A 277,970-nucleotide genomic window follows, 5' to 3' on the forward strand; every position below is an offset into this window, starting at 1 on the left:
GAGCTGAACATTCAATCCCAGCCCCAGGCTCCTTGTCTCTCCTTTGACTCCCTGGGTCTTGCCCACCTCCCACCCAAAGTTGGCTCTGCTCTCCCCGGGGGCCCAACCGCAGCTGGCCCCACCCTCACCTGCCCTCCGCAGTGGCTCTGAGGTCTGGGAGAGGCTGCAGGAGGCAGGAGCTAGCTGCTCCAGGGAAGCCTGGGCCCTTGGGAGGTGGCCAGGCCAGAAGAAACAGTGCGTTGCCTAGCAACTGGCGCCTAGCAACAGCGTCCCATGCTTCCGAAGGCCTTCTAGGGCCAGGGCTCACTGAGGTGCTGACTTGGCCAGGAGAGGGTGCCAGGAGCTGCTCAGGCAAGGTCCTCGCACTGGCCCCCCTCACCAGCTGCCCCCGCCAGGGCCTGGCAGAGCTCTTGTCTGAGTGACACAAAATTAAAGATAATCCCAAACAATCACTCCCATTTATTGAGTACCCACTTCTCACCAGACACTTTACATCCTTTATCTCCAGGGCTCTCAGTAGCTCTTCCAGGTAGCTATTATCATCCCTCTTGTCACACAGAGAAAATGAAGTTTAGACAAGCAAAGTGCAATCAGAAAATAGGGCTGATATTCCGACATGGGTGGGTCCAGACCCCACTCAGCCTCTCGGTAAATTAACATTTGCTGTGCTCTGCTGTGTCAGGCTCCTCTACACACATCACCTGCTGGAACCGTCCCCAAACTACCCTGCAAGCTGTGTTTGCAGGCCCAGAAGACCACAGTGGTTGAGGGTGTGGTTCACACCAGGTCTGAAGCCTTTGATGAGGTACTTATCCTCTCAACGGCCCCATTTCCTCACCGTCACCCAGAGCTGTCACGGGCCCTGCGTCACAGGGCTGATGACAGCGGGGACTCAGCACCTGACAGGTAAGCGTGGCAGGCGCTGACCCCCCAGAGTCATGATCCCGGTCAGGGCTCAGAAGCTGCAGGGCCGAAGGGAATGCACACAGCCCCGCCCTCCAGAGAGGAGCTTCCCTTCTAATGACAGAGGTTTGCTTGAGCCCCACCCAGGAAACACGGGACAGGCTGCCACGGGTCGGGGAGGTCATCCAGGGTGAAGGGAAGGGTTGGCTCTCCTCAAAGTGCCCGCAGAGAAGCGGTCACAAGCAAGGCTCAGGTTCTGAAGCCAGCTGGCAGGAGGCCTGGCTCTGCCACATAATAACCAGAAGACTTGATGCCTGTTACTTGTGCCTCAGTTTCCCCTTCTGGAAAGTGGGGTTAATAATGGCAGCCACCCACGGGGTCATGGTACATATAAAGCACTCAGCCCAGTAATGACACACTTAGATGGTAAGTGCCATCTTAGAGTTAGGGAGAGACCTTGGCAAAGACCTGGACCCAAGGGTGACAAACAGAAATTCCACATGGCCCTGCCCTCAGGGAGCCCCCGGTCTGCAGGGGTCTCAGACCCAGCCAGTGCGATGCGGCCAAAGAAAGCTCAATTCGAGAGCCTGGGAGGCCTGAGCTCAAAAGCCACTTCCGCCACTCCAGAGCTGTGCGACTCCAGCCTTCAGCTTTCTGAACCCGTTTCTGCACCTGGAAGGGAGAAACACGGCCCTGCCTGGTAGGGTTTTTGGTCGATCTGAAATACCCTAGGCAGCAGGCTTGCACCAGGCGGAGGTGAGGGACGGCGCTCCCCGTGTGGAAGGCCCCGCAGCGCTAAGGCGGGGTGCCTGGCTTGCTGGGAGCAGGGGTGACTGGTTCCCGGCGGCGGGGCACTCTGTAGAGAGGAGGTGGGAAGCAGCTCCAGCGAGGAGGGAGGCTGTGGCGAGGTTTTCCTTTTAGCAAGGAGGTAGACGGTTTGAAATGATCCCGTAGCACTGGAAGGGAAGCTCTTGAGCTGGGAACGGCCTGGACTGGAACCTACAAAAGACTTGGGCAGGAATTCCGGAGGCGGAGGCCCTCCCAGCCTGAACTCCCATTAGGGCCACCAGCTGCACGCTTCTTGGTAGCTGGGGGGGTTTTTTGCTGTGGGGCGACACCCAGCGTCTGTAACGCGGAACTGCAGGAGAGGCAGCAGGTGCTGCCTTCGTAAGGCTGCAGGACTCCTGGAGATGCGCAAGGAGGGAGCAAAGCGACCAGATCGCCCCACAGACAGGCTGCGGTGGCGTCAGCTGTGACTCGGCATTGCGCCAAGCCTGCTGGGCTGTGCTGGCAACCCCTCTGTAGTGCTGTGAGACTCTAGCAGTGAGCTCAACACCACTTGGTTCCCAACAGACAGACTGTCCTGGCTGAATGGTAATCTCTTTCTCCTTCCCAGGCTTGCCCAGTTCTGAGCAGTAAGATTGGAGGCAGGGGTCCAGATAACAGGGCTGACCCTGGTCACCAGCAGCTCCCCCTCCTCCTGCCAAAGCCTGGATGATGGAGGCTCTGGAACCAGCAGCAGGACATTTGGGGGCCCTGGCCCGTGGAACTCCTTAGTGGGACCAATGGGAGCAGGTCCTGACAGGCATGTGAGGCCAGGGGACACCACCCTTTGGCGGCTTAGTCCTGAACGGGGACAGACTCTTGCACTCTGTGCTCCGGGCTACACTACGCAAGCTTCAGGCCCCTAAAGAATGGTCGGCTCAGGCAGAGCGGACAGCACAGCACCAAGCTTGGTGCCTGTCGCTTTGGGTGACGTGTGTTTTCGTGGCTGGTCTCAGAGAACAGAGCCAGGGCTCTTATCAGGAAGTTAAAGCAGGGAAAAGCTTCTGACCACACCCAATCTTCTAAGGGGAACAGGCTGTCCTGGGCAGGGGACGGGGTGGGGAGCGAAGTCTCTGTCCAGGCAGCGCGCAAGCAGAAGTGTAAATCTGCTTGAATCTGGATGGCGATGCTAGCAAACTCTCATCCAGTGTTTATTAGGTACCAGGTGCCATCCTAGACTCCACGCCTGTTAACAGATTTAACCCTCACCACTGTACGGTGGGTTCCTTTGTGGTGGGCAGTTCCAGCACCTTCATTTCATAGGCGAAGAAACTGAGGCCTAGAAAGGCTGTAGAACTTGTCCAGCCAATAAACTAGGGGAGGGGTGATTATTAGAATCCAGGCAAGCTGGCTTCAAAGGTCATACAGCTTTAATATTACTATTTTCAAAATCTGCGCTTCAATGACAGTGAAAAAAAAAGTCTTGTTTAAAAACTGATCCTCCCATACTCTCTCCTGTACCCAGCTCCTTGGTGTGTGCTGGGCACTGCTGGGCAAAAATCCACAGGAGAAAGGTTTAAAATCATCTAAACTGGCCAAGATGAGTAAAAAGTAGAACACAGGGCTCTGGGACACAGCTGAGGGAACTGAGCCATCACAGAGCAGGAGGCTCAAAGTGACGGGGAGAGGGGAATTTGTTCTATCTATACTTTTCTTAAAAAAATTGTTGTAAATATGTATGTCAAAAATTTACCACTTTAGCCATTTTTCAGTATGCAGTTCTGTGGCACTAGTACAAGCACAACATTGCCCAAGCATCGTCACCGTCCATCTCTAGAACGTTGGCGTCTTCCCAGACTGAAATTCTGTGCCCACAAAACAGGAACTCCCTTCCCCACCCCCGGCCCCTGGCAACCACCACGTGATGTTTTGTCTCTGCGAAGTTCACTGTTCCAGGAACCTCATGTGAAGAGGAAACATATATTTGTCCTCTTCTGTCTGGTTTATTTCACTTCACATAATGTCCTCAAGAGTCATCCACACCGTAGCAGGTGGCAGAATTTCCTTCTTTTTTAAGGCTGAATAATATTCCACTCTGTGTACATACCACGTGTTGTTTATCCACTCATCCATAGGTGGACACGTGGGCGGTGTCCATCTTTTAGCTATTGTGAATAATAATTCCATGAACGTGGGTGTACAAGTATCTCTTTGAGTCCTTGCTTTCAGTTCTTTTGGGTATGTACGCAGAAGTGAAATTGCTGGATCATATTATACTTTTGAAGACCCTCTGCTGAGGGCCAGGGCAGGCCCGAAGGGTAATGTTTCCTGGGCCCCGAGACAAAGGGTGCTGGGGAGGATGGATGGGATCAAGGGTGGCCCCCAGGTAAGGTCTGGGCTGAGCACCTTTAGCCTGGAGAAGAAGAGGCAGGGGTGCTCATGTCTTGGGTGAGCCTGGGTCACATCCCTGCTCCTTTCTGAGCCTCTTCTAAAACTTGGATTTGAGGTCTGGCTCTGGTCCAAACAGTGCTGTGTGACTTTTCTTTAGTAATCACCCACCTCTGGTCCTGCTGCCTGTGAAAAGCAGGGGCTGGTCCTGCCTAGGAGGTTTGGCTTCTTTGTTTTTAGTTTGAGATGTGCCATTTGTTTGGCCTCGGGCCTTGGAACTCTTTGTTCAAATGGATATTGAAATGATGGTTGTCTACTCCCCACCTCCCTCCTCATCTGGGAGGCAGCAGAACCCCAGCCCCCCATCCTGCAACATCCTCCCCCTCTGCCTTGTTACTGGGGAGCGGGGCCTGGCCCCCTGGGGCCTCGGGACCCACATCCGCAGGCCCTCCCTGCCCAGACCCTCAGGTGCATCCACAGGGGCCCAGGGTCCACTGAGCAGAGCTCACCAAACCCTTCTCCTGCCAACGGGAGCTCTGCTGTTGAGCCCAGATTTTTCTGAGGCCACCTAACAAAACTCACCCAGCCAGGCGCCCCCACTGGGCGATCGCCTGGACCCCTGCCGCTCTGCGTGGCGCTCTGGGGTGGAGAAGGCTGAAGCTGGGACAAGACACACAGGGGCCCGGGCAGAAACGCTGACTGGGGCGACCCCAAGCCCATGGGTCCTCTCGTCCCTGGGGTGCAGGGGTCAGGGCGGCCTGGATCCCCAGTTCTCAGATGAGAGCTGGATGGTGGGGCTTCAGCGGCTCCCAAGATGCCCAGGTAATGGAGTTGGGGAAGTGGATCAGAGGCTACAGGATCTGACCGCGTTAGAAAAGCTAGTTTGGGGGCCTCGCCAACCTGCGTTCAAATCCTGGCTCCATGGAGAATGGTGCCCCCAGGCCTACCCGTGGGCTGTGGTGACAATGAGATGAGGACCTTAAGAAAGTTTCTCAGGTGGTGCCTTCACTGTGGGCGCTGACAAGTGGCGGGATGTGATTATCATGGATGGAAAGACCGGTCCAGGGAGACAGCCCGCAGGCAGGCCAGATGCCTCAGGTTCCACCAGGGGTTTGGCCCCTTTCCAGGTTCTCTGCAGCGTGACTTGGGTCTGTAGGGAGGGCCACTGCCTTAGCGGTCCTCAGCCAGTGCCCCTACTGTGTGATCGCCTGGGCCCCCGCTGTCTGAGTGATGCTCGACCCCAGAGCAGCACACCCTTCCCATGGGCAGGATGAGGCGTTTGGCAAGCTCTGTTCTGTGGCCGCTGGGCCTCTGGATGCACTTGAGGGTCTGGGAGAACCTGCCAGGCCCCAAGACCCCAGGGGGCCAGGCCACCCTCCCTTGTAACAAGGCAGAGAGGAAGGACCTTGCAAGATGGTGGGCTGGGATCCTGCTAATGTGGCAGGAAAGCTCTCAGGGGGTCTAGGTTCTTAAAACTCCTACCCGCACGTGCTCTGGAGGCTCTACTCACTGGCTGCTGTCCCCACCAGGAACGGAAATAGCCTGAGTCTTAATGGCTAGAGTCCCATCTCCCTGTCTTTGTCTTCCCTAAAAGGAAATGACTCCCTTTGATAGCCTGAGCGCCCTCTCTCCACCTCCCACCCCGCCAGCATAATTTCTTCCAGTTCATTTCCCCCACTCGGCGGACGTTTCCTGGAAGAACTCTGTTGTGCTTCTTTGATGGCTGTTCCGTTTCTGCCTGTTCTGTTCTTTTACTGTCTCCTCTGGGGAAACTGGTTGATCTTGCACAAGGTTTAAAAATTCATGACTCCCAGGCAAGATGAAATGAGATAAAGCAGAAAATAAGAACCCAACCCCAGTCCTCCAATGGGATGGAGATATTTTTGGCAGTGATGAGTGAGCAACACAGGGCAGGGTCAAGAGGGTGGGATCTGGAGACCCAGAGACCTGGGTTCAAATCTGCAGCCTTCATGGGGCCGGTGCTCTCAGACGTCCTTACCTTCTTGAAGTTTGTTTCCTTAGCTGTACAATGAGGTCACAGTAGAATTCATGCAGTGAGGCTGAGGATTCAGGGGGGAAAAAAGTATTTTTTCAATCTTTTTTTTTGCTATTCTTTTTTTTATTGTATTTTCTCATTACTATTTATTCCCCCTTACACCCGCCCCTCCTCCCCAATATTACCACACAGGAAAAAAACAATACTTCAGTGCTTAGCACACAGCCTGGCAGAGAGAAAACACTCAGGAGGTGTTTAGGATTATTTTACATTTCCCAGCCTCCCTTGCGGTTAGATAAGGGCCATGGGGCCAGCTCTGGCCAATGCGTTGTGTGAAGAATGGAGGGGTGCCACTCCCAGTCTGAGATCGATAGGAGTTGCTGTGAGTTTTCCACTCTCTGTGGGTGGGGACCCCATGTTGGGATGGAAGAACCAAAAGCTGGAAGCAGCCTGGATCCCTGAGTCACCACACGGAGGTCAGCTACCCTGGAGAGCTGCCTTCCCCTCGTCAGAGAGGATGTGACAGAGAAGGAAACCTCGCCTCTGCACACCCCTGAAGTCTGGGATTTTGTTTGTTATTGCAGCATAAGAACAGAACTGAAGATCTGAGGACTTCTTGGGAAAGAGGTGTGGATGTGATTCTCTTTATTAGGATTTTCCAGAGAAAACAGAACCAATAGGATGCAGAGAGAGAGAGAGGTAGAAATAGATTTATTATGAGAAATTGGCTCATGCAGTTATGGAGGTGGGAGCTACTCCCAGGACCTGCAGGGTGAGTCGAGAAGCCGGAGCTTTTGGAGAGCTGGTGGTTTAAGTCTAGTCTGCGTCTGAAGGCCTGGGAACCGGAAGAGCTGATGGTGGAGTCCCCATCTGAAGATAAACAGGCTTGAGACCCAGGAAGAACCAGTGCTTTAGTGTGAATCTGGAGGCAAGAAATGAGTCAATGTCCCTGTTCGAAGTCAGGCTGGCAGGGATAATTCTCTCTTACTAGGAGGAAGACCAGTCTCCCAAGCCCTCAGTTGATTGGATGAAGCCCATCCACTTTAGGGAGGGCAGCCTGCTTTACTCAGCCTACTGATTTAAACATTAATCTCATCCAAAAATACTCCCACAGAAACCCCCGGAATAATGTCCAACCAATTATCCGAGTACTTCGTAGACGAGTCAAGTTGACACAAAAAATTAACCATCATGTTCCATTATGTGAGAAGCAGATAGATGAGGGACCCACTGAAATGGTCTTTCAGGAGCTTGTAGCTGAACTCAAAATGAATTAAAAAGTTAAGTGTAAGACCTAGAACCATAAAATTCCTAGAAGAAAACACAAGGAAGAAGCTCCTTGACCTTGATCTTGGCAATGATTTTATGAATATGACATGAAAAGCACAAGGAACAGAAGCAAATATAAACAAGTGGGACTATGTCGAACAAAATACTTCTGCGCAGCAAAGGAAACAATCAACAAAATGAAAAGGCAGCCTACTGAATGTGAGAAAATATTTGCAAGTCACAAATTGGAGAAGTGGTTAATATCCAAAATACATAAGTGAAAAAATATATATCTCTAAGGAACTCATACAACTAAATAGCAAAAAGGCAAATAACCCAGTTTAAAATGGGTGAAGGACATTAATAGACATGTTCCAAAAGAATACATGCACATGGCCAACAGGTGCATGAAAAGGTGTTCAACATCACAAATTGCCAAGGAAATGCAAATCAAACCCACAGTGAGATATCACCTCTCACTTGTTAGCATGTCTATTATCAAAAAGACAAGAGATAAAGGCTGACAAAGATGTGGAGAACAGGGAACCCTTGTGCACTGTTGATAGCAACATGGAGGTTCCTCAAAAGTTAAAATTAGAACTACCATACAATCCAGCAACTCCACTTCTGTGTATATATCCAAAGGATGCACACTGGCTTGAAGAGATCTCTGTACTCTCATGCCCATTGCAACATTACTTACAATAGTCAAGACATAGAAACCACATGGGCATCTGTCGATGGATGTCAAGGAGGGCAGAGCCTACAAACCCAATGTGAGCAAGAAATGGACTGGGGCTGGTTGTTACCGCAGCACAACCTAGCCCATTCTAACATTTAAGCATTATCATTTTTTAAAAAATTATTTTGCCTGTTTTAAAAAAAGATTTTATTTATTTATTTTTAGAGAGAGTGGAAGAAACAGATGAAGAAAAAAAAGGGAGAGAAACATCAGTGTGTGGTTGCCTCTCACACATCCCCCTACCAGGAACCTGGCCTACAACCCAGACATGTGCCCTGACTGGAAGTCAAACCAGGGACCCTTTGGTTTGCAAACCAGCACTCAGTCCACGGAGCAACACCAGCCAAGTCTGAGCATTATCATTTTAAAACACTGTTATATTATTTTAAGTGCAAACATTTTAGCATGACAGAAAATCTGCCATCCTCCCTTCCAAGCCTCATCGCTAACGCTTCCCCACCAGGCGCCCCTGCACCAGCCTCGCCAGGGAGACCGTTTCACTTGCTCTCAGCCAAAAGGCCAAGAAGCCACACCAGTAGAACCATTTCAGGACTCTCCAAACATGTCCCCTGCTGTCACCTCCTCGCTTTTGCCCGAGTGGTTCGCTCCGCCTGGAATGCTTTTTCCTTGCCACACGCTCTTTCTAAGTCACTTGTCTGCTTATATTACTCTCTGATTGATCTTGGAGAAACTGCCTGGAGGAGCTCATTCTCCAGCTAAATCAGAGCATTTTGTTTCCCTAGAAGAATGCCATTTTCTTAAGTGGTATCTTGTGTGCTACCACAACTAGAGGTCGAGGCAGATAACAGAGCCTAGTTGTGTGTGAATGTGGGTGCATGCTGGGCGGGTTGGCAGGGTGGGCAGAGGGGTAGGAGAGCCAGGTCAGAGTGCTGTGGCTGCTGGGCCGGCCAGTGGCCACGAGAAAGCGGTGATGGAGAAGAGACAGGCAGCAGGCCCCAAGTGCAGTGTGTGGTTCCCAAGGCAGGCGCCCTCCCTGATATTTTGGGAGGGATGTAGACAAACAGATTTTTTAACAGTTTATATACTTCAGTTACTTAGTAATGGGAACAGTAAATTTCTTATGAGAAGGCAGTAGTGCAAGCTGGCTAGCTTCCTGCCCCACCTCCCTGACTCACCCGCAGAGGGACTGACCCCGGCAAGAGGCACGATTTGCCTGCACCCTAGTTTCCCAGCTACATGGGAAGGATCAGTGTGCCTCTACTGTTCTTTATGAGAAGTAAAGGAGCTAAATTAGAAGAGTGCCTAACATCATAAGCTCTTCTCACTAGTATTAGTCTCGGGGTAAAGCTAAATGAGAGGGGGTCGTGGCTGGCTTTCGGACACTGACCAGGACAGTGACCACGTGACCACAGGGACCTCCTGCTACCCAGTCAGTGGGTAGTGTAGGTGGAGAGATCACTGGTGTGGGTTGTCAAGCCCTGAATTTACATACCCAACACCCCAACAGACATTCTTCCTGGATGTTGACAACCATTTTTATGTGACAAGCTGATAAACAATTGTATCAGAGAAGGCAGATAAAAAATCTTTTGGTCTCTCCGCCCACATGCATAAGGCTGTTGGCATGCTTAGTGCTGGTTAATATCACAGTAAAAAAAAAGAGAGAGAGAGAGAAAGCGAGAAAGAGAATTGCTTTTTGATGGAGAGTTTCATTTTCATTTTAGATATAAATGACATTAAACCAAATATCCTTTTATGACAGACTAGTCCTAACCAGTTCCATTTTTTTCTAAGTAAGGAACTTATTTTTTCATTTTTTATATATAGTAAGATTCCAGTTGTATACAGTTAATACAGTTAGTATTTAGTATTAAACAACTAAATAATATATATTAAGGGATGCATGTAAACAGGGTAAAAACTAAAGAAAAGCAAGACAAAAATGAATTCAAAATTCAGCAGAGTGGATCCTTCTTCACGGAAGAGAGGAGACATGCAATTAAGGAGGCGTGTACAGAGGGCTTCAAATGTATAAGCTGGGTGACTCTCCAGGTTAATCTTATAATTTTTTTTAAATGTAATCTTTATTGTATTTTTTGCATTACCATTTAGTCCTCTTATACCCACCTGCTCCCAGCAGTCACCACACCGTTGTCCATGTCCGTGAGTCCTTTTTCCTTTTTGCTCAATCTCTCCACCCCCTCTCTCCCTCCCCAAGAGCTGTCATCCTGCTCTCTATCTATGAGTCTGTCCCTCTTTTCCTTGTTAGTTCAGTTTGGTCATTAGATTCCACATATGAGTGAAATCATATGGTATCTGTCTTTCTATGACTGGTTTATTTCACTTAGCATAATGCTCTCTAGGTGGACCTTACTTTTAAATATGATTTTTTTTTTGTAACTCAGTTGGACTGCTTTTTACTTGAACTTAATCTTAAACATTTTATTTAAAAATTTTAAAAAATTAATAACATTGTTTTGTTTGTTTTCATGGTTACAGACATGACTTTTGACAAAAATTGCCAAAGCAATCTGACAGGAAAAAAAAAATCTTTTTAATAAATGATCATGGAATAACTGGGTATCTATATGAAAAGAAAAGAACCTCAAACCTTACCTCACACCATACCTAAAAATTCATTCAAGATATAAAGAGGCTTGCATGACTTGGGGATAAGCAAAGACTTCTTAAATGGTCACATAAGCAATAACCATAAGGGGGGGAAAGCTGATAAATTGAACTTCATCAAAATTTAAAACTCCAGCTCTTCAAAAGACATGGTTCAGAAAAATGAATATACGAGCCACAGGCTGGATAAAAATATTGGCAAACAGTTGTCTGGCAAAGGACTGGTATGCAGGGTGGTGGACATTTCTGTATCTTGATAGGGGTTTCATTGTCAAAAGTGAACTTTTTTGGTCAAAACTTAGCAAATGTACACATAATATTTGTGCATTTCATTGCATGTATATTTTACAGCAAAAGACAAAAACTTTAAATAAATATCAAAGTCTATTAATAGTTTGCATTCTTAAGTATTTAGGAGAAGTGTTCTGATGTCTGTAGTTTTCTCTGAAATACATCAAAAAGTAGAAGTTCAATAGGTGGGGAGAGGAATGGAGAGACAGACAGATGTGTGATAGGTCAAGTAGAGTTAAAAAGTTAAAGGCAGGACCAAAATGCTGGATATATGGGCATTCACTATAAAACTGTTTCAACATTGTTGTGTGAAATTTTTAAGAAAAATTCAGTTACATTTTATGCATTTGTTCTCATAGTTGTGATGAATAGTTTCCTTTTTTAATTAATTTGTTTAAATTTAAAAAGAGACTCAATTTAAGAAAAAGAGTAATTAAAGCCCTTGCCTGTGTGACTCAATGGGTTGGGTGTCATCCTCAAAATGGAAAGCCCGCCGGTTTGAGTCCCAGCCAGGGCACATGCCCGGGTTGCAGGCTCAGGCCCTAGTCAGGGCGCATACCGGAGGCAGCCAATTGATGCTTCTCTCTCACATCGATGTTTCTCTCCTTCTCTTTCTCCCTCCCTTCCCCTCTCTCTAAAATCAAAGAGCATGTCCTCAAGTGAGGAAAGAAAAAGATAGTAAGTACTAGAACAGATGGTACACAGATATGGCAAACCTCAGGGTGGCAAGGAGTAAACAAGATCAGGCGGGGACAAAGGGGTGCTGAATGCAAGCTGTCTCTTTTTCTTTTTTAAAGCAGACTTCATTTTATTTTCTTTTTTAATATTTTATGTATCTTTTGAGAGAGGGGAAGGGAGGGAGAAAGAAATATCCATCAGCTGCTTCTCACACATCCCCTACTTGGAGACACGTCTCCACCCCAAGCGTGTGCCCTGACTGGGAATCAAACTGGCAACCGTTCTGTTCGCAAGCCAGCACTTAACCCACGGAGCCACACCAGCCAGGGCATAAGCCCTGCCTTGCTGCTTGCCAGCTGTGAGCATTGGCCAGCCTCTCCGGGTTTCCATTCCCTCAAGTAGAAGTGGGATAATGTGACCTCCTCCCCAGGGAGGCTCGTTGTGAGGATGAATGGGACAGACCAGGGAAAGCACAGCTTGGGAGGCCACATACCACCCACCTCCCTGCACGTGAGTAGGGCAGGGGGTGTTGCTATCTGGGAAGACAGTTTGAAGGATGCCCTGGGGCAGGGAGTGAAGGCAGGTGTCGGGGTGCGCTTCACAAAGGCCCACCAGACTGAATGGGGAGGAGAGAGCAGAGAGAGCTGGCGCTGCGCACCCACGCAGACACGATTCCCAGCTATTTCTGCTTCTCCAGCACATCCTCCTTGTGGGAAATGAGGTGCCCGCCCTCCACGGGAGCAAGTGCATCCTGGTGCCCCGTGCTTCAGGGCCTTCGGGTGCAGCATCCATGTCCTGAAAAACGCTTGAGTTTGGGACTTTGCTTTCTTTCAACATCCCAAGTCTTCCAGAGGCCTAGGCAGAACACCAAGAACTCTCCACTTTCCACAGTGAGGGGGAGAGATGCAATTCATGAAAACCCCTTGCCCCCGCCCGAGGGCATGCAGCCGCCCACCCTTCGAGCGCACTGAACCATTGGAATAGCGGGGAGGTAGGGGTGGGGAATTGCATCAGAGTGGGAGGCCCAAGAGGCCTCTGACTCCTGCAGGCCCTCAGCTCTTGCTGCCGGGTAGTTTTGCTTTGAGCTCTGCCCTCAGATCAATTTTTATTTTTACTCGTCCTGTAAACAATGAGAAACACCTTCTGTGTGCCAAGTCATGTGCCGGGCACTAGGGATATAAAGGTGAACAAAAATAGATCGAGTCCTCATCCTCGTGGAACTTAAAGTCCAGTGGGGAGATAGGCGTTAATCAGAGAATCACCAGACGAATTGAAAAGTGAGAGGTGAGGGAAGGCTTCTGTGAGGAAGTGGCCCCCGAACTGAGCTCTGAAGTTGGGGGGGGGGGGCGGGCAGCGCGCAGAGGAAAAGGGAGGAAAGAGCATTCTGGGCAGAAGGAAGTACATGTGCAAAGGCCCTGTGGGAGGAGGGGGTCATGGAGCATCTGAGAAGGGGAAGAGCTCTGTAGAGGAGGGAGCGCAGAAGCCAAAGAGGAAATGGATAAAGCACGAGATCCCCTTGACTTGATACAGGAAGGGATTTATGCCTTAGTCACAAAATTTGAAAGAGTTTAGGGGACACTCCTCCGCATAGGCACCCCATCTGGAGCATGTGACTTGAAGGCCCGCAGCAGGGTAACAGCAGGCTGCAGACCATCAAGACGTTTCCAAGAGCCGGGCCTGAAGGTGGCTCTCGTGACTTGAGTGCACATCCTATCGCCCCGCCTCAGTCACAGCACCAGCCTTATCACCAGGGAGGCTTGGAGGCGCTGTCGTCCTACAGGCTCAGAAGGAAGAAACGGTGGGTGGACTCATGCCACTGTCTCTGCCACATCCACCCTTCTGTTTGCCAAACCAGCGAGTTTTGCTTCTCACTCATGGCACATGCTCACCGTCTTCTCAAGAGACACCATCCGAAGTCCTGTCCCGTCCTCTCGCTGCATCTGAATCCACCAGTGAGGCTCTTCTGGGTCCAGGGACCCATGAAGACAAGTAAACTGCCACTTCCTCCTGCCCCATACAGCGACAGAACAGGGACAAAACTGCGAGGGCACCTCCTCCGCTGACTCCGGCTCTGCTCCGGGGAGACTCTTCACCTTGGCCCCGGCTCTTCTCTCCGCAGCTTCCTCCTTGGCGACCATTCTCCCTGGCCCCGTAGGAAGTGGCCGCATATACTCTCTTGCCTGCTCATGGGCCGTTAGAGGTCCAAAGGCTGTTTTATAGATGAAAACAGTCAAGGACTTTTATCTGTGGGGATGGGTGGGGGAGCCCCAGCTCTTGGTTCCCTTGGCAATACAATTCTTCCAGTCTTAGTTGGCTTCTAACCGCTTTGTTTCTAGTCAGTTTTGTGTGCCCGCAGCTATACCCATCCAAATTCTTTTCCAAGAGGTAATTCTGAGCCTAACTTGTTTTGCCGGTTCACCTCCATACCTCTCCCTTTCTCCTCAATGGCTATCTTGAGGCTATTTGGAACAATAAACCATCCTTAATCTGATCCTGTCCTGGGTCACTTTACCCAAGAGGAGAGTTTTACTCTGCCTTTATTGCCCCAAACTTATTTTATATTTCATCTTTTTGCACTTAGAGTGCAGAAGGTTTTTCAACCCTGGGAGGTCTGAGATTTCTAGATTCTGTTTCCTTTCAGTTCTACTCAAATACTAGGTAATTCTTTCCTGAGCCCATCTCTTCCTGGGAAACCTCACCAAACGCAGACCATAGTAGCCAACAGAAATGGCTGGTTCCTAGCTTTCCAATCGCTTCCCGTGGGCTGCCAGCTGGGCAAACAAGCGGGGTACCTCTCAAGTTAGGGCAGGCACAGCTGTACCAAACATCTGGCTAGTGCATGACACAGACCTCCCACTTTTTGAGGGTCCTATGCCAGTTTCTTCCTTTACCTCTGCCCCAGTGCTAAGCCCATGTCACCATCGGTGAGCAATTCTACTTCTCTGGGCCTGTTTCTTCATTGGCTGCTGCAGGAACTGGGCGGGGCGGTGCACGCACAGGGTCGGCGCCGTGTGTGGTCGGGAATCAGCCCCCAGTGAACGTCAGCTGTGACTGCCGCTGTTCTCGTAGCGGAGGAGGAATTACATGTGTTCCTGTGAGATAGGTATACTGAGTTCACAAGAGTCCAATATACTAAGCAGGCACGTTTCCAAAAATATTGAAGTGAGAGGTCCAACCGTCCAGGGTACAGGATACACACCCATGCTGGCCAGTCAGTGATTTTTTTTTTTCCTCTATTAAAAAAAAAAAAAAAGTAATTACGGAACCTAATTATTATCTGTATCAGTTACTGATTGCTACGATAATGCTCCCTAACAAATCATCCCAAAACTTGGTGGCTTAAAATAATAAACACTTATTTAGCTTATGGGTCAGTGGGTTTGCAGTTTGGACTGGACTTGGCTGGGCAATCCTTCTGGTCTTGGTTGGGCTCCCTTTCCTGTGAGTTGACTTTGGCTCAGGCAACAGGGGTGACTTGGACACACGTCTCTCAACCTCCTGAAAGCTAACCCGGGTCGCTTTTCAGGTGGCGGCAGAGCAAAACAGCTAGGGCAAGCCCAGCTGTGCAAGTGCTTTCCAAGGCTCTGCTTGCCTCACAGTTATGGCCAAGCAAGGCCCTCGGCTGACCCCAGGGTCACAGCAGAGTTCCTGCAAAATTGCATGGCAAAGGGCGAAGAATCTCCCAGACAATTATAAAATTGGCAGTGAGGGTGAAGTCAGAGCAAGGTAAGTTATTTCCATATTAGAAATAGGTGTCTCAGAGCTCCATGGCCCTAACTGCAGGGACCGACACAAGGCTGGATGTCCCACGGCCTGACCTTGGGTCAATGCCCCAGACACCCAGACCAACCCTGGCTTCTCTTCTGTCCGCTATCCCTTCTTCAGAGGCCCTCTGGGACACGGGCCCTGCCCCACTCATTTCTGTGTCTCCTGGGTCTGGCACCGGGCCCACCACATAGTGCGAGCGCAGGCAGCCTCCGCTTGGGAACCGCAGAAATCGGGAGTCAAAGAATAAACAGTGAATTCCTCGAGGACAGCCAGGGCACATTCTCCTCTGATCCCCAGCACCCGGTGAAGACCATTGCAATGTATCTTTCAGGTTAGATTTCTGAACATCGTTTTTCCTGTTTGCCCCCAGCCAACTGCCTGTTCCTATTCCTGCTAGAAACACAGTATCTACTGCAGCATCTACCAGCACCTTCTTCGCTCTGGGTGATGCTGGTGTGTGGGGGGGTCAGAGCAAGAGGGAAACAAGGGTCCTGATCACACTGGGCCTGGAATCAGAGCCTCTGGCCTTAGGAGAAACTGGCACTGGCTTGTCCGAAGCAATGCTGGAGCCAGTGGGTGCAATGGAGGTTGGGCGGCCCGTCTTGGGGCCCTGGAATGAGGGTCACATGGCCCGCCCAACCAGCCTACACCCACCTCTCAGAGCTACCCTCTGACTTGGAGGGAAAGGACAGACCGTAATGGGAAGACCCAGAAAGCTTCCAAGCTCATCCCTGGGCTCAGGGGAAGGGCCCGGAACCCTTGCAACAGGGAAGAGTTTGAGCCCTGCCCTTTGGCTCCCTCCCCCAGCTCCCCACCCCATGACATCCAACCATCCCCTGGAGAGCTAGGTAGTACCTGTCTTGCTTGGAGGGCTCAGGTGGTTAACGCTGGAGCTGCTGAGACTGTGATGTCATCTCTGTGAGTCAGGGGCCTGGGGTCCTATAGGGAACCAAAAGAGGGTCTCTGCAAAGTCCTCTGCACAGCAGTGCACCATAGACCATGAACAGGTCCAGGATGCGAAGCCAGTAGCAGGAGAGGAGTGACAGGCTTCCCGGTCCCGAGGCAGAGGAGCAGGTGGTGCCTGAGCACCTGGGGCCCGGGGCCTCACCGCCTGGCTTCAGATTCTGGTCCCGCCACTTCCCATCTGCGACTTCAAGCAGCTTAATCTCACCAGGCCTCACTCTCCTCCTCTGTAAAAGGGGAATGATCATTGTACCTGTCTCATGTTACTGCTGTGGGCCGTAATGAATGACGTAATCCACGTGAAGCTCTTAGCAGCGCTGGGCACACCATTACTATACCTGTTATTACTATCAAATGCTCATCTGGTGGCAGGTATGAGCTAAGCACTTTATACGCAAGACTTCATTTAGTCCTTACGCCCACACATGAGGGGAGGTGCTTTTTCTTGCCTTTTTACACGAGACACAGAACTGTGGAGAGATTAAGGAACGTGCCCAGGGTCATCCAGCTGACAGATGGTAGAGCCGGGATTCTAACTTAGGTCTGATTCCACGCAGCAACCCTTGACTGTTCTGCTCCATTTCCCACCCAACATGTGAAGCAGGGCAACAGCAAGTTTGACATTTCTTTTCTTTTCTTTTGAATCCTCATCCAAGGATATGTTTATTGGTTTTAGAGAGAGAGGAAGGGAAAGAAAGGTAGAGAAATATTGATGTAAGAGAAACAGTGATCAGTGTCCTCCTGTATGTGCCCTGACTGGGGGGCAAACCCGCAAGCTTTTGGTGCAGGAGACAACGCTCCAACCAACTGGGCCACCCGGCCGTGGCCAGGTGTGAGCATTTCATTACATACAGCTCAACTAAAACCCACTGGGAAATAAAACGTACATCTTCACATTATGATTTGCTTTTTAAAACGGCATGCTGTGATGTGCAGGTATGTAAAATGTGTTCCCATTGCCCTTTTTAAAGAGAACGTTCTTCCTGGCAGGCGTGTCTGGATTCAGGCAAGACTTAAACCCTCCTTTTGTGGTTATCGTTACAAGGTGATAGATTTCTCTGCACGTTTTCTTCTCCTTTGAAGCCTAATGCTGTCTTGGATACTTCACCTTTTCTCCCATCCCTCTGAAGTGTCTGACTGCTAACAGACATTTGTTTCTCCAAGCCGAAAGAGCACGGCTTGCCTTAGGCCACTTGTCCTGCCGATGCCGTTTCACCTGACTGGGGAAGAGTCTAACAGGGCTCAGAGGGTTCACTGGGAAATTGAGGTGTCACAAGCTGGCTTCACTAGAGGCTGATCAGCACCATCAGCTTGACAGCTTGAGGGTAGCAGGTCCACCGTCCTCAGACAAGACGGTCTGTACTAATAAGGGGGCCGCCAGCTCAGTCTCGCAGACCTGCTTGCCATTTAAGGTTGCTCAAGCCTCTGTATTGTGAAATCTTCCTGTCTAGCCACAAAGCAGCAGATGAACTAAAGGATAAATGTGAGACTCTCAGCTCTCCCAGAGGAATCCCTCTCCTAGGTGGTATTTCATATAAGAGCCAGGTTTGTGCCAGTGCCGCCCTGGCTGGAGCTGAAGAGACAGACCAGGTGACCTCCAGCTGGTGCCCAAGGCCAGCAAGAGAGACCTCCGCAATGGCCCAGGACAGATGTGCTCCATCTCAGGTACAGAGCTAGGGCAAAAGGTGTTTGGCTTATGGATTTTGAAGACTTAAAATGATTCAGTGAGAAAATGATGGGAAGAGAAGAGGCTTTACTGCTCCGGTTTGATGTGTCAAGCGGGAGCCTGGAGATAGGACTCACGAGACCACTTCAGATGGGTCTGGGCAGGGCCGGGTGCTCCGCGGCCTGGCGCAGGCTCTGAAAGAGGCCAGCGAGCAATGATGTGTCAAACTGAGAGGAATGAGTCTAGCTTCTGTTCGTCGCGGACCCTTGGGGGACTGCTGGCCCTTGCTATATGTTTATTCACTTTTTTAAATGCACTGTGGTTGGCCTAGTTTTACTTAATGCCTAATAAAGGGAAAAACTGTTTATATAGCACCCCTGGGTCTGACACTGAGCAGCTGAAGTTAGCAAGATCTTTCACTTTCAGAGATGACAGAAGGCAGCAGCCTGGGAGGAAAACAATTCCTTTAGAAGCAGGCCATCCCCAGGTCAGAGTGGCACTATGTTAAGTAAGACAAAATCAGGGTTAGGAGAGATCAAACCTCAGGGGGGAAAAAAGCCCCAACTGCATACTTGGCTGCTGGGGTTTATTGCGTAACAGTCCAGGATAGATGGACAATTCACCGCCCAATTCATGTGCACTTCTTACAGTCCAGATATATCTCTCTGCATAAACTCTGCTTAACCTTCTCCCCGCGGTACATCAAAAGAGGCCCGAGAGAATGGCCAGAGTCTAAGGTAAGCTCCCGGGGAGACATCCATCTTCCTGTCTGCCCTGGTTCTGCCTTCTAAATTTCATTCCCATTCCTTGCTTAGGTGAGGGCTACAGAGCTTTCCATCAAAGCTCTCATGACCAGGGTCTGCTTTCTCTCCAGTCTTCACCGGCCGTGAGACACTCCGCAGTTCTTTAATAGGCTCGGCTTTGGATATACAGGTGAGACTGCCCAGCACAGGGCTCTGGTGACCTTTGTCACTGCCAGGCAATTTGGTAGGAGACAGGTTTTAAGTCTCAGGCTGAAGCCATGACAAATGCTGGTGCCTAGTGTCTCCTGAGAGCTTACTGTGTGTTGGGGATCCTGTAAGAACTTTGCATGCCTCTCATCTGACCCTGACCACTGGTTAAGAAGGGAGCGGCACCATCCTCGCTTCATAAATGAGGAAACCAAGGCTCAGGCCAATTCATTTATCCAACAAGTAAGCAGCAGAGCCAGGATTTGAACTTGTAACCAGTGCCTACACTGCTTCCTCCCTTAACGAGAGTGACCCTGGGTGACTCCGTGCTTACATGGGGAAGCATCTGGCAGCTTCCTGCCCCCGAGGTGACATGGAGGTCACGCCTCAGAATTGTCAAGTTTCTTTGCTGTCACTTTTCAAAGCATAGATTTCTACCCAGTTTCCAACAGTAAGGTGGTGAGTTCAAGTACAAAGTTTGCGAGATTTGGAAGCAGATTGAACTGAACGAGATTCTGGCTTTTTGACTGAAGAGCTTCTTGACCTTGGACAAATTACTCTCTCTGAGGTCCCTTTCTCATCTACAAAATAGGCATAACAGCTCCTGTCTGCAGAGGTGCTGTGAAGCTTGAGGTGAAAGCTCGTTCTCTCTCTGCTCCTTAGCCAGGGAATGGAGGAGCAGGCAGGGCCACAAGGAGGCTCCAAAGGGGAATCCCTGTAGCTCAGCGATGCTGGAAACGTGGACTTCCTCTCTGGGCACAACTCTGGTGATCACCGACCACCTGCGTGCCACCTCTGGCCAGCCTTCCTGAGGCCGCGCCTTTAGATGGCGCTGGCCCCTTCGGGGTGATGACCGTTGTCAGAGGATCACAGCTCCGAGGGCAAAAGCCCTCCTGTGAGGCCACCCCTAGCAACACAGACATCTTCTGGCGCTAGGGCTAAACACTTCCAACGAATTCATTCTGACATCTCGTTTGGGTTTTTTTCCAATTAAAATAATTGGGAAGACTGCAGAAATATAGAAAAATTTTCTTACAGTGTTATATGGAAACAAAACCTGTGATGATGACCTTGTAAAACTCTATAAACATGTCTGTGTATTATACGAGGACAATATTAAGTGATTGTGTGAGGGCTGGAAATTGTGATTTTCCTTTTTTAAAACATTCAATTATCATTCAGTTTACAAAGAACGTTTTAGATACAATCTGATGGGAAGGAAGCTGACTTTTAAGCAGCATGCGCACACCATTCCTGCTTGCAGCCCTCGTTCTGCGGGCTGCGCCTTTCCCAGATTCGGTTCCGGGGCTTGGACCAGCTTCCTTTGGCAGGAAGAACCATCCTGGGCTGGGAGGGGAGACGTGCACCTGTACAAGGCCCTGGGCTGCCCAGGGAAGCTACCCACCCGCAGCTGGTCGCCTCTTATTCACGGAGCGCCCGTCTGGCTGGATGAGCTAGCGCATCCGCTTCCCTGCAGTGCCCTCCTGTGGCAGAGGCCTGCCAGGCACCAGCCAGGCCTGACCACCTACAACACGGGCCCCTTGTTTTTTCCTTTTCTTTTAAAAAATATTTTTAACCCTGCCCGGATGGCTCAGTTGGTTAGAGTGTTCTCCTAACACTCCAAGGTTGTGGGTTTGATCCCCAGTCAGGGCATGTACAAGCATCAACCAATGCATGTGTAAGTAAGCGAAACTACAAACTGATGTGCTTCTCTTTCTCTCTCTGTTCCCCCCTTTCCTCTCTCTCTAAAATCAATAAGCACATTTTAAAAAATGTTTTAAATGAGCTAATTTTTAAAGGAATTATTGGGCATATAACATTAAGTAGGAGCCATCACAAAAACTATTAATATTGCAGTTTTTCTTTAATCACTATGTTTTCTATAGGCAAAGTAGATACACATTTATGAAATAACAAAATCTGCTTCTTTTTTAAATGGCTGATTTCAGAAGAACTAGTGAAAGGATATTCAGCATTGTTGGTTGTAGGTGAATCTTAATTTTAAAGGTCATTTCAAAAAAGCAAATAATTCTGCTTCTTTTTAAAATATCGGATTTCAGAAAAACTAATAAAAGTAAATTCAGCAGTGTTGGTTGCAGGTGAATCTTAATTTTAAAAGCAATTTCAAAAAATCAAATAAATAAAAAATAAAGGCCCTCACACATATCTGGAGGCCCTCATGCTTCTAAACCACTTTGGAGGCCTAGGACTGAACAAAAGGGTGTTACAATGAGACACTGAGCATGTCCTAAGGGAGGTGGGTCCATCCCTCAGGGCAGGAGGGTCCAGGTGAGCTGAGTGTCCAAGGAAAAGCAGGAAGTCAAAGCCAGCATCTGTCATAAGCACTAGGGTCCATGGCCTGAGCCCCCACAGCAGGCAGGGGAGCACAGCTCATTGTGGCTTTTCAAAGAGGTATTCGAGATCTGGGGCACGCAGTCTCTGTTCTTTGTTTTTGTTTTTAGCAAAGTCTCTCAGCAGTGCCATGACTTCATTTTCAAATATTTCTGGGGCTGGTTTTGCTTCTGCAAGAGAAGAATGGGCAGAAAGAATTATGTCAGTCAGTCAATATTTAGGCAAAAGGATCTTGAAACTTGAAACTCGGGCCTGGGCCAAGAGTCCCGGGAATTACACAGACTGTCTCCATTCTTCCTCTAAATACACAGAGCAGCCTGCTTGCGGAAATAGTTCTGTTGGAACAGCGGCTCCTGTGGGCTTACATGGTCGTTCATGGCTGCTTTTGTGCTACGATGTGGAGTAGCTGCAGCAGAGACCATAGGACCACGGGACTGAGATAGCCACCACCTGGTCATGAACAAGTTTGCCAACCTCTGGCCTGTCCGGTCTCGGCTGTCCTATTTTACTCTGCATTTGGTATTTCAGTTGCTTTCTGGGCATTATGTTTCCCCTTCTAGTCTACACATTTCCTGAGGCAAAGGTCCTTGGTTGTTAGTGACAGAAACTAATTAACTGAAGTAAAGTTAAGCCAAAAGGAATTTATTGGGAGGCCATTAGAAGCACACAAAAGCGACATGAACCTGAGGAAGCAGATTTCAACGACAAAGGCACAGAAAACGCAGCAATGTGAATGCCATCCAGTCTAATGGGAAGCAGCTGGGCAGGGTACAGCTCACCTTCAGCATCTCTTCCCACCCTGAGACACTCCAGATTCCAATGACAAGCAAAGCCTCCCATCGTGAAAGCTCAGGTAATGTGTTCTGGAATTACCCTCCTTATCAAGGCTACATACAATGCTAGGAGGGGAATTCATTAAAACAAAGTTTCAATCCCCCTCACTCAGCACAGAACCTAGCATCCAGTGGGTCGGGCATCTGGGGTTTCTTCTGTAATGATCAAAACAAGCCCTGCCTGGTGTGACTCAGTGGACTGAGTGTTGGTCTGCAAACCAAAGGCCGCTGGTTTGATTCGTAGTCAGGGCACATGCCTGGATTTTGGGCCAGGTCCCCAGTACAGGATGCATAAGAGGCAACCACACACGGATGCTTCTCTCCTTCTCTTTCTCCCTCCCTTCCTCTCTCTAAAAATAAATAAAATCTTAAAAAACAAAACAAAACACAAACCAAAAGAAAAAGCAGCTTAAAAAAAAAAATAAGATCAAGGGTATTTAGGTTCTCCCCCTAGGATGTTGAAAGTTGGAAAGACCACTGCTCTGTTCACATCCTAACAACAAAAAGCCAAGTAAACTACATATCCCATGAGTCTTGAGGTCATAAGAGAGCTGAGGCCACAGGGCAACCATGCAGAATAAATGTAAGGAAAGAGAGGTCCCTTGAAGGAGAAATTGGACGTGAGCACTTGCTCACCTGAGACAGAGAACAGGAAGAAGAGACACTGGGCATGATACAAACAGGGTAAAATGATTCAGCTGCAATGCTTAATGACCAGCTAAAAGCCAACTGTGGACAGACACAGGGGAGTTCGTACCCACCTACCAGTTCTTCTCAAGAAACCTGCACTGAGACCTGGCTGGTATAGCTCAGTGGATTGGGTGCTGGCCTACAAACCAAAGGGTTGCCAGTTCGATTCCCAGTCAGGCACGTGCCTGGGTTGTGGGCCTGGTCTCCAGTTGGGGGCATGTGAGAGGCAACCATCCATTGGTGTTTGTCTCCCTCTCTTTCTCCTTCCTTTCCCCTCTCTCTAAAAATAAATAAATAAAATTGGAAAGGAAGGAAGGAAGAAATCAATCTGCTCTGAGTATTCTCTTGACAAAGACTGAGTTTGGAACAGGAGGCCGGAGAAAGCCTCCCTCACCAATGCGGGCCAGGAGAGTAGCAGACAACTATGCAAAGAAAGCTTATCGCCCCGCCCAGCCCTGGTCTTCTACAGAACAAAAGCCTCAGGCGACTGGGGGCAGGTCAGCAAATCCTGTCTTCTACAGGGCACAGAGGAGGACCCATTTGGGCTGGTGAAAGGGTAAAAGGAAAATAAATCCTCTCTCCTGTGGAATGAACAGGGTCGCCAAGACGGCCCACCTCCAAGACCCAGGTCCACAGGGACTGAAGCTGGGCCAGGATAACAGAGAAAGCCCTCCCAACCTCCCCCTCCCCAAACTAACAAGCACCACGTAGGAAGCAACAAGAATCTCCAACTGGGGGAGGCTAAACACAGGGAGAGATTCCCTTTGAGGCAGAGAAATAAAGGGACAACTGAAAGCTGAGGGTAGAACCGGGACATTGAGAAATACCCTCTGGAAACTCAGCTCCCACCCTAAGCACATGGTAACAGTAGAGGCTGGTGGGCACTGAAGGGAGCCAAATCAATAACAAATCCAAAGTGAGCTCAATTCCTAACTAGGCTGACTTGATCCCGATGCTAGCAGCCAAGGTAGAAGCATGCCCATTTCTAGACATAAATACTACTTACCTCGGTCTCTATTGTCTTACTCATAATGTCTAACATTCAGTCAAACATTATGAGATACACACACACTGTGAAGGGAGAAAGCAATCAACAGAAACAGAAAAAGAGATGACCCAGATGTTAGACTATTAAGGAACTTAAAGTGGCTATGACGAGTACATAAAAGAATCTAGTAGAAAAAGTAGACAAAGTGTATGAACAAATGAGGAATTCCAGCAGAGAGTTAGAAAATGTAAAAGTCAAATGACAACGTTAAAAATAAAAATAAGCAAATAAGCAGACTGACCTCAACAGGTCCCTCATGAGATCTGACACAGTCAAGAATTAGTGAACCAAAGGTAGGTCAATAGATGTTATCCAATACAAACTACCCAAACTGATACATAAAGAAAAAGAGTGAGACACAAAGTAATTCCAAACGCTATAAAATAACAGTAAACAGTCTAACCTAAGCGTAATTGGATCCAACATGCTCAGAGAACCCCAAGCAGGGTAAATACCAAAAACAAGCATCTAGGCAGTCATATTCAAGCTGCTAGAAACCAAAGATAAAATGTTGAAAACATTCCAAAAGAAAAGATGCATTATATACAAAGGAACAAAGACACAGCAGACCTCTTGTCAGAAACTAGGCAAACCTGAAAACGACACATGGTAACACTGGAGAAGGTGGTGGTATGCTGAAGGTAAGTAATCAAAAGAAGAAACCCAAATCCAGCTCAACTCCCGACCACGCTGAATCGTGCACACTAACAGCCTGGCCAAAAAAAAAAAAAAAGTGTGCTCCTATGAAGTGATGAAAGAAAAATTGTGAACTTGTATTCCATATCCAATGACAATATCTTTCAAAAATGAGAAACACAGAGAATTCATAAGAGCAGACCTGCACTACAACAAATATTAAAAGAAATTCTTTAAGACTATACCAGATAGAAACGTGGATCTACATAAATAAATGAAGATCTCCAAAGACGATTAAAATGAAGGTAAAAATAAAATATACTTTATATATTATAATATAAATGTTATATATTATGTTATCCATATATTTACAAATACTATATATTATAATTTATAAATATAAAGTATTCTTTTCCTTATTTTAAATTGCTCTAAAGGTAACTGTCTCAAGCAAAAACAATACAACTGTGGCACAGGCTTATAGCATAAGTAAAAAAAAAGGATGACAACAGCAGCACAAAAGATGGGAGGGAGGATGTGGAGTAGACTATTGTAAAGTTCTTACATTATAGATGAAGCAGTATAATATTACTTGAAGGCAGACTGTGATTAATTAAAGATGTATACTACAAACCTTAGGGCAATCACTAAAAAAATTATAAGGAGAGGTATAAATAATAAACCAACAGTGGAGTAAAGTGAAATTTAAAATACTCAATTAAAAAACCTCATGGAAATAGAGGGGAAAAGGAAGAAAGAACAGATGGAATAAATAGGAAACAAACAGATGGTAAATTTTAAATGCAACCACACTGATAATTAATTATATGCAAATGGCCAAAAGACACTAGAGACCATAATATTGGACAAAAAAATTAATAAATAAAGACTGTATATGTTGTCTATAAGAAGCTCCACTTAAAGTAAAAGAATGGTGGTCAGCAGACTTCTAAGTTGGCCCCCAGTATTGCCCACTCTCCTGTTGTACATGCCTTGTGTAACCCCCCCGACTGTGAATCTGATGGATTTCACTCCCACGATTAGGTAATGTTATTATGGCACAGTTGGCCTTAGGGCAGGGAAATTATCCAAGTGGTTCTGACCTCATCACATGAGCTCTATAAAAGCAGAGTCATCTCTAGCAGGTGACAGAAGGGGCAATCAGACCAATCTGAAGCAGGAGAGGGATTCCATGTGAGGGAGGACCTCCACTGCTGAAACGGAGGGTGCCATCGGGGTGAAGATCTGAGAGTGACCTCTAGAAGCTGGAGTCCCACAACTCAACCCTACCAGCCTGAATGAGTTTCCAGACAAGAGTATAAAACAGCTGACTCTGATTTCAGACTGTGAGATCTGGACAGAGCTTCCGACGTATGAGCTAATGAATAGGTGTTGTTTAAAGTCACTAAGTTTGTTGTAATTTATCACATAGCAAAGAAAACTAATATAGATGGAAAATCACATACCATGCACACACTAATCAGAAGAATTAGTGTCTAAATTACGACCAGACACTTTGGAACAAGGCATATTATCAGCAATAAAGACAGATATTATATAATGAGAAAGAAGTCAATTCATCAAGAAGATATAACAATCCTAACGTGTCTTCACATAATAACAGAGCTTCAAAAGATATGAAACAAAAACTTAAAGAACTGAAAGGAGTAATAAATCCACTGTTATAGGTGGAGATTTCAATACTCCTCTCTTATTACCTGATAGAACAAGAACAGAGAAAATCATCCAGGATACAGAAGACATGAAGAACAACATTAAACCAACCTGACCTAGCTGGTATTTACAGAATACTTCACCCACAAGTGCAGAACACAGATGATGTTCAAATAAATGCAAATTCAACAGTTTTCAAGACACCCATGTTTCTGGCCATTAAACAAATTCCAAGAAATTTAAAAAAACTGAAATTGTACAACATATGTTCTGTGATCACAATGAAATAAATAACAGAAAAATATCTGGAAAATCTGGAAATTTTTGAAAATTAGACATGCTTCTAAATAACTCATAGGTAAAAGAGAAAATGTATTTTTTAGGATTTTATTTATTTATTTTAGAGAGATTTTAGGAGAAAGAAAGGGAAACATCAATATGTGAGAGGCACATTGATCGGTTGCCTCTTGCATGCCCCAACTGGGAACCTGGCCCGTAACCTAGGCACATGCCCTGATCAGGAATCGAACCTGTGCCATTTTGGTTCACAGGCTAGTGCTCAATCCACTGATCCACATCACCCAGGGCTGAAATTAGGAAATATTTTGAACTGAATAAAAATAAAAACGAAACACATCCAAATTTGTAACATGAAGCTAAAGCACTGCTTAGATGGAAATTTAAATGTTCATAGTTAAAAAGAAAGTCTCAATCCAATCAGCTCTGCTTTCACCTTAAGAAACTAGAAAAAGAGCAAATTAAGCCCAATGCAAGCAGAAGGAAATAATAAACGTAAGAGCAGAAATCAATGAAACTGAAAACAGAAAAAGAAACATCAGTGAAATCAAAAGCGGGTTCTTTGAAAAGATATATTGAAGGGGACTAAATGGTAATAGAAAAAGATACAATAAAGATTATATTTTTAAAAAAGAAAAGACATATTGATAAGCTTCTAGCCAGACTGACCAAGGGAAAAAAAAAGCCCAGAAATTACCAATATTAGAAATAAAGGAGGGGCCTCACCACAGCTCTTCAGACATTAAAACACAAAGGGAAAACTACAAACAACTTTATGCTCATAGATCCAACAACTTATGTGACACGGGCAAATTTACTGAAAGACACAAACTAATAAATCTCACCTAAGAATAAATAGCTAACTTGAATGGTTCCACGGGTATTAAAAAACACTTGACTTTTCAGTTAAAAACTTCTAACAAAGGAAACCCCGGATCCAGATGGTTTCACTAACAAATTCTATCAAATATTTAAGGAAGAATCAAGTTACAAATCAGGTTACAAAACACTGATAATAAATCAGGTTACAAAACATGGTAATAAATCAGGTTACAAAACATTGAGACTCCCATCTTGCTAGTAGACTCTCTTTATTACCTTTTTGGTTTGCAAGCTGCCATGTGGGAAAGGCCCATCTGACAAAGAACAGAAGGCCACAGCCAGCAGGGACGGAAGAGCCCATGAGGCTAAATTCTACCAACACCAGAGCAGGAGCCTGAAGCAGACCCTCCCCTAGTCACGCCTCCAAATGAGGTACCTTGACTGCAACCTCCTGACTGACGGAAGGAGAGGACCCAGCAACGCCATGCCTGGACTCCGGACCCACAGGAATAATGAGGTAATAAGTACGGGTTGTTTTAAGCCAATAAGTTTTAGAGTAATGTGTTAGGCAGCCATAGATAATACGCTGATTAAAGAAATCAAAGACCTAAAAAAATGGAGATATAGTGTGTTCATAGATTAGATGATTCTAAATTGCTGTAAGAATCTTGCCAAATTCATCTGAGGTAACCCAACGCCAATCAAAATCCAATTAAGGTTTTCTTTTTTTGAGAAGCTGATTCTAAAACTATAAAATTCCCAGGACAGAGAAAATCTTTGTGACTTTAGATTAGACTTTGTGACTTTAGATTTAAACTTTAACAGTACCAAAAGCACAATGCATTATTGCATTTTATACTTGGAACCTACAGAATGGCTTCTATTGTATGATGCTTACTGAGTGGAAACAAAAAACCCCAGAAGATCAAGAGCATGAGAGAAAGAGATGAGATATCCCCTAATATCCACTCTCTCTTTTTTTCTTAATAGAATTTCCAATTTAGTTGGACACATGGAATAGACTATATCATTTCTTCTTTATCACACAGTATGGCCATATCTAAATTGTGGCCAATGGAAAATAAGTGGAAGTACAGTGCATAATTTCCTGAGAAGGACTATAAAGAATTGGGTGTGCCCTTCTACACGCCTTTTCCCGGCTGACCTGTGGACATGACAGTTAGAGCCTCAGCAGCCATCTTGGACCACAAGGTAGATGACACGTTCTAGGGATGAAGAAGTGGCAAGTCAAGAGGGTTCTACCGTAGGACTCTTTCTTTTTTTAAGATTTACTTACTTATTTATTTTTAGAGAGGTGGGGGAAAGAGAGGGAGAAGAAGAGGGAGAGAAACACCAATGTATTAGAGAGACATCAATCGGTTGCCTCTCCCACACCCCTAATGGGGGCACCTGGTCCGAAACCCAGGTATATGCTCTGACTGGGAGTCAAACCAGCAACCTTTTGGTTCACAGTTCGGCACTCAATCCACTGAGCCACACCAGCCAGGGCTTGACCTTAAGACTTTTTAAACGCCCCCTGCATGTGCCTACACTGGACTTCTGTTACGAGAAAGGGAAATAGAGCTCAGTCTTGCTTAAGCCATTATTGTTTTTTATTTTTTATTTTTAAACTCACAGCCAAAGCTAATCCTAACCATACACGGTGAGATTTCATTCCTCACAAAGGCAGTGCCAGAGTGAGACTCATGAGGAACTCTTGCTACACAGGTTATGGAGCTGCCAGTTCCAGTCCATTCCCAGCTTAGTTTCTCTTCAACCTTCCTGATACCTATATAATTTCACTACATTCCCTTTTTGCTTAAATTACACACAATAGGTTTCTACTGTTAGCAAACAAAGAACCTTAACTAATCAAACACATTTTATACACTGTAGAAAAATTTGAAGTGTTTTGGTTGAGTGTCTATTTGTATGAGCAAAAGAAAAAAAAATTGCCACGGATATAATTCTGGACTCGAATCAGCCCAAGTCATCCTGTTTTACACATTAGGCCGCTTTTCATGCCCAGTACCTGTAGCCCAGTAGTAAATATCCCAGTCATTACTGGGCTCATTGATCAGGCGATCATAGAGGTTCAGCTGTTTCTCTGTCATGTGGTGCAGATATTCTTTAGCAAAGAGGCTAAAAATGACACAGAGAGAGAGAGGTTAAAAATTGTCCCCAGTCAAAGAGAAGTGACCCCAAGACTCCCGTGTCCTCACCTGAGCAGAATGCAGTTCTCCAGCATCCCCCGCTTCCTGCTCTCATAGAGCAGGCGCGCTCTTTTGGTTTCTATGGATTCATCGGTTCGTTCCTGCCACGGAGGCAAAGGGATTTCAATCATATCTTTCTGGGAGTCTGTCGGGCTGTCACCTCTGTAGAACCGGCTGAATGATGTCATGCTGAGCAAAGGAGACACTAGGTGGCGCCTTGACAGAGCAAGCATCTGAAACAAGTAAACCACATTTTTTTTTAACATCAAATAACATCATTGCCATCTGCTCAACATCTACTAGGCATCAAATACATTTGATCTCATTTAGTCCTTAAAAAGCTATGCTGATACTGATCCCACTTTATGGAAGCTGAAGCTCAAAGAGCGTAAATAACTTACCAAGGTTACCCAAATAGTAACTGTAGTTAGAACTGAAGCCTAGTTCTAACTGCAAACATGTTCTTAACCATTGCCCTTCCAGAAATTCTTCAGCAGAAATATTTTCTCCTTCCTTAAATTCCCTTATGGTATGATCAGTATTCTAGTTATTTGACTGAGTTAAGATCTGAGCACACAATGATGGCATGGACCCAAATCCTCCAAGGCCTCCTGATCTAGAGAAAGGCAAAAACTATCAAGATGCAACGAGAAAGTGGTAACATCAGCAAGATCGCAGAATAGGAAGCCTCACATTCTCCTCCCACAGTCTCACATATGCAGGCCAATGCCCTTTATGAGAAATCCAGAAACCAGTTTAGAGGTTCCTAACCCCCAGACAAGCACAAAAACAGCTGTATCAAAGCTGGAAGGAAAACTCATGACACTCATTTACCATAGTTCCTGCCCCTAGCTCAGCCTGGGGCAACTGAAGAAAATTCTTAGCTCCTGGTTTCTCCAAAGGGGAATAATGAGAAGCCTGAAACATACGTCCAATGTGCAGACTTGCTTAGTGTTTGTCCTCTCTGAATCTAATTGCTGACAGGAAAGGACGCCGGGTTGGGGGCTGCTAAGAACACAGGTGAGGTTTTGGACTAGCACACACTTGTCCACCATGTTCACTACTGCTGGCTCAGCACAGAAGCAGCAGAAAAACCCCAACTCCTGGCTTCTTCCTGGGGAGGTAAGAGTTGGGATGTATGTCCAATGTTCCAGCCTTTGGGGGAGGTATCTGAGAGAATGGTTTCTGTCTCATCTGCCTCAGAGCACTGATAGGACCCAGCATACGCTAAATGCCAGCAGCCTCTGAAGACAAAAAGAGAACTGGAAAGCTTGATGCTGCTCCAGAGGACTCATGGGAGACAGGGGCCAATACAGCTTGGCAGCCTCTCCCTTGAGAAGGGAAGAAGAAGGGAGCAGGCATCCAAAATTCCTGCTTTCCAAGGAGCTGCTCAAGAAATTGGTTTCTGTCTTCACCAACTTGCAGCTTTGATGGGACCTGGAATACTCTAGAAGCTTAGGGACTACTGAGACCAAGAGGAGCTGGGAGGCTTGTGGCAGCTCCACAGAATCTGCAGTACCACAGACAGACACCAGAGGGAGGAAGAGGTTAATGAGTTTCTGAAAACAGCCAGCAAATCGTCTGATTGGAAATTTATGTCCACAAACCCAGAGCAGATACACGCAAAACAGTTGAGGGAGCCCCCCCAGAATCTCGATCAGGGCTGAGTGGTGAAAGTCTTTCCTTGTACAAAGCCAGTCCAAAACTACTGTGAGAGGTGGCTGTTTTTTCAAAGGACTGAATCCCAACACAAAGTTGTACAGGATGTGACAAAACAAGGAACTGTAGCCCAATCAAAAAAACAAAGTCTCCAGAAACTGACCCAAAAGAAACAGAGATATGTGAATTACCTGACAAAGAACCTAAAATAACTGTCATCAAGATGTTCAATTAGCTCAAAAGGATAATGCATGAACAACATGAGAATATCAACAAAGAGGAATATTAAGAAGAACCAAACATAAAGTTTGGAACTGAAGAATAACTGAATTGAAAAATTCAGTATCAGGGTTAAACAGCAGACTTCATCAATCAGAAGAAAGAAACACTAAGATAGGTCATTTAAAATTACCCAGAGAAAGAAAAAGAAAAAAGAATGAGGAAGAGTAAAGTACACCTAAGAGTCTTATGGGACATCAATAAGCAAACCATTATACACATTGTGGGAACCTCAGAAGAAAAAAGAAAGAAGCAGAAAGCTCATTTGAAGAAATAATGGTCAAAAAAAATCTCAAATATTGGAAAACAAATAAACATTCAAATTCAAGAAGCCCAAAGGATCTAAAGTGTACTAGAGAGCAAAACAAAAGCATATGGAAGCATAAAGCTCACTAGCAAAGGTAAATATACAACAAACCCAGAAGACCGCAATACTGTAAAACTGTACATAAATCACTTTTAATTCTGATATAAAAGTTAACAAAAACATTTTTTTAAAAAAAGTATGCCATGACAGACGTGGCTCAGGGTACACAATATAAAACATGTAATTGTAATATTAGTAAATGAAGTGTGAAAGAATAGAAGAGCAGCATTTTGTATGAAATCAAAGTTAAATTGTTATCAGCTTAGAATTATAAGATTTTTTTTGTAAGCTCCACAATAAACACAAAGAAAATACCTGTAGAAGATACACAATAAAAATTTTAAAAGGAGCCAACCAGTGTGGCTCAGTTGGTTGGGCGTCATTCTGCAAAGCAAAGGGTCACAAGTTTGATTCCCGGTCAGGACACATACCTGGGTTGCAAGTGCGGTCCCCGGTTCCCAAGTATACAGGAGGCAACCAACTGATGTATCTCTCTCCCTCTTTCTCCCTCCCTTCCCCTCTCTTTAAAATTAAATAAATAAAATCTTTTTTAAAAATTAGAAATCAGAGCATGTCTCTACTTTAAAAATCCACAAAAGACAAAAAATAATGAGAGGAAAAGGGACAAAGAAGCGACATGACAGACAGAAAACAATTAACAAAATGGCAATAGTAAGTCCTTACTACCAATAATTATTTTAAATGGAAATGTATTAAACTCCCCAACCAAGATACATAGAGTGGCTGAATGGATTTAAAAAACAAAAAAGTTCAACTGTATGCTGTTACAAGAGGCTCCCTTTAGACGTAACGACACATGTAAGTTGAAAAGTAAAAGGACGGAAAAAGGTATTCCATGCAAATGGTAACCAAAAGTGAGCAGAATGCCCCTACTCATATCAAACAAAATAGACTTGAAGTTAAAAACTGTCACAAGATAAAGAAGGACATTATGTAATAATAAAAAGTTCAATTAATCAGAAAGATATGACAATTATAAATACATATGCAATCAACATCAGAGCACCCGAATGTATGAGGCAAGCACTGACAGCACTGAAGAGAGAAATAGCAACACAATCAATAGATTACAATACCCCACTTTCAATAATGGACAGAACATCCAGAGAGAACATCAGTAAGGAAACAGAGGACCCGAACAACACTATAGACCCAATCACCCAAACAAGTATATACAGAACATTCCATCCAACAGCAGCAAGAATACATTCTTCTCAAGCACACTGGGAACATTCTCCAGGATAGATCATGTGTTTAGTTACAGAATAAGTTTGCCTAAGAAGATTGAAATTCCACAGTGGAATGAAACTAGAAATCAATAGCTGAAGGAAAACTGGAAAATTTACAGATATGTTAAATTAAATAACGCACTTAAAGGTTCAAATGAGTCAAAGAAGAAAACGAAAGGGAAATCAGTTAGAAAATATCTTGAAAGACACAACATACAAACTATCAGATATAGTAAAAAGTAGTACTAAGGGAGAAGTATACAGTGGTAAACACCTACATTAAAAAAGAAAGACCTTATGATGCTATGTGAAATCATGATAGGTATTAGAGAAGACTTAAGAACAGAGATTAGGGGCGCCCAGAGGTAGTCGGGCCAGCTCCACCTAGGCAATAGTTGAAATCCGAATTGGGTCTCGCAGGAAGGCTAATCGTTCAAATACTGCAAGACAGGCACACAGTGGGCTCAGGAAACGGTGGAAGCGACTTGAGTCTCCTAATTTTGCAAGATTGACCTCTCCTTGGGTTTGTCCTTGCCCTGGGCTATCAAGCCGTTGGATGCTCCCCACGGTCTCTAAGAGAGCGGATGAAAACGAGATTCAGTCTCTACCGTGGCCCGCCTGGGACCGTTAAACCTCCACCCTCCTCACCCGCGTCAGAGCCGGGAACACGGTGGCCACTGCCATTTTTCCCGACCTGTACCGGAAGCCTGCGGCCCGGAAGCCGGGAACCCCAGGACGCCGGCCTTGCGGAAGACATTTCCCTGCGTATAGCGGAAGTTGCTGTGCGTATGACGCCCGTGGCGGAGTTGGGGGGGAAGGCGGGATCTGGGGGCCGAGAGCGGTTCGCGCGCTTCGGGCCTAGTCTGGACTCGCCGCCTCCGCCGCCATATTCCCGGTAACGGGGGCGCGCGGCCGGGGGCCGGCTGGGCCGGAAGAGGGCTCCGGGGCCGACGCTGAGGCGGGGAGGGGGTCGGTTGAGTTTGGGGCAACCGGAGTCGGCGGACGGAGGCGCGGGCCTTTGTGGGAGGGGGCCGAGAGCGCTGGGCCGGGTCTGTGGGGAGGGAGCGGGGCGGGCCTAGTTGGGGGCGAGGATTGGGCCGGGGTGGGGAGCGGGGGCGGCCGGAGCTCCGGGACCTGAGGGGACTCTAGCCGGGCCGCTTAGGGGCCTAGGCAGGTGCGCCAGGCTGGGGCCGCGGGTTTTGCGTTGGGCGTTCTTCGCAGCGCCGTCCGTGGGCCCCTTTAGGAGAGGCCTGGACTTTCTCGTCGTGCCACGGCCAGCTGCGGCGCAGCTCAGGCCGGGCCCGAGGGTGATGGGTAGCGAGCCCCGCGAGCCTTGGCGGCCTGGGAGAGCGAGGGGCGGCGCGAGACCGGGGGCGGGGCGGAGCGGGTGGGGCCGAGCTCGGGCTGCCTAGAGGTTGCGTCTCTGGAGACGGGAGGTTGGCAACCATTGCCCTCCTTCCTACCTGGGATCCACATGCCGTCTAACTGTTGCCTCTTTCTGGATATGCAGTGGCATCTTTCTTACTTTGTGCGTTTTCCGGGCTCGCGATCCGCCTTCCGGAGCCATGTCAGAAGGAGTGGACTTGATTGATATATACGCTGACGAGGAGTTCAATCAGGTGAGGGGCCGTGGAGAGCGCGGGGATTTTCCGGGAGCAGCGGAGGAACCCCTTCCAGCATAGTCGCGGTGGTTCCAAGTTAAGCCAGGCCTCGAGGCCTTGGCCTGAAAATGCGCCTTTGAGCTTTTAAATTCTCCCTCTCGTTCAGACTTTCAAGACTTCTGACCATTCCGCTTTATGTTAATTTAAGCCTCCGGGCTTAATTTTAAAGGCTTGATTTAAAAGCAAATAAAAATCAGGTTTAGTGGAATGGTGAGTCAACCTGTGGAATGTGCTGCCCAGGAAGCCAGAGTTGGATGTCTGTCTCCTCAAAGACCGACCGCACTTGAAAATCGGATTGGTTTGCTGTAGTATTGGTGGGGGCAGTGTTGGTGCCGGTTCCTTCGTGATTCCCTCAAAGGGCCGCGGGAAGAAGGCTGCTAGGCCCTGTCCCGCGAGGCAGGGCAAAGGCACAGCGCAAAGGTACTCTTAACGTTTAATTGCAGTTCCATTCTGGTTGTTTTACATCTTCTATAAGTAGCCGCACTTCAGTCTTAAGAAGTCCATAGACGTTTTCGTGTAATAAATTTTATTGAAGAATCTAATTATTTGGGAGATGAGGGGAGAGGTAAAGGTTTTGGATAAACGAGGTAAACAGCGAGGGTAGACCCACTTACGTATTCTACGTTCAATTTGTGGTGCCTTTATGTTACATCAAGGAACATTACACAATGGTTTCCCTTGAGCTCTTGAGGTCATATCTCAAGAATGTTTCAAAGTCTCTATTTAAAGCTTATTAATATCTTGCCTGGATTGTTTTCAGCACCATATTACTGCAGTAAGCTGGTTCTTCCCATTGGCATCTTTTAATGGGTACACTTGAGGACTTGGAGAAAGGGTAGAAAAAAACCAAGCTAGAGACCGGCTGGTGTGGCTTAGCGGACGAGCAGCGGCCTGGGAACAGAAAGGTCGCAGGTTTGATTCCCAGTCAGGGCACAGGCCTGGGTTGTGGGCCGGGTCCCTGGCTGGGGGCGTGTGAGGGGCAGCCATTCGATGTGTCTTGCACATTGATGTTTCTCTCCCTCCTTCCCCTCTCTCTAAAAATAAATAAATAAAATCTTTTTTTAAAAAAAAGAACAAACTAGAGAAAGGAAGTACACTGCTTGGACTCTGACTTTTACATGAAGCAACAAGAGGTTGAAATACACGCTCTTTTTTTCACTTGGCATAAGTGTACATTTAAAAAGCTTCTTTAAATGTATTATGCCTTTTTAACATGGAGATTTAAAAACATGAAATTAGCATAGTGAATGATCTCGTACCTGTTATACAGCTTCACCAGTTACACTTTTTAATAGTCATTCTCTGGTGTCTCCTTGGGTAAATTGGATGCATCTACATGTGGCAGTTGACTGACTTAAATACATGAAAAAAATTTTGAAATTTCAAATGAGTCAATTATTTGGGGATAAAAAGAAAGGTTTAGTGTATTAGTTTAGTTACAAAACATTCCTTTCCTGAGTTTTCCATGTTACTTTGAATCAGACTTTTACTAGTGTTTAACAAATTATTTTTGGTTTGCTTTTTAAATACAAGACGGCAAGAAAAGAAGACTCTGGTAGTGGAGTGACTCCCTTGTGTGGGTGCATAACAGCACTGCTTTGGGAAATGGGCGGGATGGGATCCTTGACCGTGGGTCTAACCACATTTGGTCTAAGAAAGTGAGATTTCATTATTTGTTAAACAGCGTAAGTTAGGAGTCATAAATAAGATACAGGCCTTGCCCAGAGGTCACTGCTTTGTCAGAGTAGAAGTCATTGGCCTCAACAATTTGTGTCCTCTGGTCTCTTATTAAAAATGATTTTTTATGGGTCTGAGATAGGCCAAAGATGGTATGTGAGATCTCGTAGACATTTATACCAGGCAGTGTTTGATGCTTAGCAAGTTGAAGAAAGTGTGGATTTTGAATGCCTTGTGGAAGGTTGGGGGAGGAGTCCCCTCCCCCATCAGTGAGTGAACTTTTGCCAGAGGTGGTTTTAGTGTAATTTGGAGGCTGCTAAAAAAAATGATAAAAGCTCTGTCTGGCTAGGATTATTAGAAACAGGCTGAGACTGAAGGCAATCCATTCAGGTAGTGCTTTAGAATGTTTTAAGAATGTCATTGATTCACCCCAAAGTGACCCATGCCCAGAAAATTCGTCATGTGTACTTTACACCCCAGGGATAATGAATGCATTTCCTAGATGGAACCCTATGGTGCTGACTCCCTGATCTCTTACATGTGCTGCAAAAGCCTCTTTTACAGAGCTGTTTCACTCCTGTTACAGAGCGGGTCTCGAGACTCTCAGCCGCCCTCTAAGGTAGGGGAGAACAGCTCCGGAATAGCCACCGAGAGCTGCCTCTCTCCTGAGTGAGTTCTCTCTTCCTTGTGCAAGGCAAGCAGGCACTTTGCAAAGTATGCACAGTTCTCTTCCTTACTTCCATCAACAAGTATCTCTTGAGCTACTACTGTTTGCTAGGCACTGTGTTGGGACTAGTGAGGGAAAATGCATCCATGTGCTCAAAAGAGGTGTTCCTGGTGACAGGGAAGGAGGCTGGGAGGTGAGAACTGTGGAAATGGTAATTACAAAACCTAAAGCTTTTAGCTTTGGTTACGGTTAAACAATGGTGTCAAGTAGGTTGCTTCGAGAAAAATAAATTTGAGGCTTTATTATTGCTGCAGATATCAGGGAAAGGGGACTGGAGGTGAGCATGCAGGTAAGGAATTGTTGTTCACGTTTAAAATTCTGCGAGTTCTCTTGTTAACCCTGAAGCTTCATGACACAATCACAGTTCTTTCTATGCTATTAAACACACAACTCTGTGAGATAGTTATTCAGTATTAAATACATACCTTTTTTAAAAGTAAAAGTTTTTTCTTTTTATTTGTTCTTAAATTTTTTTAAGTAAAAATTTCATTGTTTACTTAATTTGTAAAATTACATTTGTCTTAACCTAATCCATCACTGCATAAATCATTGGTTTATTTGGTAATGAGAAAAACCTCAGGCCATTAGGTGTTTTTTGTTTTGTTGGTCTGTTTTGTTTTTTTTGCCTTAACCAACTGAAGAAGTAAAGTGAATTGGTGTCGCTAACAGATACCTTGTTTCCTCAATAAAATTTTACCTCAACACGGTCCTCAGCAGGCCTGTCCCATGCATCAGAATAGTTCCTGTCAACTTTGAACTGAAAGGTCTGTGGCCCAGAGGGACCATTTCAATCTTGTGACAGTTTTGTGCTTGTTGAATCCCTTTGTGTTTCTGAAAGTGATAAGGTAATCCATACGACAGGGTCTTCCAGGATTGAGTTTATCATTCTCTAAGGTACCCTGAGAGAGTAGATGGTTTGTCTAGGTTTATAGTATGGGGCACTTCCTGGTGATACAGTGGCCTTCTGAGCTGTCCAAAGCTGCATATTAGTTTGCTACCCAATCATCAGTGGCAATTTTTGTGTTACACCTTTTAGGCACACATCTCTGAATCACAGGTACAACTTGGAAGGAATTCCAGTTTGATTCTGTTGACTGTCCATATGGTGTGTTTCCTTATTCCCTTTAAGTTCCATTTCAAAATCTTTGATTTAAAAAAAGCAACCTAGTGTGAAGTAGTGCTTTCAAAGATTAGATCATTGGAAAGGATCAAGTGCTTTCTCTACCTTGAACCAAAAGGTAAATCACTATAGCTGGTACATCAATGAATAAATGTTTTCTTGTCTTTAAGCTGCCCCTAAAAAGTTTCTCTTGCCATTCTCTAATATTTTCTGCAAGGTTTAAACTCCTCCCCTGTGGGGTTTCTCAGATCTTTGGAATTACATGCCTCAGGAAGTAAACTCTTTTCCCCCGTCACTAACAAAACAATCAGACATATGATCTTAGTATGCATATTCTTCCATTATACTTCGGATAAGCTGAGAAACTAAAAGATTGTTTCCAGAAGTTTGTGATGGTATGTAGGTCTAATAATGAATTTTGTAGTAAGTCTCTCCTCTCCAGTCTTAACTTTATATGATGGTATTGAAGGAAGAAAGTCATTGGAGCTTTCTGTGCTGAGTTCTTTAGATGAGACAATGACTTAGGGAACTAGACAAGTTACCTAATGTAGGGTTTTCCTTTATTCCTGTTTTTAAAAACCAGCACTGATATGAATGAACTGTGGTTTCCCTAAAATACTGAATTTCTCTCTGTCTCTGTCATTTGGGCAGCATCGTCTTTAGCACTGTTTGAATGTTAAGAGTGCCTGAAAAAGTACTTGTCTGATCCTTTTAAAAAATGATCTGAAATAATAATGACATTGAAAAGCCTGAAATATTAAGATCCCTTGATAGTAGTTCTTGTGGACTTTTCGTGTATAGTGTTGGTCAGCTTGGGCTTTTATAACAAAACACTAAAACCAGGGTGGCTTGTGAACAACAGAAATTTATTTCTCATATAGCTCTGGAAGCTGGAAGGCTAAAATCAGGTTTGGGTTCTGGTTAGGGCCTTCTTTTGGGTTGCAGACCGCTAATTCTCTTTTTTTCATCCTCACGTGAGGATATGTTTATTGATTTTAGAAAGAGAAAAGGGGCAGGAGACAGAAACATCAATGAGTTGCCTCCTGTATGTGCCCTAACCCGGGATAGAACCTGCAGCCTTTTGTTGTATGGGGACAATGCTCCAAACAACGGAGCTGCCTGACCAGGGTTAGACCACCAGTTTCTCATGTTCTCACATGATGGAGCACAGAGCAAAGCAAACAGTCTCTCACTTGACTCTTACAAGGGCACTAAGCACATATATTAGGGCTTTACCCTCAAGACCTCATCTAATCCTAATTATCTCCCAAAGGCCCTGCCTCCTGATATCACAGTGTGGGGTATGGTTTCAGCATATGCATGGCGGGGGTGGGCCGTACAAACATTCAGTCCAGAGAGTAATATATCACATAGGCACAAAGTATATTTGCATACCTTCCAGAATAGACATTTATATTGCAAATGCTCATCGTGACATAGCTTATGATATGGGTATATCTCCTATGTTCTGACCCTTATATTTTAGAGAACTTTTGATTAAACATCTCTGATATTGCTCAAAGATGTCTTTTATATAGGCATCATGGTAATATATTGGATATGCATGTCACTTGAGAAATAGAACTTAGGGAAAATTCCCCAGAGTTATTACTGTCCCTTTTGTTTTATTTTATTTTATTTTATTTTTTTATGGTTATTAGAAAGATGGGATTGTGTGCTGTGAGTTTTAGAGTTTCCCTAAATCATTTGGGTAAATCAAATAATTTAAACCAGTAAGTGCCATTCTTTTTTGCATTTTGGTTCCCATTTTTACATGCTTTTCCACTGCTTTCTATTTCTAAATAAATACACTATTTCTTATTAAATACAATAGTAAGTTTTGTATAACTCTTGATTTTGAAAATGCATAAGATACTGAAATTTCATTAGTGTATCTTAGATATGGTCTTTGGAAACTGAGCTCATGGATACAGCAGTAAATGTGTCTTTGCATTCTTAGTTTGCATTCTTATTTAATTATCATCTACCTTTTAATTCTCACAAATGACGGGAGCTAGAAACATTGCCGACAACTTACAGGGTCTTGGGAGAAAAACCTACATGAGCATAATTAAGTGAAGTAGTTTTAAATGAAGTGTTTTTTTACCCTAGGTTTCTAGAGTAGGACAAGGAAGTGTTGTGCATTTTATAAAGTATTTGACTATGAATTCTAGGTAAACTAGAGTGAAATAGAATGAACAAAATGAAAGGTTTGCAAATCCACCTTTGCTGACCCCTCATCTCTCAGGACCCAGAGTTCAACAATACAGATCAGATTGACCTGTATGATGACGTGTTGACAGCCACCTCACAGCCCTCAGATGACAGGAGCAGCAGCACAGAGCCACCTCCTCCTGTTCGCCAGGAGCCATCTCCCAAGCCCAATAACAAGACCCCTGCAATTCTGTACACCTACAGTGGCCTGCGTAATAGGCGAGCTGCTGTCTATGTGGGCAGCTTCTCCTGGGTGAGCATGGGTAACCAAAAAGGCTTGTGGGGGGGCTGGAGGGAGAGCACTGGGAGGTGATGGCATTTTCAAAAATCAATGTTGCACTGTTTTGTGCTCTGATGGGGTTGGATTTCTTTTTCCTGGGATCAGGTTGGATTGATCTCTGAAAGAGAACTATCCTGAGGACGTTCTGATGCCGAAGAAAGCAATGATTAAGTGGGTAGTTGCTTTTTCTGCCATCTTGTTACCACCCCTGACCCTGGGGCTTTATGTCTAGCAGGGTCATCTGTGGGATGAGATTTCAGAGTGAATACCCTGAACTCTTGGTGGTCATTAGATGGTCCTGTGATAATGATGGGTGACAGGGATCAAAGACCTTGATAGCTCTAGTACACTTGGGGTAGGTGGTGATTGTTATTCTGCAAGTTATTGTGTGACATGTTTTTGGGCTGGTGGGGGAGGGGGCGTTTTTCCAAATTAGGAAACGTATATATGAGGGGGAAGTTCCTGACAGTGGTCAACTCTAGCATATCAGATCTATAATTAAAAGCTGCCAGTAATCAGTGTTTGAACTGATGACCAGCCAGCCCAAATGGCAGTCAAAGTTAAAATAGGTTTTAATCTTATTCTCTAAAGATGGGGATGGTGGAGGGGGTGGGTGGTTTTGGAATTCTGTATGTGTGAGGACAATAAGAAAAGCCTGCACTAATTGAAATACTGATGGGCTTTTGGGTTTCCTGTGGGAGGTCATGGCTGTGACTAGAATCCTGTGTTTGGGGGAATGGTTTGGGATATTCTGGGTTGGGGGAGCGGTATAGCTCCTGACATTTCTTCCTTTTCCATTTTGCCGGCCCCAGTGGACCACAGACCAGCAGCTGATCCAGGTTATTCGCTCTATAGGAGTCTATGATGTGGTGGAATTGAAATTTGCAGAGAATCGAGCAAATGGCCAATCCAAAGGGTGAGGTCTGGATTTCAGAAGCCCGTTTTAGTTTATAACCATCGGGATAACAGGTCTGCACTTTATTTTGGCCCTGAATTTTAACCCCTGCTACCCCTGGTCCAGTGTACCGCCTTGGTTTTGGCAAACTGCCTTAGAATGGGGACCTAGCTGCAGTGTAGTAGAGCATCCATTTGTTGAGGGACAAAAGGAGCTGATTTCTAATTTCAAATAAGTAGGAAGATTATAGACTGACACCTTTTTGGTGTTGGTAGAGGATGCGGGTGGGGGGGCGGTGTGCGTGCGTGCGTGTGTGTGTGTGTGTGTGTGTGTGTGAGAGAAAACAGCAAGCTGGCTTTTACTTTACCAGTTTTCAATAAAAGTGGAAGAGAATTTCTTTGTTCCTATCTCTGTTGTCTAGTAGGTCTCACTAATTTTTAATTTTTCTTCCTCAAGGTATGCTGAAGTGGTGGTAGCCTCTGAAAACTCTGTCCACAAATTGTTGGAACTCCTACCAGGAAAAGTTCTTAATGGAGAAAAAGTAGACGTGAGGCCAGCCACCAAGCAGAACCTATCACAGTTTGAGGCACAGGCTCGGAAACGTGAGTGCGTCCGAGTCCCAAGAGGGGGTACGTGGAGACCATCTGTATGAATGGGGAAAGGCTATGGATTTGTTTTCTGTAGTGTAGGCTCAGCCTACAATGTGGAGGAATTTGGGGCAGGGTGGTGGTGGTTGTGGGTGGTGGCATTGTCATTAGGTTGGGCCAAAAATGAGGCTTGAGTACAAGAAAGAGCACTGCTGGGAGTCAACGTAGGTTCAAGTTATAGTTTGGTTCTGCCACTGAATCATGTGACCTTGGCCAAGTCACTTTACTACATGGGTTTATTTGCCCATCTGAACTAGATACATGATGTTTAAACTTCCTGTCAACTCTCAATTGTATGTTTCTGTCTAAAAAAAATCTGTATGATGAATAGGCTTAATTTTAAGACACACCTCTTCATAAATTATCAAGAAGGAGCCACCCTAAAATGTGAGTGAGGTATATCTAGATGGCTGTAATGTTGTCATAAACCTAGATTGGAACGGTGCTCTATAAGGAGTTGACCAAAGAAGTACTGGAGAATGGGAATTTAACAGTGTTTCTCCAGCATTGCCCAGGGGTGCCCTTTCAATTACCAGATATTTTAGTCTGCTTGGCAAGTATTTCCCATTAGTAAAGAAAGTTGCATCATATGCCTTAGCTCGCTGCCAGTATGCCTTAAGTGCACCTCATTCCCCTTATTATGACCCTGTACTCACCATACTACCTTCTGATACTGACTTGGTTTCCCGACTAGGCTTTCCTACTGGGAAGAGAATGCGCTGACCAGCTGACACAAGTATTCCAGTCTGCTTGGCAGTTATCTTTCTCATTGTAAATTAATAAATTGGCATTGTGTTTTATGAATCAGTCTCTTGTGAGTTTGGTTCGTGTGAATCAGTCTCCTAAGGTTTGATCACCCCTATGGGAACTGTTAAAATTTAGTTTCTGAGCCTACAAAACCTGAGGCCCAGACCTTGGATTGTCCTCACCTCACAAGGTGCAGCCACCCTGCAAGGCCCTTTCTGAAACAGCCAACTGCCTGTGCTTTTCCTTTACTACAGTGGGGGTGTTGCGGGGGAGGTGGCAAAAGTCCTCTCAAAATAGTGCCTCGTGTTGATGGGGTGTTTCACTGGGCGCTAGTATTGATTGATTGAAGGTAGAAATATGGCCACCTCTCCTATAGGAACAACTGTTCTTTTAACTAGATTGAGAGCCTAGATGGATGTGGCGTGAGCTCCCGTGGCTCTGGGTTAGAAGGCACACACTTTTCTTCCTTGACAACTTATCCCTTCTGTTTTGGAGTCTTCCTGTAATACAACCCTCTTCAGACTTTTCCTAAAACACATAATTTTACAGCTGTATCAAGGGTAACGTTCCTACCTCCACTTGGCCATTTATTCCTTGGTGTTACCTTTCTTTGCTGAAATGGTGGTGACAGAGTGGTGTTTTCTGCTATATCATGTTGATGGACTTGGCCTCTATTAATTTACTAAGTACAGCTGGTAGACTTCCTTTGCTTAAAAATGGTTGTTACTCTTGGGGTTCATAGCCATAAATACAAAATGGAACCTTGCAGATGGGAGGGCAGTAGCTGGGAAGATGGCTAACTTTCAGAGATCACACATGCTATTACCTCTTCTTCCTTCAGTTTGAGAGAACTTGAGGAATAAGCAAGTAGTCGTGTGTTTGAGACTTGAAAAGAAAGAGCTGCCCTGGCCAGGTAGCTCAATGGATTAGAACGTCATCAGTTGTGGGTTCAATCTCTGGCCGGGGCACATACAAGAAGCAACAAATGACTGCATAAATAAGTGGAGCAACAAATCAGTGTCCTCCGTTCTTTTTCTCCCTTTCTCCCTTATTCCCTTCTGTTCTCTGTCAAATCAATAGATTTTAAAAACTAAAAAAAACAAGTGAGTGCTATGAGAGACACTGGTGATACACTGCAGTGTAGAAACCACAGTGGCTGCCAGGGTGACAAACTCCACCTGAGCTTTAATCAGGGGTTGGGGTTTACTAACAAGTTTTAGTTTAAGGAGCACTCTTCTTTCTCTCCACACTTGCTTGCAAACAGCATCTTCCTCCAAGACTCCCAAGGCCATGTGATCATGTTCTTCTGTTGGATTCCACATTAACCAGGTGTAGACTATTAAATTGGGGAGATGGAACAAATTTAACCATGTGACCTGACAATGTCAGAGCCATGTTTCCAGCTGTACACAAACACGTTTTGAGCCCCTGTTGTGCATAACACCATACCAGCGTGTGTGATGGTATTCCTGGTGGGGCTGCTCTGTGGAGTAGAACGTTTGAGCCATGGAAGTGTAGTGGGAGTCCCCGGGTTTGAGGAATGTTTTGTACCAAGCTTTTGCTAGGAGTCCCTGCTGTCAGCTCTGTGCCATCTGTTCATTCTGTGGGCAGATCCTTTCTTGGCTTATCTCCCATTTTTCTCTTTACCCCTAAATCTCCAATCTACTCTGTTGTGTGCCTTTTTTCATCCCAGCTACCACCTTTGATATATGGATGGAGGAAGTGACATCCATCCCTTTCCCTTCCCTCTCTTCCCCCAAATTCCCTAGTCAAAGTGCCATGGCAAGGCGCAAACCCCAAGCATACAGGAGGACAGAGAAGGTCGACCAGAACCCAACAAAGGAGAGAGGCCCAGAACTCTCATCAGGGGACATGAGGTTTCAAATTAGAGTGAACCCAGCTGAACAGAAATGAACATACTTAAATACTGTCATTTTCTCATGCGTTATTAGAATGTTTTTACATCTAAAAATATAAAAGAAGTCTAAGGATAAATAACACGTGAAACACTGAGAGTCCTGGATAAAAGGCATAAAGAATTTAAAGTGGTAAGATGTAAGTTTATGTCTTAACTAAGTTGCCTCTGACCTTTTTCTCTGAGGCCAAAGAAAAGGCAGTAGATGATTTTACCTTCTTTTTCAGCTGACGACTGTTTCCTTCCTCAGTATGGTGTCAAATGACTTGCCGAAGGATGAACTGGTCCTGTGGTTATGTCTAAAGCCTGGGCAGTAACAATAGTTTTTTTTGCTTCATAGGAATACCTCCACGGGCTCACTCCCGAGAATCTAGTGATTCTGCCGATGGACGGGCCACACCCTCTGAGAACCTTGTACCCTCATCTGCCCGTGTGGATAAGCCCCCTAGTGTGCTGCCCTACTTCAATCGCCCTCCTTCAGCCCTTCCCCTGATGGGTCTGCCCCCACCTCCAATTCCACCCCCACCGCCTCTCTCCTCAAGCTTTGGGGTTCCTCCTCCTCCTCCTGGCATCCACTACCAGCATCTCATGCCCCCTCCTCCTCGATTACCTCCTCATCTGGCTGTACCTCCCCCTGGGGCCATCCCACCTGCCCTTCACCTCAATCCAGCCTTCTTCCCCCCACCAAATGCTACAGTGGGGCCTCCACCAGATACATACATGAAGGCCTCAGCACCCTATAACCATCATGGCAGGTAAGAACTACCTTGTTCCTTTCAGATCTGAGCCAGGTAGAGTAGACAGTAAAGCACTTTGTTCTCCCTGAGGAAGAAAGTGAGCACTAAATTCTTGTCCTTTCCCTTGTGAACATTGCTGTCATAGTGTTGAGTCCTGGGGAATACTTACCTATTAGGTAATGTTTTTATTTGGTGTTTTGTGTGCACCTTAACCAGTTGACTCAAACCATGTCCTTCATTTCCCTTTTTAAAGGGCTTGATTAAAATTAGTGACAGAAGTAGCTCTTAGGGAGACTATGAATGTAGGGTATAGAAAAGAAAATAAGGGGTGTGCAATCAGGAATGGTACTTTTTCTGTGCAGCCGAGATTCGGGCCCTCCGCCCTCCTCAGTGAGTGAAGCAGAGTTTGAAGAGATCATGAAGCGAAACAGAGCAATTTCCAGCAGTGCCATTTCCAAAGCGGTATCTGGAGCCAGTGCAGGTAACTCACCCCTACCTTTGCTTCCTTCTTACCTTTAGTCTTTCCATTGTTTTTCCATGTTTTGTCATTTCCACTGGCAAGAAATTCAGCAGGATAAAGTTGAAGCACTGTTAGAGTCTCAAGAGTGGCACAGGTTGAAAAGCAATATGTAATCTAATTTCTTGGCTTTTGGGATGCTCTCGTGGTGTTATTTTAGCCTGTGTCTAGACCTGCCCTGTGAAAACCAACTTAGGGCCTAGAATATAAATAATACCATCTCACTGTGGTATCTGTTGTAGAATGAAATTCCTGCCTCATGGGGATCTTGACTTCAGTAGATCTGATGTCTATGCGGTGGGTCCATTGCTAAGTATAGACGCCAGGGTTTTAGGACTGACACCTCAACTAGATGATGGTGCAATACGGAATCTAATTACATTTGTGGGTCTAGAGAAAGCTGGTGGACTCCATGTAGCCTGTCCTGGAAAAAGGGAAGTCTGTTGGGTGTCATCTTAAGGCATAATATGCTTTTACTGGTAACTTTTGCCCTGTTGTTAGTATTAAGTAGGCAGAACCAGAAGCTGTGACTCTTGAGAGCCCCAGGCACAGAATCTTAGGTTTCTAAGAGCAGAAAATAAGGGAAGTTTCAGGACTCTGGTCCAGGTTTTACTTTATGACAGTAGTCATATTCATTTAACTTCCTGTGAGTTCCCAAATGAATATAAATACAGACTGTCAGATCTCCAAGTTAACCCTAAATATTATCATCTGTTTCCCATAATTTCTCAGCTTTGGCTGCAAAATTTGAGTTCACAGAGTAGGTTAAGCACAGGGAGTGTATATATTCTCTTATTTTTTTCCCCCCAGAAAATCTTCATTGGCATCTGAATAAATCAGGTTTTTTTAAAGATTGATTTATTTTTAGAGAGAGGGGAAAGGAGGGAAGAAGGGCGAGACACATCTGTGTGTGAGAAAAACATCCATAAGCTGCCTCTCGCACACCCCCAACTGGGGACCTGGCCTACGACCCAAGTACGTACCCTGACCAGGAATTGAACTGGCGACCTTTCAGTTTGCAGGACGATGCCCAATCTACTAAGCCACACCAGTCAGGGCTGAATAAGTCTTTTTAAATTAAAGAGTAATCTATGCTCATTGTGACAAGTCAAATATACAGAGGACAATAATGAAAATCATTGTCGTCTACCAGCTCCTTCACACTGAGAGGATCAAAAACCAAATCTCTATCTCCCTCCGTTTTTGTTCTCATTCCAGTCATTCAAACCACAAATATTTATTGGATGTCTATAGAGTAGGCAGAAATTTCCTCATCTGGTAGAGCTGACATCCTGGTGTTCCTGAACTTCTCCACAGTTTCTATTTTATCCTCACTGCCTTGTACAGAGAGGAAGCCGCCAGTCTTCATTATCACTGGACCCTTGTCTGGTTTCATGCTTTCCTTGCATTATCTTCTGTCCGTAGTGCTCCTAACTGAGCTTGGAAAAGTTTTGTGCAAGTACCCAACCTGTGACCACTGTCCCTGCCAGGCATTGCCAGAAGTTGGGGAATGAAGGAACTAATTCTTGATGACAGCATAATTCAAATAAACAGACAAAAATTTAAACTATACCTATGTGCACATATATATGTGTCTATGCTGTATACACATTTTAGGTACATATTAAATATATATACATATCGGATTATAGATTTAAAACAATTTAGACAAAAGTGTGCAGTGTTAATAAAGTCCTCTACACAAGGACCACCTGCAGGTTCACCTTTTACAATTCTGTCTTATTCAGATATTTTTTTGTGCATGCGGTTATATACATACACACACACGTGCGCTTATATATACATATATGTAATTTTGATTATGAAATTCTGTTTTGTAACTTTTCCGATAAATACATTCTGGACATCTGTCATATCATGTGTAATAATATCTAACATTTATCAAGCCCTTACTGTGTGCCTGGCACTTTACAAGCACTTACTGTGTGCTAAGTGCGTTACATGGATTCCTTTGTTTACATAAAAATTAACCTCATGCTTTTTAACAACCATATAGTATTCTGTAGAACCAGTGTCCTATAATTATATAGCTAGACCCTACTGAAAGAACTTCAGGTTGTTTCTAATTCTTTAATACAACAAACAATGCTGAAACAAACATGGTTAAACTTATACATAGTTGTGAAAAGAAGTAGAATATTTTCAGAATTCCTCAGTCAAAAGTGTGCACGTTGGCTATTTTAATGGATGTTGTCACACAGCCCCCAGAGAATGATGTGCCAGTTTATACATCCACTAACGGTATCTGAGAATACCTGTGATTCCAGACCATTGGAATATAGGTGCCAACCAGTTTTATACCTGCCACTTCTGCCTCATATCTTTTACTGTGGTGCTGTGGGACAGCTAGTTACTCTTGGTTTGTGTCCTCCTGAGTTCTCCTTTCAGTCCAGTCAGTTTACTGCCTCTCCTCATCCTTGGCCTTTCCCATCCGTGCCCTGTCAGGGGATTACAGTGACGCGATTGAGACGCTGCTCACAGCCATTGCTGTTATCAAACAGTCCCGGGTTGCCAATGATGAGCGTTGCCGTGTCCTCATCTCCTCTCTTAAGGACTGCCTTCATGGCATTGAAGCCAAGTCCTACAGTGTGGGTGCCAGCGGGAGCTCGTCCAGGTGAGTTGATGGCTGCTTCAGTGGCCTACCAGCTCTGAGCAGTGCTCTTCCAGGGAGCGGCAGGGGGCTGGAGCAGCCTGGGGAACCTGGCAGGGCCCTGTCTGAAAGAGAAGACTAGCTCTCCTGTCTGAAAGGGGAAGTTAACCTAATGTCTGGAATCTGTGTTGGGTGGGGCAGTGGGCTTATTTAGGAAAAACGACTGGTATAGCTAAGAACATGGGCTCTGGAGCCATAAACACTTGGATTTGAATCCCAGGTCTGCTCCTAACTACTTGTGTGACCTTGAAAATAGAATTACTCAACTTTCCAAGGTTGATTTTTCTCACTTTTAAAAGAAAGGACAATTGCAGTGCTAATTTTACAGACCTGTTGTAAAGATTAGGTGAGATAATGGATGTAAAGTTCTTAGCACTGTGCGTGATACATTAGTAAGATCTCAACAAGTTTAACTTAGTGTTTTCTCAAAAAAAGACTAGACCTCGAAGAGCTAAAACCGTGGGGCAGAGTAGTAGAAGGCAAATTTAGACAATACTAGAAGACATGGGAACAGAACACTTTTGGAAGGAATGTGGTAGGCCATCTGAGCGAGGCTGAAGGATCTTTCTAATAGGAAAAGACATCGGTCCCGAGAGAGGTCACCTAGTAGGTCCCGGGAGAGCAGCAGGCGGCACCGGGACCTGCTTCACAATGAAGATCGGCATGATGATTATTTCCAAGAAAGGAACCGAGAGCACGAGAGACACCGGGATAGAGAACGGGACCGGCACCACTGAGAAAGGTGGGATGAAGCCCCATTCCTGGCTGGTAGATGATGTTTTTCAAAGAAAAATTACTAATAGTGATGCTATATTCTCTCTCTCTCTCTCTCTCTCTCTCTCTCTCTCTCTCTCCCCCCCCTTGTGTGTGTGTGTGTGTGTGTGTGTGTGTATTTTATTGATTTTAGAGAGAGAGAAAGGCTGGGGAGACATTGATTTGTTGTTCCACTTACGCATTCATTGGTTGCTTCTCGTATGTGCCCTGACCCGGAACTGAACCTGCAGCCTTGGCATAGCAGGATGACACGAACCAACTGAGCTACTCAGCCAGAGCTCTCACTCTTTTTAGAGCAAATAAAGGGAATGGGCAGACTTTTGATTTAGGTAACTGAAAATTCAGAAGGGCAGATTTCCAACTTGTTTGTCAGGCATGTCACCCTGAGATAGACCTGAGATTAAGCTATTTTTGTTTGTTTCTTGGCTGCCTTTCCCTGGTGTCTGACACACAATGGCTAAGAGCACAGCATCTGCAGGCTGTACCAGAATGTGAATCCCACTCCTGCAGCCATATCTCTCTGTTCCACAGTTCCTAATTTTGTAAATGAAGGTATAAAAGCAGCTATCTCAATAGATTTCTGAGTATTCAGTGAGATAATCCATAGGCATTTAGCACTTGTAGTGCCTATCACATAGTAAGTTTTCAAGCAATGATAGCTATGTTATCAGCATTGTTATACATTAATCCCTCCAAACATTCAAGTAAAAAAATCAGGAAAATTGACCAATACAGAAAAGTAAGACTATTGCCTGCTTGTTTTCAGGGTGCAACATTAATGATTTTAAGAACTAATATCTATTTAAAGATTTTGAAAATCAGGATGCTTTAGTCAGAAGAAAGCTTGTCTGGAAAAAATTATTTTTAATAGCTTTAGAGATTGTGTGGGGGATACTTCAGTGGAAGGATATATTGTTTTGGGGGAAAAACATATTGATGGCATTTTTTTTTTAAAAGCAATTCAGAAGTAGGGGAGTCGGGGCGGGTGCCACATTAACTGAGGTAATTGAAAAATTGAGTTAGGCTTGGCTGGATCCGGGGGCTTCAGCTCTGTTTGCATTCTCAGCTCAGCAATCCCAGCTGAAAGAAAACTTCTAGGAAAGGTTGTGTCTAGTATGTTAGCAAGTAGGAGGAATTGTTGACTCTTTTTCTGTGGAGCTCTTTAAAAGTAGTTTAGACTCTGACTAGGATGGTCTGTTTGTGGTTCCTAAAGTTTGCTGTATGATCCAAGTGACTTTGGGGATCTCTTCTCAATATTGTGGTTTTACATCAAGCGCATTATGAAAATGTCCTTGGTTTTGTGACTGGTTGGTCTAAAGTAATGGTAACTCAGGAGAAGGAATAGTTCTGTTTGGTATCTTTGGGTGGATAGAGGGATGAGTGGATGAAGAAGGGAAAGGAAATACCCCCGACCACCTGTGAGTGCCTGAAGTTCACAAGCAATAAGTGGACTGTAAACAGCTGAAAAAGTCTGTTGTATTTTGCTTAGTGACAACCTACTATACAAACAAACAAGAATCTTGTTATGTTTGGCTACTGCCCTCTACTATGTTGTTTGACATTGTCTACCATTAACTTAAGGAGAGGTATAGCTGGGAATTTTGTCGTCTTCTGTAGGTGACAGGTAAGTGGGAAAATGAAAAGTTAGTGACATTTTTTTTACCTGCCTGCCTTCTCTATTCTTAAACCACTCATTCATTCCACAAAATCTTAGAGTGCTTCATATCACTGAAATCTCGGATACCCACACAAAATTACCAGTTAGGCTGTGTGTTCTAGATATTTTTTTCCTAGATTTTGCAACAGGTTGAGTTTTGGGAGGTGCCCGCATATCCTCCAGAAAAGCAGATCCTAGGGGCAGTGGAGCCCACAAAGAGCTTTGGCTGACTCGGGGAGTGGGCAGGAGGGCGGGCGCTGGAGTAGGTCTTTAATCCGGTCTCAGTGCTGCTGTTGCAGTAGCACGTTTCCCTTCTCTTGTTGGAGTTAGCACAGTTGCTAGTGTTGCTTGTGGCATCACCACTCTCATCCAGTCCTGCAGCCCACAGTGTCTGTCCTTTGGAGCTGACTAGGGTAAGAGTGACTGGGGAAGTATTCGTGCAGAGCACAAATGATACTCTCTGTGACCATGTTTGCTTTAGTAGTTAGAACATGTCACCGTGTGTCACTGTTGCTGGTGGCTTTGCTTCAAAGAGCCTTTTGACAGGAAGGTTGCGAGATCCTCTGATCATTAGTACTTTGGGGATTGAACATCTGAACTTGAGACTTCAGCTGTCATTTTACATCATTTCTTCCATCTGTAATATGGGGCCGTTTTTCCCATTGTGAGAATTACTCAATTTAGATAACTCTGAAAAATCCTGTAACTCAGTAGTTCCCAGAAAAACGGTCATTTGGCTGACATGGACCTATGACAAGATGAGGAAAGCAAACTCTGAGGCAGGTTTTCCAAGTCCCCAGTTTTTCTTAGGTTGGTTATTCCATCCAAATGATAATTTAGTCCAAGAGAACTGAATCAGACACTCTAAAAATGTCTAGTTCTCATATTCTCATCCTAATGACTCTGGATTCATCTAGTTACCAAGTTGTGATTTAGGAGATTTCACGTTGGGAAGATGGTACATAGATGGTACATTTATCTCAAGGACGTTGCCAATGTTAAGTACATTTTATTTAGAAAATATTAGTATTTTGGCCAGGATGGTGTGACTAAGTGGATCGAGCCCCAGCCTGCAAACCAAAGGGTTATTGGTTCGATTCCCAGTCATAGCACATGCCTGGGTCACAGGCCAGGTCCCCAGTGGGGGTGTGTGAGAGGCAACCACACATTGTTGTTTCTTTCTCTCTCTCTTTCTCTCTCCCTTCCCCTCTCTCTAAAAATAATTTGAAAAGTATTTTATATTGTATGAACAGGTGTTATCTGAGAGCAACAGGTGTGTTCTGTCAAGCATCAGCAATTGATTAGCAACCATCCCTCCTCAGGATAGGCACCACCTTGGGGGCTTGAAGTCTGGTTGGCCTACTGCAGGACCCTTTTTTTTTTTTCTTTATAATTCACTTGAGAGAGACACACATCTATTTGTTGCTGCACTTATTTATGCATTCATTGGTTGATTCTTGTATGGGTCCTGAGCAGGGATCAGTCCCACAACATTGGTGCACTGGGGCGATGCTCTAACCAGCTGAGCTACCTGGCCAGGGCATGCAGGACTGTTTAGCTTCTGTCTGTATTCAAACATTATCACCAAAATGCAGCCATATCCTTTTAAGAAATGAGTGCTATAGTTTATTTCTCTTGATGCACAAGTTATCCTCTGCATCTTGTCTTGTAGGGACAGTTTCCAAAGTACATCTCTTTCAGGCTGTATGTGTGTATGCTTTGGAGTTTGAGATATTCTTAAATGATCAGTGGTTTTGACTTTTTGTAGTTCTTGGCTATTGTTTCATATTTTAGGATCTTCTGCTAACTTGAAATATAGTCATTCTTACCTGATTTCTATCTTCCTGGTCCAGCAAAAACAGCTTTCTGCTCAGTTTGATTCAGTGCAAAGATTCAGGAACCCAAATGGTATGAAATAGAGAAAGCACTGAGGGCTTCATTTTTCCCTATAGAAAATGAGACAAAACCTGCCTGCACGGCTATTTAGAGAAGCCAGAGGGCGGAGGCCATAACTGATCCTGAGGTTGCCAAGCGGAAACAATGTTGTTTCACAGTAGGAGGATCTCACAGCTGTGGGTGTCTGTCTTTTTGGCTAGCTCCTTCAGCATACAGAAGTGCGTACAGAAAGGGTGAGCATTTGTGTGTGGGCTATGTTGCCAGTTTGGACATTAGGAATCCTCTTCCCATTTAGCTATTAATTCTGTTTTATATGGTCAGGCAGACCAAGTCATCCCCTGCAGATTAATATTCCAAAATCCAACAAGGGCCAAGTGGACTGAGACCTTTTAAGTTGGGTAGTGATGTGACAAGCGCTTTAACAGTGCCTTACTCTTTAACAAAAGTTCTCAACTGTGCTTTTAAGTTTCTTAGATGATGACTACAGATTATTTCCTTTCACTTCCATGTTCTGTTTTATGTCCTGGCCTGGCCAGATCACTACAGCTTGCTGGTAGTGTGCATCTTGGTCCCTAACCCACAGTGATCATCTGGGAAAAGACTTTAAAAATTTCTTGAGTTTTAGTACAACTTAGGATGTCTCTGGCTCTGTGTGTGTGTGTGTGTGTGTGCATGCACACACACGTACTCATAAGAATGCTATTTGAAATCTGTTTTAACTAGGGTTTCTTTAAAAAAAAAAAAAAAGATTCAGGAGTTTCCAGTGTTAAGTACACGCTCCCTGCGAGGGCCTGTTGGGTGTTTGGGGACTAATGGATTTGCTTTTGTACACATGTGTTTTCTCATCATTGTACTTCCCATTTCCAGATCTTTTCTTCCCCTTAGGTTAAGCTATGACTTGCTCAGAATAGATTTTCTGAAACGGTTATTAAACTCACCACCTTCCCTTATAACAGCTTTTCTTGAAATGTTGTAGTTTCCATATTTTTCTAGCCCAAGTCTCTTCATTCAAACTGCTTTGAGACCTCATTTCATTGTCTGTTTCCCCTCAACCTTAAAGTAAGATTTCGCTTTTTTTCTCTCTACTCTATAGCTTCTCCTCCAACCAGTCCCTCACTACTCACAGTGCCTGACACTTCCAGACAATCACAGGCTTGCATTCTCCCTCTGTCCACATGACCTACTTCATATGTTGTAACTTTAGAAAATACCAATGTAACTCATCTAAGCCCCTGTTAATCAGAAAGTAACCTCTAATTTGTATTCTCTTCTGATGTTCTCATTGCAGGAGTCTGTTTGGAAGCAAATGTTTTTTTAATGGACTTGCATCTCCTCACCTTGATCAGGATTAAAGGACGGAGGCCACTCCACCCCTTCCCCTTCCTCCAAACCCCTAACCCCCTCCAGACTCCCAGGGAATACCCTCTGCCCTACAGGATTGAAGACTGCCTGGCAGCCCTCCCAATCCCACTCCTCCTGTTTGCCAGGGAAAAGAACCTGAAGACTGTGTGTGGTTGGGAGGGGAGGCAGACAGGAAGAAAACATGTCCAGGCCCCTGGTTTCCATAGAGAATGGTGCTTTGTTCAAGGAAACACGAGTTTCTGATTTTCCAGGAGCAGTTCATTGGTGAGGTTGATGGGAAGACTTCCTTCTCAAAGAAAATGAACCCTTCATTTGGAATCTAGAAGAGTGACTGGGTGTGCCAAAATATGCCCAGGGTCCTGCCCTCAGCACTAGGTTTGATGGGGCCAAGAGGGTCCAAACCCCTTGCTAACATACCACTTTTTTGTTTAACTCCTTTACCTTGCCAGCCCTTTGAGGAGGGACCATGAGAACAGAAATTTCCTTATGAAAAGCTTTTCTTATTCTTGCTTTTCCTTCTTACATATTTGACAGTTTGTTTCCCAAACCTCCCAGAGGGCTAACCCCTTCCACATCCCGGCTGCCTACTTTCCCCAGTGGACTTGCCCCTCCTACGCAGAGAAAGCAGTGAGGTTGCTTTCTGCTGGGGATCCCTGCAGAGCTAAGTTACCACCCTCTGCTTCTTCATGCTTGGTTGCCTCTTGCAATAACCAGCTCTGCTAGCTGTTCCCTTTCCCCAGGGCTTTGCCATTTCACACGTAGTTAAGCCCTTCCCCCAAGAAGGCTGCTTCCTTGTTTTAGAGGAAGGTACTGCCATTGGGAGGGTGGGGACATCGGACCTCAGCAGTGAAGGACCCCTGTGAAGTACTAGGAGTGGGGAAGGAGGCAAGGTGGGCAGGATACAACCGATTTCCATAGGCTTTTTGTTTTTCAGGTTTGATGTAAGCGTGGGCTTGCATCCCCCAGGTACTAGTTTCGCTTATTGTGGGATAGCCTGGCACTAGTAGGTAAAAGTCGCAAATTTGGTGTCTTTCCACCTTTTCACTATTGACTTAATAGATCCCCTTGCTCTGCCTGGGGGTACTTCCTTCCTCTGATAAGGAGCAGGGAAGAAGTGGAGCCTGACTTGAATGAGCTCAGCGTTCTAAGGACCGCCAGCCACTCTGGGGGCCATTTTCCACACAGGCACATGGAATTGCTTTTCCTATAACATCTGAATTGTGATGTTCTTGTTGCTGAGGGAAGAAGCGGCAACAGGGTCCTGCAGTACCCATGGGGCGATGGATGCTCTTTGTGCGTGCATCTACAGGGCACATGACATCCAACACAAGAAGAGACGTGACATGTGAGATTCAGGGTCATTGGAGACCCTTCTGGCTCAGAGGGGAGAGACTGAGTTGGACTGAACCCTTCCTCATCCCTGCACGTTTCTGATACAGCCCTCAGTCGGTCACTGAGGGAGTCCCCCCAGGGTTGGAGAGGCACATTCCCTTGGGACAGAGGCTACAGGTTTGTGGCTCTTTTTTTCCCCCTGTCCCAAATCCCACCCCCTCCTCCACTTCAGAACCTGGCACCCCACCCTGCTGGCCAAGTGTTAAGTGACGTGCTTATCCGCGAGAGCAGCTCCGGGTGTCTTTTTTTAAATGTAGAGAAAACCAAGTAAGGTGACAGTGTAAGGAAAAGAATTATATAGAATACCAGAAAAGCTGTTTACCCGGAGAATTTTTTCTCCCCATTTTTGTTTTGTTTTTATTCGACGACACAATTTTTAGTTTTATTTCCTGATAGCAAAAGGAAAAAAACCCAACCCTCAAAAAGGCCAAGGCCCCGTCCCCCTGTTGTCGGTGATTTGTTTGTCTTTCTGATAGGTTGAAAATTGTGTAATAAACTTGATGACGCTGTCAATCTTTTATACTGCATTGTATTTTTTTCCTTTTGTAACAAAGTATTTTTAAATAATAAATGGGGTGTGAGCTGTTTTATGGATTCTGCATTGAATAGATTTGTTGAGGTGTCTGGGACATGGGCATGGGCTGACGTAGAGGCTGCGGGATGGTAGGGAAGCCCTGACTTCTTAGCTGGAGTTGCATGGGGGGGTGTAGTTACCTGTGGCACACCTCCTAGGAGGCCCCTAGCGCCCTGTGAGGGTGAGCTTTCTTTCCCTTAGCCACCTGAACAGCCTGGTTAAAGAAAAATACTAAGTCATCCTTTACCAAGATTCCTAAGATTTATTCTTACAGTTCAGTCCCGATGTCATCAAGTTCAGGAAAGGAAGAATCCTCTGCTAGGAGTGAGAAGCTGTGCTTGCTAGTGCCTGCTTCCATCTATTGATCTGAACATGGACAATCTCTACAATCTAGAAATCTATTTTTTTAATGCCCCAGATGACTTACATAAAGTGCGAGGACTGCTAGTTTAGAGAAGTAAGTATTTTCTTCAATTTTATCTAGGAAGTACTATGGTGGTATAGAAAGGGACTGACCTTTGGATACCTCTAGGTTTAAATTCCAACTCAACCTTCTTCAACTGAATGCCTTTGGTCATGAGTTGGTTAAAATGGGACTCGATTTCCTTCTGCCTCAGGGTCTTTGTGTCTGCCAGGCACTGCATGAACGTTAGTCTCCTACAAGTTGCTGCCACAGCCAGGAACCTGAACCTGTGTGTCCTAAGTGCTTCCTGAATGGGGTCAGACCTCAGGCCCTAGAAACGACCGTGCAGTCACCTGACAGTTCCAGCCATGAGTGAATTTCTGAGCAGGCCCCTGCCAGCTCCTGTGACAGCCTACTCCTCAGTCCCCTCTGCTGTCTCAATTCCAGTGCCTCCAGGTCTGTGTTGGCCGTGGAGTGGCTTCCTATGGCACCGAGTGATTACCGCCTCTAGCCATCTTAACCCTGAAGGACTAGCTGTGCTGATTCCTGTTCTCTGTGACCTCAGCTTCTGCTGTGTGATGTCCTACTCTGGTGGGACTAACTGCATCCGCACAGGTGGCTCCAGCAGCCGGCAGGAAGAATGATGGTTTACAGAGCCATCTGTGGGAAACAATGCACTGAGCTCCTGGACAACCATGAAGTACATGAGGGGACTTCGCATCCTATCATTTTCTCATTTTCAACCATTCTCATCTTCAGGTGGTAACCTCCTGAGAAATGAAATTTAATCCAGACTGAAACTCCTAAGACAAATTTTCTAGTGCCAGCTGCTAATAACCAGTTGTGTGATAACTTGGCTGTTATTTCTTCATCTCTAATTCTGCCAAATGACAGATTAGGTTAAGAATTGATTTCTAAAGTCCTTTTGAATTATAAGCCACCTCTAAACTTCTACCTGAGCCTCCCATTCATTTGTCTGTGTTGCTGGGAGGGTGACCCTAACCACTGACCCTCTAAATGAACAGGGAGGCCATGGAGAATGGGTGCCTCTCCAGCTTAATGTCAGCAATTTCTTCAAAACAGGGCTATAGAAAGAAGCAGTGCAAGAAGCAACAGAAAATCAAGGTAGTAGTGGGGTTTGTGACTGAAACATCAGGAATGTTCCTACTGGATTGTTTGATAGTTTCATGGTTGATTAGACCTGTCTACTATGGCTTTTGGATAGACCCTAGAGGCAGATAGGAGGCAAGGGCACAGAAAGGATAGAAAACAAGAAAAAGCATCAGGGAATTGGACAGTGGAGACCTTAGGATAAGACTGAATCTGGTCACAAGAAATAAGCAGAGTTAAAAATCAGCATGGAATGCTTAAAGGCTAATTACTTTTTACTTTGAGTAAATACAGATATTCTAGGATTCACCTCACAGAAGGACACTTGAAAAAAAGGTTTTCTAAAGCAGTGGATTCTGTCATGGCTCCTGGTGGCTTCTTGGGGCAAAAAAATAAAAAATTGGCCACTACCAAGCAAGCTGAGAAAGTTTTAAAGATGATTATGGAGAATCCAAATGGAGAAGGGAATGATATACTCATCTTAGGCGACATTTCTCTGGCTTAAAAAAGCAGAAAAGTATGTGTTGCTTTCACGTTAATTCAAAATTTTAAAATAAGTGACCAAAAAATATTAGTAAGTTTAGAATTTACTTCTTCCAATTACTCGTGCCTCACCCTGGAAAGGAGGTGACAATTATCTGTAAGAGGAATCTATGGCAGAGGCGAACAATGTAAGCAGTTGTCTGTAGGACGACAGACCTGAAGAAGATAAAAAGCTGGCAGTGTCTTTAGGAACTAATTCAGGCTGGAACTGCGGGAAGAAAATCAGTGGCACATCCGCTTCATGGCTCTGGGTTCACACTGGATCACTAAGCACAGCCTGAAAAACTGCTGGGATAGCCTCCCTTCTCTCAGAGTGGATGAATGTCTAGGGACAGGCGCCATAAGGAAAAAGCTGCACAACAGAAAATACATATTTATTATAAAATAGCATTTGTTTCATGATGAGAATAGAAAAATAACACTATCAGCTAGTAAAAAAGTTCTGGAGCTCAGTCTCTGAAGAATAAGCATAAGAGGTTTTTGCGTCTCTTGGAGCACACCACCCCATGGCTCTCCATGCTCATGCGCGACAGGTGTGGCACAGCACATACAGGGTGCAGGGAGTGTGGCTCAGATCCTGCCGGAAGCCCAAGGAGCCTACATGGTCCACACATGATGCTCCGGCCATGATGATCAAAGAGGAGAACTTGAGGTCAGCAGGGAACTGGTTGTGAGAATGGCCAGGAGGGGGACAGCCGTGCCCTTCCCTATACTGGCATGTAGAAGAGTCTCTTAGGCTGATGGTCCTGTTTAGAAGATGGTGCCCAGTGGCCTTATGCTCGGTTTGTTGCCCAAATATATGCTGAGGAAAAGCTGCAACTTTCCCCGAGACCATTTGACCCACCATTTCTCACCGGTGTGGCTGAAGTACTAGAAGTCTGTGTGGGCTCAGCCTCTGCGGGCTGCTTGCTGCAATTTTTGTACTTTAAATCCTGTCCATACTGATGGAAGGAGGGAGGGAGGGAGGGAAGGAGGGAGGGAAGGAGGGAGGGAGGGGGGAGGGAGGGAGGAAGGAAGAAAGGAAGGAAGGAAGGGAGGAAGGGAGGAAGGGAGGAAGGGAGGGAAGGGAGGAAGAAAATGTTAAAAGACCAGTAAACAAGGGCAGCTGGCCTGAACTGTTCTATATTCCAAGCCTCCTGGCCCCAAAGAACAAGGAGAGTGTCTTCCCTAAGTAGGTAACTGTCTATCCTAAATGGGGAAGGCAGTTCCAAAGACACCCTTTCCCCTTTAAAAAGTCCACTAGATCCCACAGGCTGCAAAAGAACAATGAATCCCTCCCTCGCAAGGGGTGGGAACCCAACCCTCAGGTGACCGAAAATGGTCCCTCAACAGCAGTACCTGGAGAAAGCGGCCAGGGTTAACACCTCAAGCAGCAGCTCTGATCCACAGAAGAAGAGCAAGATGCCGTTCATGATGGCTTCCAGGCGGAGCACATAGGTCTGCAGCAGCATGTAATAGGAGGCCATCACAGCAGATGGGAAGGTCAAGGCCACACTAATAGCAAGTGGCATCTTTCGTTGGCAGAGGTTTCCCTTTGTACCTGTAAGACACAGCCCACGGAGTCGCCTCCAAGTGGCCAGCTTTCCCTGGCCTCAGAGGAAAGGCTTTGGAGGAGTTTAGGGATGGAGCCATTCACTCCAAATGTCCTTCTTCGTCTGGCTCCTATTCAAGGGATGCTGGGCTTGCTTTGCGGGGGGGGGGATTTTTTTTCAATTATAAGAATAACATAATCATTGAAAAGTCAACTAATAAATAGAAAATGATTTTAGAGACTATAGAAACTAAAAGACCCATGCTCACTCCCTGGAGACAGCTATTATTAGATGTATACTGTTTCAGATTTTTTTATGTGTATGTACTCACATATCACTATTTACTATAAAGACTGTACCATACTCTAATACTGTCTTGCAACTTCTTTTTTCCTATTTAATATAAGTTAGACATCTCTCCACACACAACTGCCTTATTCTTTTTTAATCGCTATGAATGACTTCACTGAACTAATACCGTAATTTATTTAATTAATCCTGTACTCATATGTGTTTAGGTTGTCTCTGGTTCTGATGTTACAAAATATGTGGCAACAAACATTCTCACATAGATATCTTTGCATACCTGTGGAAGAGTTTTTTCCTAATCAGTTTTAGAAGTAAAATTTTTAGGTCTAAAAATAATTTTACACAGAAAAACTATTAGCAAAAAGGATGTACTGCCCTGGCCAGTGTGGCTCAGTTGGTTGGAGCATCATCCCATAAACTCAAAGGTCGCAGATTCAATTCTTGGTCAGTACACATGCCAAGGTTGTGGGTTCAGTCAGAGCATATACCATAGGCAACCAATTGATGTTTCTCACATTGATGTTTCCCTCCCTTCCCCTCTCACTAAAATCAATAAACATATCCTTGGATGAGGATTAAAAAAAAAAAAAGGATGTATTAATTTATATCCCCAAAGAAATTGAGAATGTGTGGGACTATAGAGACCTGTTCCTCATGCCTATTCTCTTACTGGGTACTGGGAATCTTTTTAATCTGATGGATGAAAAATGTTCTCTTGTCGTTTCAACTTACTTTTTATTAGTGAGTATGGGCATTTTGTTATGTTTATTGGTTCTCTGTAATTATTCTTACGTGAATTGCCTATTAGTGTCCTTTCCCAATTTTTAGAATTAGGTTGTCTTTTCCTTAGTGATTTATGTGAACCTGCTTTATCCTTTGTTATATGTCTTGCAAGTTTTTTTCCTCCGTTTGTGTTTTAACAGTTTTCAGAGATAAGATATTCTAACTCATAAGAAATGTGCTCTATTTCTGGGGATATAAAGCTTGTCCTAAAGAAAGCCCTGTTCAGAGAAGTGGAAGGGAACTTAGTGCTGATCTGTGCAGGCACATACTGTTCTGGGCACGGAGTTCCATCTGAACCTATTCTGCCAAGCAGACCAGTGAGAGGAACCAGGCACTTTTATAGTAGTTGGGTAACTGGGAAGGAATTATCTAATAATCTCATGCTACTGCCCTCATCTAGCCCACAGAGCAACAGGCTGGTAAATCTTGACCCAAAATATAAAGTAGTTTGAAACCTCAGAAAGGGAGTAATGGGATATGCCACTGGATCCAATCTCTCATTGTGAGCCTAGGTTATATACTTTTTCTTGTTAATCAAGTTACAGATACCAGCTCATCTCATAAGGAATGGAAATATTCTCTGGACAACACCCACCAAAAAACAGTCGAATCACTTCAATTCCAAGGTAAAGGAGGAGCATCACCACATCGAGTACTAGATTGGCTGTTGGATATGGTAGCAGGAGACCTGCCAATACAAAAGCCAGAGTTTGCAAACAACATATGACAGCACCCACAAGAACGCTCACACACTTGGGAATAAAGAGGACAGGAGTCTTATCAGCATTCCACGAATTGGTTAGTGAGATGTGGGCAGGATCTGTTAACCTGCTGCAGAGTAAGTTAACTCATGATGCGACTATGGCGGCTAAGGGCAGGCTCATTACTCTGGGGTTTTACTCCCAACTCCAAAAGTCTGTGGGGACTCCACTGTCCAACATAATCAGATGTACAGAGGTTCACAGGCGGCTGAACAGCTCTGAGGGTCACCAATGGGGCTTATAGCGGAGTTCACAGTGATGACGGGGTGCGGGTGGGAGGTAGTCAGAAGGGAGAAGTCCACACTCCCAAACTCAAGAAATTCTTGCTGAGAGGTTTCTAATGAAACATTCTCAAGGAAGCCTCTCACCACCTTGCAGTGAAGAGGAGTTGCAGGAGGGAAATGGGCTGAAGTGAGGAAGGGATCTGGGGGCAAGGGTGCCTTACCTTTATACAGAAATATGAAAAGTTCCAGCAGGAAATAGGTAGCATAATACCACCCGTTCAGAAAGAACAGAATTTCCAGGGGGGTGGAGGACAACCGCTTCCCTGAAAAGAGGAGCACAGAGAAGAGGGATGTGCCGGAGGGCAGCTCAACCTCTTTGCACGGTCCGTGTCTAACTTGGAGAAAACCCGAGGTGGTCGCAGCCAAGAGGAAGGGCCGTTCGGGGCACTTGTGGTTGCTGATAATGGGGGCGGGGGGGGGTGTTGTGAGTATAGGATGTGCAGGGGGCTTCATTCAATCCCGATCTTCCCCTGAAATCACGGTCAAACTCGACCCTTTCGGCATCGGGGGAGAAAAGTCCCCCTAAGATCTAACCACGTCAGTATTTGGGAGGGGAAATCGGGGCGCAGAGATTTCCCCTCTGGCTTCTTCAAGCTCCCACAGCAAGCAAATTCGTCACTGAGAAGGCCTAGAACAGGCCCAGCCAAGGATTTGGGGGTATTTGAAACATCCTCACCTCGAGACCTCTAGGCACTCGGAGTGGGTGAGGCTGCGAACCGTCCCCCGCCTCCCCTCTTTGGGCAAGCGAGGAGCGATGTCACTAACACCCGAGAATCAAGGGTTTAGGTCGAGCTCTGGGAGAGCAGGGAGAAGGGGGACTGAAGGGATCAGGAAGCGACTCACACACCTCCAGAATCTCACCTCGCGGCGCCATCTTCAGTCCCCATGGAAACTGCGTACACGGTGCTGCAGCTCCCGGAGCAGTGAGGTGCTGCCGGAAGCGGGGGACTGAGCGGCCCTGGCTCCTGGCCCCTCTGCCCGCCCGCGGCACTCTATGGTGAATGTGACCCGGGAGGTCTCAGGGCCGTCGGCACGCGTGCGCAGAGACGCGGACAGCCAACGGCCTTCACAGAGACTTGGAGAGAACCGTGGTCGTCCGCGGAATCGTCCGCTGGAACCCGGGGCAGGGGTAGCTCTTGGGCTCCCTTCCCCCGCCCGGGTTACAGTGCATTGGTGGAAGTGGCCAGTTGTGACAGTGACCGCAGGATTGGGACGTAGACCTTAGCCCCTACGATTCTCTTTTCTGACAACGGCCTGCAAATGAGAACCGGTGTGCGGGACGGTGCTCAGCAAATGCGGGATGGGTTAGGGGCCTTGTCTAGCAGACAGTCTTTTAGGGGGGTTAGGGGTTTTTGTGCGTCGAATTATGTACCAGCTAATTAGAAGTCAGAATGAATCAAAATGAATCAGAACCAGAGGGTTCTTCCAAGGAGCGCAAATCAAAAGACGTGAAGATAAACGTGATTAACACCTGACCCCTAAAAATCGTGCAGAGGCAATTCAGAGGAAAAAGTACTCGCGGCAGGAACTGAGAGAATTTTCCAGGAAATGATCTGTAAACTGGATTTTGAAGCCTGTATACGATTTCGAGCATTAAAATGCGTTCCTGCCAGGCAAGGGCGTTTTAGGTGGACTTGCGCTGACTCTGCTGTTGGCCCGTTGTCAGTCAGGATAGGACAGGGATCAGGTGGCACACACAAACCAGGTTAATTTGAGTAGAGTGACTAACCTCTAAGGGCAGTGCTGTGTACTCCTAGCTGCGGTGGAGATGAGGCAGTAATTGTTAGAGTACTTCGCGGGGGGAGGAGGAAGGAGCAGAAGTAGTCCCCTGAACCCGGAGAGAGTAATTTGCGTGTGTCTTCTCATTTGGGGTAAGGGTGAGAATGTCGCTTTTAAGAAGGATCGATATATCTTGTTAGTAGGAATATAACTACTAGGGAAGTTCAAATATGTGTAGAACGGTGCATATGGAAGCTGAGCAGGCAAGAAGATGGACTTTGCTATCTATTTTTTGGCTTTTAGCTCCACATTGCCCTTCAGTACTTGTTTTGCCATAATGAACGGGGCTCTTAGGCATCTGTCCCTTACAGTGAACTTGATGGCAAGCTTTGTCAGTAGAGGGCACTGGAGGGACGTTGAAGCCCGGAGGAAAGGGCTTGTCTTCCTGGCTCCAGTGACCTCTGGTTTGCTTTTCCTTGCCGCTGCACCGTGATCTATCTGCAGTGCAAGTGCATGAGGACACGAGGTGGCGCTCTGCTCCGGCTGCGCACGGAAAACAGGCTCTCCCCCGGGAGCCTCGCATTACTAGTCGAGGCCCAGCAATCGCTTTGCTGTGGGTCCTCCAGTCAAGGATACTGCATACTTCCGGCCTGGCACCTGTGGCAACATAACTCCCTAAATCTGTACCTGCCCCCTCCGCCTTGTTTTCTTATGCCGTGGAGAGTTTGTCCCAAAGTCCTCCAGGCATGGACACCATGTACCCACAGCAGTGCCCCAGCTCCCTCCCTCAGCTCATCAACCTTGGCTACTCTCCCCAGAGGGTCCATTTCCAGGGTCCTCCATGCCCTGTGTGGACACACATTCCAGTCCTCATGCACACAGAGCTCCAACTCTTTTGGTGCACTTGCCCCCCAGCCTTGGCTCACCTATGCAGAGGTGGGTTTACTGGGATCCAAAGTGCAGAGTGTGCTCTGGACCTGCTGCCTGCAAGTGATATCTCTGTGCTCCCTGCACACCAACCCACCAGCCTCAATCTGCCTGCATTTTGGACGGTTATTTCTTGCCTGGTAACTGTCTGGCCTGGGAAAACTGGTGAGCTTGTCCACCACGTAGTCCGCTGCAGTGAGGTCTGAACCCCAGCCTTGAGGGTGGGGGACCCTGCCAAGTTTGTCCTTCCTCATGTACGGTCAAGTCAGCCTTGAGGTACACTTTTAGAGTTCTCTTTACATTTTATAGTTCCTCTTATAATTATCTTAATGATTCTTTATATTAAACTTGTCATGTTTAAATTACTGTGTGGTTTCTATCTCCTGGTGGGACCTAGACTGAACCACCTAGCTATCTTATTGTTACTTATTTCTAACCCAGTTCTGTTGTCAAAGAACACACTCTTTATCATTTTTAATTAAATTCTTTTAAATTTATTGAAAATTGTTTTAGTAGCCTAGCATATGGTATATATTGGCCAATACTCTGTGAACTTGAAAAAAATTTACATTCTACATTATATGTATAAAGAAATTAATAGGAAAAAATTAAAAATAGTCATTATATAAATACAGACACTATTTCTGATGTGCTCCATTCATTTCAGAGGATCTACTGTATTTTGCAGTGTATGATGAATTCTTTTTGCCCAAATTTTTTAGGGAAAAATAAGGGTGCACATTATACATGGGTAGTACTAATTCAGTATCTACATAGATGTTTTTAATTCTTTTATTTATGCTTATGCATTAAAAGTGTAACTCTAGAAAGCAATAATGATATCCATATGCAAAATAATGCCCTGGAATATGATAATTAGTTTTGTTTCTAAATATAAATAAATGAATAACTGAATTTAAAAATTAAAAAATAAATAAAAATTAAAAGAAAAGATTTGTTTTTCCTGAAAGTGTGGGCCAAAAACATGGGTGTGCATTATACATGGCAAAATATGATGTTTCCATCTATTATCATTTCCCTTTCAGTGGAAGAACTCCTTTAGCATTTCTTAAGAGTGCTGGATTGTTGGCATCTGATAGTTTTCTTTCATCTGAAAATGTCTTTATTTCAACTTCATCCTTGAAGTATATTTTTTGGTGAACACAGAATTCTGAGTTTACTTTTTTCTTTCAGCACTTTAGAGATATTACACTCCCTTCTGGCCTCTGGTTTGTAGAGAGAAGTCAGCTGTTTGTTTTGTCCCTCTGTTATGTGGTGTGTTGTTTTTCTCTTGCTGCTTTCAAGATTTACTATTCATCTTTAGCTTTTAATAATTTGATTGTGACATGCCTAGGTGTGGCCTTTTTCTTTAATCAAGACAGGTTTTTGGAGTATCTTAAATCTGTAAATTTCCATCTTTCTTCAAATTTAGGAAATTTTGGCTATTTAAAAAAATTTTTTTGTGCTCCATTCCTTCTCTTTGCATTCTAGGACTCCAGTTACCTGTATGTTAGACTGTTTGATATTATTAACTAGTGGCAAGGCTTTTTTATTTCTTTAATCTTTTTTCCCGTTCTTCAGCTTGGGAAATTTCTGTTGGTCTGTCTTCTAGTTCATTGACTCATTCTGTTATCTCCTCTTTTGCAGTTAAATCCATCCATTTAAAAATCTTCAGTTACTGTAATTTTTATTTCTGGGGTTTCTGTTTTTCAAAAATCATTTCTTTACTCAGGTTGCCTATTTTTTTATTCACTGAGAACATATTTTCACTGTTGCTTTAATATCCTGTTTGTTAATTCCAATATCTGGACCATCTCAGTGTTAGTGTCAGTTTTGAATGTGGAGACTCTGGTTTCTATTGTCTCCAAAGAGTGATAGTTTTTATTTTATCAGGTAATTAGCTTGGTTGGATACATACTGCAAACCACAGTTACTGGGCGGCAGCAACAATCTCAGTTTAGATCTTGTCTTTAGCTGAGCTGCTTGAGTCTGAATTGCACATGTGTGGTCCAGAGCTTGGGCAGGGATATACACAGACAGAATTTGGGGATTCCCTTTCTCTGTGGTTCTTTGCCTTCCCAGATTCCCATCTTTCTTGCTGGTGGCTGTAGTTGTCCTGACTCAGTGCTCTGGTGCTGTGATTTTCCACCAGCATACTCTGCATACCACTTTGCCTGCTACCAAGCTACAAGCAGCAAAAATAAGGAAGTTTCTCTGCATAATTCTCTTGTGAGTGTGGACTTCCCATCAAACTTTCTTCCCTTAATTCCCCAGTGACTTCAAGAGTCTGTTTTTTTAAGTTATGTACAGATTTTACAGTTTTTATTTGTGAAAGGCTCATTCCCACAGGATCTTACTCAGCTATTATTAGAAGTCCGTACGTTCACTTATCTATTTCCTCCGTATCTCCCGCCATTTCTTGAGCATATCAATCATAGTTCCACTCCTTGTCGGCATTCTCCAATATTTGGATTACCTGTTTCTAGTTTCTACTTTTATTCTGGTTTTAAATAACATGGTCCTATCTTTTGACTTGCTAGTGATTTTTATTAGATCCAGAAATTGTAAAAAAAATTATAGTGTCTTTAAATTTTTTCTCCATTCTTTCTTCTGCTAAGTAGACAGAATGGGGGATGATCCCCTTAATCCACTCTTTTGGGGACTATATGTTTTGAAGCTGCACTTGTGATTTTGATAAGCCTCTGTCAACCTGTTTAAATCTGTTTTATCTTGTCCCTAGTTAAGAGCCCTCCTGAGCTTTCAGCTGAAAGCCCTGTGTGCTCACCAGTGCCCACCCCCTGCCAAAAGTTCTGTTCTGCTTTTCAGAGTTTTGAGGCTGAGCTTTTTATAGCCTCTGTCCCTACACAGCTTTGGATTTTGGTAAACAACTTGAGGAGCAGTTGTGTAATATGTTTAAGTCTTCTCTGGTTCCCAACTTTGTCCCTCCATCACTATGAGATCTTTAAGCTCAGCTGACTTCTGTTTCCCAGCTGCAACCCTCTGTCTGGGCAATGCTTGGAGTCTTAGCCTCTTCTTGTTCAAGCCCAGAATCAGCCAGTCCCCCCTCCCCGGGTAAAACCTGTTACAAATTGTCAGTTCATCTTGCTATATGATTCTCCCTACTTTAGAATTTTAGACCATCCAATCTGCTTTACTTCAGCAATCCTTGGGGGCCTTTTTAAAAGTTAGTATTTATATTTTATCTGTTTGTTGTCTAGTTCCTGACTAGAGCACTGATCAACCAGAAGCAACTCCATCCTACTAAAAGTCTCTAATCTCTCAAAGTGTTTACTTTCTTTCTCTGAGCTTTGAAAGCTGACTGTTCCCAATAAATCAATTTACATCCTATCTTAAAAGCATATTCCTACTGCTAAGTGAAAAACAACCCAAACTATTTTATGGCATATTCCCCATAATTACAACTCTGTGTAAAATATATATACATACAGTTGTCCCTTGGTATCTGTTGAGGATTGGTTTTAGGGTTCCTGCAGATACCAAATTCCAAGGGTGCTCAAGTCCCTTATAAAAAATGGCAATGGCATAGCATTGTATATGCATATAACCTATGCACATGCTCCCATGTACAGTGGAACCTCGGTTCTTGAACTCAATTCATTCTCGAAAACTGTTAGAGAGCAATTTGTTCAAAAACAGAATCTCCTCTGCTGCCTGAGGGACACATGACTGTTAATACAGGTAACAACATGAAAGGGTTGCTGGGTAGAGAATTGAGACCCAAAGTTTTGTTTGACCACCAAGACCTACCTTTCTGTGACAACTTGGTCATCAAGAACTGAATTGTTCCAGAACTAAGGCTTTCAAGAACAAAGGTTTGACTGTACTTTGTATCATTTCTAGATTACTTACTATAATACCTAATACAATGTAACTGCTATGTAAATAGTGGATATACTGTATTGTTTAGGGAATAATGAAGTAAAAAAAGTCTGTACACGTTCAGTACAGACAAGGACGGTAGGCCTAACCAGAGTACACATCAGCAACAATGTGTCTTTTTTCCCCTGCAGTTGTTGAACCTGTGGCTGGGGAACCAGTGAATATGGAGGGCTGACTGTATTCAAGGATATGAAATAAATGACTGGGGTAGAATGATGGCAATCTTTTTCGTAAAAATGTTTCTGAAATACTACTTAGTCTCTAAGAACTCTATAAGTAAGTGTGGGTTGTCAAGGAAGGAAGGAGAAGAAACTCAGAGGCAGAGATACTGCAGCGGGAAAATCAGCTGCGTAAATCTTTTTACAACTTGAATTTTGTACAAGGTGGACGTATTAAGGAAAATAAACATATATACATGCAGATATCTCAGAGACTCATAGGGCCACAAAGTGCCCAAAATATCATGGAGACAGGTATTCAGCTGTACTCACCAGCTGCAAAACAGCAGAGAACAATCTAGCCCTGATTTATTTGGAGGCACAGAAAATTGCCTTTCAGGGATATTAATGAGCAAAGGGAATTGCAATATTCCTGCAAGAGCCTTTATGAAAATATTCAAAATTGAGCTATTGATGTCTTTTCTTTTTTTAGCAGATGAAGGGATAGTAGGTAGATGGTAGCTTTGTTAGGACTTTTTAGATGACTTGTTCTGATTATAGGATATGGATCTTAGACATTTTATTTGAACATTTTTCCTTTAAAATGTTAAAATCTTGGCAGCACAGCAGATTATTACCTATAGTCTCTCTTTCCCCAGAACTTTATTCTAGGCTTTCAAATCAGGGGTCAGCATACCACAGCCTGGGGCAAATCTAACCTGTTTGGTACCTGAGCTGGAGTTAGTTTAGCTTTGTGTCCTTGAGCTAAGAATAGAATGCTCTTTTTACATCATTGAAAAAAATTATTTTATGACACGTGAAAATATGAAATGCAAATTTCAGTGTCCTAAAATAGTTCTTTTGGAACACAGCTGTGTTCATTCATCTACGTATCCTTTATGGCTGCTTTCATGCTATAATGTCGAGTAGTTGCCAAAGACCATATGACCCTCAAAATCTGAAATATTTACTATGCTGCCCTTCACAGAAAATGTTTGCCAAGCCTTGAGCTAAAGTTCCTATAACTAACAAGTTTCATAGAGCAACTTTCTGGTGAGATGGCCTGACAATGAATGGCTCTTCCTGAATCTGTGCCTTTGGCCAGGAAAATTTTTCAGGCTTTGCTTTCCCACTCGAACTCTGGGCACAGGCGCATGACCTGCTTTGACCAACAGGAGTCTAAGAGACACAATACAAGCAGAGGCTTGAAATGGAACTGCACACTGGGGCTTGTTCTCCAGTTTTCCTGCCACTGTCCCATGAACAGACCCAGCCTAGTCATGGATGGGTCATGTGAACCTGAGCTGAACAACCCAGTCATCCCAGGTGAGGCCAGCCTAGGTTAGCCAAGAGCCAAGGGTCCCAAGATCATCACAAGCTGCCTGGCTGACCCACACCTGACCACAGACACATGAGCAAGCCCAGCAGAGATCATCCAGACCTAGTCAGATACTCCAAACCGCGACTCAAGAGCCACATGTTTGTTTTACATGCCACTAAGATCTGCTGGTGGTTTGTCACATGTTATTCTGGCAATAGAAAACTGATGCTATGGGCATGCATATTTTAAAAATGTCATTTGCTGAAACAGGCTAAGGAACATTCTTCGTCTTCTGAGCGCAGTTCAGGGCTCTGACGGGAATGGAGTCTGAATAAAGCACAGGAGTCTGTAGCTCCAGGGGCAAGGATGGGGTGTCAGGTTACACCCTGAATTTCTGCAAAAATATCTTGAATGTGTAATGGGACTCAATAAATTTTATCTGTATTTGCTCTGTGGCTGAATCTGCCCACTGGGTCAGGGCGAGGACTTGGCATGCCTCTTAACCACAAAGAGATCTAGACAGACAGACTCCAATGTTTTTGGAAAAAATTCAATTTATTTCCTATTTATAAAATGTAAAAAGAAAAGTGCCTTGGGTATAAAAGCCTCAGTGTCCACGGTGTGGTCAGCCAGGAGCACAGAAACGTCCCCCTTTGGATCATCTGGTCCTTGGGGTGTGTGCGGAGTGCAGGTGCTGCGAGCTCCTGTGCCAGGCTTAGTGGGCAGTTCCCCAGAGATAAAGCCACAGAGCCCTATGAGGAAGCAGGGTTAGAAAGGAAAGGGGGCAGAACTGAGACATTATGTATGTCCCGGAGTCTGTATCAGGGAACACTTGGCATTTGCAAGAGGAGGATCGTCCTTCTTGGCTGCTGAACACAAATGGCCGGCGCCTGTCCTAGGAAAGCCAAGCTCTTCCTGGAGCACAGGGCCAACTACCCCCTTGCAGAAGCACAGACATGGCTTCTGTGAGGAAGGAAGGAAGGGTGTGCACCAGTGTGACAGGTCACCTTCGGACTTGCATGAACTCCTTGCGCAGCCATACAGAGTCCTGGTAGAAGCGAGGGTCGCCCAGCCTCACAGCTGTCCGTTTGTAGAAGTAATAGTACAGCACTGCCGCTGTGGGTGATAAGCAGAAAGAAGCCTCAGGGATGTTCCTGAGTGTGTGTGTAAGTTAGAACATAACCGAGGAAGGCCCAGGGGTCCTACCTCATGATTCCCCAGTGGCCCCCGGCAAGGCAGAGGGCAGTCATCTCTCCCGTTCTTGGTGTGGCCGTCCCGCCCATCCTCGCAGCTGTGATGGGCTGGCAAGCCAGGACCAAGGCCCTCACCACCGGGGCCACGGGGGGACCACAGTGAGGCCTGAGATTGCTCCGGTCCTTACCTAGCCTCTGGAATACAAACAGCGTTTGAAGTCCATCTGTCCAGACAAAGCGGTTAGAGTCTTTCCAGCGTAGGTTCTGAAGGAGACATGAAGAGACAGGGAAAGGTTAATGGCCAGGTAAGGCCCTAACATCTGCGACTGGGTTAGCTGCAGAGACGCCACTTAACTTAAAATCAGGCTAATCTCACCTTTCTTTCCATACCCCCCAAGTTCTGTTTCTCAAAGATGCCTCAAACTCCCTTTAATGTGGTAAAGCGGATATCCTCTTTAACTCTAAGGGAGGAAGTCTGAACTAAGCTATTTATATCTTTCACTCCATAGCCTTGGCCAAGGAGAAATGATACGCATGACCTCCGTTCCTCGTGGTCTCTGTCTTGCTTTGAAAATCTCGGGCTCAGTTCCTGCCAGATAAAGGCTCAGTGCACTCAGGGTTTAATCAGCTTTACAGAACAAAGCCAGGACCTATTTTGGCTCCAGGAACCAGAGCTGAGACGATCTTCCTTCGGAAAGCAGCTAGTGACTGCGGCCCTGCGCTGCTTGTTTCCTGAGAGCTCTCCTTTTCTCCAGGGAATCACAAGGACAGCCTGATGGAAGGTGCAGTCTGAGAAGGTGGCTTTAGTGCAGAAATGACTAGAGAGCCCTGAGGTTTTAATGTGTTCCATTGAAATGAGTACTTGAGAAACACAGGAGATACCCAAAGAGATGGAAGAATTTGTGAGGCAGAAGAAATGTGAAACCATGAAAACTGGGTCTGGCATGAGGCCTCCCTCGGTACCAGAGGGAGGCCTCCTGGAGGGCGGGCCTGCCAGTGTCCGCGACGGGCTGCAGCAGAGGGCATGGGGCACAGGGAGGCACGCAGCACTCTCGCCCGGCTATTTCCCTCGGGCACTGAGGCCTGTAAATACCCTCTATCCTCACCCGCCCAAACAACTAACGAGGAAGCAGATTCAACTTGCCGTTTTAGCCCTGGTAGATCTGTTTGGGGCAAAGGTGGACTGAATGTCCCAGAAGTATCCCTTGACGCTTGGATAAGGTTGTTCTTCAACACATAAGGTGGGGCAACAGTGCCTTAGGACACTCACATGCTTAGCTCCAGGCCAGACCACACCCATTTCACTTTTTTTAATTTTAAGCAAGGATTCTGTGAGATGTACAAGAATAATGCTGGGTTCCCAGAAAAATGATGTTCCTAGTCCTTCAGAGATTCAGAGATTCACAGTTCCACTCTTACCATGACCCAGACATGAAGGGAGATGCTGAGGGCGAAGTACACAGCTGTCAGGACGATGGTCCCTTTGAACTTATGGAAGAGGAGGTTGACCAGGCCAGCCTGGAAGACGAACGTGTTGAAGAACATGAGGAAAATGATGATGATGTTGAAGAGGATCGCAATATCCTGGATGCTGCAGACATGTAAAACAAAGGACAGCCAAATGGAGGCCTGTGAGGACCCAAGAGCTGGCCCTCGGTCCCAAGGGACACCACGTGGTCTGTCCTTCCCTGTGATATTGTCCTCTGAAACCCCTCACGGAGGGAGCAGGCGCTTTGGGCCCCATGACATGGAGCTAAAGCTGCTCGCTGGCCCCGTCAGTTGAGCGTTAGCCCACACAAGGCTCTCCGGCTCTGGCACTCTTAACAAACCTCCCGCGCCCTTGTGAGGAGAAGCTACTTTCTTCCCTACGTCCAGAAAATGCCAGCCTTGTCTGTCGCATAACCTGGTCCTATCAGGCCTTTTCATATAGCAGAACAGCAATGCACTTCCTCTGACCTTTGTGCGGCTGGTGCCTTGGCGCCATTCAAGTCTCAGTTCCCTCTCTTCAGAAAGACTTTTCTTTAGCCTCACTACCTAAAGTAGCCCTCCCCCCCACCCCAGGTACTTTATATCCACTCTATGACATGTATTACTATTTGGAAATGTGTGTGTGTGTTTTTTTTTAGTGTATTCATTATCTCCCTCCCCTAGAATGGAAACCTCAGGAGAGCAGCAACTTGTCAGATTGACCACTGCAACTGGCACATTGTCTGGCAGGCCAATGAATACTCGTGAAATGATGGAAGACCATGTCTCAGACTATGGTTTTCTGTCTGGAACTTGCCTCATGGAGTCTCTATAAATTATTTTGAGGGCAAATGCCAACAGCTTCAATCTTACGAGATTCATGTATATTATTAATATGATTACCCTTTTACCCTGCCATTTTGCAATCCTCTTTGATGGCAATGTAAAATAGCATTTCTACTCACAGATGCAGAAAATAATAGGGTTAGCAGTCTGACCCTCATTTTCAGTGTGAACTGCTCCTCATATCCCGAACCCTTGTCAGAAGTACGTAAAAGCAGGACCTGTGACTTGTCTATGTACCCCAGGACAGTGTGAATTTTTCCCCCTTAATAGTTTGATATTACTAACTTTAAAATGCAAAGTCATGATTGTCAAGGCCTTCAAACTGCCTGGGTGTAGCTGTCCAGGCCCACGCACTGCACTCACATGAAGAGCACCAGCTGGATGACAGGGGCCACCCGGAGCAGCTCCGAGAAGGAATTGACGAACAGGTCATAGGACAGCAGCAGGAACTGCAGGGACAGCACCAGGCTATAGTTGCTGGTCTGGAGCATCTTCTTCCTGCTCTTTTGGTTCCCCAAGGGCACATTCCACAGTTCCTCAGAAAACAGCTCCTGACTCTGCCCAGTGCTGGGGGAGAAGCGTCTAGTTCCTCAGAATCAGAGCTGTTTCTTCTGCTCTAAAATGAGAGCCTGTTGAGGAAAAAAAATTTAAAAACTCATTAATACAATAAATATTTACTGAGGACCTATTATGGGCCAGGCACCATTCTAGGTGCTTGTAATGCATCACCGAACAAAACCCCCACCAACAGCAAGGAAAAAAATCCCCAACTAGTCACTCCTCATAGGGACCCTCACCCTCAAATCTTTCTCCATGCTAGAAACCTAAGCTCAGAGCTCTTTCTACTCACTTTTGAGTCCGAAGGAATCCAGATTACTACAAAGAGTGACTGTCTGTCTATCTGGTCATGCAATAATACCAACTCTAATGCTAATACTTAGTGCAGCACCAAACCTTCATGTATCACGTACAATGTGCCAGGGACTAGCCTAAGCACTAATATTATTTAAATCTTACAATAACTGCATTAAGGTAGAAGATTCGCTATTACTCTCCCCATTTTATAGATGGGACAACTGCGGTCCAGAGAAATGAAGTAATTTGTCCAAGGTCACACTGCTAGTAAGTGGCAGCGCTGGGATTCAGATCCAGGCCGCCTAGGTCCAGAGTCTGTGAGCTCTTAACTATTGCACGAAGTTGTCTCTTACATTTCTGACAGGCCGATGTGTAAGTAGGAGGGAAAAATGTTGGCACAGAAGTGGGAAGTGGTGTAGGCAGGGAAAGCTGAGAGGAAACAGCTCTCCTGCAAAACTGTGTGTAAGGTTATGGTAACAACACAGTGGGCACCAGGTAAGGGAAGCTGGGCCTGTACTTCCATACATTACGAGACCCAGAAGTTGCTCTGGGGCTGTCCTGTGACCCCTCCATCTGGATTAAGTTAAGATCTGTAAAGTTTTTTACAATTTACAAATTCTTTTCATATTTATTACTTTATTTAATCCTACACCCATCTCGAGCAGTCGCTGTTATTATGTATATGATCCCCATTTTACACAGAGGCTCTGAGAAGTTAAGGAACCTTGCTCACCTGCCCTGCTGGAGAAGTCGCACCTGAGTGCACGGATGGATGTGGTCTCATCAAGTATGGACAGTTGTCACGTACATGCCAGCACCACGATAAACTTATCAATCAAGGTAATTTCCTCTAACGCAACTACTCCGCAAAGTGGGAAAGAATTATCCTCATCCTAAATCAAGGGCACAGGGTCAGAGTTCAAGCCATCCTCCGGATCCAGGATACACAATTAGGTGTGTCACCCACGCCCGTGCTCGTAACCACTACTTCGCAGGCCACCAGAGGGCTGCTGTGCGGGCCCGTTATACAGAACCGCCCGCCGCCATCCCTACGCGAAGGATGGGCTTCTCCTCCGGTTCAGGGCAGCGGGGATTCGCGAGGTAAAGAAGAGAGCTTCACGGTTCGTCCCCTTTGTCCCCAGGGCGCTTTCCCTCACCTTTCCAAATCCACTTTAAAGTGGGGCTGCCTTCGCAAGAATTCAAAACCAGAACAATAACAACCAAAATTCCGACTCCTGCACTGTTTACCTACTAATCATCAAGCAGGCGCACCTGAAAACTCCAACGTCGGTTGTCATGGGGACACCGTCCTGGCTTCCGGACACCGATTTTAAGTTCCGGAAGCAGATGGCGGAGGGGGGCCCGGGGCAGCCTTGCTACCCGCTGGTCCTCGGCTTTCTCTCCCTACTCTAAGGACAGCTGGGTTGCCTTGTTTGGGCCTCCGCTTTCCTTGGGCCCGCCCGTCTCCGGGCTCTCCCAGCCGCTGACCAAGGCCTCCTGCTTGGTTTGCTTGTGGCTTTGCTGAGAACCAGCCCTTGACGAGAGGCTTCGCGTCGGCCTAAACATTTCCTCTTCCACAGGATGGGGAGTAGGGACAGGGCTGGTCGTGAGGGCGTTGCTGGTCTCTGGGGCCCGGGGTGGGAGATAAAACGCCCGCGGAAGAAGTGGAGTTGCAATCTGCTGCTTGGCGTGCTAGGAGAAGGCGATTCCGGACTTCATTTCCCAGGAGGCCGCGCGTGCGACCGGAAGTGATATGAGCCTTTAAAGGGCGAAGTGGCCTCCGCCGGTTCATTCTAGGGCGTTGGTTCCCGGTGTGTGCGGTCTTCTCAGAGAATCACTGACAGGTCACCAAGGAACCTCGGGAACGGCGGCGGGCGCCGGGTGGCAGAGGCGGGTCTCGGAGACCCCAAATCCCGCTGCGTCCCACTGTGGTTCGGGGGTGAGAAAGAGCCGGGCTGGGAGTTCTGGGACCTGGGTTCAAGTGCTGCCTCCGCTGCTACCTTGCTTTGCACTGTCGCGACCCCTCGCTCGGCCTCAGTTTCCTCTTTTAGGAAATGGACATCGTTCACCGTGCCTTTCCTTCCACCGGTGGTGGTTGTAAAGGCACGAAATCTCTTCGAAAGTCGCAGTCAGCACGTGGAGCCTCTCGCCTTAATTTTCACCAGGGTTACGTGGGACCGCCTTGGTCCCAGCAGAGCAGTCCGGGATTGGTGGAACGTTCCTGGAATGCTTCTCGGGACGCCTGATCCGGACCAGAACAGAGCCCGAAGGGCGGGTCTGTAATCACTCTGGCGCTAAGGAGGGCTTTTTTACTTAGCTGCCTTCTGGTTGGAAGAAGCCCCCTCACTCCTCAGTCCTGACTTTCCAGGAGCTACGCTCGGAAGTGAGCGATCCTTGGACCTGAGGGGGGGTGAACGGGATACCTGTACCAGCTCTGCTACTCACCTTGACCAAGGCACATTCCTTCTTTGAGCCCAGTTTAGGACTTGAGATTCTGGATTCCTAAAGCCCCCCGCCATTTATCTGGGAAGGGAGAGCAACAAAATGACTTTGTTCCACCTGTTTGTGGTTCCAAGTTATAAAAGTAACATTGTAAGAGTTTGACATAGAGGCTTTTCCTCAGTCTAAGGGCTAAATAGGAAATACTTGTTGCACTTGCTTTGTTGCGCTTCACAGGCAAAGGGAAGGCAAGACCCTCCACCAACAAAAAGATTACATTGGGCTTTATTGCATACTCCTTTGACTGCTATGGTCTGGAACCAAGCCCACAATATCTCCCAAGGTATGCCTGTACCCATTTCCTATCCCAGGGCCTGATCTGTTTTTGTGCAGCCTGGGAGAATCCTTTCTGCCACTGTGATTGAGGAGAGTGTTAGGTTGGAGACTGGATTCCTCAGATCAGGGTCGACAAACTTCACCTACGGGCCACATCCAGCTCTCCTGAATGGTTTTCACATTTTTAAATGGGTAAAAATGGCACTATTTTGTGACACGTGAAAATGATAAGGAAACTAAAATTTCAGTGTCCGTAAATAAAGTTTTTTTTGGGAACACAGCTATATCCATTTCTGCAAGTATTGTCTATGGCTGCTCTTGCACCACATCAGCAGAGTTGATGTGGTTGTCACAGACTGCATGGCTGGCAAAGACTAAAACACTTGCCATTCTGGCCCTTCACAGAAGAGCATGAGGACTTCTGTCTTAGAATGGCCCCACAAAGCGAGGGGCGAGTGTGAGGCCACACCTGGTGAGCACGTCCTGAGATCAGCACATCACGCTCTTAGAGTACATGAGAGGATATTTTTAGCATTTGGATTGTAATTTTCACTACATTCTTCCCTTTTCTCTGGTTTTGCTCTCTATTTCAGACAGAGGGGGTGCTCATCTGTGTACTGTGAGCAGTATAATATTTCTGTCAGGAAAGACCCCATTGTCCATTCCAAGTCTGTCCCAGGGCAGCAATCCAGGACCTTTCCCAGGGGAGTGGTCACAGTCCTTTTTGAGATATAGTTTCTTTTTTCCTTTAACAAAGGAAAAAATGCTCAAAGTAGATACTGTTTGATGGATGGAGCCTTCTGACCAAGAGGTCCTTCATGGTGACTTAACACTTCTTTGGGGTTGGGGACAGGGGTTAGGTGACTAAACATCTGCTGATCTGAAACTTCCTCTGCTCTTGCAGGAACTAAGGGGGCAGCTCTGAGTTCAGTAGTTGAGACGCAAAGCTTCTGGAAGCTGATGGCATGAACTTGCCCTTCCAGTCTCAAGGGAACTTGTTTCCTCCCCCCCGCCCCCGCCCCGGCCAGACCTCAGGTCACCCTTTATCAGAGATAATTGCCAACTTGGATCACCGCGTGAGAACTCAGAGTCTTTGTTTCTGGTTAGGTGGACACCTGGAGTGGAGAGAGCGGGCTTGGCATAGAGTCAAGGCTACTGAGAGGCCTGGGCAGGCGCAGGCACCATGAGCTTTAGGCTTGTGTTAGTAGTTAGGATGAGATGCCGTGGCAATACTAAGAAAAGTATAATACTTTACTTTCACAGTGTCCTTACATTTTCTCACTTGGCCTTCTGATAACTGTGGTCAAGGAAAAAAACATGGGCCCTGAAGCCCAGAAGATAAGGGTTTGAAACTCCCTGCCCACTTACTGGGTCTTCATGCCAGCTACTTAATCTTTCTGAGCCTTAGTCTCCTCATCTATAAAATGGAGATAACTCTTCACAGGGTTAGTAGGAATAAATGGCATCATGTGTGTAAGGTTCCAGGGTGGTGTCTGCTCAACGCTGCCTTTCATTGAATTATATACTTACTGCCATGCCTTTCTTCCAGTTGAGAAGACTGAGTCCTACAAGTGTTAAGGGGTCTGCTCAAGGTGCCTCACTTCATAAGAATTAGAGCCCAGGCCCCAGCCTATCAGCCTGCCAGTAGGTGTTAAGGTAAGGAATCAAGTGTTTTAGCTCCATGGGAATTCTTGGCTACTTTAGGGGCCTCCTCTTCTCTCTGTTGACTGGTTCAGACCCAGGGACCTTAACTGCAGGAAGTCACAGCGTTGTCTTCTTGGTGTGCGTCCATGGGAGGGTGTGATTTCCTGGAGAACTGGACCTATGCTCCCTACACATTAGCCTAAAGCAGGGGCAGTCCTGCGACTCTGTGCACTTGCCTGCCAACCCTCAGGTCCATTTGCTGGGCTTTTAAGGGCAGCTGCTCGGGGGGCCTGGGCTTTCTCCATGCCTGAAACCAGAGTCTGTTTCCGAGTTTATCAAAATAACGTCATTTCATTTAACATTGATGAGATGCTATAGGAGCTTAACTCTAGCTTATGTCAACTTGCCTGTGGTAGAATTGGTTTCGTTATATATTTTTCACCACAGTTGGAAACTGAAGAACCTACCGACAATGTTAAGTGAGGGCACACGGGAAACTCTTGCTTTCTAGACCATGAGTTCTTGCTTCCTCTTTTCCCCTCTGGACTTTCCCCAGAGGAAGAGAAAGCAGAAGTCTCAGGTATGGGTACTAGCTGAGGGCCATCGCCCAATTCAAGGTGTAGAGTGTGGGGACTCTGGAGTGAAGGCCTGTTCTTACCTTCCCCATCAGGAAGGTGGGCCCCACAGAGTTCACCATCTGGGTGAGAACTTTTCTGTGCAAGTGGGAGCCCAGAGGATTCCTCCCGGCCAGCCTAATAGTATGTGCTCCTTGTTGGTTATGATTTTGCCTCCTGATGTTAGGAGTAAGGGCATGGGTATCTGAGTGATCTAGCCTGGATGTTGGTTCCTGTCCCTCCTTTTCTGTGAGGAGGAGGTAATTCTTTATCTTCTGGTCCTATGAGGGGAGACTAGTCCCAGGGCTCTGGGCCCAGAGCCTTGCATCGGGCCACATCAGAGGAGACACCCCTCAGGTCCAGCCCCAGCTATACTAGGTGTACTGTGTACTAGGGCAGGCCTGCAGTCACTGTCTCTAACCAGCCCACCCAGCCATCAAGGCCTCCTGGGAGCGGTGCCCAGTCTGATGGCAGGGGAACTGAAACAAAAAAACATCCACGCCTCCGACCAAGAGCAAGGTCTTTAGCTGGTGAGTGGGGTGTACCTAAGCCGGCAGGGACATGTGATTGTTGCTTCCAGGAGTGCCTGAGTGGAATGGCTGCAGGATGGTTCTACCTGTCTCTCCTGGCGCTGTCAGCCCTGGGCTTGATGTGCATCCTGTTTACCATCTATTGGATGCAGAGCTGGCATGGTGGCTTTGCCTGGGATGGTACCATATCCATGTTCAACTGCCACCCAGTGCTCATGGTTGCTGGCATGGTGGTGGTCTACAGTGCTGGTGAGTATGAGGTCCGCGTGGGAGATGCGCTATGGCCCAGGCCTGGATGGACAGAGCAATCTCTCTCCAGGCCTGGTTTTTGTCGCTGTTGGGTTCAGGGCTGCGGAGGTTGGGTGGGTTGGGCGGTCTTTGGGCCTAGGTGTCATTTGGAGGAAGTAGTAGTGAGAATGGGGGCATCTGAAGAGGGTAGCCTCACAGATATACTAGGTCAGGGCTTGTCAAAAATTTTCTATAAAGGGCCAGGTAGTAAATATTTGAGGCTTTCTAGGCCATATAATGTGTTAACAACTACTTAGCCCTGCTGTTGTACTGTGAGAGTAGCCATGCACAAACACAAAAACACATGTGTGGCTGTGTTCCAATAAAACTTTATTTTCAGAAATACTGTATTTTGCTGTGCATAATGCACCCTTTTGCCCAAATTTTTGAGGAAAAAATAAGGATGCGCATTACACAGGGGAAGCGCTAAACACAGTTTCAACGCAGGTGTGCATTATACACAGGAGCTCATTATACATGTCAAACTATGGTCGGTGGCGGGCTGGGTTTGTCCTGTGAGCTATATTTTGCCACCCCTGCTCTAGGGAGCAGGAGGCCGAAGCCCTGATAGCACAACGGATCCTCACCTAAAGGATCTGCTTCCTGCCACCGGATCCATCTTTGCCCCATGCATTCAGAGCTGGGCCGTGGGGACCAAGGGAGCCTCTTTTTCCTCGCTTGTAAAATGGGAACGATGGTGACATTGATAATGGCAGCTTCCTCGTGTACTTCAGACATGTCATCCATTTTGCTTGTGAGGGGGGCTCTGTTGCCATCCCCCGTTATACAGATGAGGGGACTGAGACTTAGAAAGAAGTCATAGCTAAGAGGCAGAGCCAGGATTTGGACCGAGGTTATCTAACCTTGCAGCCTGGGGTCTTGGTAACTAAGCTCATTGTGAAGAGGTGAGTTAGATGGAATAATGAGCGACATTGCTTTTAGCGTTTCCTTGTTCCCTCTCTGGGAGGCTGTGTGGGGGGCCGCGCCAGGCTAACTCCCCTCATGTGGTGGGTGCAAGGGGAAGAGGCTGAGCCCCGGGACTGCTCTCTCCTGCAGCTTCACTGGTGTACCGTCTGCCCCAGTCTTGGGTGGGGCCCAAGCTGCCTTGGAAAATCACCCACGCGTCCCTGCATCTGCTGGCCTTCATCCTGACCGTGCTGGGGCTGGTGGCCGTCTTTAAATATCATAACAATCACAATATCCCCAACCTCTACTCCCTGCACAGCTGGTTGGGCATCACCGCCGTCTTCCTCTTCGCCTGCCAGGTGGGTGCTCTCTGCCCACCCTGGGCTCCCACTGCTGGATGGCAGCCATGGGCTCTGGCTGGGGCTTCCCTTGCACCAGCACCAAATATTCCCTCTGCTCACTGCCTAGAGACGGTCTCTGCAGGGCACATCCTGTAGAATGGGCGATTTAAAGGGCCGTGGGAGATTGGGGGTTCCCGCACTCGCCCTGTTCCTGCCCATCTGTCATCCCGGAGTGCTCTGAGCAAGGGAGTTTTAGGAGCCAGGGCTAGAAGGAAGCAGACAAGCAAGGATGGCAGTGTTTGTGGGAGAGTGGGGTTGTAGCTAAGAGTTTCTTGAACGGTTCTTGTTTGCGTAAGAGAAACACACAGACCACACTGCGGAAGCTTGCTGGTGCTGGGGCAATTCCTGGTGGAAGGTTTGAGTTGGGAAAGAAGGGAGAAGGTTCACTGATCGGTAGGAGGCGCTGGTGAGATGGGATGACCTGGAGTGCCTTTGGCCACACACAGGTGGTTCAGGTACTTCTCCCTGTGTCCACAGTGGTTCCTGGGCTTTGCCATCTTCCTCCTGCCCTGGGCGTCCATGTGGCTGCGCAGTCTCCTTAAACCTGCCCACGTCTTCTTTGGAGCCTCCATCCTCTCTCTGGCCATTGCATCGGTCATTTCCGGCGTTAATGAAAAGCTTTTCTTCAGCTTGTGAGTGGGGTGGGGCCCCAACCCTAATATGGAGTGGAAAGGATAGTCTTCAGAAGATGCGCCCTGTGATCATGGGACCCATCCAAGTGTGTGTGGAGGGGTGCCCGGTGCTTGAGGGTGGGGCTTATTCCTGATCAGGAAGGTAATGGTCTTTCTTTAGGTTGAGATTGGTAAGTTGGTTAGTAGGTGTTTCTCCGGCATCAAATTGATTTAGCACCTACTGTGTGTCAAACTGTTCTAAGCACCTTAAATTTAATCCTCTAATTGCCCTACAACATTGATACTATTGTCATTGCCACTTACAAATGGGAGACCCAAGGCAGAGTCCCCTCATAGGTAAAAAGCATTCTGCAGATATTTGTTGTGGCCAGGACTTAGAAAGTATGTCACCATTTTGGATCCCAGGTCCTGGGGAGCTTTCTTACCTTCTATTAGTGGCACTGATTCTCCCACTGGGCAAAAATAGCTAGAAAAGTCCCTCAAGGGCCCACATTGTTCCATTGTCTTCAGGAAAAACACCACCAAGCCGTACTCCAGCCTGCCCGGTGAGGCTGTCTTTGCCAACATCACTGGGATGCTGGTAGTTGTCTTTGGGCTGCTGGTGCTCTATATCCTGCAGGCTTCATCGTGGAGACGCCCGGAGGTGGGGATCACGACTGAAGGACAGGTATGGGCTCCTGGGCTCCTATGCCACCTTGGGGTAGGGCTGGGTCTAGAGAAAGGTCTCCAGGAAAGGCTTAGGCCTTAGCAGGAAGAGACTAACCCAGTGACATGGTGGGAAACCAACTAGCTAGAAAGTGGGCTTAGGCTAGCTGACAGGAAGCTCTGGTGTCAGGCAGCACATCCCAGCTGTCACAGCAGATGCAGCTGCTCAGGCTCCGGGTCTCCTGGCGGCCCATCCACTGGGAGAGGATGAGGGCTACTCCCATCCGCAAAGCCTGTGGTTTCACGAGGGGAAGCATGGCCTTATCTCCCCCAAGGAAGGCCTTGAGGATGATGGCGGGGTCGGAACTTCTACTTTTCCAGCTTTGGGGCAAGCCTGGTGGGATGGGAGCTTGTCTAGCAGGTGCTTGGTGGCAAGTTGAGTGCTTGGAGTGGGCTGTGCCTGTTCTTGGCCACTCAGACATCTGCGGGATGGGGTGAGATGGGGTGTGTATCGGGCTGAGGGACTTTGGACGGGGACTACCCTGTCGGTCGGGCGTCTGTATGAACTGCTCAGCTGGTGTGATGCCTGCAGGTCAAGGGCCACTTCAACATATGCCATTAACCGCTGTGTGTCTGCCTTTCTTTCCAGCCCCTGTTGCATGAAAGGGAGTGAAGCGGGAAGGGGCTCCCAGGAGCAGTCGGGGGCGCAGTCCCCTCAGAAGCTCTGTGTACCTGGGCTCCCGTCTGGTTTTCTCAACAGACTTGCTTTGGGCTCTGGGCCCCAACCTCGCCCCGTCCCCCATGCTGGGCCTGCTCTCTCCACCAATGTGCTTCCCACGGCTTTTCTTGGTGGCTCTGGCTCCTGTGCACCCCTTCTTGGCATCGGCTTCTGAAGTCCTCCACTTACATGGGCTGCTCACTCCACTCCTGCTGTCTGGCTGAAGTCAAGCTGATTTCCCCTTTAGGCCCCTTGGGATGTGGCAGGAAATCCCAACAGCTCAGATGAGCCGGACTCAAGTGCAATCTGCAACAGGGGAAGTGAGGGAGGTGATGCACCCCTCAGCTTCCTTGAATGTGTGCATTTCATTAAGGCGCCCGCCATGGGGTGGGCTTCCTCGGCCCCCTTACCTGTGCCTGGCCCTCCTGGACGGAGGCTGGGGGGGACATCGGGACGGAATGGAAGGAGAAGGGGAGGATGGCAGAGCAGCTTCTGTTGAGAAGCTGAGGCACTGACTGCTCTTCTCCTGTCTGCCCTCTGTGCCTGCATCCACTGTGACCGTGTGGCTCCACCTCTTCTAGCTGCGGCTACAGCTGGGGTCTGGGTCCCGGCCTGTCCCTGTGACTTAAATGCCCGTCCCTGTCAGGCAGCCCAATGAGCCCCACTAACCTGCTGTCCCCACCTCTCCCAACAGGGATGAGTAGCAGGGGTGCCCCAGACTACCTCTGCTTTCCTTCCAGAGGAGGGTTTCCCTGCCTGTCCCCGGGCAGGTTCAACCTTGCTCTCTAGGCAGGGCCCTTACTCAGCTGATTTTCACTCCAACCCACCATGACATGTGCCAAAGTGTGGTGCTTTGTACCCAGCAGAGCCTAGAAGCCATGGCCACCTTCAAAGGTGTTTTTTGCTGAGCATCAGAGTGCCTCACCGCCCCCGACAATGGCTGCCTGCACAGCCAGCCCCTGCCATGCGCCAAGCTAGCGTGCTGAGCTGTAGCTCTTGCCCCAGGGGAAGTGGGTGGGGAGGGAGGAGTCTGGCTTCTCTCCTATGTGTGGGCACTATGGTTTCTGCTGCCCTCTCCAGAGGAGCCCTGCTGGGTCTCAGGCGCCACGCCGCCAAGCACCGTGACCCCTCGGGTCCAGAGTGCTTACTCGCTGGCCAGTGGCAGTGTGGCCGACAGGCCACCACAGCCCCACGTGGCCAGATGCCGGCAGGATGACTATGACCAAGCCTCTCCAGTGGCTGAAGGCTTCAAAGCCATCGGGGTGACTGCCAGTTACCTCGGTCACATGGTAGGTTGTATGAGTAGGCGTTTCACTTGTGTATGAAGCCTGATTTTCATTAAATATGTTTTTAAGAATCAAAGCCTTTTTTGCTGAGATTGTGCATCAGTGAGCTTTGAGCTCCGTATAAAAGTCTCAGGACAGTTCTGACCCTAAGACCTTAAGAACAAGCCAGAAGTCACCAAAGATCCACATGATCGGCTTCCTGAAGTCATATGCTACTCCTGTATGTGTGGGTGTCCCTAACATTGAGTCGCCTTTGAGCACTTTGTTATCTCACAAGGAAGACAATGTTTCCTGTTTTGTAATTTGGAACACAAAGGTAAGTGACTTGCCTGAGGTTACCCAACCAGGAAGTGGCAGAGTCGGGAGCCACAGGCCAGGTGTCTGATGCCAGAGCCTCCTTCCCAGCTGCTGGGTGTGTGCGTCTGTGTACACTGACAACTGCACCTGTTGGTCAGGGACTGTGGGGTGGTTAATGGACAGGGGACCCTGGCGGAGAAGCCCAGGGACTGAGGGAGCCAGTAGTCAAGTCGGGGCAAAGTGAAGGGGCCCCTCCCTCCCAGTGTGACCAGCAACAGATGCCCCCTGGTGGTGAGCAGAGGACCTGGAAGGACTTGGATGCAGCTGCCAGCGCTAACAGTAACTCCCAGTGAGTGAGTGAGCCCCAGGATTGTGCTCCGGGCTTCACCATCAGTTCATCCGAATCATTTTCCACATCCTCATGAGACGGGTACCGTTCTGATTTTCTAGGTACCAAGAGGCTCAATAATAGGCCTGAGTGTATGTAGTTGGTTTGAAGCAGAACCAGGGTCCAAAGTCGTGTGCATGTGAATCCACACCAGTCCCTATAACTGCTCCCCTGTGCCAAGCACGGGTTGGGTGTGCGCTGTCCTGTCTGCCATGCACCAGACTTGGCAGTGCCTTAGCGAATGCTCTAGAACACCCCGGGGACTGGCCTGGACAGTTTCTGTTCTCCCACTGAGCCTTAACATGGGGTGATTTTCCCCCCTTGGTGTCCCATTTGATGCCTGCAGAATCGGTGGACTCTCAGTGTGGTGCTGAGACAAGCGCACCATTGGGTGCGGCGTGTGCTTCAGGAGGAGGACAGGACTGGGGTCCCAGTGGAGCCCACCCCACTGTGCATCCCGGCCTCTGGGTCTCAGATGGCAGGAGATGGGTTGTAATCACCTTAGGCAGGGGCCTAGGTCTCAGTCCCCCGGGCCACAGCAGGGACACTTGTTCACGCACTGGGAGGAAAGTCTCTCAGAGGAAGCAGAAGCTCTGTGGCCGCAGTGTGGTTTATTAGCTTGTTTTTCCACGCTGGCCCAGGTTCAGGTGCAGAGGGCCTTTCCCAGAGTCTAAAACCAAGCCAGCAATGCCTGTTGGAGGCTGTGCAGCAGTCAGGCACCCTGGCTCTGCAAGACCTCCAGGACGGCGCGGAGAATGGCTGCGGCTGCCACCGCCCCGGGGTCCGGCTGATCCAGGCGTGCAGAACTGATATAACTGGCTCTTCCGGCGCCGGCCTCCATGTTCTTGGTGGCCTGGGCTGCAGCTTCTGCACTCTGGAGGGCCGGGGTGGGGGAGGAGCAGGTGTAAGGACAAGCCACCAGCCTCCTTCCTGCCATCGACCCTGGACCCTCCAGTCCCAGCTCTGCTAGGACCCTCTGCGCTGTCGCCAGGGCAGAGAGCTGACTTCCCACCTGTCTCCAGCAGGGTAAGGGGCCCCATTTGCTGAGCGGCTGCTGTGCCCCAGACACCACGCTGGGCGCTGTTTATCTCTTTAGCTTCACAACACTAGGACAGGTGCTCCTCTCCATTTTGCGGGGAGGAAACTGAGGTATAGGGAAGAGATTAACTTGCTCCAGGCCTGTTTCCCTCGGTGGCTGGGCCAAGCCTCACTCACCTTGACAGCTTTGGTTAGGGTCTGGAGCAGATCAGCCCCAGGTCTCTTCCAGGCTTGGAGCTCCTGTCCTGCTGCCCACAGAGAATCCAGCTGGACAAGGTGAGGGAGAGAGGAGCTCAGCACAAGCCTTGCCATTGAGGGTGGGCTTCAGGGCCTCTGTATTCAAAAGGGGGAAGGGCTGGGCCCATACACACCATAGTTCTGTCCCCTGGGGCAGCCTTCCCATACCTGCAGGGGAAAAGGACAAGTGAGGTTCACTCTAGGGAGTCACTTTGGGGGAGGGGACAGGGCCTAGCTGGCAGCAGGTGACATCAACCACGTAACCCTGTCACCCTTGGTCTGAGGCACAGGGCTCTTGCTCACTTCTGCATGGCTTCCAGGCCGGCGTCCATGGCAGCAGACCAGGCTGGGAGGTCAGTCTTGGCCTTGAGGGGCTGGGCCGCCGCAGTCAGGAACAGGCCATAGAGCTGGGGAGGACCAGGATTTGAGCACTGGAGTCTGGCTTGGGCCTCAGCCAGCCCAGGATCCCTCCGTGCCAGCCCTCCGTCCCTGGGCACTGCCGGCACTCACTGCCCCAGACGAGCCCCCCATCTTCTCCAGCAGCAGGAGGGACAATTTGGAGAGGAGCTGTGCAGGGCTGGCAGGGGGCGGGCTCTCCTTCAGCCACCCTTGGATTGCTGCAGGCAGAGATGGCCAGGAGCTCAGAGACCCTCCCTCCCAGCAGGCACCCAGGCCCCACGGGCAGGCAGCAGGAGTGGGCCCCGGAGGAGGCCGAGGGAGCCCCCGGGGGAGACTCCAAGGCTCCCTCTCTCTCTCCAGTGTGCAGTCCGGAGAACAGTGGGAAGAGGTGACTGACGGGGACCCCGGCAGTGCCCCAGCCGTGAGGCCTGCTGAACTCTCCCACCGGACATTCCCAGGCCTTGCTTCCCTGCTTCATTCTCCTCCACAGCACTTTGCACTACCATTCTTTGTCTTCTAGTGATTGTTTATTATTTGCCTCCCCACCAGAACACAAACCACAAAGGCAGTGATTTTTATCTGCTTTGCTTGCTATTGTATCCAGAGTTGAGAGCAGTGCCTGGCTCGTGATAGATACTAAATACATTTAAAAAAAATATTTTATTTTGCCCTGGTTGGTGTGGCTCAGTGGATTGATCGTCATCCTGTGAACCAAAAGTTCATGGGTTTGATTCCTGGCCAGGGCACATGCGTGTGTTGTGGGCCAGGTCCCTGGTGAGGGGGCATGTGAGAGGCAACTAATCAATGTTTCTCTCACATGTTGATATTCCTCTCCCTCTCTTCCTCCCTTCCCCTCGCTCTAAAAATAATAAATAAAATCTTTAAAAGAGAAACATCAATCGGTTGCCTATCATATGTGACTTGACTGGCGACTGAACCTACAATCCAGGCATGTGCCCTGACCGGGAATTGAACCAGTGTCCTTCTGCTTTGCAGGGCAATGCCCAACCAATTGAGCCACACTGGTCAGGGCTAAATACATTTTTCTTGACAGAATGATGCTGAACAGTTAAGAACTGTTCATGAGTCTGAGAAAGCAGAGAAAAATAAGGACTACAGAGTGAGTTCCCTTTGAATCTAAAGTTACTCTTCACTGCAAAAGGATGCATTTTGTTCTAGAATGTCAACCCTCCCCCAGGGATAGTGTTAGAAGGGCCTTTTCTCTATGAGAATGGGTAGGAGGGGCGCTAGGTTTTGTGAATTACCCTGCTTGGCAAAACAAAAGTTGGGAACCCGTGTCAGCATTCCAAATGTTTCTGAAATTGTTCTAGTTCGTGAAATGCCAAAACCTCAGAATCGATGTGTCACCAGCCCCTCCCTGACCCCAGAGGGACCCTGGTACCCACCTCTGGCAGCGCGACTGTGGGTGGTGCCACAGTCCCCATCGCCGGCGGCACGGTCCAGGGCATTCAGGTGCTCCTCCAGGCCCAGGAGGGCACTGCACACCCGTTCCAGCACAAGCACTGCCCGCTTCGAGGCCAGGCCTGCGGGGGGAGGACAGCGGGGAAGAGGCGCGCCTGTCCCTTCTCACGACTGAACTCGAAAGTGTGGGAGATACGGGGGTCAGGATCCCTGCACACCCTCGCCCTTCAGGGCTCAGGCCCCAACAGCAGGACTTGGTACCTCCTGCAGCAGTGGAATCAGGGGTCTCCACAGGCTCGGCAGGGGCCGCCCTGGTCCGCTTCCTCCCGGTCACGGAGGCCCTGGGCACGTGAGGCCAGGCCGATGCGGTGGTTTCAGCATCTAGTGACAGCAGGATGACTCTCTCAGACACAGGTTGGCTGGCCAGGATCAAGTGGGGCTGTCCCTGGGGAGGACCCTAATGCCAGCTCCTCCAGTCATGTGAGAGCCAGACAAGGCTGGAGAAGTCAGAAAGGACCTGCCGCGGGACTGATTGTCACGGTCGGCCCTGATGGCCTCTCTCCCAGCCCCTGGCTCCTTCCAGCTACGAGGAGCCGTGGCTTCGATGACCCAGGCTCTAGGCCTCACCTATCAGTTTCAGGAGGGGCTCGTCCACTAGCAGAAGGGTGAGAGAAAGGCCTGGCATCTCCAGGGCCGACATGAAGGTGCCCACCAGGGCTCGGGCAATCTTGACCCCACGGCCCTCTGCAATAGCAAAGAACGGACATTTGTGAGGGAAGGTGGGAAGGGCGGGACCTCACCTCCCACTCCTCCCTGCCCTTGCATCCCCCAGGACCCCCACCACCATCAGATAAAGAAACAGAAGAGAAAAACAAGGACTTTGGAAGCTGGGGCCCTGAGGGGAGGGAGACAGACAGGTCTGCTTAGGGCGTTCCTCCACAATGCCCTAAATTACTGCATTCTTTGGCAGAGTCCCTTCTGTAGGGGCAGATGGGTGATTCCAGGTCTCATTTACTGAGCTCCTCCAGGTGCCAGGCTCTGTGCTAAGTGTGTTATGCATGTTTGGTCTCATTTAATCCTCCCAACAACCCTACGAGGCAGGTGCTATTCCTTTGACCCCCTCTGTACAGGCAAGGAACAGGCTCAGTGCTTGCAGCGATTAGGGGGCAGAGTCGTGGTCTAACTCACGCACGTCTGACTGCACGGCCCAGGCTCTGGGCTATCGTGAGACCTTGCCCCAGCTTCAAAGGGCTCGGGGGAAGGAGCTCTGGGGGCTGGGAGGCCCCCTGCCAGGGTGGGGCTCACCCAGAGAGCGGACGGCAGCGTCAGCGATGATGCCCAGTTCCAGGAATGACAGGCCGCCCAGGTTGTTGACCATCAGCACCACTGAGGAGCCTGTGGGCAGACATGGCACCCCGGTGAGACCCTCTGGGCTCCCCTACCCGGGAGGAGGAAGGGCTGGGGGACGGAAGGCGTAACGGCCCCTCACCGGCCTGCACAGGCACGTGGGACACATTGGCGGAGTTGGTCATGTGGTCAAGCATGAGCGTCACAATCTCGTCGGCAGTTGCCATCTGCCAGGGGGATCCAGGAGTGAGCCGTGTCCGAGGCCTTGGCTTTAAGCCAGCCTGGGCCTGGGTGTCCACCTACCTTTACCCGGCGCACACCAGCCTCCCCGTGGATCCCTGTGGATAAACACAGTCACTGTTCACACACTCAGGCCTGGGGATTCGCTCACTGTTTTTATCAAGATTTATTCAGTGCTAGGCTAGATGCTATGTACATGGGGAGTGTGGTAGAAATGGGCAGAATAATGAAAAATACACTGTTTCTGCTCTTCAGGAGCTGTGGCTTAGTGGTAGAGATAGCCAGGAGCTTAACTTTTAACTAGTTAAGTAGCTTTAACTAGAGGTGGTCAGAGCGAAGAAACGTGAGGCCTCCGCCCAGCACTTTGGAAGCCCAGGGGAAGGAGGGAAAGCGCTGCAGTTTGGGATGCCCCTGAGTGGCCCTTGAATGAAGGGCAGCCTTTTGGCAGAGGACCTGGGAATGATGTGAGCAAAGGCAGGAAGGTGGGCAGTGCACAGAGCCTCACAGAGCTGCGTGTGGATGGCAAAGCAGGTAGAAATCAGGCAGGTTGGGCCAGAAGGGCTTCAAGTGCCCTCTTAAAAACACCAAGACCACCTTGGTGACAGCTCCAGGGAAGCTGAAAGGACCAGGTAGAGGGCCCCAGGGCATAAGATGTGGGTACAGCCCAGAGAGCAGGCATGGCTGGAACAGGGGTGGCCACCAGCTTACCCAGGCCCAGCTCTACTTCATCAGCTGCAAGTTCAAAGGTGGGTCTGGATCCAGGGACACTGCAGGAGGACAAGCTCAGTCCCAGGGTTCCTATGAGAAACGAGGTATGCACGGGATGACCGCTCAGCTACTGGCATCAGTCAGAGCGGCAGGCATTAGATAGGGCAGCCTCTTCACCTCCGATGGAAGAGAAACCTGGCTCTGGGACCCCAGGCTACCAGTCCCCAGAGGCCCCCCCACAGTGAGACCTTCCCTCCGCCCCTGGGGAATAACATGGCAAGCCTCCCTACACAGCTGCTGGGAACCTGCTCCTAGCCCCAGGATCACATTCCTCTGCCCCCCCACGTCCCACTCCCTGGGCTGGCACTCACCCATGGCCTTGGCGACCATGCTCACCCGCTCTGTGATCTCCTCCAGCCCCACACCAGCCTCAGCCAGGGCACCTGCCACCTGTACCCACATAGAAATAAGCCCCCAATGGGGAGAGAATCACTGTAGTACTTGAGGGCTGAAGACAGGCTGGGACTGAGTTCCTAGTTGGCCAGGGAGTTGGCTCTCTGAGTATTGCCGCATCAACCTGGCCCTCCATGTTTAGGGCAGACCTGTGTGTCTCTATACTTACAATGCACCTGCCAGGAATCATTAAGAATCCCAGTGTGTCAGAGCCAGAGGGAACTTTGAGGGGCCCAGAGAGGGGAGATGACTTGTTTGATGTCACACAGCCAGCTGATGGCCAGTTTCCTGATTCCTAGTTTAGAGTTCTTTCTCCAGGGCATATACTCTGTGGCACACTTTACCCACCCACCCATCCACTCATCTACCCATCCATCCACTCATCCACTCACCCACCCATCCATCCATCCATCCATCCATCCATCCATCCATCCATCCATCCACTTACCCACCTACCCATCCATTCACTCACCCACCTACCTACCCATCCACTCACCCACCTACCCATCTACTTACCAACCTACCCATCTACCCATCCATCCATCCACTCACCCACCTACCCATCTACTCATCTACCCATCCATCCATCCATCCACCCACTCACCCACCTACTCATCCACTCATCTACCCATCCATCCACTCATCCACCCACCCATCCACTCACCCACCTACCCATCTACTTACCAACCTACCCACCTACCCATCCATCCACTCACCCACCTACCTACCCATCCATTCACCCACCTACCCATCTACTCATCCATCCATCCATCCATCCACTTACCCACCTATCCATCCCCCATCTGTCTATCCATTCACTCACCTACCTATCCATCCACTCACCCACCTACCCATCCCCTCACCCATCCATCTATCCACCCACCCACTTTTTGCCAAGCATCTAATATGTGCTGAAATGAAAAAACAAAGTTACTAAGTCATGGTCCCTTCTTTGAAGGAACTCTCAGTCTGAGGAGGGGTTGGGGAAGCAGACACACACATATTGAACATTCAAGGCAAGGTGGCAAGTGCAATGGTAGAGTTCATGATAGGATGTGATGGGAGCACTGAGGAGGGGCTCCTAACTAGCTTGGTGTAGTGGGAGGGAAAACCTCCCAGACAGGGAGACATCAGAGCTGGACCTTGATGGAATAGGAATAGGAGTTAGCCAGGAGAGAGGACTTTCAAGGCTGTTGATGCAGCAGGAGGAAAGCCCCAGACGGGTGGTACAGGGAGCTGGGATTAATGGAGCCTAAGAGCACGGTAGGGATGATGGGAGATGAAAGTTCATGGGGGAGGCGCAAGACTGTGGTAGGCACCCGACCAAGGATCCTGGGCTGATCCTAGGAACCCTAGAAGGCTCCCAGCAGGCGAGTAGCCTGATCAGAGACACACATCTTCAAAAGACACCTCTAGGGGAGTGTAGGGACAGACTGGGAGGGTAGGCAGGAGGCAGGCAGCGAAGCCCACTGAGAAGGCCGCTGCAGCTACCTGGGCAGCAGCAAAGTGCCGAATCGAGTCTGGGACAGGATGGGCAGGGCCCTGAGGAGGACGTGTGCTGCAGAGGCATATGGGAGTAGGACCACCAGGACAGGGCGAAGGCTGGGTGTGGAGAACGGAGAGGGGAGGGCCTGTGGGAATGCTGCTGAGGTGGGGATGGGGTGTGGGGCCGACCTGGATGAGGGGGCACTGGGGAGGGAGTGGCTTCCTGCGGCGGGGGGAGGTCCAGGTCCCAGGTGCTGCCCGGAGACAGCAGGCTGGGAGGGGCTGGCCAGCCAGCGTCCTGGGTGCGGCCTCACCTTGTGTATGAGCACCGTGCCACAGAGCCCCCGCCGGCCCGCCTTCTTTAGGACAGTGAAGGCGCTGTCATCCCCAATGACCACCATCTCCACAGGGATGCCCTCAGCCCGGGCCTGCTCCCTGGCCAGGCCAAAGTTGAGCCGATCTCCAGTGTAGTTCTTCACGATGAGGAGGGTCCCTACTGCAGGAGCAGCCAGCGGGGCCCCATCAGGGCTGGCCCACACCCCCATCCCCAGCTTGCCCCCCTGGCAGCAGCCCCTCCTGCACGCCCGGCTTACCTGTGCCCACCTGCGCCACTGCCCTGATGGCTGCCAGGATGCTGCCCACCGCCGGGGAGGTGAACACGGCTCCCGCGATGACCCCCGTCAGCATCCCCTTCCCTATGAAACCTGGGGTGGGTGGAGAGAGGAGGGTGGGTGAGGACCGGGGCCTTTCCACACTCCTGAGCTTCCTGGTGGGGTGAGCCCCACTTTGCACTTGATGCTAGACAAGCACCTGGGCTTCTTTCCACAAATCTTTATTCAGGAGTTACCTGAGTAAACTGAACCCGATCCCCACCCTGCCCCACAGCTCGCTGTTCCTGTCCCTGCTCTCCTGTCTGCATGGCCTCACTCACACACTCTGGGGTGATCTCTTCCATTTATGTGTTTACTTGATTATGGTCTGTCTCCCCAGAGGAGAACAGCAGCTCCATGAGAATAGGCACCTTGTCTGTCTGGTTCACGGTTGCATCCCTAGTGCTCAGAACAGTCCATGCACACAGTGGGTGTTCATTAATGTTTGCTGAAGGGATAGAAGGATTTGCCAAAAGAGAGACAGGAAAGGTACAGAGGATACAAAGCCTGGCCTCAGTCCCCAGGAGCTCTGAAGGAGAGCGCACATGCCTGGCACTGAACAGGAAACAGTCCAGGACTGTTCACGTTGTATGTGGAAATGCGGGGGGGTGGAGGGTGGAATTCAGGAGAGAGATGTTGCTCTAGGCTGGAAGAGTCAGAAAGGCTTCATGGAGGAGGTGACGGGTCAGCCAGAAGGCCAGGAGGGCGCACAGAATCACTGACTGTCACAGCTGGAAGGGGCTGAGAGATCATGTGGCCCAACCTCTTTTATGAGCTATAGCGACTCAGGCCTGGAGAAAGGCCACAACTAGCCCCAACCACAGCCCAGAGCAGGAGAGCAGGAACCAGGACCCGGTTCCCGAACGGCTGGGCTCTGGTCCTCCTAGCAGCACTGACCTCCCTGGAGCCCCACCCACTCTGCTCGGCAGCCACCCCCCTACCTCTGGCCTGGGGTACTCACCGGCGTGGGCAGGCTCATGGCCGGAGCCCCCGCCTGACAGCAGTGCCACTCGGCCCTTGAGGCTGTCCAGGTCAGAACGGAGGGCCACGCGGTGGCCCTGCAGGAGCTGCAGGCTGGGGTTGCAGGCCACCAGGCCAGCAAGGGCATCGTCAGCACAGCCTGCCACCGAGTTCACCAGCTTCTTGGAGGTCTAGGAGAGAGGGGCGAGGAGGTTTCAGGTGTGGTCTGACCCCCACCCTACCCAGTCACATCGCTATGGCCAAGACCCCTGTTCCACGCCTACTCTGGAACTCCAGGGACACACAGAATTGGGTGTTATTTAATCAGGTGGATATTTCTATGAGTTCTCAACTTGTATCTTTTTATATTTTGCCTCATTTATGAACTATTTTAGACTATGGCTTAAATTTATCCTGAAGAATGGCTTCAACACAAAGAAAATGGGGGACTGGAACACTGAATATAAAAAAATGTAATAAAACTGGGGCCCAACAGCTCCTTTCTGTCAAAGGAGGAGAAGCCCTAGGCTGAGGCTCCTGTGCTGGGGGGAGGGACCAAACACGCCCCACACTCACTTGTTCCAGGCGGACCTCTGATGAGGACAAACAATGCTGCCCGAGCCTCTTGGAGTGCCAGGCCCAGGGCTCGGGCGCTGTGTGTAAAGACTCAATAGAATGCAGGTCCTGCCCTTGTTGGAAAATACAGAGATCGTTCCCATAGGCTGTGGGAAGTGCTACACAAGAGAAATGCACACATGCCCTTGGGGCAGAGAGGAGGGACCTCAGCCTCCTTAGTGGGCCCTGGAAATCTTTGTGAAGGGTAAGTAGAAGTTAGGTAAGTAAGAGGGAGTGAGGGGCATGTAGGGAAAAGGGAAATTGCAGGTAGAGAGAGAGTGCATGCCAAGGTCTGGACGTGTGAAATAGTACGGTAGCCAGGCCAGGAAGCAGGACAGAGTGACCCGAGCCGCCAGTGACCATCAGGGAGCAGTAGGTAGGGCCTCACAAGCAGATGAAGGGATCTGGTCACCCAGAGACTCAGGGGGGAGGGTCATGGGCAGGCTGGCCTGAGGGCTATAGCCGAACTGACCCAGGGGTGCGGGAAGAAGGGGTGACATGAGGCTAGAACCGTTAAGGATTTGGGTTCTCCAGGCATGGGCACCTGGGCTCAAATCCCATCTGTCTCCTTCAGCTGTGAGAACTCAGTGAAGACACCTCACCGGTGGTTCTGAGCTTCAAGTCTTCCTCTGCAAAATGAGGATTTAATAGAGTATATGCCTGTCATATAGTAAATATTGAATAAAAGGGAGCTACTTCCTTTCTCAAAAAGCTGCAGCTAGCTGCAGGAGGGTTGCAGACCCTACGCCTACGCTTTTGTCTCTAGCAGAGTGAGACTGGGGCCCAACAAGGACTCAGAGGGCCAGGCACCCAGCGCCACCTGCTGGCCCTGGGGGCAGCCTGCAGCTGAGCCAGGTCCTGGCGAGGTGCACTTCCGGAGGCTCCTTCTTCAAGCCTATGGGCAACAGGTCCTTTTGTGTAAACTTTGATCTTCTTTGGGTCTGGCAGGGCCAGAGCCAAGCCACCTGCTTCAGATAGGAGCCAAACCCAGGCCAATAGTGAAAGAGCAGAGTAATGACATCGGCTCCATTCCCAAGCAATGACTGAGAGCCAGATGGCTTCTGAGTGCTTTTGAACAGGCCTTATTTAATCTTCCCACCAACCCTACGGAGGAAAGACTAGCCTGGTGAGGAAACTGAGGCACAGTTAAATGACTTTGCGCAAGGTCACACAGTCAGAAAGTGTCCAGGTCTGCCTGGCTCCAAAGCAGGTTCCATTTTGGCCTTATCATGCAGCCTTCCCCAGAGGCTGAAGGGAGACCGGGAGTGGCCGAGGTCTTGCCCTAGGAAGGGCATTGGCTTGTAGCTCTCAGAGCCTGCTGGGGACCGGGCATGCAACGAAGCTATGATTGGTCTCAACTCCAAGCCCAGCCTCCAGTGCCAACACTCTCCGAGGAGGTGACCCCTTGCCATCATGGACAGCCTGTCCTGCCTGGAATTTGCAACCATTCACATACCAGAGTCAGGGAAGGGCTTGGGACGAGGGCCATCCCTGGTTCCAGGGGTCTCAGGGAAGAGAAGAGGAAATGAAGTTGATTAGGCACTGTGCAAGGCCCCAGGGCTCTGGTTGGATAAACACCTCACTGTCACTTGGAGGCAGGCCTTAATCTGCCTCATACTGCAAGGAGAAAGAGGCTCAGAGAGGTCAAGTCTCTGTAAAGGGTCACACAGCTGTTGACACGGCAGGCTGAAATTTGAACCTAGGTCTGCCCAAGGCCTGCTTTCGTTCACATCAGCTCTAGAGCGGGCATGGAGCAATGCTTGGCAATGCTGAGCGGCCCAAAGTGTAGCTTCCCCCTATGGGGCCAGCCCACACGTGCTCAGGGTCAGGAACAGGTGCCAGGTTGCTCCTACTGTGACCAATACAGTGTCTATTATAGAGCAGGTAATTGTCAATGTTCTAATCTAAAGACATGACCCAGACCTGGAGCAGATGGACTTGGAGGGACTCAGAGGCTGCAGCCTCACGTGTGGCTGGGAAATGGAGGGACACAGGGACCAGGCCCTGAGAGGGACCCTCTCTCCTAACCTCTCTGAACCTTAGAAGGCATCTCTTGGTCAGAGTGTAAGAAACTCCAGCACACCTAGGGCTGGCATCCCCTCTGCAACGCCCCACTGTGCCAAGCCCACAATGTCCCTCCCCAGTCCTGGCCCTCATGAGACTCACCATGGTGGGGAGGCTCTGAAGCGGGCGAGCTGAGTTCACACCTTTGCACTGAGCTTCCAGAGGATGGGCGATCGCGTGGGTGCTACCTGGGTCTGAGCAGTGAAGGTGGCAGCTGCACCTGCAGGAGAGGGTAGGAATACGTGCTGCTGAAGGCACTCGCAGCCTACTAGCACAATCATGCTTCCAGGGCCCTAGTAATTAGGGAACTGCCTCAGACTTTGATCCAAGTCTAAATTCCAGAACATGCACTGGGGATGGACAGAGCGTGGGGCTGACCAAGGTTCACACCTGCACTTGGCTGCAGAGGGCAGATCTATCCACGTTGGGCACAGGGCTGCCTTTATGCCCCAGAGCTGCACCCACATCTCCAAGGAGCAAAGTAACACAAAGAATAACTTCATCTCTTACATGAGCATCATATGCACTGAGTAAGTTTACAAAGTTCTTCACACACTGGAAGGCAACTGGGCCTATGAACATATTTTACTTCTGGGAAACTGACTCAGAGAGCTCTAGTGACTTGTTCAAGGTCATACTATTAAGAGCCTGGACTTACACCCACGTATCTTTCTGCGAAGCCTGTGTTCTTTCTACAGATAATGCAGTGCCTCCAAGGTCAGGCAGAGTCCCTGGTGTGGGAAACAACACATGGAAACCCCAAAGACGTTTTAGCTCCCCTCAGTTCAGCCTGGTTCAGAGGTGTCTTGGGGGTCATTCCAGGTCTTGGGCTCACTGTGAGTCTGCAATGCAAAGAATCCAAAACTGGCTCTGCGCCTAGCTCTGCTTCTGACTCACTGGAGGGGTGGGGGGGAGTTGGCGGGTTTAGGTAAACCAATTCCCCCGAGCCTCAGTTTCTTCATCTGTAAAAGTGGGCGTTGCATCCTCTGTGGCATTCTGCAGGCACCCCAGACCATGTGGTTCTCCTCCTCCAGGATGAGCCTGTGTGATAAGGAGTGGCCTGGAAGTTGGAGAGCTAACTGCTTTCCTGGGTCATTAAAGTTCTCACTTGGGAAATTCTGGTTTTGTATTTGAAGTCAGGTTTCGTACAGCAACAGAGGCACTAATAATGCTGGGCAAGTGGCCTGGTGGGTCCTTCAAAGTCTGAATAAAACAGTTCAAAGGGGAGAAGTGAGCCTCCTGGTGTTCCCCCCACTCTCCAGGTAAGGCGGGGTGACAGACCATTCTACGGTCAGGTGACGGTACCGGCGGGGTTTGGATGAACTGGGAGGGCTAACGGGAGGGAGGAACGGACCTTGGTTCTAGTCTGGGAGGGGTACAAATTGCTGTCACCTCCCTTCCTTCTCCAGGCCTCTTAAGTTCTTCTGGTTCCAAAAGAATGAACACCTCCGATGGCTCTGGAGCAATGGAACGGGATAAGACGGGGTCTGGGTTAGGGTGAGGATCGCGGACAGGGGTTGAGGTCGGCGGGTCAGCTTTGAAGGCTTCGGCGGGCGTCTGCAGAGCTCGCCCGACCACTACTTCCCCATCACCAACCCCGATGACGCCCCGCTTCACACGGACCCACAGCGGGCGCCCACATCCGGGTACTCCGGGCTCCGGCGGTAAGCGACGGGGCGGGGGCCTCCGGAGGCGGGGTCTTTCTTGGTTGGCTGCCTGGGAGCTGTGAGTCCTCCAAGAGGCCAGGTGAGGCCGTCCCGTGATGCTGCGCGCCCCGGCCGCTCTGGCCTGCAACGTGTCTGCGGGGCGGAGGCAGCGGCCGTGGAGTTCGCCGCGCGGGCAGGGCTCCTTGTGTCTTTGCTGGTGTCCATCTCTCTATCGTTGCTCTCGAGTCTCTACAGGCCGCCCCAGCCCTCGACATGTCGTACAACTACGTGGTAACGGCACAGAAGCCTACCGCCGTGAACGGCTGCGTGACCGGTGAGGCTGCCCGGGCCGGAGACCCCGGCGAGGGAGGGATCTGGGGGGACCCCGAGGCCTAGGGAGGCCCGCGGCCCTTGGGGCAGCCGGGCGGGGCCGAGCCCGGGGAATGGAAGGCTCCGGCGGCCGAAGAACCTTTCCTAGTCCACGACTTCAAAGAAGCTGTATATACATGCGCCTTTTGGGGCTTAAAAGCTGCGTTCGCGGGTCCTCGTAAGTCCTGGGGGGGCACTTGGCCTCGAGGACTGTGACGGACCCAGTTGGACAGAGAGCGGAGCGTGAGTTGGTTGTGCGGTGTTGCTTGGGCCTCCAGATTGGCCTCGTGTGGTCAGGGGAAGGGGCGGTGGTGATGGCGATTTTTGGGTTAGAATTTTCTTGTGGGAGAGCCTGGGGGTGGGGGGGGGATGTGAGGAATGCCCGCACTCAGTCGGAGCAGGACTGGAGTCCTCTTTGCCCGGGGCTGTTTACACCAGGGAGCTGCTGGAAGGGAAGATTAGGGACGGCCCTACCTAGTGCTGGTTTTGCCTTGTTGACTGTGGAAAGACTGTTAAGGAGACAGATGTCCAGAATAATCATCTTGAACCAGATTTTCAGCAAAATTAGGATGACCTCAAACTTGTGTGTTTCTGTAAGTACTAATTATAATTCCAAAACAAAACAGTTGTCCGTTCCAAGTGGTGAGAGTGTGGATGAGGGTATTGGTAGACTACTGGGTATTGGCAAGAGGTCTGGACAAAGCATTGTTTTGGTGTAAAGCTCTTCATGCAGCTTGGCCTGCGTGGTCTAGATTTTGCAAAAATGTAGACAAGAACTGAATAGAGATAAGCACTTTCTCAGCATCCTTTAATTAGAGGATAAGTGGGCCCCTGCGAAAGGAAAAGAACACTTTGAGGGCACAGAGCCATCTGAAGGGTTTTTATAGGCATCGTCAGTTGAAGGACATGTTGCTCTTAAGCCCGGTCCAGTTTTCTTAGTCTGATTAGAGAGGTAGCTTTCAGTAACGTATGAGGTGAGACTCTTTGAAGTGCTGGATTTGGTAAGAAGGGAGTGAAGGGAGGGAGCTGGAGAAATAAATGAATTAAGTGAGAATTCTGGATTATTTAGAAACATCTCTGGCTTCAAAAGTTAGAGTATCTGCTCTTTCAGGACACTTTACTTCAGCTGAAGACTTGAACCTGCTGATTGCCAAAAACACGAGATTAGAGATCTATGTGGTCACTGCCGAGGGGCTCCGGCCCGTTAAGGAGGTGGGCATGTATGGGAAGATTGCTGTGATGGAGCTCTTCAGGCCCAAGGTAAGTGCTCTGGGTTGGGCCCAGCAACAAAGATGGTTTTATGTTGTTTTTTTAAATCATTGCTTGGGATAGTTGAGGTAAGGCTTAGGAGAGAAACTAATCCTTTTGAATGGCAGACTTTATATTCTCTTTGAACAAGCTTCCTCTACGTGGGAAAAATTGATCAAGTTGACTTCTTTAAAAAAGGGAAATTAAAGCAATTTGAAATGTAGGTCATCATGGCGACTGAGAGGTTTGGATCTAGAGTAGAACAGTCCTGGTTTCATTTCTTACTAATGCTAACTTCAGGTGTCACGTAACCTTTCAGAGCCTTATTTCCCTATCTGCAAAATGGGGATAACCGTAGCCACTTTCCTGGGTTATTGTGAAGATTAAATAATTTAATAACACAGGGCCTGGCACATAGCAAGCATTCATTGTTATGTTAACAATTATCATCATCGTTATTGTTATTTAGATGTCTTCATTGTACTGGCTACCGCATTGCTTCATTATATCTTAACTGAATCTGACAAAGCAAGGGGCTCAAAATTTTAATTATAACTCCTTAGAACAAAATATATTTTGAGGGTCAGTGTTAATAAGTAAGACTTTGTAGATCCATTTTAGTTTCATTGTTACTCACCTTTTTTCATCTTCAAATACTTGGAGAAGATTAGGAGTTGTTACATTCATCTCAGAATTTGAATGGAATGGTGGAGATTAGGTTCATATGGAAATCGATGACGATACAGTTTGTAGAGCTAGAGAGCTGGGGAATCATGAAAGTGAGGACTAGATGTTTACCAGCTTCAGTTCTGGCCTTTTGCACACACCCTTAGAGTGTGTGTGTTTGCAGTTATGTCGGTCATATATGCACTGTGTATTTTCTCTTCAGGGAGAAAAAAAGTTCTTAAAGAAATTAGCATGTTTCAGGAATGATGCTTAAAGGCTGGACAGGAACTCCTGTTTAAAAAAGAACCTGTTTTTGATAGCATAATGTTGGTTTCCAGGGGGAGAGCAAGGATCTGCTGTTTATCCTGACAGCTAAATACAATGCCTGCATCCTGGAGTATAAGCAGAGTGGCGAGAGCATCGACATCATAACCCGGGCCCATGGCAATGTCCAGGTGAGGTGGCTGCTTCAGGCTGATGAGAGTTTTCCAAGGAGGGCTGTCGTGATTTGATGAAGGAAATTAAAGTGCTAGGGGCAGCTTTTTCTATATGATCAGAGAACCAAGGAGAAAACACTAAGACTTTTAGTTTAGACTGAGTAGTTTACTCAGAGTCTGGGGGACAGGGTAAACAATTCATGGAATTCAGTGTTTTACAGAAAGACACGCACTGACTCTTGGGCTTCCTGGCATGTCACTCAGTGGCCACTGGTTTTGCTGCTGCTCCTAAAATCATCCTGGGAAGGTGGTGCCTGGTGTTCTCTGTTGTTCTGGGTGTTGAGGTTCTTCCCTAACCCCAGTTTTACTTCTCAGGACCGAATTGGCCGCCCTTCAGAGACCGGCATTATTGGCATCATTGATCCCGAGTGCCGGATGATTGGCCTGAGACTCTATGATGGCCTTTTCAAGGTTATTCCACTGGATCGGGACAATAAAGAGCTTAAGGCATTTAACATCCGCCTGGAGGAGTTGCATGTCATCGATGTCAAGTTCCTGTATGGTTGCCAAGCACCTACCATCTGTTTTGTCTACCAGGTACTGGATCGGGAGGAGATGGGGAGAAGCTATGTGGTTTGGCATAGTAGGAGTTCATTTTTGCTACTAGCAGGGTAGGCGGAAATGTGTAATGTATTTGTCCTGAAATGTTTTCTCCTTACGTTTTGTTTTTTTAATTGTTCAATTACAGTTGTCGCCATTTTCCCCACATTGCTCTCCCCTGCTCTGCTCGCCCACCCTGTCCTGAAATGTTTTGAACAATATAATTAACATGATCAGGTTTTGGTTGCATCTTGAGTGCAGTAGTATTTTTTGTGGAGGCAGGAAGCTCTCTGAGGCTTGTAGCAGGTTTTAATCCTGAGATTACACCGTGGTTATGGGTCTTGGAGATTTTATAGGGTGACCCAGTTTATACTTTTTCTCAGTAGCTTACTGGTATGTTAAGGGAATATTAAAACGTAACTGTAGAGAAATGATCTGGAAGTTGCCTTTACAAGCAAAGAGGAAAATGTCTTGGTGATGCATTCATATATGTCTTCTAAGAAGAGGTTGGCATTTTATTCAGCATTCACTTTCTGGTGACTTGCTGGCTCTTGACTTCTATTTTAGTCTATGCCTAAAACTTTAGCAGAGCTGAACGTGGGCAGCTGTTCTCGGCCAGATCTGTTGGGGGTGGGGGGAGCAGGGTGGCAGAGCACTAGACTAACATGCCTGTGTCTTGGTAAAATCTCAGCCTTTTAACAAAGGGCTATACAGCATGAGGTCATTTCACTAGCATGTCGCCAGATGAATGACAGAAGGAAATAGTCCAAGTCCATGTAATCTCTGTGCATATGAAAACTCTGATAGCTGTGTTAAGTATTGGAAATACACCGATGTAGAATTACTTGTAGATTTTAAGTATATTTTATTGATTATGCTATTACAGTTGTCCCATTTTTTTCCTTCTATTACCCTCTGCCCCGCACCCCTCCCCCCCAGCATTCTCCTTCCCCTTACTTCTTGTCCATGGGTTGTACATATAAGTTCTTTTACTTGGAGATTTTTTTGGTGTCACTAGAAGTGTTATGGTTCTGAGGCTGGTTGGGAAAATGTTCAATTGAATAAGGTTGAAACTATTTTGGACGTTTTTTTAAAAATCCTTGTTACAGTGCTTTTACTATCAGAGGCGAACTAAAAACTTAGAATTTCTCTCCCTTCTTCAGTTTTGTAAATACCAGGTCATTAAAACGTTTTATTGTGACCCTGCCTCCCTGCAGTCACAGGGCTGCCCGTGTGAGCAGTCTTTTTGTTTCCAGGAGTCTCAAGAGGCCCAAATCCAAACTTTTTGTGAAGTTGAGAGTTACCCCGTTATTGATGGGAAAATCTTTTTCATCAACTAAAAATTACTTCATCTGTGTTTGTGTCAGAAATTCAATTTGACCACTATTTACCATGTGAAAGGTAGTCACACTGATCGTTTCAGGAACTGTAACAGGGATTAAGGTGTGGTCCCTGCACTGAAAAACACCACTGAATTCCTTTCATAACTTCTTAGACCCTGGCCTGGCCTTTGGCGAGGCCGTCTTCCACTGCCAGAATGTAACCTTCTCCCCATCCCTGCTCTATTATCTCAGAAAGCTGACAGCTCCAGGACAAAGTGAGTCATGCTTCGGAGAAAGGAGGGGAGGATGGTGTGGGCCACAGCGGGACTGGAGGTCCTGACTAAGTTTCGAGGAGCAATATGTTGTCTTTTCCCTACTCTCTCATCAGAATGCTTTTAAGAGTTTATCATACAAATTTTTAAAAATTTAGGTATATGTAGCTTCTCAGTGTCTTTTTTATTTTTAGCTATAAGTTCCTTGAAGCCAAGGAATGTAGAATTACATACTTTCTGTACACACATGCACATGTGCATGTGCACACATAAATTTACATATATACATTGTATCTTATAGTGGTTAGTACAGTGTGACAGTTTCCTTTTTTTAAATTCTTAACCCTTTATTGGTTGGTTGAATTGTTGGTAACAGTAGGCCTCAGCGACAGTCTCCCCAGAAGGCTCGCACGACAGGATTGTCAGATGCTGGGTGCTGGTCACCTGTCGCTTCCAGGGCCCCTCTCCTTCCCGAAAGGCTAATCATTCCACCTTTTCCCACCCAGGACCCTCAGGGACGGCACGTAAAAACCTACGAGGTGTCTCTCCGAGAGAAGGAATTCAATAAGGGCCCTTGGAAACAGGAAAACGTAGAAGCTGAAGCTTCCATGGTGATTGCAGGTTGGTTGGGGTTTCAGGAAATTTGCCTCAGTCTCGGGTCTTGGCCAGCTCCCCATTTTCCTTCCTTCCTCGCCTGCTCTGCCCCGTCCTTTAGTGCTCGAGTGCTGTTAAACAGATGCCCTGTTTTGTGCTCCCTATGCCTCTTCTGTAAATGTGCTTTCCTTTGCTTTTTCTACTTCTCTCTGGGATTGTCTTGTTTTTACTTTTCTACCAAAAATATAGTTTTTCTTTATTTGGGGTTAACTATAAAACAAATTGATTTGCAGAGTGGCAATGGGAATTAGTCTTACTATTTTATTGTTGAGTGTAACTTTTAAAAAACTGAAAGGGACCAACAGAGCTTATCTCATCTGACTCCTTTATTTTATAGATGAGGAAGCAGGGCCTGAGGGACTTGTCTGTGCCTGTACCTACGTGACAGAACCTGGGCTGCATTCCAGACCTGTTTGGTCCTTATCTATACTCCTGTCCCCGCGCTATGTTGTGTGTCTCCGCTAGCAGAGAAATTTTAAAACTCTTAAGTGCAAATTGGCTCTTTTGAATGGTGGCCCTGATAATGGGGGAAATTAAGCTAAAAGAATAAGGCAAAAAGTAAAAGGTTTTAGTTTGGAAGGATCTGAAGTATAGGAGAGGAGAATGGGAAGAACACCGAGAAGACCGCACCCTTGGAGCTCAGAGACACCAGGAGTGGCAGTAAAGTCTCACCAGGGTTAGAGAATGCCAGCCTGAAATTTCTACGATGGGGACCTCAGAAGAAGGCCATTGTGTCTCACGGGCCTGCGTGTCTTTAAAAACAACAGTTATCTTCAAGTTTGCCTTGCGTATGTGGATCGGGGGCCTTGGTGTCACAGGGCCTGGCGGGCCCAAAGGCGGAGCCCTCTAACACTGCCCTCTCTCCTGCAGTCCCGGAGCCTTTTGGAGGGGCCATCATCATTGGGCAGGAATCAATCACCTACCACAATGGGGACAAATACCTAGCGATTGCGCCTCCTATCATCAAGGTGAGCAGCTTTCCCTTACTTTTTTTTTCCTTCTGTCTTTTTTTTCCTTTTTCCCCTTGTTTTTCCCCGCTTCTTTTTCTGCCCATTTGTCAAAAGGAGATTCAGAGATGTCGGTTGTGATGTTCACTAAGTGTACAAGATACTTTGTTGTCATTCGGAATACAAAGGGATTGGCCTGGTTTTGCTTAAAAAGAACTTACTTGCTTTCTAAGAGAGAGAAATAATAAAATAGGTTTACCCTTTCCATTGACTGGGGCAACTTTTAAGAAGGGAAAAATTTTGCAAATTCTTTTGAATATTTTCAGAGCTCACTTCATGTAGAATACTATCATGATAAATTATATAGTTTTTAAAAAGTTAGTCATAAAAGTTTCAAGGCTGAAAGTTTCTTTTCTTTTTAAATGGCTTTATTTATTTATTTTTAGAGAAAGGAGAAGGGAGGGAGAGAAACATCAAAGTGTGGTAGCCTCTCACGCGTCCCCCACCAGGGATCTGGCTCGCACCCCAGGCCTGTGCCCTGACTGGGAATCCAGCCAGTGACCCCCCCAGTTTGCAGGCCGGCACTCAGTCCACTGAGCCACACCAGCAAGGGCCGAGTCTTAAACCTTCAAATCATTAAAATTAAGCCTTGAGGATAAATAACAAATTCTGTGGTAGCACATATAGTCCAGTGAATAATGAGAGCTGTTTTCTATTCTTTATGTTTGCTGTTTTCCAGTAATATTAATATGTGAATAAACATTTTAGGTATATTGAACTCAGAAAATTGTCTTAAATAAAAACATCCCCATTTTCAATCATATACGTAATGTTAGCTTAGTGGATTTCTTGCTCATGCAGTGGCCGAGTTTGGTAAAGGGAGTGGTTTGCTCTCTGGTTGTGGAAGACAATTAATCTCTAAAAACTGTTTCCTTCCTCTTGGCAGCAAAGCACGATTGTGTGTCACAATCGTGTGGACCCCAATGGTTCCCGTTATCTGCTGGGAGACATGGAGGGACGGCTCTTCATGCTGCTTTTGGAGAAGGAGGAGCAGATGGATGGCACTGTCACTCTCAAGGACCTCCGGGTGGAGCTCCTTGGAGAGGTAGGGCCTGTTCCTATTCCGCTATATGCTCCTAGGCGCCTAGCGACCCCCCGTGTGTGGTCCCACGCTACCATGCGGAGTTACATCATCTGGCAACAAATGGTCGTTCATGACCTACACGTTTGTTTTTGAATGAATTAGATGTTGAAGAATCTCACAGGCAGCCAGGCACTACAAGCCCTTTAAAAAGAAAGAAACAAAGAGAATTAAAAGTTAATCTAATGTCGATACTCATTTTTGGTAGGAGGCTACAAAAAAAGTTTAAGAATTATGCAGTGAATTTTAAACATTTCTAATGGTTTTAAGGAGACTGAAGTTGTTGGTATTAAAGTGATCATTTGGCGTAGGCACCTTCAAGATAAATTATAGGTTTTTCTGACTGTAAGGATGTGATAAAGGGAGAGCCACAAGCTTCAGAGATTTAGGAACTCTTTTTTTAGTGTGACCTGGGATTTGAAATGGAGAATTGTTTTAGGCGTCATGGCTGCAGTTGTGCATTTCCTCAGCACAGGTCTGAGAGGTGGGTGGGATGGTGTCTGGATCCCGTCAGGAGCCCGTCCTGATGCCTTTCACACTGTTGGCTTTCTCCTAGACCTCTATTGCTGAGTGCTTGACATACCTTGATAATGGCGTTGTCTTTGTCGGGTCTCGCCTTGGTGACTCACAGCTTGTGAAGGTAAGAAGATTTCTTCTTTCTAGCTTCTTTTTCACTGGCTTCACTGCTGCTTCACCAGGCTTCTTTGGTGGTTAGTGCCTCTGAGAATTTCTTCAGTTCACTCATATCCCTACTATTCAGCTTTCTACTTGGTTGATTTAACATCCTACCCTCACTAGCTCTTTGTCCTAAAGGTTCATTCAGCAAATGTGCCCTGCAAGGTGTTGGGTGCTGTGGACAGTGATGAACAAGACCTAGCTCCTGACTTCACAAGGTCATCGTTTAATATACTGGATCTTCTCTAAAATAGGGAGATTTTGGACCTGTGCAGAAAAGTGCATGCAAACACTTTTCTAAACTGCTTCATTAGAAATCACGGGCTGGTTAGTGGGTTACCTATGGCACAACCATGTTCCTTAGTCAACGGTCCCTTCTGGAAACCTCCAGGGGAGCACAAGAAGGGCAGATCTAGTAGGACTGAGGGTTTCTTTTGGATGAAGACCATCTCTTTTGGGATGGATCTGTTAGGAGCGTTGCGGGATGAACATTGCTTTTTTTTTTTTCTTTTTAGCTCAATGTTGACAGCAATGAACAAGGCTCCTATGTAGTGGCCATGGAAACCTTTACAAATTTAGGACCCATTGTGGACATGTGCGTGGTGGACCTGGAGAGGCAGGGGCAAGGACAGGTAAGGGGCCATCCTGGAAATGGGTAGTTGGTGTGCCCGCCCAGCCTGTGTATGCCTAGGTTTGCCTATGTAGAATGGGGATGTGCACAGAAGATAACTTTTAAGAGCCTCGCTCGCTAATCCCAATGGTAGAAGGATAACTACCATTTATTATGAGTGCCTATCTTGGTCTGCCAGGCACTTTATATACATTATCTATAATCGCATGGGCACCCGGATAAATAGGGATTCTTGGCCATTTCAGAAGTAAGGAAACTTAGGGCTGAGAAAGATTAAGTAACTTGCCCAAGGTCACATAACTACTCAGTGGCAGCTGTGTCTGGCTCCAGGTCCTATGATCTTTCTAGTAAACTGGGTTCCAAGGGTGGAAGCAACTTGGTAGGAGAAAAGGTGGGAGCTGTTTGCTTTTTGGACCAGGCCACTCTGTTTACTCAGTTTATTTGAGATCATCCTCTGCTAAGCCTGCATTCTCAAACCTAGCTGCACAGTAAGGGTCCTCTGATTCAGGTGCCACTGGTTTACTTTCTGGGCATCAGTATCATGGTCCCAGGCTCTGGAGGGGGTTATTTAGAAACCTTTTCTCTCCTTGCAGCTGGTCACTTGCTCTGGGGCTTTCAAGGAAGGTTCCTTGCGGATCATCCGGAATGGAATTGGAATCCATGAGCATGCCAGCATTGACTTACCAGGCATCAAAGGTAGCCTTTTGGTGGACATAGGATGCAGATCTTATTTGAATGATCTTGGCATTTGACCTTGTTACATGTTGCGAAGGCACTTGGGTGGGAGCTAGAGGAAAGTAGGTCAAATGAAGGGTATAGAAAGTCATGATAGCAATGAAGTGATAGAAGCTTAAACATACTTAGGAAAGTTAATTTTAAAAAAATAATACTGCTGACCAAAGTTGAGTATTGAAAGAGAGGAATTAGGAGAAAAAGATTACAACTTAAATTTAATGTTCTTTATAGGGAACTGACAGAATCCCTAAAGAAAATGGGGACTTAGGGTATCATAGAAAGGTATAAGTAAGTTCTAGAACAAAAATACAAATCTTTCTCAATTCCAGGAGAACTAATATAATCAAAAAGATCAAAGAAAATCTGCATCATGAAAAACTTACAGCATATAAACAGTAAACATAACCTGAAATAACATGACAGTACTGGTAACCAAACATGTATGAATATATGTACCTTAAATCAGGTACCTGATCCTGTATCAGTAAGTGTAAATGGGCTAAACTCTCCTATTACAAGAAAAAGATGCTCAGACTGAATCATAAGGCAAAACCAGTTTAAAGTTGTGTGTAGGAGGTACATCTAAAGTAAAGTAATTCAGAATATAAAAAACTGGATGGGAACAGAAAAGAAATAGAGGTTTATGAATTAGCAAGGAAGAGGGCAAGAGAATCAACTGAAAAAACTATAGATTGTAAGAATTCATTAAGGTAGCAGAATATAAAATTAATGTGCTGAAATCAATAACTTTCAGTGAAAAACACAATTAGAGGGTATAGTAGAGTGAAAGAGGCAATTTGCAATAGCAGTAAAAAAAAAAAACAAAAAACCAAGGAATAAGTTTAACAAGAAATGTGCAAAATCTCTACATGGACAACTTTTAAAGTACTCTTGAAGGATTAAAAGAGTAGATTGATCAAATGAAAAAGGCGCACCAAGGTCTTATAAGTCATCATAAAGCTATTCTGCCTTTGACTTTTTATATGTAATGTATCTCAATAAAAATATCAAAAGGTTATCCTTCCTTGACCTAGACAAGTCAATGCCCAAATGAAAAAAAGAAACAAGAAAAGCCAGGAGAACTTCAGGGAAGTGAGCCGGGCTGCCCTTACCGGATATTGAAACACACCGTTAGGCCATAGTGACTGAAAGCGCGGTTTTGGTGCGCAAATAGTCTCATGGCCAGACCGAAAAGTCCAGAAATAACACAATTATATACGGGAATATTCCTGTATGTGAGTGGTGGTCTCAGTTCAGAGAGATAAAGGTGGTTCTTTTGAATGGTACTGGGGTAACAGTTATCTGGGAAAAGAAAAGGCAGGACCCTTCCTGTGTAATACATACCTTGCTGGAATATAAATGGATTAAAGATTGAATGACAAAAGCTAAAAGAAAAAGTTTGTGTATTCCTTTCTGCTTTTGGAGTGGGAAGGTCTTTTAAACTATGACTCAAAGTACAGAAGCCAACAAGAAACGTTGATAACTTCAATAACATAAAAATAAAACACTTCTGCATGGCAAAACCCCGAACACTGTAAAGGTAGAGGAAATGGCGAACTAGTTAAACATGTCACCTTCTAGCCAAAGGCCTAATCTCCATAACTTGTAAAACAGTTTCTAGAACTATCATCAGATTTTTGTTCTGAATTTGGCAAAGGACATGAAAGGACAGGTGGCAGGCTTCCCACTGCGGTGAGAGAAGTGCACAGCGAGATAGGGGTGCCGTTCTTTAGCAGATGACCAAAATCCAAAGGTTCGACAGCACGTTACGTCGGTCAGGCCGTGCGAGAATAAGCATGCTCACTGGCAGCCCCTCCCAGAGCTGCAGCTGCACTGAGCGATTTACCTGGGAACCCTAGTTCTGGGCGTCTGCCCCACAGACCGCCACATGTAGAGAATGACCTGAGTGCAAGATTGTTCCTTGTGACATTGTAGGTTATTGGAAAAGCCACTGAAAAAGAGTCCATCAGTGGACTTACTAATAAACTGCTACAGCCATACAATTAAATACTGTGCAAAAGTCAAAAACAAGGAATTGTTCTGTTCTAATGAGGGCTCAGGCATATGTTAAGGGAGAAAGCAAGGTACAAAACAGTGTGCAATAGGCTATTTTAGATTTGTATTTGCTTGTAATAAGCTTTAGTTTCCTTATTTTCTTAAACTAAAAAAAATAAAAATAATAAAAAAATGAAGCCCTGGCCAGAGTATTGTCCCACAAACTGAAAGGTCTCGGGTTTGATTCCCAGTCAGGGCAATGCCTGGTTTGCTGGTTCAGTCCCTGGTTGGAGTGTGGCCAATCAATGTTTCTCTCTTACATTGATGTTCCTCTTGTACATCAGTGTTTCTCTCTCCCTCTCCCTCCCTCCCTCCCTCCCCCTATCTTTAAAATCAATGAGCATGTTTTTGGGTGAGGATTTAAAAATAATAATAGTAAAAATAAATTGAATTATTAACCAAAGTTACCCCAATAAATATAATTAAATAAAAAAATAAATAGGAAGGACAAACTACAATAGAAACTATTTTTGATGACTTATTTGAGGGATAGGTTGGAGGGAGAATTACAGCAGTGAGACTTGTGTTATGTTTTAAAAATAAATTTGACTTTGAGTCATAGAAATGTATTACCTGAAATCAAATGAAAAAGTTTAAAATACCAGGCTCAAAAACAGTTTTTTAGAATATCCAACTTCTTCAGAATCTTAACGCCAGGAGGGAACACTGTGTGTTTCAACTCAGGACTGACTCCAAATTGCCTGCTCTCCTATGGGGTTAGGGTCGCCCTTCCTTACGTCTGTTGGTCTGTGCTCTACATTCTGATCCTCGCTCTTTGTTCCAGGCCTGTGGCCACTGCGGTCTGATCCTAACCGGGAGACCGACGACACTTTGGTGCTCTCTTTTGTGGGCCAGACAAGGTAAGATGAATCTGGTACCGGCTCTAGGTGCCCGTGTGAGGGTTGCCGGGGGGAGGCTGGGCTGACTGACCCAGGCCTTCTTCTGCTGCAGAGTTCTCATGTTAAACGGAGAGGAGGTGGAAGAAACGGAACTGATGGGTTTTGTAGATGATCAGCAGACTTTCTTCTGTGGCAATGTGGCTCATCAGCAACTTATCCAGGTAACAGCTGAGAGGGTGCAGGCCCCGTGTCCTTGAATTTCACCTACAGTGTAGTACAGAGCACCACCAGATTTTAAAACAGGCCATTTTTATGGCTCTAAAAATAGTGTTAAAGGGTTAGAAAAAAAGTAAATTACTTGATAATGCACTACTCAGCAATAACAATTTAACAACTCTTACTTTGGAGGGACTCCTTCCAGCTTTGTTTTCTCTGCAAAGTATATATATTGTTTATTAATGTTTTCTATTATAGACTGGGATTATATATATTTTGGGGGGGGTACTGTTTTAGCACTAATTGTATCCTGTTTTCTGAGACACATATTTTCCTCCTCTTCATAATGTCGATGCGTACTCACTAGAAAAATACAGAAACGCATGAAGAAGAAAAACAACTAGTCATAATGCTGCCATCCATGTATGGCTGTTGGCAGCACTTTCCACATATTATTTGCTACAACCAGAGCTCTAACACTATTGGGATTCTTATTTTAAATCTATCTGCAGTGTGGGGTCAGATAGCCTTTTGGCACTGGTGATCCTTGGGAACCTGATTTCTGAGCACCCTCCCACCCCGCAGTGATCTTTTTATGTTTGTAGTGACCCCGATGCTCCTAGGTTCGCACACCCACCTCACCTCCTGAGCTCTTTTCTGTTCGGGCCAGTCAGTGTTTGCCAGTGGAGGGTCCGCACTTGACTGTCTGGGGATTGTTGAACTGTTTCCATCTTTTTATCCACTGGTCTTCCTTTTAGCCAGTAGGGAGTAGCTTACGACATAGCGGCTCTCTAATTAGGCAGCAGCTTACTAAAGGGCTTTGCTCCTTAAATATAAACCTAATTTTGATAGGTAAGATGAATTGATACATAATGTCATCAATCTGCTTTTTGTTTTTTCAGGATAAAGTATATTTATAAAACATGTCAGTACAATTTTGTTGCCTTTCCTAAAGAATTTTAAATAATTTTAATGCTTTGTGCATAGTCAAGAACTTGGATATTAAAAAATGTTAGAAGTGTCCTGTTATTACACATTTAACATAATCTTTTTCAAGTCTTTCCAATTCCCAAAAAATAAAGGTGGATCATTTGTTAGTATCACTTTCTTAAAGAATGCACTTTTGCTAGCTACTCTAAACACATTTCTACATTGCTATTTATGGCTGCATTGACAGGAGCAGTAAAGACAAATAATAGTAACTATTAAGTGCCTGCTGGGTGCCAGGAACATTATACTTATTTCTCACCCAGCTTTCTAAGATGGGCATTCCTGTTATCTTACAGATGATGACTATGAGCTTGAGAGTTTACCTCCCATACCCAGGTCCTGAAATTAGTATGTACTAGGCTTCAGGTCTGTGTGGCTTAAAAGTCTTATCTTCTTTCCACTTACATCCCTAAATATTGTTTATTGAAAGGGGTCAAGATGTGTCAGTAAGACCTTGGTCTTGGCTAATGGGTTGCCTGTGAGATGGTAAGAATATGGACCATTGTGTTGAGATGCGTATCAGCATGGTGACCTTAGTAAGTTTTAAATTTTGTGGATACCTGCAAAATGAAAATAAGATTATTTGAAAACTGCTTGTTTTTTTGGCTCTAAATTCTTTATTTTATTGCCTTATATATTTCAAAAAGTTTCAGCAGTCATCATAAAATACGGTTTCATGAGCGGACCCCCATCGTATCTCATGACTCCCTGCTCTCATTTTGCTGTGACCCATGAGAGTGTGTGCAGTGTGAATAGCTAATAAGTTGATTTTATGACCAAAAATTTTTGGGTATTTGTGGAATTAATAATGTATGCTGTTTTCAAATGTATCACTTTTACTTTTTTGATATGTAATTAAGGTTGGTGTGCTATAATAGGCATAAAAAAGAGAAGTTGGATACGTGAGAGGTCTCATTTTGGGGTTTAGGAAAACTGTTGGACGGGTAAGTCATAGGTTCTTGTGCTACCGATTCCTTTCCGCAGGATGCGGTGTGAGTCGCCCTTAATCGGAATGAAGCAGGCCTCCTTTTTCTCTGGTTGTAGGTATGAACTGCCTTAAGCCAGCCTTCTTCAGGGCTTCTCGCAGCTCAATCTTCACAGCCTTGGGGCAGCTATGAGCACATCCCCTCCCCTGCACAGGTCCTTGCAGTCACTCGCAGCCATGGCTTGTCTTTCTCTAGATCACTTCAGCATCCGTGAGGCTGGTCTCTCAAGAACCCAAAGCTCTTGTCAGTGAATGGAAGGAGCCTCAGGGCAAGAACATCAGTGTGGCGTCCTGCAACAGCAGCCAGGTGGTAGTAGCCGTGGGAAGGGCCCTCTACTACCTGCAGATCCATCCCCAGGAGCTTCGACAGATCAGGTGTGTGCTTATCTGTCTGCACCTTCTCTCTCTCCTGTTCTCTGGGACTCCTTTCATCTATGACTTCCTTCCCCTGCCATATTCCTCTTTGTTCAGCCACACAGAGATGGAACATGAGGTGGCCTGCTTGGACATCACCCCATTAGGGGACAGCAACGGGCTGTCCCCTCTTTGTGCCATTGGCCTCTGGACAGATATCTCAGCCCGGATCTTGAAGCTGCCCTCTTTTGAGCTACTGCACAAAGAGATGCTGGGTGGAGGTATGGACTGTTTAAGGACCTGGGTTGGGATCTGGATCAGAATGTAGAACAAGATCTTACGGTACCCCTTTCCCACAGAGATCATTCCTCGTTCCATCCTGATGACCACCTTTGAGAGTAGCCACTACCTCCTGTGTGCCTTAGGAGACGGGGCACTTTTCTACTTTGGTCTCAACATCGAGACAGGTGAGAGTAGCACATAGAGTGAGGGGCTCTTTGAAAAATGAGGAGGATTGGAATGGCGGAGTTATTAACCTGAAGGTGCTGCTGCGAACTGTTGCGATCCAGCTGTTTGTCTTATTTACTTTCCTCCTTTTTGTGGATGCCATTCTTTCTGTAGGCCTGCTGAGCGACCGCAAGAAGGTGACTCTGGGCACCCAGCCCACGGTATTGAGGACTTTCCGTTCTCTTTCTACCACCAACGTCTTTGCCTGCTCTGACCGCCCCACTGTCATCTACAGCAGCAACCACAAATTGGTCTTCTCCAACGTCAACCTCAAGGAAGTGAACTACATGTGTCCCCTTAACTCGGATGGCTATCCTGACAGGTGAGCCTCTTTGTCTGTCTTCAGCAAGAGCCGTGGATTGCGGGCATTATGGTGTTTTCCTAAGCCCCTCCCCTCCAGTCTGTTTCCAATGTCACAGCCAGTGAATAGCTGAGATGGGAAGGGTGGAGCAGAGGTTCTCAGACCCGGCTACCCGTTGAAGTCCCTGGGAAACTTTTAAAGAACAGATATTTTTCAATCCTCCTCAGATTCTGATTCAGCAGATCTGAGGTTGGGCCCTAGAATCTGTATTTTCAGAAAACCTCTCGGCTGATTCAAATGACTAAATTCCCAGCTTAGCGATGTTTGTGTCTTTCCCCGGAGCAGGAGCTCTCAAAGTGTGGCCCCTGCCGGCAGCCACAGCACTGCCTGGGAACTCAGTAGAAATGTGAGATTGTGGGGGGAGTCATCCAGCTGATGATTGATAATTTGAGAGTCGTGATTGGAAATCTCTGTCCTAGAGTCTGATGCTGCGCATTAGCATTACATTGAAAGCCGTAACTCTCAGTCTGGGCCACGCAGCCCAGTTAAATAAAATCTCTGAGTGGAACCAGAAGTCAGGATTTTGAAGTCTCCCCAGGTGGGTGTTAGCCTAAGGGTCGAAGTTGAGAACCACTGCCCGGGAGTAAATAGTGTAATTTGGCCTTGTTTTTCTTCCCCTTACGGAGTTACCTCGTAGAATCCTTTCCTTCCTCTGGTCTACTCACGCTAAATCCAGACCCTTCTTTCCAGCCTGGCACTGGCCAATAACAGCACCCTTACCATTGGCACCATCGACGAGATTCAGAAGCTGCACATCCGCACGGTTCCCCTCTACGAGTCTCCCAGGTGAGGCAGGGGCCAGGAAGCGGCAGGGGCTGGTGATCTTGGAGCGGGTGCGGTGGCTCCAGACTTTTTCTGAGAGGTACCGGTGCTCTGTGCTCGTCCTGCAGGAAGATCTGCTATCAGGAAGTGTCCCAGTGCTTCGGGGTCCTCTCCAGCCGTATTGAAGTCCAGGACACGAGTGGGGGCACGACTGCTCTGAGGCCCAGTGCCAGCACCCAGGTGAGGGCAGTGGGCAAAGACAGATGGCGTTAGAGTAGGGGCGGACTTTTCTGTAAAGGGTCAGAGTAAATATTTTGGGCTTTGCGTGCATGCCATATGGTCTCAGTCATTACTCACCTCTGACATTAGGAGAGCAGCCATGAACAGCAGGTGGCACAGCTGGGGTCCGATAACATTTTTACCTCTAAAAGCAGGCAGGAGCTGGGCTTGGGCCCCTCATCGGAGGGTTGAGAAGAATCTGGGATACTTGTGGAAATCAGTGATCGTGTTACCTGGTAGCTTTGCAGGATGAATGATTCCTTTCCTCTCTTCAGTTGGGTAGTTTGTAGGGTGTACGTAAGTAGGGACAGTGTAGCGTAATAGTTAAGAGGGTAGGATTTGGAGTCTGACAGAACTGGCTTCAAGGTTTATAGCTAAATGCGTGTCCTTGGGCAAATCTATATTTTAATCTTCTCATCTGTAAATGATAGTAATAAGGACAATCTAGAGTCACACATAATAGGGATATTAGCTGATGGTCTTATTCTGTGTGTCCTTTGTCTTTCTTTCTCCCAGACATCTGGGAAAGGACTTTTTCCCTCATCTGGAGTAGAAAATCTTTATAGTTTTCTTTTTATATGACATACTCCCCTGCTGTTCCCATTGGGAGAGGTGGAGCGTGTCACTTCCTTAGATATCCTGAGTTCCTGGTTAGCTTTGCTTGATTGATGTGGCATCACTGCTTTAATGATCTTTAATGACCCTTCCTTTCTTGTGGTGTTTTGGACTGCTGTGTCAATTCCGTAGGGAACTTAGGTCCTCATCCCCGGTCTCTGTGTTCTCTGACGCCCTCTACTCTTCAGCCAGCACTCAAGCTGCCAACCGTCAGAATTTTCCTCATTCAGACTCAGTCTCTACTCCCTGATCCTGTCTATTCACCTCCCTGCTGTTCCTGGCACCCGGCCTGCTTTTGTGAGGGTGATGTGTGTGCCTTCTGTTCCCAGGCCCTGTCGAGCAGCGTCAGCTCCAGCAAGCTGTTCTCCAGCAGTACAGCCCCGCACGAGACCTCCTTCGGGGAAGAGGTGGAGGTGCACAATCTCCTTATCATTGACCAGCATACCTTTGAAGGTGCACATGAGCTCTTTCTACCTACATTCTCCCTAAACTAGGCTGTTCTGGGTTCTGATGTATTCCAAAATTTGGTAGGCACTGTGATAGGTCATCCTCAGAGGAGAAGAAAGGAGGGGTGGGACCTCCTCAGGTCAGAATAGACTGGTGAAGCAGTGTCTGTGGAGACAGGCACAGCAGGAGGCGAGTGTGCTGTCCCCACCCGCCCTCTGCTTGGAGCCAGGCTTGTGAGCCTCTAGTGCAGGGTGACGAGTGCATGGGGATCATCAGCCATCACCCCTCTCCACTCTCCTTCTAGTGCTTCATGCCCACCAGTTTCTGCAGAACGAGTACGCCCTCAGCCTGGTCTCCTGCAAGCTGGGCAAAGACCCCAACACATACTTCATTGTGGGCACAGCCATGGTGTACCCGGAAGAGGCGGAGCCCAAGCAGGGTCGTATTGTGGTGTTTCAGTATTCAGATGGTAAGTGGACATGGTATCCAGCTTTTGAGAGATTTGACATTCTGGGAAAGGAAGCAGACTTTTTTAGGTTTCAGAGCTTCAGTTAGGTGGCAGTGGAACTTGTGTTAATTGTTGTGATACGAGACATTCTATTTCTTCCTCTCAAGCTGTTGATCTGACTGTTTTGGAATAGGTGACCAGAGGCATGTACAATCTAGCATGGGTTTCTTCCTTTTCTACTCTTTGAAAGGCAGGAAAAGGGGGAGAGATGAATGATGGGTAAGAGAATCTAGTGGCTAGAGTAAGAGTGACAAATCCTGGATGTTTCCCACTTGGTTGCACAACCATTTAGGACTTTTTTCTAGCTTTAAAACTTTGTGTTCGTGTCTGTATCTTTGCTCATCCTCCCTACCCAGCAGTCTCGGGTCAGAGGGCTGAGATGGAATGGGTCTCCGTCTTAAGAGACAGATGTGGAATTTCAGGGTGGGCAGATCTCGGACACTGTCTGGAGTCACTGCACATTACCTGGGGGCTCAAGCTTCTGGTGATGGGGAACCGCAGTAGGCACTGACTGTTTTTCTTGCTTTTAGATGAATAGTTTTGGGTAGAAGTTAGTTAAAGCCAGAGGGGAAATGAGAGGTTTCTTTTGATTAAAGTGTGGGCTCATGAAGAAGACTCAAGAGTATCTTTTTCTCCCCCAGGAAAACTACAGACTGTGGCTGAAAAGGAAGTGAAAGGGGCCGTGTATTCTATGGTGGAATTCAATGGGAAGCTGTTGGCCAGCATTAATAGCACGGTGAGGCCTGTACCCGTTGGTATCTATCATACCTTAGCTTGCACACCATTGTCCACAGAGCATGTCTCCCCTGTGTTTCCTGGGGCTGTGTGTCTAATTTTAAGGATAATAGAGTAATGGGGATGAGGGTGGAGCTGGGAATCTGGGAGGCTCGGGTTGGACCAACTATCCGACTTGGTCTTAGGAACCTCCATATCAGATCCTCAGTGCTCGTGGGGATTGAGAAGGGTAAGAGCCACGGCACTGGCTCCAGGAAGGTCCTGAGTGCAGGAGCTCCTGCCTGCGTAGAGTTGGGGTGCACCGTGCAGAACACAGCCTCAGTACATGGATGTGTTCCCCACCCTGAGAACTCTTTGAACCCTGTAGTTTAGGGGGTTTTATGGAGACTTCACCATGTAGGCACAATGTCTTATTAACTCAGTCTGCAACTTCTCTCTCCTCCCCAGAGGATGGGTGGGGCTGAAAGTTACAAGCTTCGAATCAGGGCTTGGTCTTTTCTGGTGACCACCCATTCTGAAGCTAACCAGGAGTCACCAAGAGTGGCCTTATTAGAACAAAACACTCCTATCACCCAGAAAAATCCAAGGGATTTGGGAGCTCTGTGTAAGATGCTTCTATTATCCATACCTCTTAGGACACCACAAGGAAGTGGGGGCAGAGACCACATATATATGTCTTAGGTCACAGTGGCAATGCCAGAGGTTTGGTTCGGGGTATGCCAAGTTTCAGTAGTCGTCTTAATGAAGGTGTGGGTAAGCAGCTGGATGAGGGAGGCATCGAATCCAGGTGAGAGGTAGGCTGGAGATAGCAGTCACCGGGCGGCGTTAAAACGGAAGGTCTGGATGTGATCACCTGGAACCAGGATGTAGTTGATAACCTGCATGCGCTGCCAGGAGGTCAGGTAACAACGTAAGGGTTAGAATTGGCCATTGGTTTTGGCAGCCTGGAAGTCGGTGTTGACCTGGACCAGAGCTCTTTTGGTTGGCTGCTGGGGAAGGCAGGAAGTCTGATTTGAGAGGGCTCAGCCAAAACGAGGAGGAGAGGACAGTTGCATTAGAAACCCCTTTGGAGGAGGTCGGGAGTAGAGGGGCAGAGAGTAGTGGGATCAGTACAGGGAAGGTCACGACAAGCGAGCTTTAGTGTTTCAGGTAGGAAATTCTGCAGCACGTTTCCTGCTGATGGGAACACCCTGTTGGAGGAGAGTTGCTGGAGCTGTGGTTTGGATAGGCATGGGGTGGCCCTCAGGCGGTGGAAGCTTTGGAATCCTCTTTGGGTCGTGTCTGTCTTCTGGGAAGTAGCTGAGAGGAAAGGGGTTGGTATTCGAGGCTTGAGGAGAGGGGAGGAGACAGGAGCCAGGGGCTGTTGTCTGGGGCCCTGAGGAGCAGCGGGCTAGGAAAATGCGCAGCTACTGAGAAGTATATGCACCCGCTGTCAGCGAGTGGTCTGGGATTGAAAATGGGACCAGCCGCCCTGGCTGGTTGTTTTTCCTCAGCTGTAGTTGAAGAGTAGAATTTCATCCAAGTCAGTTTTGTGGGGTGAGCATGATCCGGGGGAGAGCGGCGAGGGAGCCGAGTGTCTGTAAGAGAAGCGCTGTGGCGCCAGCCTCGGCCAGGGGAAGGTGAGCCTGAGCACGGGCGTCTGGGGTTATGTTTAATGGCAGGCTCTGAGGGTGACCACAGGACAAGCTCAGTGGGGAGGCAGGGCTCAGACAAGGTGAGAGGTCAGGGTATGGGAAGGATCTTCGGGTGCATATTAAAATTACCCAGAGCCACCTAGAATTACAGGAATGTGTGTGGGAGAGGGTAATGGGATGGGGTGGTTGTGGGGGCGGCCGAGGGGGGTGAACTGCAGAGCTGGCGCGTGTACGGGGAGGTGGGACGGAAGCCTGAAAGGGCAGGCGAGGAGGGGCTTGGAAGGCTGCCCTCCCTCCAGTGCCAGAGGTATGAGGGACAGCACGAGAGAAGATGGCCAAGCGGAGCGGGCCACAGGGCCCTGTGGGAAGGTCTGCCTCTCAGAGGAACACGGGGCTGGCCAGAGACCAGGGCGCCCAGGACCGGTGACAGCATGTTCCAGATGGTACGGCAAACTGATGCTGGGATCGGGAGGGGCCCAATGTGAGGTCAGACCGGGAGCTGTTGTCTAGTCCATTGGTGTCTCATAGAAATATCCCAGGAGCCACACGTGTAATTTTACACTTGCTAGTAGCCACATGAATAAAAGTAAAAAGAAGCAGGAGAAATGCATTTTACTTAATAGAGTTAAATTATTACTTAACATGTCATCAGTATAAAAATTAGTGAGATATTTTACTTTTTTTATACTAAGACTTCAAAAGCTGGTGTGTGTTTTATTATACTTACAGCACGTCTCAGTTTGGGCTAGCCACATTTCAGTGTTTTGTAGCCCTGCGTGTGGCTAGTGGCTACCGTATTGTTGGACAGCAGAGGTCTAGAACCTGTGGGGTTTGCCGTGGTGTCTGACCTGGTCATGACTGTCTCCATGGCAGAGAGGAAGGCTGACGGTGTGCAGAGGGAGGGGCGGGGGGTGTTGCCAGGAGTGTAGAACTCTCACCCCTTCTCCACTCTGCACTGTTGGATTTGTGGGGGTCCAGCAAGGCCACTTCAGTCACAAAGGTATGGTGTGCTGGACACCCTTGACCCTGCTGATGGAGGTGTGGTAGCCATTGTAATTATTATAAATGTCTCTTGAAGGTCACACCTGTGGGGCTAGGGTTCTTTGGACAAACCTCAAGAAATCATGGCCTAATATATTCTGTCCAGGAGTTTCTGTGTGTGCCGAGGCCATAGGTGGGGCCACAGGTGGGGCCACCTGGACCTCGAAGGATCTACCAGGGCAGGCTTCTCCCAGGCATGAGTGTATCTTCTTGATACTTCTTGATACATGAGACTAGGTTGTGCCAAATATCTCTTCATTTGTTCACTGATTTTAACGCATCTTCTTCATCCTTTTGGAGATGTGGCTGTTTGTAACTGAAGAAATTGCAGTGTAGAAGAAGAAGGGAATTTTTTTTTTTTTTACTTACTTTGGGTGGCAGGGTTGCCACAGACTCGAGTGCATTGGAGGCCTTTGTTCCATGACAGTGCTGCTGTTGAACTTCCCTGTTCCTTTCTCTACTCACTGGGCTCACGTCAGAGGTTTCAGGAATGAACAAGTTTGAGAAGGGTTTAAACAGGCGGTTTTTTGGGAAGCATCCTTGAAAATTGGAGATGGATCTTCTTTCTAGAAATACTCTGTAGATCTGTCACTAAACTTCAGTGAAAAGAAACCATCTTTGTCACATCCATAGTAGTACTTTAGTAGTACTTGCATCACTGTTGACTTAGTATTTTAATATTTGTCTTTCATACTCACTTTACATAAAGGAAAACTTCTTATTATTTGATGTGCTTGCTCTACTTTCATACTTCATAAATACAAGATAAGTACCGAAACGTTCATGGGAGTGCCTCCTCAGCCCGTTTCCCAGCCCACGCGCGTGGTGACCGGGGCTGCAGAAGAGCAGCGAGGACAGGGCGGATGGCCTTCACAGGAGGGCCTCGGCCCTCGGGTCAAGAGAAACGCAATGCCCTTCCCAGGTGCGGCTCTATGAGTGGACAACGGAGAAGGAGCTCCGCACCGAGTGCAACCACTACAACAACATCATGGCCCTGTACCTGAAGACCAAGGGCGACTTCATCCTGGTGGGCGACCTCATGCGCTCCGTGCTGCTGCTCGCCTACAAGCCCATGGAGGGAAACTTTGAAGAGGTAGTGGGGGTGGGGCGGGCTTCTTGGTCAACCTGTGACCCCCTGCCAGTGTTTCTCTGGTGGCGAGGGCAGTCAAGCCCAGCGGGGATGGAAACGTTTTCCCTGGAGTGTACGTTCTGCATTGATTAGGGATTTGTACAGCCCCCGCCCTGCCCCGCCTCGCCTCCGCCATCTTGAACTCTGAGCAGGCTCCATGCTGGGTAATTGCAACCAAATGGGCTGTGTTTGCCAGAACCTGGGGAGAATCTCTCTAGAGTGGCGGTTGTTAAACCCAGGGCTGGAGCTTCTCGGGGCAGGGTCTTGGTTTCTGGTTGAAAGAAGACAGGCCCTGAACTGGATTCCACGCACACTGCTGATTGTATTTTCTTATTTCCACTTTGTTTTAAGATTGCTCGGGACTTTAACCCCAACTGGATGAGCGCTGTGGAAATCTTGGATGATGATAATTTTCTGGGGGCTGAAAATGCCTTTAACTTGTTTGTGTGTCAGAAAGATAGGTGAGTGGCCAGCAGTGGGAATGGTGGGGAGGGGGCTGGAGCCCTGGCTCTGCGGTGGACGAGGACATTGGGTCCCCTCTCAGGCCCAGTGCTGCTCTTCTCAGAGGTCCTGTGTGCCAGAGAAAATCAAGGCCGCAAAAATCAGCCTCTCCAGACCAGCTCCTCTGCTGTGGGGTGTGGGGTGTGGGATCACCAGGGAAGCTCAGTACACGGTGTCCACTGCACATGGTCCCCGTGGGGACAGGAGGTTTGGGTAGTGAGTTTGTCACACTGCCTTTCAGCGCTGCCACCACTGATGAGGAGCGGCAACACCTTCAGGAGGTTGGTCTCTTCCATCTGGGTGAATTTGTCAATGTCTTCTGCCATGGCTCTCTGGTTATGCAGAATCTGGGCGAGACTTCCACCCCCACGCAGGGCTCAGTGCTCTTTGGCACAGTCAACGGCATGATCGGTAAGGGTCAGCGCTGCTGGGCGCACTCCTGCACAGCCCCCTCCTTGAGGTCGCCTTTCTCCGGGAGCCAGGCACTTGCCGAGGAGGCTGCCGCGAGCCGGCCCCGCCTTGTGCTGCTTTCCGGCGGTGCCCTCGGCAGAAGGTGCTTGCTGCGGGCTCTGGAGCCCTCTGCAGCTCGCTGCTCCCTTTGCTTCTCCAGGCCTGGTGACCTCGCTGTCAGAGAGCTGGTACAACCTCCTGCTGGACATGCAGAATCGACTCAATAAAGTCATCAAAAGCGTGGGCAAGATTGAGCACTCCTTATATCCTTCCCAGATGCTTCCCTTTGCTGGGCAGCACGTCCGGGTACAGGCAGAGAGCTGCGTGGCCCAGCTGCTTCTGGAAACTGCCGCCTGAGAAACGTCTTAACTAGGTTCCTGTGGGAAACAGACTTTTCTTGTTTTACCTTACAGCAAAATTTAAACACAAAATAATAGAGGATAGTATAATGAATCCCTGTGTACTTACCACCCAGCTTCAGCTGGCTCATCTTGGAAACATACATTATGTTCCTGGAATGTGTTTGCCTCTGGCCTTCCCAGCGTTGCCAGTTTAGATGACAACATGGGAGCATCTTTCAGAGATTTTGTTGGGGGCAGCAGGGTCTGAGGCCAGAGGCTAGTGGAAGCTGGGAAAAGTAAAGAAGCTGAAAACTCCAGAAGCCCAAGGATCACCCTCCCCAGGGACACCCAGGAGTCGAGTAGTGTTGGAAGTGTGTTTACTGTAGGAGATTTAAAAGGCACTCCCCAGGCAGGAGGTAGGAGGGGCCCTGCTGTTGCAAAGCAGCGTGGCCTAGCGGTAGCCGCGGAGGAGGTGGGCTGAGGTGCTGGGTCTTTGCTGATGGGCAGGATTTGGGCCTGCCTCTTGTCTCACTGAGCCTGGTCTCAATACTCAGCTGTGAAGGGAGGGCAGACGTGGAAGAATGGTTCTTCCCAGGCATGCACATCCAGTTCATTCACCTGGAGTGCTTGTAAACATCCACACTCCTCCTGTGAAAGGTGAATAGCCTGTACTTTTAAAAATGTTATTTTGAAGGTTACCCCTGTTGAGAACCGTTGGAGCAGGTAACAGTTTTACATGTCTTTCAATTTTAAAACTGTCCAAGAAGCAGGTTTTTAGTTGAATCTGCCTCTTGTTATCATCCTGACTGCTTCAGATTGTGGTCCTGAGCAGAGGTGGGGATGGCTGAGGGTAAGGGTATTTCCAAACAATTGTACATACCTTAACTCACCTGTCCACCTGGAGATCCTTTCATACTGAGCGAAAGACAGAACCGGCCACCGGCTTCATCGATGGAGACTTGATTGAGAGTTTCCTAGACATCAGCCGGCCCAAGATGCAGGAGGTTGTGGCAAACCTTCAGGTGAGCTGTGCAGTGTTCAGGTCTGGGCCAGGCACACCGGGAGACCGTCAGAACTCCGGGTGCCTCCCCATCTCGCTTCGCAGAGGCCAGGGGCCCCTTTCGTGTGCTCCCCTGCCACGTGGGAGGCTGGAGTCTGCGGGCAAGGAGATGTAGCTGAGGCTTGGCTCCTGCGTGCCCATCAGGCGCCCAGCACGGTACTAGCAACTTCACCCGTGTGACCCCAGTACTTTAGCAATGAGGGCCCATCGGGGCGTGTCTGGGATCTCTGGCAGACCCACAGGAGGGAGGCAGGGCCGAAATGCCACAGCGAAGGGAAGCTTCTACAGAGCTGGAGTTCGGGCCATTGCTCCCTGGAGATGGTGCCTCTGGGGAGCATCCTGGAAGAGAGGAACATGCCCCGGGTGGCAGCCTCTCGGGGCCAGCCCTGCCTTCAGTAGCCCTCGCTGACCTGTACCCCAGAGGAGAGGGGCGGGCTCCTGAGGAGGAGGACTCCCTGCCGTGGCGTTCCTGGGAGAGAGGGCGCTCTCCAGGCCCTCAGCACCTTCCCTCTTTCCTCGCTGCAGTACGACGACGGCAGCGGAATGAAGCGAGAGGCCACCGCAGACGACCTGATCAAGGTTGTGGAGGAGCTGACGCGGATCCATTAGCCAAGGGCAGGAGTCCCTCCCAGGCCCCCCCCGAAGGCTTTGCCCTCCTGCCTCCCCTCCCCACCACTGTCTTCTCGGCCACGGGAAGCCTTTCCCTAAGCCAGCTGCCCCAGGGCCACAGCCACCTGTGTGGAAACGGGGATTTCTTAGAACTAAAACCAGTTCACTGGACACCTGGCTGAAGGACAGGCTGAAGGGGAAATCATTTTCTCCCTGGATTTTTACCAGTCACATGATTCCAGCCATCACCTGGGGCCACCAAGCCTTGATTGGTGTTGCAGCTTCTCCTTCCAGGGAGGGATTTTGCAGCTCTTTGGCCGGAAGGAAGCTCTGTGTGTCTCACCCATGCATTATCCTCTGCTATCTTTTTATTTAGGTTGGGGGTGTGGGGAGGTTGCGGGGAGAAGGATGAGGGGCGGGAAGGGTTCACTGTCTTTGAAGTGAGAGCTCCCTTTTTCTTGCTTCTGTTGCCTCTGAGAGCTTCGGGTCTGGAGACCTGACCACAGGCCATGGGCTGCCTGGGTATAAAACCCGGGGATGGCGGATGACCCCCAAGCCACAGCCTCTTTGTCTCTGGGGAACTCCCTTCTTCAGAGAGAAGGAGGCGGGCGGACGTGAATTGGTGGTTAGTTTCTGAGTTTTACCAAATAAAGTAGAATCTAAAAAAGATCCATTCGTTTCTGCTTTTTTTGCCGGTGCCCAGCGCTCCAGCATCCTGGTCATATTGTGCCCAGTTTCCTTCAAATTCATTGCCCACGTCTATGGCAGCTGCAGGCACTTGCTGCTGGAACAAATCCTCAAGCTTGCTAGTAAGATAGTATCTTTACCTCTCCTTTGCCATGTGGGAGCCTACAGGTGGTGGGCATCAGGTGTTTGAAATTCTGTGGTCTTTGATCGCCTTTGGTCATCACCTGATAATCCCAGTTGCCTCTGTTAGTGACCTGTGGGCTGGGGGCAGAGGTGGTAGTGGTGGCTTGGGCTGCCTTTCCCGGCGTCGTTTACAGCCAGGTGCAGCCTCTTGTTGACCAGCCCGCAGGTACTGCCCCTTGGCCATGGGCAGGTAGCTTACTCACACACTTCCCAGCTTCCTGTCATCACGTACCCTTTGCATTCTAGTTTTACGTCCTCTGGTTTTAGTCAAGTAAACCTTTGTTGCCTTTGGTTTGAAAATACAAGCGTAGGGCACATTTCGGGTTCCCCTTACTGTCCAGCAAACAGCCGGTCCTCTCAGCTCAGTGGGTCAGCGTCCGGGCCCACTTCTCCACCAGTGACCCAGTGGGAATAAAGGCTACTGTGTCCCAACAGCGGAGCCAGGCTGGTCCCAGGCATACTGGCCGGCTCCTTTAAGACCAGCCTTTGATATGCTGTCAGGAAAGTTGTGGTTTCAAGTTCAAACTGTGGTTTTGTGAGATTCTAGCTTAAAAGCAAAAGGGCAAGGAAGCATCGCTGCTTTGGGGGTCTCCCGGAAAGCTTCCTTCCTTGGAGGCGCTCCTTGTACTTCATTACCGCTCTCCTGCCCTTGCTCTCCTGGGCTTTCTGAGGGTGGGGAATAAGGGTCTTAAGGGAAAAAAATAATCAGCATCTCTCAAAAACCACAGTTTGAACTTGAAACTCAACACTGTGATTTGAAGCCTTCAAGTCATGGTTTGAATTGAACAGGCCTGCCTCCGTGCCAGGGACCGCTTTGAGGAGGCAGGCAAGCAGCGGTCTTCAGGTTGTGATTATTTTAAAAAGTTAATCTTAGACGGGAGGGTGGATAATAAGGTGCCAAGATCAGGAAGACAGAATGTAGCGTGATGTGTTCTGGTGCCTCTTAGCGGTCTGACCTGCCGCCAAGGAGACCTGCTGTGCTGAGTAGAAGGTTATCACCTATCAGTGGCTTCAGTCATGACTTTGGAAGCTGCGAAGTCCTCCCAGTTTTGTTCCCTGCAATCTTGGGTATATTTGCTCAGGATTGAATTCCAGCAATCTTTTGGAAACTTGACATCGTGCTGCCATGCTTTCACATCCCCCTCCCTGCCCTTGGAAACCATTGCTCACCGCTCCGGGGCGAAGGGTTGCCTGTGGAGCTTCGCCACAGCCAGCTGGAGTGGCTGCTGCCCATGCAGGCGCAGAAGCGCCAGCCTCACTCCAGGCCTCTGCACGGGCGGACCTTTGGGAGAATGATAGAAACACTGACTCATCCCATGACCATTTGGAAGGGCCACAAGCCAGAGGCCTCCCTTCTGCAGCCAACAACAGCTTGGATCCTCCGCCCTCTGCGGAGGGTCCCTTTTGTTACTCAGAAGCCACAGCCACAGAAGCGGGGAGGCAACACTGAAGAGCTGGAACTAAGGGACATGCCCTAACTAGTCCTTGAAGACGACCCATGTTAATAAGCTAGAGTCTCTTAGGGGCCAACTTCGAGCCTTGGGCCAAACAGACCAAAGGACAGGCGAAAGGACAAAAGAAAGGGAAAAGCAAACTAAAAAAGCAAATTGTTGATAAGAGGAGCAAGATGAATGCCATAAGGTCGGAGAAGCTGGGGAAATGGGAAATGCCAGGGCTGTTTGGAAAGTTGTTTCGAAACGAGCCAGTAGGAATTTACGACATCTCAAATACCCTGCGCTCCTCCTGAGGGTGGATGAGGACTTCCCTGAAGCTCAGTCCCACTGTGGGGCAGACCCCGCCTGGTTAAGGGCTGAGGTGCAGGGCACAAGTTACGGGAGCAGCAGATAGAGCTCATGTGTGCTGGGGTGTGGGAGGAGCTGGGACGAGGTGTGACTGGCATGTAAAAGGAAACGTTTGTCCTGTGTAAATGTGAGAATTTGTGGGTGGCTTCCGGGGCCAGGATGGAGCGCCTCTTTGACATCGAGGGGTGGTCTAGGTAGGAATAAGGGCAGTGTTGTGATAGATTTGTGGGCCCGATTGAGAGAAGGGCTTTATCTATACGTATCACTGTTCTCGAAGAATTCAGAGCTAGATTTGTGACTGGTCATGGAAGGTGGACATGGAAGCACTTCGTGAGTAATGGGGAAGAAAGCAGTGTGGGCAGTGGAGGGAGACGCTGGACCTCCAGGTGTCTGAGGCTCCGAGGAAAGATGCCCTACGATTCTGACGGTGCTCGGGACTCAGAATGCATGAAAATATGGAAGCTGCACTCGACTTAGGATACAGGACATTTTCGCAACCTACTTGGTGCGAATTTGTTGCTTAGCTTAGGAGAGGGATCAAATCTAACAAGGTGAGATAACCAGCCTGAATTTGAACATCTGCAAACGTTCAACCACACGGGTTCAGGGAGGGTGATCGGCTTAGCAGCCTGTGTTTAATAAACAATGACATAAAAACATGACAACGCTTGAGGTTTTCCTTTATTGTAGACTCTGTTATGAACTAACAGCATCACAGGGTTGCCCCCAAGGCCAAGGAATATGAAGATGTGTTAATAAAACTGGTGTCTGAAAGGAAGAACGCAAGAATCCAGGCTACTGCTGGCACACCGTGTTCATTTACGGCCACCAATGTTGAGGACCTCAGTGACAGGTTGAGGTAGCAGTGGGCGGCAACTGTAGAGGCAGGAACAAGGGAATGGGTTATTTAGGTGGGAAGTAAAAGCGCTTCCTATTGTTCTCCCTTTTGACAGGTAGTGAGTTCCTTATCCCTGGAAGTGTTTAAGCAACCCTTGCCTAATTGGGTCCTTGACTAACTGGGTGGCTGGGGAAGACTCCCCGCACAGAGCAGAAGGCAGAATTTCAGTTCTCCGGTCATTCTTTGGGCTTTCTCCCAGCTGGATGACCCTGACCATCCATGCCACCTGCTCCCCACTTCCCCGCCTACCACTCTCTGACTGGCCTGGGGCAGCTGCAGAAGGCGGCAAAGAAGAGCCTGTGGGTTCAACACCTGCTAGTTTCCCGTGACGAGGGAGCAGGTGGACCCACTGACTCACTCACCCAGGGTTAGGGGGTAGACCTGCCGGCAGGCTGGGTGGGGGCAGGCTTAGAACTACCCAGCAGTGAAAGGACCCAGAGTCCTGGGCACGGAATTCCACACTTCCCACCCTCGGACGACACAGGCGTCCTTGGGCTCCACCGAGACCAGCAATGCCGGGGACGCGCAGCCTCCAGAGCCAGCCTTGTTCCCGAAGTCTCTTCCCTTCCCGGGCCTCAGTCTGACGCCCACAGCCCTTCTCAGGAAGCCGACTCCCAAACCCGGGCAGGGGGTGGGGGCCAAGGGCTAAACCCCGCCTCCAGGGGTCCCTGATCTTTGACCCCGCCCGGGGCTCCGCGCCTCCTACCCTGGAGGCCACCGGCAGGCGGGAGTCACTTGCCTTTTGTGTGTTTGGCTCGGAGGTGCCAGAGACCCCCCAGCCTTGCGCAGCGTCCCCTCGCGGGCCCCCAGCCCCTCCTCTCGGCGTCCCCAGCCCCCCTGCTCAGCTTTGCGTGCCAGCTCGGGGCTCGCTGGTTCGCTCCCCGCGGCGCCAGGAGGAGGGGCGAGGGCCGGTAGCCCCCTCCCCCGTGCGCGGAGCCGGAGCCCAGCCGAGCCGGGGGGACGCACCGCTGCCGGTCATGTGGGCCGGACTGTTCCTCCGGGCCGCCTGTGTCGCGCTCCTGCTGCCGGGGGCCCCAGCCCGCGGCTACACTGGGAGGAAGCCGCCCGGGCACTTCGCAACCGAGAGGTAAGCACCCGAGACCCTCCCCTGCCCCGCCGCGGGGGCGCTGTCGGTGTGGAGCAGGGAGGCGCGGAGGGGCGCTCGGAGCCGCTGGCAGCTGCGAATAGGGGCTCCGCTCTGGGGTTCTGTCCGCGCGGGCGCAGCCCAAGGGGGACGGACAAAGAGACTGCAGCTTGTGCCTCTGAGCGGGTGCGTCTTCTGTGCCCCCGTCCGGGGCTGTCCTGGCTGGGACATCGAGGGGAGAGCGGAGACCCAGGCGCTGGATGAGCCCGTCCGAGTCCGCTCTGCAGCGCAGACCTGGGGCGAGGGGAGCCCGGGATGTGCCACCTGGTCTCCAGATTGGCTGGCTTCGCTTGAGAACGTGCTGGTGCTTCTGCCTTGGCGGGGCCTGGCTCCCCGCGGCGCCGGTCGCTCCCGGGAGGGGGCTTTCCCTGTGTGCAGGCTCTGCGCACGCCGTGGACCTTGGAACCGCCGGGGTCTCTCCAGGTTATGTTTCGGTTTCCGCCTGTGTGCGCGCGCGCGCGGGCGCGCGGGCGGGGTGGGGTGGGGTGTTTGTCCCTTTGCTCTTTCCCGACGGATGCCGCCTTCCTCTCGGGTCTCCTGCTGGCGGAAGCCGGGCTGCCGCGGGCCGAGCGCGTGTGTGCGTGATGCTCCGAGCGAGGGAACGCGGCGTCAGCAGGCAGGCGGCCTGGCCCTCGGCCACTGCCTGGGGAGGGGGGGCGCACAGGGGGCGGCCCCGCCGCTCACACGTGTGTTCCACCGACACCGCCAGTTCTTGCTCCCATCCGGCAGGCTGCGCGCGTTTCAGAGCGTTCCTGCCACCTGTCTCCCCGCCATGGCCCGCCCTAGGAGACTCCTGGGCATTCTAACATCTGCCACTTTGGTGGCATCCCTGTCCCTTCCAGAGCCGGGTCTGAGGGGCGGGAGCTGCCGGCTCCTCCTTCCTAGGCTGCTGACAAAATCACTCCAGCGAGGGCAGTGGATGGGACATCACTGTCAGTTCCCACCCCCAGGGCCCCGTCTTTTTTCTGCGATGACTTCAGAGAGCAAACAGGCTCTTTGCGGCCCCAGGGACAGTTTTCTGAGGCCGTTTCTGTACTGCCCTGTGCTCCGAGCTTCCCTTTCAGACTGCATGTCACACTTGGCACCGATTATTCTCCCCGAGGGCGGGGTGGGTCTGTCTTGTCCACCCGTGTCCTCAGCCCCGACCTGCAGACTGTTCCTGGCAGCCTCCAGCCAGGTAGAGCACGGGTGGGAGGGGGGTTCTGGGCCCTCTCCTGTCGCGTGGGCTTCCCCTGCCCAGACCGTCACCAAGGACTGGTTGTAGGGATGCCCTCCGTTTCCCTCCAGGCCTGTGCCCTGTGCCTCCTCTGGCCCGGGCGCCCTCCTGCACTTGCACTGGCTGCCCCTGCGCCGCTTCCCCACCTCAGCCTGCCAGGAAGCCTGACCCTGCTCTGGGCTCCAGAGCCAGTCCCTTTGTGGCACTTATCACAGTATGCGGTCATCACCTGGTTCTTCGGCTGCCCAGTGTCCCCGAAGGTGGGGAAATGACTTGCTCATGGCTGTCAGCTGTGCTGCTGGGCTGCCTCACCCAGCGCCTGGTTCCCTTTCACTCCTCTGGGCCGCTCGCTGGCATCCCCACCCCCACCCCAGAGGTGTCACCAGGGGAATGACATCTGTCCAGCCCCCTCTTGGGGCTGCCCTCCCTCTTTTCTGCTGGCTTCCATTCTCGGCCTTTCCCTCAACAGCCATTTATTGAGCACCTACTGTGTGGTGGGTACTGCTCTTGGTGCAGGGGTGAACAAGGACGAAGCCCTGTCCTCAGGGTGTCGCTGGGGAGACAGGCAATGAACAGATCGACAAATTAATAAGGAGTGTATCGTCCCAGGAAGTGAGTGTTAGGCAAAGAATAAAGCCAGGCAAGGGTGGACAAGGCGGGCCTCTCTGAGGAGGTGACATGAGCAGAGAGACCTGGGTAAAAGGAGGGAATGATCCGGTGGGTGTTGGAGAAAGAACCTTCTGGAGAGAGGGCGCTGCAAGTGCAAAGGCTCCTCCCCGGACTCTTCATCCACTGCAGTTTTTCCTCCTCAGCATGGAGGCCCCTCGGAAGCCCCCCTCTCTCGGCCACTCTTTGCTCTGTGATCCTGGGGCAGTAATCTGTAGGACACTGGTGTCTTTGTCTTTGTCCTGCTTCCAGGACAGGCTGTCAGGGTCTTCTTGCTTTGGAAACTTCCCATTGTGTCTCCCGAGGGTCTCAAGAACTGTTTGTTGACTGACTGACTTGCTGGGTTGGGGGACTTTCACTCTGTAGACCTGTCCGAAGGTGGAACGTGTTCCTTCCTCTCTTTGCAGGCGCCGGCTGGGCCCCCACGTCTGCCTCTCAGGGTTCGGGAGCGGCTGCTGCCCTGGCTGGGCGCCCTCCATGGGCAGTGGGCACTGCACCCTTCGTAAGTGCCTGCCTCTGCGCCCCAAACATTCTCCCCAGCTGGGCGCTCATTCCCCGGGACTGGCCTGAGGGGAATGAGCGCCCAGTCTCCGCTCCCTCACCTGCATTTCTCCTCTCAGCCCTGTGCTCCTTTGGCTGCGGGAGAGGCATCTGCATCGCTCCCAACGTCTGCTCCTGCCAGGATGGAGAGCAAGGGGCCACCTGCCCAGGTAACTGGGGGCGGGCAGTGGCTCATGGGAAGAACTCTGTTAACTGAGATCATGTGCCAGATGCTGGGCTCTTGTGTCCTCACATATCATCTTCAAACCACCCTATTAGAGTAACAGGTGTTCTTATTTCCACTGTATAGATGAGGAAATGGGGGCACAGAAATTAGTGGCTCGCCCAGGGTGACATGGCTAGTAAGTGACAGAGCTGGATTTAAACTCAGGCCTGTTTGCCTCCAGAGGCACCTTCTCAACAGAATTCAGGAGGAGCCCTGGGGGGGTGGGGGCGGCCGGGACAGCGGCGCGGTGCGTGCTCATGTGTGCGGTGCCTGTTTCAGAAGCCCACGGACCCTGCGGGGAGTACGGCTGTGACCTGACCTGTAACCATGGCGGCTGTCAGGAGGTGGCCCGAGTGTGCCCTGTGGGCTTCTCGATGACAGAGACAGCTGTTGGCATCAGGTGTGCCGGTGAGAGACCTGGGAGCGGTGGGGGCGGGGCGGGCAGGAATTGTGACCCCTCCCCCTCCTGCCAGGGTGGCCTCCAGAGAGACGCCAGAGCAGAGGCGAGTGGGCAGGGAGGTGTGCAAACCAAAGGGAGATGTCCCTCCTGCTCTGTCACAAATGTGCGTTCAGCACCTCTTATGGGCCAGGGACTGAGCTGGGCGTGGGGACGACGAGAGCGTATCACACAGAGACAGAATGGGACTGGGACTGGTGACGTGCAGGGTGGGACCGGAGGAGGGCTGGCTGCAGAAGCCTCCCTCGGGAGTGACCTTTGAAAGGTGAGGAAAGCAAAACCCAAAAATTGTGTTGTTTGGTCATGGTTTTGAAACATTCCTGCTGACGGTCTGTTCCCCTTCCCCAGAAGCAGCCACTGTGGCCAGTGTCTTGCTCACCTTTCCAGAGAGGGGAAGCCTCTTTCTGAGGTTTGATTTTGTAAACATCGTGTTTCTTCCCCTGATTACAAAAGTAAAAAAATAACTTACTTTGGAATATTTGGAAAATATTGTAAAAGAAGGGCAGTAGGTGAAAAATAAACCTAATGTGTCCCAGAGGTCCCTACCCAGAGATTATGTGTCACAGAAATGAAGTTATTTTCCCAGCCCTCTTTCTTAGGTATGTATGTATTGTAAGCATGTACCTGTGTGCACACAAGTATGTGTGTTAAGCAGGCATATCTGTGTGTTTTATAAAATTGGGATCGCCCCTTATCTGTACTTTTTGGTCATTATCTTTCCCACTAAACTTTATATTGGGAGCACGAAATAGTCCTTGCAACATAATTTTTAACAGCTGCATACGTGACTACTGTAGTTTCTGTTACCCATCATTTAGCTTGTCTGCAGTGGTTCACCGCCATAAACAATGCTGCGATAAAGAGCTTTTTGTCGGCATCTTTGGTTATTCCCAGAAGAACCGGTGGGTTGGAGCGTCTCACAAAGGAGCTTTGCTGCTGGGCTCCTTGCACCACCATCCCCTTAGGAAAGGTTGAAGCCATTCGTTTTTCCCCTGAATGTCTTTCAGGGGGAGCAGTGTCTGCCCACACTTCTTGTTGCAGAGGCAAACTGGACCCAGGGAAAGCCAGAGAGTGATGTCGCAGCAAGCGCAGGGCCGCGGCACGCTGGCCACAGCCATGGGGCAGCCCAGTGGGATGGGGTTAGTCAGGGCGCGCTTCTGAGATGCGGCAGGCATGGTCCTGAAGGGCCCAGAGAAAGGAGAATGGAGGTGACCAGAGGGCACGGGGGCAGGGGTGGGAGGCCCAGGTGCAGACCGGAGTGGGCAGAGCTGCTCCTGTAGGTCCTCCAGAGCCGCGTGGTTCCTGGATGAGGAAGGGATGCAGCAGGGGTGGGGAGGTCTGTCTCCCAGTCCCGCTTACCCCTCCGAACCTCCCCAAAGCACTACTTGTATCCAGTCACCCCACTGTGGGCGGGAGCTCTGCAGAGTCCTTGGTGCTCCCCAGCCAAGCCTTCCCCCAGCCCTGCCTCCCGATGATCCGGCAGAAACCCCAGCGTCAGCCAGGCTGGGCCCCACGTCGGCTCCGTGCTTCCTGGAACTTCCTCAGACTTGCAGCCCCCCCTCCTGACGCCTCCTGGTCCTCTCAGCCCACCTCCCCTCCAGCACACTCCTGCTGTGGGGCCCTTACCACTGGCCACGTGTGCCATCTCTCGTGGGAGTATGTCATGGCTCCTGCCTTATCAGACTGTAACCGTCTGGAGAGTCAGCACCGTATCTTAGTCACCTTGGTGTCCTCACTGTCTCCCCTCCAGGCCTGGTGGCGCTCTGCAAACATTTAAGGGGATTTACTCAGCCCGCCCTTTGGGGTTGCCCTGTGGGTGGGGAACAGCCATCCTTCGGTCATCCGGTCTGCATGGGTCAAGGAGGAGGGGCCTGGCCCCTTGGCCTCCTCTTTCTGGGGCTTCCCCCGTAGTCCACTGACTTTCTTGGTGCCTGGTCTTTCTTCCCGGGGTGGGGCGGGGCAGGCGGGTGTGGGCACGGGGTCTACGTGGGGTATTTTCTCCCAAGACCCCGGCCATGTTGACAGAGGGCTGTGCAAGGGTGTCTTCTCTCTTCCCAGACATTGATGAATGTTTAAGCTCCTCCTGTGAGGGCCACTGCGTGAACACAGAAGGCGGGTTTGTGTGCGAGTGTGGGCCGGGCATGCAGCTGTCTGCCGACCGCCACAGCTGCCAAGGTGAGCGGCTCAGGGGATGGGTGATGATGACGCCGTCTCCGCCGCTGCTGGGCTCTGCTGTGGGCTCTGCTGTGGACCTTGTGGTCCTGCGGGCCCAGCTGGGCCAGGCTCTGGAGACGCAGGGCCAGTAAGGAAGCATCTTGCCCTCCGGCTGCCCCAGTTTGGTGGGAAACAGGAAGGTTGGGATGAGGGATAAGGGCTGTGGGGACCCAGGGAAGAGAAGAAATCTCTCTTCCTAAGTGAGCAGGATGAGAACGATTTTTGAAATCGCTACTCATTCTTTTAAGATGACTTTTCTTTATAGAAGTTAGGTAAGGAGACACTTGTAAACAAAATGTTCCCCTTGATACTGCGGTAGTATTTTCTGTGTGTTTGAAATTTTCATCAACTGTAAAAAAAGTTTTTAAAAGTTGCCAGCTCCAAGCCCTCCCTTCCATTCCTGCGCTTTGCTCTCCCTAGAGAATAACTGATGTTTTAGGCTCAGGCTGCTATAACAAAATACCAGCCACTTAAACAACAAGAATGTAGCCTCATAGTTCTGGTGGCTGGAATTTCAATCTCAAGGTGCCGGTCTATTGAGTCCCTGGTGAGCGCCCTCCTCCTGGCTTGCAGATGGCAGAGAGAGTGAGCAAGGTCTCTGGCGTCTCTTCTTATAAGGGTACCAGTCCCATCATGCGGGCCCCGCCCTCCAGACCTCATCGAAACCCGATTACCTCCCAAAGGCCCACCTCCTAACACTATCACATTGGAGCTTATGGCTTCAGCATATGAATTTGAGGCACACAGTTCATCTATAGCACCGGAATGCCCTGCCCGCCTCTCCCCAGCACGTGCGCACACGGAAATGATAATAAGAGATGAGCAGCTCTCCGTCCTGAACTGTTGTGTCTGGGCATCGTCCTGAGCATTATAGATGCATTTTCCTGTTTCATCCTCAGAATTACCCTGTGAAGTTGGAACTGTTTATTTCCATTTTCCTGATAGGAACACTGAGGCCTAAAGAAAGTAAATGACTTGCCCAAGATCATGGCAGAGCTGGAATTGGAACCCAGCCATTCCTCTGCATGCCTCCCTGCCCCCCCCAACAATCTGTCTTGACATCTCTCCTCGTGGTCAACAGACCTTTTTTGTTCTTTTAACTGCCGCCTGGCAGTCTGCAGTGCAAACATCCTGTAGTTTACTAACTCTTCTCTTACTGATGGACATGTAGATTATTTCCAGTTTTTCACAATTCCAAATACCAGCATGGGGAAGCTTTGTGAGAGGAGGTGCCATAGAGGCTGAGTTTTGAGGTACGAGTAGGAGTTTTCCAGGCAGACAAGGCAGAAAGGCAGTCTGAGCAGACGAGAGACCACGGACAAAGGGGAGGCCCACAAGAGTATGGTGCACTTGGAAGATGGCAAGAATTTAAGCCCGAGCAAAGGGGAGGGGCAGGGAAGGAGGTGAAAAAGGCAGCCCAATTTGTGGGCTGTGGGGCTGCATTGGTGCTTGTGGGAGCCAAGGAGGGAGAGTGGCCTGAGCAGAGGCGCCCTCTGGTCGGGACCTGCTGGAGGCTGCCTAGAGGGTCGCACAGGGAGAGGTAGGAAGATGTACGAGGCTGTTGCTCTTCTCCAGACTGTAGACTGAGGTGGCCCAGGCTAGGATATGGCAGTGGAGGTGGAGAGAAGGCTGGTCCAGGGAGGATTTAGGAGTTGACGTACCGCATGTGGGCAGTGAGAAAGAGAGGGGTTGGATGGCCCCCCATGGCCCTGCGTGGGGCAGGAGATGGCCATGAGAGGTAAGAGGGGACTGCGTATTTCCAAAACTCCTTGGGGAAAAGCGCGCCGGCCTTGTTTGTTCCCTTCCAGACACTGACGAGTGCCTCGGGACCCCCTGTCAGCAGAGGTGTAAAAACAGCATCGGCAGCTACCGGTGTTCCTGCAGAACTGGCTTCCACCTGCATGGCAACCGGCACTCCTGTGTAGGTAAGGCTGGGAGGACCTGGTTGTCTTCACACTTAGGCTGCCCATCTGGAAGATGGACAGGGCAAGCCCAGGGGCAGGGGAAGGTCAACAGCCTTGACCTCCCGGTCCCCGGGAGCCTGTAAGCGCTGGACGGAGCCTTTGCTCCGTCCGTCTTCCGCTGGGGTTGGCGTGGCCCCTCACGGAAGACCCTGTCTTGGGCTTTTCCTGGCCACGTGCCACTTTCATCCTGTTATGTTTCTCTTCCACCCCCCCTCCCAGATACACCCCAGGATTCCTCTCTGCTCACCCATTTTCTTGGCTGCCTTTGCTCCCCTTGGTAAATAAAGCACGTTATGTCTTACTTAGTTCCTCTGGTTTAGAAGGAGACCCCTGTTTTCTCAGCCCATTAGCTGAAATTTCCAGAAAGGGACTGGCATGTTTGTCTTGAGCTCGGCTCATGGGTTGAAGGTGGGGTCCCATGGGCCTGAAGAAAGTCCTTGTTCTAGCAGAGTTCAGTGTTTGTCCCGAAGCCTACCTTAAGCAGTACAGAGATTTCTGAGACTCTTTTTTTTCAGAAGGGGCCACACCACTCACCCCTGACAGGTGGAATGGTGGAAGATTTGGAGATACGATTCCCAGGGGGCTCATCCCCTCCAGCATTTAATCCTTGCTGCATAATGCTGGGGGGTGGGTCACTGGTGTGTCCACTGAATGTCTACTGGATGTATGAGCCTTCCAAGGGGGCTAGCCTAGATTTCAGCCCCACGTGACATCTGAGTCACGTGCACACCCTGGAGCAGGGAGACTCCCCCAGCCTTTTGGTCTAAGGGATGATGGAAGAAAGGCTCGGTAGCCCCGACAAGACAGCTGTCGGCAGCGAGGCTCTCCTGCAGATGTTAACGAATGTCGGAGACCGCTGGAGAGGCGAGTCTGTCACCATTCCTGCCACAACACCGTGGGCAGCTTCCTGTGCACATGCCGACCTGGCTTCAGGCTGCGAGCTGACCGGGTGTCCTGTGAAGGTGAGCGCCCAGCCCCGCCTCCCAGCTCCCGGCTCCGCCCCTGTCCCTAAGCCCCGCCCTCCCCACGCCAGGCCGCGCCCTCCCAGAGCCTGACCTTTTTTCCTCTCCATCCCCTCTTTTGTTTTCATTCATTTTATTTCCAGCGCTTCAATTTCTTCCTTCCTCCCATTTCTTTGTCACTTCATTGTTTCCCTAGCCCTTCTGTTTTCCCCCCACATGGTAAAAGAAAAAAAAAAAGGAGCACATGACATAGGAACCCCAGTAACCTGGGCTCCAGGGACAGACACTTTGGACAGTAGTGTCTGATCACTCTGCCATACTTTCCCAGCGTGCCTGTAAATATATGTATAACATATATGTAAATTTACATATATAACATATATGTAAATATATGTTATATAAAATCTGAAGGTGCTCTTTCTAGTTCATGGTGCGTTCTCCCAGGCCTCAGCATCCCAGCCCAGGAAGCCACACCTGGGGTGGGGGCAGGGACACAGTCCCCTTGTCACCTTCGCCTGCTCTTCTGGTACTTTCTCATCAGCCTTTCTGTGTGATCGTGTCCGCAGCCTCAGTACTTTGGAGCTGAACTGGTGGTATTAGATCCATTATGTTGACAAAGAAACTGGCCCAGGGACAGTCGGTGACTGGCGGTAGAGCTGGGTGCAGGCCCCCAGTCTCACCTCCCTCACGGCGCCCCGTGCTTCCCTTTCAGCTTTCCCGAAAGCCGTGCTGGCCCCATCCGCCATCCTGCAGCCTCTGCAGCACCCGCCTAAGATGCTGCTGTTGCTTCCAGAGGCCGGCCGGCCTGCGCTCTCCCCGGGACACAGCCCTCCCTCTGGGGCTCCTGGGCCTCCTGCCGGAGTCAGGACCACCTGCCTGCCATCTCCCACCCCTGCGCTACCAACAGCTTCCCCGGCTGCCCCGACCGGGGCGCTGTCCACCCCGATGGCCACCCCAGGGCCTAGTGTGCCCCTGTTGGGGACGCTCAGACCTCCCTCACAACTGCAGGAGAAGGCGGTGGTCACCCCTTCCTTGCCCAGGGGCCCCACAGCCCCACCGCCAGCACCAGGGCCCTCTGGCTGCTGGCACCTGGGAACTGCGTATGAGTCGGGGAGCCACTGGACCGAGCCCGGGTGTTTCCAGTGCTGGTGCGAGGTGGGTGTGAGGGGTCCTCGGGGCTGCCCTGGTCTGGTGCTGGGGCCTTGGGGTGATTGGAACTCCTGCTTCCAGGACGGGGAGGTGACCTGTGAAAAGGTGACGTGTGAAGCTGCTTGTTCCCACCCCATCCCCTCCGGAGACGGGGAGTGCTGCCCGTCGTGCACAGGTGGGAGCTGGTCGAGGGAGGCCACACGTTCCCCACGGTCCGTCTCTCCCTTTTCCCCGCCCTTCTGCAGCTGAAAGGCTATGCTCCAGCTTTCTCAGACCTTAGAATCTCCTGAAGGGGGACCCCTGGGCCCCACCCCCAGAGGTTCTGATTCTGCAGGTGTTGGGGGGCGCCAGGAATTTGCATTTCTAACAAGGTCCACTGCTGGTCCAGGGACCACAGGTTGAGAGCCACTGGTCTGTGCTGTGATCTCTCTCAAGGGCAACTTTCCATCTGGGGACCCCTTTTGAGTGTCATTCATTCATTCATTTGTTCAGTGAGCTTCTCCACGTCCACTCTGCAGTCCCCTTTCCTTGCCCCGTCCTGTAGCCAGAGGAGTAACCGCTTGTAAATTCTTCCCCCTTTCCGATTTCGTCCCACAACCTGCTTTCAGTTTTTCATCTGCTTCCCATTGCTGTTAGGATAAAGACCCCAAATCTTAACAAGTCCTTCAGCAGAGCCCCCGGTACGCTGTGTACATGCATCCCTGTGGATCTCGTTAAGATGCAGAGTCTCATTCCGTGGAGCCAGGGAGGGGCCCGAGCGTCTGCATTTCTATGGTGATACGATGCCGTGGTTGCTGCACTTGGAGCAGCAATGAAAGAAAAAGTCTTGCTATGAGTTAGAATAAAAAGGCACCTACTGACTTGCTGAATGATAATCACGACCTTTTACTGTGTCCCTACTTTGTATTGAGTCCTCAGTGCATAGTGCTAGGTATCTGAGGTGGTGGGTCCTTCTAAGTCCCCTGCAGGACACATGGTGGCATTTCCATTTTACAGTAAAGACAGCTGAGTCCCAGAAAGTCTGAGTGACATGTCCACGGCCATTCAGATAACTGAACGGGCAGGCCAGGTTTTGAACCCAGGGCTGTCTGGCTGCCTTTCCTACCTTATGGGAATAAAAGGCCACGTGCTCAGCACAGTTTTGATTTTATCAGACATGCACAGAACCCCCAGGGGCATCCTATGGGGGTGTCTCCTGGTAATTTTCCAGGGGCTGTAGGACCACGTAGTTCTGGATACCTGGACCTGCCACTCCTGGGGCATCCTGGCCAGTGAGAGAATGTTCCATGTATATTATGCCTGGAAAAGGAATAAGACCACAAGCTTCTTCTGCTTTGAAGAGGTCTGATGCCTCCTCCGCTCCTGTTTGTCTTTCAAAGGCTGTTTTCACAGTGGCGTCATAAGAGCCGAAGGGGCCGTGTTTTCTCCTCCCACGGAGAACTGCACCATCTGCGTCTGCCTGGTGAGCATCACAGGCTCCCCGAAGCCTGGGAGTCTCCTGGGTGTTTTCTTAACCTTTGGGGGTTTTAGAGGAAGGGGGAAAGAGCGGATGTTAGAGGTGCGCTGGCTGAATGGAGGGAGAGTTCCTAGGTTGTGGATTTTGGTCTGAACCTGTCGATTTAAAAGCCTGGGGGAAATGTGAAACCTGTAGGTCTGTGGAGACAGGGAGGCTTCTGCTGAGCAGAGAAGAGCCAACAGGCAAACAGGGTCCATCTGTCTAGGAAGGGGAGGGGACGAAAGTCCCTTGGAAACTTCTTTTTCTCTCCAGGCAAAATATTTGCCAGCACAATGAAGTTATCCATGTTTGGGAGGGAGAAGGCTCATTACCAGGCTCAGCTTGTGAAGAGTGTTTTGCTGTAGGCAAATTTACTCCTCCAAGAGTATTTATTAAGCACCTACTGTGTGCCAGGCACTGACAGCTGTGGTCACATGGATTTGATTATGAGCCCGTGGTGTGTACCAGGCACGGGCCTTGGTGCTTTCCACCTGATTCCTCACCAGAGGCTCCGGCCTGCCCTCCAAGGGCAGCTCTCTTGTCTCTATTCTACAGACGAGAAGAGGTGGGATTTGAGCTGAGGTCTGTTGCACCCAGAGCCCGGACTTTGCCCCCCAGCCCTCACTGCCAGCCTCTGACTGTCTTTAAAGGCAGCCCGCGGTCTGGCGGTGATGACTGCAGCTGCAGTGCGAGACCGGGGGTGGGGCGCCTAGGCAGCTGTGCGCCCATTGTCGACCTCTTCCTGGGCGCCACACACGCACGGTGGCCAAGCGCTTCCGTGGGTGATCTTATTCCACGTAATCCTCAGCATCCGCTGGTAGGTGGGGAGACTGAGGCTCCGAGAGGGGATGCACTTTGCCAAAAGTCACACGGCTCGGCGGTGGAGGAACAGACCCTGACCTCAGGGCCAGCCGGCTCCCAAGCCAGGGGCTTTTTGGTCTTAACTTCAAGTTGTTGAACTTTGATTCTTTGAATAGTTCATGTAGTCACTTGGTTCAAAACTCAGATGCACTGGAAGGTGTCCCTGGTGGAGGAGCCTCTGTCCTCTGCCCTCAGCGCCCTTCCCGAGCGGCTGTCTGCTGTCGGAGGGGCCGCTGTGGAAGGCGAGGCGCGTCATGCTCTGGAAAGCGAGGTGTTCTAACCACGCCATAATAAACGCCAGACGCTGGGTCCCTGCAGACTGTCCTTGTGGCCATGGTGGCATTTAAAGGTCTGGGAAGGTGTTCTTTAGGAGGCTTTTGCATTGGACAGGAGACTTGAGGTGTGGTGTAAAATGGGCGGGGATCGAGCTGGTTCTTGATGGGCCGGAAGGGCGTCAGAGCCTGGTTCTCCTCCCCCGCCGCCCACTGCCATCTCTCACCTCCTCAGGCTGGAAATGTGTCCTGCATCTCCCCCGAGTGTCCCCCTGGCCCGTGTCAGACCTCCCCAAGGTCAGACTGCTGTACTTGTGTTCCAGGTAAGTGACCCTTTGGCTGGCAGGTGGGGCAGGAGAATTTAGCTTTTTCTTTCTTAAGATTTTATTTTATTTTTTAGAGTGAGGGGAAAGGAGGGAGAAAGAGAGGGAGAGAAACATCCATGTGCATGAGAAATACTGATTAGTTGCCTCTCACATGCTCTCAACTAAGGACCTGGCCCGCCACCCAACCATGTACCCTGACCTGGAATCCAACCGATGACCCTTCGGTCTCCAGGCCAGTGCTCAACCCACAGAGCCACACCAGCCACGGAGAATTTAGCTTTTTTGTGTGTTCTGAAGAGAGGTGTCTTTTGAGTATATTTTGGGGGCAAGGTTAAGTGGAAGGGAGAGGAAGGAGACTGATTTCTTCTTTAGACACTCAGTTCAAGTGATGCATTTCAAAGCGCCCGTTTTAATTGAGCGCCTACTATGTGCACAGTGATTTGGATGCTAGACTGGGCTCACAGCCTGGCCTGCCCCCGCCCCCGGAGGCACCCTCAACACAGGCGGGAAGGGGGTTGAGCCCACACTTGGCTTTGCTCTATCTTGAGACAGAGAGAGGGCCTCATTTTCCCCACTAGTGAGTTGGTCCTTTGTTAAAAATTTGGGTCTCTTTCCTGGGATGACCTCATCACCGTCACTAATATTCCCTGCCAGCTCTGTGCCATTGCTCTGCGGATTCTTGCCAGACCCCGATCTCCCTGCGCCCGTGTGTCGCTGCCCTGAGGGGACACTGTTCACAGCTTCATTTTATCGATGAGGAATCTGAGGCTCAGGTCAAGCCGCTGCCCAAAGACACACAACCACTTAGTACAGGAACAGAACTTGAATTCAAGTCTACCTGATGTCAAAGTTGGCATCCTTTTAAAAATATTTTTTTCTTAACTTGTAACTATTCTTGTTAATTAAAAATTTTTCAAATAGGCGATAGAGTCCCTAGGAGGTAGGAACTGGTATCAACTCCGCTGAACAGATGAGAAAACTGAGGCTCAGTGAGCTGAAGCATCGTGTTGGAAGTCCCTTCCTAGGGGGTCGTATCGGTGGGATTTGAACCCAGGGCAGGTTTTAGGCAGTTTATTCCTGTGGCGACCTGCAGGTTGGAGGCCCGCCCGGAGTCCTCCCAGCCTCCCTGGAGGGCACGGCCCCCTGAACCGCCTGAGGTGTCGGGGGCAGCCATTTTCCATTTCTTCGTTCCTCTTCCTCTGGAGTTATTCCGGGCTTCCCTTGCCCTTTTGGGTAAGGACCATGTTTTACACGTGATTCATTCTCCGTCAGTTTTTAAGTAATAGTGTGCTTTTTGTCGGGGGCTAGGAGGGGAGCACCGAGTGGGGTTCTTGGGCGCGGCTGCTGTGGAGCGCCATGGGAGTGTGTGAGCTTCCCCGGGGCCCCCCACCCGTTTTTTTCTCCTTTTTCTTCAGCTGCCCCCACCCAAACCTTGAGCTGCTTCTCCCTTTCCTCTCCGCAGTGAGGTGCTATTTCCACGGCCGGTGGTATGCAGATGGGGCTGTGTTCAGTGGGGGTGGTGACGAGTGTACCACCTGTGTCTGCCAGGTAGGGGCTCCATTGGTGGGTGACGGGGAGGGTGCAGGGCACAGCACTTATCCAGGAGAAGAGGAGCTGCCACGTGAAAAAAGGGACCGAGGCAGCAAAGGGACTTGAAGGGATCTGCACCCACTAAGGCCTTCCAGCAGGCCCCTTGAAGTTCACCTTCAGCAGTGCTATTTGTAGAGCACCTACTGCGTGCCTGGAGCTACGCTGAGTGCTGGGGGCACAGCGAAGCACAAGACAGCCCAGGCTCCTCCGTCAGCGGCCCCACAGCCTAGGTGGGCGGTAGATAGGTGACCGGAGCTCCTAGACAGACCGCAGGCTTCAGGGGAGCCCTCTCGGAGGGAGGGACGCTAAGGCGACACCTGAGGGATGACTAGCACTGAGCAGGTGAGGAGATGAGGCAGGTGTGCCTGGCAGGGGGCAGGAGAGAAGAGAGAGGGCATGGCGTGCAGTCCCCCTGGCGGGAGCCCAGAAGGCCCATCCGGCTGCAGTCAGGCAAGGGACGGTGTTTGGGTTAGATTCCGAGAAGCAGGCGCTGGGGCGGGATTCTTGTGGAAGTTATGTTCCGAGGGAGTGCTCTGAGGAGAACGGGGTGAGGGAGGCAGGAGGGGCAGGGGAGGGCACCAAGTGGAGGCCAGGGCTCCGGCTGATAGCCCCGGGGAGCTCTGGAGTGGGCATTGCACCGAGCAGATGGGCATATCCAGAGGCCGGGGAGCATCAGGCCCTTGTGTATGCTCCCTTGCTCCCAGGAAGTCGGGGTGAAGGAACCATCCAGCACCTGGAAGACACGGTCCCCGTTGGCCGAGGGTCGTACTTAGGAGAAGGGGTCTGGGGGTGCTGCGACAGCCTCTGCCTCAGGCTCAGCTGTGAAAGGCCTTGCCAGCCAGGCTGAGGGCTTTGGACTTGGCAGCGCTGCTGAAGGTTTTAAGTGGCAGAGTGATGTGATCAGATTGGTGCGTGAGAAAGTTCTCTGGCTGCAGAGTAAGAGCAGATTGGAGAGAGAGCAGGAAGCAGGGAGCCTGCACAGAAGCTGCTTTGCAGGAGGAGAGGGCAGATGCTGGTGGCTGCCGCCAGGGCAGGCAGGGCTCCTGCCACACAGGCAGCTGGCACATTCCCAGGACCCACCAGCCTCACCCCAGCCCCAGCGAAGGACTCGCCCTTCCTCTCCCTCTGCTGCCTGGAGATTGCTTTGTCACTTTTAAGAGGAGGGGGATGGCAGCCCTCCAATGGCCCAGGGCTGGGGAACTGCCCTCACTGGCCCATGCCCTTTGGCTTTCTTCCAGAACGGGGAGGTGGAATGTTCCTTCACACCATGTCCAGAGCTGGACTGCCCCCGTGAGGAGTGGTGGCTGGGCCCTGGACAGTGTTGCTTCACCTGCCGGAAGCCCACGCCCATGACAGGTGAGGGCCCCCAGCCCCGCGTCCCAGGGCTGCGCCTGACGCGTGACTCTGAGGAGGGAGGCTGAGCTGCACCCCTTACACTGTTAGAGTGAGTCTGAGCGTGTCAGTTTGTGTGTGTGTCTGTGTGATATCTCTCTGCATATATGTGAATGTGTGTGTGAATGTGTCAGTACGTGTGTGTGTATTTGTATGGTGTGTGTGTGCATTTGTGTGTGTATGTCTGTGTGTGAGTGTGTGTCCGTATGTGTTTGTGTATTTGTGTGCGTGCGTGTGCCCGTGTGTCTGTGTGTGGGTGGCTTCTCTGTGTGTGGGTGCGTGTGTTTATGGGTCCATATGGAAGCACGTGCTTGTGTGACTGTGCCCGTGTGCACCAGGTGCAGGTGTGGAGGGCACACGCGCTCAGTGAGGGAGCCGGCAGACAGCTGCGGGCAGCCCCCGGGCGGAGGGCATGCCCTCGAAACTGTCTGCACGGCGTGGACGAGTGGAGGCGTCTGTCCTTGCTGGGCGGTGCCGTAGGTGCGGCGGGCACTCGGGACCCTCCTCGGCACTGCTGCCCACTCGTCCTTTCTCCCTCACTGTTCCCCGGCCAGGTTGCTCTCTCGACGACAACGGGGTTGAGTTTCCGGTTGGACAGATCTGGTCTCCTGGTGATCCCTGTGAGTTATGCATCTGCCAGGTGAATGACAACCTGCGCGCCTTCAGCTGCTTTCCCGCTGCCCCCGCCTCAGCTGCCCGCAGCCCTGACCCGGCCCTCGGATCCCAGGCATCCGGAAGCCGGGCCACCCAACCATGCCCTCAGGCTGGTTCCCATGCCATCAGGCTCCATTTAGACAGAAAGGGCTGGGACCCAGTATATTCATTCAGTCCTCAGGAGACTGTTCAGGACAGCGGAGCTTGGCTGCCTGCCTTGAGAGAGGTGTGTGACGCGCTGTGTGTGTGATGGTGGAGTCCTCATAGCGGGTCCCCCTGGGCACATAACTGAGGGAGCTGGGGCAGCCTGTTGTTCAGGCGTTTTCTATGAAATGGCCATGTTTTCATCACTAATGTGAATCGTGGGACCTCATCTCATCAGAAATGGATAAGGACAAGGTGCTTGAGTTTTCGAGTTAGGTGGACAGAAATGTCCCCATAGCAACGTAACAGGAAACACAATTGTTTTAGCTCATTGTTGAGTTAAATGCATGTTGGCTTTCCTTTCTATGTTAAGAGTTTAGACTCCCTTAGAGCTTTGTGTCCAAAGCTAGGCCCCTGTCCCCTCGGTGTTTGGTTGTCACCCGGAGCCTGGTAGGCGCAGAATCTCAGGGCCGCCCAGACCTTCGACTCAGAGTCAGCACTTTACTGCTGGGTGAGGGGAGTGCGCACCAGCGTGTGGGAAGTGCAGCCTTCAAGTCCTTTGATGTGCCGCTGGATAGAAAGCCTCAGACCCTCGCTAGCCTTGGAGATCGCTCATTGGAATCAGCATTGGGAGGGACGTGCGTGTGCTGCTCTCTTTCTCCTTTGTGACTGACCTGGGGCACTCGGGTTATGAGAAAGTAACGCCAAAGTTCATAAACATTCAGGTCCTTAGAGAAAAAAAAGAAAGGTTACCTGGCACTTTTGTCTTCCGAAATGGACGTTTCAGGTGAAATATAAAAATAGGATTGTATTACACTCTGTCGTCGGTGTAGGATGAGCCAGGGTTCCTGCCTTGAGAGCAGAATTCGAGGGCGGGGCGTGGTGATGGCACGGCCTTGCGGGAGGAACACAGGACGCCCCGGAGACCGAACCCCAGTTCGTACCTTCCCTCTTTTTGGATACGAGCACCTTTGGAAGGCTCACACCCTCTTCCCCAGTAGCTGGTCCCCTTTAAGGGAGACCTGCCACCTCCCACTGCATCAGGGCACCTTTTAGGGAAAACCTTGGCCAATTTGAAGCACTGCTGTCTTTTTGTGGCGGGGGGGGGGACTGGGAGGGTGGAGTGGGACGCAGAGGCATAGACTGATGTCAGAGGTGGGATCTTGGTGAAGTTCCTCGTTCCTTCAGGCAGATGGCTCCGTGAGCTGCAAGAGGACAGACTGTGTGGACTCCTGTCCGCACCCGATTCGGATCCCTGGACAGTGCTGCCCGGACTGTTCGGCAGGTAATTCCCTACGGGGGCTGCCCAGCCCGTGCCCCCACTGTTGCCTTCGAGTGCCCCCGTACCAGGCTCCTCCATGCAACACACTGCACAGGTTTCATCTCGCGTCATCTTCACAACCATCCCGTGGGGCAGCCCCATCTTACAGATGAGGAAACTGAGGCTCAGAGACAGAGAGCATTTGCCCAGGGCAGGCCCTGTCTGGGTGCTGGAGGCAGATACGAAGGTTACAGCTTAGATGGGGTGGCAGCAACAGGGAGAGCAAATAAAAGTGATATTTTATTTATAGCAACTTTTACCTTTCTCCTTCTTTCAAAAGTAATATTTCGTTGTGGAACATTTAGAAGGGCCCATTATCACTTTTAAACCTCATGGTTTGTTTTTCTAGTCTCGTGATATAATATCTCCATGTATATATAACGTATCTGTAATATATATCTATCTAACAGAATAGATATATGTTATATATATTTTTTCCTTCACAGTACGTCCCTGCTGTCTCATCACCTGTTTTTTTACTTACTAGTCTGTGATAAGTACTATCAAGGTGGCACCCTGTAGATTGGGCCTCAGTGGGCATCAGAGACAGAGAAGGGAGAGGTGTGGAGGAATGTTCTAGAAGGTGGGGTTTGGCTGAGTGGGGGGAGCAGAGAGGATGGCCATGGTGCCAGGCACCCAGGTTGTATCTTCTAGTCCCTCTGTCCTGATCCACCTGGTGAGGGGGGACGAGGAAATGCTTTGTCCTGGGGGGTGGGGGGTGGGGAGGACCCTGAAGTGAAGACACACTGACCCCTCTGCTGATCCAGTGCAAGAAAGTCAGCTCCTCGTCTGGACCCGTGTCCTGTCCCTTCCTCAACCTCTGGGGCAACTGCCCCAGGAGGCCGTTGGCCTGACCTTCACTCCCCAGATAAACCTGGGGCCGTCACCGTGGCGGGAGCCCGGCCGCTAACGGACCCCCCGCCCCACTGGCCTCACCGCGTGCTCTCTCTGGCAGGCTGCACCTACACAGGCAGAATCTTCCACAACAACCAGACCTTTCCGTCTGTGCTGGACCCGTGTCTGAGCTGCATCTGCCTGGTACGGCCACCCAGACCTGCCCCTGTCTGCGGAAACTCCCCAGGGACTGCCACCAGCTCCTGAACCCTGGAGGCAAAGTCCAGAGACCTCCAAGAGAAAGGTCACTTCTGGGTCCTGGTGACAGGTCGGCTCCCTCCGGCCCTGCCCAGGGCGAACCTTTACCCAGGGCCAGGGAGCTCTTTTTCACCTTTCCCTGACAAAGTCCTCTGCTCCTGGCGACCAGGGGGTCTTGGGGGCCAGTCCTTAGAGTATGACAGGGATTCTGTTCTGTGGGTGCCGGTGAGGGACTCCAGCGCACGTCCTCTGCTCGCATTAAGTTCTTGGTGTGGACCAGCCCTGCGCCCGGCCCTGCATGTGCAAGGGCTCAGTTGGTCCTCGGAAGAATCCCAGGAGGCACGCACCACCGTCATCTCTGTCTGCTAAGCGGGAAAACCGAGGCCCAGAGAGACAAAGCCATTTGCTCCAGAGAATTGAAATGCCGAGGATCGAATCCTCATACTCCGAACCTGTGCTCCAGAAAGCATGCTTTTTACCCCAAACCATCCCGCCTCTCAGTCCAAAAAAGTGTGTTTGATAGTATGATCAGTTAGTATTTGGGAAATGGAACAAAAATCCTGATTGCTCATCTGCTGAAAATGTTCAGTGTGGGTGGAGCTTCCCAGGTGACAGGCACATCCAGCGACAGGTGAGATGCAGTGTGAAAGTGGACAGGGTTTACAGAGAGACTGAGAAACTCGGGTGAACGTCTTGGGCCTCTGAGTGTCCCCGTTCATTCTCAGCCATGTGCTTTGGGGAGCTTCGGCTTCTGGGCCCTTTCTCCTGGGTTTTGGTGCTCACCTTGGGCAGTTCATGCATTTGTTCATCAGGTACCTGTTGACAGATGAGGTCTGTGGACAAGGCCAGGCCCTTGGCCTTCTGGTGCTTGTGTTCCAGCAGGAAGACAGACTCTGACCGAGTGAACGACCCCCTCCCCTGCCCCACCAGGGACTTCTCCTCTGACCTTCGTTGTTCTGACGGGCACTCAGTGGCTATGTGGCTTGTCCTTCCTGTGTGTCCCATCGGCCCCCAGAACGAAGGGCCTTGTGCATTTTCTGTGTCCTGCAGCTGGGCTCAGTGGCCTGCTCGCCCGTGGACTGCCCCATCACCTGCACCTACCCTTTCCACCCCGACGGGGAGTGCTGCCCGGTGTGCCAAGGTGAGTGGGACCCGCCACCCCACGTCCGAGGCTCCCGGGTGGGCCTTGGCTCTCATGGGCCTCTGTCTCCTTTGCCCCTGCAGACTGCAACTACGAGGGAAGGAAGGTGGTGAACGGCCAGGTGTTCACCTTGGACGAGGAGCCCTGTACCCAGTGCATGTGCCAGGTGAGCTGGGCCTGGGAATTGGGAGCTGCTCAGCCAGGGGCTGCTTCTTGCCCGTCATCCCTTTGCAAACTTTGGAGCCCCTTAGCCCACGGAAGCCCATCTTCCTCCTGCCTTTCTTCACCTTTAATTTCCTGCTGGAATACCTTTGGATGTGACCGTATCCTCCCTCTTTGCGGTTTTCTTCGCGCCATCCCGCTGCTTTTGGCTTCGCCTGTTCGGGTGAGGGCCAGGCACTGCAGCCTCCGTCCCCAGATCTTTCCGTGGGTCCCCCTTCTGGTGCCGGAGGCCCTCAGGGGTGCTGCTCTGGGTGTCCTCATGTGTGCCCCTCTGCTTCCCCAGCTGGGAGAGGTGAGCTGCGAGAAGGTCTCCTGCCAGCGGGCCTGCTCGGACCCCTCCGTGTCCCCTGGGGACTGCTGCGCCTCCTGCCCTGGTAAGCAGGCCTCTGGGTCCTGGAGTTCCTCCACCGCCTCCTTCCTCTTTGCTCTCCTTCCTAGAAACATAGAGCTCGTGAAGCCCTGGGTGTGAGACGTGACTTGCTCACGGTCACACAGGACCTCCATCAGTGGTCCTCATGTCACCTCCTGACATGCTGTGCGACAAGTTTTGTTTGTTTTCAGAGCTTGTTTCTTCTCCATTATCTCCTTTCTTAATCTCTTCCTCTGCTTTCTTCCTTTTTGAAAACTTAGAATTTAGGAGCTGAATCCACTTTGGAGAAGGGTCATTGCTGATAGGTTTTGGGCGGTCAGGTGACAGGGAACCTCGTGTGTCTTACTCCATTCCATTTCACAGCAGCTCGTAGAGACAGGTCCTGTTGTCAAGCCCGTTTTCCAGGAGAGGAAGCTGGGGCACAGAGTGGTGGCGTGACCTGCTCAAGGTCACACAGCTGACAGGCAATAGAGCCAGGCCTTGGGCCCAGAGTCAGTGCTTTTAGCTCCTGACTCCTGAGAATTCTCATCTCTTTGTCTTTCTCTGTTGTTAATGTTCATCCATTTTATTCCTTTCAGAGGAATAAACAGGTCACAGACAACCTGCTGGCATGCATAGTTTTGAACTTTTGATGTGGCCCAAGCCTGTCATTTAAAAAGCCCCCAAATGTTCTGGTTTGCTTACCCCCTGCCTTTTGGTTGACATTTAGGTGGTTTCTTTATTTCTTTTTATTCTAACCATAATGGACCTACTGTGAAAAATCTTCAGTCAGACAGCTTCTCTTTTTAAAGATTTTATATATTTATTTTTAGAGAGAGGGGAAGGGAGGGCGAAAGAGAGACAAACATCAATGTATGGTTGCCTATCATGTGCCCCCAACTGGGGACCTGGCCTGCAACCCAGGTATGTGCCCTGACTGGGGGTTGAACCAGTGACACTTTGGCTCGCAGGCCGGTGCTTGATCCCCTGAGCCACAGAAGCCAGGGACCATTCATGGTTTTTTTTTGTTTGTTTGTTTTTTCCTCTTCTGACCTGAGACAGGCACCTCCTGGTCCTCAACAGGTGTTTGAGGACCTGCAGAGGACAGAGCTTGGGCATCTGTCCTCAGAGCAGCTTGTCCCAGAGCAGCTTCCACTTGCGGGAGAACCCCAGTGCCTCCTGTTTCCCCCACCTCTCTCTAGATTCCTTGGAAGAAAGGCAAGGACTCGCCCCTCCTGGAGACGTGGAATTCAGCAACGCGGCACGGAGTCCCCGTAGAGACACTGAGGCCCCTGTCAACTGCAGCTCCTGCCCAGGGCCCCCGGCAGCCTTGCCTCAGAGGCCAGCACTCCATTTCCTCCAGTTCCTCTTCAGAACGAATGTGTCTGACATGCAGACTTTCCCCTGGAGCAGCCCTTCAGGAGCCCCGGCCTCACCCGCAGCCCCCGCGGGGCCCTCACCCGGGCCTTCCATCCCTCCAGGAGCCTCCACTCTACCTCCAGCCTCTCCTGGGGCTCCTGGGCCACCTCCTGTTACTCGAGAGCCTCTGACCTCAGCCTCCGGGGCCCACACGACGGCCGGACAGCCTTCTCGGCCTGCAGCCGTCCTGACTGATGCGTCAGCCCTTTCCATGACAGACCCTGGCCCCTCAGAGACCCCCGTCACCCTGCTCAGGCCTCGCAGACTCTCTCCCACCACCTCCAGACCCTCGGCAGCCCTTGGGGCTACCGCCAGCCCCGGCCCCCGGCAGCCCACAACGGGGGCCTCACGCGAAGAGGAGTCCACCGGGTAAGGCGGCCTCCATGTCAGGGCCGCGCCTGGGAGAGGCCGGGCAGAGGAAGCAGCCAGTGGCCCTGCGAGTGTGCAGGGCCACTCCGGGGGCCACCGAGGCTCATTCTTGTAGGGCTCCTGGCGGCATGACAGACCCTCAGGGCTGACATCACCTGTTCCCAGAAAGCATTTCGATGCCCTGTGGGGGCCAGCAAGTGGCGTCCCCAGGGGCAGCATCGTCCCTGGAAGGCCCGGCCTGCTGTCTTTGGAGGAAGGCTGGGCTGCGGAGCCGCCGCCCCTGGAGGAGGAGGGTCGGCCAGGGCCTGAGACTCCACGGGGATCCGGGGTTTCCTGATTAAAGGCTGTCTCGGTCTCCCCCCAGCTGCCCCGCTCACTCACTTCTCCCCTTCGGAAAGGTGGGAAAATACGCCCACGGGTGGTAAACAGGCTCCCCGCCCCCACCCCACCCCCTGCCCCCGCCCTGCCCCGTGGGAGGAAAGCCTGCCCCGACAGGGGCTGGGCTGCGGAGGCATCTGGTGTGAGCCCCTGGTGGCCTTTGACGCCAGGAGTCTTCTGAGGTGAGGAGGGAGAAGACGGATGGAGAGGGCTTTGCAGGTTGGCTTCCCTGGGCAGGAACCTCTGAAAGGAAGTAGCAGGCAGCTGGTCTTTGTCATCAGCGCCTGTGGGGGCGGGCGAGAGGGAGAAGCTGGGCTGCCCTGCCTCTCAAGGCTTCAGCCAGCCCCCTCGGGGAGCTCAGAGGCTGGATGGTTCTTCAGAGCTGTCCTGAGGGCGGGCGAGGGGACAGCGCTGTGTCCTCATGTTGACCAGTAATCCTATCTGGGCTGCCCCAGGAAAGCGGTGTGACCTTGGGCGAGGCAGCTCCCGTCAGCTGAGGCAATTCCTGATGAGGGCGGCTGCCCAGAGCTGCCGGCCCACAAGCCTCTGGCAGCTGGGAGACTAAGCCTGTCAGTCCCGAAGCGGGGTCTGGGCGGTGCAGCCTAGTTTCCATGACAGGTGGAAAGAGGGCAGTGCGCTGTCATTAATGGAGCAAGTGAGATGGAGATGGAAGAGAGCAAACTATGATGTCACCGTGTCACCAGCCTGCTGCCACTGAAACCCGAGGGGCCTGTAGAATAAACTGCCAAGTGACACAAAGGGCTTAGACCCGAAGGGGGGTATTTAACTTAAGATTGAGGCCTGAGGTGCCCTGACCAGCTTTGAGCCCTGCCCAGCTGCAATTGGCCGAGGGACCTCGGGGCTCGGCTCCTTCGTCAGTGTGGTGGGACCATAACCCTCCGCTGTGCAGTTGCGTTGTTGCCGTGCAGTTAAGCCTCCACGCGACCCTGTGCGGCCACCCAGCCTCCTGATGCCCCCAGGGATGCAACTTCAGGATGAAAGTATAGGACCCTGGCGGCCTCAGGTGCTGCCTCCAAGCGGCAACTTCTCAAACAACCCAGGTGTCAATGTGGTAGGGGCTAAAAGTCAGGGCCGATTGTCCCATCGTTACTCACTACTCAATAAAGGGTGCAGTTCAAGTTTTAATACTAGCCCCTCCCCCCCAAAAAAGAATTCAAATAAATGATGTTATTTCAAATGTTTAAAAAAAAAAAATACACAGGGCCAAAACAAAACAAAGCACCGGGGAGGGGGCAGAAAATGTAAACATTTTCCCCAAGTTGGTCCAAGTATAAAAACATACCGACCCCCCCGCCCCACACACAGATTATGTAAACACACAGTTTACAGCTGGGACCACAGGGCTCAGAGAGGTTAGGGGAGCGTCCTAAGGTTGCACAGATTATGAAGGCTGAGCTGGGAGGAGAGCCCTGTTCTGACTCCCAGTCTGAGCTTTCTCCCTTCACATCTCACTTGGTCGGATCCTTCTGCGGGAACTGAAGAGGGAAAGTTGACGGCTACAGTTGATGGGAGGGTGCCGTGACCACCTTAGCTTCGTTTGGGCTCCCCGAAGAGCAGGCCCAGAGATTGACATGTGGGTGTGAGTCACTGACCTGGGAGGTGATCCCAAGGAATGGGCCAGGGCGGGGATGTGGGACAGGGAAGGGAAGAAAACCAGTCAGGATGCATGAAAGGGGCCACTGCTACAGGTAATTGGTACAGAGGCCTCCTGCAGACCCTCTGGGATTCCACGTAGCACATGCCTCAGGATTGCCCGCAGCAAGCGCCTGAGGACGCCACTCTTGTCCCTCTCTGGTTCCTGGCACATCCAGCAGGCCCTGCCCGCCTCCTGTCCCCTCGCTCCCTGGCATAAGAAGGCACTTGGGGAAGAGGGGCAGGGACCGTCTGCAGAGGACCTCCCGGCTGGGCCAGGGCTCTCACTGCCTCCCACTGTGGTCAACACAGTCCCTTCTCGGGGCCCTTGGGGGTGGGGGTTGGAGGAGCCCTCCCTTCCCCGTGGGCAGGCGGCGCGGTGGCTCGCTGGGAGCCCCCGCAGGATCTGGCTCAGCAAGAATGTGATCTCACCACAGTAAGTCCCAGCGCGCACGGCCCGCGGCCCAGGGCTGGCTCCAGGAGATCGGGGGGCCAGCTTCAAGACCCCAGATGGGCACATAGTGCTTTTAACAACCAGGAGGAGCTGGTCTGAATTTTCAGCAGCCTGGGCTCCCACAAGCAGGAGAGTGTCCCTGGGTGAACACACACCCTGGATTTCCCCTCCGCATTGAGGGTTCTGAGAAGCCTTCTGACTGCCAGAGCCTTTTCCACGGGGTCAGTTTCCCTGGATCTGGGGGTTCGCGAAGGGCCAGACACGTTTCAGCAGATCCAACTGTGGAGGTTATTAGATGAACGGGCCCGAAGACGAACCACAAGAGGCTTCAAATTAGGATACACTTTCAGAGGTTTTAAAAGTACCTTTCCTTAACTGACTTTGAGTGTGTAGGACATCTACAGCCTTAGAAATAGAAATACGTAAAATTGTATTCAGTGAGAGTTCTCCCCTACCCCATGTCTATTCATTCCCCTCTTCTTTTTTCTGTGGTCTCTGGTTTTTGGGTGTCTCAGTTCTTTTGTGCATATGCAAGCAAACTTTATTATTATTATTATTTTTTATAACCCAAGTGTAGCATAGTATAGGACCTATTGTCACCTGTTTTTTTCCCCCTACCTAGCAATCTCTTTTCAAGATCTTTGCATCCCAGTACCCAGCAAGTGTGTCCATTTTTCCCTTTTCACGGCTGCATAGCAGCTCTTTGCTTGCATGCACCATAAGCTGTTTAATTATTCCCTGTGGGTGAGCATTTGGGTCATTTCAAATCTTGCTCTTACAAAAGATGCTACAAAGAATAACCTACTGACATTTTGCACGTGTGCAATGTTATTTTTAAGATAAATTCCCAGAAGTGAAGCCACTGGGCCAAAAGGTATATGCATTTCTAATTTTGATGGGTATTGCCAAATGGCACTCCGTAGGGCTTGTCCCAAGTTGCACTGCCACCAAATGTGGGACAATCTGGGTTTGGGGAGGGGTTGGGTTCCACAGATGAGTGAAGCAGAGACCCGTGGGATGAAAACAACCTTCCTGGACAAGTGTGGATGGAAAGGCTGGATCGAGCTGAGCTTAGACCCCCGAGGTCCGCAGAAGATGGAGAACAATGAACAGAAGGGTCCTGAGACTGGAGGAAAGGAACATGGGTCCATCTTCTCTTGTGGAGCAAAGTGGGAAGTGTCGGATCAGATATGTTAGTGCAGGGTTTTCCAGTCCGAAGGGTCTGTTCCATGGGGAATCTTTTTAGATTCTGTCGGATGCAGGAGTCCCAGGGTGAGGGGGTGGAAGTGGGGCTGGGAGGGAGAGGCCGGGCTGCAGTGGTGGAGCTGAGGGCAGGGAAGAAGGCAGCATGTGGCCAGGGGCAGGACCGGGAGGGTCAGGGAGGACCTGTCTGCAACCTCGGAGCCTAGCACACGGCCTGGCTCATAGTGGGTGCTCAGGAAACATCAGAGATACCAACAGCCAAGGAACCCGGACGCTGTGAAATTCCTCCCCAGAAATCTGAGAAGTCCACCTGTTGGTCCCATGACCAAATATGACTGGGACAGGGTGCCGGTGGGGGTGGGACCAGACCCATCTGCTGTCTTCAGCACGGCCTCAGTCGAGTCAGATCTGTTCTTTCATCCTGTCTAAATTGTTCCCTTGCAAAAAGTCTTCTCAAAGTCTTCGCTCAGTCAACAAATATCTGTGGAGCATCTACTGTGGGCCCGGCTGTGGGGCTCCAACAGTAAGCGGTCAGAGCCCCTGCCCTGGTGGAGGCGAGACAGGCACCCCCACGGAGGCATGATCGCTGGCTGTGCCCGGTGCCAGAAAGGAGGAGAGGGCTGGGCTCTGTGGGAGGGCGGTCAGGGAAGGCTTTGCAGGCACGTGACGTTTAAGCTGAGATCTGCAGGACGCTAGGTGTCAGCAGGTAGAGAGGGAAGAGCAACCCAGGCAAAGGGAGCGAGCGATGTGTGCAAAGAGGCGGGAAGAAGTTTGCGTACCTGCAGAGGTGGAAGGAGGCCAGGGCGGTGGGAGCTCAGGGGAGGAGGGATCAGGTGGGGCAGGGGAGGTGCGCAGCGGCCAGAGCTTGCAGGGCCTGGAGGCCACGCCAGAGCTTTATTGTCTTATCCAAGTGCAACTGCAAGGCATTAATTCAAAGCTTTAAGCGAGGAAGGGATGAGATCAAATTGATGGCTCAGCTGTTGCTTCCTAGAGCCCAACATCTTATATATTTGTGAGTGATAGATGACACATTGTGGGATGACGTGGCAAGACAGCACCTAAAGCCATATTGTTCTGGTCACTCTGAAGTCACTCCCTCTCAGCAGGGAGGCCCCGCTGCAGCCAGTGGGCCAGTGTCTCCCGCAAACAGCCTGGAGTCCAGCTGTCAGCAGAGGCAGGGGCTGTGGGAACTTTTCCAGCGTGTGTGCGGAGGAGCACAGGACTGTAATAAGTTTACTAGAAAAAGGGGAACTGAGATCAAGCTAAGCGGAGTGAAAGTGAAACAGAGCACTTTGCAGCAGGACTTCTCAGAGCCTTTGATGGGCATACGTGCCTCGTGAACCTCAAAGAACGGCCTAGAATGCCGCATGTTCCATACTTACTTTGAAACTTTGGCTTTCATTGAACGTTTTGCTCTCAGAATCACTGAGACACCCTGCTCTGTTTCCTGTTTGCATTTCTAGGGCATATCTGCTAACGAACATGCTCAGTTCCTTCTCTTGAAACCCACATTTGAGAAACAAATCCATCCTCTTCCCCAATGGGGAAGCACAGCACTGCAGTGTCTTGTATCTGGAGTGCAGAAGGGTCCTCGGCGGTGAGTTTGGATCAGCCAGCTAATCACGGGGGGCCGCCTGGCAGATTGTGAGGGGTCAGCCTCTGTCACTCTCCGGCCCATGTCTTACCTTCAAGACCACCCTGCCCGGCCTAGCTAGGAAATGTCATCAGCAGTGGCCACCTGTCCTTGGTCCCTCTGTTTTTCTCATTCTCTCATTGGCTTTGGTAGAAATAAGAAGTCAATTCCCTTAACCAAGAACTTAGGTGTCCTGTTCTATGAGGAGGCAGTAGCCTGGCATTTCTGGTCCCCAAGTCTATTTTATTTTTTTATTATCATTTTTTTAAACTGAGGTATAATGGACTCCCAGGTCATTGCAGGGGCTCCCAGCAAAACGTGCCAAGGCCCATTCATCTTCCTGCCTCTGTTTGAAGTGCGAGCTGCCACTGTCACCGTGTTTGGTGCTATCCAAGAGAACGTGGCCATTTCTGTCCCCCTGCCCTGGTGTTCTGACCCTGGCGATGTGAGGAGAAATGCCAACAAAGAGAAGTAACCCCACGAAACATTTTTCTGGAGGTTATGTTTTTATTCTACATTATTGGTGTGTCAGGGAACGGGGCCGAGTTTCCACCTCCATGACCCCACGGGCAGACCGACGAGGAGAATTACATACATCTAGAGCGGGCACAGAGCTGGGGCCAGGTTTTCCTGGGAAGGAGCCGGAAAGTCTCAGGCCTAGGCCACGGGAGCCAGGCCGACCTGGTTGTTGGCCCTGTCAAAGACGGTGAAGTACTGGCGGATGAAGATGTCGCCCAGGATCCAGAGCTCTCCGGAGGCGGTGGGGAGGTTCATGCCCTGGAAGCCGCTGGCACAGCCCTGCTGGCTCTGGAGAAGAGGAGAATGAAACCAGAGATGGGACACAGACTCAGCGGGGACAGGCGCGCGGAGACTACGCCTCCAGGGCCACGGTCCACGGCGAGGGACGCGTGGAGAGGAGCTTCCTGGCTCGTGTCCAGGGCCCGGGCCCTTTTGGCTGGGGTCTGCCTGTAGAGGCTGTTCACGGCACCGTCGGTTTCCAGGGATTCCTAGACACTGCCTGGTGTTTCTGGCAGGTGCACAGACCCTGACATCAGCACCAGAGCGAAGGGGTTCAGGGAGAAAGCTACCAGGAAGGATTCGGGGAGCCCTGGTGACACAGCCTTTTCTCATTATCCTGATCCCGTTCAGTGACAAACCAGGTCAGCTGTTAGTCCTTTTCATTCACCAAGGTTGTGGGCGCCTTGAGTACATACTGGAATCACTTAGGAAGCTTTGGAAAACCCCACCGCACAGGGCTAGCCCCTACTAATTAACCAGTGTCGCTGGGGGAGTGGCTCGGACATCAATACTTCTTGCCGAAGAGCATCGGACCACTGGGCAAAACAAGCTTTCCTCCTGGCACCGTAGTAGAAGGTAAGGTAGCTCATCTGGCTGAAGATTTGTTACTTGGCAGAGACAGTAGGAGCAATGTTAGCCTTGACCCTATGCAAGTTATGATTTTCATTTGCTCTACAGTTAATGGCTTCGATGTGGTCAATCTTACCTGGTTCCCCTAAACCACACTCGAATCAACAGCCTTGGAATTGAAACCTAGGCTTGAACTCAGGTGTTCAACTAGAAACTCTTTTCATGCCACCATCATCTGCCTTACTTTTGGGGGTGGGGTGGGGACTGTATCCAAATTCTCGCTCATGCATTTATTTGTAATGTATTCTATCCCTCTGGAGGCTGTCCAGAGCAGGTGCCAGCTGCAGCCTGTGCAAAGCGGGAGGATGTGGCCACATCCCACGAGCACATTGAGGCGGAAGGCCCAGGGCCCCTTTACCTGCAGGATGTAGGCACTGGGGGGCAGGGGGTACTGGATGCCGTTGATGGTGAAGACGATGTTGGGCAGGTTGTTGATGGCTGAGCAGCTGACCACCATCTGGAAAGAGGGAGGGTCAGAAGAGCTGCATTCCCTCCACATGGCAGACTCACCGCCTGGGTCTAGACCAGGGCCGCCAGGGCTGGCTTTACCTGGCCATTCGAGTCCCGGCTGGCTCCGATGTAGCTCTGGATGTTGGCAATGGCATTGGTTGGGCCAGCCAGCAGAGAGGTGCCGGTGTCAACAATGGCCTGGCAGCTCCCGCTGCAAGCGATGGTCTCGCCGTTCATGGTGATGCTGTGGGCGAGATGCAAGTAAGGGTTTCTGTAGCGCCCCCCGGGGGCACATCTCCCCAAGGAGAAACGAAGTGACTCCAGAGGGTCCCTCTTCCCCATCCATTGGCCAGTACATAAAATGTCAGCTTCTCTCCTTCAAGCACGCATTCGTTTATGCATTCATTACTCCACAACCATGTACTGAGCGCTGACTCTGCACTAGACCTGGGGGACGCAAAGCCAAGCAGGACAGCCGCACAGTTTCTGGCTGCAGGGAGTTCACAGTCTAGCCGGAGAGATAAGTTATGGTTGAGAATGGGCAGGCTGAACAGGGCACATGGCAGGGGAACAGAACCACAGTCCAGCGTGAGGGTGGTGAGGCGAGGAGCAAACGGGGGAGGGTTCTCAGGGAAGCAGACGCCCAAAGATGGCAAGGAGGTGAAGAATTGGAGGAGGACATTGCAGGTCGAGGGCATGGCACGGGGGCAGCCATGGAGACAGGAGTGGGGGAGGGGGGAGGGAGTTGGAAGAACTGATGAAGTTACAGCTTGTCTGGGACAGTGTGTCCTGGTTTAGCCAGGACTGTCCTGGTTTTAGTGCTGAAGATTTTCACGTCCCAGGAAACTGCTCACGCCTGGGCAAACCTGTGCGATTGGTCCCCCTAGCTGGCCCGCGGGGGAGGGACAGCTGGAGAATGACGCTGCATAGGCGATGGGCAGGCTCCGAAGGAGAAGCTGGGACAGAGCAGAAGGGCTGAAACAACTTCTCGGTCATTTTGTCCTATCCCCAGACTAACAGTAACATTGTTCCCGGAATGGGAGGAGCATGTGCCAGTTCACAGGTCCCCTACATGTTGAGATATGTGGAGAGCCAGGTCCTCCAGCTCTCCCTGGGGCTGCTAGTAGACTGTCCTGCCTCTGTGACCAGAAGGAAAGTGGCTGTCTCATCCCCTCTGCAGAGTGTTTGGGGGCTCAGACAGCTCTCCTCCTCCAGGGACGTGCCTGTCTCAGGGTCTCTCTGGCTTGGCCAACTCCCACCTTCTCCTCCAGGGATACAGTTCCCCGTGCCGGCTGTTCCGGCGGGGTGCTGGAAAGCTCGGCTGACCTTGAGTCGACAAAGAAACGGGATCTGGGGCCCATGCTAGGATGTCGCCCGTCCACAGTGACCTCACCTGTCCACGGTGATCTGCCAGTAAGTCTCAGAGGAAAGAGGCACCCAGTTCAGGTTTCCAGTGTAGTAAGAAGAATCAATGCCACCAAACATCACCACGCTGCCACTCTGGTCATTGCTATGAAAAGTGGGGTAAAAGAGAGGAATTCATTCTTTCCTTCACTCACTCATTCAAGTGAACATAAACTACGTGTATTCGAAGAGCTACTTTTTTTCTTTTTTCTTTTTTGCTATGGAATTTTGCTCTCTATTTTAAGTGGCTTCACTTTGGTCTCTTGCCAGTGCCAGGAACTGTGTTGAGTGGGTGACAGACGGGATCTCTGTAATCCGTATACCAAGGCCCCTGCCGTGGCCACAATGATTGTCATTATTTCTGCCTTACAGAGAAGAATAGAGAGGTGAGGCAACTTGCCCAAGGTCACACAGCCAGGGAGTAGCAGAAGCAAGATTAGGACCTAGGTCTTTCTGGTTCCAAAGTATGTGAAATGAATATGTGATAATATTTGCTCTTAAGGACTTGACAGTGTAGTTCTCATTCTCAGTCAGGGGCATTTTGCCCCCTGGGGACACATACCAATGTCTGGAAATGTTTTTGATTGTCATGATTGGATGCAGGTAGGGGCCATCACTGGCGTCAAGGAGGTAGAGGCCGGGAGGCTACTAAACACCCTACAATGCACAGGACAGCGTCTGACAGCAAGGAATTTTCTGGTCTAAAATGTCAGTAGTGCTGAGATTGAGAAATGATCCAGCTGGAGAGACAAGATGACCCTACAGGAAATATCTAAGTACCGGTAAGGACAGATTCTGTTTAAGGGCCGACCTGAGTATTGAGTGGCCGGTGGGGAAGGATAAAAGAGTCTCTCTGTTGGAAACCGCAGGGGTCCTTGTTACTGGAGGAGTCATTGTCTAAATCTGCACATTTGGGTTAGAAAGGGAAGCAAACGCTGATGATGAGATTAATTGCCAGAGAGCTGGCCACAGATAAAACAGTCCCTGCTCAGCTAACCCCACCCCACCTTCACTGTTAACTTCTGACCTTACAAGCGACCCAACATGAGAGAGCATCGCAGAGCAGTGGACAACTGAAGAAAAACATCAACCGTGACAAACTGCGTTCAAAAGAGAAGGATTTGGGCATCTCGGAAAAGGTGGAGACACCCTCAGATATTCTTGCCTAAACCTCTACTCAGCCAAAACCAATTTCTTATTTACTTTTCAGTCAGTCTTAGAATGAACTCACAGTCACAACTGAAACCTAGATTTTAACTAATAAAAGGAACTTGCATTCATCCTTTAAAAGTTTCACTGTTTAAGATATGTCTCAAACAATTTTTTTTTTGTTTCTTGCTATGAAATTTCAGCCACAATTTTAAGCAAATTCACTTTAAGTGATGGTCTTTGGCAGGGTCAGTGATGAGGGCACTGGTGCTGGGAAACAGAGGGCTAATGACATTGGAGTTGTGTAAGTCAAAGTGACAAAGACGCATGCTGGTCAAATAAGAGGAAGGAAGACGGCTGGTCACAGAGGGATTTGGTACTGTCCTCTCTAAAAATACACCTCTCATGCCTTAGGCCCCAACCTTTTTTTCAATCTCATGCTTGCTAAGACCCGCTTCATCCCCCCCAGCTCTGGCCAGCCCCTTGCTGGGCCAGGTGACCGTGGTCTCTCTGCCCCAACTTACGAGCTCAGGTAGACGGAGAAGAGGTCTTGGGAAATCAGGCCCTGGTTCCACATGTTGTCGAAGACGGGCGTGGCCCCCGAGGAGGCAATGCTGGGGTAGGCCAGGCCCAGGATGCCGTCGAAGGGCGCGTAGTACAGGAAGGAGCCGGGCTCCGTCTCGCTCAGGCCGAAGATCTGGTTGGTGTCAGCGATGCCTCCGACCTGGGTGGGGAAACCAAGTTGTTCACGGTCAGCGTGTGTCCACTGAGCTCTGCGCGGCACCGGCGCCGGGCCCGAAGCGTCCTGGCTCATTCTGTGTAGGACTCAGCTTCTGGGCGGCAGGCTGGAAGGACAGGAGAGGGGTCGTCCCTAGGAATACTTGTTATTCTGCTGGAGGTAACCATTGCGGCTGATCTCCAGATGGCCACAGTCTGCGACTTGGTGTGAGAATTTGCTGCAGAACAGATGGTCACCGTGTGCTTGTGCGTATGATGATCGGATGCAAAGCAGACCCCAGGCAAATCAGAGCCCTTGCCCCGTGCTGCGCCCGGGAAGGCAGGGGGGGGGGGGGGGGGGCTGGTGGAGCTTTAGTGACTGGGTGGGCGGGCTGCAGTGGGGGGCGGAGGAGGTGGTGCTAAAAGAGAACTGAGCCTTTTCTTACCTTCACCATAGCACTCAGCTTGGGTGGGGCTGAGGCTGGTTTATGGCTCCAGGCACCACCCCTTAGCCGCTACTGCCCCCTCTAGAAATGCCTGTGACCCCTCTGCTGCTTCGCCTTTCCCATCCCCCCATGAGGTTACTTTTGTGATCACCGAGACCCACATTGCTTGAATGAGCTGTTTCTGGGTGGCCCCCCAGAGGTCCCAAGGTTCCTGGAATCCGGTCCCAGGGCTGGGCGGGATGAGGTGGCCCACCGGCACGTGCTCACCTGGACGGTGTCGTATCCAAGGATGCCTGTCATGCTGCCGGTGCCATAGGCAACGGAGACGCTTTGGCTGGTGGCCTGGTAGGTGGAGGATTGCTGAGGGTTGAAGCGGTTGTGGTTGGCTGCGAGGGCAAGAAGGGACACTGTCGACCTCCAAAAGCTGATGGAGAGTCATGGTCCGGGGTTGTCTTCCTGGGGGGCGGTGCCTGCATTCTGGGTGGGTGGGGTGCTTTGGAGGAGGTGGGTGACCTTTCCCTAGATTTTGGAGCCCAAGCATTCCCAGGTTTCATGATTGTCTGGTTAGACCCGTTGGGACAATCTCACTGATGGAACATCCCCAGCTGGCCCTACCGTGCCCCCGAGGACGCCCCAGCCAAACACTGAGAGGCGCAAGCCCATGGCTGCCCACTTTTCTCCGCCATTGGCCTGAGCTCCTTGAGTACAGGGACTATGTACTGTGAGTACTGTGAGTCAGCCCTTTATCCTCCTGGCACTCAAGCCCAGTGCTAGGCACACAGTAGGTGTTCGGCAAATGCCTGCTGAGTGAATTCTGGAGTGGCTCCGGCAGGCTCGAAATGGACCCATTTGAAGCCCTCGAGTGTTCTGGGCTTCTGGGTCAGCGGGTGAGGGGCCCGGGCAGGGCTGGGCACTCACAGCAGGCAGGGCTGGAGCAGTAGACAGAGGGCACCCACAGGTTGGAGGAGCCGGTGTCGAAGATGACGGTGAACTCCTGCGGTGGGGTTCCGATGCCGATGGTGCCGAAATACTCCATCTGCCGGGCGGGATGGCACAACTCACCAACCCGGGGCTCCCCAGGGACCGTCTCTGGGACGGGTCCTCAGCCCACCCCCCGCCTTTCCCTTCACTGTTCTTGCCTTCCTTTCCCTGTTCTATGCATCAGCCGTTCAAGGCCCAGCGTGGTCTCCCTGCCTCCTTGGGGTCTTCCCTGGTTGTTCCCCAGTTCTCCTCTGATCTCTTCTGTGCACCATTAACACCTAATAATAATCTCCTCTCTCTTAGTCTCGCCATCGTAGCGGATGCATGTTCTTAGAGGACAGTGTGGAGCCTTAAAGCACCCGGTTCAGTGAATGCTTACGTCCTTGTTCATTAAATTATTGGCCAGGGATAAACAAGTCACTGAAAAATGGAAACCCTTCGATACATCTTCTTCCTAAATCCAGGTGTATACAGCAGGTTCGGAGAGAGAGCATCGTCAGGGTTTTTATTCTTGGTGCCAGCCACGCAGGCCTTGCTATTCTTTGACGAGGACAGCCTCATGTCCACCCCAGGGCATTGTACTTGCTATTTCTTGTGCTTGGAAAGTGTTTAGTCTAGACCTTCCCGTGGCTGACTCCTCCTCACTAGTTATTCAGAGCTCTAATCAATGCCACTTCCTCCAGGAGGCCTTCCCTGACCACTCTATCTAAGCTTGCCTTTTCCCATTATTCTTTTCCCCCTTACCCTAATTTATTTTTGTACCATGTATCATTCCCTGAAACTATCTTACATACTTATTTATTTGTCTCTTATTTCTCTTCTCTTCCAACATAGGAGCTCCAGGAACTTTGCTTATTCACTATTGTTTTCTCAGCTCCTGGCATAGCCCCTGGCACAGAGTAGGTGCTTCATAAACATGTGAGTAAATAGGCTAGCTTTACTAGGTGCCAGGCCCTGTGCCAAGTATTCCAAAAAACATTATTGTACTAGTTATTCATAACAACCCTCCGATAGTCGATATTAGTGGTTTTGTTTGACAAACAGGGAACTGGGGTCACTCAGAGAATGCAAATACCTTGCCCAAGGTCACCGGAACGATGAGAGCCTAGATTTGCACCAGCTCTGGCAGAATTCAGAGGCTAAGCTCCTAGTGACAAGCAACACTGCTTAGTGCCCTTGGCTCTGTGCCATTCGCTTAGGGGACACGTAGTATTTGACAAAGAACACTCGGAAGGGTCAGAGTGCTCTTCCTGTAATTTCAATCTGACCATGTCAACCACTTGTTCAGATGATTCAGTGACCATTAAGATGCAGATGGTTATCAGAGACTCTGTCTGGCTACTCCCACTGACCCTCCACCTCACTTTGCACCTCCCTCCCCCGGTCCCTCCCTCTCTGCTCTCTGTGCGCACTGGCTTCCTTTCCTCCGATGTGCTCTGCTCGCTGCTGTCATGGTGTCCAACACAAGCCCTCCTGCTCTCTGGGACTCTCTTCCCTCCTCTTGGAACTCTCGCCCTTCCTTCATTGCTCCAGGGAGATGTCCCTGCCTGCCGCCTGCCACCTGCCACACTGGCACAGCATGCCACCTTCATTGTAGCCCTCGCCTGGCTGTACTTCTCACGGTTCATGGGGCTCACAGATCACTGTCCGTTTCTCCCTACTAGACTGTGAGCGCCGAGAGGGTGGGGGCCATGCCCGGTTTTGCTCACTGCTGTTTCCCGGGGCCAGCACAGTGCCTGACACACAACGAGGTGCTCTGTATGCGTAACCCTGGATGAACAAACAAATGAATGACTGAGAGGAGCAGCTCTGACTGTGAGTTTTCCTGCCCTCCCCATGCCTCTGAGATCCAGGGAGCAGACCTCTGGGTGACTGCTGGGGGCTCAGAGTTTCTGGTCCATCTTCTAAGACCCCGGGCCCCCTCTCCCTCCTCCTGGCTAAGTCCTCGGAGCTGCCCCCACTGCCTGCCCGGCACTCACATCCATGTAGTTCTCAAGGGGCTGGGTGGCCATCATGTCGGCGGCCTCCTTGAAGTACTTGCTGGCAGGGTTGAGGCTGTGCTTCGTCAGGAAGTCCTCCAGCAGGCCATGCTGGATCAGGTTTTGCCTCATGGACTTCTTTCTGACAAGGGGAACCCTGTGGCAAGCATTGCAAAGTGATGGTTTGGAGGAGGAAGAATTAGGCAAGGAGCCTGCCCATCGGGTGCTATGGAAGCCCAGCAAGGAAAAGGAGGTTGGCCCAGAGAGGACAAAAGAAGGGAGTCAAGATAGCAGATGCTCCCATTTTGGGCACAGCAATACAAAGAGGCCCAGTGCTTTTTCCAAAGCCTCCTGGCCCCGTGAGGGAGCTGGCAACCAACCCCAGGTGGGCCTTGAGGAAGCCACAGGCTGCTGGGTTGGTCTTACATGAAGTGCTTTGGGCTTGGGAGTGTTTCAAAGTCTCTAACAAAATTCTGCCATTAGCACTTCATTCTGTGGAGTCTAGAGATTCTCATTTGAAAAGAGCAAATCCTCCCGAGAGAGTTATGCGGGGCTCTCTGTCCCGTACTCATTCATTTCAATGGATCCAATGTTCCTTTCCTCTGAGCAGTTAACCACGCCTGTAGTGCTGGCTTCCCAAAAGGGCAGAGAGAGCGAGCGAGTGAGGAAATGGGCAAGAGAGGAGTTGTGTAAGGGAAGGAGGAAAAGGTGAGAGGAAAGAAGGGCAATGCGGCAGGCAGCAAACTCACTTGTAGATGATACACTCAGAGATCGCCACCAAGCTGAGCAGCAGTAGCCACTTCATGGTTCTTCCCGGGGCCCAGGTGTCCAGAGAAGGGGAGGTGGTGGAAAGTGTAGGGCAGCAGGCAGGAGCGGCGCCTTATATACAGCCCAAGTGTTCAGGAGCGGATCTTATCACTCCTCAAAGGTCACCCACTCTCCTAACCCAAACAAAGTTTCTTGATAAGATTGTGCCTGCCCCTGAGCCATGTTCTGAGAAGCTTCCGGTACAGAAGCTTCCATTATAACCACTTCCCCCAGGTGGGATGGACCTGTCAAGAGCAAGCGATGGACTGGAGGAGTATTCCTTTAATAACGAAATGCATTATGTCTTGACAAGATGAATATGTTGACAATATTGGTCTAAAGTGCACTTAACATTTGACAGATGTCCAAGAAGCTCAGTGTACCCTGATTTGTCCCAGTGGGACAGACGGCTGGGGTTCTGGGAGAACAGCACCCCACTGAGTGATGGGCCATGTGCCTGTAGCTGTCACCCCAAAGCACATTCGTGGGTCAGTGGTTTGGGACTCAGGACATGTCCCTACAAAAACGTCATTATATGGGGCTATTGAGTGGCAACTGGGCCCAGTTCTGGAAAGTGGGGAGCCCAGCAGAGGAAGAGGAGAGGGCGGAGCAGGTGGGAGAATGTTGCCTTCTCTGAAACAGGCCAGCTGTGCCTTTGGAATCTGTGCCCCCCGCTTTCTGCCCCCTTCTCTCCCTGCTGCTCCTGTCCCACTGTCTCAGGTTGCTCGAGGCCTCCCCCTTTGAGATCCCGTGGGTCTGGCTCTCCCAGGTTCTCCATGATTGAAACGTGGCTGAATCAGCTGCAGTGAAGCCAAGCCATGTGGGAAAATTTATACCAGAGTGTGAATGACTCAGGAAGTCATTTCTCCTGAAAAGAAAGTCTTAAGAAAGGCCCTTCTTAAAAGAGGATGCTTACCAACCCAGTGGATGCTCTATGGGGTTTATTCAGTGGACAAAGTGGAGTGAAAAACGTTGATTCAGGACCCGTGGGGGTGGGAGGTATGGGGGTAGGGGGTCACCAGGAGCTAGTGAGCCCTATCTGCTGGTCTTGTTCTGAAATCAGATTCCTTGGGCCACTCCAGGTTTTCTCAGCATCAGGAGACATAGGTTCTAGGAAAGCTCCACATTTCCCCCAGTGCCTCTGAGTGAGTATGGAGGGATGGGGTTAGTACAAAACACATTTGTATTTCAAGGTCACCTGTTAAAACATGCCACGGCTGTGGATCCTTGACCCTTATTTTCCACTTTCACCCCGTTTGGTTCCTGCTTCCTCTCCTCCCTCCTTTCTTCCCCCTCAAGCCTTTCTTCTTTGAGCTACGCTCTCACCCTTGGGCTGATGGTCCTAAAGATGGCTGCTTAAGTCCTGGGAGCACCAGATGGAAACCCCTGGGTCACGGCCACACCTGCGAGAGAGGGAGGGGCATATGCTGGGGTGGGGGCTCGTCAGGGTCTTCAAAGGTAATTGGTGTCTCATGCTGGGCGGTGGGTAAATGGATGCTGACTGATGTTTCTTTCTCTCACATCAATGTTTCTTTCCCTCTCCTTCTTCCTCCCTTCCCCTCTCTCTAAAAACCAATAAATAAAATCTTTAAAAAAATTAATGGGGACAGAGAACAGGTCAGGAGCTGGGGGAGGAGATTGTCCACTAAGGGATATGGGGGAGCTTTTTGGAGTGATAGAAATATTCTGTCTCCAGACTGTACACCCGAAAAGATAAATTGCACAATAGACCTGTGACAATAGACCCAAAGCCCCCGACTTCCCAACAGGCGACACACTCAGCCAGTGACGGTCCCCGCCATGGGAGTGAAGAGAAAATTGGGGACTAGGCTCTGCCTGGGAAGGCACCGTAGAAGGGACACATTGGATTCATTTCAAATAAACTGTCACCATACCATTAAAGTTGGCGAGAAAGGCAAGAACAAACTGCTTATCGCTGCTGCTTCCATTTTTGTTCTTTGGAACCATGAGTCAATCTGCCCAGGGTCTGCTTTTCTCACCACATCGAAGGGTGGGAGTGACAAGCTGGCAGGCCAAGGCAAAGCTGGCTGGCGGCCAGAGTCCATTTAGGGGGGTAGATGGCGTCCAGGCTCCCCTGTGCACCCTGGAGCTGGCTTGTAGGGTTTGGAGTCTAAGAATGGGCATTGATTTTGAGGGCACAGCTTGTCTGTGGGGCCCTCATGGGGGTTTTGGACAGAGGAAAAACATGTTTGGGAAGCAGAAGGAAGGTTCCTTAGGTGATAACCTGCAGGCCCCATTCACACGTTCATTCAACACACTTTTGTTGTGCACCTGCTTCATGCTGGGTAGACGTCGCTGGGGCTACATCCGTGAGCAAGATGGAAATGGGCCAATACCTTCATGGAGTTGCGGTTGGCTCAACAGAGGGCAGAAGGCAAGGCATCATTCCTTTCCACTCGGGTGAGTCTTGGGATCACACTAAGGGGAAGCTCTTGGTTTGGTGAAGGTAGCTGTCATCCCACAGTAGAGATTTTAACACCCGGAGGCTGACATGCTTAGTGCACCATTCTGGGTTTATGACAGACTTCGCGACGCTTCTCTCCCAATTATCCTTGTCTCTGGGTAGTCTGCTTCTTGTAATCCACTCCCCTTGAGCACACGCAGGACCTGTGACTTGCTGCTAACCAGTAGGATATGGCAAAGCAGATGGGGTGTCACTTTTGTGATTATTTTATATGAGGTGGTCACTTCTGTCTTTGTTTTGACCGTCTCGCCTGGTGGCTCTGAGGAAGCAACCGTGGAGAGGCCCACATGGCAAGGAACAGAGCGTCACCTCTAGCCAACAGCCGGGAACTGAGGGCCCCCGCCTGACAACCTGCAGGAACCTGAATCCTGCTGACAACCACGTGAGCCTCAGATGAGACCCCGCCCCCAGCTGACACACTGACTGCACTTGCGAGGGGCCCAGAAGCCGAGGACCCAGCCGAAAGGGGCCGGGTTCCTGACCCACCGAAACTGTGAGATACATTTTTGTTAAATTTATATTAATTCTTCACTAGCAATAAAAAACTAATAGAGGGTTTGAAACCTCCTAGAAGACTCCAGAAAGGCCCACCTGGCTGTCACCATTTGAGGGCCATTTCAGTGCCCGGCAAGGCAGCTTTCTGCTCAGGCGCTGTCAGCGACTGGAGGAGGGTGTCGGCATTGTTGGTCTGCTCTCTGCAAACCTCCAACAAGGCTTGCATTTCTGTGGCTCTTTATGCTCTTATGAGTGCTGTGAGATACAGGAGTTTTAAAAAATTTATTATTCCTGCCCTGGCCGGTGTGCTCAGTGGGCTGGAGCACTGTCCCATGGACCAAAAGGTCGTGGGTTTGATTCCCAGTTGGGGGCACATGCCTAAGAAGTGGTATGAGAAAGGTGAACTGGGGTCACAGAAGGCCCTGGGCTTGGGAGGGTCTTGTCCTGGGCTAGGCTCTGTGCCCACACACATCCACCTGGTTTCTGCCCATCTGTTAGAGTGTCAGGTGGATATTCTGCGATGTCTTCAGCCTTCATCGTAGGGCCACTCAGAGAAGCCATTCTACCCAGTCCCCAGAGGAGCTGTTGGGAGGAATGGTGGAATCCCCGGATCGAGTGCTCTCCATGGGCACCAACCGTCAGCCAGGGCTGATGGGTGGCTGCCAGCAGGGAGCCAGTGCAATCTGAGTGGGCCAGACCGGCCTGGCAGAAAGATTAGACAACAACGTTTACTTTGCCATTAGCCCTGCCTGGCACCGGGCTTTTAAGGACACTGGGAACTGCATCACTAATGGAGGGCGGCCCCTGACAAGGGCGCAGGTGTTCAGAAATGTTCTGTGAGCATATCAAATCAAGCAATGGAATGCAATCTAAAGAACCCGACCACGGCGAGGCCGGGATGGCGCACGTCCGTGCGCCGAGTGTTATCAGGTGGTCAGATAGGCCTGGGACGGCTGGTCCCCTAGGAATTTTCCATTAAGATCTCAGCCCAGCACTAAGCCTTCCAATAACCCAGGGAACGTGTTTCCTCTCCCCGATCCCAGACCTGTGGGGCGTCTCCAGGGATGGGCACAAGTTTTTAAAATTAAATTTGTAGTAGCATGTTTGGCCCAAGTATACAAATAATGCATGCTTATTGTAGATCATTTACAGGTAAATTAACATTTTAAAATGACTCAGTCTCATTGCCCAGGACTATCTACCATTAATGCTGTACATGAATGTATTTATTTACTTACAAAAATGGGGCCATACAGTATAGCACACACTGTTTTTGCAAATTGCTTTCTAAAGGAGAATTGAGTGCTCATGTATTTTCCAAGTGATTTCTTTTATAAAAAAAGATTTTATTTATTGATTTTTAGAGAGAAGGGAAGGGAGGGAGAAAGAGAGGGAGAGAAACATCCTAGTGAGAGAGAAACATTGATTGGTTGCCTCTTGTGTGCACCCCAACTGGGGACCAAACCTGCAACCCAGGCACATGCCCTGACTGGGAATCAAACTGGCAACATTTCGCTTTGCGGGATGTCACCCAGTCAACTGACCCACACCAGTCAGGGCCCAAATGAATTTCTTGTAAATCTACATCATCATTTTTAAAACTTTTCTTGAAATATAAAATGCACACAACAACGTGCATGTCATAAGGAATGGCTTGATGAGTTTTCACAAACTACACATATCCATGTAACCAGTACCAGGTCAAGAAACAGTATTACAAGGACCCCCAAAGTTCCCTCAGGCTCCCTTCCAGCCACAACCTGCCCCCCCCCCCCAACCAAGCATAATCACTACTCTCACTTCAAACAGCAAAGACTAACTTGGCTTGTTTTTGTACTTTAGATAAATGGCACCACGTAACAAGCATGCTCCTGTGTCCAGCTTCTTTGCTCAAAATTACATTAGTGGGAGTCACTACAAATGTTGGGTTGTGTGTAGTTACAGATCGGTTGTTTCCATTGCTGTATGTCATTCCACTGTGTAAATTGACATTTCATTGATCCCTTCTCTGGCTGATGGGCATTTGGGTCGCTTCCGGTATGGGGATCTTAGGTTTAGTCCATGCCCCCGGGCAAATGGATGCGTGCATTTCGGGTGGGGGGAGACCCAGGAGTGGGATTGCTGGATCAGAGAGAAGCATGTGTTCAGTGTTAGTAGAAACTACTGACTCATTTTCCAGAGTGGTGATGTCCTTTTGTCCTCCCTGCAGCAGTGGAGTGACAGTTCCAGTTGTTCCACATCCTTGTCACACTTGGTATGTCAGTCATTTCCACTTCAGCTGGTCTAGTGGATATAAGGAGGTATTCTCTTGTAGTTTGAATTTGTGTTTCCTGATACAGGGGTGTCCAACCTGTGGCCCACGGGCCGCGTGCAGCCCTGGATGGCTGTGAATGCAGCCCAACACAAGATCGTAAATTTACTTAAAATCCTATGAGATTTTTTTGTGATTATGTGTTGCAATGCACTTAATGTGTGGCCCAAAACAACTCTTCTCCCAGTGTGGCCTAGAGATGCCAAAAGGTTGGACACCCCGATAGAATGCTGAGTACCTTTTCATGTGCATGTTGGCTGTTTGTATGTCTTCTTAGGAAGTACCTGCTCATGTCTTTTGCTCATTAAAAAAAATTAAGTTGTCTCTTGTTACAATTTGTAGAAGTTTGCATCAGAAATTTAATTTTTTAGGAGAAAAATATCTTTTCCTTACTTGCATGTGATGCCATTATAGAAAACAAGAGTCGATTTGCTCAGGCAGCAGAGTGGATCAAGACCCACCAGCTCCCACAAGATATTTTCCAGGAACCCCTGGGAATCAAAGGAGCACACTTTAGAAAACTTCTGAAGTAGATGCAGTTTGGGGTGCAGAACTGAGAGCCCTGTTTCTCCTCTCCTCAAGAAAATTTTCCCCCCTAGCTCTCCCCATTCAAATTAATGATAACAGTCTAGGCCAGGCTGGTGTGGCTCAGTGGATTGAGTGCCGGCCTGCCAACCAAAGGGTTGCTGGTTCGATTCCCCATCAGGCCACATGACCTGGTTGCAGGCCAGGTCCTCAGTAGGGGGCGCTCGAGAGGCAACCACACATTGATGTTTCTCCCCCTCTCTCCCTCCCTTCACCCTCTCTAAAAATAAATAAATATTTAAAAAATTAATAATAACGGCCTGCAGATGTCGAGCACATCTGTGCGCCATGCCAAGTACCCACGTGGTTGCTCCTTGTGAGGTGGATAGAGGACCATGTAGCACCATTTTGCGGATGAATAGCTGGCAAACTGAGGCTGAGAGAGGCTCAGCAGCTTGCCGAGGGTGCAGAAAAGGGAGAGGCGGAGCTGGTGTCCTTGACTCCTTGGCTCAGAGGGTCATGACGCTGACTGTCCCTGTCCTGTTAGGTCTGAGAGGTTCTTGGGAGAAATGAATGTTCTGTTGAATGGGGCCATATGACAGGCTTTCCGGGCCGGCAGGTTCTATTGCTTGGCCGGGGTGGGATTACTTGTATGTATTCTGAGAATGAGTTAAATTGTATATTCACGCTTTAAGCATATTTGCACATATTTGTTATGCTTCACTATTGAAAAAACAGAAGAGCCAGTAGTCTCTTTATTCTGGCTCTGGCTTCTCCTTCCTAACCGGGCCTGGTTTCCAGACATCTGAGGGCTGGCAGGGGGTTCATGGGCAAGAGAACACTTGCCCCAGCACGGCTCCTCTCCTTGGGGCAGGTGCTACAAAGCCCCTTCTACCCAGAGAAGTCACCAGGACAAGGAGGCAGATCGCAGCCAATGACACAGCAAGGCAGAGTGACCTGTGAGTATGCTGATGGCTAACGGGTATAAAGGCAAGTGTGTTACGTGAATGAAGTCTCATTCAACAGCCCTGTGATGTCGGTGCTCCTCCTACGCACGTTTTACTGATGGGATATGGAGAGGTTCAGCAACTGCTCAAGGTTACGCTGCAGGCAGGGGCAGGGCTGGGGTTCAATGTCAGGCTGTCTGGATCTCGAACCCGCACTTGCAAGCACTTACTGCCCCTTAGCACACGGTGGAAGCTCGGGGCCCCCTTCCCAGGAAGACACACACACACACACACACACACACACACACACACACACACACACACACACACATCCCGCCCCCGCCCAGCTTCCAAGCTCCCAAAACCCATCCCTGGGGCCCACACAGGGGATGAAGTTCTGCTCCAGCAAATGAAGTTGTTGATCATGGATAAGGCAGCCTCTGGGTAGCGAGCTCCGCTGCATGGGAGGCATGTGAGCAGACGCTGGGATGCCGTCTGGCAGCCAGCGCATAGTAGACCTTCTATACACATTACTAAAGTAAGTGAAAATGTGAATGAATGATTGAATGAATGAGTTACCCCCCCAGGCACAGCAGGAGCCCACTTGTCTTCAGGGGCCAGAATCTTGGGGAGCATCTTGGACCCTGATAGCCTCCACACCATGGACCCTTGAGCAGGGAGGGCACTGGGTGCTGTGGTCCAAGGTCCCGGGACAGTCAGGATGCAAAGAAGAGGCAGTGGGTACTGAGATCAGGCATGTGCTTGTGGTGGGTCCCTGGGAGGGAGAGGCATGGGCCAGAGCCTCAGTCCCAGCTTCTCATGAGCAGGCTGGTCTCCCTCAGCGAGGGTCCTGACACCTGCTTTGGGTGAAATGCAAGAGAAAGGCTTGGAGGGAAGCAGAAATTCAGAACTGGGCAGAGCAGGGGTTAACTGGAAGCAGAGGAGGAAATGTTTGAAACCTGGGAGGGGGCTGGCAGAGGACAGAGATATTAACCAGGGTATGGAAAATTCCCGGGAACTGGAGCGTAACCAAGGAATTGGCCTGCAGGCCCATGGCAGGGACAAAAGGATTCTCAGAAGGCTCCCTCTGCCCCTTGCAGCCCCCAGCTCCTCCTCATGGTGGCTCTCCTGAGCTGAACCTGCCCTGAGGTCCCGCAAGAACCTACTGGAGCTGGTGGTCTGGGGTGAACCCCGCTTGGGGAACAAAGAAGCTCAAGGCGCTGCTGATAACGGGTCCCGCCCCATGGGGCCCCAGCTCCTTTGTCCTATGTACCTCCAATGCTACCTTACTCCCTGGTAAATATGCCTCTGTGTTTTCTGATCCCATCTGATATGACCTATGCCCTATTCCTTTTCATGGTGACCTGGGTCCTGGCTTCTGACCTGTGACCATTATGTTTTGTTACAGCAGAGAGAGCTGGGTGTGGTGGAAGGGCATTTAAAACCCTTGCCCTGGGGCCTCCTGCTCCAGACGGGAAAAGCCAGTCTCAAAGCAGCTGGGACGCTAGGCTTCCCTGCCCAGAGGACCTGCAGCGGCAGTGGCTTCGGGGTCTTCATGCCGCGGCCTGGGGTGGGGAGGTGGGGTGGCGAGGCTGCAAGTCCAAGTGGAAGGCTTTGCCGCCTTCTTGTGTCCTCCCTGCCTTGCACCTCCCACTTGGGCTGTGTTCCTGAGTACGCTGACTAGAGCAGGATGGCAGGGGACATCTGGGAGGCCATCATGGAGGAGGACGTATTTGAGTTGTTTTAATAATATTTAAATAGGAAGTTGAAATCAGCCCAGGAGTGTGTTCCCCCTTCTGAGGGGGAACCGCATTTTTACAGGGTTTGGAACTTGGCAGAGTCCATGTTGAGGAAATGGCCAAACACTGAGCATCCAAGCTGACTCTCAGGAATGTTTTTGAAGGCTGGATAGGTAGAGGAGGCTTCTGAGCCTGGCTGGAGGCTGGCAAATCCCACGGCTGCTGTGCAGGTGACACCAGCCACGCCCCTTGCCCTTCTCCATGTTAAGGGCTGAGTGATGCTCCCCAAATTCGTATGTTGAAGTCCTTACCCGCAGTACCTCTGAATGTGATTCCGTTTGGAGACAGGGTCCTTAAAGAGGTGACTGAGATTAACTGAGCTCATCAGGGTGCTTCTAGTCCAACGGGACTGGTGTCCTTCTAAGAAAAGGACACAGGTTCCCACAGAGGAAAGACCATGTGAAGATCCTGGAAGAAGACAGCCATCTGCCAGCCAAGGAGAGAGGCCTCAGAAGAAAAGCCCTGCAGATACCTTGATCTTGGGTTTCCACCCTTCAGAGCTGTGAGAAAATACATTCCTGTTGCTTAGGCCACCCAGTCTGCAGTATTTGTCTGGTGGCCTGAGCAAACTGACACACACTGGTACAGAGGGCAATGTCGCCCTTCTTGCTTCTGCAGAATTGTCCTCAGTGTGAACCCATGGCGCGGTGTTTTCTTAACACTGATTTTGCATAACATTCATCCCCCGAGATACTTACTAAGTATCTGCTATGTTTCGGGCTCTAATTTAGACACTGGGGTTCCATCATTCAAAGAACAAGACAGACCGAATCGCTGCCTGCCAGGTTCCCCTTCAGGGTGGCAGCCAGATACTCACAGGATAGAGAAACAAATTATATAATGTGTGAAATGACAGTGCTGGAAGGAAGTGAAAGCGGGGACAGGGACAGGGAGTGCTGGCAAGGACAGACGTTTCAGACGGAGGGAGCAGAGGAGGCCCTGCTGAGGCGGGGTCATCAGAGTAGGGATCTGAAGGGACAAGCGAGGGGATGTGGGTGCTTATGGCCCACAGTTTGGGCTGCACTTTTCCTGACCAGTTTTTCAAAACATTTTTGTGATATTTTGCACCTTTCTACAAAATAGTACTGTATGGCAGGCAATACACCTGCTTTGGGTAAAATTATTGTTGTTATTCTTTTTTTAATTTTATTTTTCAATTATAGTTTGCACTGAGCACTATTGTGTATAGTGGAACCTCGGTTTTCAAGCTTAATTCGTTCTGGAAAACTGTTTGAGAAGTGATTTGTTCAAAAACAGAACCTCCTTTGTTTGTTGCCTGAGAGACACGTGTCAGGTATCAGTAGGAAAAGGTTGTCGGGTAGAGAATCAAGACCTGGAGTTTTGTTCAACAAGTGAGACATTTTTTTTTCTGTGAACAACTTGGTCGAGAACCAAATAGTTTGAGATGGAAGACATTTGAGACTTGAGGGTTGACTGTATTAGTTTCAGGTGCCCGCGGGCTGCCCTTTTCTTTATATGGTGTTGAACAAACTCAAAAAGCATCTGGTGGCTTTGCTAGGAATAAATGATGAAGATTTTGTTCAAGGGTCTTAGAGTTTCCAAACTTTGAACACAGCTAGGCAAAAACTCCAACAGCGTTCCAAAGGAGAAACAAGCGTTAAAAGTTCTGTTAGTAAAAAGTACATTCTTGAGAATTACCAGTCCTGTATTTTCAGCCCTAGGCTTGGTCCAGATGATTATCTGTCAGGGGTCAGGCAGTCAGGATGCTGGATGCCAGATGGTCCAGGAGATGGGTGCCAGGGGGTCTGATCACATCTGGTGATGGTGCCAGGTGGTCTGGATGCCCGAGTCCTTCCGGGCGTACTCAGAGGGTCATCTGGAGTTCTTGGGTATGGCCAGATGTATACCAGGCCTTGACGCAGAAATAGAAGGTTCAAAAAAAGTTAGGCTAGTTAGAATGAGAATGGAATCTTTCCTCATGCCTCAACCTTTATACTGTTAATCCTTTTAGTAGCTTGGTTAAAGTGCCTCCATTTTATATATTTCCTATCTTCACTCTTTCCTCAAAGGACGTAGTCTGCATTAACCACTTTAAAAGCCAGGAGCAGGTTCCTTCTGGGAGATAATTTCCCTGCTGCTAGAAACTAGGGTCGTGTCCAACTTTTACTAGTATAAATAGATTTCCTGGGGAAATATTTATAATTAACATAATAATTTATAGCTAAATACATCTCTCTATATATAGATATATAAATCTAAATACAGGGAACCAATGGGTAGGTTCACCAGGTCAAGAGCATGTGGCGTGTGCATGCAATGCCCATATTGGCCACTAGGTGTCAGCACTTTGCCATCTGTTTCCAGGTGGCCTTTTTCCATGGGAATCCATGGACTCCAGCAGGCAACCCCAGCAAAGATTGGGGGTCGGGGGAGTCTGCTCTCTGCGGGAAGCCTCCACCTTTTAGAGGATACTGCTTAGCTTTCCCCCGATCTTAAAAGTAATCGCTGAAAAAAATAAAACTGTAAGATGAGAGGAAAAATTGCCCATAGTGCTGCCTCCTGGTTAGAACCAGTTACATACTTTAGGTCTTTTTCTGTTGTATGTGTGAAGATGGTAATAACTAATGCTATTATGTGACAGGCACCGTTCCAGAGGTTTTTTATAGATTATGTCATCACTACCGAGGGTGTCCAACCCACAGCCCGCAGGCCACATGCAGCCCAGGATGGCTAGGAATGCGACCCAACACAAAATTGTACACTTACTTAACACCTTTTATTTGCTCATCAGTTTTTGTTAGTGTGTGTGTATTTAATGTGTGGCCCAAGACAACTCTTCTTCTCCCAGGGAGGCCCAGAGATGCCAAAAGGTTGGATACCCCTGCTAGTATAGACCAAGAAGGTAGGGACTATTTTTTCTGTTACTATTTTGTATGCAGTATTTGTACAGCCTGATTGAGATATATTTCATGTATCGTAAATTCTACTGTTTCAGGTGTACAGTTTAGTATGTTTTAGTATATTTGTGGAGTCATACAGCCATCCCATGATTTAATTTTAGAACATTTTTGGTACCACAGAAAGAAATGCCATACACATTAGCAGTCAACCATTCCCAACCTTGCTCTTTCCCCCAAGTAGAAGAGACTATTCTTTTATTGTTAATTAATTACTTTTTTGCTGTAGTAAAAATATTTAATATGAGATCTATATCTTAAAAATACTTGTAAGTGCACAATAGAGTATTGTTAACTATAGGCTCGATGTTGTATAACAGATCTCTGGAACTCATTCATCTTGCATAACTGAAACTTCATACCTGTTAAATAGTGAGTTTCCATTCCCCTCTTCCTCGAACCCCTGACAACTACCATTCCACTCTCTGCTTCTGTGAGTGATTACTTAGGAAACTTGATACACATGGAGTCATAATACAGTATTTGTCTTTCTGTGATTGGCTTATTTAACTTAAACCTAAGCCCTCAAGTTTGATCTATGTTGTTGCAAATGGCAGGATTTCTTTCTCTTTAATGACCGAATAATGTTCTATTGTATGTGTATGCCATATTTTCTTTATCCATATTTGTTGATGGACACTCAGGTTGTTCCCATATCTTGGCTATCGTGAATAATACTGCAATGAACACGGCAGTACAGCTATCTCTTCAAGATCTTGGTTTTAACTCTTTTTGATAAATATCCAGAAGTGGGATTGCTGAGTCTTAGAAAAATCCTATTTTTAACTTTTTGAGGACTCTCCACACTGTCTTGCACAGAGGCCGCACCATTTTACATTCACCCTCACAGAGCACAGGGCTCCACATGCTCACCAATACTCGATGGCTTTTGTTTTTTTGATAGTGGCCATCCTACGAGGCATGAGGCAATATCTCACTGTCGTTTAGACTTGCAGTTCCCTGATGTTTCACGAGGGAGGAACTCTTCTTATCTCAAAATTGCCAAACAGAAAACAGATGTCCAGAGATGAATTTATTCAAGGTCACATGACTGGCCGTGTATGTCAGAGCTGGGGTTCGAACCCAGAAGAAGAGCTCCTGGGTGTGCCAGCCCAGCCAGCATACTGCCCTATCTTCCAGGTGCTTAGCAAACCTGCGGTCATGCTGTTTTGTATTCTGTTCTTGTTTCTTAATGTCATGTTAGAATGGTTTCTCATGACATTAAACATTCTTCTAAAACATGAATTTAAGGTGGCGGTGTGACGGCCTCGCTACGCTGTGGACACTGTTTAACAGCCATCGGGAGGTCCCCGGTTTTCCGCTTGGTAAGATGCTCTGAGGATCACATCGCTGCCCATTTGTGTTTGTGGGCATTTCAAATTATTGTCTTAGCATAAATCTTAGAAGCAGAATTGCTGGGTCAAAGGCCAGAAATATACAAAGACACACCACCTCTAGAAAGATTGTACCAATTTACACTGCTACAAGAAGTGTTTGAGAGGTATCTTTTTCCTTTTTCTTCGCATTTTCTCTCACCAAAGGCTGGACGTCCCTTTGATCTGCGATTGATAAAGGATCAAAGTGGAGGGTGGGGGAGATTCTTCCTTTGAGGATCAGAATTGGTCCTCCCGTTGGTCACACGGGTTACAAATATCGAGCCTCAGGAACAGTTCAGCTTATTTTAATAGGCACGGCTTCAGCCCCGGCCACGGGCTTGGTTCAGGGAGGAAAGCCTGGCCTCTTACAGTTGATATAATGGCAGTCAGCCCTGTGGCCACCATTGCGTGTCTCCACTTGTATTTACTGAGGGCCTACGCTGGGCTGGCACCCAGTGCTGGAGGCGGGAGGTTGGAGGAGACTTCCCTCATCGGTGCCACGGGGGGCAACGTGATCAGCCATGCAGGGGGTCGTGGGACACAGTGAGATGGCTTAGATCGTCAGCTGGAGCTGCTGTCATCGCTCTTACCATAATAGCAAGGGGGGTAAGTGCTGGTTTCTGGCCAAGAGATACGCAGCTTATGGTTCCATGAAGACCTTCTTGGAAAATGTGTTTCACAAACATGCAGTTCACTTGAGGCTCCATTCAGCCCAGTTCAGGACTTGTACTGTTTGTTTAACTTCTGATCCCACCCTTTCCTGCCCTTTGTCAGCTCTGCTTCCAGGCCTCTTTTGACTCCCCTTAGGCTGCTCAGAACCCGAGGCCCTCTCAGAGGGGCTGGGTACACAGAACCGCGGATGCGCAGTGGATTCGCGCACAGTGGTGACTGCAGAGTTAGGGGGTGCGGCGGCAAGACTGAGGTCAGTGTGACACCCCCATATCCCTAGGGGCCTTTCCCTGGCTCCCCGAAGAGAAAGCCCATCGCTTCTCCAACACTGCTCTTGTTTTCCCCATTTGGCACCCGCCACTGGCGTTATCACTTATCTCATTCTTCTCCATAACTCACCGGTGGGTTCCTAATCCAGCCCTCAAGCTCAGGGGTCCACTTTAGTGCCTGGTGCAAAGTAGGTGCTCAGTAAATATGTACCAAGCAAAAGGTGATGAAGGACGACATCGCCTTCCCTGATGTTTGCCTCACTGTGTAAAAGGCAGTACGATGCACTGAGACGGGGCTGTTCTCTACCTTTATTCTTTCCTGCTCCTTCTTCTGTCTGGACCCCCCTCCCTCCGCCTCTGACCCCTGCTGCTCCCCTCCCAGGCCTCTTCCTGGGGTCTCCAGGTGGGAAGGTGATGCTCCCACCCCAAACTTGCCAAACTGTGGCAGCTCAAACCAAATGGTTTGGGAACCATCCCTCTGGAGACAGCTCACGATGGTATGCTCTGGCAGGCTGAAGGCTTTGCGCGCCTTGGGTCTGCCTTTGTGTGACAGCCTGCCTCCCCAAGAGAGAGTTGGAAGCCAAGGGCAGGGCCATGCTCGGTGTCTGATGGGTAGGAATGGCCCAGGCATCCATGTGGGCTCATGATCTGGGAAGCAGGACTGGGTGGTGGAGAGCTGGTGACCAGGGTCTTTGCCTGCCTCAGTGTGTGTGTGTTGGGGAGACAGAGTGGAATCATCCCAGTTTGAAGGGCCTCATCCAGAGCCCCCCCAGAACAGAAGGCCACTGCCAGAGGTCCTCTGAGATGGGAAAAATAGAATCTATTTTTTAGTCATCCCTCTGAGTGAGGGGTGGCAGAGTTGGTGGGAGAGTCACAAACTCTTCTACCATCTGGAACATCTTTCTCCCACTTCTGGGGACTGCTTCTTCCTAGCTCCAGCAGTGGTTCTGGAGGAACCTATCAATCACCATCCACAGCACAGAGACATGGGACCAAGGAGAGCCAATCATAGTACTCTATGCCTTGGCCACAGTGATTGGTCCAGGGCTGGATACATAACCTGAGATGGACCAATCAGATCCCTCCCTGGCTCTCTGCTTTTTTTTGTCCCTCAGCTTCTCTCCTTTCCAGTTGAATGCCTTAAGGATGTAAAACTCTGGGGCAGGTAATGGCAAAGTCCTTCACCACGTGGAGAAGCCTGGTAAAAGAAAGCTTTCAGGAGAAGAGAATCAAAGATGAGAGAAGGGAGAGGGAGGGAGAAAAAGAGTGAGCTGATGGGTTTTGGTTTCTAGGGGTCCAGTTGCCAAGCTTTTTGGACCTGCTTTGGCTCTGCATCCTGGATCCCCAGGACTCCTTCCAATTAGTGGCCCTTTTCAATTCAGCCAGTTGGAGTTGGGCTCCCCTCACGTGGTGTGGTCCAGGCTACATTCTAGAGTCCCGTCTGATTCTGAGGCACTTCCCAGACCCAAATAGAGGCACCGTTCATATTAGCACCCTTGAAAATGAGATCCTTTATTGTCCGCTGAGAATAGGGCTTTGCAGGGCAGCAGACACGGTTGTAGCCGGCTCCCCCAGGTGGGAGCGGCTCGAATGTGTGAGTGAGTGTGTTTGGGGTGGGCCTGGCTGCTTCCGGGGGCATTGCCAGCTTTCATGCCGCTGCAGGAGCCAGGCCAATCCTGTCGTTTCCCCGATCGAAAACGGTGAAATACAGCCTCAGGAAGATGTCACCCAGGATCCAGAGAGTAGAGTGGTTTAAGGTGTCATCAAAGTTGCTGTAACAGGTGTCAAAGAGACCCTGCAGGAGAAGAAAACACAGCCTGAGCCCTCGCCTGCCACCCCTTCAGGACCTAGAGCCGGTGGCTTCTCAGGCTTATTTCCTGGCTTTCCGAGGAACCACGCGGCTCTTCCCCGCGGTGACAGGGCGGAGCGCTCACCCAGGACCTGAACCTGCTCCTGCCGTTTCCTCTGCAGAAGCTGCCTGTCCTTCCCCCCTCCACCCTGACTCACTCTTGAAGACGGAGCTCAGCCGTCCCTGAGCAGCCTTCCCGGACCCGCGCCCGCCTTCCTTGGCCTCTCCGAGCTGGGCGGGCTGATGTCCTGGGAGTTCCCGGTGTCTTTATCCCTCATCCCGCTGGATCTGCCCGGGCACCCCTTTGCACGGCTCTCTGGGGTGCCATTTGCATGGAACCTAGTGTAGACCTGCCTTGGCCTGGGCAGGCCTCCTTGTGCCTCCAGGGGCCTGGGGGCTTAGAATTCTTTCAATTCCCTTATTCCTCGGGGCCGCCTTTGAGTCCGTTCACACCTCCTCTGAACTCCCATGGGGAACGGGCATTTATTAAGCCTCAACTATGTGCCAGGCACTGTGGTCACTCTGCATCCTTTATTCACCTCCACAAAGGGAGGAGTCGGTACCCCTTTTCACAGAGGGGGACTTGGGGCTTAGCAAGGGGGATTTGCAACCTAGGACTAGGGTGACCATATGATTTATGGTGGGAATCAGGGCACTTTTGAGATGGGAAGGGAATGCAGTTAAAAATTATGGTGGGACAGCACACTGGGACTGTCCCCAGCCAAGCGCACCTGTCCCTAACCTTTGCCTGTTTCCAGGGTTGCTACGGCTGACTTTCCACATTCATATGAGTGCCCTGGTTGCACGGAAGCTCTTTGAGGGCAGAGGCCATTAGTGTCCTGTCCCCTTGCGCCTAGCACCGTGCCAGCATGGGGTGGTCACTCCATATTTATCTGAGGATGGTGGATGCCTGAGCCTGCCCTTTGCTAACAAGACATTTGTTTTGTGGGAAGTGCCCTCCCAGCCCTCCCAGGGGCGCTCGGCAGCATCTGCAATGGCGTGGCTTGGCCTGCAGGGGGCCTCTTCCAGGCTCAGCCCAATGGGTCCCACGGGTCCCAGACTTGAGACCCAGCCCCCAGGGTTGGCCCCTCACCTTCCGGATGTAGGCAGTGGCTGGCACCGGGTACCTGAAGCCATTGATGGTGAAGACGATGTCAGGCAGGGTGTTGATGGCATTACAGTTGACCACGTACTGTTAGAGAAAGAGGGAGGGAGACGGTTGGCCCAGCTGACCCTTCTGTGTGTGGAGAGCCCATGAGTGACCCTGTGGCAGGACCCTTCACCTCGCCAGTGTTGGTGATCTGGGCGTTGATGGTCTTCAGAATGTCGAAGATATCGTAATTTGGGCCAATCAGCAATGAGGTCCCGGTATCAGCAATGGCCTCGCAGCCGCCTTCGCAAGCAATAACCCTCCCATTCATGGAGATGCTGAGAGACAGGGGGACAGAGCGGGCACCAGGGTCACTCTGTAGCCTCCCCCCACTGCTGCACCCTCCCTGCCTATCTCCAGACCATCCTTCAGCTCATGCCCTCCTCTGCTCCCCCTTATTCTGATCACACTGGTCTTTGACTTGCTTTCAGTTCTTGGATATGTTGCGCCCATTCGTGCCTCAGGACCTTTGCACTTGTTGGCTGCCCTTCCTAGAATCAACCCGTCAGCCTGGTCTGGCTGATTTCTCCTAGTCTCCAGGTTCCTGATTAACTGTCACTTTGTCAGGGAAGTCTTCCCCCCACATTAGATCAGGGGCCTCTCTTGGTCGCTCCCTGTGTACCCTTATGTATCAAAGTGATAATTCAAGATTTGTGTGGCTGGACCTCTCATGTATGTCTGCTCTAGTAGGTGGGGGGAGCACACTGTGTCCTTGCGGACCCCTCAAATGCCCAGCACACAGTGGATGCTCAACACGTGTTTGCTGAATGAACAAGTAAAGGAATGAGGTTAGCCAGAGACATGCATCTGGTGTCTGTCCAGCTATGAAAGCCACACAGTGAAGATGGAGGGTCTCCTGAGAAGCAGATGCTCAGGGTGGTAGGAAGGGAGTTGTGTGTTGTCCCCGCCCTCCTTCCCCAGACACTGAGGCCCCTGGCGATGCCTGAGCTAGCCCAGGGGGCAGGACGTGGGCCTCCAAAGGACATTTTAAACTTTTGTCTGATGGCATTACTCAGAATGCCATCAATTACTGTCCCTTTGTTTTCCGGCCAGTCCTGAATCCCCAGCTTCCTTACTCTCTTGGTCACGCCCCCTGGTACCCAGGACTGGAATGGAGGTGTATCCCTTTGGATGATCTGCTTTCAAGTCTCCAGAACGAAGCTGATGTCTCTCCACTGCTGGGTAGATTCTCTCTAGGGTGACCAGCCTTCCGGTTTGCCCAGGACTTTCCCATTTTCAAATTGGCAGTCTCATGTCCCGGGAGCCCCTCCGTGCTCGTGACCTGGGATGGTCCATGGCCGTGTCGTGACTCTGTTCTGACTGCTGCAATTCTCCTGGACCCCCTCTCACTGAGCTTTGCCCCACAGCATGTGGGTGCAGCTCTCCCATGCTGCACAAGCCATTTCCTAGACAGCTCGGTCCCCAGGCCTTTCCCCTGTCATTGTGCTCCGTGACGGAGGCCCAGGACAGCTTCTCTGGTCAGGACCCTGGTCGGGCGGCGACGACGAACCCATGCTGGTGTGTGTGTCTATGTGTGTCTGTGTCAGAGTGTGTGTGTCTTGTGTCTGTTCATGTCTGCATGCGTCCGAGTCTGCGTGTGTCTGCGCGCCTGTGTGCAGCTGTGCCTGTGTGCACGTGCGTGCGTGGGGATGGCATCCCTGTGGCCGTCAGCGGGAGGGACTTACCTGTCCACAGTGATCTGCCAGAAGCCCTGTTTGCTCACTGGCACCCACTTGAGCTCCCCCTTGTAGTAGGAGCTGTCCACGCCGCCAAACATCGCCACGCTGCCCTTCTTCTCGTTGCTGAGGGGGAGGCAGAGAGAGAGCTCATTGTGACGGGACCATAATGGGCGGCTATTCTCCAGCTCAGTGACACACCAGGCCCAAGGGTTGCTCTTATCAGGGATGGCTTATCCACACATCACACAGCCCTGTGGAGCAGGCACTGCTGTGGTCCCCACTGCACAGATGTGGAAGCTGAGCACAGAGGTGCTGAGTCCTTGCCCAAGGTCAGTCACAGGGCTAATGAGTAGCAAAGCTAAGGTGCCAACATGGACAGTCTGGCTGGGCTTTGACCACCCACTGTTCTGCAGCCATGTCCCCCCAGCAACCAGAGCGCTTGGAAACGCTGTCCGTGGATGCTGGGCCAAGGGGCCTAACCTGTCATTTTCCAAACAGCTGAGGCCCCTGGGAAGCCAGGGCCAGGTGTTCAGGTTCCCACAGGGTGACTTCACAGGCCTGTGATGTGCTGGCTACAGGGCCTGCGCTCATTAGGGCCCCACGCCCCTGTGTCCCTGTTTTGAAATTCCTAGGACTTTTTGAACAAGAGGCCCTACCTTTTCTCTTTGCACTGTCTCCTGGAGATTACGTGGCTGGCTCTAGGCTCATGGTAAAACATTAGTGAGGGAGAAAACACCCCGGCCAAACTCCTCTCCTTTCTGCTGCATCGAATCTACCAGCAAATCTTGTTGACTTTTCCTCCTACCTACGTCCTGAGCCCTCCACTGCTCTTCCCTTCCCTTTCTCCTCCCTGGGCCAAGGTGCCACCCTCTCCCTCCCCAAGAGATTGGGTAGCCTTTTCCCTGGCCTTCCTGCCTCCTCCCTGGTTCCTCATGCGCCACCGCGTGCCCAAGGTGAGCTTTCGAAAATGGAGATCAGATCGTGTCTTTTCGCTGCCTAACCCCGTGCCAGAGGCCCCCCACTCCCGCCTAAAGAAAGAGCCCTGGGGTGGCCGGGCCCTGCCTCTCCCAGACTTCCTGCCCTCCCTGCCTCCCTCCCTCCTTCCAGAGCTCCAGCCCCTCTGGCCCTCTGCCAGTCCTCTGCTGCGCCCTGGGGCTGTGGCCCTTCTCCCAGCGCTGTGCTCTCAGTTCAGAGAGGTCTTTGCCGCTGCCCACCAAAAACCACGTTCTCACCACTGTCTACCCTGTCCCCTTGTTTTCTTGTTTTCCCAGAACCAATTACTTTCTGGCATTATCTTTTTATTTATTTATTACTTCTGTGCCCCTTCCTCCTTCTTGTCTGTCTTCATGCACACAGAGTAGCACTCAGCACGTGGCCGGTGCTCAATAAATATTTGTTAAATGAGTCATCTCCTTTGATTGGATACAAGTATCCCAGAGACTTAGGTTAAATAGTTTGCTTCCCTTTATGCCTTAGAGCTGGGAGCTCCCATTTCCTCAGAGCCTCAACCACACCTTCTGCCTTCTCCTGGGAACTAGGGGGACAACCTCTGCCTTTGGTGGGAAGCCCCCTCCTCTGGCCTCTGCTTCTATCCCCGCCCCATCCAGGCCCTCAGCCAGTCAGGGACATCAGCTTTTCCTGTTGCCGAGCCCAGTGACGGAAGGCCTGCTGCTGGCTTGATCACCCAGCAGAGGGGGCAGTCCCGTGGACTGAGTTTAAGCCCTGCCACTACCAGGATATGGCTGGGCAATTTTGTGCAAAGACCCTCTCTGAGCCTCAGTTTCCCAATTTATAAAGAAGGGAATTGAGCTACAGGGGTCAGAGAACTTTTAACAATGCTAGATTGTCGCTATTTTAGGCTTTGCAGGTTGCATGACCTCTAATACAATTGCACGGCGCTGCCCTTGTAGAGCAAAGCGGCCAGGGACAGGATGTAACGGAATGAGCAGGGCAGTGTTCTAATAAAACTTTATTTATAAAAACAGGTGGCAGGCCAGATGTGTCCCTGGGCCGCTATTTGTTGAGCCCTAGACTCAACTATCTCTCAGACAACTTGTAGATCAAGTCATCTATAATTTTCCATGCAACTGATAGCATCTTACAGCTGGTTTGGAGAAAGGGCTTACCCAGCCCCGACTTACCTGCTCAGGTAGAAGGCAAAAAGATTCTGAGGAATGGCGCCTTGTGCCCACAAGTTGTCGAAGACGGGAGTGGTACCAGAGAGCGCAATGTTGGGGTAGCTCAGGCCCAGGATGCCATCAAAAGCCCCATATTCCAAGGTCTTGCTGATCTCTGTCTTGCTCAGGCCAAATGCCTGGGATTGGTCGACAAGGCTCCCGATCTGTGGGAGAGGAGGGTCATCTCATGGGAAGCTTTGGGAAGCAGGGCTGGGCTGGGCTGGGCTCAGGGGAGGTGGGCAGAGAGATACCACTAGCATTCCAGGGGTAAACTGAGGCACGGCTGTGCCTTGAGCTGCCTTCCGATGGTTATGACACGCAGAGCAGCGATACACTGTGCGTTGCCGGGGAGCTCAGCCAACACCTGCCCCTCCTGCTAACCTCATGTTAGTTAGTAAAACGTGCTTTGTGCCCCCCGTTTTTTAATAGCTGGGGAAACTGAGACTCAGTGAGACCAAGGGGTTCCTACTCAAGGACAAAATGAGCAGAAAGCATGATCGTCTTTTTGGCATTGCCGTGATCTGATGGCAGAAGTGGAGGGGGTTCATTGCAATCCACTGTGGACTCTGCATCCCCTGGGAGACGGAAGTTGGTTGTACCGTGTAGCCGCCAGGGTTCTAGTGAAAAGTCTGCCTGGGAAACCTGCTTCGGGATGTGTGTGTGTGCACTCAGGCCCTCTGGGGGGCAGTCCACAGTTTTTATTATTAGATTCGCATGGGCCCCCCCAAAGGAAGAATGTTTTCTTCGGGGCCCTCCTGCACCTGTGGCCCCCTGCTTCCCCTGCGCTGGCATCCAGGGTCCCCAGCAGCCCCCAGAGGCATCAGGGCAGTTCCGTCCTCTCCCGAAAAATACCCCACACCTGCATGAATCCCGGCTCGCATCCCGGGTCTGCTGCTTACTAGGTCCGGGCCCTTGGGCAAGGAGCTCACGCTCTCTGCACCTCAGTCCCCTCATCTGTATCCTGGAGGCAAGAGTAGTGCCTGCCACATGGGGTTACTGTTACGGGATTAAACAGTAATTACAATGAAAGTGCCCAGCATAGTGCCCAGCACAATCTGAGAACATGCAAATGGGTTTTTCCTCACTTCACCCAGCTCCCAGCAAGATCAGCCTAGAGCCCTCTGTGGGAAAAAGGGCGGCATGTCCACCCTTCCAAATCCCTCCAGCACCACAACCCACTCTCTGGGCTAGCCTTTCTGAGAGTTGGTCAGCAGGAGCATCTCTCCCCAAGGGACACAGCCTCACAAGGCCGGCGGCCAGCCGCCGGGAGACTTTGGGAAAGATGGCCGCTTCCAGCTGAGCCTGCCTCTGGTCCTGTAAGCAGAGGTTGCTCCCAGGGCCAGCCCTGCCCCCTCCACCTTGGGTTTCCGCCTCACCTTAACAGTGTCGTAGCCGAGCAATCCGGTCATACTCCCGGAGCCGTAGTGCAGCGTGAAGGACCGGTTGGTGCCCTGGAAGGTGGAGGACTTCTGCGGGTTGAAGGCTGTGTGTCTAACTGCAGACACAGAGAGTGAGTGTCTGTCAGCCTACCAAGCCTGGGGGTGCAGTGCTGGGGCAGGGCTTGGGGGCACTCACCACAGGCACGACTGAAGCAGTAGATGGAGGGCACCCACAAGTCAGCGGAGCCTGTGTCAAAGATGACCTTGAATTCCTGAGGGGGCGTTCCAATGCTGACAGTGCCGACGTAATACAGCTGCCGGGGCCAGGGAGGGGTGGTTAGGCTGAGCTAGGCTGCCCTGGCTACCCCTGGTCCCCAGGGTGCCTGCCTCCGTCAGGATGGCCTGTGTCTCCCGAAATCACTTTCCAATCACCCCACCTCACAGCTGCTGCTCCGGCCAGTGCCTTCACTTGAAAAGTTCTCCAATCTCCCTTGCAGCTCTCCAAATTCTTCATGGCCCAGCTTGAGTGCTTCCTCCTCCAGGAAGCCTTCCTAAGACACCCCAGGCCACTTTCTCCAGACTCAAAACATGTAACGTCCATATCATGCAGGTGGCCCTTTTATTTGATTTATTTTCTCTTTGTCTCTTCTTGTGGAAGAGATGAGACCCTTTGTGATCAATAATAACAACCTTAACATTAGCGGTTTTATAATCTCACACACTGCAGCGGCTCACTAAATTTTTACTGGTCTTGGGGCTGTGGAGGCCGAACTTCCTCTGCCTGGGGTATCAAAATTGATTCACAGTTGGCTTTGTTGTTCGCTCAGGCATGGCTCACTCTTCAACTATAATGCAGTGGTTTGTTTAGTTCAGAAGGAACAGAATCTGTCAAACCAGTGCCGTGGTTCACAGGTGCCTGGTGCTATATCCCTGGCATTGATATGGATGTTTACCTGCCACCTGGTCATAGCTGGACTCAGTCACCACAGACGAAGAGCTGAGGGTGGGAGTGACTCCTCCTCTGGGGACAGGACCCTTGTTCCCCAGCTGTGCTGCCTTTGGGAGCCCTAGCCCCAACATCTTGGCTCCCACCTCCAGCTGAATGCCAGTGCTTGACCAGAACTCTAGGGGGTGCTGTGGAGTGCGACACCCATCATACTCACATCCAGGTAGTTCCTCATGGATTCATAAGTTACTCCCGGCTGTTTCTGAATAAACCTGTAAGCCTGGCTGTAAGGATGCTCCTCCAGGTAATCTTTCAGCAGGTCTTTTTCCCTGAGGCTTTCTCGCATGGACTTGATCTTCGTTAGAGGGATTCTTTCATTGGGAAAGGGAAATAAAAATAAGCCAACAATGCGCTGCCCCATGGTTCAGTGTAAGCACCACATCCTGCATTGTAATCACATACTGTATTTTCCAAGTATTTTTCTTAATGTCATATTATCAGGGCAAATCACCCAACAACATAAAAAGACCATGGCAATGGTCCTAGGTTTGAATGTAGGTTCCGCTGTAGCCCTGGGTAAGCCATATGACCTTTTGGAGCCCCGGTTTCCCCATCTGTAACGAAGTGGAATGATATGCCCCCCTCACATAGAGTGTTTTGGTTATTAAGTGAGACAATGGCTATAACACACCTGATCACAAGGGAGAGCTTGACAATGATAGGCATTGCCATTGCTACTGTCATCTCATTGTCTCTTCCTCAATGAAACCTTGGGGAGGAGGTAGAGTGGGAACCATTATCCTCTTTTACAGGGAAGAAATATGAATTGCAAGGAGTCTGTGACTTGGTGCTGGTCATACTGCCTGTTACAGCAGAACTGGACCTTAAAGTATCCCTCCTGATTTTTCTCCAGGGTTCAAGTGGAGTAGAAGGCTGAGGGAGGAAGCCAGGAGATGGGGAATACCTTAGGAAAATTCAGAGGATAGAGAAACAAGAATCAAAATAGAGAAAACACACACAGAGATTTTCACATGCACAGAGACACCCAAAGAGGTGGAGAGATGGAAGGAAGAGACACAGAGACGAAGACACAGACACAGAGACACATGCACATGGAAACCGAGAGGGAGCAGGCAGAAGACCTAGAAGCAAATTGGAGAGAAATGCTGTCCCTAGGTGGCACTGCACTTCCAGCCGCACTGGTTGTGCCCTGAACAATTCCGGGGAGCACCGTTCACATAGCCCACCTACAGCCTGGAGATGTGTAACCCCACAGGCCTGTCCCAAGACCCCAGGGCCCAATAGTGCATATGGCAAGCTGCTCATCAGTAAATGGAGACTTGGACCTCAAGACAGGGAATGCCGGCATTCTCTATCCCTGGGTGGTGGAGGACTACGAGGACAATGAGGAAGAGCCGAGAAGAGAGCTGGTGTTACCTGCAGTCCCTGTACTTACGTGACCAAGCACTCTGAGAGGGCCACCAGGCTGAGGAACCCGATCCACTTCATGCTTTCCTCCTGGATTCACGTACTCAGGAATGAGGGAGTTTTGAGCACGCAGTGATGGGCAAGTGCTGCCGGTTATATTTGCTCTTATCTGCCTTCATTGTCCCTGCGGAGGGCTGTTGATGGCCCCGATAAGAAATACATACCTCCCGATAAGATCTTTATTCCCATCAGTGTTCATAAGGAAGGGACTTAGAAATTTTTCAGAACACAGAGATCTCTGTTGCAATCTCTTCCTTGGGGCTTGACTGGGGAAAAAAAAAAAAAAAAAAAAAAGGCAAAGCCGAAACCACACAGTCTAACAAAGAGTGGAGAGATGCTTGCTATCTTGGAGATAAAACACAGCTAAGCATGTCATAAAAATAAATGCTAGCTGCCATGCTTGACATTCTTGGTCTCATATTGTCTTCGTACTGATCTTGTGAGCTGTGTTGCTATCTGCATTTGGAGAAGAGATTGCAGGAGGAACAGAGGTCAAATGACAGGGTGAAGACTTTGGGGCAGCCTACTGACATACGAGTGGCTTTAGGTAATGGAAGAGATGGCACAAGTCCGGGGTACTTATGGTGTCACTCTGCTTCAAAAACTTAGGCTAGACCTGTATTACCATAGTACAATTTTACTATCGGAAGAAATGTGATGCATGCATCCAAAAGATACTTTAATCATCCAACAAACATTTATTGATGGACCCAGTGTAGGCCGGGGTCTGGACTAGATGCAGGGAAATCCAGTAAGACTGGTGGCCCTTGCCTTTGGGGAGCTTGCAGTCTAGGGTAGGACTCATGAGCTCAAGGCCCAGGAAGCAGGGGAAATGAACAGAGGGCTGGATGGCACCCTGGGCACAGGGCAGCCCAGGCCCACCACAAAGGGGCAGTCTCTGCTCAGCTTGGACCAGCGGCTGCCAGGCTAGAAAGCAGGCTGGTTGGCCAAATTGTCAAGAGATGTCTGAAGTCTGGATACTTATGCGAACTGCCCTGATTTGTAAATGTTAAACTTTTTTCCAAAGTTGTAGTATCAGCCAAACTTCAACTGTGGGCTGGATTCAGCTTGCAGGCTGCACAGGTTTTATTTCTTGCCTAGAGGTGGGAGTAGAGGGGACTAGGGGGAATGTTCAGTTCATGTTGGTTGAATGACTAACAGATTAGAAGCATCCTAACCATGTTAATTTTCCTTCCATTGGTCATAAAAAGACCCCCAGGGTCAGCTAAATCAACAAACTTAAAAACTTCCACTTACTGAGCCCCAAATGTAATTCCCCCATTGGATCCATGCCTTAGAAACATTTTCTCTGCCAAACCAACCATAGAAAGAAATAATCAATTTTTAAGTGTCTTTCCAATCAAAGAAGATAAAAATCAACCATTAGAGCTTCTGCACAGCCTGAAGTGAACAGGGATACCCATGAAACTGGCCTTACCCCAGTCAAAGTCAAGAGAGTGGAATTCATAGGTCCTTCCAGGACCCCCAGGATCTCAGTGTGCCCATGTGAGATCTGTCCAGGTCTGAGTCCCTTGCACAGGCGCTGGCCTCGTCCCCCAGCTGAGGTGGTAGATGGAGTGGGGACTCTGCATCTTACCCCTCCTTACTGACCATTGTTAAAATTCAGTTTGCGTTGTTCAGCCCTTGTGGAGGGGATTGGACAGCAGGTAGCAAATGACACACCCGTAAGTCCTTTAACTCAACTGTTCTCCAAGGGACGTATCCCAAAGACACACTGGCAAAAATAAACAAAGATGTAGGTACAAGCTGTGCACTGTGTTGTTAGTTCCAAAAACAAAAGATTAGAAACACCCCAGATGTGACCATCCGCAGGGGAGTGTTGGATAGGCGCCCGCGCCTTCGCCCAGCCGGGCGTAGTGCAGACGGAAAGAGCAATGAGTGGGCGTGGTCTCTAGGGTGCCCTGATTCATTTTAAAAAGGGGGCAGAACAGGGTTTCCGATTTGCTGCTTTTACATACACACAGACGTATACACGCATATGTATATTTTCAATAAGAAACAGTGCAAGAATAAACAAAAAAACTAATAAAAATTGTAATTCAGGGTGAAGAGCAGGGGTGGAAGTGAGGGTTTCCTTGTTTTATGTTCACCTTTGCAGTAAGCGCTACAGAAAAAAAAAATTTAAAAGATCACATCCCTCGAAACTGAGAACAAACTAAAACAAATGGGCCTAATTTATCCTACAGAGCAAAACATTATTTCAGGTGGCTTTAAAATGAAGAATTTTTGGCTCTGCATTCACAGTCAGATATTTTCTATGGAAAAAAGAAAAGAAAAAATCCCATGAAATCTGAATCTGTACCCAGAAACCTTATTGTTGGTGACACTATTCCTTTGAAACTACTAAATGTATGTCATAGGTTAAAACACAGAAGTAATTATGCGAATGTTGTTATGAAACAAGATTTTTAGCGGAAAAGAGATAAGCATAAAATAAGAAAGGTTAAGTAAAGCCCTGCGATCTTAAAACTTGAATTGGAAATATAAGTTTGTACTAATTATTTTTGTTCTAAAAATATGTATCTTCTGGCTCTGCACACTGAAAAGCCTAGAGGCAATGAAAACCTGGCAACAGTGAAGAGCCTGAGGCCTGGCCTGTGGACTCTGTCATTTTCCACTAACGGATGCAGAGATTTTTGAGGAGGCGGCTAATTTGGGAGCTGGCCAACAGATGCCCAAGAGGAGCCTGGGGCATCCTGAAGGGCGGGGTGCCCTGGGCCTGACCAAGGGCGCAGGAATGGGCATGAGGAGGCAAAAATAGGACAAGCTGAGCATCACATTAAATCGACTGAAACAAGTTAAATATATAAAAAGACAGGAGTTTCACCTGATGTACAACAGCTAATATGTCACCGTGGGGGATTGTTAGGGTATCCATTTATTACTGTGATCATCAAGAGGGCAAGGAAAATAATGATCCATCTTGATTGCTATTTTTATCTGGATGAAGTATATTTCACATAGCTAGACATGGTAGATGGAGGAAAGGTTTTTTTTGTTTTGTTCTGTTTTTTAATTGAAGAATACCAGCAATTAAATTGAAAAGGAATGGTAGTGTTAGGAAATCAGTGTTTTATAACTCCTAATGAAACAATGGCTGTAGGCAAAGATCACCAATGATTGCTAAGAGCTGGAGGTGAAAGGTCAAAATGAAGTTTGTAATGAATGGATGAAGTTGGCAACATCAGGACCCACAGACAAATCTAAGCATCTGTAAAAGTGGGAAGACTAGAAGTTATGGGCCTCTTGGAGTGATGCAATAAAAAATTTGTGGAACTACCTGTAATGGACTTCAATAAAAAATTTTGAACTCAAGTCTAGATCTAATGACCAGTTTTCAGGAGATGCACGGGTCTGCAATTTTCAAACTTTTTCATGTTATGGCACACATAAGCTAATTACTAAAATTCTGCAGCACACCACAAAATATATCTTTTGCCATCTGGTGAAAAATAGGTATAATTTTTATTCATTCACAGAGGACGGTTATTATAGCATTGGCTGATGTCATTTTTTTTTTTTTTAATTTGACAGTCTAAAGGAAAAGAGGTCAGTGCCCCTGACTAAATAGTCAGGTATTGCATGTTTAAAAAATTTTTGAGGTACTTAAGCTGAAAATCACTGCCATCCATAAAGGAACAAGAAAGCAATAATCCAAACCCAATATTTGAGACATTCTGTAGGACAAATGATCCCACCTCTTTTCACTTTTCAAAGAAATGAGTGGCATAAAAAGGGGGAAAGACTGTATTTATGAAAAGTTTTAAGGAACAACAACCAAATGCAACATATGTATACATTTTCTAGATCCTGGTTCCTGATTGGAAAAATAAACTATTGAAAGGCATTTTTTGAGAGAATCAGAGAAATCTGAATGTGGGCTAGATAATAGATGATATTAAAGTTGTTCACTTTGTCTGGGATAAAATAGCATTGTGGTTATGTATACACACGTATACGTATGTGTGTGTATATACATATATGTAAAGCGTGTGTATGTATGTGATAATCTCTGCCTTAAAATATTCCAGCAAAAATGAATAAAGGATAAAAACTTTTAAATGAGGGTCTAGATAAAACAAAAATTTGTGTAGTTGCTATGGACCGCATTGTGTCCATCCCCAAATTCTTATGTTGAAGCCCTAACTCCCAACATGATAGTATTTGGAGATGGGATGGTAATTTTAACCTCGGGGAGGTAATTAGGTTTAGGTGAGGTCATGAGGGTGCCTGTCCCTTTTCCCCTGCACTGTGAAGACACAGTGAGAAGACAGCTGTTTACAAGCCAAGGAAAGGGTCCTCAGGAACCATATTGGCTGACACCTTGGTTTTAGACTTCTGGTCTCCAGGCTACGGCAGCCTGGGCTAAGGCGGTAGTGTTGTCATTTTTGACGCTGAGTGATAAAACAAAGCATGTGTGATCCTACTTTTTAAAACAACTCTTGTAATGCTTGAAATTTCTTTGTACTAAGATGTTTTAAAAACTTTCATTTTGAAGTTTCTGTCTTTATTGATACCCAGAGGGGCCTGAGCAAAGCAGACCCAGGAAGGCCCCCAGGGGCTGAGTCATGGGAGCCTCACCTGCTTGTTTGTCCAGCTTCTCTCCTGGGAACTGACCCTGCCACCCCCTCAGGGCTGCCTGGCTGTCCAGCTTGCAATTTTGAGGAGCCGCGTCAGGGCCTGGAGGTGGAAGGAATGAGGAAATTTTTAGGAAAGATAAACTGGGCAGCTCCCTCCCTGGCTTCCTCTTCCCCACTGTAGAGTAAGGGATAGGGCTTGGGTAAGCAGCAGCCAAGAAGTGAAGCCATGGGGTATTTCGAAGGCAAGTGGGGGAGGGATGCACAGCCGAGTGACCGAGGAGGGCAGCCTGTCCAGGACCCGGGAGGGGCTGGGATGGGGAAGGAGGTCTGGGGAGGGGACAGGGCCTGCCAGGGCTCCGGTGCCGCCTGGGCCTTCCCGGGCGCCGTGCTGCAGGGCATACCCTTCCTGCTCCAGACACATACTCGCTGTCTATGGGTCACGGGGAAGAGGGACAGCCACCTCCAGTGGCCTTTTGATGACTCTCTGACTATTGGCATCATTTCAAGCTGGACAACAAAAAGACATTCAAAGCATTTAACCTATTCTGTCATTCATCTAACCTTCCAGGCATGCCTTGTACTCCTTTTATTGGTATCCATTCCTTTAGGAGACGTGATCCCTCCACCTACCTTGGGTTTCTATTGAAGAATCCACAGCCCTCCCAGTTGGTAACCTCTACTTTCTGACTCTCTGATCTCAGCCCACCGAATTGCATGGCAGAAGGTCCCGCTGGGTGGGGCCCAAAGGTCTTCCAGCTCCTGGATGGGAGTTCCATGGCACCTGGTCTGCCACTCCCCGTTCCGGATCTGGGGCAGACATCGCCAGGCAATCACAGCGCCCTGGCCACTGGACGAGGCCTCAGCCCCTTGCTCCCTTCATGGTCATCGACACTCAGTGTGGAACAAGTCCATTCTTCTCGTCCTAGGTATGGGGAGATGAGTAACTAGCCGAAAGATTGCAAGGTAGGTTGCAAAGTTCTGGGACCGGCCTCTGGTTCTCAGGCGGGGAGAGTGCTGAGACGGGACAGGTCCGAGAAGGTTTCCGGCTTTCTGTGGGCCAGACCTGAAGTCTTTCCCCCTTGCTCCTCAAGCCTGACCCTGCTGTATCGCCAGACCTGCAGTCTCGGAGGAATGGGGAAGCCACCAGGTGCCAGGCTCAGAGGGGCCACCCCAGCTGGAGTGGCACCAGGAGGCAGGAGGCAGTCATATTGGTGGCGGCCAATTCATACCCCGCTTGGCAGTGCCACGGCTCCCCCGCCCCGCCCCACGCTTATCTGTATGTCACGGACCTGCACAAGATTGCGTGGCACCGGCCCGCATTTGGAGCACTTTCTGCTCAGCCTTTGGCAGCTGAGACCTAATGTTTTACTTGTTCTTTAGGGAACACTGGGCTGAGTCGGGAGGCTCAGATAAGCCTGGATTCAAGGAACTTGTTGCCTCTTTGATGTTCAAGAAAGACCTTGGAGCTTGGAAGGCCCTGGCCAGGCCCGAAGCCACTCATGCTGTGTGGGTATTTTGCTTTATGGTCTGGATGGAGAAAAGAGGCAGGCAGGGGCAGCCCCGTGGGGAAAGGTTGGACATTACTGGGTCCCCACTAATGGCAAGTTGAGTTTCAGACACCAGGCCTCAGGCTCAGGTGCAACTGTTGATGTCCCACGGCCACTTTTGAGAAGGAACAAAGTAACGAGGTTCTGCCAATGGAGCGACCACCTCTGGAGGCCCCATGATCGCACAGGGAAGATTAAACATTTAGTTTCCTTCAGGTGCTATCGGTGTGCTGGAGGTTTCACCCAGGAGATCAGGCAAACCAAGAGGGTCAGTCATTAGTGCTGATGTCCACTGTGCCTCCAGGGACTTGGTGGGGCTGTGATAACCGGCTTACAGACATGGCCCCGGGCCCAGAGGAAAATCTGGACCCATTGAGAGCCCCGAGCTTCATGCCTCTTGTTGTACATGGCCCTAGAGGTTTTATTCTGGGAAGGGGGGTGATGAGTCATTGCTGGTAACCAGCTAGTCAAGTGTGTGATAAAGTCATGATGGTGACTTGTGGCCTACGTGTCCCCGGTGTGTCCAAGTGCGGAAGGAAGACGAGGTGAAAAAGGAGCAGTTTACTGAGCTTGGTTACCTTGGGCCTTGGCAATCGCTATTCCTCCTCTCCCTCCCCACCCCCCACCCCCAACCCGGTCTGGAATATTCTTCTCCCAGCTCTCTGCATGACTGGCTCCTTCTTCATATTTGAAAGTCATCTCCACTATGGGTTTTCCCTGGCCACTCTGGTCTCCCAGACACAGGCCCTGACTTATTTGAAGAGCCCCATAGACACTGAATGCATTTTCCCGTGTGTTTTCATGGGAGACCTGTGAGGTTGAGTGTCCCCAATTTACAGGTGAGGAAACTGAGGCTGGGAGGAGTTAAGAAAGTCCCTTGAGGACATATGACTAGGGAATGGCAGAGCTGAGATTTGAACCCAGGTCTGTCTGACTGCAAATTCCATGGTCTGTGATCACTCTGCTGCTCATTGGTGCTGGGTGCGGGGAAGCAGGACACGATGCAGAGGAGAGAGAGGAGAGGAGGGGATGGAAGATGCAGGGGATAATTGAGAAGGGAGTCTCATCTTTCTTTCAGTGAACACTTCTTGAGGGTGCTCAAAATGCTCTCTCTCTACAGGGGAGCCTGGCAGGCATGAACAGCATGCGGACTGTGTTCAGAACGCAGGTACCAGGCCAGGGTGAGGGTGGCCTGAAGTCTATTCATGCCCCCTTGCTGAGCTATGCCTGTAGGGACCTGCCTGCAATCACCTGCATGCAGGGGTCAGATTTTCTGCAAGGGCCAGCTGTGGCCCTGTAGTCCAGGAAACAAAAATTCAGGGAAGAAGTGTTACCAGATTGCCACGGAGGCCTGCTCTGGGCATCCTGGGAAAGGAGCCACCTGATGCTGCCTTGGGCGCAAAGCTGGGAAGGCTTCCTAGTGGAGGTGGCAACTAAGCTGGGCCTCACTGGATGAAAGGGCTCTGCTGAGCCGGCACAAGGAGGAGGAAACGTCGGTCAAGGAGGGCAGCACTGGTATTGTAGTGGACTCTAGGTATTGTAAATCGTCTGGCAAGCTTAGATTGCAAGGGTCCTAGGCCTCAGTGACATATTAGTCAGAATGGCAGTAGGGGTAGTGACAAGCAGCACCCAATTTAAAATTCATAGGGTTTCTCTCTTGTTCTCCCCATCTGTCCATAAAACGTAGTCTGGGGCTCTGACCGGAGACACCTTCACTCAGGATGCAGATGCTGGAGACTTTCCCGTCTGCAACATCACTGGTTGCCATGGCAGGGGAAGGACACAGGCCAGTGCGTGCACTGGCTATCAGAGCGTTTGCCAGGAGTGACATGTGCCACGGCAACTTGCTTTCCATTGACCCAAACAAGTCACGTGGCCACATTGAATTCCAAGGGAGCATGAATGTGTCATCCAGCACGAGTTTAGGATGAGGCGCAGAAAAACCTGGAGAAGAGCACTCATGATACTCAGGAGAACGCGGGAAATAGAGCCAACCGAGCCCAGGGCACAGGGTGAGGGGTGGGAGGTGGACCTTGAAGGTCACGGTCGAGAGCATGGAATTTATCCTGTGGACGATGCGGAGATTTATGTAGAGAATGCTCGACTGTGGAGAATGGAGGAGAAAAAGCACAGTGAAGTGAAAACATGAGGGGGATGCAAGAGAGGAGAGAAGTAGAGGGAAAGGAAGTATGTAAAACATGAAGAAGGAAGCCGTGGAAGTGAGGTGAGGGAGCTTTGGGGCCCTGAATGAACGTCAGAGCCTTGAGCTTCCAACTCCCTATTTCACTGAGAGAGCAAGAGGAGGGAGGCGGGTGACGGGAAGAGGGGGCACACGGAGCCATTTTGGGGGCCATTTACATTGAAGAATCAAGACTGGAGGGGGCATGAGGACCAACCTCAAATCTCTAAAAGGTTTTCACAAAAACTAGGGATAAGTCTTATTCTCTGGTGCATTTTCAGCACAGAACAAGTTGTTGGAAGGCAGGTTTAACTTTAGTTTGGTAACTTCTGTTATCCACTCGTTGCTGCCATTTGTTCTACTTGCCAAGTGCATTACACAGATAGGGGCGCGATGTGCGTATGATATGTGGAAAGACGCATTTCCTTCCTGTTCTCACAGATGGAGAAGAGAAGGAACGACCCTTGAGGCTAGGATGAGAGTGGTTGTGAAGAGCTTCGTTGACGTCTGGAACGTTCCTGAAGGAAACTGGCGCCCAGCCAGTGTTTGGAAAATGAGTTAAATGAGAGTGTTCACAGGTGGGGAGGAGGGCAGAGAAGTAAGTGCCTGGATGAGGAGAAGGAGGAACCCCCCCGCAGAAGAAGAAGGGGTGGTGGCTTCCATGTGTGGCCGAGGTGGGCTCTCCTCCCTCAGGTGTGCAGGAGGGGGCAGAACTTCTGACTGTAGGTCAGTAGGTGCTGGAGCCTGACGGTAGAGCATGAGGCATTGCTTGTGGGATCCCCTAGGTCTGGCCCTTGCCCTGACCTGGGCTTTGCCACCCGCCCAGAGACAGAGGGCACTGGCATGCCACCTGGTGGTTAGGGGAGCTATGGCTATAGAGGTCACTGCCACGGTGTCTGGACCCCACCCCCCACATTTTTTTTTTCCTGAAACCACCACAGCCCGGAAGTCTCCAGAGTGGGATATACATTCTCTCTGGTCTACGGGAGTTGGTTCAGTGAAGACTGTGTTTGAGTTGAAGAAATAAAGTATGTAACATTGTAACCAAACATAGATGCTGCTGCCTGCCGCTTTGAAAGCCAATGAGAGACAGGTGCTGACGCAAAGGAAAGTGGTTTATTCAGGAGCCTGCGGCCTGGAGGACGGGACTCTTATCTCAAAGCCCATCTCTACCTCTCAGCTCAGGCAGAAGTTTTCCTAAGGAGGGAGAAGGGAAGCGGAACAAGGAGATCAAGGGAGGGGGTTGAAAAGTTCTCTGCAAACAAGCGGGGTGTATTCCGATAAGGCAAGTGACGGTCCGGTGTGCATCATCCCGGTTTAGTCATCCTGGCTTCATGGTTGAAGGTCAGCAAATCTCCCGGACTTGGAATGCCTGAAGGTCGGAGTCTTTTGAAGTTAGTTCCTGGCATTCTTACACAAACTTGTTTAGCTACAAGCTACATATTAGTCAGAGTCAGCAGTTACAGAAACAATGTCAAAAGAAGGCTGGTGTGGGTTACAATTCTGCGCTCTTACGACATTGCCCACAGAATGAGAGGGATCATCGCACAGCTTAAGAACCCAGTGCTGGATTCAAATCCCAGCTTGGCCATACTAGCTGAGTGACCTTGGACAAGTTACTTTCTCTCTGTGACTCATGCTTTCATCTTCAGATGGAGAATAGCAGAACCTAATGAGTTATTATGTGTAGGGTGCTTAGACCCATGGTAAGTGCTATGTAAGTCTTACATAAAATCAATCATGTATTATAGACTTAAATTCACACCTGCTATACTTGCCATATGGGGGGATTTGTCTGGGATTTTAGGGTTAAGAGGGAGCTGCCTCTTAGTGTAATATCCTATCTTGAGGGACCATCTGGTTGAGTCTCAGGCCTTACAGTTGGGGAACTGAGACCCTGAGAGAGAGGAAGGGACTTGGTGAAGGTGGCCCTAGACCCAGGCCACTTAGTGACAAAACAGGAAACTTTGAGGTTCAGGGCTGTCTAGCTGTGGTATCAACAGGCTGCTCTGCGAGTCTCAGGCCTGACGCTGTCTGACCTCCAGCTAGCCCAGGGCTGCCTGGGAGGAGCGGCTGTCCTTTCATTCTGATACCCAGCTGACCCTAGGGGTCGAGGGGATTGGTTTGACTTCCTGGGGCCTCATCTTGGCCATTGAGGATGGAAACATGAGGCAGGAGCTACAGTGAGACACCAAAGTCTTCAAGTTCCTGGGAGTCCCAGCTAGGGACTGATCCTGGCCTGCCTTGGCTGAGTGCTTTGTGAACAGGTACATCCCTCTCCGCATCTTGCTCTCAAAAATCTTGTGTGTGTCTATGTGGGGATGGGGTTGGGGCAGGGAGGCAGGCTGGGGTTTTAAATGCTTCGGGTGCCACCAGGGTCAAATGCGCTCCTGCTTCAGCTGCTGGCTCTTCCCTGGTTCATCAGCAATGGCGTCACCCTACATTTAAGGTGTCTTTGCCTCGCCAGAGTAGGGGGGCTCCTCCCTGAAGCCTTGGTGGGATTCCTGATGCCATAGGCACCTGTGGCCCCCAGCCAATGGCTGGGAGTTGCTTGTGGGTTCCATGCTTTTGAGGTTCCATTTATATTCCAGAGTTCTTTGTGGGAGCAGGCGACTGCTTCCCTCTGCAGAACTTGCATGAAATCACACCCTTGCTGGATCTTATCCCTTCTCTGTCTTGCTTTGTCTGCTCCATCACTGATTTTCCTGGGAGCAACTTTGAAATAAATTACTTGTCCATGAAACTTCATCCCATGGGCTACTTCTGGGAAGCCTGACCTAAAACAGTCCCTTCTTCAGGCAGCTGACTAGTTTAGCTTCCCCTCCCATGTGTTCCTAGAGCACCTTGAAGTTTCCCTGCCATGTGGCTTTGCCCTGGCTTGGTTTTCTGAAAGCCCTGCTAGATCACATGTTCTCGAGGGCAGAGATCTCACTTGACTCATTCATAGGCCTATGGAAGTAGATACAGTCTCTTTCCCCCACAATGTAATTGTTAAGACAAGGCTAATACACAGGTTAGGTATTGAGTAACAGGTATCAGGTTACAGACTCCACTGCTATAACCAAAGCCTAAACAGCAGAGGCGTAAATAAAATACACTTTCATTTCTCTCTCATGCAACAGTTCCAGGTAGCTCCACTGTGAGGGGGGACCCAAACTCTTCCCTGTTGCTTTGCTATCTTCACCACGGGATACTCATCTATTGGTCTGATGTGGCTGCTCCAGCGCCAGTCCTTACATCTGCATTGCAGCTGTAATAGGGAAGGAAAGCAGGATATGCCCCTGTCCCCAAAGGACACAACCAGAAGTTGTAAATAATTCTTCCACTCACATCTCATTGGCTATAAGGAAGTCATAAGGGCACTTTCAGGTGAAAGAGACTCTAGGGAGTGTACTCTTTAGCTGAATGGCCCTAGGCCAGGGGTTTGATTACTAAAGGAAGAAGGAGACAATTAGCAGACCCTGCTGTACCGTCCTGTTTCAGTTAAGATACCCTGAGTTACATACACTGGGAAGACAAACAACCCCCGAATTTCACATCCAACACAGGTTGGCAGGGAGCCCTGCTCCTCACAGATGCTGCGGGAGAAAAGCTGAGGGTTGCTCCCTCTTGAGGCAGGGGAAGGGGGGTGACAGCAAACTGGACTCCGGTTCTCAAAGACTTCCACCCGGAAGTGACGCACTTCACCTCTACTCACATGCCGTGTGCCAATGTAAATTCCACAGTCGTGGCAAACCTGGTGGGGGAGTGTCGAGCTGTGTGTGTGTGTGCTCCTGTTATAGAATATTTGAGAGGCAACAATGGCCATTACCCTTGATTCACATGTGTCTACTTTATTCTTCTTTGGTCCTTCCCACCCTGCCCTTCAACCTCTCTTGGCCTGTAGATACATTTGGATAAGATTATAGGAGAAGACATATACTAGGCTTTAATAATTGGGGAAACCAAGCAAAAAAAGAAAAAAGAAAAAATCCAAAAACTATACTTTAGGAAAGCATATTTATAATCCTAATTTTGTATTTATACAAGGGTTCATATATGTATAGGTTCTGCATAAGTTTAAATAATAAAGACAAGAAATGCATGAAATGTAAATTTATTTTCTAAACCCAATGAAATAATAATAATAAAGCTGTACCATATTAACCACACAGTAGTATCAGGTTTAAGTTTGGGTGCATGTTACAAAAGGCGAAAGAACCATAATGTAAACTAGGTAAAACTTGATTATTTCCTCCCACTTAAAACAAATCTAGAGGTAGGCCATCCAGAGCTTGAATGGTTTCCACTTCCAAGGACACCTCATGGTTCAATACAGCCACAGGGGTTTCAGCCATCACATCTGAAATCTAGACAGCAGTTAAAGTGGGGTGGGGGCGAAAGACTCACCTCCTAGCTGGATCGGCTCCTTTCAAGCACCTTCCTAAGAAATCCCTCTCCATACCCTGCGTATATCACAGAGTCACCCAGTTATAACTAAAGGCAAAGGAAGTTGCAAAATGCAGTCTTTTAGCGACTGGGCCCATTGCTCTATAATAAAATACACTCTGATTTTAAGGAAAACCAGAGAATGGATAGTTCTGTAGGTAGCAACCAGTCCCTGTATCAGAGGTGCAATTCCCTTCTGGCTGAACTGATGCAACAGCATGGAATCCAGAAGGAAGGAGCGAGAGTGAGAAATCAGCCAGACGGATCTGACTTCCAACTTCAGAAAAAAGAAAAAAAGACAAAAGTCTTCACTGAAGATCTGAAGGCCAAACTGGGTATTATATATACCATATGGCTATGCTTCTTTTCAAACGACTTGGAATAGGAAGACCTCCTGCTTCCTCTCAAATCCCAACCAAGAATGTGAGTTTCCTGAGATTGGAGATGCTATCTGTTCATTTTTGTGCCCATAGGTTTTAGCAGTGCAGGTATTCAGTGAACACGTGGAGTGCATGACTGTCCCTCTGTCTGTCTGTCTGTCTCACCATGTATCATAGCCACTCTGAACATGAATAAAATTGTGTGTAATCGAGGCCTGGTATACCATGGCATAGATGCAAGCGAAAGGAGGCCAGGACAAGGCGGGTGGGGTAGATCTGAGGTGCGGGCTCGGGGCTGGAAAGGCCAGCAGTGGCAAACAGCAGGAAACAAGGCAGGCAGAACACTCTTCCAATGCCACCTGCCTCAGATGACTCGAATTTCCTGCCCTTTTTTTTTTTTTTTTTTGCCCTCCTTCCTTTGCTCTTATTCACTAGCTTTGGTTATTCAGAAGGGCTGGCTGCCACCCACCCCCGCCGCTAACCAAAGACGAACTTGGCAATGACCCATTGAATGAAGACTATGTAGCGGTTTTCCGTTTCCCCTCAACAGCCCCGGTGGAATCATTGTGTCTCTCACATTTACAAGTTACTCTTGTCATTGTTCTAGCATCTGTGTAAAATGACCTATACAATAATCTCTGTCCTTACAGAAGTCACTATCCAGGGGGAGTGAATGTAGTAAATGTTAAGAAAGGAAAATATGTGGGATATTTGAAGAACATACAGGGACTGGGCACTTACCCTGCCTTGGGGGTACAATAGGGGCGTTCCAGGAATGGAGTCTAATACGGAAAGTGTGGGAGCGACATAAACAGAAAACAACAGTGGCTTACAGAGTGGCTCATTTCCCTCTCCTGTAGAAGCACAGCGGTGGGCATCTAGCAGTGTCAGGGTGCTCCATGGTATCAGGACTCAGGCTCTGCCTGTTTTGTTGTGGCACCAGGTATGGCCTCCATTCCCACAGTCACCTCATGGCTCGATACGACTACTGTAGTTTCAGCATCATATCCATAATCCACATTTCAACACAGTACCAGTGAGTGAATATGTGAGACTGAAGCTAATCTATCACTAATGTTTTACAAAGTAATACATGCACAGGGTCAAAAATCATACAGCACAAAAGGTGTTAGGACAGAACGTTAATGTCATCTGCCTTGGTCCTCCCCACCCCTCAGAACCCAGTTTCAACCCAGCTTTCTGGCAGCTGCTGTCAACGGGAGACACTCTGACATTAGCTTTAAAGTGAAGTATTTGCAAAACCAACCATGGCATCCCTCAAATGAGTCATTGGTGTCTCAGAAGAAACAGTAGCTGGAATTGCCTTCCTGGCTGATCCCTTCTGGCCTTTAAGGGGTGATCGCTGATTGGAGAAGGGTGATCACCAGACTCCAGGTGGTTAATTGACAGGCCACCTGGCAGCCTATGAGACGGCAAGAAAGGGGACGCTCTATCCAATTATTATAACCAATCAGTTCCATTCTCTCTAGAATTTGAGATACAAATCTTGAGCCTATCTGCTGAAAGAGTGATAATACAAGACAAAGAACAGTCAAGTAAGAAGGATGAGTCCTTGAGTACAGACTACAGCCTTTGGACTGTGTGGTTATGTGACCCAATGATCTCCATTTTGCAGAAGCTGGATTGCGTTGGATTTCCGTCATTAGCAATGACAGTCTTAATTCAACATCTAATAAGTTTTTGAAGCTCTCCTCCTGGAGTCCCATTTTTACAAAGCTGCAATTTTGGGCTCTGCTGAGAGGCAAAACCTGGAATGGGATTCACCTCCATACCTTGTTGTCCAGTACAAGCGCCTGGAGGAGAGAGCACAACCATCAGGACCCTCCTTCACAGGGGGCGGGCCCTCAGCCTCGTGATTCTGGACAAATGACGACGTATAAGGACGCATGTGATTTTTTAATAGCACCACCCACGCAGATGGACTAAAAAGTGTAATCGAGGGCCTTGGGAAACAGATTACTCTAGGGGAAACTACTCAAGAGTTGTTTTTCGGAGCCTGCCAGTCAGTTCCAGACTGAGAGGCACTGCTGTTTTCCAGGAGACACTTGGAAGTCTGTGGTCAAGCGGACTTTGGGGCCAAACGGTGTCCCGGAACCGAGCATTTGGTTAGCGTGGGGGTTCTGAAGTCTGAGCTCAGGCCATCTAGGTGCTGGCATTCCATTCGTTTTCTCTGGGGCCCCTTGGTCTGCTTCGAGCTGCCTCCCCCAAGCTGAGCCCTGTAAAAGAGAAAAACCTGGCCAGCCCAGCCAAAAAGATCCGGAAGATCTGCGCAGGCGCACTTGCTGGAGGCAGGCCAGCCTCCACTTTGTGGGCGGTGTTCCCTCCTCGGGGCGGAGCCAAAAGCCTGAGGGGGCGGGGCTTGGTGTCAGCCGTCCGGGCGGGGTCTCGTGAACCTTCCCGTGGGTGTGGTCCCTCGTGCCCGAGAGTGTGTCTGGTGAGGAGGGCCTGTGTCGTGACTCAGAGGAACGTGAGGTGCCCAACGTGGTAGCAGGACGAACGGCGTGGGCTCAGCTCCTAGAGCCGGACGTTGGAGGGGTGTCACATCCGGCAAGAGTGGGCGGGCCTTGCGGACCCCGGAAGTGTGGGCGTGGGCTGTGGTTTAACCCGCGGCGGCTGTGGCAGCGGCGGCGGCAGGGGCAGGTGAGCGAGACCTGGGGAGGGGCGAGGACCGGGACGGGGGTGGCGCTGCAATTGCCACCGGCGCGCCCCCTCCTTCCCGCCTCACTCTGGTAAAGGCCGGTGATTGGGCGCGAGGGGCGCGTGACTGCCGCTGAGGTCTGGTTCCTCTGCCCCTCGCAGTGGGAGGGAGGCAGTGAGGGGAGGCAGGCAGTGAGGGGAGGGCGCGAGGCGCTGCCCCTGCTACCCCGCAGGTTGCGCCTCCAGCCCCGCCCCTCTCACCGCCACCCTTCACCTTCCACCCCCTGGTTTGAGCATTTTGCTGGTCACAGTTCTGGTCACGGTAAAGCCAGTTTGCCCATTGTACAGGTTGGGTAGTAGGCCCAAGAGTGGGATCCGAGTGGCAGAGCGGGGTCGGCGGGTCACTCTCGTCTTTGAATCCTTGACTTGTGCCGTTTCTCCAGGGCCGTGACGGAATGGGCTTTTAAACCTTGACTCTGTTCTTACACTTTTTTCTGGACCCAACCTTGGACTGACCAGCATCACTGACCAATCCTTATCCCTGGATTTGCTGGGTCCCGAGGGCACTGGTGTGTGTATGTCTATGTCCAGTATAGTATGCGCCTGGTGCTTCCTGGGTACAAAGGGCAGTGGGGGTGTGAATGTATGTATAGGTATACTATAGATACATAGACTCCTTGACTTAAAACAAGTTGCGTCCTGATAAAGCCATTGTAAACGGAAAAGAATTCAAAATGCATTTAATACACCTAAGTTTCTGAACGTTGTAGCTTAGCCTACTTTAAATGGGCTCTTACATTAGCCTACAGTTGGGCACAATCATTGAACACAAGCCTATTTTATAATAAACTTGAATATCTCATAATTTATTACTACTGCACCATCACAGAGTCGAAAATCGGAAGTCGGGACCCTCTGTATTGTATATCTCCAGCAGGTGTCTGGTTCCTCCTCATTTCCTTCCCACATCCAGGGAGGTGCTGATTTCCCACTTTACGGGTGAGGGAAGAAGGGACCTGGGGCTATGTTGTGCGTGAGTGGCAGAGTTCAGTCCATACTTCAGGGTCTCAGCCCCTACGACAGGTCAGTGCTTTTTCAGCAACACAGTGTCTGGACTCACTCCCCTGAGTAATGCCCACCTTTAGCTCTGGAAACTTCACAGTCACATCCCCTTTGCTTCAGCAGTATCCCAGTAATCTTGTTGCTGACTCAGGTCTTTGCCGTGCCATAGATTGGGCTCCCTGCCTTTTATCCAAGAGTCTTATTTCCTGCTGGTTGACCCAAGATGCTGCCACCTGACTCTCAGGTCTGCGACTGTCAGCCCTTGAGCTGAAGGTGATGGCGACAGAGGGATTTGGGAAGGAAAGCCTTCTTTTGGCTGTTGCCCAAAGCTGCAGCCCTGTATAGGGCTGCCCGCTGGTTCTGGATGGGAGTGAGGACTTGGGGCAAAATACCAGACACTGAAGCGAGAGTCTTTGTTCTTGTTGGTCATAATGCCCAGAAAAGCTTTTTTCCCTATATTATCTCAGAAATGTGGTTTGGTGCCTTTCATAATTTCCATTAGGTAAAACAGTTTTACCTAACTGGGCAGCTACTGGTGACAGCTGTTTAAGCAGCAATAATGATTTCTTGCTCGGCTGCATGTACTCTTGGCACTGTTCAGAGGACTGTGAATATCCTGAACTCTGAGAACACTTCAAGGTAGGTGCTGATCCCATTTTACAGATGAAAAGTGAGTTCGTAAAGATGGTAGATAATTTGGCTAGGGTCACATAGCTGGTAAGTGGCTGAGTTGGAATTTTTAACTTGTTAGTCTCATTTCAAAGCTAATGCTGGACCTCAAGAATCAAAGTACAAAGTACAAAGCTAATGTGCTTGCTGGACCTCAAGAATCATCTGTGATGCTTATTAAAAATCCAGAGCCACACATCTGGAGCTTCTTGCTTAGACTGTCTGGTGGGGGTCCCAGGAATCTGTAATTTTAACATAGACACTGGGTGATTCTTACATGATAAGGAAAGTTTGGGAAGCACACTACCTGAAGAAGTTTGTAGATTTGCTGAGCTTGGAAGTGATCATTTTCCTAGGGAATCTAGTTTTCTTTTTCCTTATGGCTGTGAAATTGGCAAATCTGACCTAAATCCTAAAAGGGCATGGGTGTAACTGGCCATATGAATCATCTTTGAACACTGTTGGCCAGTACTAGTAGGGTTTTTCCGGATTGACCTAATCTGGTTTTTGAAGACTTTGTTTTAATCTGATTGAATCTATGTTGTTTGGAAATGCTCTTGTTTCTGGTTAGGGTCTAGAGGTTTCAGAGGAGTCTTGATTTGTTCCCGGAAAGCTCTATCTTATCAATGAGATCTCTGTAATGGCAATAGTCTCTGAGGTTTTGAGAGCTGTAAAGACTGAGTTGTTTAGCGGGTGCTTCCTCCACGGCACTTCTTTCACCTCTCGTAAGTTTTTCCCTTTCACAAGTTTGTGAAAGATTTGGGCAAATACCAAACAGGTTTGTCATGATTTGTCAGGGGCTGATGGAGTGGGTCCCCTGGGGCTTAGGATGGGCTGGAGAGGAGAGGAGAGAGGGAGAGACTCATCCATGTATGGTAAACAAATAACCCAGGTCAAGTATGCATAGCATGGAAGACATATAAATACTTTTAGTCCCACTGGTAATTTATCTGCTCCCTCCTTAGCAGGATTAGAAGTAGTAAAAGAGTCAAAGTCAACATTTTAGTGTTACTTTATTCTCTTTCTGTCCAGTAAATACTGATTTCTAATTTAATTTCTTTGTAAACATATGATGTATATTGTATGATTTGAATCGTTTGAATTTACTGAGACTTTTTATGGCCCAGGATATGGTTTACTTTCATAAATGTTCTATGAGCACTTGAGAAGAATATATTTTCTGTTGCTATTGAGTGGAGTGTTCTGTAAATATTAATTAAGTCAAGTTTGTTGCTAGTGCTGTTATAATTCTTCTGTGTCCTTACTCCTTTTCTATCTACTTGTTCTATCAGTTATTGAAAGAGGGGCATTGAAATGTAACTATAATTGTGGCCTTCTATTTCTCCTTGTAGTTTTATCAGTTTTTGCTCCCTCTGTTTTGAATCTCTGTTGTTAAGAACATAAACATTTTGGAATGTTATGTTCTTTTGATGAATTGACCTCCTTTATCATGAAATAACCTTTTTAATCCCTGGTAATGTTTTTTTTGCTCCAAAATCTATTTTGTCTCATTATAGTCCATTCAGGTTTTAAAAATTAGCATTAGTGGATTAATATCCAGAATATATAAAGAACTCCTACAGCTCAACAACAAAAAAGCAACTTGATTAAAATGGGCAAGGGACTTGACTAGACATTTCTCCAAAGGAGTTACGCACATGACCAGTTAAGCACATGAAGATCTGCAGCATCACTAGTCATTGGGGAAATGCAACTCAAAATGGCAATGAGGTACCACTTACACCATTTAGGATGGCTATTATAAAAAAAAAAATTAGAAGTGTTGGCAAAGATGTGGGGAAATTGAAACATTTATTGCTGGTGGGAATGTAACATATGTAGCTGCAATGAAAAATAGTCTGGCAATTCCTCACAAAATTAACTGTGGAATTGCCATATGATTCAGCAATTCCATTTCTGAGTATATGTCCTAAAGAGAGATAAGCAGAGACTCAGACATATCTGTACACCAATGTTCATGGCAGCATTATTCCCAATAGCCAAAAGGTGGAAGCTACCCAAGTGTCTATTGACAGATGAATGGGTAAACGGAATGTGGTACATACCTACAATAGAGTATTACTCAGCTTCAAAAAGGAAGGAAATTTTGACACATGCTACAACATGGATGAAGCTTGAAGAAGTCAGTCAAACAAGCCAGCCACTAAAGGAGAAATACTGCATGGTTTCTCTTATCCAGGGTCCCTAGAATAAATTGGTAAGAAACAGCAAGAAGAGTGGTGGTTTCTAGGCCCTGCAGGGAGGGGAGGGAGGAGGAATGGGGAGTTAATGGGACAGAGTTTCCACTGGGGATGATGAAACAGTTTTGTAGCTGGATGGCGGCGATGGTTGTACAACAGTGTGAATGTGCTTACTGTCATAGAGCTGCGCACTTAAAATACTGAAGATGGTAAATTTTATGTATGTTTTACCACAATTAAACAATGGGTAGGAATTTAAAAAATTAGTGTTAGCATGATGTATCTCTTTACATCCTTTTACTCTTAAACTGTTTGTGTCTTGGTATTTAAAGAAGGTCTTTTGTAAGTAGCATATAGATGGGTTTTGCATTTTGTAAAATCCAGTTTTATGATCTCTTCTTTTTAATTGGGATGTTTAGACCATGTAGATGTAATATGATTATTAGTATAGTTGGGTTTAACTCTTTCATCTGCTATTTTCTTTTTCAATCTGTCCCATGTTTTTCTTCCCATTTTACTTTCTTTCCTGACTTCTTTGGGACCGAGTCAGTTTTATGATTACATTTTGTTTCCTTTGTTAGTTTATTAGCTATAACTCTTTTTTGTGGTTGCTTTAAGATTCATGGCATGCATCTTTAACTTGTTACAGTCTATTATTAAGTGGTATTATACCACTTCACACATAGTTCAAGAATCTTACAGTAGTATACTTTCATTTACTCCCTCGTGCCTTTATAATGTTATTGTCACAATTTCACTTATATATTGTTATTAATCCCACTGTACATTGCTTTTTTTTTTTTGCTTTAAACAATTTTGTAAAGAGATAAAAAGGAAAAAAATTTTATATTTACTTACATGTTTATCATTTCTGGTGCTCTTCATTCCTCTGTATAAATCCAGATTTCTATTGTTTTTTCATGGTCCTTCTGACTTGAGGACTTTATTTAATATTGCTTGTAGTACTGGTCTGTTGGTGATGCATTCTTTCATCTCTTGGATGTCTGAGAAAGTATTTTTTGCCTTTGTTTTTGGAAGGTATTTTCTCTGGGTATAGAATTTTAGATTTATTATTTTTCTTCCAACATTTAAAGATATGGTTCCAATGTCTTCTGGCTTGCATTGTTTCATATGAATAATTTGTTGTCATTCTTATTTTTTTCTGCTCATAATGTATCTTTTTTCCCTTCCAACCGCTTTCCTTTTATCACTGGTTTAAAACACTTCAATTATGTTGTACCTTGGTATAGTTTTCTTCATGTTTCTTGTGCTTAGGTTAATTGAGGTTTTTGGATCTGTGGGTTTTTAGCTTCCAGGAAATTTGGAAAAGTTTTAGTAATTCTTCAGATGTTTTCTCTATTCTCCTTTCTCTCTTTTTCCTTGGTGACTCTAGTTACATGTATATTAGGATGCTTAAAGTTGCTCCACAGCTCTCTGATGCTTCTCATGTATTCCCTAAATATTTTTCTCTTTGTGATTTGTTTTGGATAGTTTCTATTGCTGTTTCTTCAAGTTCACTGATCTCTTCTTCTGCTTTGTCTAATCTGCTGTTATTTCCATTTGATATACTTCTTATCTGAGACATTGTAGTTTCCATATCTAGAAGTTTAATTTTAGTCTTCTTTACATTTTCTGTGTTTCTGCTTAACATGTCCAATTTTCCCTTTAGCTTCTTGAAGATATGGAATATGGTTGTAATAACCATGTTAATGTCCTTGCCTGCGAATTTTGTTATCTATGTTTCTGAGTCTGTTTCTGTTGATTGATTTTTTTCCCAGTTATTATGGATCATTTTTATTGCTTCTTTGCTAATTTTTGATTGGATGTCAGATGTCGCAAATTTTACCCTGTTGGGTATTGGATATTTTTGTATTTCTGTGATTATTCTTGGCATTGTTTTGGGAAACTTTTAAGTTAGTTCAAAACAGTTTGATTCTTTAAGGTTTTTTTTTTTTGGCTGGGCTCAAAGCATCCTTTAGATCAGAGTTAACTTTTTGTGCTATCAAGGCAATACCCTCTTCAGTGCTTTATTGATGTCCCTTGAATTATGAAGTTTCCCACTCTGGCTGGTGGGGACACAAATTGTTTTTGGCTCAATTTGAGGTCTAAGGTTTGTTACCTCTAATTCTAATCATTACTATCTGTACTCAGCTGAAAACTGGATGGGGACTCTCTGCAGATTTCTAGAGTTCTCTCTTTGTGTAGCTCTCTCCTTTCTGGTGTTCTGCCCTGTGAACTCTGGCTCCCTTAGCTTTCCTGGACTCCCAGCTTCCTCTCCCCAGCTTGAGCAGACTGTTGAGCTCTGCATGGGTTCCCCCTTCCTGTGCCATGGCCTGGAAACTCTCTCTAGGCAGTTAGTCAGGGCAATTGTAGGGCTTACCTTGTTTGTTTTCCCCTCTCAGGAATCCGCCGTGCACTGCCTGATTCGTTGTCTGAAAACTATTGGTTCAATAATTTGTCTGGTTCTTAGTTGTTTGAGGCAGGGAAGTAGGTCTGGTTCATGTTCCCCTGTATTTGCTGAAAGTGAAAGTCTAGTTAGCAGTCACTGAGTGCTTTGTGTGTGCTAAGCATGGACTGGGTGCTGGCATGCAGACATGAGTGAGACATGGGCTCTGCCCTTGGGCAGCTCACATTCTTGTTGGGTACAGATAGTGACTCCTACATAGTAAATGCTATGTGATACGTACAGAGCACCATGGAGGGCAGGATGAATTCTTTGGGAGAAGGAGCAAGGAACGCTTCCCAGAGGAGCTAACATTTGAAGGATGGGCAGGCATTTTGAAGCTGGAGAAAGCACAGGAAAGAAATTCCAGGAGAAGGGAATGGCAAGAGCAAAGGGAAGGCGGCAGAGCTCAACACTTCTTGAGGACAAGGTCCCTGTCCTATTGATTATTATATAGATGTGGAATATTTGTCAGGTGATTGGAAGCTTGTTGTTTGTTCTGGGAATAGTAGGCAGAACAGAAAGAGTTGGGGTGGGGTGAGCATCCTACAGGAGAGTGGAGGGAGATCTAGCTGAAAAGGGAGACTTGGGGTCAGCTGATATAGGGCCTTGTATGCCAAGCCAAGGAGCACAGGATTTTGAGTGTAATACCAAAGCACTGGGGAGCTATGGAAGGTTTTAAGCAGGGACACGAGAGCTCTGATTGACTGTTCCCTCATGGTTACTGGGTATGTGGGAGAGGGTGGGGTCTGTTAGAATCAGGATGGTAGCTCTGGAGAGACTGGCTCAGAGCAGACATTCTTCATGAGGATGGAAATGAGTCCAGACCTCAGTGCAGCATCTGGCGTTGTCACCTCTTGCCTGTTAGATAATGGCTTTCATGGAGTCCTGCCTGAGTCAAGAGCAGATATAAGGAGCCTCTGGCCTGGTTTCTTGTTTTCTGTGGCTACAGTATTGCCCTGAACACAGCTGCCTTGCTCTGGTTGGACCCAGAAATTTTTAGGCTCAAACATCACCGGCAGGGGTAGGGTTCCATAGCCATTCCACCTTATACAGGCCTGGGATAACCCGCAATCAGTGAGAACAGTGAGTCTGACCACCTTGGACTTTAAGCAGATACATTTTGAGTAATTCCATACAGACTCCTAGATATCCCTCCCGAATGTGCTTCTGCCTTGACCTTAATCTTGATCCTTCCTAAAGGGATGGTTGAACCTGCTAGCTCAGCTTTCTCTGTGCAGATTAGAAAGTGTGGGGTGGGGGTGGAGGACTGACAACTGCAGATTGAGGTCCTCCCGAGTCATCACAACAGTTGGGACAAAGGAGAAATAGATGGAAGTTTGGTGTGAAGCAGCTTAGGATGTCTTTCTTCTCAAGCCAGAGCCACAGGCCAGAGAAGGAAGAGGCTTTGCCAAGAGGGTGGGTTGTGCTTACTGTCAGGAAGTTTCAAGAACAGGCTGCTTATTAAATAACCTGCTTCTTGGCTGCCATATTGACTGAAGCTGAACGCTATTGATCTGAGTTACATCCAGCCACCGGAGTTCTGTCACTCTGTTGACTGATGCCATCCCTGGAGGGATCTTAAGTTCTTTTTCTTCCGCGTCCACACGGGAAGTGCCTGAGCTGCAGAAGTAGGAATGGGCTGAGAGCATGAGCTCAGCCACAGCGATGCACCTCATGACCAGTCATTTCATTTTTTTTTTTTTATCTTTCAACTACATTTGTCTCCATTTTCCAGCCACCGCTTCTCCCACCCCACCCACGTCGACCTCCCACCCTCAATCATTTCATTCTTATAGAAACCCTCCCCTATAGGAGAAACCGAAGTGTGGAGAGATTAAGTAACCGGCCCTAGCTCCCCAGCCAGTCTTGACTGAGAGTGCGGGGCGGTCCGCACGCCAGACTCTGAGCCTTCAATCATTGGGCTCCCCCTGCAGGGCCGAGGCGGGAAGGAGGTGCTGCTCCCAGTGCCATTGGGGGGTCTGGGGCTCCAGGGCCCTGTGCACCTGGCCCAGGAGCTAGGCCTTATCCTGATGGCAAGGGGTGGTAAAGGAGAGTAGGCGCCACACTACTATTTGTTGAGGACAGAGTTATTCTGGGATCTGAACATCAAGAGGTCTGGTACTTTGAGGAGTCTAGTTGAATGGTATGAGCAGTAATGACCATTCGTGAAGTTTGTATCCAGAACTGGGCACTGTGTTTCATGGACATGGCCTTGACTGAGAGGCGAGTGACACAGCGCAGTGGTGAAGAGCGTGGGCCCTAATGCCAGACTGCCTTTGGTGAAATTCAGGCTCTGCAACTTCTCTTTGGCCCGGTTTTCTCCTCTGTCAAATGAGGAAAACCAAGGCATATACAGTGGCGAAGGTCCATTGTGAGGATCGCGTGAGCTGCAAGGTATAGAGGGCCTAGAACAGTGCTCTGTGCATGGTAAGTGCTGTGCACATGAGCTCTGGTCACTGCCATCTTTGCTGTTTTATGGGTGGGACCGCCAGGCTTGGAGAGGGGAACAGTGGTAGGTGGTATAGCCCGGTTCCATTCTGGCCCTCGAGGCGTCAGCCCCGGCTTCGCCAGCCGCCTCTGCTTTGCCTGCCCTCTGCCTGCTGTCCCCTTTCCTGCACCTTCTCCATCCTGAAAGCGCCTGCTCACCCTTCAAGTGTCAGCTCACCTGTGCTGCTCTCCTTGCTCCTTCTCCCTAGTCTTCATCCTGCCCCACCCACGCTCTGTAAGTACCGGAAGCATTTGTCACTCTGCCCTTCTGGTGGGTGAGACATTGCAACTGAAAGCGGGTAGCGGAGGGGGTTGGGGCAGCGGCCAGGCTAGGAGGGTTGGGATCAGCAGAAGTGAGGGTTTGGGACAGTGGTTTTCAAACCCCGTCTGGGAAGGTGCCTGCGGTGGGGGTCCCCCTTGAGGCTTAGGGGGAATAGGGCCCCTCTCTCTACCCCTTTGCCCAGGGGATGGCCTCTGATTTTTTCTGTGCACTGAGGGTTTTGGGGTAATGGGTAATGTTTGAAAAAAACCAAAAATGTCCTCCTTTAAAAAAAAGTTGAGACCTGGCCAGATGGCTCAGTTGGTTGTAGCATTGCCCCTTACACCAAAAATGTTGTGGGTTTGATTCCAATTTAGCGCATATATCTAGGTTGTGGGTTCAATCCCCAGTTAGTGTACATGCCTAGGTCGCAGGTTTCATCCCTGGTTGGAGTGTATATGGGAGGCAACCAGTCTCTCTCTCTCTCTCAAAAAAAAGTTGACATGGTTTAGGAAAACAACCGGGGTGGTTCCACCAAGTGGGAAAGAGCACGGGGGTGGTGCATGCTGGCACTGTGTCCTGACTGCGCCTTCCTCGTTAAGAAACGGGGGTGGGGGCGGTCAGGGGAGGAGGGGGAGAGCTGACTCGCTGTCGCTGTCGGCAAGGCAGAGGGAGTGGGGAAAAGTGTTTAAAAAAATTAACCCAGATGGTTGTAAGGAAGAGACAATGGAGGTGGGAAGACCCATTTGGAGTTTGCGAAAGGACAGGGATGGAGGCACTGAAAAGACTGGGACAACGACCTGATAAAACCTGGTGACTGGCCCTCAGAGGTCGGGGCAGGGGGTGGCCTGTGCCTCCGAGACGGCCTGGAGGACTGGACGTGAGGGTCCCGATGAAATGGAGGCGGAGGTTGGTTGGGAGGGGTGTGCAGTTTGGGGAGAAAGACTAGGTGATGAGAGTGGCCCCCATGTGCCATGGTAATGGGGCGCATCATTCTCGAGTCTTCTCTCCCGAGGGTCTGCCTGTGGGAAGGTAGGGCTCAGTGGACACCAGGAGCATTCTGTTGGTGATGTCAGCATTTATGTGCAGATGACAGTTTTCCTTCAGAAGCCTTGTCCTGGAGATTGTACAGTGCCCCATAGATGTATGGGCACACTTATATTTGAGGACTTGTGTTCAGCTTTGTTTGGAGCCTGTTTCAGAAAGTCATACCCTTTGCTTCCCTCTGGGACCTGCTCTTCAGAGCCCTCCCAGCTGGGCGCCTGGAAAGGTTGTCAGGCAGCATTTTACACGACAGGGTGTGAGAGGTGTGAGTGCATGTGACTTAATGCTACCTAGTGCCTGCTTGGGGCTTTTTCTAGCACCTCCAGAGGCTCTAGTTTAATTCTCACTAAATCCTTATAGCCACCCTATGATGTTGGTGGGGTTAGCCCCATTTTAGCAATGAGAAACAGAGTAAGAGAGGCTGAATAATTTTTTTTAATCCTCACCCAAGGATGTGGTTATTGATTTGAGAGAGAGAGGAAGGAGGAGAGAGAGAGAAAAGAAAAACATCAATGTGAGAGAGAACATCTATCTGTTGCCTCCTGTATGTGCTCTGACCAGGCATTGAACCCATGTTCATTGCCTCCTGTATGCGCTCTGACCGGGCATTGAACCCACGTTCATTGTCTCCTGTACGCGCTGTGACCGGGCATTGAACCCACATTCATTGTCTCCTGTATGTGCTCTGGGCGGGCATTGAACCCACATTCATTGCCTCTTGTATGCGCTCTGATGGGGGATTGAACCCAAAACCTAGGTGTATGCCCTGACTGTGAATCAAACCCACCACCTTTTGGTGTGTGGGGACAACGCTCCAATCAACCAAGCCACCTGGCCAGGGCAGGAAGTCTGAATAATTTTCCCAAGGTTAAGAAGCTAAGCTAGTTAGAGGTCACGCTGGGATGTAAATCCAGGACCATTTGGCTCTAAAGCCCTGAATTCTTTCCACTACCTTTGTTATTATCTTAACTATTTAGCATTGGGGGGTGGGAGGGATCCCCAACCGCAGCTCCAGAAACTCCTCAGAAATACTGAACAAAGAGGCCTCCCTTTTGGGGCTTATATGCCAGCCTTTCAAAATTGCGGGGTGGATGAACTTTGTGGTGTTTGGGGCCACATGGGACTCGCATGAAATTTTGATTTGTTATCACCTACTGTGTGAAGTCGGGTGACTCAACAGTCTGATTCTTGGCTGCGAGGCTGGAATCATTTTGGAAGAAGAAAAATAGACGGGAATCAACAAATATTTCCTCATTAAGAAACAGGATTAGGAAGTTTACTCTGGCAGCTGCGGGTGTTCTTTGACATGAGGAGTGGGATTGAACTGTGCAGGTTGCTATGGTAACAACTTTCCTATGCTACTACCATAGGTGGATGTCGGAAATTTACAAGAAACCCCAAGGCTTTATAACTCTCCTTCCAGTGTGATTTCAGACTTGGAAGTAGCTGGCAAGGAAGTGTTGTCTGGTAACGGTGAGGAGGGGATTAGAGCCAGGGAAAGCTGCCGTGCTGGCCCAGTCACAGCTCCGTGTGATGAGTCATTAATAGTCGTTTTGCTTGACTCAGTATTGAGCCCCAAGGGTATCTGGAGTTGCCCCTAAGGTTGCCCCCAAGAAGCAGAATTATTCATATTTGTTCAGTGCCCGGGAGCCTGCATAGCCCTGCTGATCTGAGACACACAGGCCCCAAGGTGGCATTGTCATCAGAATGCCCATTTTCTAGGGAAGGAAACTGAGGCTAAGGGACTTGATCAGGGCCACACAGCTAAATAGCTATGGAGCCAAAGTGCAAAGCCAGAGCATCTGTTCCCAAATTCTGTGCTTTTCCCTCTGTATTCTGTGCGGGGAGAGCGGGCGTTAACTGCTTGGAGGTGAGGGGCACGACACACCGTCTCTAGGACTGGCGTGCCTTAACTCTGGTCTGAGCACCCTGCACTTAGAAAATGCTGCATTTTGCTTTCTGTTTTACTCCCCCGCCCTTCCCACTCCCTCCTCCCCGAGTTTACTCTTTAACAGATCAGTTGAAGCTGTTTGTTTTTGAGTTTTTGAGCTGAACAGTCCTGGCAGAGATCCTCATTGAGCAAGGTGGATCCATCAATACATTGCTCCCCTTCCCCTCACCCATTAAGTCCAGATCTGGAAGGCTGCCCTGAGTCTGAGCCCTTGCCAGCATCACCTCTCCATGTAGACATTCCGCAGCCCCTTCTCCCCCTCCCCCTCAGGGCAAGAAAGGGTACTGCCTCTGGCCTAAATCCACTAGGGTACAGTATAATCTCCTTTGAGCCTCATATCTTCCGCTAGATCATGTTGTCTGTGTTTAAGGCATGTGAGATTGATTCAATCAAGACATAAAGTAATGGAAAGAAGTTGAGAGCCAGAGATGCCAGCAGCAAGGGCCAGTGGCCAGAAACTTTGTTTTATCGTACGTGGATTGCAAAGGCCCAGGGGCAGCACCTGTGGAATGCAGGACTCCTGTCATGTGTCACCTGGCCCCTCTGTCCTCCCTCCTTTCTGTGGAATCCATTCTCCTGGCGGCTGCCTCCCCTGGAGGATACGTTGATTTCGCGTTTAAACCACAGTCCACCCAGTTTTTGACATTGGCTACTGAAATTTAAAAATGGGGAGATGGCACATGGATCTAGATTTCTAGCTTCCTTCGGAGACCTGTCCTCCTACCTGTGGGAGGTGGGCGAGCTTGGCAGGAGCTGGTGCTTTCTGGAGGGACACACTCTCCTCCCAGAGGCGTGGCCTCTGATGCACATGCCTCACCCTTGTAGGTGCAGGGTTTGTGACTTTTGTGATCTCTGGTGGATATGACAGCAGGGGAGATAAAACAACAGAAAGGGGAAAAGAACGAGAAAGAGAAGAAACCTTTTTTTCCCCTCTCAGTGCTTGTTATCAAGGGATGCATGACATTTTCTCCTCGTGATGGAGGGAACGCAGCTTGGCCCTTGCCTTGCCTTTCCACCTGTTCTCCGTCTGATGTCCTTTGAGTTGATGGTATTGCCCCCAACGGAGGTGTTCTCTTCGCTGTACCTGTGCGTGCTGCGCAGCCGCCCGCGTTCCCCACCAGCCTTCTCCTCCCATCTCCTGGCCTTGTGGGCCCACCATGGCTCCCACAAGGGCCCTGCTGTCACCTGCCCTCAGCCCCGGACTCCTGCCCCAGTACGCGCAGCCCCTTCAGCGAGGCCTTGGGGGGCGCTTGCACACGCACCCCCAGAGCTGCCCGCATCCCCATTGTTACTCCATTGGCCCCCACCCCTGTTATACCCCGCCTCACCATGATTCGCTGTGAACTGTTCTGCTTTTTAAAACCAAACTGAGCTCCTGGAGAATTAGCTTCAGTTTTCATATTTTAAGGCTGTGTCTGGCATATAGTAAGAACTCAATAAATATTTATTTACACCCTTCTGTGCCCGTTTATGTTTCCTCCCTTTCTTTGAGTTCTTTTATGGTACTTGGCATGTAGTAATGAATAAACAATAAATGTTTATTCAGGAAAGGCAGGAAGAGAGGAGCGGACGTGGAAAAGCCCTGTTCTCCCATCCCCACACCCTGGATGACTTGTGTATCAGCTGATTGCCTGGTTCTCTCCCTCCCTGCCTCTGTCCGTTCTTCCACAGACGTTGTTAGGAGCTCTCTGTGTGCCACCCGGAGTGTGAGGTGAACAAGCCCTTTTCCTTCCCTTTCTCTCTTCTCACCTCACTCTCTTTCCTGTCCCCTCCTTCCGAATAGCAAATTCCAGATGCTGCCCTGCCCCCGAGTACCCAACATCCTCCTGGGCACATTGGTAAGTGGAGGGGGTCCTGGTCAGGCCTGGGTGTGGGGTGCGTGGTGAGGTAATTGGGCTTGTCAGGCTCTCCAGACACCAAAGTTCAGGGCCTCTGGGTCCCCAGGTAGCTGCTCAGTAACCCCCCAGCTCTGCATTGTGACCTCCCTGGTGGTTGTGGCCACTTTGAGCAGCACTGGTCTGGATTTTTCTGCCACATTGGGTGCCTAGGGGGCAGAACACTGCCAGCAGCAGGTGCCCAGGCCGCAGGGGCCGTGGGCAAAATAGTGTCCTGGTTCTTTCTCCTTTTCCAAATTAAGGACCCAGAGAAGTATTTGCTGCTTCTGACTGGCTGCTTCTGACAGAGCCCTGGTGGCTCTGAATTCTAGAAGAAAGGCACCGGTAGCTTCCAGGGGTTGGTGTTGCGCACAAGATAGGCATTTGCCTGCCGGGGTTTGAGATGTCAGTGAGCCAGGGCTGGGGAGGTGGCCCAGGGGCCTGGGGCTTCTGACCTGTTATCTTGGCATCTTAAACTGTCCTCCTGACTCCCCCATGAGGGGTGATGGAGCAGGTATGGGAAGGTGCTTGTGAAATTCAACACCAAATGGCTTGTCAGACCTTTCGCAATACTTTCACTGCTTCTTTCTGAGCTTCCTTTCATCCTTCAAATAGGGGTAATTAAGCCTTACGTTCACTCTGCTTACTACACTTATTATGCAAGTCAGCGATTTACAACTGGTATGCTGCAAGAAGCACTCTGGTTTGCCCCAAGAATCTTTAAAACATGCAATACCTCGCTCTGGCCAGGCGGCTCGGTTGGTTAGCGCATTGCCCTGATATACCATGATAGCAGGTTCCATCCCTGGTCAGGTCGCATACAAGAAGCGACCAATGAATGCATAAATGAGTGGGCCACAAGTCAATGTATTTTTCTTTCTCTCTCTGGGAAAAAAACCCCCCAAAACATACAGTGCCTGACCGTTTAGTCAGGGGCACTGACCTCTTTCCACTTAGATTGTCAAATTAAAAAAAGGACAACAGCTAACACAACCGTGGCTGTCCAGTGTGAATGAATCAAAATTATACCTATTTTTTTTTTTGTCAGAATGGCAACAAATAGATTTTTTTTGGTGTGTTGCAGAATTTTAGTAAGTAGTTTCTGTGCGCCGTGAGACGGCAAAGGTTGAAAATCACTGGTGTAACCTAATGGGAGAGTCTGCAGAGGGCTTTGATCCCAGACAAAGGGGGCCCTGTGGCCATCAGGGGTGGTTTGCCCATTTTCTATGTAGGGAGGAGGAGCCCCTAGGAAAGAGAATGTTGGCACCTATGGGTGCGGGATCCTGCACGCCCCCCCCGCCAGCTGTGCCTGGTGAGGCGGTGTGAGGGGGGCGACAGGGTGACGGGGCCCAGTGGAAGGAGCAGCGGGCCAGAGGCGGGGCTCCTAGGTCCGGCGTCCCCTCCTTTGTCACCACAGGCAAGGTGCATGCCACTCTGCCTTCATTTCAACGCTTGTGAATTTGGGGGTGTTCGTCTTTCCCAGTCGGGGAGTGCCAGGTATAGCCATCACAGACAGGAGCGGGAACCTCCTCCTGCCCCTCACATCTCCCGGTCCCACACCCCTGGGCCTGGGATGTCACGTTTCCCACGCAGAATGGAACCCTCTTCCCCAGCGAGGGACCCCATCCTGGGGGCCTGATGCCAGGCAGGGGGTGGTATAATTAGGAGAGCAGTGTGTTTCGCTCATGGCCCACTTTAGGGAGAGTTCTCACTGTCTAAAAAAGAATGTGACTCTTTGGATCAGCAGGTGAATGTTGTAGGACTTTTGCCACAGGGAGTTCAAGGCTATCACACAGAGCCAGGTGTGGTGTGTTAGATTCCAGAGAAAGATTATCATTTGGAAGGTGGTTGGAGGGCCCTGGATCTAAGGGGGCTGTGTGTAATGATGCAGTGGGCTGCACACTTCAGTGCACCCCTGAATGATCTGGGTGCTCATTTGCTCATTTATTTCTTGATGGGCCACAATTCTTTATTTAACACGGGAAAATCTCCTTTCTTGCTTAATACAGGTTGCGGCAAAAGTAGGTTTATAGTTGTGAGTATGTGAAACAGAGTTTATTCTTGCATTATTATTCATGTGTATTACAACTATACACCTACTTTTGCCTACCCCTGTAATTACAGTCAGTTATTACCAAATTTTGGTGATAACTTACATCCTTGGTGCTGCTGCCACTCCTGTCCCTGTCTCTTTTGAAAGCAGCAGCAGCAGCAGCAGCAGTAGCCTCACAAAAGTTTTAGCAACATCAGCCCCCCGCTTTGGGCCACCTGAAGCTTTCAAGCCCAGAGAGGAGGCTTGGGAACTTTGCTTTCACAGACTCATCCACCAAACCCCACGTTCACTACAAATTCAAGAAGGGCAGACGTACACACGAGATCCACCGAGGTATCAAAGGTCCCCTTTTGTGAGCCCCAGTGGAAAAACAATTCAGGATGCTGTGAAATACTTGAATGTTTTACAAAGATTTTACTTTGGTGACTTTACTGTAATGAAAAGATATCCCTTTTCTGGGGGAAAACAGTGGCTGTTGAGAGCAAGCCAGTTGGCTGGAGGCTGGGTCCTCATCAGTGCCTCCTCTCAGGTGAGCTCCTGGTGCCTGCCTGGTCCACCCACACAAGCCAGACCAGAGGCGCTGAAGGAAAGTGCGCTGGAGATGCTGGCAGCGACTCACTCCGAGCCCGTGCCTTCCCATCCCGGACTGGGTTGGGAATTGACAAAGCCCTTCCTCTCCCAGTCTTGGCTTTTCCCCTGTCAGATGAGGCCACGCCCACCAGATGAGGCCAGGGGCAGTGGAGTTTCCTCAGTTGCAGGAAGAAAGTAAGAGCATAGTTGCAAAGCTAGTTTGACCCAGCTGGCTTCATTATTATAACTTCATTAAAAATTAAATTAGGACTTCCAGTCAAGATGGAGGCGTAGGTAGACACGCTTCACCTCCTCGTGCAACCATAGAAAGAATTACAACTAGATCTCAAAACTAATAACACCGAGAACCATCAGAAAATCAAGCTGTATGGAAGTCCAACAACCAAGGATTTAAAGAAGCCTCATTCATCCAGACGAGTAGGAGGAGTGGAGTTGTGGAGACAGGCAGGCGGAGAGGAGGTGTGGTGTGGAGAGGCATCAGCAGAATGGACAATCCCACATTTACGGTGGATAAAAATCAGGAGGGATGCTTTGGGCATGAGCCATTCCAGCCCCAGGCCAGAACACACAGCCCAGGGTTCCAGCACCTGGAAGATAAATCCCCATTACCTCTGGCTGTAAAAACCAGTGGAAGTTAGGGCCGCAGAGGGAACTGCTGGATTTTCGCTGCACAAAGAGCCCACACAGAATTAGAACCTACAGAATCCCACCCACTCTGGGATTCACCACTATGGCAGCAGCTGGAAGGCACTAGTAGCAAGACACCAGTTGCATATAGAAAGTGGGTGACGTGACTGGAAACAGGACAAATGCTGGGCAAGCCTCCAGAAGCCAAGCAGCAGCACTGTCCCCTCTCTTGAGTCCTCCCTCTCCCCAACAGAGCCACAAAGCTGTGAAGCGGGTTGCCCTGCCCTGGCAATTACCTAAGACTCTGCCCTACACAATTTACAGGTCCCCTTTCTACATAAGCCACACTACTGAGGCAGGGAGTCAAAGCAGCTCTACCTAACACAGAGAAACAGAGAGAGGCTGCCAGAATGAGGAGACAAAGAAAAATGGCCCAAATGAAAGAACAGAAAAAAGCCCCAGAAAAAGAACTCAATGAAATGGAGATAACCAACCTATCAGATGCAGAGTTCAAAACACTGGTGATCAGGATGCTCAGAAAACTCATTTGGTACAGCCACAAAATAAAGGAAGAAATGACGGACACACTAAGTGAAATAAAGGAAAATCCACAGGGAACCAACAATGAAAGGAAGGAAGCTGAGATTCAGATCATTGAGGAAGAAATAAACATTCAACCAGAACAGGAAGAAGAAACAAGAATTCAAAAAAACCGAAAACTAGGATAGGCTTAGGAACCTCTGGGACATCTCCAAACGTGCCAACATCCGAATCATAGGGGTGCCAGAAGGAGAAGAGGAAGAGCAAGAAATTGAAAACTTACTTGAAAAAATAATGAAAGAAAACTTCCCTAATTTGGCAAAGAAACATACAAGTCCAGGAAGCACAGAGTCTCAAACAAGTTGGACCCAAAGAGGACCGCACCAAGACACATCATAATTAAAAGGCCAAAGGTTAAAGATGAGAGAATCTTACAAGCAGCAAGAGAAAAAGCAGTTACTTACAAAGGAGTTCCCATAAGCATATCATCTGATTCCTGAAAAGAATCTTTTGCAGGCAAGAAGGGATTGGCAAGAAGTATTCAAAGTTATGGAAAGCAAGGACCTACAATTTAGATTACTCTCTCCAGCAAAGCTGTCATTTAGTGTGGAAGGGCAGGTGAAGTGCTTCCCAGACAAGGTAAAGCTAAAGGAGTTCATCATCTCCAAGCCATTATTACATGAAATGTTAAAAGGACACATTTAAGAAAAAGAAGTTCAAAACCATGAACATTAAAAAGGCAACAAATTCACAACTGTTAAGTGTATCTAAAAAAACAAAAACAAAAAGTAAAACTTTAACTAGAATAGGAACAGAATCATAGATATGGAGATCATATGGAGGGTTATCAGCTGGGATGGGGCAGGGGGAAAAAGTACAAGGATTAAGAAGCATAAATGGTAGGTACAAAATAGACAGGGCCATGTTAAGAATAGCATAGGAAGTGGAGAAGCCAAAGAACTTAACACACATGACCCATGGGCATGAATTAAAGAGGGTGTATTGCTGGAGGGAAGCGGGTACTGGGAGGAGGGGGGCAAAAGGGGAAAAATTGGGAGAACTGTAATAGTGTAATTAATAAAATATACTTAAAAATTAAATTAAGACTCCTGGAGCCCTGGCTCATTGGGCTCAGTTAGAGCATCATCCTGTGTGTCAAAAGGTTGGGAATCAATTTCCAGTCATGGCGCATACCTGGGCTGTGGGTTCAATCCCCGGTAAGGGTGCATATGGGGGGCAGACAGCCGATGTTTCTCTCTCACATCGATTTTTCTTTCTCTCCCATCAATGTTTCTCTTTCTCCCTTCCTCTCTTAAAAAAAAAAAATCAATAAATGTCTTTTAAAAATTTTCGAAAACCCCTGGAGATTCCAAGGTTATGGGTCTGGTGGAGGTCTTAGGGCTCCGGCTTTCAACAAGGACTCCAGGTGAATCTGATGCACGTGGTGTGAACCGCTCTCCCCCCACCCTACCTATTGGTGAGAACACTGCCACTTCCTAGCTGTGTGACCTCGGGTTAGTGCAAGATTCAAAGAGATAATGTAGGCAGAGCGCTGGCTTAGCTGGAGACCTGGGCTAGAACAAATGGCGGCAGAAGACTCCAACACCACAGAACTTAGTTATTCCTCAGGTTTCATGTGCCGCCAGCAGAGCCCTGAGCAGAGCTGCAGTTCCCCGGGAGGGGCACCAGCTGTCCCCCGCAGCCACTCCCCCTGGGAGATGTCGTGCTGGACAGGTACAACACAAGGCAACATAGGCTCGGGCAGCAGACTGCGCATTTTTTGGTCCCAGGACCCTTTCACTCCTAACATTATTGAATTTCCCATAATCTTCATGATGAGGATTTTAGCTGTTAATATTTACTGTATCAGAAATTAAAAGGAAATTTTGAAACACAAGAACTTGCAAGCAACACATTGGCAGGCAGAATGATCAATCACGTGATCACGTGCCGGGTACCCTCTGAAAACCCCACTGTATGCGAGACAGAGAGTAAAAAGAAAAATAATGTCTTGGATTATGAAAGTCATTCTGACCTCAGGGACAGCCTCACAGGGCCTTAGAGACTGCCCCCGGGGTCCCGGGAGCACACTTTGAGGACCGCTGGCCTGGTGTTTAGGAGAGTAAACTCTGGAGCTTGACTGGCTGGGTTTGACCCGCTCCCGCCACCGCCTGCCGTGCTGTTTCACTGCTCTGGACCATAGTTCCTCATCTGTTAGGACAGCTGTACCGGGAACAGAGCCAGCACTGTGGAAACCTTTGCCGTGACTAGGACCCTCACAGCCACTTCCCTTCAGTTCCCCGTTCGGTGGCAGGTCCCTCCCTGGGTGGAATAGGGCTGGGCACTTTGCCGCAGAGACCCAGCAGGCTGGGACATCCTGAAGGCCTTAGGAATAAGTAAGTTCTGTGGCGCTGGAGTCTCTTGCTGGCACTTGTCCTAGTTCAGGCCTCATGCCAAGCCAGCGCTCTACCCGCTGTATCCCACTGAACCTTGCACTGACCCGTTTTACAGATGAAGAGCCTGAGGCTCAGGCAGGTTGCACTTGGGCGAGGTCCTGTAGCTGGTAAGTGGCAGGGCCCGGGACTCAGACTCAGCCTGACTGACCTCAGGGTTCCATGTTTCCGATCTTCACGACACGTATCAGAATGCGACCCTGCTTGTCTCGCTCCTGGAGGGGCACTGGGCCTCCGGAGCTCGGCTCCTTCCCGGGGCCTGCGCAGTCTGCTCTCCCCCTGCCTTAACTTTTAGACCACGGGTTTCGGAGCAGCAGGGGGAGGTGTAGACGGGGTGCAGGTTTGAATTTTGACTGCCATCTGCAAGTGGGACAGTTGCCACCTCACAGGGTTAGAAGGGACAGCACATGGGTTGTAAAACTCATTCTTCAGTGCTCAATATCCTGGAGCCTCCATTGCCATACAACTTAATCCCGTGTTGCAAGGGGCTGCCATGCTGTCTTCCTTAGAACCCGGCCCCGATCAGCTGCATCATTTCCCGGAGGGATTCTGCATTTCTGGGCCCCCTCCCCGGCCTGCCCTGCAGGTGGGGCTCAGGTGCGCACCGAAGCCTGGCTTTCCTCCCTGGCAAGGTTGGGGGCTCCACCCAACCCTTAGTAGATAACAGGCTTGGCGGTGGCCCCGTTTAGGTAGCTCTTTATCAGTAGGGTGGCTGTATACAGGCGCACCTGTTTTATTGTATTTCAGAGGTGGTGTCTATTTTACAAATTAAAGGCAAGATCCTCCACCAGCAAAAAGATTAGGGCTCACAGTATTGTGGCCCTCATTTTATTGCGGTGGCCTGGAACCAGACCTGCACTATCTCCAGGGTCTGCCTGTGATTTGTCTAAACTGGGACGTTTTTAAGCGTGGAAAGGGGGCACCATTAATAGCTACGCTGGGAGGTGAGCAGTAAAGCAGGACTTTACTGGAATGTGGGGGTGAGGGGTCACTATTTATCAGTTTCTCTTTTTGGCCTTCATGACCCTAGGAGATGCCTCCCTTTCTATTACAGATGGAGAAACTGAGACCCAGAGAAGGTTGCTTCTGGCTATAATCTTGGTCCTTGATTCCAAAACACCTCCTTGGCCGAGTGGCTGGTGTTGGCTCACTGGAGGCCGGCACTGGTGTGGGGTCCTGGGGGACTTCCGATTTCCCAGTGTCAGATCTTCAGAAAGCTAACTACCTTCGTAATGATAAAACCAACAGTAAGGCTATAAAATGCCTATCTAGAAAAGCTAAAAACATAAACAGAGGATCCTGTCAGCAGGAAGGAAGTGAGTACTGAGTGTGTTTCTGTGTGTTTGTGCTTTCTCTTCATGGTCCCTGGGGTCTGGCTGTGACCCCTTGTCATACAGACAGTCTGTCAGTGTCCCTCTGGGCAGAGTGACCGAGGGAGAGGATTGCTGAGGCCAGCTCTTCGTCAAAGCAGACTTTCCGTTCAGGTTGGTCAATGTCTTTTCCTCCTGATTGCCTTAGATGCTCATTTGCTGACTTTTTTTTTCCTGTTGTGAGGAGGACGGGGTCGTGAATGTGACAGTCAAGTTTTGTGGCCTGTGGGGAGGATGGCAGTTGCAGAAAACACTCGAGGGGACCCAAGGCTGTCAGCGCCCTAAATAGAACCTGCAGTGGCACTCGGGCCTGTGGCGTTGAAGCCCGCGGCCCTTGCGTGTGAAGGTCGGGTCTATTCCTGGTGCAGACAGAAATAGCTCCCAGAGTGGCCGCTGTCGTCCGGGCTTGCAGGCCGCCCTGGGCCCGCCTCCCCTACGCCCCCGGCTGCCCAGCTCTCTCCGCCTGCCCTTCCGTCCACCCCTCGGGGGCTTCACCTGTGTTTTCCCTCCGGCTGCCGAGTGCTTTCACGTGTCCTGCTGTCCCTGGTTTGGGTGGAAGGAGCGGCTTCATGGTCTCCCTGGGGAGAGGGACAGGCAGGGTGGCAGGAACACACTAAATGGGTCCCTTACCTGTCCTTGAGCCATCCCCCTTGTGGGTGGAAGCATCCTCAGAAAACTCTTCATCTTTCACAGATACCGCATATGGGCTCAGGGGTCTCTTCCCCATGAGCTTCTCTTCCTCACGTCAGCATCATTCTGTGTTCACAGGGCAAGATGGAGACCCTGAAAGACAAGACCTTGGAGGAGCTGGAGGCGATGCAGAATGACCCGGAAGCCATTGACCGGCTGGCCCAGGAGTCCCCCGAGGTAGAGGCAGGCCGTCCTGGGGCCCAGGAAGGGCCCGTAGATGGGACGGAGGCACTTAAGGGGTTTGGGTCAAGTTCATCTCCCTTTTCTGTGGCCTTTCCCATGGTTGGGACCCAGCCAGAGATGGCCCTGAGGTGTCAGCCCAGTTCCCTGGCCCTCTGGAAGCTCCAGGGGGCAGTGCCAGGGAGTCCGGTGCCCTCGCGTGAACCCACACACCCCAGGAGTTCCGCACTGTTGTTGCAGCCTGAACCTGGAGGCAGTTTCTAGAAGCACTGGTACTGTTTTGTCGCTGCCTTTCCCCAGGGGCCTGTGGCCCTGCCCGTCCAGGAAACGCCATTCTCGGGCTGGGGTGGGGGCTCATCTGATCATCCCATTTCCTGTCACAGCCGGCACCCACTCCTCTCAGCCCTTAATCACTGCCCTCCTGGGAATAAAAAGAGCCCTTCTGCCTGTAAAGAGCTTCACACTTTATAAAGGGCTTGCCTCCCCCCGCGCCGCCCCCCCTGCCCCAGTCTCTGTGACCCTGTGACTCCCCTGTGAGGGAGGAGAGACCAGGCGACTGGACGTGGCCACCGAGCTGGATACACGCAGCTGCCCCTTGAGTGGCCGCAGCCTGTTCACTGCTCTGGAAGCTACCGCCCACTGCCCCTAATGCTGGGAGACACAAACACAAGCCTGCCAAGCTCGTTGGATTGGCATTTGGAACATGTTCCTAATGATGCTGATGCGCAGGTGTGGTCTGACACCTCTGGGAATTCACAGTATGGTCACCGAAAAAAGGGAAGCCACCCCTCCCAGCTTTGCCCTGCTTCTGCCTCCCCAGAGCACTTCCCTCTCTGTTAGGGGTGTTCTCACCCCCACCTGCCCTCTGCCCAAACGAGCCATTCTTGCTGCTGCTGGAGGAGATGAGAATCAGGCAGGGCATGAGGGGAAGTATGGGAACCCGATAGGGCACACCCTGCCACCCTGAGCTCGTTCAGCGAGGACATGAAGCAAGGCTTGTCTTGGTTAAACTCCAGGGCTGACTCAGATGGCTCCCTGGGCTGTGAGCTGTGCCAGGGTCGGGCTCGGAGCCGGCACCGTGCTGGGCACAGCACAGGTCTTCGCTCCTCTGTCTTCCATTCCCTGTCGGTCACATTATAGGCACCAAGAGTTTCTTGAATCTGCTGCGGGTGCCGTGTTATGGGAGTTCCCAGGCCTGCTCTAAAGCATGCACTTCATTGAAGCAAACCTTTACATAATTACATAATTACAAACCTTTACATAATTGACATCCAAGCTGGACAGGCTGATAGAATCTGTGGCGAAGTGCAGAGTCACGGAAAACAAAAGCAGGAACCACATCTCGGGCAGACGGCAACTTAAATTTTGCAGGTTACAGCCTTGCCTGACTAATCAATTTACATTGTCCGTAGGGAGAAGTGCTCCTGGCCTCAAAGGGGATGAAGGGGGGTGGGCTGCTTAGCCTTTCGCAGCCCCTTGGACGAGGCTTTTTCCTACCATGGGCTGTAAAACAACAACTGAGTCGCTGTGGACTGCGAGGAGACACAGGAACGCGTCCAGTTCCCGATGTGGACGTTGGAGAAGAGGGAGCCAGGAGAATGGGGCCGCACCTGCATGTAGAAGAGTGCGGATGGCGGAGGCGAGGCAGGGCGGGCACGCCCTCTGGGGCGGGGCTGGGACTGCCTCAGTGGCCCCTCACCAATGCCCGGTGCAGGGCCTCAGGGTGGACTCCCAATGGAGACAGACTTGGGGAGGCTGTGGGGGGAGGGGACAGAAATGGGTAGGACAAGGTTGAGGGGGAAACAATGCAGCAAAGATGTTCGATTAAGAAGCCCTCTACTTCTTGGGGGCTTCCAGGGAAAAAGCAGGGACGTGCACGAGGGCCAGGGGGTCTGTGGGGCCCCCGAGGGGCAGCTGGGCAGAGGGCTCCAGGCCTCCCTCTCTGTGTCAGTCACATGAGAAAGCTTTCGTGGCTAATAAAACCGAGACTGAAACTTGCCGGTGGCAGCATCCCTGAGCCAGTGTCTTGCCGAATGGTTCATGACCGTGCTTGTGGCAGCGAACCAGACTGCCCTGAGGCGGGACGCGTGCCGTCGTGGGCAGGCCCCAGACGATGGCCGGGCCCGCCCTTGCTCGGCCCCGGCAGCTGGGTCCTTGGAGGGAAGGTAGCTGTGCCGTCCCTCTCTCCATGAAGAGCAGACTCCAGGCCCACCCCTGAGCGCAAGGTCTGAGGCCCTGGGTCTGGGCGTCTTCTGGGCGTCCAGTGGGACACGAGCCCGGCAGGCTGGCCTCGCGTGCCAACTGCGGCGGAGAAGCTGGTCTCGCCCAGCTGTGCCCTGAGCCCTCCGCTGGGTGCCGAGTCCTCTCCACTGGTGCCACATGGTGCCGTAGGTGTGTTGTCCCCGTCGTGCTGGGGGTGGTATGTCTGACTCCTTGCCCTACTTCCAGTAAAAACAACTCCCTGGCAAGTGGACAGGGCTTCATCATAGCAGGTCCTGGAAGGGTTCCTGTGGCTGCCCCCCTCACCAGCTGGTGACCTGGCTGAAGAGCAAAGCACTGCTCGGCTTGGGGAAGTGTGTTCAGGGGGCATGTCCAGGTGCAGGAGGTCTCCGGTGGTCACAGGTCACCTGTTGGCAGTAGGCCTCTGGCCATGGGGACTCCCCTCTACTTCTTGGGGGCTCCTCTGTTAGCTCGTCTGTACAGCTTCTCTGCAGGATACACATGTGGCCCAGGAGGCAGGGACAAGTCTCCTGAATTAGTGTCACGGTTTGTCCCTGGCTTTCTTACCCCACAGAATAATTTTATTTTGGGGCCTCACTGCATGTGTAGCTTGTGGCCTAAGGCCACCGTAGTCTACCTCAGAGTAGGTCTCTTGACTGAATCTTATGGATAAGTGGCTGCACTTTTGGTCCCTTCCCTCCTAGGAAGCCTGTGACTTTCTGTTATAAATTGGTGCACCATTCCCTGGAGCTCTGCACAGCGCGCGGTGTGGCCTTGGGCAGGCTGTTCACCTCCTGTGCCTGTTGCCCGTGCGTCTCCACCACACAGGCTGCTGGGTTAGGATTCGGCGGGGTGCCTGGTCAGAGTGCCCGCCGAGGGTTTGAACCCAGTCCTTCTGACTCTAGCTGAGGGCTCAGCACTGTGGTTCCCCCACGGTGGGCGGTGAGTCCCAAAGGCCCCTCAACCAGCCTGCCATGAAGTGAGTGGTAGTGGTGATTCTTGTCCTGTCCTTTTAGGTCCAGGACCTGCAGCTGGAACGGGAGATGGCACTGGCCACCAACCGGAGCCTGGCAGAGCAGAACCTGGAGTTCCAAGGTCCCCTGGAGATCAGCCGCTCAAACCTCTCGGACAAGTACCAGGAGCTCCGGAAGCTTGTAGAGCGGTGCCAGGAGCAGAAGGCAAAGCTGGGTAGGGGCGGCAGGACCCCGGGAGGGTGCCCCGGGGTGGAGGCTCCTCTGTTAACACAGGGTCCCATTCAAGGTTGGACTGGGGAAAGCTTCTGGAATAGCATGGAAGGCCCTGGCTGCTGTGGCTCAGTGGGCTGGGTGTCGTCCCACAGACCCACAGGTTGCCAGTTAGATTCAGGTCAGGGCACACGCCTGGGCTGCAGGCCAGGTCCCCGGGTGGGGCGCGCACGAGAGGCGCCTGATTGACATCTCTCTCGCACGTCAGTGTCTCTCTCCCTCTCTTTCTCCCACCTTTCTCTTCTCTCTAAAAATAAAGAAATTAAATCCTCTAAAAAGTGGCATGGAAGAATAGATGGCCTCTCCTTTCCCCGTGACAGGAGAGGGCCAGCAGTTACAAAGGGTCACCGCGTCCCAGCCCTGTGCTAAGCCCTTCGTGTGCTCGTTGGTCAGTACAGCCATAGAAGGGCAGGTCCTGCTGTCGCTTGCACTTCGCAGATGAGAGAAAGGAGGCTCAGGGATCCTAGAGCGTGGCCAGGGTTCCACGGCTGCAGGTGGAGCTGGGATTGGAGTCCATAGCGCCCGCACCCTGCGCTGCCGACTCTGCCAGCTCGGCTTCTGCTCTCTGCAGAGCCTGGTCCTCTCTGCCCCAGGGCCTGCCACCTGTGGAGGTGGCAGGGGCTGTCCTGGCCTTGCAGCGAGGAAGCTTGGTCCCCTGCGAGGCAGGACTGGGCTGGGGATGGGGGCTGGATAGTGAAGGTCTAGGCAGGGCTTGGTTGGGCTCTCCTCTGCTTGGGAAGGTGACCTAAGGTGCTGCCCCAGGGTGGTGGCCCGGCCTCGGGACACACGGAGGACACCTGCGGGCCTTCCGGGGAACCTTGGCCTCCAGCACTGAATCAAGAGGCCCTCCTGAAACATTGACCTTTCCACGCTCTGTTCCAGAGAAATTCTCTTCAGCACTGCAGCCAGCAACCTTGTTAGACCTTCTGCAGATCGAAAGCATGAAAATTGAAGAAGAGTCTGAGGTGAGAGAGTCATTGGCACCCCATCCTCCACGAGCCGGGTCAGTCCCGGGAGCAGAAGCCCTGTCATGAGCACTGGGTGTCTGCAAAGGGTGGGACAAGGGTGCATTAACAAGTCACAAAGATGAGTGACACCCTTTGTCCCAAGGGAGGCCCTTTTGGATGCAGAGAGCAGGGACCCCGCCTCCCTGGCTGAAGCGGAGATGGGCGACTGGTGACGAGGCCCCGGGCAGCTGGCAGACCCGGGCGCAGGGCAGAGCAGCAGGGCCCCGAGGACTGCGGCAGGTCCCAGCCCCTCGGCCCACCTGCGGCGGCCTGGCCTCTCCATCTGCTTCCTCCGAGCCCCGGCCTCTTCTGCGTCTGCTAGCAGGCAGCTCTGCACGCTCTGTGCTCCGGGGGAGGAAGCTGCCAGGCCCTCAGCCCCAGGCCAGTGGCCTGCACTAGCAGCCCAGTAGCCAGTGTTCATTGCTTATTCAGCACCTACATGCAATAGCCACGAGGGCCGGGTACAGTGCTGGGGCGGGGGACAGCAGTGACTGTGACAGATGGTCCCTGCCCTCCAGGAGCTGACATTCTGGTGAGGAAGACGGAGAATAAACCGTTGAGTGTGTCTGTCGGCAGTGATGGGGGTCAGAGAGGGCAGGGAGTGCCTGGGGCCGCTGAGGCAGGAGGGCTGCTGTGGACCTTTGCCCTGGAGGGCCACGGTGGTCTTGTTCCCAGCAGGCCCCCGTCGTCACCTGACCTTACGTCTTCCAGGCCATGGCTGAGAAGTTCCTGGAGGGCGAGGTGTCCTTGGAAGCGTTCTTGGAGAACTTCTCCTCCATGAGGATGCTGTCCCACCTGCGCCGAGTCCGCGTGGAGAAGCTCCAGGATGTGGTGAGGAAGCCCAGAGCTTCCCAGGAGCCCGCCAGCGATGCCCCGCCCCTCCGCCCGCCTCTCCCTTCTCGCCCAGTCCCCCAGGCAACGCCCCCTGTGGCTGAAGAGCAGCCACCCGTGCCACTGCCACCGGCTGCGCCCACAGGGGTGCCTCTCTACCCTTTGCCCTACAGCCCGTCTCCCGGCTTGCCCGTGGGCCCCACTGCCCAAGGCCCGCTGCCGCCGGCCCCCTTCCCGGTGGTGTCGCAGCCCTCCCTTTCCTACAGTGGGCCTTTGGGTCCCCCTTACCCGTCGGCCCAGCCGGGACCCCGGGCTGCTGCGGGCTACTCCTGGTCCTCACAGAGGAGCATGCAGCCCCAGCCTGGCTATTCTGTGCCCACCTCTGGTGCCTCCAGCCCCGGGTACCCCTTGGCGGGGGGCCGGGCTCCCAGTCCAGGTTATCCTCAGCAGCCCTCCTACCTCTCGACAGGAGGAAAACCTCCTTACCCAACGCAGCCCCCGCTCCCAGGCTTCCCAGGCCAGCCCCAGCCCTCGGGGCCCCCTCGGCCACCCTACCCCCCTGGGCCTGCGCCCCCCTATGGGTTTCCACCACCTCAGGGTCCTGCCTGGCCTGGGTATTAGACAGGGTCCTGGGCCTTGGCCCTTCCCTACTTCCACCTGTACCACACCTTTGGCCCACCTACTGCTGAGATTCGAGGTTAAATTGGAAGTGGAGTCGGCACTCCCCAAGGACTTGGGAGGGGACTGGGCTGGGAGCCTGCAGGCTCCGGAAAGGTACCAGGTGGTCGCGGCACTTCCTGGCCTCCCGGGGGAAGGGAGCGCCTCCTTCCAGTGACTGCCTTAGCCTGCCCGGTGCCAGCCAGGCTGGGAGTGCAGCAGCTCCCTGTGGCTGTCTGCAGGAGTGAGCTCTGCGTGTGTGACCACCTGCCTGTGTCTGCCCTCCTGGACGTCGGAACCTGGTGCAGACTTCTCTCTGTGCTGGAGGGCTGGCTGGTCCTCCGGCCCCTGCTCACCCCCTCCCCCGGGATGCGTATTCGATGTGGTGCCCGCACCAAGCGATGCAGGTTTTCGTGTCTCTGGTCCATTCAAGGAAGGCCTGCCCCAATGCACCATGGCCAGGGCTGGTTCACAGGGAGAGGACAGAGTTGGGAAAAGCGCTTCGTGACTCTTCAGTCGCATAAAGCCATAACTGAGCTCTGGTGGGCTGGTGTCAGAGAAACTTGCTTTGAACGACAGCAGCTGAGCCAGTACAGTGAGAAGACTGGGGATCGTGAGGGTGGACCCCAGACCTCGCTTGTGCTGGTTGGAAAGTCTGGGGGGGGCAGTGGCGGGAGGTGGCAGCTGTGGCCCATGAGATCGGGGTCACATCGGGGGCTCATTAGGAGTGGAGCGCCAGGTCGCCTCCTCAGCCTCCCTCCCTTCCCTGGGGCCCTCTGCTTTCGGTTGACTTTTTCCGAGGCCCACCCCACCCGTCCACTCCTTTAGTGCCTTGAATCTCGTTAGCAGCAGCCCCTTCCCTCACCCGCTTCCTCTGGCTCCCTGGACGTAACCCTCCCCACCCCCAACATCCCTCCTCAGACATCAAAAGATGCCCCAACAGTAACCTCCCAAATGGTGCTTCCTAAAACACCATCACTATGTCAGAGTCCGTTTCTTTGCATCTCTCTTGTCTTCAGAATGTAAAGGGCAAGGATTGTGACTCTGAGCCACATGCAGCCCCCAGCACATGGGGGGTTGTAAGCATGTTCAGTAGTAAAAACAGACCAAAGGGAGTGTGAGGAACAAAGCATTAACTTGGCTGTTCCAGATGTGAACCAGGTCTCAAGGGCAGACCCTGGAGCTGCTACCAGTTAGGGAGTCATATGTGCCTTGAAATGTCCACTACATGAGCACCCAGAGTCTGGTGGCCTGGGGTGCTGGGGGCCAACGAGGAAATGCGACCTCCTGGTGCCTGCCCCCGCCCAGCCTGTGTGCCACCAGTGGGTGCGCGGACGAGATGCTCGATTCGCGCTGTCGGTCCCTTGCCAACTGTGCTTGCTTCTCCTAAGTTATTTATAAAGAGAAATCACTAATGGACTCTACTGGTTCGAGTGCTTCGGAACTGGATGAATGACCACTTGTATGTTGTATAAATAATTGCCATAATAAACTGAGGTGTTCTGTGCAGTGTTGTGGCTCTGGTGGGTTTGAGAAGTGGAAAGGGCTGCTGGGGCGGTGGGGAGGGGGCAGGCACGGTCCCTTCCGCCGCCTTCCGGATCACGCTCTGCTGAAAGGCTTCCTTGATTCATGCCCACAAAGCCCCGTCTATCTGGATCTCATCCCCTGAGCTGCCGCCCTCCCCTGCTCCTTCACCCCCGGGGCCGGGCTCTTAAGCGTTTCCCTTTCCTCTCCCACTGTGGTTTTCCATCTGGAGCATTCCCACGCCTGCGCCTGCACGTTCGCCTCGCTCTCGGTGGAGAGCTTGCAGCTGTGCAGGGCTGTGGGGCCTTGCCAGGCGGCCTGTGCGTTCCTGCCACCCGCTGGGCTGACGACGTCTGCTGTCAGCCTGTCCAGGAGCCCCAGCTGGTTCTCAGCCAGTCTCTACACTGGGATAGAGGGGCGGTGGGCTGCTCAACTGGCTGCGGAGCTGAGTGGTCTTCTGCCAGGGCCAGCCTGCCCCCCTTGCGCTCCCCCTGAGCGCCGTGGGATTTCATGAGGCCTGGGAGGGTCTTCTGCTTTCAGCAGGAAGGGCAGCTTCCTGGGAGTCAGGAGACTGACCAGCTTTCTAATGGGCCTGCTTTTCCTTCCCTGCACGGTGACACAAGGTGACAAGGGCAGGCTGCCTGTGAATGATGCTCCGAGTCACCAATATTGACAAAAGGGCCACACACATTTTGTGAAGCTTTTGGTGTGCCTTTTCTCAGGTCCTCTCAACAGCACTTTGATCCTCCCTCCCCCTACCCCCTATTTGAAACGGGGGTGGGTGGTTCAGTGACGGGGCCCACAGCCTAGAGGGGCGGGGGTGGGACTTGCACCCAGCTCTGTGTGACCTGGCCTCGGGCTCCTCTGCTGCGCTTCTGTGGTACCAGAAGTCGCCAGGCTTGGAAGCCACAGTCCTGGGGGGGAGTCTGAGCCCACGGTTGAGAGCTCCTGGGCTCCAGTCAAATGCTCCCTGCCCTTTGCCCCTCCTGAACTCTGGCCTTGCCTTACAAGTGTCCGGGGCTGAGGACACAGGACACCAGGGTGAACTAGAGACAGTCTGGCTTCGTAGGAAGAGGCTGAAAAATCTCACTTGAGGGGAACCGTCGAGTCGCTTGCTTTGGGTTGGTTCCAGAGTGGTGGCAGGGTGGGTACATGGAGCAGCCAAAGAGAGGAAGTGCCACTTTCTAAGAAAGGACTTGGTTCCGAGCTGCCGCAGCCCGTCACCCAGCACGTGGCCCTGCTGGCCCTCGCTCTTCCTTCCCACAGGCTGTCCACACCTTAGATCTAGCACACACTGGCTCTCGCGCGCACCCCTGCCTCCGTCCCCACCCATCCTCCACCACGACAGACCACAGTGGGTCTTTAACTGCAGGGCGGGCTGCACAGGAGACAGACCCTAAGTGTCAAATTTAGAGCCTCAAAGAGATTCCAAGCTCAGTGAGAAAGGGCACTTCATTGACACCTCCCTTCAGCTGTCAAGTTTGTTCCATGTACCACTCCCAGGTCCTAGGTGCCTGGAGATGGCAAAGTGAGCCTCGTTGCTGGGTAGCCCAAGTGAGCTTTCCTTTTGGGTCCTCTGTTTCCTTGGCTTAACACGAAGAAGATGTGCTAGAATCAGGTGGCGCACTCCACCGCTCCTGAGGGTCAGGCAAGGAACAGTTGAGGGGGGTGGGGGACACACAGGTGCATGCTGCCCTGTCTGGCCGAGGGGCGGCCCCTGCTTTATTCTGGCAGGTGGCCACGAGGCAGGAGTTTGGACCAAGAGGTAGCCCGGGTCCTCTTTAGAGGGGGCGCGGCATCCTGCAGGGCTGGGGGAGCCGGCCTGGCTGGCCCCTGGGATTGTGGACTGGGTCGACCTGCCAAGGCTGGGAATTGGCAAAGGTGCCCCCAAGGCCGAGGCAGTTCCCATTCAGCTGCTTACGCAGATCTTTTTGGAATGCATCACCTGGCACCACCCGGGCAACAGAGATTTTTGCCTTAACACAGCTCTTGCGGGAGTCTGGGGGGAGGGTGTGTTTTTTTAAGGCAGGCCATGTTGCGCTGAGGCGTGTGGTGGCCAAGCTAGAGACTGGCGAGCGTTTATGAAGAAAGGGGCCCATAGGGGATGTCTGCTTCACGCCCTCTGCCTGGCCTGCAGGCAGCCTCTCCGCTCCCTTTTGAGGACCCGCCCCTCCGCCATGCACGGGAAGGGGAAGGGTTGCCCCTATTTCTGGACTCCGTCTGTGGTCAGGGGCAGATCCGTGACCTGGGCTTGGCCACCTGAGTCCTGAGCGGGGACAGGGCGGAGGCCTGGTGGGAGGGTGTTGGGGGCAGCACCCCCTCTCCCCGGGATGCATCTGGTAGCCCCCAGTGGTCTCCCAGGGTGGCTTCCTTGGCCAGGACCACTGATGTCTGCTGCCCCTGGAGGATGCAGTGACCAGTCTGGTGGGAAAGGCCCCAGATCCCAGACGTGCTCTCGTCTTCTCAGGGAGCCGTCTGATGGCCAGGGGCTCAGCGAGGCCTCTCCCTTCACTAGACCCTCAGGCCCTATTGGCCTGGCTTGCGCTGAAGGAAGGCCAGGCGCCGCAGGGTTCCGTGTGTGTCTAGGCTGGCGGACCAGTGGGGAGGCTGTTTCTGATGAGGGAGTTACTTAACACACAAGGTTGTTCAGCCCCGACCTCCGACTCTCCAGGGAGGAGGTTTAACTGTGATCGGCTGAAACCCCTTTAGCTCTGGACTTTTAACTGCTGTGCAAAGCAAAACCGCCAATCAGCCAGGGTTTACTAGGTCCCCCTTTGTGCCAGGTCGTGAGGCAGCACTGGGGCCCTTTGGGCTCTACAGCCAGCCCCAGGCCCTGCTCCCTTTTAGGGAGGCACCTTGAAGCAGCGGGCTAGGGGGAGCCACAGGTGGCGGTCGGAGCAGAGGACCGGTTGGGCGCCCACACAGCGCCCCTGCTGGCAGCAGCTGCGACGTGCTGCGCTGTCTGCGTCGGCTGTGCAGCTCCCTGACCCCGAGGACTGCCGAGCCCCCCAGCAGGTGCCCCTGCCCTCGGGCATCTCCAGGGGCTCAGGGGGTGACCCTGGGCCGAGGAGGCCAAGCTCTCTCATTCTCAGAAAGTAGAAAAGGCGTTATTTACAAAGAACATATTAAAATACACTAGAATACTCAGCTCCCACCTCTCCCCCTGGCTGGGAGCTTCCTGCCAGTCCTCCCTGGGGTCCAGGTCTGAGGAGAGAGCCGATTCTCCTTGGGCGCTGCTTCCATAGACGGGGGAGGGCCTTCTGGGGCCTGAACCCCCAAGATGTCTCTGCCTGGCAGGGGCGGCTGCTCAGTTGTAGGCTCTGTCCTTTCACGGCTGTCACTTGTGGGGTCAGCCGAGCCATTGTGTGGGTCTCCCCTGCACCAGGCTCCTACGGGGGTGTTTGAAAGGCCCCTTGCCCTCCGCCCATGTTCTGGCCGAGGCAGAAATCGGTATGTATTTCCAAGCGGCAGATGCAGAACGTTCTCAGGACACAAGGTCGGCTCTGGGTGCATGCTCCTGTTTCCCGGGTCTGTGGGTGAGAAGGAAACGTGTCCGAAGAGGAAGCCTCACACCCTGGAGATGGTTTGGGAGGTGGGAGACGGGCCCCAAGGCCCCTGCTCAATGTCTGGGTCGGTGGCTGACCCTCTGGGTCAGGGGCTTCTTCCTGCTGGTAGCTCTGGTGTAAGTGCATCAGGGAACCTCCTAGGGGCTCCTTTGAGGGGGGTCTCCTGAGATGCAGTGTAAGGGGCAGTGTTAAGGCTGGTGAGTCTACTGCTCGAGTTGCCAGATCAGCTCCCATCCCCTAAATCCTCGAGGCGTACTTAGCCTTTCCCTTTGCACAAGTCAAGATGTTGGAATCCCCCGTTCGTGGATGGGCAGGGTGAGCAGGAGGCGGGAGTCCCGTGGCTGGTGCCTATCCCCAGGGCTGTGTGGGGATCCCGTGCTCACCTTTCACAGCCTCTGGGCCCCATGTAGGTCATAGTCGCTGTCAGAGGAGTTGTCGGGCTGAGTGGAGACGCGATGCAGGGCCCCTTCCAGAGCTGCGGAAAGAAAGGAGGCCAACTGCAGCGGGCGGACCCCAGCAGACTACACAGACAGAGCCCTCAGAGCCCAGAGCCCCATGGGGCGTCAGAGATCAGAGAGGCTTTACGAGCCCGTGGCTTGACAGCCACATATCTGTTTTGATCAAATCAGCCAAAGTTCACTAATGATGCTGAACTCCGGGCTCCCTGGGCTCCATTGTTAGTGCCAACCTGGGAGCATTCAATACAGGGCTCCCGCGGGCCTCCGGGCGGCTCTGTTTTGCCTCATTTACCGTCTTGCCAGCCACGCCCTGCCGAGAAGCCCGTCCGTGGGGTCCCAGCGGTGCTGGGGTTAATGGTGTCCCAGTGCCTTTGCTTTAGTCGAAAGGCCTATTAAGGCTGCATTCCTTCCACGCCCTGCTGTCAGCAGTGCCACCAGCAGGCAATGCATCCCCACTCTCCCTAGGCGCCCTGCTCTTCAGGGGATCACGTGACCCCTGCTCCAGCCCTGCCCTGGACCCCTCAGAGCACCGGATGTGCTTACCTGGATAAGCTGAGACTTGGGAGTTCCTGGGAGGCTGACTGTACTCATTCTCCACATGGGAGGCTGCGGGGTTCTCGACCTGGGATCGGCGGACGGTCATCGCGTGATCGCGGTGGAAAGACACTGAGCAGACAGATGCGGGAGTCATTCTGCGTGCTGCTCTGACCCCTCATCCCCCTTCCCAACATGGGCCCAGAGCTTTTACTCCTGTTCCCGCTGTGTAATAGGGGGAGGGGGGCTGCAAGGGCACCCACAGCCCCTTTAACACATCCTTCTTGTCCTTTCTCCTTGGATAGGTTCATATTAGTGGGGGTCAGACTTCCAGCAGCTTTGGATTGGCCAGCAAGCTGATTGGCAGGTTGGGCCTTCGGCTGGTCTGCTAGTCAGTCGTCAAGCACGTGTTAAGCAGGGACTTGGAGCACAAGAGACAGGGTAGCTATAACCCCTGACCTTCCAGAGCTGAGGGCCTTTACTGACTTAAAAAAAAAAAAAAAAAAAAGACTTGGCAACACAGAGCCTTCCTGAAAGGTTTGGCTCTTGACAAAGAGGGGAAGAATATGAAGCGGGAGGGAGGAGGAGGACGGCCCGGGCGGGGGCTGCAAGGAGAGAAGATGAAGGTCAGGTGGGGGTTGGGCCAGCTGCATCAAAATGCTTCACAACTGGCCTTTGAAAGTTGTTCCATGATCAAAGACATTGATAAAACTAGCTTGAACAACGCTTCTTCATGTATCCCCGCTTTGGAGATGAACAATGCAAAAATGCCCCTTAAGGCGCTGATAAGTCCTGCAATGAAGAACGGTGTCCCGCTTTGCTTCCCGCACGGGTATGCTAATCTATTTGGTCAGGAGTCCTCCTTTCTGATTATCACCCATTAACACCCGAGCCACAGCCACGCCTCAGCCGCGCGGGGGAGATCAGCGCGCTCAGGCAGCCACTGGCTCCGTCTGTGGCCAGCAGTGAGCCTCAGCTCTGCCTCCAAGGCTTCCTTCCTGAGCCTGGGCGGGCGGGGGTGGGGTGGGGGCACTGGCCGGGCGAGGGCGGACCCTGCCTCGTAGACACTTACTGTTCTGGCTCATTCCTGTGGGGCCAATCCACTGGCGCTGCTTCTTCTGACGGACTGGGCGACAGGAAAGGCACATCAGGGTGGAGCGCGGGCGGGTGGGGGTGGGGTGGGATGGGGGGTGGGAAAAGGGGCAGGCGCAGCTGAAGGGGGCGCTGCTGGACTCTGCCCCCAGAAATCTTCGGGAGCCTCGGATTTCTGACTTGCTGGGGAGGAAACTGCCCCAGCTCTTGCTGGAGGTGACTGGTTCTCCAGCAGAAATGATTGTTCAGAACCAGAATTAAGATCTGGGAGGGCGGCAGGGACCCAGCCAACACCGCCCACCTCTGGGCCTTCTCTTTTCAGCCCCTCTAATCTTACTTCCTTGTCTTTGAATCACTATCTCCTGCGTTCTGCAAGATGGAGACAGCAGCCTGCTCTGTTCACTAGGTGAGCAATCGCCCATTTTGTAGGTGAGGAAACTGAGGCTCTGAGAGGAAGTGGCTTAATTGCCATGATGTACAGCCGTGGTGGCACCAGGCCTGGGAAACGTGTCTTCTGAGGTGAGGGGCTGTGCTGACGACCCTCTGGGCCCATCACTGCCTACAGAATGGCCACATCCTCCCTTTGGCCAGAAGCAGGTCTCAGCCGGGCCCCAGGTGTGGGTGAATCAGGGACTGCAATGTCCCTGACTTTCTGTCTCTGGTGCTTTGGGCAGAAGCCGTCCAGCAGACAGGAGAGGGATGGGGCTGGGTGCCCCGGCAGAGGCGGGGCCCCTCCTTATCTGCCCACACAGGGGCTTGAGAGGGAGGTGGTTTGGGGCACTGGCACCTACATTTCTTCACCAGCTTCTTGTAGGCGAGAGGGCCGCACATGACCAGCAGCACCGCCAGGAGCACGAGGGCCAGGATGATGCTCGCCACGGCGCCTGCGCCCAGGCCCGCCGGGTTCGGGTCCTTGCCTGGGGAACGCAGAGGGTCAGCTCAGCCCCACCGCGGCAGCATCGAATCTGTCCATTCACAGGGAAGCCGCTGCCTGGCTTCTCCTGGCAATCTGCCAGCACGTGTGGAAGGCTGTTATCCACGTGGCAGTCCCTCCGTCATCTCTGGAATTCTCCGCTACACATACATCCATCTCCCATTTATCACCTAATACTTGATTGTCCAGCTATCACTTGTCACTGTGGGAATCAATTATTGAACTTCCTACCATGTGCCAGTTACAAATGATCATCTTGCCATCATTCATGGCACCAACGCATGGTCATATACCAATAGCCGGTTGTCCCTCCCTCCGTCTCTCTCTCTTTAATGTGTTACGCAGTCACGTTAATGTAGCGATATGTTCCACCTGTCCTTTGCTTTGCCGCCGTCCACCCTGGATGAGTAGAAGACAGAACGGAGTTCTGTCGTTCACTGGCTGCCTCACAATGATGGCCAGTGCCCTCTTCATGGCTCACGCCCATTGCTGTCTGCCCTCTCGCCTCCTTCCCCCCATCTGCCATCTCTCCGTCCTTTCTCGGGGCCTGGGGCTCTCTGTGCAGCTCCTGGGGCCTGTTCTTCAGAAACGTGCTCACTGACGGGGCCCTAGAGGGAAAACCAAGCACTGCCCTCCGCCCACCGTGGGCTGTGGCCAACTCACATGTGACAAACACCCTCTTGCAGTGGGCTGTCTCCTGAAGCTGGTGGCACTGCGACAGCTTCTCTGAGAGGCAGAAGGCCCCCCGGGAGGTCTTCTCGCCGGCCCCCACCACCTGGTAGGAGTGGACGCCGCCGCACTGCTGCTCCTGGCACACCTCCTCCCACCGCGAGGAGCCTCTGTCGGGGAGGCTGTGGCACAGGGCCGCCCACCGCCGGCCCTGGCGCACCTCCACGAAGCCTGCACACATGCCGCTGCCCCCCACCAGGCGGCTCTGCACCTTGGGCTGGAAACCTGGGGAAGGGAAACACCCGGAGATGAGGGGGCAGGCTCGGGGGGAGCCTCCCCCACCCGGAGCCTGCACACCTGGCCAGTGGCATGGCACCCCTTTCTTCTCTGTCCTTTCCTCTTTCTGGCATTCTCTCTGGCACTTACCTCCTTTTCTAGGCAGCTGCCAGCAGCTGTCCTGAGACACCACCGCATGGGCCCTTGGGTGTGTGAGGAAGCTGGCAGGTGGCCATGCCTGTGGCGGCCACCAGCAGGGAGCAGCCCTTGCCCAGGGGGTGCTAAGGGAAGAGCAGTGAGAAGTAGGTTCCCCTTTCTTCTTAGAAACATCCTCTCATTCTCCTGCTGCTCCTCGGGAGGTGGGAGGACTCCTCAGGAAGGGAAACTGAGGCCCAGGGATGGGACCTACCTCCTGCTCCAAGTCCTGGCAGTTCACAGGTTGGACAGAAGCCAGAAACACTGCTGCCTGGGCCCCGCTCATCAGGGTGGGGCCTGAGATCCCTCATGGAGGCCCCCACTGCTCAGTGTAAAGGGAGCTGGGATCTCACCAGCTTTGGCCAGTTTCTATAGCAACATTCACCTTCAAAGCCCTAGTAATTCTTCTATTTAGAACACATGTCCAAGGCCAGTCCCCTGGGTGTGGTTTGCAGGTTGCAGCCAGCAAAAGGGCTGGGTGTGGCTGAGAGCCAGCCTTTTCCCCCTCCTCAGGCCAAGAGACCCTTGGGGAAAGCTTCTGCCTGGAGGGGGCAGTGTTGACTAATTCACACCAGGCATCCAATAAGCGGGGGCCATCCCGCCCACGGGAGAGCTCAGTGGTTCATTGCAATGCTTCCTAGCTTTGTGCCTACAATCCCTGGACCCTGCTGAAATGCAGACCCTGATTTGGCAGGTAGGGGAGGGGCCTGAGAATCTGCATTTCTAACCAGCCCCCGATGACGTCCATGCTGCTGGTCCTGGACCACACGTTGAGTAGCCGAGGCTTAGACAGCAGGCTTAGGCCTGACCCTGCTCAAGTGGAAATCAGCCAGTGCTTTATGACAGCGATTTTCAACCGGCGTGCCACAAGAATGCTTAAAACATGCAACACCTGACTATTTAGTCAGGGACACTGATCTCTTTTCCCTTAGATTGTCAAATAAAAAAAATGACAACAGCCAACACAACAATAGCTGCCCAGTGTAAATGAATCAAAATTACATCTTTTTTTTCTTTGGTCAGATTGACAAAAAATACATTTCTTTTGCATGCCACAGAATCTTAGTAATTAGTTTCTGTGTGCCAAGGGATGAAAAAGGTTAAAAATCGCTGATCTATGATATTGGGCAAGAAATGTAACCTTTTTGAGCCTCAACGTGCTCATTCGTAAAGTGGGGATGAGAGTAGCACCCGCCTCTGAAAGCTGTTGTGAAAATGAAAGAGCGCCCTGGCCCGCGGAAGACTTCTTAAAGCCCGGACTCCGCCAGAGCCCCTCCTCCGATAGAAGCCCATCCCGTCCCTCCCAGGCAGGTGGTGACTTTCTTCCTCATTTTGAACTGTAGTCTCTTTCCCCTCAGTTTCACCACTGATCCCGGTTTTTGGGATCCTGTAGACCAGATTCCTTGGCCACCTTCCCTCAACCACAGCGACGTCACCACTGTCTTCAACTTGCTGGTCTGTGGCTGGGCAGCCTGTGCGGGAGGGCTCCTGGGCACCGGCTCTGGCCTCGCTGCCTGTTGCACCCCGGGGACCTCCCACCTCTCACTCTCTGCAACCTTGCTGTCCCGTGGGTTGACAAACTCCCTTCCTGTAAGGCTTGTCCTGCCAACCACCCCATCCTGCTCTGGTCCTTGGTACAAGCCACGATTCCTGCCTACAAGTCTCCTCTCCTTTGCTGCACTGCGCTCCCCTTCTCCTTCCAAAACCACTGAGAAGACCTTGCCTCCTCCTGGCAGTTCTGCTGACCCCACCTCCCTGTGTTGCGTTTGGAGCATTCAGGCTTGTTTGAATTTGCAGAGATTCCCAAGACAACCGGTGTGACGGCAGCCTCCCCATCCCACCCTGCCTACCACTTAGAGGCCAGCCACCAGCCCCAGCCTCCCTGGCGCCCCGAGCCTCGTGCTACATGCGAGGTTTTGGAGAACATGTGGTGACTGACCATGTGGAGGTGCCCATGGATCTGGCCCCGTCTCACTCACCAGAACAGATGAGGGCGAGAGCTTGGCCCTCCTCCTGGGGCTGGACTTTTCTGAAACACTGCTCCAGGGAGGTACAGCTGGTGTTCTGGATCTTCCATTGAATTGGCAAGGGCCTGATCCCCCCTGGGGCCTGAGTCTCAGCTGCCTCGGCCTCTGGCAGGTGCTTCAAGAAGGAGCCACACTGGAGGGCCCCACAGATGAGGTTCCCCAGGTCCTTGGTCCCATCCTGGCCCTCATAGCTGATGGTGCCACTCAGGCTGCCCCTGTAGAATTCCACCACGCCCGCGCACTGCAGGCCCTTGGGCCCTGGCACCAGCTGCAGCCTGGGAGGAGCTGTGGAGAGAGAGGGGAGAGAGGCGTGCGTCTGAGCACTGATAGCCGGCAGCGGGGCCTCCCTTCCGCCTTTGGCTCCGATACACGGACAAATGAATGGCCGGTGCATGGCCCTGGGAAATGGTGAGGTCCTGGCTCTTGAGTGGGACATAATTCCACTAAAACTTTTCGTCTTTACCTAAAATTCAAATTTCAGGACGCTGAGCATCCTGTGCTTCTAATCACTATATCGGACACCCTCCACCCCTGGGGGGGGGCCCTCAGAAACCTGTTACCTGTGGGTTCTGGTGATGTGGGTGGTGGCCTTGTGGTAGGAGGGCTTGTCTTCGGTGGCTCTGCAATGAGACATTTTGGTGAGGGGGCAGAAAGAGTGGGGGAAGGGGGTGAAGGGTGGGAGGGGGCTGTGAGAAGGGCTGAGGGCAACCAGCCGTGTTGCAGAGGACCCGGAACCCATGATGCTTGCTCCACACGTTGTCTCTAAGCCTCCTGTGAGGTGGGCGGCACCAGCCCATTTTATGGTTGGGAAAACGGAGGTTAAGAGGAGACAGTGACATTAGCAGATCCTCGACATTTTCCATCTGACCAGACAGGTCCCAGCACCGCTCAGCCTTCTCCCTCCAGTTCCCCACCAGTGAATGTGCCGGGGGACACTGTCCATCAGGGACCCTCCTCCGTCTGCCTGCTCAGGCCCCAGATCACAGGCCCAGGGCAGCCTCCGAGGGGTTGCTCTCCAGGCCCAGGGTACCCACCTGAGCAGATGAGGCCCAGAGGGGCCCTCTGGTTTGGCACACTGACGTTGCAGTTGAAGAAGGACCCCAGCTGCCCTTGGCAGGTGACATGGTTCTGGGGGCTGTTGAAGTACGAGATGTGGGCCAGGACCAAGGCGTCCCCGCAGTTCAGCCTCCTGCAGAGCTTGGAGGCCTCCTTGGGGTCCTCCCAGCGTTCCGGGCTCAGGCCCCAGCTCCGGCTGTCCACCGTGTGCCACTTGCCATCAAACTGGACCTCCAGCTGGCCCTGGCACTGAGAGTTGGAGCCTTGTAGTCTCACCTGGAGGTCTAGGGGTCAGAGAGGAGGGGTCGGTCAGGCTGGGAAGGGCTCCTCGCTACCTGCCTGCCCCCAGGTCTCCGCCTGGGCCCCCACCCCCAGCCAGGTTCCCTTCTGCTGTGCTCCTGTGGCTCATCCTTTGGGGCACTGCAGGGACTTCCCAGAAACTCAGGCTGAGGACTCTCCTGACGCAGCCGGCCCCCTGAAGCCTCCTGGAGCCGGGCCCTGGAGGATGGGGCTCAGACCTCAGAGCCACGTGGCGCTCTGGATGGTGGGCAAGGGGCCCTTGGAGCCCCCTGTGCAGCAGAATCGCCCCACTCCTGGGAATTCGGCCTCCATAGATCTGAGATAGGCCTGGTGCTGGTTTTTTTTTCCTTTAACTTTTAAAATCAATTCTATTGAGGTGCAATTTACATACAGTGAAATGCACTCATTTTAAGGGCACTTGTTCAATGGAACTGGACAAACGTGCACGCATCTGGGACACCACCACATGCTCGATATAGAACAGTTCCATCACCCGGAACGTTCCCTGAATCCAGCCTCAGGCCACCACCGATCTGCTTTCTGTCACTAAAGGTTACTTTTGCCTGTTCTAAAATGTCATGTAAGCGGAATCATTCAGCACTTTTGTTTGTTTGCTGTTTTTTTCTGTCTGGCTTCTTTCACTCAGTGTTTGAGATTTCTCCTTTTGCCGCATGGATCTGAGTTCATCCCTTGCAATTGCTGAATAACGCTTCATTGTGTGGATATGCCACAATTTGTGTGTCTATTTGTCATTTGGGTTGTTCCCAGGTTTTGGCTACCATGAACATTCATGTACCGATCTTTGTCTTTTTGTGGATATGTGTTCCCGATTCTTTTGGGAGAATACCTAGAGGGGGAATTGCTGGGTCGTAGGTAGGAACGTGGCTTTTGTGATTTGCTAAAGCTCCATGAAGGAAAAAGTAAGAATATATGTTTGCACTTGCATAAAGAGATTCTGGAAAGATATGCAAGAAATGAATAAACATGGTTATTACCTGGGGTGTCTGGGATGGGGGAAGCACTGGACAGTTGCGGTACTTTATGGCCATGGAGGGCGTCCACGTGCAGGTGGGCATGTTAAATGTGTGTGGGGGGGAGGGGCTCTCTCTCTCTCTCTCTTCCTCTGGGGTGGGGTTCATCCTGGGGGAGGTGCTGACTTCTTAATTGGCAGGACCCCCTACAGCCTGATAGAATCACAGCCCTGCTCCCCCTCCCCACCTCTGCCGCCAGGCCTCCTGTGGCTCTTCCTCACCTGAGTCCAACAAGTTGGGCCCTCCGAGGCAGGAAGTGACTGCGGAAAGGAGAGAGCAAGGTCAGGAAGTGAGTCTCCCTCCCGTTCCCGCTCCCTTCGCCCACAGGCTGAGCAATGGCCTTCTCTGCCTGCCCCCACAATTGCGGCAACCAAGTGCAGGGCTTTGCATGCTACTGTCGCATCCCCTGGGTGGGTCATGAAGTCAATTTAGTGGGTTGCAACCATGATCTTTCTTTCCTGTTTTAAAACGTTGCTTTTTGAAAAAACGTGCAGGACAATGGATTTTCCTCTAGTGCACAATGCTGTGGATGTTAACACAGATGTAGGTCAGTGTAATTGCCATCACGATCAAGGCATACGACAGCTCTATCGCCCCCCAAATTTCCTCTTCCTATCCTTTTGCACTAATAGGCAGTACCACAAACATCAATTTTTAAAAAGAACAAAATGGACTAGAAGAGAGGATGTCAGGATGTACTGTGCATTGTGAGGGCAAGGATCACTTCGTGTGCCTGCGGTTGCAAAGTAAAAATGTCCTGTTCTGTTGCTTTCAATCAAAAAAGTTTGCACACCGTGATTCTAGAGAACCAGGAAACGAGCCAGGGAGGGAATCCAAGATCAGGTTGCTACCCTCTGGTATTGCCAAGGCTGGACAAGAACAACAGCAATTTATCTTTCATGGCTCCAGTTTCCAGGGGGGGACAGTGAAGCTCAGACTTCAATCGGAAGGGGCTCGGCCATGGTGGCACAGCCAGTTGGCAGGAGAGCTAGGACCACAGCCCCAGTGCGCCTGGCACTGGTCCTGCCTGGGCTCAGCCAGTAGGAACGTGGGCCATTTGGGAAGTTCCACTTCCTGCCAGTCCCATTGTGGGAAGAGGGGGGGTCTCCCAGCAGAGCAGCCTGTTACTAGCTGACCTGTGGTTGGGCTGTAGGTTGATCGGAGTGGGGATGGGATGGGGTGGCATGTCTGTGTGTCCTCAGAGCCCACCCTCTGTGTTTGCCGCCCAGCATTATCACTCACGGAACAGGTGTTTTGACAGCCACCTGACTGACTCCTGGACTCACTTCTCCATTGGAATCTGGGGTCAACACCAGGTCACAGCGACTGCGTTATATAGTAAACAGCTGTGTTTAAGTTGTTTTTGAGAAATTGTTGCTGGGTGTGGGTGTTAAAAAAAAATAGCTTTTTTTTTTTAAAGCCTGCTTTTGCCTGAATGTTCTGAACCCACGGTAGAATTTTAAGGGGTGACTTGCCAGCTCACCCTTTCCCCCCAACCAAGGTTCCTGATAATGAAGTCGTCCTGGCCCCTGTGATGCTCGTCCTCCTTGGCAAGAGCTTTTCACGGTTGCCTGGGAGTCCGGGGCCTCAGGACGGGAAGGTATTCCTCACATGTGGGGAGTGTTGGGCCCAGGGCAGTTGCCAGAGCTCGGCCCGGGAGCGAGGGTGTTGACCAGCTGTCAATCATCCAATCTATTGCAACGGGAAGGAGGACATGGTGGAGGGGCCCATGCTAAGGAGGCGAAAGAGGAGGCAGGGGGCCCTTGGCCTTGCCCGCACTCTCATCCCTGACCTCTCACTCCTCCTCCCCCCGGGTTCCAGCTCCACTTTGTGAATGGGGGTGTCCACCTTGAGGAATTCGCTCTCTTTGGCTAAGCCATGCAGGCTGAGGCAGCTTGGAGGGGCGCTGAGGGGGAAGGGGGACACAAGGACCCTTTGGTGCTGTGGGGGTTTTCAGGCATGGACCGCTTGCTCTGGGCGAGGGTACTCCCTGCCACTCTCTGCCTGCGGGCCCTGGGGAGCAAGTCCTGCAGCCCTGCCGAGTCTCTGCTTCCTCATCCACAGCATGGGAACAAGGAAGGGGCCAGCTTTACAGTGAGGAGAGGCAATGATCCATGTAAAGGACCTAGCCTGGTGCCTTCCTGGCCCGCGTTCAGTGCTCAGAGCTGGAGCTACTGGTCGTGGCGCTGGCGGGGCCCGGGGCGCGCGCGGGGACCGAGGGCGCTTTCCCTGCGGAGCACAGTCCCTGCCCAGGACCCTGGGAGAGCCAGGTCCTGGGGCTCACGCTTGCCTTTCTCACCTGGGACCCTTGCATTCCCAAAGTCACCTTGGTCAGCATTCATTGACAGCAGCTACCATTATTGAGTACCTACTGTATACTCAGCACTCGGGGTCATTCCTTATGGACGTCATTGTCAGCGTCCCACGCGGCCTCGCAATGTGAGTTGAGTATGGTCACGGAAGACATGTTGGGAGAGGGTAAGTGCCCCATCCAGGGTGACACTACCAGCAACTGGCAGGGCCTGGGTTTGAACCATCCCCTTGCCCCCTAAACCCATGCTCTCACCTCTCTGCCCCCGCCATTGTGCCTCCTAAGTGCCAAGTGTGGGGAGGCAGAGATGAACACGACCCAGGCCCTGACCCTGCGGTGCCTGAGCCCCCGAACCCTGAAGCCCCCGGGCTTGGCCGTCATGGCGGGTCTCACGCAGAGCAGCCCAGGCCCTGCTGGGAAGGACGAAACAAGCTAGACAGCCAAGGACGATTCTAAAAAAGAAAATGGCCTGGTGAGAAAAGACGTCGCGGCACCCTAGGGCCTTGGCTCCCTCTGGGTGCCTGTCCGTCCTCAGCTGAGAGCGTTCCCTGTCTGTCCCTCCAGCACGGTCATCACCCCTTACAGTTTGCGCCCTTTCCCTGGCATGTTTATACGTGAACGCTCTCAGACCTCATCGCAGCTCCACGCCGTAGGTACTGTTACCCTAGTCCCCTTTTTATAGATGAGGAAATTGAGAGAGGAACTGGCCCACACAGCTGGCGAGTGCTGGCTTCGGAACTCTCAGCCAGGCCACCTGGCGCAGAATTTGTGCTTTTGGACCCCTGGACCAAGCTGCCACCCTTTCCTTAGGAGGGAAGGCTGCGGCAGCCGGACCTGTGTTTCACCAATTCCTGCACGTTCCTGGCGTGCACACCCGATGGAAGGGAGTGAACTTGTGATTCTGTTTAGTCTGTGAACAGACTTTCCCACAAATTTGCTGTGTGCTCTTGGCCAGTCACTCATCCTTTCTCGGCTCTGTTTCCTCATCTATAAAATGGGCACGTCAGACTTCACGGTCCTTCACTTTCCTCTCGGTTCAGAGGAGGACGGAGGGATGCGTGCCTGACTCGGAGCATCCTGGGTGCTTTATTTTTTCATTCTGTCCAGGAAGACGTTCAGGTGTTGATTGTCCACAGTTTATTTTAGTTGTTTTGCACAGGGGTCAGGCCAACATCCTCCTTCCCTTGAACCTGATCGATGTGCTCAGGATTCTCTTGACTCCTTTCCTGCCACAACCTACCCCACCGGACCCTGCCTGCAGCCTGCGGCGCGAAGCTCTGCTGGGGCAGAATCTGCAGACAGAGGCCTGGAGACCCTTGAGACCATGGGGCACACGAGGCACGGAAGCACCATGCCCCTTCCTAACCCGTCAGCCACAGCGACACTCCAGCAGCTGGAGCTGGGAACAGAATTCTCCAAATTCTCTCCTTCTCTGGCCAACCTCCCCTGGAAGCCCAGAAATGTAGGGCTTAGACTGACTGCGTCCAGGCAAAGCCCAGGGCCGGAAAACTGGAGTTAGAAGGCCTCCTGACTCCTCCAGAGCCCCTTTCTCATTTCTGCATTTGCAGAGAATTAATCATTTTGACTCTGCCTGCTCCAACAGGTCTCGGTGAGGAGGACGTGAATCCCTGAAAGCGGCTCTGAGACTATGTGTGTATATATATATGTATGTATGTATATATATCTCATATTCAGAATTCCTCATCTCCTACTCCCCTCTCCTCTTGGCTCCCAGCATTCCTCATGCCTCTCACTTTGGCATCCCTGCAGGCCCCCATAGGCCATGGATGAGTTTTATTGGCTTTGCATGCTGTTAAAAATGGGGTGGCCCATTTTTTTAAAGACTTCTTTTTGTTTTGTTTTATAAAAAAAAAATCCCAAGACCCAGATGTTTTTGAGAAAGAGGTCATCCTGGCCACGCTGGGCTGTGTCACCGCCAGCCCCAGGCAACGGCCTGTCCGCCTGCTTTGGATGGCCCCTGAGGTAGCTTCCTGCTGCCCTGCGTCTGGAGAGCCATGGCTTCAAACACAGGATGGTCTCTGCAGTAAAATGTACGAATTTTCACACTAAGGAGGATGTGCCAAGATTATAAATAGCCTCCTATTTGCTCCGGTCAGGATTTGCACCGAATGCGTTTGCCAGAAATCTACAAACGTTGGTTGGGTTTGGAATTGCAGATGAACGTTGGCGGGCTTGTGTGGAGGGACCCACTTTACAGTGCTCAGTCGAGCCAAGGTGTGTAAAGCCTAGGACGGCCTGCCTCTGACTCCGGGGTAGGCCCTGCCTGGACCCCCGGACACCTGCACTGACAGCCCCTACACACTAGGACGCGGAGGGCACTGGGGATCCTGGGAAGGGCTGGGACATTGCCGACGATGACAAGGGCAATAGAGAACATTCACTGGACCCTACCCGGTGCAGACCCCAGCGCGGGCGAGTTTATCGTGGAAGACCCTGATGGCCTCGTCTGAGGGGGCTGCCATCACTGTTCCCAATATAAGGACACCAGCGTCCTGATTTAGTGCTGTTTGAGGTCAGATGGTCCATTTTCCCACCAACAATGATTCCTCCTACTAGTCTGTGAACTTATCAATGTACAGCAAACTCCACGTGTCAGACAGCCTTTGGAGGCATCCTGGCCTCTCTTTCCTGTCACCCTCTGATGAGAGGCCACCTTAGGGTCAGAAACCCCTCTTCCCTGGACGATGCCAGGCAGTGAGCCGTGTCTAACCTGTATCAGCATCAGGGCTTCAGGGGAGCAAAGATCACACGGGCCAAAACTCTGTTTCTGGGCCAAGCCCCAGAGGAAGTGATTGGTTTAGGATTCGGAGCTTTTTTATGTGCAAAACACGCAGAGAATCGCACTGGGCTCACTCCAGGAGAGCTGGAGGACTGGAGCCCGCAGAAGGAACGGCAGAACTGGCCGCTCATCTCGCTCACCCAGGGCCTGTGCCAACGTGCAGACAGTGAGCTCATCCTGGGCACAGTGGTCATTGCGATTTAGCTCATCGCTCTCTCTCCCTGGTGGCCCGGTGTGTCTAATGGAATTTGCATGAGCTTCATGCCACATGTGTCTCCACTGTGACAAGCCCTCCTTTTTGTTCAGAGCTTTATATATCTCAAAACTCCGCCACGTGCGGGAGCTCATTCTTTCTACCCTTTCTAGCCCTGTGTGGAAGGGACCAGGCTCACCCCCATTTTAAGATCAGGTAACAGATGCGGAGAGGCTGAGTGACTTGCCTAAGGTCACACAGCTCGCTGGTGGTAGAGTCAGGGCAGAAAAACAATGACAATCTCTTGATAGGGCTCCATGGCAGCCTACTGTGGGGAGACCCCGGAGCCTGCTTGTCCCGTGGTACGGATAGGAGAAACTGAGGCCGAGAAGAGGGAGGTGAGTCACTGCGGAAGCCTCCGTGGGAGTCTGTGGACCCTTGCCGTCTCTGTCAACTGCCACCACTTTCCTATCCTGTTCCCCCTGTTTTTTTTGCCAGCTGTGCCCTCAGGGATAAGGGAATATTGGGGTGCCTGCGAGAGCCCTGAGAGCCCAGCCTGTGAGGAAAAGAGCGATGCTGCTGTTGCTGCTGCTGCTAACGATGGCAGTGGTTATAGAGGAAGTGGCCAGAATCCCTCATCTGCAATTCGAGGCCCGCACCAAAGGTCTTTCTAATGTATTTGGCTGGAGGGTATTTGCAGCCTTTAGGGGCCCCTCTGCGTTTGTGAATTTGTGTTTCACTGCAGAAGCGTCTCATCAGGAAGTGCTGCCCGAGACCTGGTTGGCGGGCATGTTATGAGCCCACAGCCCATGTACAAGGTACCTTCTACCATCTAAAAAGTTCTGAATTCCCAAAGCAACTGGCCCGGGGTTCAAGACAAGGTCCTGTGGACCACGACAGGTGAGTTACTGTTTCTCTCAACGGTGCTCCGCACACGTTCCCCTCTGCTCAGTTCCATGGAGAAGAAGCCCCAGTCCTGGCGGAGGCCCTGCAGCCTGCGTGCCTCCGGCCCCGCCGCAGGGGTCCTCCCCAGGCGGGCGCGGCCTGCTCACCTGCTCCCTGGCAGAATTTTCTCAAACATTATCCTCCTGTGCGGCCCACTGCATCCGCCCAGGTACAGCACGGCCGCAGCGCTCCCAGCCCCTCCACCCACGCCGCTCGTGACTGCGAGCGCCCATGCCACCACTGGCCTACTCCATCTCTGCCTGTCTCTTCGTCACACCCCAGCTTCCATGTCTGATCCACCAGGGCAGGGTTTTCCGTGTTCACTGTGGTGTCCCCAGCACTTAGCACGGTGCCTGGCACATAGAGGGTGCTCAATACATAGTTACTGTCTGAATGAATGAATGAATTAGATTTAACGACTAATTATCCTTTGAGGTAGGCACAATGGCGATCCCCATTTTCTAGATGAGAAGGCTGAGACTTAGAAGGTGTCCTTGTCATTTGTGAGTGGCCAAGTAGAAACCAGACCCAGATCTGTGCAGCTTCAAGCCCCACAGGCCTTCATGAATGTGGGCACAACACTCACGCACACATGACACACAGCATACACACATGCTTACACACGCACCCACATGCATGCACACACAGCAGGTGTTCAGTCAATTTTCTGAGGTGGAGTTGAAGTCCCTCCCTGGTCACTATGGAGAAAACCCCTCTGAACGCTTGGAGCTGGGCAGAGTGACCAGAGGGCCAGCGCCAGCCCCTGGTCCCTCCGTTCCTCACGGGAGCGCTGGGGCCTGAGCCTTTGTGCCCAGAGCCAGCAGGGCCTCAGCTCTGTGGCCCGGGACACAGGCTGGGCGGCCTCCTCGAAGGTGGAGCCCCCACGCCCTTCTCTATTGTGGACACCAGCTCTGTGGACTGGGACTGCCCCACCGTGAAGTCGGTCACTTACTTCAACCGTTGCTGTTTCCTTGGTTGCACTGATCATAATATTTGTCAATATTTCTAATGCCCATTTACCTGTGTTCTGCAACGGGTCTCCTCTGTGAGCCTGGTAAACAGAGCCTGGCAGATCCATGAGGGCAGGGACTCCTGCCCTATTCACTGCTGTATCCCAGTGCTTTGCACAGAGCAGGGCACACAGTAGGCGCTCAATAAATATTTGTAGGTGAGGGAATGAATGCACAGCTTGTGACAGAGTGTTGGGGAGCAGAAAGGTTGATGGGTAAGCTAGCGTTGATGGGCTAAGACCCCTTCCCGCCAAGTCCTACCTACCTTGTTTCTTGCTGACTCTCATAGTAGTAGTAGTAGTAATAATTTAATAAGAATAATTAATACTACTGATGTTTCTTGAGCACATCCTCTACTATAGGCCGACACTCTGACTAACACTTTGCATGTGTTGATTCATTTCATCCTCATAAACCTGTATGAGGCAGGTACTACTATATTCCCATTTACAGAGGAGAAAACTGAAGCGTACAGACAGGTCCAAGGTCACCCAGCTGGCAAGTGGCAGACGGGACTTCAAGCTGCAGAGTCCATGGGGCTGAGGGCCGTGGCGGGGGAGCCTCTGTGGGAAGCCATGGTCCCTGCCACCCCACCCATGCCACAGGCATCTTCATGCCCCAAGTTCCCTAAGTCAGGGGCCTGGCCCAGAGGGCCAACCAGGAGGCTGCAGCGCCCCCAGGGCTGTGCCAGCGCCTTTTCCTGGACTGACTCAAAGGTGCCTGTGCTGCTTGGCCCTCGGCACCCCTGGCCCTCGGCGCCCTGGCTCTTGGCCATTTTCCTCCTCGCAGGAGTGGCTTTGGTGGCCTTTGCTCTTAGCTGAGGGTCCGGAGGGGGTCTCGGTGGGAGCAAGAGTGCGGGGCTAGGGTTTGAGCTGCTCCTTATGAGCTGCTTCACCCTGTGCTTGCCACTTGGCTTTTCTGGACCTCAGTTTTCTCCACTGTGAAATGGGGACACTGGGCCCCCTTACTTCATAGGCTATGGTGGAGCTTACAGAAGAATATGGCTGTGAAGGTGTTTTCTAGGCTGTGGCCCCCTGGGCAATGGGAATGTTCATTATCTACCAGTGCGTGTGCACACACGCACACACACGCGCGCGCACACACACACACACACACACACCGGGAAGCACATGCTGCTGGGGTCCCAGATGGTTCCTGTCACACATGGGTTGAAGGTACGGTGGCCAGGCCTTCCCGACTTGGGGCTCCTTTGGGCCATGGACCTGTGCGGTCCTGCCAGGAGCCTTGCCTCACGACAGGGTTCAGGTGGGAGGCTCATGAAGCAGGACCCCCTCCCCATACCCAGCTACAGGTGAGGGGTGGGTGGGGATTGAAGGGCCTGGTCCAAGGACCCCCCCCCCCACTGCCAAGAGGCTACAGCAGCTCCTCTGGAGGGTCCCTGGATGCAGCCCGGAGCTCATCTTTAGGCCTCTGCCCTGGAGACAGAAGGCATTTTGTATCTCTTGCAGTTCCGTGTAAGAATAGCCATGTGAACATGTGTTCACCTGTGCCATCGTCACATGCCGGAGGATGGTAAGATGACATTTGGAGGCATGTCTGGCCCATGAAAACACACACACACAAGCACATTTCTCACCCATGCACACACACAAACACACATACTAATTTAGACGCACACCCCCCTCACCACCCCTGTGTGCCAGCTTCTCTAGGAGGAGCTGAGGGTCCCCGCTCAGCAGGCAACGTCTCCTGAGGCCTTTCCTTCTGGCCTGGGAAGCTGCAAGCTCCTTGCTGTTGCCACCCATTCCCGTCCTGGGATCACGCACCTCTCTCGCCTGCTACATCTTCCAAATCCTTGAGAAGTGGTCAGATCTCATCTAGTTCACCCTCTGCCTTTTATAAACGGGGAGACGGAGGTCCAGACAGGCTCGGGGGCCTATCCTAGGCACACATGGCCAGGCTTGGAACCCAGGGCTCAGGCCGCAGAGCACAAACGGCCATTCCCCCACCCCTGACCATGGATCCTACCCGCTGGCCAGCGCCAGTGACGGCCCCAGCAGCAGGGCCCCAGTCCTGAGCTAGTGTCCCAAGTCCTTGGGAATGGAGGTCCCCCAGCTTCCACCCTCTCCCCGCAAACAGAAGGTCCCAGGTTGTTTCATTAGTGGCCCACGGGGACAGGGATGGCTTCCGAAGCCCCTCCTCCTGGGCTGCAGGAGACCCACGGTGAGCTCACAGCCTGGCTGGCGGGCCTGGCGGGGGCCCCACTGGGGACAGAACCAGAGGGACTGGGAACGAAGGCATACATCTTAGACATCTGCTTAGCTGCGTTCTCAGAGGTGGTCCCCACCCTGCCTCAGCCACTCGGCCCGGAGCATCATCAGAACCGCCAAGGAGGCTGCAATTTTCCTCTCCCCGGAGGCATCCAATAAAGGCTGGACACTGGCGGGGCACGGGGAGCTGCAGAGGGAAGCCCCCCTTAGACGGGGCTGGCGACCGGATTGCTAAACTGAGAGCCTGAGTTAGTGTCAATCCGGCCTGGAAGGGCACAGTAAGGCCCCAACAGGGCAGGAGGGAAGCAGAGCTGGGGCGCTGGCGACGGACAAGCGGGACCAATAGTGACGCAGGGGCTGGGGGCTCAGATAGGGATCCTCGTGGTCCCAATCTTGCATGATGCTCCAGAGAGGTGACACGCGGGCCTGACATGAGAGTCAGACCGAGGGAAGAGCTGCATCTCCTCCCTCGCACCCCAAGCCCCGCTACCCTGGCAGATGTCGCAGGCGGGGTACTCACCCAGCACTCCCAGCAGGCACAGGGCGGCCAGCAGCGGCTGCTGGGGCTCCATGGGCACGGCCTCCTCCTGCCTCAGCCTTGGCAAGCTCAGCACCCGTGGGTGAGGCTGTCTGCCCCCCGTGTCTCCCTCTCAGGGAGGAGGGGGCGGGGCGGGCATGCGTGGGCAGGGGTGGGACTGGGGAGCAGGCGGCGTAGGGCCTGCGTCACCCATGTTTGAAGTTGAACTGTCAACTTCCTCCAGTAAAACCACCTGTCCCCTTTCGAATGGCTTCTGCCAGCTTCCTGCCTGAGGTGCCCTGGGCTGGGGCAGTGCCCCAATCGCGCCACGCTGGGGCAGGGCTCCTGCAGGGAGGCGCCTGGCTCCACGGGGAGCAGGCCCGAGGGACCGAGAGGCAGGGGGCCTCCCGGGATGGAGCTGAGCCGCCCTGGGGTGCTGAGAGGGGAGAGTGGAGGGCACTGCCCCAGTTCTCGCTGCAGGCTCAGTGATGAAAACCCTGACGACGCCCTCCACCTCCCCTTACGGGGTGAGGTGGGAGTTTGAGGCAAACCCCCACGGGCGGTGTCGAACCAGCAAGCCTAGGAGAGGGCTCCTCCACAAATGCTGGGCTGTGGCCGTGTGTGTGTCGGTGCACATGTGGGACAATCTCCACATCAGTGCATGTGTGGTCTCTACGCTGGTGTGAGATCTCTGTGTCGATTGCTCCCGGAAGGGCTGGAATCAACCTCTGGCCTCTTGAGACAGGGGTAGGGTGGCTAGATGCCTGCAAAGTAGATGGGGGAGGCCTGGGACAGGGAAGGGCTTCAGCCTCCAGGAACCTGAGCACATTGAAGTGTCAGAGGGTAAGGGCCCGAGCAAGGCTCCCAGCTGCCTCTGCCTCCTCCCCGCCCCCCCACAGCAGCTCCAGATCCTCCGGGGCTGCGATGGGGGTGCTCTCCTTCCCTGGGCTTGTCAGATCTTCTCAGCAGCTGCCCAAGAACATCTACATAGCTCCTTGGCATTGAACACTCCCCATCCCCTGCTCCATGAGGCTGGGAGGATTTCAGGCCCGAGAATCAGTTCATCAGAGGGAAGAATTGAGGCCTGGGATCAAGGAATGAGGACCTCCATAGTAGGTGTGGTTGGGGGCCACACCCATCACCTCATACAGGATTAGGAGGTACCTTGTCCCCTCCTGAGGTGACACTGCCTCAGGCTATAAACAGCCCTTCCCGGCCCTGTCGCCTGCCCTCACTGCCATCATCCGAGCCCTATGACTCTGGAAATTGCAGAATTTTCATTCATCTGTTCGTTCATTCATTCAACAAATCTTTGTCCCATGCCAAGCACCAGGGACACAGAGATGAATGAATGGTCCCTGCTCAGGTTACTCTCCAAGGACCCCTTCGTATAATTTCTCTCCTAAAGACTTGTTGTTTAGAAAGCTTTCATTGGTCACAGTAGCTGTGTGTAGGAAGCAGCCCTGGTTTTTACCCAATCAGTTTACAAACTTGCAGTTTGAAAGGGAGAAAGTCTCCTATTAGTGCCTAGGTGAGCCAGGGGCGTGGCCTCTTTATCTTCCCTACCGTCGTGGGAAGTGGGCGGGGTTTTCCATTTCACAGAAGAGGAGACTGAGGCTCAGAAAGGACCACCCTTGGCCTCTGGAGGTCAAAGCTAAGATTTGAACCCACGTTTCTCCCGCTTCGTAACACTTGCTACTGCCCTCCACTTACCAAAAGCAAAGGACACAAATGAAAACCTTGCTTTTGATTTGATCTCAGAGTCTTCATCACAGGCCCAGTTTTGGTTTCTAATCTTTTTTATTTGTTCCTGGAACATTGAAAGCAGCTCAAGGGCTGGGGTTGCAGCCTTCCAGCCCCTGGGACTGGTGTCTGCCCGATCCTGGTGGGAGGGGTCCAGGCACCCCCAAAGCCTTCCCCCTTCACAGCCGCTGCCATCTAGACTCCCTCCTCTGCCTCCTGAGCCCCTTTCCCTCTGCAGCCCACCCCCCCCTCAGGTACCCCACTCTTCCCCCAGCCAGGCCTCCAGGCCCACTGTCCCCAGCTCAGACCCCAGATCCCTGGCGGGAGTTTCCTGTCCTCATCACCCTTACTTTCCATGACACAAGAGGAAGTCAGCTGAGCCTGGGCTGGGTTTTCCATGCTGCCTGGCCCGGGTGGAGGCCAAAGGTGGGGGCGGGGGTTAGCAGCCCCCAGGGCCAGGCGTCAGTACCTCCTGGGCCTCCGCTGGAGAGGCACCTGCCTGCTGCCCTGGCCTCACCAGGTAACCACGGAGTGTGTGTTCGTCTGTCGGCAGGGCAGCCCAGAGCTGCTTCAGCTCCTCTGGGCTCCTTGACTCCCCAGTGCCCCGAGGACTTGCCCTCTTTGCCGGGGGGAAAGGGGCCACAGGGTTGAGTGGGAAAGGGGGAGGAGCTGAGGGCTGGGAAGGGAGGGTTGGGTGGTGAGAGGAGAGGAACGAGGCCCTGAAATGTGATGGGCACGTAGTAGGACCTCAGTGTTTGTCGAATGAATGAATGACTGAATATATGGGATGGTCCCCAAAGACCAGGGTTCGGCCTGGTGGCCAGAGGAGGCGCCTCTGCTCTGACATGGGTGGGACGAGCCCGGCAAGTGTGTGCTTGTTGAATGACTCAGTGACCTGAACCCTTGAAAACCTGAACTTGGCAGCCTGGACGGGGGGGGGCCCATGGAGGGGAGCAGGTTTTGCTGCAGCCCCGACCCCCACCCCAGCTCAGGAAGTGCATCCCCTCCCCCAGCTTTGCTGCTGCTCAAGCGCATCACTGGTGGGAGGAGGGAAAGAGAGACATAAGAACTGAGTTCTAGATCTGGATGGGCGGCAGGGGTGCGCAGCTGTGGTGCAGAGGTCAGGCCCAGGCACCTGCATTTGAGTCCCACCTCTGCCCACAATCGCCATGTGGCCTCTCACAACGTCAGCTGACTTATCTGTAAACTGTGGGGTCGAGGACCCTGAGGCCAGTCCTCCTGTTCTAGGACAGTCCTCTCCCACCTCCGGCGCACGTCCGCGGCGGCGTGGGAGGTGGGTGGGGGGATTTGTATTAGAGTCGGGGCGTGGTGGAGTGGGCAGGTTTCTCTGTTCTGGAACCTGGAGGGTTTGGTACTTTCTCTCGAATGGGATGGTGGCAAGTGCCAGGGTTCTGGGGAAGCGCAGAGGACAGAGGCCTGGAGGAGCTGTGGGACAGGGGCCTGCTGGCTCAGTGCGGCGGCTCCGTGTGTGCAATTTTCTCGAGTCCCAGGCGGAAGTGGGGCCTCTGTCGAGGGCCTGCTGTCCCCATACGTTCCTGGCCTCTCCCAGGAGCCCAGATGGCGCTATCAGACACCCTGGCCTCACATCCCTGTGGTGAAATCTTGAGTAAATGACTCATGCAAGATACTTGAACTCCTTATCTGTAAACTGATGATTAGAAGGTGAAGCAGACAGAATAACTGGAGCAGACAGCATAGCACAGGCCTGGCTGATAGCAAGGTCCCCAGGCCCCGTAGTTATAACCGGAACTGAATCGGTGGGTGACCTTGGGCAAGTCATTTCCCTTTTCTGAGCCTGATTATCTTCCTCTATAAGATGTGGGTGTGGAGACATCCCTGCACTGCAGGGCTCCTGGGGGATTTCATTACAGTGTCCTGAGGGGCTTGTAAACCTCAGTGCACTCCCTTGAGTGTGATGGCTGGTCAGCTCTGGCGTCGACCCTCCCAGCCCCCTCCCCCGGGGCTTGTGCACGGAGGCCCAGCAGCTCCCCTGGAAGGGATCGGCCTGCGCGTCTCTCTCCTCCCCCGACGCCAGGGCCTGCTGCAGGCCTCCCCGTGCTGGGTGTTCGGGAAACACGCACCCCACAGCCCATGGCCCCACCGTGTGTGTGAATCACATTTCTTAGGACTCAGCGTTCATGGTTTCTCTTCTGTTTCTTCTGTAAGTAAGATTGGACTCGTTCGACCATGGAGCCTAAGTTTTGATTGAGAAAATAAGGCCGCCTACAAGATAGAGTAGGACAAGTGTTAACCAAACCCATTTTTCAGATGAAGTAACTGAGGATCAGACCGGTTAGGTGAATTCCCCAAGGCACATAGCTAATCGACAGTGAAGGTGGGACGGGACCCCCAGGTCTCCTGGTCTGTGGACCACCCTTTGCCAGCAGAGTCCCTCTCTCTTCTCAGGCTGGTGCTTCCCCTGCCTTTTGGAGGCCTAGGAGGCCCACAGGCTCAGCTCTGTGTACTCGGCTTATAGACAACGCTCTTGGAGACTCAGATCCCTTCTGGGAAATGCACAGAGCCTGTCTGGAGGCCCTGGCGTTTCAAAAGACCCTGGTGCTGTTGGAATTGTTCCCCTTTCTCGCTTTGTTCTTTTGTTAGCCAGCCCAAGCCTTCTCTTCCAGCACCCAGCACCGGCCACAAAGCTACTTCTAGAACAAGTGAATGAATGAACAACAGGGAGGTTTTGGGCAAGGGCACATGAAACGGACAGACCAGTGCTGCCTCCACCCACCCCGCCCCCCACCCTAAGCTTTCAGTCCACTGGGAGACCACTCTACAAGCAGCTGGGGCCACAGCTGGGACAGTGTGTGAGAGGGCCTGAGCCTGAGGGAGACTTCAGCAGGAGTGTTGTCTAATCCATCTTCTGGGAAAAGTCAAGGAAGGCTTCCTGGAGGAGGTGACATGCAGACTGAGACCTGAAGGGTGAGTAAGAGTTTGCCAGCTTGGCAGTGAGATTGGTTTTGCTGGCTGAGGGCAAAGTCTTCTGGGTTCTGTTAATGCAATAACTGTGTTGCTAGGGGTGAAAAGGGTCTAGAAGATGGGGAACCTGCGATCAGTCCTGACTCAACCCCTCACCGACTTTGTGCCTAGGGTTGAGTGTCTCCCCCGGGCCTCAGTTTATGAAATATAGAGGCTCTATCAGATGGTCCCCGAGATTCCTTAATCTGAGAGTTGAGACTTGAGATCTTATTTTTATAAAACCATTTTCCAGAAGCTGAAAAATTGGCACAGCTTTTTTTTTTTTTTTTTTGAGGGACAAAATGACAAAAGCCACGTTAAAAAAAAAAATCTCATCCATACAGTGCTACTTTTAGAGAGCTCTCCTCTGCTCCCCAGAGTGCCAGGCAATGTACATAAGGGTGTTCAGGCCACCGAGGGACAGGGAAAAGATGGGAAGACAGGGGAAAAGGCAAACGATTTCCACCTCAACTCCACTCTGGGATACAATACGGCCTTCAAGAAGGAGGAGAGAGTCACGATGTACTGACAGGGAGGGGCAGCCATCCTACTTAGTTAAAAAAACAAAGTTTGGGAACAGTTTGTATGCAGCAATCTTATTTCCATTAAATAAGAACATGAATGAATTGGAAAGTCAGATAAAATGTTTCTACATTCACAGAGAAAGGCTTTGCAGAATATTCTTCAAAATAATAACAGATTAATCGCAGGGGATGGAATTCAGTAGAGGTGGTAGAGTGAGACTGGGTTGGGTTTTAAAAAATTTTTTTATTTTATGCACTTCTATATGTAGTTTTTATCAAAGAATGATATTATGGTTTTATGATAAAACATAATGTAAAAGGGATCTGTAGAAAATCTTTTTTTAAAAAAAGTCCCATGCATTTATTTGTATAATATATGACACATAACATTTTTATAATATGGTTCTCCTTAAAAATAAAAAGAATGTATGTTTATTGAGAAAAATCAACAAGTATAGTAGAGTAGAACAAAAACCAAAACCACCTACAATCTTACTGTTCGACATGACCACTGTGAACACGTTAGGGAATATATTTTCATTTTCCTTTTATTTAGAACTATGATTATACTTTGTCTCAAGATTAGTATCATATATGCTATATATCTTTATATATAAAAGATATATATTTTTTAAGTATATAAAGATATACAGGATAGGGTCAAAGTAGGTTTTGAGTTGTTGGTATGGAAAATAATATAATAGTTAATAATACAAAACTAACCTGTGTTTTGTGTGGTTACAACTGTAAAGCTACTTTGGCTCCAACCTCTGTGGGGGGTTGTGTGTGTGTGTATCCTACTTTTTCTCTTAAAATAAATCTTGAATGTTTTCCCATGCCATAGACTTATGTAACATGTTTTTTAAAAAAGGCTGTACAATAGCTAATATATAAAAGTCCTGATGTTTGTTTAACTGATCCTTACTAATGGATATTTGCATTGTTTATTCTTTCTCTCTCTTTTTTTTTTTGTCTGTTAAACATAACTCTGTGATAAGTGTTTTTGCACAAACATCTTTTTTTCATATCTTCTTTAAGTAGAATTATTTGAAACACTCCAACTCAGCTTTAGTAAATCTGAATGCTGATTGGCTGAGTTTCCTTAAAAAGGGGCAAACCCGAATAGGTTTGCGATCAGTTTTAGAGTCTAAGTTTTTCTTATCCTGTGAGTGGTCACTCCAGCTACCCTGTGACAGTGAGCGAGGGACAGGCCCAGGCACACCTGGGAGGGCAAAATGGAGAGAGTAGGGCACTTTTTTGATGATCTCCTGAGTGGCCAGCGCTCTCCTGTATCATGTCTGTCTGTCCGGTGACCTGGACCCCTGGGCGGGAGGCCCTAAAGAGCCGGTCCACTGGCTCTGTTTTAGAGATGAGGAGGCTGAAACCGTGAGAGACGCGGAGATGGGGCCGTGTGGTCAGCCTTGGCCTGGGAGAAGAAGTATGTCACCAGGCATCCGGCAGAAAACCAGTTCTCATCTGGTATGAAGTGTGGGGACGTGCCGCCCAGAGCCTTCCTGCTTCTTCATACCCACCTGAACGTGCATCCCAGGAGGCCCCAAAGCTTCAGAGTGGCCTCCATGCCCTGAATTCTGGAAGCCCGGCTGAGGGCAGGGCCTGATTCGGTGACCCTATGAGATGAGCTGGAAGCCAGTGTTTGTTGGCTCTGCACGTGGAGATAACGGCAGTGGGGAAGGCGCTGAGGGTGATGGCGGTGATGGCGCCAGCAATGGGGGTGACGCCGGTGGGATGGTGGCAGTGATGTTGGGGGTGATGATGCCGACAGTGAGGATGATGATGGTGGTGCTGATGAAGTCGCTAGGGATCGTGATGATGACAATGTCCGTAACGACGGTGAGCGCGAGACTTGTGACAATGACGTTCAAAATTGTTACCATTCACTAAGGGCCTTCACAGTGCTAGGGCCCCTGAGCAATGCAGCATCTTGTTTGGTTTTTTCCCCAACATGAATACGCCGCTATCACTGAAGGATGAACTTCTTTGTATTAATACTTACGTGTTTTAATTTATGTCAATTTAATATACGAGGATATGAAAATTAAAAAACAAAAAATATGCACTAGTGTATGGGGAGAAACTTTTCTTTTGGCTGGTCTAATAATTAAATAGACACGAGACAGATTAACAAAAGAAAATGATCAAATTTAATTACATATGTATGTATGGGCACACCACACGTATGAGAGAGTCAGAGGCCCCATGTATGAGAGCGGTTCGGAGGCGGAGAGCTAAAATGAGGCACTTACGGCGACCTGAGCTAAGGAGGAGGTCGGGCACCTTGAGCTTTAGAGGGGAGGAAGGTCATTCTCAGAATAAGAAGAGTAGACGTTCAGTAATTAGAAGTTTGTTCTGCTCTATCGATTGGTCATACAAAGTTATTTCTGGTGATAACTCTTATTATGGGTGAAGTCCCCAATTTAAATTCTCTAAGAAAGAGGCAAAAGTTTCTTGTGAGATCACAGGGTCTTGATTGTCTTCATCCCCAAAACAATTCACGAGCCAAAATGGCATATCTTGGGAAGGCCTATTCTGAATTCCCTCGCTAGAAAATCGGTAATTAGTACAACAAACCTGTGATTTATGAGAGTGTAATATAGCTTTATTTTTAGATTATTTGGGTAAAACTGCTGAGTTGATTTAAAGGAAACATATTAATACTTGGTACTTGGATAAGGTAAATATCATGAAGGTGGAATTTAAATAGTTGACATTTGGAACCGTTAGGGACAGATACCTTTGTTTCCCTGTTTTGCAGAGGAGAGAGTGGAGGCTAAGAGAGTAATTAGCCTGAGATCGCACAACATGCAAGTGGTAGAGCTGGGAACGGGACACAGATGCTTAATTACAAAAACACTTTATTTAAGTATAGGGTACACACAGGAAGGTGCACACATCATACATGTATAGCTGTAGTGTTACCCTGACTTCTACCATCATAGATTGCTTTTGTTTGTTCTTACACTTTATCTAAACAGCATCACACAGGTTGTACTTTTATGTGCTTGGTTTTTTTTTTTCAATCAACATTATGCTTGGGAGACGCATCCATGTTGTTTTTGCATATCGAGAGCTTGTCCTTCTTCATTGCTGTGTAGTATTCCATGGTGTGATGATGCCACAATTTATTTACCCATTCTACCATGATGGGCATCGATTGGAGTCATGCAAAGTCCTCAGTTTTTAACCTTGAGGCTCTGCTGCCACCCACAGATACCCGCACCTTGCAGCGTAAACCGGACTTTCTCCAAAGAGCTAGAAACCAAGGAGGGCGGTGAATCACACAAACCCACAATTACGGAGGCAGGTGCTTTCCTAATTGCAGAGCAGCCTTGAGGTGGCAGGGGTGGTGAGTAGTTTGGGCAATCTCAATGCTGCTCTTGTGGCCCTGCACTTTATAAAGCACTCCCTCGCCCCCAACCACCCCACCTCTCCTCACCCCAGCTGAGGGGGGTGCCTGTTCCCATGTTAACAAAGGAGTAAACTGAGGCGGAAGGAAGTGACTCCCACTCCACCTGGGGAAAATGAAACAGAACCAAGATTTGGAGAATTTCCTGATACTAAATCCTTGGCCTTGTCAATCGGGGAGGGAGAGGAGTCTTGCCAGGCCTACGAGACCCTGTAGTCTGGGGATTTGGGTGCCTTCTGAGAAGCATTTAAAGCCAAAACTAGTCCCTGGCCTTTTGAAGTGAGAAGCTGCTTTCCTTTGAGCCTCACTTTATTTCATTTGCAAAACAGGGAGGAGGGTCTGTGCCCCCTGCGGGGCGGGCTGTGGTCTCCCTGATCTTGCCGTCCTCACTGCACGTTGAACTTTCACATTCATTGTTGTAGTCAACTTCCTAACAGCCCCAGGAGGAAGGCAGCGCAGGTAACAGTTTACCTTTTTTCAGAGAGATGAAGTGACCCGTGAGGAACCAACAGGGACCCAGGCTCCTGAAGCTTCACCCAAGAGGATACCTCCCTCCCCGCCATACTGGGCCTTGTCCTCGAGGCAAGGCCTGCTTCTAGGACCTGGCTCACGTTGGGCCCTTGGGGCCTGAAACCCAGGACACAGAAGCATAGCAATGTTAGGGGCTTCCCCAGGACACACAGCAAGAAGGGTCAGGCGGGGTGGGAGCCCACGGCTCCTGCATCCCTCCATTTGCAGGATGGGGCCAGAGGAGGGAAGGCCGGGGCATGTGTCACAGAGAACCCCACGGTAGACTGGTTCTGGGGCAGCCTTCCTGGTAGGGATGGGGGTTAAAACGGGGTTCCAGAGCCCCTTTCTGTTATCTGGAAAGCCCTGCCACCCCCCAGCTGAGCGGCCAACCTCTGCAGGACTGGAGCAACGGGAATACCAGCCCCTTCGGGTTGTTGTGCGGGTTAAATGAGGCAAAGCGGACAGAGCTCTGAGAAGGGTGCCTGGCACAGGCCGCCCCCAAATATGCTGACGAGTGCAGCACAGATGGGCATGCACGTGGTGCCAGGGACAGGTGAGCCGTCCCCCACCCCTGCGCCCATATTGCAGAAGGGAAGGCGTGACTGTGAGAAACACGATCCAACTGTCGGAGCAGATGGAACCAGCACAGAAACTGTGACCGTCAAGTGCTGTTCTCTTGATTCTGTGACAAGGCCACTCTGCCAGGTTTTCAGCAGGCTGCAGAGGAAAATGTGCCCACGGCATAGAAGCCACACCCGCCTGTGGGCCTGCACGGGGGAGGGGAGGCCGAGAAGCCCCTCGGCTCGGCTGTGCATGTCTGTGGGGGCTGGCCGCCCTCCGTGCCCCTGTGAGGAGGCTGCTGTGACTGACGTGCGTGTGTGCGGGCGTGCAGGGCTGGCCTGGGCGCTGGATGAGACAGGTGCGGGGAGGAAGGCCCGGGGTTGATGCGGGGGCAGCGCACCCAGGGGTGAGGTCTGGGTGGGGCGTGGGAAGGAGTGTTGGGGCGGAAGGAAGCTGGAGCTGGTCCTGCTCCTCTCTCACCCTCAGCCCCTCAGCCAGGCCCTGGCCCAAGTCTTCCTCCCCCAGGAGGCCCTCCTGGGTGTGGCCTGCTCCGCGTCCCTCCATCTTCCTTTCCCCTCAAAGCTCCCTTCTGTCTTCCCCCCTTTGAGAGAAGGGCTGGATAGAAAAGCTAAAAGCCTAAAATTCTGTAATCCTGAGAGTTCATTCTTCTCTAGCTCTGCTAAAGGTAGAGCTGATGCGGTCACAGGTGGTACCGACAAGTTCCAGATTAAGTCCAGACAGGGTTTGCGAAGATGTTTGGATATTTAAATGTTTAATGTCCCAGGGGCAGCCAGCACGCCAGCAACCGGTATGGATTGTCAGGCGGAGAGCTGCTGGGCCTCCAGCCTAGTTCCTGCCTGGAAAGTTGCCTAGTGCATGGAGCCTGGGTGGGGCAGGGGTCCCGTCTTCCGGGCCCAGGTTTGCACCTCAGTGCTCCGCTAGCTGTCTTATGTCATGTGTGTGCCCTTGTGCATTTTTGGGGGGCGAAGAGCGCACACCTTCAGTCCAAGCATCCGGGCCTCCCTCTCACCTCAGAAGGTTCTAGAACCTGTGGTGCAGGACGAGGCCGTGCAGTCTGGTGGCGTGGTTTCGTGCTTTGCTGATTTGCTTGGCTTTGCTGCAGAGAGTGCACTTTCTCTCCGTTTAGAAAACCACTGCTTGGGGACCCGGGCTTTGTGCTTTTTTTCTGTATTGCCGGGCTCTGTGTGCAATCGACTGCTCTGCCAGAGATGACAGCTCGCCTACATTTCCGTGGGCTCCCCGGTCCCACGGTGAGGAGCCTCGGGCATGGTGCTGGCTGTGGGGGCTCCAAGGTGAAATGAATCTCAAGTGACTGGCACAGGCCCACAGTCTGGAATGGCATCTGAGGCTTCTGATTCTGGGTCCTGGGTCTTTTCATCCCATTATTCCCCAACCTCATAGCCTTCCCTGTTGCCATGGAAACAAGAAGAGGTGGGGGGATGGAGAAAGTTAGTTCCAGAACTATTTACTGGTCCTTTCTCTGCCTGGGTGGTTTACAGACTGCTCACCACGACCTTGCAAGCCTGGGATCTTGTCCTGGCATGTGGCCGCCGGCCAGCGTGGCTGGGTAACCAGGCCATGGTCCTTTTGTCCCACCCCAGAGCCCCTTGCGTCCTACAAAACTGTACTGTCTCCTTGCATTTTCACGACCTCCTTCTCCATCTCCAAGGGCTTCTCACGCTCCAGTCCACAGCCCACCCATCTCAAGCAGAATTCTAAGTTCAGAGGCTTGGAAGTACGCGGGCTGAGCAGATCTGACGCCGCGCCCAAGCGGTCCCCTACCCCTCTCTCCTGCCCCTCTCTCACCCGCTTTGCTCCAGGTTGACAAGGGTCTTTCTTATGCTTTGTCTGAGGTCCTGGGGAATTTGGAGAGCTTGGGGATCAGGGGAGGGCATCAGACTCAACATCACTTGGGCCTGGCAGAGAGGAAGGGAGTGGCCAAACCTCATGCTGGGAGAAGGTGTTTTTGCCCCCCAGGCATCGAGCCTGGGAGCTGTGGGTTTGGGGGCTCTTGCTAGGGCCGTTGTTAGACCAGTGTTGGGGTACACTTGCGGGGGCAGGGTGGGGAAGCCACTTGCAGCTTCTCAGAGGAAAAACATCTATCAGTGACAGAAATGTGATAGATCCGTTATCAGCGACATGAACTGTGAAATGCAAGTTTCTTTCCTATATGCTCTGACACTGAAAAAACACAGACATTTTCTGAGAAGCTTAGAAAATAAAAAGGCACCAGTTTCCAATCCAGGTAACCTGGCACCGTCACCTGGCTCTTCGCCACTGTGAGGGGCCTGAGTTTGAGGGCGCACAAGGTGGCCCAAGGTTTTCTCTGCCCAGCCCCCTCCCCCTACCGGGCCCAGCAGGGTGGGCCCGTTTTAGGCCGCCCAGGGTCCCCGGTGCCTCCTTCCTCCTAACACTCAACCCCGCCCCTCAGTGCTCATCTCTGTCTGACTCAGTGTCCCTCCTTGGCCCTAGATGAAGGAACCTGGTTTTCTTTTAACTATGATTTTATTACGGGGAAAAAAACCAATCACTACCCTTTGGACAAAGATTGGAAGATACATAAACTATGTAGAAAAAATTTAAAACACCCCGAAAACCCCATTCCCCACGGTCCCATTCAGCTTAGCCACCGTGCCAAGGCCTTCACTCGTTGCCCCTGACCACACCAGCTAAACCTGAGCCCTTCAGCACATGGCCAGTTCAACTTATTTACTCAGTTCATCTTTGCTTAAAAAAATTTTTTTTTTAAGATTTTATTTATTTTTAGAGAGGGGAAGGGAGGGAGGGAAACATTAATGTGTGATTGCCTCCCTTGTGCATACCCCCCAACCAGGAACCTGGCCCGCAACCCAGGCATGCGCCCTGGGCTGGGAATTGAACCAGCGACCCTTTGGTTCACAGGTGGCACTCAATCCACTGAGCCACACCAGCCAGGGCTGCTTTTTGGTTTTAAAGCATATTCGTTATTGTAAGTGGTGCATGCTCACTGGAGAAAATTTGGAAAGCAGAGAAAGGCATTTTCTTGCTTTCCTAAGCAAAGGAAGAAAGCAAAACAAAACCTTGTAACCCACCTTCCCGAGGTGACCATGGTGAGCAGTTTGGTACAGCTCCTTCCTGTCCCTTTGGACATTTTTTAGAGTGGATGTTTTCCATAGCTATGAGCATATTATAAAGAATTCTGGTCCTGGTCCTGTGTGACTAAACATTGACCCTGTTAATAAAAACAGAGGCTGTCGTGGATGGTGTGTCCTGTGCTCAGATTCTGCAGGCACCGCGTCGCTGAAGTTTCTCACAACCTTGTGGGCGCTGGTGTTCATTTCACAGATATGGAAACTGAGATGACCTGGTTTGAGGTCGGAGAGCCATCCTGCAGGCTCCAAGTCTGTGCTCTTCATCCCTAGGTTGCATCGCCTCTGAAATTTGAATAGCTTTTCTAGTCCTACAGAAAAGCAGCAAATGACCATTGTTAACAATGCAGAGATTGCTGGAGTGCAGGAAGGATATTCAGAATCCCATCCTCCCTGATGCTGATTTCTGATGTTTGAGAGCTCTTTGTGCATGTATAGCCCCCATCTTTTTATAGTTGCTGTTGTCCTGATTATTCTGTTTTGCGTAATTTTTAAAAAGTTTAATCTCATGTTGTAGTTATTTCCCAAGTCGATTGGCCCTCGTGGAGAAACATAATTTTTATTGACGGTTTATTGGTCCATCAAGCGAGGCATCTTTAGTGAGTGTGGGCACTGCCCGGAGGGTGAAATTTCAGGCTGGGCTCTCTTTCTGAATTTATGATTAACTCAGGGACAAACTACTTTTTGTGTTAAATCTGTGTCTGTATTTATATTTCTTTACGACATATTCCGAGAAACTGAATTCCTGAGCTGAGGGTGTTTACAGCTCTTAATCACTATTGCCAAATTATTTTACAGATGGTCGGGAACTCTACTCTTCAGTCAGCAGCATCAATTTTATTCCTAACTAGATGAATATAAAATATTACCTTGGTTTAATTTTCATTCCTTTTATTCCTAATGAAGCTGAAAATTTTAATGTGTGTGTTAGTAATGTGTAGGTCTTCTTTTGGGAATTGTCTAAGCCCTTTCCCATGAAACGCTCTGCAATGATGGAAATAGTCCCTATCTGCATGGTCTAATAGGGTAAGGCACAGTAAAACGTGGCTGCTGAGCACTTGAAATGTGGCTTAGCTTGACTGAGAAAGTGAACTTTTAATTTTATTTAATTTAGATTGAATTTAATGTAAAGTTTTCATTTAAACCTAAATTAACTGAAATATAAATGTAAATAGCCAATGGCTAGTGGTAATTTAGTCCATAGTACGGGTCTAAGCCTTCCCCCGATTATGTTTTGCAGGCTCAGTGGGTGTTTTGTATTGATTTGTGTGAGCTCTTTATATATTATGGCTATTAATCTTTTGTCATATTCGTTGCAGATATTTTACCCAGCTTGCAATTTGACCTTTACTTTTTTGCTCACATTGTTTACTGAGCACCAAAATGTTGGGTAGCCAGATCTCATGATCTTTTCTTTTGTGGTTTCTCCCATAGCTTCGGGCTTAGAAAGTCCTCCCCCTCACAGAGGCTTGACAAATACTCTCATCAACTTTATTCAAGTCTTTCTGTGATTTTTTTCCTCCCTTAGCCCTTTAATCCACCCAGAATTAATTTTGCTGTGTGGTGTGAGGTACGGCATGTCTTAGTCATTTCTGTGCCTGGCCTAGAATACGTACGGAATACAGTTAGTCTCAGATGGGACACTTTGGTGCCTGCAGGTTACGTTGGATGGGGGGTAGGTAAGCAGGGTGACATTAAATAGTAGTTAAAACACCACTACTTAAGACATTGGTGTGTTTTTAAATTTTAGGTTTATGAAGATTTTAAGAACATAAGAGAACGACTATTATACAATGTTGTTTTCAAGGACAGATACAATCCTACCTATTATATCGACTATTTAAAAAAAATGCAGTGAAAATACTGGAAAAAATATTTCAAAACATTAATAGTGTTGGGGAGGGGAGAATTTTCCTCCTTTATCCTTCTTTAGTTCTTCTAGCTAGACTGGTAATAAAATAATGACATTGACAAGACACTAGATTAACAGGAGAAAAAACAATTTAACATGTACACATGGGAGAATCACAATATGATGCTCACATTATAAAATGAGGCTCAAAGAAATGATCGAACCATGCACTTTTTTATATTTTTTACACAAACAGTAAATTCATGAGGAACTGAGAGGACAAAGAAAGTTATTGATCATTAGAAGGGAATCTAAGCAAGGCTTGGGTATTCATTAAGGAGGAATTTAAACAAAGTAATAAATTAGAACAGAGGCAATAAGATTCGATTAGACTTTTTGGCTCTGAGTTCACTCTAACAATCAAGAGTGTCTTCCAGGTGCTGGAGGACACCTTTCACACAGGAGATTTATTTCCTGCATCAAAGAGGCGAGGGAGGTTCAAGGTGGTCTTTTGACACTGGGTGCTGGTTAAGTAACTGTAATTCAAAGTAATCAATATGCCACTGTGGGATATTTGGGGACGGCCTGCGTTGAGACAATCAATAGTGATTGTCTCTGTGCGGTTGGTATTTTTTCCCCTGCCTCTTAACGTACCTATACTTCCCCAGCCGAAGACGACAGTCCTTTGATGATCAGCGGTACTGAATACGGTGCTTGGAGAGGCAATGCATGCACTTGCCAACGCTCCCACAGCTCTCAGCCGCCAAGCCAGCAATTCACGCGGCCAGGCTCTGAGTTTAGGGCAGGGCCGGGGGGGCCTGTAGAGGTGAAGGGTCCTCCTGACTTCCGGGTCAGGCAAGCTGGGACTGAACTTCTTCTCTGCACTCGAGGGTCTCAGGCAAGCGATATAAACCCGGAGTCTTTTCTCATCTCTAAAATAAAAATAATGACAACTTTCTGTTGAGCCTGTGGGGATATACTGTTTTGTTGTTAATTACACACACACACACACACACACACAGCACACCATGTGCACAATTACGCGTATCACAGAAACATATTCAAAGGACACCCACATAAATTTTTAGGAAGCGACATTCCCTCATCTCTGTCATTCATCACCAGGCCCACTCTTGAGATGGAACCATGACTAAAAGTTTGGTCTGAATATTTCTTTATTTTATTTGTCTGAGGGGTGAGGGGAGGGTGATGACAGGAGAAAGAAGGGGAACATGTACAAAGGACCCATGACAAGGACAGTAGGGTGGGGGTTGTCTCTGGGAGCAGGGGTTGGAGGGTGTAGGGGGGAGCAATGGGGCGGGGGGGCAGTGGGGACGACTGTAACTGAACAATAATAAAAAAGATACATTTTTTAAAAATTAAAAAAATGGTATCATGTTGTGCTTACTGCTATATAATTGCTTTTTTTCCTTTTCCACTTCCCAATACATCGTGGGTGACTTTCTGGGACCGTACATCGGGTTCACATCAGCCCCTTTAACGTCTGCAGGGTCATCCAAAATATAAATATGCCATGATTTATTTTACCCTTTTCTTCTTCAACATTTCATCTGCGCCCTTGTTACAAGGAGAGCATAGCCAACGTGTCTCCAAGCACGTGGGTTTAGTATCTTTTAGGATGGATTTCCAGATAGATGCGATGTTCCTTTGTGCGTGTGAATGTTTAAAATTTTGAAAGATAATGCCGAAGCGTTTTAAGAAAGTTGACCCAGTGGACGTGGTTACTGTCAAGGTAGGAACACTCTGATCGTCCCCTACTTGCGCAGTTCTTGATGGTACTGATAGCTTTTACTTTTATCTTTATGACAGGTATAAAATATCTTTACATTTTTTTTTCTTTAATTATCAGGAAAGTTGAACATTTCTTTCCTATGTTTTTCATGGGTTTTATATTTCTTCATTGGTTAATTATCTGTTCATGTTCATTGCCTGTTTTTCTTTTGGATTGTCTGTGCTTTCCTTGTTGATTTATAGAAGCTGTTTATATATAACAGATATTAATTCTTCATTTGTTACATGTGTTGCAGATATTTTTTACCAGCTTGCCATTTTGTTTGCAGCAATTGATTTTGATGGCCTCTTTCGCTATTTATGTTTAAAATTTTTATGTGGTCAAACTTTTTTTCTTTCTCTTTGTGGCTCTTAGTGTTTATATCATGCTTAGATAGGCCTTTACCACACTGAAGTTTTAAATATTTTCCCTCATATTTTCTTCTAGTATTTTTTTCTTTTTAAAAAATTACATAAACATCTTTATTCCGCCTGCGTTTTTTTGAGTATGGCATGAGATGTGACTTGTTTTAATTACTTAAAACCATCTTTATAGTTTCTGTTTAAAATTTATTTTCTTCAAACGGAGACCTGTTGCTTCAACACCACTATTTGAAAACTCCACATTTCCCCTCACAGGTTAGAACACCATCACATTATTGAATTTCCTTGTAAATCTTGGTCTTTTTCTAGAGTTTTTTCTTCTTTTTCATTAATTAATCTATTCCCAAAATGGCACACCCAGTTTTAATTTCTGTAAATCTGTAGATTTAACTATACTTTTGATACATGGAAGGACATTATTCTTCTTTAAAAATTCTTAGTTATTCTCACTCATTTTCAAATAAATTTGTGAAATCTCCCACCCCTGAAAAAATTGTATTCAATTTAAATTTCAATGACTGTATGGATTGATTTGAAGTAGTATCAACATGATTATAATATTGAACCTTCCCATTGAAGGTCTGGTGTTAGAGGAAATAAAATTTATGCTCTGGGCCCTCAGTTTTCCCCATTTATAAAGAGAAGAGGTAGGATTAGAGATTAAGTTCCCTTCGGGCTCTATCATTGAAAACGATAGTAGTAGTCATTATAAGGCGTAAAGCACCATGCTGGGCCCTGGGACACAAAGGCACGGAGGACAAGACCTTGATCCTCCAGGAACTCTTTATCTAACCGGAGACACACAGGTGCAAGAAATTATGGCCAGAATCTCCAGATTCTGTGTTCTAGGTTCATAGACAAAAGTAGGTAAAAGAACCCAATAAATCATTAAATCAATGGATGGAAGGAGCTGCATCTGTCAGCCGGGCCGGCAGCGCCCGGGGAACGTTAGCAGGTGGCACCCCTGCTAACTAGCTCCAGCGACATTTCAGGACAACAAAATGAACAGTGCTGCCTCCGGGGCAGTTGCAGTCCTGCGACCCCAGCTCCAGGCTGCGTTGTCCGGGGGTCTTCTGGTTGAATGGAAGAATGAGCGTGTGGCGCGGGGAGTGGGGCTGCCCCCCACGGGGCGAGCTGATACCACATCCTGCTGATTCAGGCCTCTTGGGAAGCCCTGATGACTTTTCTCTAGAAAACTCCCCAAGAGGCACTGCGCAGGGGCCTAGAGAGGCCCTGGCTTCTGATCCCTGATTAGGTTCTGGCTTGAGCAAGCCTCCTTCCTCTCAGGGCCGCCCCAGAGTGGACCGAGCGGGTGGTTTCTAACCCCCCACTGGCACCTGAGCCACCAGAGTTGGCTTTTCTGGGTACTTGGGCATCTTGGCTGCGTGTGACCACAGGTGGCGTGTGTGCTGGCAGGTGATGGTGGGCGGTGACCGAAGTTGGCCCTGGTGTGGCGGCGGAAGACCAGGGAAGCGTGGGTGTAACTGCCCCACACTCACACTCTCTGAAGCCGTCTTGGTATCTTGATTCATCATGCGGCCCATCCCCCCGCCAGCACCAAGCTCTCCGGAGTCGGCCTCTCTGATTCCTCCATGCAGGGTGAAACACCTGTGGTCAATCTGAGACCCTCTGCCCCAGGCAAAGGCCCCCAGAGAGCTTGCAAATCCCCATATCCCCCCATTTAAGCAGAGGAAACCCGCCCCCCGCCCCCGCCCCACCATTCCTTCCCGCTAGTGTCTTCATTGGGTGGGTGACACCAGCTGAGGCTGAGACTTGGACCTAATGGCACCGAACCTCTGTGAACTGAACTGGCTCTCACCTTCCAAAGGCAGGAAACTGAGGCCCTGCAGCGTCACCATTACCTCCCTGCTCTGGGGCTGCCCCAGGTGAGGCCCAGTTCTTCCCAGAAGCCAGCTCCCCCTCCTCCTGCACGGTGGAGTGGGTGGGGTCCTGTAACTGGGCTCCAGCCTTAGCTCTTGATCCAAGGTGTTTATGTTCAAAGCACTGAGGTGGGTCATCTTTGTGGATGGCTTGTTCATTCGTTCATTCATTCACTGAATAAGGATGC

The 277,970-nt window shown here is 50.3% G+C and overlaps 12 protein-coding genes across 17 annotated transcripts; 5 read left to right on the forward strand and 7 right to left on the reverse strand.

The window, feature by feature from the left end:
• Positions 1-20,811: 20,811 nt before the first annotated feature.
• On the reverse strand, positions 20,812-33,839 carry SDHAF2 (succinate dehydrogenase complex assembly factor 2). Of its 3 annotated transcripts, none has more exons than XM_054563672.1 (4): positions 33,697-33,745; positions 29,543-29,766; positions 29,353-29,462; positions 20,812-21,490 (listed from the first exon to the last, which is right to left on the reverse strand). In XM_054563672.1, exons 2-4 carry the CDS (start codon positions 29,764-29,766, stop codon positions 21,360-21,362), a joined length of 465 nt encoding a protein of 154 aa, XP_054419647.1. In that variant the 5' UTR covers positions 33,697-33,745; the 3' UTR covers positions 20,812-21,359. The 3 variants fall into 3 exon arrangements, with proteins under 3 accessions (XP_054419647.1, XP_054419646.1, XP_054419645.1); XM_054563671.1 differs by lacking the exon at positions 33,697-33,745 and adding an exon at positions 33,473-33,667; XM_054563670.1 differs by having other exon boundaries at positions 20,814-21,490; positions 33,737-33,839.
• Positions 33,840-33,896: 57 nt separating this feature from the next.
• Positions 33,897-56,495, forward strand: CPSF7 (cleavage and polyadenylation specific factor 7). 2 transcript variants are annotated; one of them, XM_054563735.1, is made up of 10 exons: positions 33,897-33,983; positions 34,599-34,707; positions 40,522-40,740; positions 41,580-41,683; positions 42,119-42,291; positions 45,312-45,726; positions 46,071-46,189; positions 48,692-48,860; positions 49,471-49,638; positions 54,512-56,495. In XM_054563735.1, the coding sequence occupies exons 2-9, from the start codon at positions 34,654-34,656 to the stop codon at positions 49,631-49,633; spliced, it is 1,416 nt and encodes a 471-aa protein (XP_054419710.1). In that variant the 5' UTR covers positions 33,897-33,983; positions 34,599-34,653; the 3' UTR covers positions 49,634-49,638; positions 54,512-56,495. The 2 variants fall into 2 exon arrangements, with proteins under 2 accessions (XP_054419710.1, XP_054419709.1); XM_054563734.1 differs by having other exon boundaries at positions 33,913-33,983; positions 42,119-42,264.
• A 2,546-nt stretch (positions 56,496-59,041) lies between these two features.
• Positions 59,042-63,192, reverse strand: TMEM216 (transmembrane protein 216). The gene is made up of 5 exons (XM_054563736.1): positions 63,138-63,192; positions 62,438-62,539; positions 61,827-61,919; positions 59,946-60,147; positions 59,042-59,548 (listed from the first exon to the last, which is right to left on the reverse strand). Exons 1-5 carry the CDS (start codon positions 63,148-63,150, stop codon positions 59,533-59,535), a joined length of 426 nt encoding a protein of 141 aa, XP_054419711.1. The 5' UTR covers positions 63,151-63,192; the 3' UTR covers positions 59,042-59,532.
• Positions 63,193-70,896: 7,704 nt separating this feature from the next.
• On the reverse strand, positions 70,897-76,346 carry TMEM138 (transmembrane protein 138). The gene is made up of 5 exons (XM_054563798.1): positions 75,396-76,346; positions 74,171-74,436; positions 72,914-73,085; positions 71,683-71,758; positions 70,897-71,417 (listed from the first exon to the last, which is right to left on the reverse strand). The coding sequence occupies exons 2-5, from the start codon at positions 74,296-74,298 to the stop codon at positions 71,305-71,307; spliced, it is 489 nt and encodes a 162-aa protein (XP_054419773.1). The 5' UTR covers positions 74,299-74,436; positions 75,396-76,346; the 3' UTR covers positions 70,897-71,304.
• A 115-nt stretch (positions 76,347-76,461) lies between these two features.
• LOC129062664 (lysosomal membrane ascorbate-dependent ferrireductase CYB561A3) lies at positions 76,462-85,156 on the forward strand. Its single transcript, XM_054563691.1, has 7 exons — positions 76,462-76,937; positions 78,987-79,093; positions 80,276-80,474; positions 81,570-81,778; positions 82,298-82,452; positions 82,963-83,119; positions 83,747-85,156. The coding sequence occupies exons 3-7, from the start codon at positions 80,291-80,293 to the stop codon at positions 83,768-83,770; spliced, it is 729 nt and encodes a 242-aa protein (XP_054419666.1). The 5' UTR covers positions 76,462-76,937; positions 78,987-79,093; positions 80,276-80,290; the 3' UTR covers positions 83,771-85,156.
• Positions 85,157-86,386: 1,230 nt separating this feature from the next.
• TKFC (triokinase and FMN cyclase) lies at positions 86,387-99,078 on the reverse strand. The gene is made up of 19 exons (XM_054563690.1): positions 99,028-99,078; positions 98,759-98,861; positions 97,507-97,624; positions 94,727-94,916; positions 93,709-93,819; positions 93,430-93,611; positions 91,549-91,627; positions 91,178-91,267; positions 90,533-90,567; positions 90,372-90,456; positions 90,188-90,277; positions 89,510-89,626; positions 89,144-89,263; positions 88,867-89,004; positions 87,572-87,678; positions 87,365-87,468; positions 87,196-87,229; positions 87,002-87,091; positions 86,387-86,660 (listed from the first exon to the last, which is right to left on the reverse strand). The coding sequence occupies exons 1-19, from the start codon at positions 99,044-99,046 to the stop codon at positions 86,499-86,501; spliced, it is 1,974 nt and encodes a 657-aa protein (XP_054419665.1). The 5' UTR covers positions 99,047-99,078; the 3' UTR covers positions 86,387-86,498.
• Positions 99,079-99,181: 103 nt separating this feature from the next.
• DDB1 (damage specific DNA binding protein 1) lies at positions 99,182-125,832 on the forward strand. The gene is made up of 27 exons (XM_054563689.1): positions 99,182-99,384; positions 100,531-100,679; positions 101,672-101,788; positions 102,146-102,367; positions 104,471-104,585; positions 105,489-105,586; positions 106,512-106,670; positions 107,263-107,346; positions 107,897-108,013; positions 108,606-108,708; positions 111,587-111,662; positions 111,754-111,862; positions 114,029-114,207; positions 114,304-114,467; positions 114,546-114,653; positions 114,808-115,015; positions 115,745-115,840; positions 115,945-116,056; positions 117,040-117,163; positions 117,462-117,626; positions 118,307-118,401; positions 121,998-122,168; positions 122,556-122,665; positions 122,947-123,116; positions 123,316-123,418; positions 124,395-124,518; positions 125,082-125,832. The coding sequence occupies exons 1-27, from the start codon at positions 99,324-99,326 to the stop codon at positions 125,163-125,165; spliced, it is 3,423 nt and encodes a 1,140-aa protein (XP_054419664.1). The 5' UTR covers positions 99,182-99,323; the 3' UTR covers positions 125,166-125,832.
• A 3,880-nt stretch (positions 125,833-129,712) lies between these two features.
• On the forward strand, positions 129,713-151,924 carry VWCE (von Willebrand factor C and EGF domains). Its single transcript, XM_054563606.1, has 20 exons — positions 129,713-129,822; positions 132,169-132,263; positions 132,382-132,471; positions 132,807-132,935; positions 135,043-135,159; positions 137,007-137,123; positions 137,996-138,124; positions 138,837-139,279; positions 139,355-139,448; positions 140,653-140,735; positions 142,137-142,224; positions 143,690-143,775; positions 145,056-145,173; positions 145,764-145,849; positions 147,196-147,292; positions 148,284-148,366; positions 149,471-149,561; positions 149,645-149,727; positions 150,067-150,157; positions 151,335-151,924. The coding sequence occupies exons 1-20, from the start codon at positions 129,713-129,715 to the stop codon at positions 151,922-151,924; spliced, it is 2,820 nt and encodes a 939-aa protein (XP_054419581.1).
• Positions 151,925-157,728: 5,804 nt separating this feature from the next.
• On the reverse strand, positions 157,729-166,600 carry LOC129062771 (pepsin A). The gene is made up of 9 exons (XM_054563814.1): positions 166,545-166,600; positions 165,796-165,952; positions 163,754-163,871; positions 163,103-163,221; positions 162,197-162,396; positions 160,513-160,629; positions 159,219-159,363; positions 159,028-159,126; positions 157,729-158,048 (listed from the first exon to the last, which is right to left on the reverse strand). Exons 1-9 carry the CDS (start codon positions 166,598-166,600, stop codon positions 157,899-157,901), a joined length of 1,161 nt encoding a protein of 386 aa, XP_054419789.1. The 3' UTR covers positions 157,729-157,898.
• Positions 166,601-182,044: 15,444 nt separating this feature from the next.
• On the reverse strand, positions 182,045-191,085 carry LOC129062668 (pepsin F-like). The gene is made up of 9 exons (XM_054563693.1): positions 191,033-191,085; positions 189,794-189,947; positions 188,827-188,944; positions 188,628-188,746; positions 187,216-187,415; positions 185,081-185,197; positions 183,529-183,673; positions 183,339-183,437; positions 182,045-182,191 (listed from the first exon to the last, which is right to left on the reverse strand). The coding sequence occupies exons 1-9, from the start codon at positions 191,083-191,085 to the stop codon at positions 182,045-182,047; spliced, it is 1,152 nt and encodes a 383-aa protein (XP_054419668.1).
• A 15,662-nt stretch (positions 191,086-206,747) lies between these two features.
• VPS37C (VPS37C subunit of ESCRT-I) lies at positions 206,748-236,802 on the forward strand. Of its 3 annotated transcripts, none has more exons than XM_054563602.1 (6): positions 206,810-206,860; positions 228,169-228,430; positions 229,253-229,351; positions 232,591-232,762; positions 233,701-233,783; positions 234,537-236,802. In XM_054563602.1, the coding sequence occupies exons 3-6, from the start codon at positions 229,259-229,261 to the stop codon at positions 235,275-235,277; spliced, it is 1,089 nt and encodes a 362-aa protein (XP_054419577.1). In that variant the 5' UTR covers positions 206,810-206,860; positions 228,169-228,430; positions 229,253-229,258; the 3' UTR covers positions 235,278-236,802. The 3 variants fall into 3 exon arrangements, with proteins under 3 accessions (XP_054419578.1, XP_054419577.1, XP_054419579.1); XM_054563604.1 differs by lacking the exon at positions 228,169-228,430 and adding an exon at positions 228,512-228,598 and having other exon boundaries at positions 206,824-206,860; XM_054563603.1 differs by lacking the exon at positions 228,169-228,430 and having other exon boundaries at positions 206,748-206,860.
• A 3,987-nt stretch (positions 236,803-240,789) lies between these two features.
• On the reverse strand, positions 240,790-259,037 carry CD5 (CD5 molecule). Its single transcript, XM_054563646.1, has 10 exons — positions 258,986-259,037; positions 249,197-249,235; positions 247,623-247,928; positions 247,149-247,208; positions 246,541-246,873; positions 244,085-244,375; positions 243,279-243,404; positions 242,468-242,521; positions 241,405-241,527; positions 240,790-240,878 (listed from the first exon to the last, which is right to left on the reverse strand). The coding sequence occupies exons 1-10, from the start codon at positions 259,035-259,037 to the stop codon at positions 240,790-240,792; spliced, it is 1,473 nt and encodes a 490-aa protein (XP_054419621.1).
• Between the last annotated feature and the right edge of the window lie 18,933 nt (positions 259,038-277,970).

This window comes from Pteronotus mesoamericanus, unplaced genomic scaffold, assembly GCF_021234165.1.
Source record: "Pteronotus mesoamericanus isolate MK-2021 breed Mesoamerican mustached bat unplaced genomic scaffold, CSHL_Meso_final scaffold_83, whole genome shotgun sequence".
NCBI classification, from domain to species: Eukaryota; Metazoa; Chordata; class Mammalia; order Chiroptera; family Mormoopidae; genus Pteronotus; species Pteronotus mesoamericanus.

Coding starts and splice junctions, on each gene's coding strand:
- VWCE (XM_054563606.1), top strand. CDS start 129,713: ATGTGGGCCGGACTGTTCCTCCGGGCCGCCTGTGTCGCGCTCCTGCTG. Junction 139,280..139,354: donor GTTTCCAGTGCTGGTGCGAG/GTGGGTGTGAGG, acceptor TCCTGCTTCCAG/GACGGGGAGGTGACCTGTGA. Junction 147,293..148,283: donor CTGCCCGGACTGTTCGGCAG/GTAATTCCCTAC, acceptor TCTCTCTGGCAG/GCTGCACCTACACAGGCAGA.
- LOC129062771 (XM_054563814.1), bottom strand. CDS start 166,600: ATGAAGTGGCTACTGCTGCTCAGCTTGGTGGCGATCTCTGAGTGTATC. Junction 165,953..166,544: donor TCTGAGTGTATCATCTACAA/GTGAGTTTGCTG, acceptor TGCTTGCCACAG/GGTTCCCCTTGTCAGAAAGA. Junction 159,364..160,512: donor TGGCAGATCACCGTGGACAG/GTGAGGTCACTG, acceptor TCTCGCCCACAG/CATCACCATGAACGGCGAGA.
- LOC129062668 (XM_054563693.1), bottom strand. CDS start 191,085: ATGAAGTGGATCGGGTTCCTCAGCCTGGTGGCCCTCTCAGAGTGCTTG. Junction 188,747..188,826: donor CTGCTTCAGTCGTGCCTGTG/GTGAGTGCCCCC, acceptor CTGTGTCTGCAG/TTAGACACACAGCCTTCAAC. Junction 183,674..185,080: donor TGGCAGATCACTGTGGACAG/GTAAGTCCCTCC, acceptor CCTGTCTCTCAG/CATCTCCATGAATGGGAGGG.
- CD5 (XM_054563646.1), bottom strand. CDS start 259,037: ATGGAGCCCCAGCAGCCGCTGCTGGCCGCCCTGTGCCTGCTGGGAGTG. Junction 244,376..246,540: donor TCTCGCCCTCATCTGTTCTG/GTGAGTGAGACG, acceptor TCCCTTCCCCAG/GTTTCCAGCCCAAGGTGCAG. Junction 241,528..242,467: donor CACAGGAATGAGCCAGAACA/GTAAGTGTCTAC, acceptor CTGTCTGCTCAG/TGTCTTTCCACCGCGATCAC.
- LOC129062664 (XM_054563691.1), top strand. CDS start 80,291: ATGGCTGCAGGATGGTTCTACCTGTCTCTCCTGGCGCTGTCAGCCCTG. Junction 80,475..81,569: donor GGTGGTGGTCTACAGTGCTG/GTGAGTATGAGG, acceptor TCTCTCCTGCAG/CTTCACTGGTGTACCGTCTG. Junction 82,453..82,962: donor GAAAAGCTTTTCTTCAGCTT/GTGAGTGGGGTG, acceptor CATTGTCTTCAG/GAAAAACACCACCAAGCCGT.
- DDB1 (XM_054563689.1), top strand. CDS start 99,324: ATGTCGTACAACTACGTGGTAACGGCACAGAAGCCTACCGCCGTGAAC. Junction 116,057..117,039: donor GGCCCAGTGCCAGCACCCAG/GTGAGGGCAGTG, acceptor TTCTGTTCCCAG/GCCCTGTCGAGCAGCGTCAG. Junction 122,169..122,555: donor TGGAGGGAAACTTTGAAGAG/GTAGTGGGGGTG, acceptor CTTTGTTTTAAG/ATTGCTCGGGACTTTAACCC.
- SDHAF2 (XM_054563670.1), bottom strand. CDS start 33,772: ATGGCAGTGGCCACCGTGTTCCCGGCTCTGACGCGG. Junction 29,463..29,542: donor GAGAACTGCATTCTGCTCAG/GTGAGGACACGG, acceptor TGTCATTTTTAG/CCTCTTTGCTAAAGAATATC. Junction 21,491..29,352: donor TATTTACTACTGGGCTACAG/GTACTGGGCATG, acceptor CTTCTCTTGCAG/AAGCAAAACCAGCCCCAGAA.
- VPS37C (XM_054563603.1), top strand. CDS start 229,259: ATGGAGACCCTGAAAGACAAGACCTTGGAGGAGCTGGAGGCGATGCAG. Junction 232,763..233,700: donor GGAGCAGAAGGCAAAGCTGG/GTAGGGGCGGCA, acceptor GCTCTGTTCCAG/AGAAATTCTCTTCAGCACTG. Junction 233,784..234,536: donor AAATTGAAGAAGAGTCTGAG/GTGAGAGAGTCA, acceptor TACGTCTTCCAG/GCCATGGCTGAGAAGTTCCT.
- TMEM216 (XM_054563736.1), bottom strand. Junction 61,920..62,437: donor TTTCATATTTCTGTATAAAG/GTAAGGCACCCT, acceptor TTGTATTGGCAG/GTCTCCTGCTACCATATCCA. Junction 60,148..61,826: donor AGTGATTCGACTGTTTTTTG/GTGGGTGTTGTC, acceptor TGTGTCTTACAG/GTACAAAGGGAAACCTCTGC.
- CPSF7 (XM_054563735.1), top strand. CDS start 34,654: ATGTCAGAAGGAGTGGACTTGATTGATATATACGCTGACGAGGAGTTC. Junction 45,727..46,070: donor CCCTATAACCATCATGGCAG/GTAAGAACTACC, acceptor TTTTCTGTGCAG/CCGAGATTCGGGCCCTCCGC. Junction 46,190..48,691: donor GGTATCTGGAGCCAGTGCAG/GTAACTCACCCC, acceptor GTGCCCTGTCAG/GGGATTACAGTGACGCGATT.
- TKFC (XM_054563690.1), bottom strand. Junction 90,457..90,532: donor CTGGTGTGCGCCGGGTAAAG/GTAGGTGGACAC, acceptor TCCCCCTGGCAG/ATGGCAACTGCCGACGAGAT. Junction 90,278..90,371: donor CCACGTGCCTGTGCAGGCCG/GTGAGGGGCCGT, acceptor GTCTGCCCACAG/GCTCCTCAGTGGTGCTGATG.
- TMEM138 (XM_054563798.1), bottom strand. CDS start 74,298: ATGCTCCAGACCAGCAACTATAGCCTGGTGCTGTCCCTGCAGTTCCTG. Junction 71,759..72,913: donor CCCTTCATGTCTGGGTCATG/GTAAGAGTGGAA, acceptor TGTCTCCTTCAG/AACCTACGCTGGAAAGACTC. Junction 71,418..71,682: donor GTTTGTATTCCAGAGGCTAG/GTAAGGACCGGA, acceptor TATCACCCACAG/CGGCAGTGCTGTACTATTAC.